The sequence below is a fragment of the Pongo abelii genome, chromosome 1 (assembly GCF_028885655.2).
Source record: "Pongo abelii isolate AG06213 chromosome 1, NHGRI_mPonAbe1-v2.0_pri, whole genome shotgun sequence".
Taxonomy (NCBI): domain Eukaryota; kingdom Metazoa; phylum Chordata; class Mammalia; order Primates; family Hominidae; genus Pongo; species Pongo abelii.
Genome location: NC_071985.2, coordinates 59,767,828 through 60,056,185, shown reverse-complemented (window position 1 = coordinate 60,056,185; position 288,358 = coordinate 59,767,828). Strand labels below are relative to the sequence as shown.

The window sequence follows — 288,358 nt, the reverse complement described above, 5'->3', positions numbered from 1 at the left end:
ACATTGCTTGCTTTTGTCAGCCTTGTTGAAGATCAGATGGTCATGGGTGTGCAGCCTTATTTCTGGGCTCTCTATTCTGTTCCATTTTTCTATGTGTCTGTTTTTGAACCAGTACCATGCTATTTTGCTACTTTAGCCTGCAGTATAGTTTGAAGTTGGGTAACATGATACCTCCAGTTTTGTTCTTTTGGCTTATGGTTGCCTTGGCTATTTGGACTCTTTTTGGTTCTATATAAATTTTAAAATAGATCTTTTTCTAGTTTTGTGAAGAATGTCGTTGGTAGTTTGACAGGAATAGTGTTGAATCTGTAAATTGCTTTTAGCAGTGTAGCCATTTTAATGATATTGATTCTTCCCATCCATAAGCATGGGATGTTTTTTCATTTGTTTATGTTATCTCTGATTTCTTTGAGCAGTGTTTTGTAATTATCATTGTAGAGACAGTTCACCTCCCTGCTTAGCTATATTCCTAGGTATTTGTATGTGTGCATTTGTGTTTGAGTGTGTGCAGTTATGAATGGGATTGAGTCCATGATTTGGCTCTGGGCTTGGCTGTTGTTGGTTTATAGTGATGCTAGTGATTTTTATGAATCAATATTGTATCCTGAAGCTTTTCTGAAGCTGTAAATCAGCTGAAGGAGCTTTTAGGCCAAAACTTGGATTTCTCTAGATATAGTATCATGTTGTCTGCAAAGAAAGGTTATTTGACTTCCTTTTCTCCTTTTTTAATTCCCTTTATTTCTTTATGTTGCCTGATTGCTCTGGCCAAGACTTCCAATACTGTGTTTAATAGGATTCATGAGAGAGGGCATCTTTTTCATAGATGGTTTATATTATTTTGATGTATGTTCCTTCAATATCTAGTTTATTGAGAGTTTTTAACATGATGGAATGTTGAATTTTGTCAAAAGCTTCTTTTGTGCCTATTGAGATAATTGTGTGGCGTTTGTCTTTAGCTCTGTTTGTATGATGAATCACATCTATCAATTTATGTATGTTCAACCAACCTTGCATCCTGAGGATGAAGCCTACTTGATCATGGTGAATTAGCTTTTCAATGTACTGCTGCATTCAGTTTACAAGCATTTTGCTGAAGACTTTTGCATCAAACTTTCTCGGGGAAATTGGGCTGAAGTCTTCTTTTTTTGTTGTGTATCTGCCAGGTTTTGGTATGAGAATAATGCTGGCCTCATAGAATGAGTTGGGGAGGAGTCCCTCCTCAATCTTTTGAAATTGTTTCAGTAGGAATGGTACCAGTTCATCTTTGTGTAACAGTTATCTTGGCTACTAATTCATTTGTTTCTGGGTGGGGTTTTTGTTGTTGATGGTGGTGGTAGTCTATTTATTACGGATTAGGAGACTTTCTTTTCTCCAATGTATGGTCTTGGCATCTTTGTAAAAAAAGAAAATGAATTCACTGTAAATGTGTGGATTTGTATTTTAATTTTCTATTCTGTTCCATTGGTTTACGTGTCTGTTTTTATGCCGATGCCATATTTTGGTTATTATAAATGTGTTGTATAACTTAAAGTCAAGTATTATAATGCCTGACTTAAAATCAGGTAGTTCTTTTTGCTCAGGATATTTTGTCTATTCTGGGTCTTGCAGACCAGCATAGTACTGAGGCTCACCTAAGGCCCATCGTCACTATGGCCTACCGCCACTAATGTTTGCTCAAGGCCCATTTCCATTTTAGTTAGCAGGCAGTGAATCCTGCTGGGACTGGGTTCATCCTGTCAGGACAGTGGATACCCTTCTGGCCCAGGGTGAACCTAAAATCACCATTCAGGAGCAAAGACCTGGAGTCAGAGGCATCAGGAATCTCCCTGATACTTTATTTTAGCTAATCCAAAGTTACTAAACAAAGGCCTCTGTGCTCTTTCCTCTCTTTCCCCCAAGCAGAGAAAGTCTCCCCCGAAATCCACCACCTGGGATTGGGGGAGGGGTAGTGAATGCACTCCCATGGCTACCACAGCTGGTGTTACACTGAGTCACACCCCAAATCTACTGCCTTTAAGACTAGTGCTGCAACAGGGCTTCTTCAAGGACTGCAGTTCTTATGGCCTGACTTCCCTTCAGATTTATTATTGGCCTCAGGCCACTTTAGTCAGCCAGTGGTGAAGTGTCTGTGGCTTAGGTTTCTCCCACTAGGGATAGAAGATTTTCTTCTGGCTCAGGGATGATCTAAATGCTCACTCCATGGGCACCTGCATAATTCTGCTGTGTGTTTGTGTTTTGCTGTGACTGAGTTCCAATGCAAAAATCTCACACTCAGTTCGCTCTTGCTCCCCAAAGCACACAGGTTCTTTTTTTGTGCTGTGCTGCCTAAGGCTGAAGGAGGAGTGGTGTAGGCATTGCCAGACTGTTATTCCCACCCTCTTCAATGAATGTTTTCTTGATAATATGTAAAAACTAGGCACTAAGATTGCTCACTTGATTTTCTTGGTTATTATGAATGTGGTTTCTTGTGTAAAAAGTTGTTCAATATGGTGTTACTGTACGGGGATGATTGCTGGGGGTTCAATTTGGATACCATGCTCTATCTCCTCCCTCAGGTTACCCACTTGAATATCAAAAGCAATGGAACAAATTAAAATTTGTACCATCTGATACAAAGGAATGAGAACACACCATTGTTTCTGTGATATTCCTGTGAAAAACAAATAAGCTAAATTTAACAATGACAACGTATCGGTTAAACGCAATTTGAGATATATTTTATAAAATATCCAATAATATTTAAAATATTAAGTCCATGAAAGTCAAAGCAACCACTACAGAATTAAAAAAAAATAAAGGTTCATGACAACTAAATGTAAGAGGTGATACTGTCTTTGTCTCTTTTACCGTAAATAACATCATTAAGAAAATTGGCAAAATGTAAACGGAATCTTTGGACTAGATGGTAGGACTATGTAAATATTACTGACCTGAGTTAATGGCTGCATTTTGTGACTATATAGGAGAATGTCTTGGTTTTTAATTGATATGTATTTAAGTATTCAGGAGTGAATGGTCATCATCGAGGAAACTTACTCTTAACGGGTTTAAGAACAAAAAGATTCTTTGCCATAGCCTTGCAGGATCAGTAGCTTGTGGTTGTATCAAAATAAAAACAAAAAACATTTTTGATAATTATAATTTTATATAACTGGCTAGAATATGTTAACTCTGAAACACTCAACCCACTATTTTCCATAAAAATTTATCTTGGAAGTCAAAGACAATAAAGATGCTTGAAAATGATCATATGATAATTGTGTCTGTAAGAGACTAGGCATAGATAGAGGCAGCTTCTAAGGAGTTTTTGTTTAAAAAATGTTTAAAATGTGCATTTTTAAATTACCCTAATATTATATCTACCAATTACTGGTACTTATTCCTCTATAACTCCTAAAATTAATTTAGTTTCCCATTACTCTTTTTCTTTTCTTGGCTGGAATCCATGTTTCCATATCTCTTTAGGCTGTTTAAAATGAGGTATAGTTTATGGAGTTTTCTTTCAAATTATTTCTCTGCTGTCTCATGGGGCAAGTTTTAAGATGGTAAATTTGCTTACATAAATTTCAGTGGAGTTAGTAGTTGAGATTGTAGAAAAAGATAAGACAAAAGAAAGTCACTTTCTAGATAAAACAATTGACATAAAATACTAAATACTGTAGACTGCTGGAATATAAGTTAAAATTGCAATAAAGTTTTAAATATTTAAAATAAATTATAACCCATATAAGTATTAGCACCTACATTACCTTAAATAATTCACAATTTGGCCCAAGAAAATGCATTAGAATTCCTGATAGGAATATAATAAATGTTGTTTCCATATAATAGTACATTTTTACAAGAGTTACTTTAGACTGTGTCTTTGAAGTTGAGTGCTGTATTTTAGCAAATTGAAAATTAAAATGTTTTATCCTACAATCAATCCTGACTGTCTCCTAGAAGAATATAACTAAAATCATATTGTAAAACTCTAATGGAGTGAACTTACAGCTAACAGTTTGCTCTGTTGTATCAAGTGACTTATTTTGTGTGCAGTATGACAAAAACATGATTAATTCACTCTCTGTATAAAAACTCTGCTTGTATGGCTGTGAAAGGAAAGGTGCCTTTGAGGATGAATGAGTAGAGTTCCATAGAGACAAATAGTCTTGAGGGCAACAGGTTAACCCACTCAATCTGTAGTGAAGCGGAGCTTCCCGGGAGATGGTCCAAAAAGTAAAGAATCAAAAATAAGAAAGCTTTTAGTTTTTGTATTCAAACACAGAAAAGGTCAACGTTTGCTTTTTGCCATATTTTGAGATATAAGCGACCAAGAAAAGTAATAGTCATCTTACCATAAGATGTTATATAAATATTTCCAAATTTAAGAGGAAATATTAGAAGCATTTGAGTACGTGGTTTTCTCACTTACACTCAAAATATTTTACTACATAATATTTCCCCTAAATACTTTTAAAGCATAATTCTAAAGGAAAAAAATCTTTAAATCTATAAGCTATACTAACAGAAATATTTTCTGGTGAGCATATTTATCATAAAATTTATTAGCATGACACAGAGGTGCTGTATAATTAGATATGTCACCATTATTTTGGATGCAATACGTCTCACATTAATTATTTAAAATCAAAATTAGGGATTTAGGCCATGGTACAGTGCCTCACACCTATAATTTCAAGACTTTGGGAGGCCCAGTCAGGCAGATCACTTGAGGTCAGGAGTTTGAGACCAGCCTAGCCAACATGATGAAATGCCACCTTTATTAAGAATACAAAAATTAGCCGAGTGTGGTGGTGGGCAACTGTAATCCCAACTACTTGGGAGGCTGAGGCAGGAGAATGCTTGAACTCAGGAGGCAGAGGCTGCAGTGAGCTGAGATTGCACCATTGCACTCCAGCCTGGGCAACAGAGCAAGACTCCATCTCAAAAAAAAAAATTAGAGATTTAGAAATTATAGATATCTTAATTGGTAAGTAATTTAATGTTTTAGAAAAAGTAAATATTTCAGAATTTGAAACCTGGTAATAGAACCCAGACTAGTGTAACATGCATAGTAAGAATGTAGTAGGTAGATTTGGTAATGGGTAGATTCTTGGGAGCTAATGTGGCCTCTTTGCCAATCAAGTTATCTAAGGAAGTGAACCTGCAGTTACTTGGTTCCCTCAACTCAGAGCATCCCCAGACTTCACAGTGATTACAGAACTTCAGGCACCCTGTGTGAGAAACTGCATCCCCTCTGGGATCCCTCTGAATGATTGTGTGTGTGTCTCTTACACAGATTGTTTGCAATTCAGTGTCAACTGAAGGAAGACAATCTTGGAAATGGTCCAGACTCTCCATCTTCTCAAGTCTCAGACTGAGACCAAGTTTCCTTTTCTGATTTAGCTCATTTGGAATAAGAAAGACCAGGCTTTTTGAAAGGTACCTACTTTCAGTTTTCTTATCTTTAAAGCAGGGTAATAAGATTTACTTTTCAGAGTTGTTACAGATTTTAAGTAAGATAAATCAAATAAAAGTCCTTTGTATTTTGAATTGCAACAATTTTTAAGGATTATGTTTTTATTCTTTAGCTTTTTGCTTCCTTTGAAAGTTGTGCTGTATATTTTAAGTAACGTTTTTATTTTTTATGTTTGTTTAAACTGGGAATTTTTATACTTCAATAAAAGAAGACTCTAATATGTAGATGTTTTTTAAACACTTCAAATGAAGGTTTAAAACAATCAGTTTTTCATAGAACTTGACTCTACACTCCCTACTTTCTATATCTGATTTATTTATACCTAATGAAAACAAATAGCCTATGTATATGAATTGTTATGACACATATTGCCATCTTTTGGTTGTTTCAAATTTTTTTCCCCCAGCCTCCTTCACACCCATTTCTTCTAAAATCTTTTCAATTTTGGAGGGACATGTCAATCCCATATAATGATCCTCCTGCTCTTGGTCTATCACAATGACATTCCTGATACACTGGACTATTAGTGGCAGTGTCAATAGATTGTTGACAAAGATGACTGCAATAATTTGTTTCATTGTCACAGGGAAAGAGACTTCACTGCTTCTTAATCAAGATACGAAGCCCTTTTTCCCTCCCTTTAAATCTGACCAGTTTGTGACGTGCTTTGGGTAACAGAATATGAAAAAATGGCACTGGCAAGTTCCAGACCCAGGCTATGTTGCAGGTTCTACCTTGGACTTCTTAGAACTTGAGTCCACTATTCTGTGAAAAAGCCAGTGTGGGCTACTGACAAGTGAAAGCCCACAGAGAAAATCTAAGGTGTTCAAGCTGACAGCCAGCACCAACTGGCTGAAAGTTGGTGAATGAGACCACTTGAACTCCCTAAATCCAGTTATAGCGTCCGTGACTGCAGCTGCATGGATTTTAAGTCACTAAATGTTAGGGTAGAATTTTAAGCAGTAATAGATAACTGAAACAAGGTGTTCATGAGGAAAACAAAGAAAAAGATGCGACTACTTTTCCCTGTTCTTCAATGTACAGGTCTCAGCATCTCCAGACTACTTTCTTTCCGGGAATCTCATCCTGCTTTTTTACTACAACCCCTATGTATAAATCATATTCCTTTTGCTTGGAATGCATTAGTCTTTTTCATTCTTTATCTAATTTCTACTTATTCCTTTATAACACCTTACAGTCATTTTCTCTAGGGAGCTTTACAAACCTCACCCCAATCTTTCTGAATATTCCTTGTCCTTTATTCAATTTACCATGTGCATGTCACTGTAACTTTTTATGGATTACTTTCTTATCTCTCCTGACTGTACTGTAAGGTTTGGGAAAATTTTCATGCTATATCTACATTTTGCTACCACCATTCAATAAGTATGTATTTAACACATGGCTAAAATATTCATTTGTGGAGAAAAAGTGTACATTTTTTCATGAAACATAGGTGAATACTACTTCTAGCCTTTATGTGCATAAATCCTTTTAACTACCATGTCTTATACTGTTGTAAAAGTAAAGTAGGTAACTTTACCTCCTTCAGGGTTTTGTTCTATAAGCAAGTCATGGTTTATTTTATTTTCTCATTCACTAGTCAACTTGCTCTTTAAAAAAATGGTGCTGCTTTACATAAATATTTTAAGTAAATGGAGAAATTACAGAAGTAATGTGAGAATTAGCTAGTATGATCTTTGCCCACAAATCCTGTTGGGTGATGTGCTAGTCTCTTCTAAGATGTGAGCCAAAATATGGCTCCAAGATTTCTTGCACACAATTTGAAGAGGGACACATTATCCTAAATGGACATGAGGTGATATAATGACAAATATTTTTAACTATAAATAAGGAAAAAGGAGTGACAAATTTCCAAGGACTGTTTTTTTATTGTTCTTCAATTTAATCTGATTCTGCCGTGAACAAAGCAAAAGGGAATTCAGATAATTTTAATCTTATAGGAATTTTCTAATTGTGTGATTTAATCCAAAAATAGATTTTAGAGTTACTTAATGTTGTATGGACTGCATACTCTTCAAGCTATGCTCTATAAATATATTTCTTATGTTGAATTTTTATTAGAATTGAGAGACTAGGTTTTTTTGGAATACATTCTCTGACTGACATACACTTGGATTATAGATTTTTTTCCCTGCTATTAAATATATATCTTTATAAGAATAGCATTTTAGGAGAGATACTAAAAAAAGATTAGGTTGTATTCATGGAGTCTGATCATGGTGACAGAAAAATCAGTAAAGTTTTCGGGAATTGGGGAGTGTAACTCAGAGAATAAAGTGCAGAAAATGATACAATATACATACAAATCCTCAAATATTTGATAAAATTTTACATACAAGATACATTGGACTTGTGGGGTCAAAAGTTTAGAACTCTGAATTATAATTTGAAGTTATTAGAAGTTATATTTCATATATATGAAAGAATTTTTGTTTTGTTTTTTTTTTTTGAGACAGAGTCTCACTCTGTCACCCAGGCTGGAGTGCAGTGGTGTGATCTTGGCTCACTGCAAGCTCCACCTCCCGGGTTCACGCCATTCTTCTGCCTCAGCCTCCCAAGTAGCTGGGACTACAGGTGCCCGCCACCACGCCTGGCTGATTTTTTGTATTTTTAGTAGAGATGGGGTTTCACTGTGTTAGCCAGGATGGTCTCAATCTCCTGATCTCATGATCCGCCCACCTTGGCCTCCCAAAGTGCTGGGATTACAGGTGTGAGCCACCGTTCCCGGCCGAAAGAAATTTTTAACACTGTAAATCATGCAAATATGATCAACACTATTTCAGAGTACCTCAATCATTAACAGATGCCAGGCTTCAAAGAGATATAATATTGAAATAAATTCATCTTCAATGAGGACAAAACAGAAAAAATGTGGGGGTGCGTGTGTGTGTTTGTGTGTGTCTGTCTGTATATAATTGTTTACCACAGCTCATCCATATTTGACAACTATTTTTTTAGAAGATGATGACTGATCATGTTAATCTTAAGTTTTTTATTTTAAAAGTGTCCCCATTTTATGAATTTATGGTGTTTTTTTTGACTTGGACTTATCTTTGATTGGTTTTAAAAAGTAGTCTTGAAGTTAAGGTCCATAAACTCTGCAATAGATGAAAATTGGGTGATAACATTCGTGAATAAGTTCAAGCAAATAAGAATTGAAATAAGTAGGTTATTATAGGGTCACTATAATACAGGTATTTTTATCTCTGACCCCAAACCAGTGGATTTAACTGATAGTGATCTTTTTTTTGTAACATGATCACATCTATATATATTTTCAAACTCTTCCAGATACAAGCTTTTGCTTCACCCTGTCACACCATCTCTCTCTTCTAGATTTAATAGGCTCCAAACTCCATATCATAAATTTCACACCCAGTGGCATGGAAATGAAGCAGAATAAATGGAATTTGAAATTTTACAACTGAAGATAACTCTCACACAGATAACATATAACTTCCATCTCCTGAGAGGAATTTTTATTTCATACTTTCTAATATAAGTACATGCTTGGGACACAAGATGTATGAATTATTTTTTTTTGTTTTGCATCTGATAGTAATTTAGTGTCTTAATGGCATGTAGTACTTCGTATATTGAACAGATGGCCATTAAAACATTGACATCCATGATAAATAATGTAAAGGTAGTAAAAATGTCCAGACATGATCTGATATTAATGTCATTTTCATTGTTATTTAATTATGTTTTCATATTTTCTCCTATGCTGTTAATATTTCATCAGTTAACATTTGTTTTTCCTGTAACCATTAGATAACTATTTAAAATTTAACTCAGAATAGAATTGAAATACACAGTTCATTAAGTTTTTAATGTATTTATGGCTGTTGAGTCTAAGAATTTGATCAAGCAAGAGATGCTCATATTAATGACTAATGTAAGACTAAAATATACTAGGCATCTTTATTCTAACAGAAAAGAGGAGGAATGGAAAGAACAAAGTAAATATCCATTTGCATGTAAAAAGGAAAGCACCAGTGTTATTTAAACAATAGTAATATACTTGCTTTTTGAAAAGTGCTTTTAGAATAATACGTCTATGTTCCATTCTAAAATATGGTGTGCATATTACTACCTAATCTCCTCTTTCTCAAACAACATCACTAATCCTCCAATGCACTCTTCCCCAGCTGAACCCAGATGTAACTTCGAAATATTTCTCACCTTAATGCTCTAAAGAGCCACTACCAATCCATAAGAATTGGCACTCAAGTTAAAATCAATTTGCTTTTCTATTTACTCTTCCAAATGGATCAGTAGAAGCTGGAAATTCATGCTGGAACACTAACATGAATTTGGGAGACAGCCAAACCTTGCATAGTGAAGTTGTATGTAAACTACAATAGGGGAATTTCTGAGGCCTAAAATTATCCGTCAACCTAAAGGACATCTAATCTATAAAGTTAAAGGATATGCTTTCATTCAGCCTTATGACACTCAAAATCCATTATTAGAAACATTTAAGGAAATCCAAGACATTTCTAACTAATCCAAAGTAAGCATTGTCTAGGTCTTCTTCAATAAATAACTTACCTATAATGGACACTATGGGTGAAAGAAAAATAGATGATAGCTTCCTTTAGCGAGTTTAGAATTTCCTTTAAATACTAAGTACATGCCAGTCAAAAAACAGCGCTTTAATAAGACAAACAATAATCCTCCTCATGGAACTTACATTTTAGTTGGCGGCAGTAAGCAACACACAATTAAACAAGATGGTTTTATATAAGCAAAAGTGCTTTGGTTGAAACTCAACAAAATCATTGAGCAACTGAGGATGAACTGCCAACATTCCATGAAAATTCTTTCTGAAGTTCAGAGAGCTGATGTCAAAAAGGACAGAGCTGGGATATGATATCACTGTCAATGTTATTATCATTCAATTGAGTTTCCTATTTCCAATTTTGTTAATATGATCATGGTGTCATGCTTTCATAGAAACAAGTGAAGGAATTGACATCCAGGAAGATAAAATAGTATGTGCAAAGCCATGAAGCACGAATGGCACAATGCATACTTTTGCACAGTTAGTGACTGACATAAATCAATACATTCAAAAATTTTCAACTGCTTACAATTTATTCAGAATGTTTACTCCAGAGAGAATAAATTCATGACCAAATGAAATATAATCCATTGCATATCAAGTACCCATATGCTGTTATTGGTTCTCTCAATGTAATTATTCAAACTACTATTAGTAGTGGTATATATTTATTCAGTTAATGAGCTCACATGTTACTTTTTTGTCTATCATAACTATCGGCCTCTTCATTGGGACAAAAATTTTCCTCTCTCTGTGGGATGTCAATAACTCAAACATGGTTATTAAACATCAATTATTTGTATAGTAATTTCTGCAAATAAGTTTAAAACATTGGAAAAATTCATAATTACCATAGTTATTGCCTGAAGCAGTGGTCAGCGAGCCACCATCCATAGTCAAATCTGACCTCCTATTTGCTTTGGTAGATAAAGTGTATTTGGAACACGGCTATTAATTTACATATTATCTATGGCTACATTTTCTGCTGCAGCAAGGAGAGCTGAACAGTTGCAATAGAGATCCTATGGCCTTCCGGCCTGAAATATTTACTACCTGGCCCTTTACAGAAAAAGTTTTCAAACATTTTGTGTGAAGGAACTCAGTAGTACTGGAGGAAAATTGAAACACCAACTTGTTTCATCAAAACCTTCATTGATAATTTTTTTCCTAAATTATCTTCATTCTTATTTTCATTTATTTCTATACTTTAGACTTCACCTAAGCCAATTCAATTAATTCTATTTTTAGTTATGAAGAAATAGGACTCTTTATAATTTATTCTACAAAAATATTCCTTTTGTTTTTCTAGGTCAAAATACTGCCTGATTCCTTTACCAAGTGGATCAATCTTTTTGGTTTGTTTTATTTTGATTGTTTTCCATTTATGAGGTAAAATATGATGTTTTTTACATATGTTTACATTGCGGAATGATTAACTTAGGCTAATTAACATATCTATCACCTCAAGTACTTATTATTTTTTGGTGAGAACATTTAAAATCTACTATTTTAGCAATTTTGAAATATACAATGCTTTATTATTAACTGTAGTCACTTTTCTGTGCAATAGACACTAAAACTTACTGCTCGTTCTAACTGAAACCTCGTACCTTTTGACCTTGAGGAATTCTTCTTCTCTATCTCTCCTCTGGAATATTTTTGAAAAATATTATTTCAGTTTATGCAATAGAGTGCCCATATAAGTGAATTTAGGCTGACAAGATGGAGGAGAATCTTTGGCTAACCAAAGGCACCCCACTTCTCCCAGCCAAAGGCTGGGAATCTTACCAAATTAAATGAGATCTGTTCATGATTAGGTACTATTGATGTACAGTTCTCAATGGCAATTTAAGAGTGATATGTTTTATCAGATAATTCCTGAGAAAAAAGACAAGCAAATGCATATGTTCTTTATTTTCTCTCTTATAGTACTACATTAAGGGGTTCTATATGGGAAAGATTGATATTTGGAAACAGGCTTAACACCTTGATTTATCAGTGCACTTTAACTCACTGTTGATGGGCGTGGCCACTTGACAGGCAGCAAATAGAAGCCAGAAATCTTCTGTCTAAGTAACACTCTATAGCATTTACAAATGAATGATTTGACCTAATAATTAACTCATTCTTTGTTTAAACTACTTCTGCCATACTTGAACTCATTTTGCTAGCAATTTTAAAAAACTAATGCCAATATAAAATCCCATGATAGACATGTGAATTCTTTCCAATAAAGAAATAACACACTGTTTTGCTATATATTTGACAAAAATATGTATAATATTATAAGTGTTTCAAAAAAAGAGTCACACAAAAATCTTAAATGTTCAGTGAAGGAGAAATCACTTCTACTCAGTTACAAATTTATGGAATTGGTGATAATCTTGTAAAATTAAGATGGCAATAATAACTGATAATGGAGTACTAAGTATTTCAGGCCTACAATCACATTTTTGATTCATTTATTCAGTTATCATTTATTGAGCAATTTTTATATGTAGCCTTTGTGCTTCATTGTGCATCAACAGTGGTAAACCAGAGTATATGCTAATATCCTTAATAGAGTTTACTAGGTTGAGGAATTGATCAATAAGCCAATAAAAATAAGAACAAGGTATAATGAGAGGGAATGTAGCTGAGAAGAAAATCATTAAAAAAAAGAATCAACAAAGGTGAAAATTTGTGCTGGTCATAAATTTATTTTATTTTGAGTGATTTAAGGATTTCAATTTTCAATATTAATGTTGCATAGCAATTAAAAATATTGCCACAGAAACAAAGATATAGTTCTCCATCTTACGAGAAATAGCTCCATTTTTTCTCTAAATTTTATTTATAATTCATTGACTTTTCACTGGAACTTTTATCTTGCCAATTATTACACAAGTATTTATTTTAAAATAAAAATCATGGCAGTTGTTTTAAATTTCATATCTCTGCCTGTTCACATGCTGGTGATACTGCCGCTGGACAGACATGCATGGCTCTTGCTTTCCTGGAGCAGACATTACAGTGGGTAAGAGAAAGAAAATAAATAACAAGCATTCAAGAAAATTTCAATATGTTTTCAGGCATTAGAGATAAAAGAGAGTGATATAATAGTCATTGAGATCTTGGATAGGCATTATAATGTAGACATTTGGTGCTAAAGGAAGTTCACTTTGACACAAGAATATGAAACTTAAGATTTAATGATAAATGAATCAATCTGTGGACGAATCAGATGAAAGACTCCTAAGAAGAAGAAACAGTGCGAAAGCTCCAATGTAAGAATGAGTTTAACATATTTCTCAGCTGGAAAACAAAATCAAAAACATAGTGGATAGAGGACAGTGTGCAACGGAGAAAGTGATGGTGCATGTTTTAAGAGATGCTGCTAAAAGCCCAATCATGCCAGCCCTTGCATTCCATGCAAAAGGGGTTGGGTTTTATTTCCAATGGGTAATAAGCTACTAAAAATTTTCAAGTGTGTAGCTGACATCCAATATATATTTTTAAAAGATTAGTTTGTTTGCTTCATGCAGAAAGTATTTGGGAAGAACAAAATCAGAGAAACCACTTAGGAGGTTATTTTACTGATCCAGGAAAAAAAGGAGAATCACTGGGACTAAAGAGTCACATAGGTGAAGAAATGTGGAATTTGGTTAAGTTGTAGATGTAGAGTTTGTGGGATCTGATAACAGAGTACATGAAAAAGGGAGGAGAATGGAAGAATTAAGCAGCTGCTAATTTTATTCTAACTGCAAAGGGGTCACAGTGCCAGTTACTGAGAAATGGAAGACTGAGAAGAGCAGATTTGCACAGAGACATCTGCGTACTTAGATAGATAGCATTTGAATATTTGTCTTAGTTTGTTGGCTGCTATAACAAAATACCTTGGACTGTGGTAATTTATAAACAATAGAAATGTATTGCTCACAGTTCTGGCTGCTGTGAAGACTAAGATCAAGACACCATAAGATTCATTGTCTAGTGAAGGCCCATTTCACACACATAGTACTTTGTTGCTGTGCCTTCACATGGCAGAAGGAACAAGCCAGCTCACTTCAACTACTTTTATAAGGGCACTGATACCATTCATAAGGGTAGTGCCCTTGTGATCTAATTAGATTCTAAAGTCTCCATCTCTTAAAACCACCACAATGAAAATTAAATTTCAACATATATTTCTGCCAGTCACAAAGAATCAGATGGTAGTAATATTGAAACCTAATATACACAGATGGGGTTAGAATTGGAGACATAAAAATATAAAATTAATCAGTATACAGATTAATATTTAGGATGTGAGTTCTAAAAAGATTGTGCAGGTTAAGAAGGGAAGCCATTCCAGGACAGAATCTTGGGGCATTCCCACATTTAGAAACTGAATGAAGAAGATGAGACACATTACAGTTGAACAAGGCTTAACACAATTTCTTGTTTGACCAGTGACGAGGAATAAAAATCAGATGAAGTGTAACAGAAGCCAAGAAAATAAAGTATTTTAAGAAAGATCAGTTATATCAATCACTCCTGAGTGGTATACTGAGGTGAGGTTATTGTAATGATCATTGAATTTGGCAACACAGATATTGGGTATTAAGAAAGGTGTCAGGGAAGTGATAGGAACAAAAATCTATTTACGGAAGGTAGATGAGACAATGAAAGGAGAGAAAGAGGTAATAGGAAATATAGGAAAATCTTTAAAAAAATTAGAAATATCTTAATAATTAGTTTCACAATTTTGTCCTTGACAATAGGTCTTTTGTAAGTTGTATGCACAGTGTACATACAATGGAAGTTATAATTCCATTTATCATTGTGTAGATTGTAGATCAAAGTTACTAAGTATATACTTTAAAATATTTATGGCACAAATAACTATATGTAAATGAAACTATCATACCATTTTGATCTGTTTTCTGCGAACATATCTTTACATTTGGTCATGAAAAGTGTTCTAGTTCTCAAGGATAATTTTGTAAAGCATACTTAAAATATATTAAATATGATTTCTTAATTTTAGAAAATGTAGTTTTGTGTTCATAAGAATATGGAAATATACTTAAAAGAGTTATAATGATTCAAAATTCATTGAGTACTAAATGAAGATATGCAAGTTGATATATTAGAACTAGATTTACACAGTTAGCTTGTAATATTGCCTGGATTATTGATTCCTTCAGATGTGATTATGACTTGCATTTATCATGACACTAGAATATGAAATATACAAGCTATAAAAACAGTTTTTAAATGTAAATATAGAACTGTGATTTTCGATTACTTTAGTACATTTCAAGTGTTAACTGCTATTTATAATTTTGAGATATTAATTTGTAGAGTATCTATTAGCTGCATGATCTGAATGAATCCTATCAACATTCAGGTTTTTAAATTAATCAGAATTATAGTACTGTACCTTATTTTATTAATATTCACAGCTAAAGAACCGAATATAACCTTTTTATATTGCAGAAGACAAAATTTATTGCAAGATTACAGCTGTTTTCAAATCAAGCATTTCATTTTTACATTTCTAATTTAAAAATATTCCTTCTTGGCTTTGATGGATTTCCTATCCTGCTTTACTTACAAAATAAATAATAGATGTTTTGATATTAGAGTCCTCTGATAAGTAATTCAGTACATATGAAAAATGTTAGGATAATATTACTAATTTATTTTGCTTCCTGTTAATAACAAAAGGGGTGCAATAATTGTGAGACAGACTCTCTAGGCTACAACTTGCAAATGGAGCTTGAGCCATCATAAATTATGCTGCCTGTTTTTATGCTATTGTAATTAAGAAATCTCCACTATATCCATGATCAATTTTTATCTTTTGGTGCTTTCTTGTGTCATAAAACTATGTTTGAGCACAACTTGAAAGGTTACTATTTGAGGAAAAAATAACTTTTAAGAATATGCAAAGAAAAGATTGCAACTACACTATTTTATATTAATGGCCTCCCTATTAACAAATGAGACTCTATTTAAAGATAAATGGAAAACAATACTTAAATATATGCCAGAAACTGTGAAAAGTCTGAAATATTACCCCACTTGCACAGTATATATCAAGCACATTAATGTGGATCACAGTAAAGAGCTTTATTATACTCACAGCCCAATCAACAATCCTTTGAAGTAATATGGCTTCCTGTCCGTACATATCCAGTAATCCTGAACAACAATATTATTGAAAACCAAATAGAAAAAATATTCTACAGACATTGTGAGCTCGCTCTATAGCCAAGGATTGGGAAAATATTAATTTCCTCCTTTTATAAAGGGGAAAGATATTATTTTCTCCCTTTACCTTCTGAGAGAATTTCTTTGGAAGAAAAATAATGCTCTAGCCTAGTTGCCTATCTGGAAATGTAAACTTTGGGCTCTTAAAGAGACAAGAGGAAGCTTTTTGAATGAAAGCAATTAGCTTGCTCATTAAGATACTGATCTAATCCTCATTACATGTAAAAAATAAAATGTTTCTAAGGGAAGTGAAAGCAAGTATTTTCTATCTTTATACTATATATATGTCCAGTACTCAAGAAACTGAAATTTGTATAGAAACACTGAGAAAGCCATGAAATTTTTATTTTTCCACAATATGTACACCATAAAACTTTAACTATTACTTTATAATTACAAAAGTCTTCTAAAATCTATAGTAAACCTCAATATTTTGTCAATAAAATTGGATTAATATTTATTAATACATAATGTTATTCTACGAGTGTGCTGTACCATGCCATATAATTGATCTTGGTTTAAAATTATATAGTTCATAAAGTGCTTTTAGAGGAGAGTTTTTACTTTGAACTATGATAGGTTTAAATTTTTTATCACTATTTATTTATATTAAATGTGATAAATTAAAGTTGGATAAAATGAAATTAAGTTGAAGGTTATTGAGCTTTTAATTTTGTATTTTTTTGGAAAGTTTAATTTTAGTTTACCTGGAAGAATTACTCCTCTCTCTCTCTCTTTCTGTCTCTCTATATAATATATATATACACACATATATATACACATATATATTATACATATATATAATTATTTCTTCCTATGTAGCTCATATTCACTTGAAGATTCTTTGGAGCGGAATAAAACAATGTTCACAATTGGTGGTAGTTTTTATTGCCTGTAAAGAGAATGAAATGATTTCATATTAATTTTTGAGATATGGAATATTTTAAGGAATGTAAGATAAACATTGAAATATCATGTGTAAAGATTATGAAAGTGTAATTGTTGTGTAATAATAACATGACTCCCTTGTACATGCTGTTCTGGATAAGGTGATAAAGTTCTCTACAATCTTGTACACTCTTCATTAGATGTTTCACACTAGGTGGGAATGCATATCCTGGACACTGAACAAATATTGGTCTTCAGTTTTAGGCAGTATTCAGATAGATATTGGAAGTCAAGATTTATTTTTATACTTTTAAAAGTTGGAATCTCAATGGATTATTTTTAAGTAAAATTGAACGAAGAACATTTTCCCTTTCTTCTGCAGGGAAACCAGAGGACTCAGGCAGTTCATGGAGGCAGCAGGAATGTTGTTATTTCAAGGATTTGATGTACTATTTTACTTTTCTGTCCAGAAGTGCTTCAGCAAACACCAAGGAATCATATCAAAATATTTGAAGATTATGGGAAAAGAGAAGGTAAAGATTTGAACTTTGTCTTTCTAGTTGTCTTTTTTCCCTTACACTTGGTAAATACAATTCAAAGAAAGAAGATTAACTCACTCTATTAAAATAAGCTGTTTAATTTTTGAGATTATGAAATGATTATTTATATGAAAATTAGAAAAATTTATAGCAAATTTAGAAAACAAATAAAAACATAAAAAGGAAACTTTATCAATCATACCTTAACTACTAAAAGAAGCCACAAGATAGCAACATATATAAAATTTGTTTTATATGTGTACATACATATTCCATAATTTAGATTATATAACATAGTATTGGATCAGATTTGATTTTAGTGTCATGCCACAATCATTATTTTATTTTATGGAACACTATTTCACATCATAATATCAAAGGCATTAGGGTGTCAATTAATGAAAATATTTTCTTTTTGTAAATTTCATATTTATGTTATTTTTCAACATTTTAAAATTTCTAACAATTTTTCTCATTCTTAGTAAATGTTTGCATTTTCAAAAATCACTTTAATTTTAATTTGTATAGATACATCAAGTTTGGGATTAAATACACACTGCTCCATTAACTAAATCTTTTTCTACGTATACTATTCTATAACACTACTGTGTTATTTTCCCTTTATTTCTTACATTTCGCTATCAAAATAGCACTGAATTGGGCATTCTCCTTTATAACTAATTACTTAGCTATTAATTATTTTCTTCATTTTAATACCTAGAGTTCATCTATTAAGGTATCTGTATTTAAGAAGATACCTTGATAAATATTGTAAAACTGCAATCCTGACAGGTTGTACTGCTTTGCTATTTTGGGGCTACAAAACTGGACATTTTATTATACCCTGATGAGTACTGGATGTTATTTTCTAAAACATTTTCTCTGTTTGGCAAGATAAAAGTGTCATTTAATCTGTGCTATCGTGTATATCACAACGAGTGTCATTCGATGTAGACGATAATGTGTTTTGATCAATGGTAATTTGGAAATTTTTGTCATATGCTATTGGCAATTGCAGTTCTTCTCTTGTGGATTTTTTGAACATGAACTTTCCAATAGGAAAATCAGAGTAAATTGGTTTTCAAAACTCCCTAGAGCATTAACATCGTTTGTGATATCTATGAAAATTTTGTATTGATTTGTTATGTACATTTTTATTTTACTTGTTTTAAATCATGTACATCATTGAAAGAAAAGTAAACTATATTGTAGATTTTTGTGGCTTATTTTAATTGTTTAATGGATATAAGATCCATCTTGATCCTGAGATCAGACAATTTTTTCCTTCATATTTCCTATGTGTCTTATGCTCATGCAATGGTGGGTGGGGATTATCATTGTATATGTGTTCAAATAGTTTGCCCTTTTTCTTAACAATTTTTAAATAATTCTTATTTTTTGACAATTTGTGATGCTATCAATTTTCTACAAATATTTTGTTAGCTTAAGGAGTTCCCTCAGTGATACTTCTGTTTTGACTGGCTGAATTGTTCACTGTTTTGTATAAAATTCAACCATTTACATGGATTTATAACACGTTTTAAAATATGTCAAAGCAAGTTTCCCTTTGTTTTTCTTGACTTGTGGCACAGATACACATAGTATTCTATGCAGCCATGAAAAATGACGAGTTCATGTCCTTTGTAGGGACATGGATGAAGCTGGAAACCATCATTCTCAGCAAACTATCGCAAGGACAAAAAACCAAACACCGCATGTTCTCACCCATAGGTGGGAATTGAACAATGAGAACACATGGACACAGGAAGGGGAACATCACACACCAGGGACTGTTGTGGGGCGGGGGGAGGGGGGAGGGATAGCATTAGGAGATATACCTAATGCTAAATGACCAGTTAATGGGTGCAGCACACCAACATGGCACATGTATACATATGTAACAAACCTGCACGTTGTGCACATGTACCCTACAACTTAAAGTATAATTTAAAAAAAAAGAAAATCAGCTTTTCTTTTTCTTTCTACCTTGATTTATACATTTAAGAATATTTTTGTCATAGTTTCAAAATAATGATTATAAGCTATTGAAAAAGAAGTGTCTATAAATTATGAAACAATAACTGGTATTCTTTAGAGTCATCTGTTAGAAAACATAATAAGTCCCTTAAATTTGTTTTTTTAAACCTGTGTATATTATAACACTTTGTCTTTCATTCCTTTTATTTTCATATCACTTTTATTATATCTGTTATTGAATAGGTAAAATAAGTTATGTTAATTATTATCTATTATATGTGAGAAGGTCGTTGATAGTAGAATATGGGTTTTAATTCCAATCACCTTTCTGCAGAACTCCTTATTAGTTCTCAGTTTTTCACTTCCTCTGAGAGGCAGCTATTGTTGGAGGTGGAGATACTAGCAGGCAATTATGTCATCACATCAGCTATTAATACTAATATTTAGGTCATTCCAACATTCCTAATATATTTCTTTCTCACACGCGCACACACACACACACACACACACATTTCCCTTTTATGTTTTACCTCATTGGCATAATTTACCGTTATGAGGGTAAGTAAGAGACATTTTCTTATGTTGTTAATGGTAGACGATACTGTTGAAAAATATTTCAACTAACCAGCTTTTAATCAGAAATTAGTTTTTGTTTTTTATTCTAAGTACAGAGTTACTGTCTGTCTTAAGGTCTTCCAGTTAATCTCTGAAATGTTTTCTCTAGAATGTTTTACTTATATTTTTTCCATTTCCATAAAACCATCTATCTATATAAAATTACATATAATAAGATATTTTTCTATCACTTCTTAACTACAAAATGATAAATCATAGTGCATCTACAGGCCTTTTTTATCCGATTTGTGTCCTAATATTTTTAACATCCTCTCCCAATTAAGACTTACTCATTATTCATATTTCAATTTGATCGTTTTTACTTGAGTGAAAATGTCTCTAGTATTCTTGATTAGGTTACATCTCTGTCTTAGAAACATTACGTATATCTTATATTTAGTATGTAAGGTACTTATATGCTGTTGAGATAAGTGCTCTTTTGCAATTTTACATTTATTTATATTAGTTTGTGTATATATATATATCTGTCTTCTGCAAGAGGCTGCAAGCTGCGTGACCCTGAGTTTGTGTCCCCAGAATTAGCACAATGTCTGACTCACAATAGGCCATGAATAAATATTAAACTGAATAAGTTAATAAATAGCAACCTGCTGTAATGAACATAACATTAGCGAACTTGAAAATGTCCCATGGTTCTCAGATTTAACTAATTTGATACTAATTTCATGGCAAATTTTCCCATTTTCTTATGTGTGCATCATTACCTTTTCTTCTAAATATCTCCTATTGTCTGACAGTAACCAATGACAATGACTGGGCTTAACCTGTATAGGTTTACCAATTTATTAATCTTTTGAAGAAGCAACTTTTGATTTGTTAATTTTTCTCTACTGCATACCTTTTCATTATTATTTAATTTTTATTTTAGATTGAGGGGTTACTCGTACAGGTTTGTTATATGGGTAAACTCATGAAACGAGGTGGTGCTGTACAAACTATTTCATCACCCAGGTACTAAGCCTGGTACCTGATAGTACTTTTTCCCGATCTTCTCCCTCCTCTCACCCTCCAAGTTCACATAGGCCCCAGTGTCCATTGTTCCCCTCTTTCTATCCATGAATTCTCATTATTTAGCTCCCAGTTATAAGTGAGAACGTGTGGCATTTGGTTTTCTGTTCCTGGGTTAGTTTGCTAAGGATAATGACCTCTAGCTCCATCTGTGTTTCTGCAAAGGACATATTCCCATTCTTTTTACACTGCATAGTATCCTATGGTGTATATTTACTACATTTTGTGTATCCAGCCTACTGTTGATAGGCATTTAGGTTGATTGCATTTTGCTATTGTGAATAGTGCTGCAATGAACATGTAATATATGTCTTTTTAGTAGAATGATTTATATTCATTAGGATATATACCCAGTAAAGGGATAACTGGGTTAAATGGTAGTTCTGTTTGTAGTTCTTTGAGGAATTGCCACACTGTTTTCCATGGTAGTTAAACTAATTTACGTTACCACCAGTAGTGTATAAGTGTTTCTTTTTTCTGCCACTTCGCCAGGATCTGCTATTTTTGGCTTGTTAATGATAGCCATTCTGACTTGTGTGAGATGGTGTCTCGTTGTGGTTTTGGTTTGTATACCTGGTTACAATTTTATTGTTTTTTGCTTTAGTTTGTATTGTTTCTTTTCTTCTGATTGCTTTAGGTTTAAATTGCTTTACCCTGTTTAGTTCTCAAAGACAGAAGCTTACATTATTGATTTTAGGTCTTGCTTGTTTTTTTTAACATACAAATTTAATATTATCAATTTCCCTTAAGTCCTGCTTTTGCAGTATTACAAATACTATATTTTTCTGTATTACAGTATTGAATTTTAAATTGCATTTTCATTTCACTTAGTGTAATTTTTTTAAAATATATATTTTGAGTCTTCTTTGACCCATGTTATTTATAACTGTGTTTTAGAATTCCCAAATGTTTGGAGATTTTCCAGCTAATTTTCTCTTATTTCTAGCTTAATATAATTGTGGTCTGATAATATACTTTGTATGATTTCTATTTTTTTTTAATAGGTGAAGGTGAGCTTTATGGCCCAGTATGTCAAATCTTGGTGAATATCCCATGCTAGCTTGAGAAGAATGTATATTCTGATTTTGTTGGAGGTAGTATTTCCTGAATGTTAACTAGATCAAGTTATTGATAGTGATCTTCAGGTTAACTATATCCTTACTTATTTTCTGCCTGGGTTATCACTAAGTTATTGAAAGATTGGTATTGAAGGCTTCAACTATAATAGTGATTTGTTTGTTTCTCCTTTTAGTTATATCAGCTTATTATTTCTCCTGCAAATATTTTGAAAGTCTGTGTTAAGTTCATACACATTTAGGATTCTTATGTATTCCTAGAGAAATAATTTATTTATTATAATGTATTGACCCTTTATATGTATGATAATTTTCTTTTCAAGTCTGATTTATATGAAGGTAACATAAATCATCCAGCTTTCTTTTAATTTTATTGTATTATTTAATTTTTACTTATTTTCCTTCTTATTTATTTTTGGGTGAAAGTAACATAAATTATCCAGCTTTCTCTTTATAAATATGCTATGTTTTTTATTCTTTTTATTTTTGACATATATAACTTTTTACCTTTAAAATGCGTTTCTTGCACAGAACATATATATGCATCTTGGTGTTATATTCACTCTGAAGTTTTCTGTCTTTAAATTTAAGTATTTAAACTAATCACATTTAAAGTGATTATTGATACAATTGGACCTAACCAATTTGTAGCTGTTTTCTATTCATTGCACTGGTTCTTTGTTGGTGTTGCTTCTGCTTCTTCTTTTTTTTTGCTTCATTTTTTTTTTAAATCTTCTATCTTCTCTTTATCTCTTGTCTAGTTTTAACTGGGCAGTGTATATGATTTAATTTTCTCTTCTCTCTTAGTATATAAACTATCTTTTCTTTTAAAATAAATTAGTGGTTATTTTAGAGTTTACAATATACATTTTTAACTACCTAGTTTTACCTTCGAATATCACTGTATTACTCTCTATGTAGGGCAAGGATCTTAAAACAGAATATTCTCAATTCCTTTCTTCATTCCTTTTGATGTTGCTGTCATTCATTTCACTTAATCATGAACCATCATGACTCAGTACAGTGTGACTACTATTGCTTTAAACTAACACTTATTTAAGTCAACTAGGAATATAAAAATTAAAAGTTTTATTTGAACTTTTAATTATTCTTTATTGTTTTTGTCAGTTGAAGAGAGGAGTCTCTTGATGCACATCCAATAGATGCCAAGTTTTTTGTCTATATAATTTTATTCTCCCTGAATTTTTTTCTTTTAAATTTTTTCTGGGCATGTCTGCTGGCAATAAATAGTCTTTCTTTCTTTCCTCTTTTGGTCTGAGATAGCATTTATTCAATTTAAAAGGATAATTTTATGGGATATAAAATTCTGTTTTTTAAAAATATTAAACGATTTACAGATTTTATTCCAATTTATCCTTACTTGCACCATTTTTCACAAGAAATCAATTGTAATTCTTATCATTTTTTTTTTTTTTTTTTTTTTTTTTACAGGTAAATGTTCCCAGACCTCTACTCCTGGCTTCTTAGAAGATTCCCGTTTTGGTTTCGTGAAGTTTGAATATAGCTTTAGGTGTAGGCTTTTGGAATTTATCCTGCTTGTTCTGTAACATTCTTAGATCTATAGTCTTGTATCTGTAATTAATCTTGGAAAATTCTTAGCCACGTTGCTTCAAATATTTCTTAGGCGCTATTGTCTATTTTTCTGATGTTCTAATTATAAATTTGTTACAACTTTTGAAAGTTTCCCACAGTTTTGGGGTGTTCTGTTCTGATTTTTAAACACTTTTTTTTTCTTTTCAGTTTTGGAAGTTTCTATTCACCTAGCTTCATGTTCACTGATTCATTCATCAACTATGTATAGTCTCCTGGTGATCTCCTCAAAGGTTTTCTTCATTTATAGTACAAAGTTTTAAAAAAATTCTAGCATTTTTCTTTGACTAATTCATAGCATTTCCATCTATCTGCTTACATTGTTCTGTTCTTTCTTGTCTATTTTTGCCTTAGAGCTCATAGCTAATTAATCACACTTATTTTAAAATCCCCAATCTAACAATTCCCAAATCTCCATCATATCTGAATCTGGTTCTTGTGCTTGCTTGGTCTCTTCAGGCTGTGTTTTTTCTTGTCTTTTAGCATCTTTAGAAAGTTTTATTGAAAGCCAAACATAATGGTGATAAGAACTGAAATGAATAGGTCTTTAGTGTGAGGTCATATGTTAGCTAGCCAGAAGTTGGGCGGTGTCTAATGTTTGCTGTAGCTGTGTCCAAGGCTTCAAATTCCTTTTTTGTTTTTCCTCTCTCTCTCCCTTTTTTTGTTTTTGTAATGTGCTTTATTACAAACTTCTACTTAGACTCATGCACTTTAGAAATTTAAACTTAATCCATTGTTACACTGTTGCCCTTTTTTTTGTGTGATGATAAGATATAGGGGAGGATAAATTCCATAATCTTATCCTTAAGTCTCAGTTTTCTAGTGACCTTGGGTCCCTGGGTTGTTGCCTTCAAAAGAATTTCTTAGCTTTCCTTCAAACCCACAAGCAAAACGGGTAAACTACAGGGAACTATGGTCAGAGAAATATCCTTCCTTCAGGTGGTATTAGGTTCTGGAAAGTCTTTGCCCCTGGGGATTAGGTCTTTAGTAGGATGAATGCTCTGGACATTCATGGTTCACAATTGTTACCTTTCCCCTCCTCCCACTAAAGGAGAGATTTCTTGGCTTTTACTGGGAGACACTGGCAGAGTTCCTGGAGGTCATATCTAGGATATTTGAGGGATCCTGTTAAAGATTGTGGCCCAGAGAAGTTTCTTACTTTCAAGCTAGCCCACACTCAGTCTTCAGGTATGATAGATTCTTCAAAATCACCATTTAAGAGTGCTTGTCAGTTTACTGCTCCAGCAGCTTCTGCTCCAGTTTAGCAAATCTCAACTGTGACTTTCTGGATTCACTTGTCTCCCCAGATTTCAGAGTGGCAGTTTGCTGTAGAAGTCCAGTTCTTTCATATGTCCAAGAAGAGTAATTGATTTTCAGCCTGTACAGTGTGTATCTTGCTATAAGAGCAACAGTGATGACATCTATGCTCTTTACATGTCGGAGATGAAACAAGACACCATCTCCCTCGTTTTTCATGAGAATATTTGCAGTCTCTAACCTTTAACCCTCCATTCTGTCAGTATTATACTGAACAATAAACAAAATTCAATGAGTACTTTTAAGTTCCTGTTTTTCATAAAAATACTTCTTTCCTTGTCATTTTATCTCCACTTGTGTAGCATATCTATGTACTATGTGGTAGGCAGCTACGTATACCTACAAGTGAAGAGATGGAGTGTGACACTTGAACATAAGTTCCCTTACCAAAATTCCTGTTTGTACTATGTGCTTATTTCAGTCTGCACAATGAGCTCATCATCTCATGCATTAAAGGTCTTCTCCTGTGAGCCATCCTGTAAGTTGACTAATTTGATACAGAGTACTTTGAAAGTAGTAATCACGCAGTTATTAAACTAATAACTTTTTGTTGATAGTGGCTGACAATATTTTGATATAGTGTCAAGGACATTTCTGTAACTACGGATACACATTTCAGGCTAGCATTGTTTCATTAACAGAAAACACAGCCATACCCATCTTAATAATCGTTTATTTTAACCTATTTTAGATAAAATAAAAACATAATGATTTATGAATCAAAATGAATGCATCCTCTTTTTAGATTTTCACATAAAAATTTCTACTATTACTGTCATTGGTACAGCTAATTTGCAAAATATTTGTATAAACAAACTGAATTTATAAAACATTTTCAAAGAAAATTTTTTCAAAGCATTCGGACTTAAAGAGATTACTTTCATTTTTGTTCTCATATTTCTTTGGTGATATTTAAGTGCCATGAGTATAACCAGCATACATAACTTTGTGAACAAATGGCATTAATTTGAAGAAAGCAAAATTAATTTTCAGAAGAGTGAAGATACTGTAGAGTATACCCTGAAAGCCACAAATACTTTAGCATTATGAATACGTTGAGTAGTATGTTTATAGAGGGAATGGAGAGTAACATTTTATGGAGTGTGTTTGTTAAATAAACAATGGTAAAAAGACTTCCTCCATTTTTCTCCAGTAGTTCATGTAACAACATCCTTTTATTCCTAGAGTAGAGATTTATGGATTTGAATATGATAGCAAGAGATTAATTGTGATAATTACTTTCCAATCAATTAACTTGTGTTTGAGTTCTAGAAAATAAAACATTTTCAAATTTAGAAAGATAGCCAGTGCTATTTGCAATAAGTTATAACTCTATTTCTTAAAATGAAGGTTAAGTAATAGCTATTCTTTCTTGGATTGAAAAAAACATATTGTTTAAGGATGGATACATCAATGTAACATTAGATATCAGAAAGAAGTAAGATTCTTACCAAGCAAGCAGATAATACCTTATGTTGAAAGTTCAATATAAAATACATTTTAAACACAAAACATGAATAAATTAACATATTGTTATTATCTAATTGTTAAGCTTTACATAATTTATTGAAGAAACTATTTATTTATAGTTGCTTACCGTGCCACATATAAATTAGAATAACATCCCAAAAAAAGACTCACTTTTCTAAAAGAAACATTTTTTCTCATATTTTGAAAATACAGTATAAGTATTAATTAAAACAGTTTTTACCACAGAAAGGAGCAGTTCCAGAATATTGAGAAACAAGATGTTAAAATAGTTTTAATTGGGAGCTCATTTAATATGAAGAAATTAAGGAAATACATGCGCTGTTGTGTTTGAAGACATTAAAATGTGTAAGAAGAAAGGTTATAGCAACTCTCATCTTGATACATTTGGCGAAACATCTAACAGATGTTAGAAAACTTGCAGTTTCCAATTAAAATTTTTAAGCATCCTTAAAGGGGATAACAAGTTTTGTTTTTAATTAGTTAGAAAGTCATTATTTTGGTTGAGTTGTTTTGTTTTGTATAACTTTAAAGGCAAGCCATTTTGTGTTGCAGAATAAAGTGTCTCCTGTACCATTAGCAGTTTTGTTCCAATTTTAATGATATAAAAGGTGTCTTTTGACCAGACTTATGTTTCTTCCTTGGTTTCTCATATTTCCCCATGCTGCCTCACTCACCCAACATGAGCTGTTATCTCAACCCCCAAGAACAACAGTTTGCTCTGGGCCATTGCCTATTTATTTCTCATATCATCTGATGTGTTCAAATACTGTGTTCATTTCCATAAGTAATTTTGTTCTGCCTAGTCCTACCTGATTCTTACCTCTTTTTGGCTTCAGGGAAGCAGTTTTCCTCTAAGTGAAAAACATTAGTTTTCAAATGGTTGCTTGTGAATGCATACTTTATAGGAGTTAAAGAGGTTTTTAAAGTACAAAGTTACTTTAAAAGGATTAAATTTTGGCATCCCATTTGATGATTTATTCTCACTAAGTAAGGGGATTCCATTTCTCCACCCTTAAGAAAAAATAACATTCTCCCTTTTTTGGTGTATTTGTGTTGGTTTTCTCTATTCCTCTGCTTAAATAGATTAGTTTCTATTAGTTTGAAAAACAAGTACATTTACATAGTACTGAAACGGGAAAAGTTGCCCTGCGGCTCAAACCTGTAGGGGAGCATACAGAAGGGCAGGCTGTGGAGCTCTGACCGCATGGCAGTGTCTCGGGATGAGTGTTTACACCTCCTGAAGTCCCAGTGGGCGTGTGGTACAGGGTGTTCTTTTAGCTTTGCCATTTATAGGTGGCTTGTGTTAACCAGCTCAATTAGACCCTCTACCTTGTTTCAAGGACAAAGGGCTTTCTCTATCCCTTTTTCTTGCCTTGGTGTACCAGAATAATTGGATCACATCTGGGCTTGGAGAATGACGGCAAGGTTTTATTGAGTGGAAGTAGCTCTCAGCAGGTGGGGGAGCCAGAAGGGAAATAAGTTTTCCCCTGGAGTCGGGGCGCTCAGTGTCCAGGCTCTCCTCCGACTGCCCTGAGAGACTCTGCCTCTTTCTGCTGGTCGATGGCCTGCTAGCAGGCCCATGCCTGTCAGTGTGCTCCTGGCATCCTCTTAATGTCCAGCTGCTTTTATCTTCTTCCACAAATCTGCTCCTCTCGATGTCCAGCCATTTGAGTCTGCCCGTTAGGGTCTCAGGATTTTACAGGCACAGGATGGAGGCATGGTGGGCCAGGATGATCTTGGGAAATGCAACATTTGGGCATGAAGGCAGGAGTGCCTGTCCTCACCTAGGTCCGTGGGCATAGGCCCTAGCCAGGAACCCGGCCCTCCTCTACCCAACACTTCCCTTCCCACCTTCCCTGTCATTTAAAGGGACAACGGTCTTCCCTTCCCATCACTCCCGTATCAGTATCTTCAGAATTATAATCCAGGAAAGTATTTTCTCAACTTAAATCACCAGTCACTGGGCTTCTGTATTCTTTTTTGATTAGAGAAAAATGTGTGGCTTGCTACAGACCTGTTTAATTTGCTATTTTATCAAGTTTAGTATTAAATGCATAAATAATAGATAAATAACAGCTTAACTTTTTCTGAATTCATATGTACGATTAAATTACTATACTCATTAATGAAATTTTATTCAGAAATTTTTACGTAATAGGCACAGTTTTATATTTTCATGTACAAGTTCAATTAATCGTCACAAAAACACGGTATGATTGATATCATTATCTCCACTGAAGAAAGGAAGAAACTGGGGTTAGAACACTCCTAGGGAGGGGTAAGGGAGCATTGTAAGGGTAGAGACAAATCAAAAAAGAAAAGAAAAACTAGCCTATTCACAAGAAGGGAAGAGACTCGTCACCACTCCCTTTCTTATAGCATTTATCTTAGAAAACATGTAAGTCCTTTCTCTGTCTCTTTAAAATGTATGTAAATTTTTTAAAAGCTAAATAAATATCTTGCCAGCTTTTAGACCCAGGGAACATTTCTTTTGAGATGTATACATCAAGGAAGATAGCTCCCCATCTTCTAATTTTCTGCATAATAGGATCCTAACTTTGACAAGCTTATGTTTCCTTTGGATTAAACCTAGTTAACACAGATGGTCAATCCCATTATCAATTGAATTTAGGATGAAATACATGTAACAAATTCTACCATCAATCCTCTAACATGAGGACTAGTTATTGTTTGTCTTGAGAACATGCATGTAATGATTTATATCTGCTTGGCTGGATAACGGAGATTCCTTTCTGTCTTTATAATCTCTTAGCAGATTGTCTGCAAAGTTGATCGCATTCTAGATTAATGCTTATTGAATAGTACAGTGTTTTTTCTTTGTCTTCTCCTTTTGTGTAGAGGTTAGTAGGTAAGCAAGAGATTTTGTTTTTACTTATATCTTCCCAACTGGAAAGAGTTGATCAAGAAGAACCACCATAGCCTTATATATTTGAAATAAAGATTGTCTCCATCTTTCCTCTTGACTCCCTAACATTCACAAATACCTTCCTTGCTCAGTTGCCTTTATAAAACCCAAGACTTTTTTGCTTTTTTTTTTTGATTCTTGATTAATAAAAGTTCTCCCAATTGCAGCAGCCTGAATAAAATCATTTCCTTAATGGTCCAGTGCATTTTGTGTTTAACAATGCTAATCTTTTACCAACTCAGTGAAAAGTTGTTTTTGTTTGCTTGTTTCACTTTGTTAATCATTTTTCCTTAGTGTACTGAATAATGTGAATTGGAGTGGTGCAGAAATTTGCAGTTTTTCTTCTTCAGAATGCTGTATTAAATATTGCATTGTCTATTAGGCAGACCTACATAGAAGTCTTAATACAACACCTAATCAAATCTAAAAGTTACCTCATCACCTTGATTTTTTTTTCTAAACTCAACTCCTTCTCTCTGTTGTGGAAATAGACAAGGACTACCCAAATGAGAACAAGCAACAGCTATTTATTCAGAGCTTGCAGAGAGTCAGGCCCTCACCACTTGTTATGGTAGAGGGTCAAATGCAGGAAGAGGAGTAGGAAAGCTTTATTGTAGAAAAAGGGGAAGGCTTCAGGTATGCCCTGACTGGAGGTTGTTTGCATGAGAAAACTGAAGGAGAGCTAACTAGAAGTTATGTGGTTTTTTTTAGAGCAGTATATTTAGCTTTTAGAGTTAGTCCCAAGCTGGGGCAAAAATAGGGAAGCTGTCTATTGTTAATCCAGTCTTGGCCATTGGGGCTAATTGCTACAAAGATTGTGGTTTGCCTTACATGACTGCTGCAGATTTGGGGTTCAGGTTCTGTCATTCTATATAATTTGGCCACTGCTTGTTTGTGTATTATCTCTCATTGTTAATGTTATTTCCATTTTTTTTCTGTCACTCAGTTCAAAACAATGGAGTCATATATTTTTAAAGTTTTCCTCATGAATTTTACTTTATTAATGATATATTCATCTTTCTAAGCTATGAACTCTTAATACTCTTAGCATTGCCACACCTCCAATGCAGGCCTTTGGCTTCCTCATCTAGAAAATGTGCCAGTGTCCTCATGGGTAACCTGCTTGCAGGAACTTCTCTCAGCACTCTATTTTCTACACTGTTACTAAGTAAATAAAGTTTAAGTTTAATCAACCTCTCTCCTCCTGCCCCAGTGAGTCTTTCCTCTTACGGTATAGCTATCAGTTCTGTGAAGATCCACTTCAGCTACCTTCCTTACATGAATCATGAAATCAGTAAATGACATTTATTGAATGAGTGCTATGGAAGAAAATTATTAACCATGAGTGATCTTCTTTTGCTCTCTCTCTCCAAATCACCACTTTTGTCATACTCAAAGCTTTTTTAAACTAAAGTTTAATTTAGTTTAAAACTGCTATTTTTCAAATGGTATAAACTTTTTTCTAATATATGTATATATTTTTGATGGAGTCTCGCTCTGTCACCAAGCTGGAGTGCAGTGGCATGGCATGATCTCGGCTCACTGCAACCTCCGCCTCCTGAGTTCAAGGGATTCTTCCGCCTCAGCCTGGGTCTACAGGCACGTGCCACCATGCCCAGCTAATTTTTTGCATTTTTAGTAGAGATGGGGTTTCACCATGATGTCTAGGAGGGTCTCTATCTCTTGACCTTATGATCCGCCTTGCCTCAGCCTCCCGAAGTGCTGGGATTACAGGCGTGAGCCACTGTGCCTGGCCAGATTTTTCTTTTACATAATTTACTGACAGTTACATTTTTAGAAATAACTAATTACAAGTAAATAAAATATTTTGCCCAAGTAGTCGAGTGATAATTATTGGATAATAATTACAATAATGCCAGCAGCAACTGGGTCCCATTGCCTCGATTCCTGGAGCTAGAGGTAGTCACTCTGAGGCATTAGTCCAGAACTGCTGTCAGTCATCCCAATGTTACCATTAAGAATAGAGTCCTGTTATTACTGTGGCAAGGAAGGGCAGCTGCCGTGCTGTCTCTATTTAGTAGCACCCCAGGAGCAGTGCCCTCACCTCAGCAAGGTTTCATTTAACAAATTACACTGCAGTGTACACTATCCTATCGAAAGATCCTCACTTTTAAAAAATAAATTCAATAGTGCACCTGCAAAATAGCTGTTACAACTGGACAGTAAGTTAAAAAGCATGCTCAACCATTTTACAAATTTTGTGACATTTTGGCTTTTATTTTGGCCTAGAAATAAACTTGTTTATTTAAAATATTTGCTATTAAGACTATTCCTATTAATTAAAGAAAATAAGCAAGTCAATAAGGAAAAACTGTATATTAAACTAATTATCCTATATTTTCTTATACATAAACAAGTTGAGGTAAGCCAGAAGAAATTCTCCATTGGATTTTATGCCTACTAAGAGGCAAAATCATTGCTACCTTATCTTGCGTCCTGTCAACACCCACCATAATGCTTTGAAAATAGCAGCTGCACATAATTTTTCATTAAATCTAGTCAAATGTAACTATCAATGATGCTAAATCTTTATGTAATACATATAACAGCTCAAAGTAGTCACTGACAGGGCTCAATCACTTAAGTGCTAGAAAACTTGAATTTAGAAATCTCTAAATCTTCATCAGGGTTATTTCAAGATTTAATCTTGGCACAACATTTTGCATGGGCAATGGAAGGAGATTTACATGACTATATGGATTCAAAGCTCATCCTATGTGATAACTTCTAGAAGCACTTCTTGCCTCCACACTCTACCACATCAGTCAGGTTAGGAATCCTTCCTGTCCCCGGACCCTTTGCTCATAACTCTATCATAGCATTTATCACATTAATTCATCCTTGTCTCTCTGCTGTCTTTAGTTCTTTGAAGAAAAGAACTATATATTTTTTCTGGTTTTGATTGATATTATTTGCATGCAGATTGCAGAAGAAACTAAATAATTAACATTAACAGTAGTGAGTATCTAATATATAAATGGAAAAAATTCTGGCAGATTCAACAAGTCACTTCACATATGAAAATTTGCAAAAACACGGGTTAATTTTTATAGAATATATATGAGGCATGACTTTTTTCCTATTTTTGTCTCTAAGACTCATCTATTTTAATTTTACAATGGCAGAAATAAAGAAAATAAAACAACATTCAAGAAGACTCTGGGTTTGAACTTTGCAGAAAAAAAGTGAACTTTGAAGAAGAGTATGGTTTACATGTCTTTGTTTTCCAAACTAGAAATGTTAACCCTAATACAGTACATAGACTACAATCTAACCCATAAAACTATGAAAGAAAAACAAGTGTAAATTCAATAACAATAAATAAATGAATGTCAAGTGTAGCCATGGCACACATTAATTCTATGATGGTTTTGTAATTTTGTTCAAATACACTTTCTCAATGACAAGAAATCCATCACACTGATGAGGTTTACTATCCTTTGTGCTCTATTCTTTCTAGTTGTGACAAAACAAGTATTATGCTCTAAGATGCAATAATTATTCATGTATTCAAAACATATCTTGAATTAACTAAATGCAATTTCTTCAACCACCATCGCTAGATATAGTATCTTTAATGTTATGTGCTATATTTGACAGTTTTAATCATACTGTTATCATAAGTTGGAACACAAAAACATTTAATTTAAAGGAGAGAAAAGGAAGCAGAAGAATATGAAAAAACTTTAACATTTTCCTCTTTGGTCTTGGCAAAATTAGGGTTGAGAAGAGTTAAAAATTACAGACGTATTTGTGGATTAAGTTAAAATAATATTTATTTAAATAATGCATTAAAAATTCAAAGCAATACTATTAGAACTAGCAAAGCTCAGAAAGGAAAAGAAAAGTAAAGGATATTTTGTCATCTTTAGAGAGTTTCAAAATTATTTCAGTGGGGAAGACTTATGCATGCATGCAAAGACTTGATGTGACTTAATGTGTCAAAAAGAGGCAGTGAAAGTCTAGTGCATACTAAAAAAAATGGGTGAGAGGCTGACAATGTGTATAACAAGCATAACACCTGCCTCTAACAAGCTTATAGTCTGATAAGGATGATAGACATATAATTATGACTGTAGCTGTTGTCAGACAGAAGAAATTTGGGGTGTTATGAAGACATATAAATAGAATATTTATGTTAATCTTTTTATATTGAGAAAAATCTTCTCTAAGGTAATATCAAGCAAAGATCTGAAAGAGGGGAAAGGGAGTAGAAAGGTGAAGCAGAGAGTAGGGCACTTTGTTTCTGGTTCAGAGCAGAGGATGTGTAAATACTTTCATGTTAGAAAGAACACTAGTCTTTTAGGCAAGTGAAAATAGTTTGCTAAAGAAATAAATATAAAAATAAAGGGTAGTGGAACTAATATGCAATTATAGCAAATTATAGCAGGGTTATAGGATACAAGATGGACACAAAAGTTAATTTACTTCTCATATATCAGCAAGGGACAACTGAAATTTGAAATTAAAAACACAATATCATTTAAATTAGCAGTAACAAAACTGAAATACTTAGATATCATTCTAAAAAGATATGTATATGAAATATTGGAGGGAAACTAGAAAACTGTGATGATACAAACCAAATATCTAAATAAATAGAGAGATATTCCATGTATATGTTTAGGAAGATTTAATCTTGCCAAGATGTCAGTTCTTCCCAAATTGATCATGTCAAAACCTCATATTATTTTGTGAATATAGACAAACTGACTTAAAAGCTTTTACGAAAAGGCAAAAGACCCAGAATGGTCAAGAAAATATTGAAGGAAAAGAACAGGTTTGAAGGACTGACATTATCCAACTTCAAGATTTGACATAAAGCTAGAGTAATTAAGACCGTGTGGTAATGGTAAAATAATAAGCAAATCAATCAATGCTACAGAAGAGAGAGCCAAGAAATACACCTACACAAATATATTCAACTGGTTTTTGACACATGAGCAAAGGCAGTTCAATGGGGAAAAAATAGCCTTCTCAAGAAATGGTTATACAACAGCTGGACATCCACGTGTCAAAAATGAATCTAGATACAGATCCTATGCCTTTCACAAAAATTTACTCTAAATGAATCATCAATCTAAAAGCAAAACACAAAACTATATACCTTCAAGATTATAACAGAAAGAACAATCTAGTTGAACTTGGGTTTAACTAAGGTAGTATCAAGCAACAATGACTTTTTAGAAACAGTAACAAAATCACAGTACCAATCCGTGGAAGAAAAAATTGTTAAATTGGATGTCACTAAAATTAGAAACTTCTGCTTTGCAAAGGGCACTGTCATAAGAATGAAAAGACAAACCATATATTGAGAGAGAATATTTGCATTTGCAAAGTGCAAATCTGTTAAAGGGCTAGTATCTAAAATACACAAGGAACACTTTAAACTCAACCACAAGAGGAGAGAAGACCGAATTTAAAAATGGGGAAAAAAGATCTATTAACAGACTCCTCACTAAAGAAGATAAACAAATGGAAACCTTTGAAAAGATACGACACATTATAGCCATTAGGAAATTGCAAATCAAAACAATGAGATACCACTAGATATCTATTAGAATGATTAAAATTTAAACCTCTTGCAACATCAAATGCTGGTGAGGACGGAGAGTAACACGAACTTTCATCCACTCCTGGTGGTTTTGTAGAATGGTACAATCAATTTGGAAGACAGTTTGGAGGTGTCTTACAAGAATTAAACATGTTGTTACCATATGGTTCAGCAATCATGCCCTTTGGTATTTATCTAAATGAGTTAAAACTTTTTGTCTACATAAAACCTGTAAGCAAATGTTTATAGCAGCTTTATTCATTATTGCCAAAACCTGGAAACAATAAAAAGGTCTTTCAAAATGTGAATGGAAAAGCAAACTGTGGTAGTTTCACATAATTGAATACTATTCATCAGTAAAAAGAAATGAGCTATCAAATGAAGAAAAGACATGGAAGAGTTCTAAATGCATATTGCAAAGAGAAACAAGCTAAGCTGAAAAGACTATAGTGTACTGTGTAACATTAACTATGCGGCCTTCTAACATTCTAGAAAAGATAATGGACAAAATAAATACAACAGTGGTTATCAGAGGCTCTGGGAAACAGAGAGAGGGATGAATTGGTGGAGCAAGCGCATTTTTAAAGAAATGAAACTATTTTGTATGATACTGTAATGGCGAATATATGCCATCAAACATTTGTCAAAACCCATAGGACTGTATAACCCAATGAATGAACCCATTGGAAACTATGACCTTTAGTTAATAAAAATGGTTCATCAATTGTAACAAATATATCACACTAATCCAAGGTGTTATTAAGAGGGAAAACTGGGGTGGGGAGATTGATAGGTATATGAGAACTTTCCACACTTTCCACTCAATTTTTTTTTTCTGTAAACCTTACAGTGCAAAAAAAAAGTATATTAATTAAAAATAAATTAAGTTTTTTTAATGGTATGGGAGTGGAATGAGATAAACTAAAAGATAGATGTAGAGGCTAGGACATGCAGGCCGAGGGGGTCATGCTAAGGTATGAATTTGTTCCCCCAAAATAATGTAAATCCATTGAAATGTCTAAAAAGAGGGAATACACATTAGATGCCAAATAAACATGTATTTATTAAGGTATGGCCAAATTTGACTTACATAAACTAGAGATCTTGCCAAGTTTAAGTTTTACCTAGTAATTCAAAATTCAAGTAAATATGAGCCACTGGCAAAGTAGGGCATAGGCAAAGCAGTTAGTCCAGGACGAACTTTGCAATTCAACAAATTTTTTCTTGCCACATCTCATTCAGGTTGACATATGATTTCCCCATCATTTATGCAGCTACATTGCTTAATCACAAAATATCTGTCTTTCTCATTAAGCACCTCCAATTTAAACTCATAAAGATTAAAAATAACATTATCTAGGGTAATTCCCCAATAAGACCCCAAAATTTATTTTCCCCAATATAAACATATCAAATAAATCTTAAAATATGAATGCTCAGAGAATTGTGGGGAACTTATTTCAGTTTGAGCTCCAAAGCAATAAAGAAAGGTTTATGTGAGAAAACCAAATAAAAGTGGAAATGAAGTTTGTTGGTCCTCATTCAAAAGAGATCTAGATTAGTCTGCAAAGAAAACTAAACCAAAAAGAAATTAGAGATGTCACATTGGCTTGACATTACATCAAAACTGTTAAATTAATATATTTTTATTTGTATCATCCTGAATTTTTAAAATATTTCTTGATTTTATAAAGATAATTTAGATGCTGAAAAAAACAACAATATCAATGTACCCTGGCATCATTTAAATTATAGCATTCTTTAAGTTTTACTTGAGTTGGGAACTTGGTCATATTCAACTTTCAGTGTAGTAAATTTAAGTTTCAGATTTCCATATATGTTAATCGAAGTTGTTTACTTGTTCATTATATTTTAGGAAAAATAATTCAATATGAATAGTTTTTATATTTACCATTTTTATAACATTCAAATACTTTTTCTCAATAAATGGGCTCAATTGTCCAAAATCCTGCGTATATGTTTCATAATACAAAAAACAAGATACATATGTTTTATCAGAAAAAGCCTATTATAATTTCAAGCTCAAAATCTATACTTGACTCTGTTTTTATACATATATTTAGTAATACTATATATTTTTATATTTGGTAAAACTAAAAATTTTCAGCTGAAAATGTGACTGTTCTCTGATTGTGCACAAATAAAAAACTTTATGTCCACATGTTTAACTCGGCAAACACAATTTACTACAGATTTTGGTGTTTTGATTCTGGTACAGCCTGGAGAAATGTGAGCCAATTAAACCTCTTTTCTTTATAAATTGCCCAATCTTAAGTATTTCTTTATAGCAACGCAAAAATAGCCTAACACAGTAAGTGACCTATAAAGTTGTTTATGAACTCCTGGGCTCATCTCCAAGCTTCATGCATGGATTCCATACTAAAAAAATCACAAAAATGCTTTAGAATTGAACTAAAAGCTAAATCACTGCCCAGGTCCCAGACTGGCCACTGTGTATGTTACATGCAGACCACATTCAAACAGCAAAGTAAAGATTTTGAAAACTATTATTGCAAACACAACACAAAGAAATCTTGTCAGAACTTATAGCCTGATTCCAACTGGGTTGATTGACTTCTAAACCAGAAATATCAGTCTCCACAGAATTTAAGGAAGAAGCAGAACCTCATAACATTATATACAAAATATCAAGATATAATCCAAAATTACTTGTAATGTGAAGAATCAGAAAAACTCCACCTGATGTGAAAAAACCATCAATATTTGCCAAGACTGAAGTAACATAGATGTTGTAACTATCATTACAAAGGTTTTGTAAGCAACTATTTAAAAATGCCCCAAAAGCCAAGGATGAATAAGAAATAACAACAATAACATAACCTTCATGGTATGAGCTCATTAGCAAAGTGGAAATGAAAAAGGAAAGTCAGTGAACTTGAAAGTAGATCAACAGAAATTATCCAATATGGTCAATAAATACAGATGATCAAAAAATAAACAGTGCTCTCAGAGACGTATGGGACAATTGTAGAATATCTAAATTTTGTGTCATCAGAGTCCTAGAAAGAGAGGAAAACTGCGCAGTAAAAATAAAGAAATAATTGCCAAAAACTTTCTCAAATTAGTGAAACTTATAAACATACAGGTTCAAGAAGCTCGGAGAACCCCTAAATAAGATAACCTCAAAGAAATCCACATCCAAACACACTTAATTAAACTATTGAAAACTAGAGAGAAAAAAGTCCCAAAGGCAGCCGAGAAAAGTGAGGCTCCTAGAGGCAAAAACAATTGGAACAACTATGGATTACTCATCAGAATTCACGGAAGACGGAAACAAGTGGGACATTCTTTGTAAAATGCTGATGGAAATAATTTCAATCTAATATTATATCCGTGAAAATATTCTTCATGAATGAACAGGAATCAAGGCATTCTCAGATGACAGAAAATTCACCGTGAAAAGCCTTGCTCTAGAAAATTACTAAACAATGTCTTTAGGCAGAAAGAAAATGTTACCACCAGGAAACTTGGAACATCAAGGATGAAAAATAGTAGTAAAAATGGTAAATGTATGGCTATATTCAATAAACTATTGTTCTCCTCTTTAGTTATTAAAATATGTTTTATGTTTGAAAGTAAATATTATAATTTTGTTGAATGGGTTTTAAATGTATGTGATGTCATATATAAGACAGCAGTAATCTAAACTAGGGACAATAAAGGTACCCGTATGGTGATAAGGTTTCCATATTGTCCTTGAAGGGGTAAAATATTGATTCAAGTTTGATTTTGGAAAGTGAAACATGCATATTGTAATCATGACATCAAAGACTAAAAATAAATTGTACAAAGAGCTATAATAAAAAGTATAGTTCACAAATTGAAATGAGATACAAAAAAAGGTTGAAATAATCCCAAGGAAAGCAGGAAAGAGAAAACAGAGGAATCAAAAGAAAAAAAAGAAAGAAGAAATAGAGAGAACAAGAATAAAACAAATATAAAATGATAGAACTAAATTCAAATTAATTATATTAGAAGTTTCATTGGACAAGCTAAAGCACTAACATTAAAAGACAGATTGTCAGAATAGATTAAGAAATGCCCAACTGTATGTTATCTGTGAGAAACTTAATTTGAATATAATGATATTTGTATGTTCAAAGTAAAAGGATAAAAATAAATACATATATCATGCAAACACTAATCAAAAGAATGATGGAGTGGCTATAGCAATATCAAACAAAGTAGATTTCAGAACAAAGAATAAACATAAATCACATCAAATTACTTTCTAGTTAAAAACCTTTGAATAGTTTCCAGTTCCTCAGAATCATATTCGAATCCTTTATCTTGACCTAACAAAAACCATCTAAAAACCATATTTATACTCCTACCCAGACACCCCTTATCCATTTATAAACTGTTTAACTTAATAGCTCTTAAAACTACCTGAAATTTTCTTATACATTGTGTTTGTTTATTCCCAGGAGAATGTAAGCTCCATAACAGAAATATCTTTGTCTGTCTTGTTCACTCTAATGTCCTTGGTGTCTATAAACAGTGCTTGATATAGAATAGATATCCAATAAATAAATTTTAGGTGCATACATTAATTTTCTATAAATTATTTTAAAAATGAGAATTTTTACCATTATATAATACTTATAAAGTCCCCGAACAACCACAAATATAATTTTACCACCACTTCTTGATTTTAAACTAATTGGCAGAAGCTTATCTTTTATTAGTGTTCTTCCACAAGTAAAAATTTATTGACTTCATATGAATGTCTATGGATGATGTAAGGAGAATTCTCAAATGTTGATGCTTTTTACTCTGGGCAGTTCTTCATATTATGAGACTATGGGTTTTCCAAATATGAGTGAAACAAGCAAAAATTATGTAAGCTTTCTTGAAAATCAGAAAACATCCTGAATTTTGTTCACTAATAAATTCCAAGAAAATTCAAGACAAACTGGTCTAATGTAATTAAAATAAATACGGAGGACAAAGAAGAGTAGGAGGAGAAAAAGAGGGAGAAAAGTTATTAATATCCTTGTAATTTTAAGTTTGGAGAATTACAGAATCTGAAATGGAGAGAAATTGAAAGGCTAATATTAACGTGATTCAGTTATATTTAATTTGGTAAACATACAAAAATGTGCTTTCAGATGGTAGGCAGTGAATGATTAAAGATATATACAGGTCTGTTTGGCCAAGGATGAGTATCCAGACGATCTTGGCATGCAGTGTCAGGTTGAAGTGCAAATAAATGTGAGATGCCAGAGCACTCATCACACTCTAGGCCTTCAGTAAATATTTGCTGAATGGATGAAAGGTAAACTAAATACATATTTTTAGAGATTTTTGGAGGCTGCTTTACTGTGGACTCAGAACTGTTACTTCACATGTTTTTCCTATAAAGATATTCTGCTTCTCTTCTCTCAGAGGTAAACATGAAACCCAGCTTCACCAATGATAATTATCTCACTCAGATGCACACAGTGACTCTTCAAGGGATAAGCACATAATCCAAGTTAAGCAAATCAACATTTTCTATAGAAATATTTAATTTGGAACTGAGAAAAGCACATTTTCTAATGTGTGTTTTTTTCTGGTTTGCTTTTGAGTTTTGAGATTTGTGAATAGTGTGTTGCGAGTTGTCACACCTCCTGATGATCATCAGAGAATAAGCATGACATATAGAAATAAACCAAAATATCACATGTTGGGGAATCACCTCTCCCCAATTCATGTTCTTTTCATTTGAAAAAGAAAATTCAATTAATGTAACTCAAGGGCTCTTCTGTCCTCCTACACACACACACAAAAAAAATAGAATGACTCATCCACTGACATGTTTGGAAAGATTAAATTGGACATACTCATTTCAGCTCTACAACTTTTTCTGGAATGGAGCAGCTTGTAAGAGGTATGAAAAGAATTCCACCATCATTGCCTGTAACTGGAAGATAAGTCTGTCTAAATCAGTGGTTCACTTAACAAGTCTACTTGGCTGTGCTATCTTAGCTATATCTTTCAACTTAGCATTATCAGTAATAATGTTGACTGCCATGACTTATTCTCAATTGATTCAGTAACTTGACTGAGAAGAGGAGTAACAAGTGCTTGGTCTTTTCAGAATACCATGGAAAGTAAAGCCTTAAAGAAATAGTTTTCTTGCTGTTTAAATTTTTGATCCTCTCTATCCTTTAGGCCAGCTATCACCCTACTTATAGGTAGAATAAATATGCTAATACGTCTCTTCTCTTCTTAATTGAATTCCATTTGTATTTCTGTCACATGCTACATTGATAAACCTGAAAAAACTGATCATGTTTATTCATTATGTTCTCTTGCACAGACTAGTTAAAATATCGCCATATTTATATAATGAGTGATAGGTTGGCTTACTTTTCTCATATGAACTCTAAATATATAATGTTATCAGTGCCAAAATGTAAATCTGTTTTCTTTCTTCATGGGACTCACAAATGTGGTATGCTTGAGCGCAATATTTACTTTATAGACTTTAATACCATTTTTAGTATAAATTGAAAAACAAATATTTTATAAGCTACCATTTTCTGAAATACAAGTCCTTTTGCCTGGTGCCTCAAATGATCAGAATAAATATGAATTGTTCTCATATTCACCAATTCTATTAATCATTGATAATACTTGTAATTGTCATCAAAGAATGTTTTATCAGGCTCATTTATTTCTAATTTTTTCCAGATGCTTTTTTCTTTATTTGAGTATAACTTGCCTGACACAATTTGCTTGTGTATTATCAATGTGAATAAATCATAACATTGATCGATGTAGCATTTCCACGATTTTTACGGTTTGATTAAAATTTTACTTTGGAAACATTATGAACAAACTTACAAAATTTATTAATCTTATTGTGATATTTTAGATGTCATATTTATAATTTTTACCAATAAAATTTCCTAAAATCTTCCTTAAATTCATGAAAAATTGTATATTGATATTTGACCAACATTAACTATATATTCATGGTTAGAGATAATACTTATATAGCTGTTCGTGGCCATTTTAGGAGTCACAGGCTAATTTTAATGTCTAGAGAAAGCTATTTCTCCCTTCTATACATGATTACACATTTATAGATTTTAAAAAATGTATTGACTTTCCTGATGCCCACCCATAAACCATTTTTAATTTATATATCCCGAGGTAAGGAAAGAACCTCAGGCAAGTATATGATGTGGGAACTTGCCTTATTCAAACTTTAGATTATATTTGTATCACCTTTTTTCTAATGTAGTTGTGAAAACTTTACCAAAGTAGCAAATATAGTGTTGAACTTTTCCTTTCATTCTCTTGGTTCAATTTTATGTATATTCTTTAGGTTTTCTCATCTTGGTAACAATCAACTTATATCAATTGCAAAAAACATCTGTCCTTTGATTGGTAATGTCTCAAAATTTACTGTTGGAACCTTCATCTGCAGCATTTCTGAAATGTAAAAATTCTGGTTACAAGTAGCTATTGTACTGATCCATATAAAGCTGAAACATTCAACTTACAATCTGCTAAGTTGTTACTTCTTATTTTGGCATAAGAATGACTTTTCTCTCTGTAAACTTCTCTTCAGGACATCATTAATTATTCTGCATGTTCTTTATTTTATTTTATTTTATTATTATTATACTTTAAGTTTTAGGGTACATGTGCACAATGTGCAGGTTAGTTACATATGTATACATGTGCCATGCTGGTGTGCTGCACCCATTAACTCGTTATTTAGCATTAGGTATATCTCCTAATGCTATCCCTCCCCACTCCTCCCACCCCACAACAGTCCCCTGTGTATGATGTTCCCCTTCCTGTGTCCATGTGTTCTCATTGTTCAATTCCCATCTATGAGTGAGAACATGCGGTGTTTAGTTTTTTGTCCTTGCGATAGTTTACTGAAAATGATGATTTCCAATTTCATCCATGTCCCTACAAAGGACATGAAGTCATAATTTTTTATGGCTGCATAGTATTCCATGGTGTATATGTGCCACATTTTCTTAATCTAGTCTATCATTGTTGGACATTTGGGTTAGTTCCAAGTCTTTGCTATTGTGAATAGTGCCGCAATAAACATATGTGTGCATGTGTCTTTATAGCAGCATGATTTATAGTCCTTTGGGTATATACCCAGTAATGGGATGGCTGGGTCAAATGGTATTTCTAGTTCTAGATCCCTGAGGAATCGCCACACTCACTTCCACAATGGTTGAACTAGTTTACAGTCCCACCAACAGTGTAAAAGTGTTCCTATTTCTCCACATCTTCTCCAGCAGCTGTTGTTTCCTGTCTTTTTAATGATTGCCATTCTAACTGGTGTGAGATGGTATCTCATTGTGGTTTTGATTTGCATTTCTCTGATGGCCAGTGATGATGAGCATTTTTTCATGTGTCTTTTGGCTGCATAAATGTCTTCTTTTGAGAAGTGTCTGTTCATATCCTTTGCCCACTTTTTGACGGGGTTGTTTGTTTTTTTCTTGTAAATTTGTTTGAGTTCGTTGTAGATTCTGGATATTAGCCCTTTGTCAGATGAGTAGGTTGCAAAAATTTTCTCCCATTTTGTAGGTTGCCTGTTCACTCTGATGGTAGTTTCTTTTGCTGTGCAGAAGCTCTTTAGTTTAATTAGATCCCATTTGTCAATTTTGGCTTTTGTTGCCATTGCTTTTGGTGTTTTAGACATGAAGTCCTTGCCCATGCCTATGTCCTGAATGGTAATGCGTAGGTTTTCTTCTAGGGTTTTTATGGTTTTAGGTCTAACATTTAAGTCTTTAATCCATCTTGAATTCATTTTTGTATAAGGTGTAAGGAAGGAATCCAGTTTCAGCTTTCTACATATGGCTAGCCAGTTTTCCCAGCACCATTTATTAAATAGGGAATCCTTTCCCCATTTCTTGTTTTTGTCAGTTTTGTCAAAGATCAGATAGTTGTAGATATGTGGCGTTATTTCTGAAGGCTCTGTTCTGTTCCATTGATCTATATCTCTGTTTTGGTAGCAGTACCATGCTGTTTTGGTTACTGTAGCCTTGTAGTATAGTTTGAAGTCAGGTAGTGTGATGCCTCCAGCTTTGTTCTTTTGGCTTAGGATTGACTTGGCGATGCGGGCTCTTTTTTGGTTCCATATGAACTTTAAAGTAGTTTTTTCCAATTCTGTGAAGAAAGTCATTGGTAGCTTGATGGGGATGGCATTGAATCTATAAATTACCTTGGGAAGGATGGCCATTTTCACGATATTGATTCTTCCTACCCATGAGCATGGAATGTTCTTCCATTCGTTTGTATCCTCTTTTAATTCCTTGAGCAGTGGTTTGTAGTTCTCCTTGAAGAGGTCCTTCACGTCCCTTGTAAGTTGGATTCCTAGGTATTTTATTCTCTTTGAAGCAATTGTGAATGGGAGTTCACTCATGATTTGGCTCTCTGTTTGTCTGTTATTGGTGTATAAGAATGCTTGTGATTTTTGTACATTGATTTTGTATCCTGAGACTTTGCTGAAGTTGCTTATCAGCTTAAGGAGATTTTGGGCTGAGACAACGGGGTTTTCTAGATATACAATCATGTCATCTGCAAACAGGGACAATTTGACTTCCTCTTTTCCTAATTGAATACCCTTGATTTCCTTCTCCTGCCTAATTGCCCTGGCCAGAACTTCCAACACTATGTTGAATAGGAGTGGTGAGAGAGGGCATCCCTGTCTTGTGCCAGTTTTCAAAGGGAATGCTTCCAGTTTTTGCCCATTCAGTATGATATTGGCTGTGGGTTTGTCATAGATAGCTCTTATTATTTTGAGATACGTCCCATCAATACCTAATTCATTGAGAGTTTTTAACATGAAGTGTTGTTGAATTTTGCCAAAGGCCTTTTCTGCATCTATTGAGATAATCATGTGGTTTTTGTCTTTGGTTCTGTTTATATGCTGGATTACATTTATTGATTTGCATATATTGAACCAGCCTTGCATCCCCGGGATGAAGCCCACTTGATCATGGTGGATAAGCTTTTTGATGTGCTGCTGGATTCGGTTTGCCAGTATTTTATTGAGGATTTTTGCATCAATGTTCATCAAGGATATTGGTCTAAAATTCTCTTTTTTGGTTGTGTCTCTGCCCGGCTTGGGTATCAGGATGATGCTGGCCTCATAAAATGAGTTAGGGAGGATTCCTTCTTTTTCTATTGATTGGAATAGTTTCAGAAGGAATGGTACCAGTTCCTCCTTGTACCTCTGGTAGAATTCGGCTGTGAATCCATCTGGTCCTGGACTCTTTTTGGTTGGTAAGCTATTGATTATTGCCACAATTTCAGAGCCTGTTATTGGTCTATTCAGAGATTCAACTTCTTCCTGGTTTAGTCTTGGGAGGGTGTATGTGTTGAGGAATTTATCCATTTCTTCTAGATTTTCTAGTTTATTTGCATAGAGGTGTTTGTAGTATTCTCTGATGGTAGTTTGTATTTCTGTGGGATCCGTGGTGATATCTCCTTTATCATTTTTTATTGTGTCTCTTTGATTCTTCTCTCTTTTCTTCTTTATTAGTCTTGCTAGCGGTCTATCAATTTTGTTGATCCTTTCAAAAAACCAGCTCCTGGATTCATTTATTTTTTGAAGGGTTTTTTGTGTCTCTATTTCCTTCAGTTCTGCTCTGATTTTAGTTATTTTTTGCCTTCTGCTGTCTTTTGAATGTGTTTGCTCTTGCTTTTCTAGTTCTTTCAATTGTGATGTTAGGGTGTCAATTTTGGATCTTTCCTGCTTTCTCTTGTGGGCATTTAGTGCTATAAATTTCCTTCTACACACTGCTCTGAATGTGTCCCAGAGATTCTGGTATGTTGTGTCTTTGTTCTCATTGGTTTCAAAGAACATCTTTATTTCTGCCTTCATTTCGTTATGTACCCAGTAGTCATTCAGGAGCAGGTTGTTCAGTTTCCATACAGTTGAGCGGTTTTGAGTGAGTTTCTTAATCCTGAGTTCTAATTTAATTGTACTGTGGTCTGAGAGACAGTTTGTTATAATTTCTGTTCTTTTACATTTGCTGAGGAGAGCTTTACTTCCAAGTATGTGGTCAATTTTGTAATAGGTGTGGTGTGGTGCTGAAAAAAATGTATATTCTGTTGATTTGGGGTGGAGAGTTCTGTAGATGTCTATTAGGTCAGCTTGGTGCAGAGCTGAGTTCAATTCCTGGGTATCCTTGTTGACTTTCTGTCTCGTTGGTCTGTCTAATGTTGACAGTGGGGTGTTAAAGTCTCCCATTATTATTGTGTGGGAGTCTAAGTCTCTTTGTAGGTCACTCAGGACTTGCTTTATGAATCTGGGTGCTCCTGTATTGGGTATATATATATTTAGGATAGTTAGCTGTTCTTATTGAATTGATCCCTTTACCATTATGTAATGGCCTTCTTTGTCTCTTTTTTCCTTTGTTGGTTTAAAGTCTGTTTTATCAGAGACTAGGATTGCAACCCCTGCCTTTTTTTGTTTTCCATTTGCTTGGTAGATCTTCCTCCATCCTTTTATTTTGAGCCTATATGTGTCTCTGCACGTGAGATGGGTTTCCTGAATACAGCACACTGATGGGTCTTGACACTTTATGCAATTTGCCAGTCTGTGTCTTTTAATTGGAGCATTTAGTCCATTTACATTTAAAGTTAATATTGTTATGTGTGAATTTGATCCTGTCATTATGTTCTAAGATATGTGCTATGGAATGGAAGTGGATTTATTTTGAAGCCTGAATTAAGGTAAAGTGAGAGGAGCCTTCAAACTGGTAGAATCTGAAAATGTTTCTCTCTTGCATGATGGTTTCACCTGTCTTACAGTCATCGCCTATTTACTGCATCAGCCTGAGAGTTTATTACCATAAAACTTCATGTCCAGTACCTTAAGGGTTACATTAGCACAATGTTAATTTTATTGTTTTGAAATTATCAGTGGGACAAGCAGAATGTTCTCCCTACTCTGAATAGTTTTCAACAGTGAATTAATTGCCAAAGAAATCTTAGTGCAACCATCTAGTTGTTGACAATAGTTAAGCTTAAGTATTTCTTGGATTTACTAGTGCCGATTGTATGCATCAAAAAGTCCTAATTCCTCAGCCAAAATTTCAGAATCTTCATATTCTATTGCCGGTAAACTTATCCAAACTCATTTTTTCTCTACTTAAAAAAGTTACCTTAAATGATCAGTAAATTTAACACCTCATATTTATTAAATGTGTTACTTTTGCCAAGCAATGGGTTAAGTGTTTTATTTTTATATGCTATATACTCTTTGAAGTAGGAACTATTATCGTTCCCATTGTACATATAAAGACTAATAGGTCAGACGAGATGAGACACATTCATGGTGGTATGGCTGTAGACAGAAGGGTAAATTAGTTTAACTGTTGTGGAAGACAGTGTGGCGATTCCTCAAAGACCTAGATGCAGAAATAGCATTTGACCCAGCAATCCCATTACTGGATATATACCCAAAGGAATATAAATGATTCTGATATAACAATACATGCATGTGTATGTCCATTGCAGCACTATTCACAATAGTAAAAACATGCAATCAACCTAAATACCTATTGATGATAGACTGGATAAAGAAAATGTGGTGCATATATACTACAGAATACCATGTAGACATAAAAAGGAACAAGATTATGCCTTTTGCAGAAACATGGATGGAGCTGGAAGCCATTATCTTCAGCACACTCATGCAAGAACAGAAAACCAAATACCGTGTGTTCTCACTTATAAGTGGTAGCTGAATTGTGAGAACACACGGACACATCAGGGGTGGGGCCTGTCGGAGGTTGGGGTGTTGGAGGAGGGAGAGCATCAGGAAGAATAGCTATTGGATGCTGGGCTTAATACCTCGTTGATGGGAGGATCCGTGCAGCAAACCACCAAGGCAGACATTTACCTATGTAACAAACCTGCACATCCTGCTCATGTGTCCCTGAACTTAAAATAAAAGTTGGAAATTTTTTTTAAAAAGATACATAGGGCTAAATGGGTAAAGTAAATTGTCTAAGATCACAAAAACACTCTTGCCCACTTCAATACAAAAAACATGAAGGATTTTTGTTGGATTGATTCAATGATGGATCCTAAAAATATGCCAGTTTTAGTGTGTTTGATATTCTTTATTTGTTCTTCCAATCTAGTATCCACCATTCTTACCTTCCTTGTTTCATGGGTATGGACGGGGTGACTGTATGAATGACATTAACTGATTTCTCTTGATTTCTAGCTTACTGTTGTAGTCAGCTAATAGTATCACTGAAAGAGATCTAGGCTACCATGAAGCTATTCTGCCACTTGGTCATTGTGGCACAGTAGATGTAATGGTATTGAAAGTACCTATTGTAGATAAGAATGCTGTAAGGAGCCATGAGCAGGACTCTATAAGGGAAATAAATGTAAATTTTTAGGGTTTAAAGCAAAGTTGTACCATTCTGCTTCTACAAAATAGCCGCTGGCTTGACTATGAACCAGCCAGGTTACCATGGGACCTGATATGCTCAGCATGAACTGAGTGTTGTCTAATCCAATATACTGTAAGATTGGCAAGCAGACTCAGTAGCATCCCATCATTAAATGGAAGTGCTATATATGCTATTGGGCTTGAAGAGATTCTGAAGGAATAAGTAAGTCACGTGACCAAATGGCCCAGATTCCCATGCCTCCTAGTCTAAGTTGCCTCCTCCCTATAAATCTGCAACTACGGACTCCTAGGTGACACCTATAATAGGTTGACTGGGAACAAAATAATAGGTCTGATTGACAGATTATTTTTTACAAATATGCTATTATCTCTTGTAAATAGGTGGCTGCAGTATTATTTGCCTCTTCATGATGTCTCCAAGAAAAAGGATCAGAGATTTAAGCCTTGCTGAAAGCTAAGCATTTTGCTCAGAGAGAGAGAGAACTAGCAAATGAATTTACACTGAGTATTGAGAGTGGCTAATATTTGGGCTGGATAATCAGAGAACTGAAAAAACAAAGTTGGAAAGTTTGGAGGTCTAGGAAAGAAGGTCTAGGGAAGAGGTACATATTAGACATCTCCGAATGGGCATAGAGTGTGCAGCTACTTGGGTTTCATGAGCAGCTCACTAAGAAGCAACCATAGAAGAGTAAAATGTTAATAATCAGGTTGAATGTTTAAATGTTCTGTAATAGGTGCTGATCTTTTCCTTGTCATATAGACTCACAAACAAAGCAGCATGGTGCTGGGAATGCAGGTTTTGCATGGGTTCAGCAACAGGAATATTCACTTGCTAAACCCTTCCCACACTGCCAGGGGCAGAGGCAAACACTGCATTCCCAACATGGCATCACTGCCCTGGAAATACAGGAAAAAGTCATCCAGCCACTTCTATCATGAAAAGAGAAATGCTTACTTTTCTTTGAAATAATCCTTTGCTCTGGATACAAATTTGCCTTTTTTGCTAGCAATGCTTATGCACAAGTCACCTTCTGTGGTCTTTGAAATATCTTTTTCAACATTATAGAATTACACATAGCATTACTTTTGACTGGGAAACTTCTGTTAGAGCAAATCATGTATGGCAATAGACTCAAAATCATGGAATTTAGTGGTCTTACCATGTTTCCCATCAGTAGCCTGAGATGGGAATAGAACGGCCTTAAGAAGGCATAGTTTTAATGCTAGCTGTATTGGCAACACCTTTTGGGGCTGAAGTAATGTCAAATGTTCTCCCAGAAGAGCTATATGCTCCAAATCAGCATCAAATATAATATAATTTCTTCCATAGACAGAAATCACAGGTAAAGGAATCAAAATGTCACTATTCTCACTATTGCTATTGGTGATTATTTTATTTTTGTGAAATGTTTGCTTCCCATTGTCACAATCTGGGGGTCTACTGATTTTGAAGTTTTAGTTCCCAAAGAGGAATGCTTTAATGAGGGTACCAAGCTTCAGGTATGTATTTGTTATATCGCTGGAATAGGAAAAACTGTCAGCAGAGGAAGCTGAGGGCAACCACAGATTTAACTGAAAAAGAGAGAGAGAGAGAAAGAGAGGTGATAAAAGAAGGAAGGAAGGAAGGAAGGGAGGGAGGAGTGGAGGGAGGGAAGAAGGAAGGAGGAGCTTAAAGAAATAAGTGGTGGTCAAGTATGGAAGATTTTGTTTTTCCTATTGAGCAATGATTCACTATTTTTAGGTACCTAAAGATTTTTCATTGAGGATGACCCTGAAGTTGGTACTGTACAACCAGTAGTCAGGCAGTTATTCAAGGTGCTCATCATGCCCTTACCCTACGAAATGTATGGCTTTATAACCCAAACTGGATTATAAAGGCTGGAAAGGTCAATTCAGCCTTGCCCCTATTACTTTAAACCTTTCCAGAAAAACATGTAGATGGGAAGTTGTCATTAATTTTTCTTTATTATTTTATTGGCAATGTACTGAACAGATAGTTACTGGTTTTTGCTACTTATATCTAACAAGCATCCATGGTTTTACTTCTTTTCTGGAACATAGGTAGTTAACATTTCTTTTAATTTTATGAAATATATTTATTTTTGCACTTTGCTGAAATCACCTGGGTAATTTTTTATGACTTACAAACACTGAATTAAAAGATTACTTAAAATGAGGATAATATATAGAATTTGGCAACTTGTAAACTATCATTGATCTTGAAAAAAGATGTTTGACTTGTTTCATGAGTACTGACATGAGGTTAGAAATTGAGGAAATGCAGGCCGAGTGCGGTGGCTCGCGCCTGTAATCCCAGCACTTTGGGAGGCCGAGGCGGGTGGATCACAAGGTCAGGAGATCGGGACCATCCTGGCTAACAAGGTGAAACTCCATCTCTACTAAAAATACAAAAAATCAGCCAGGCGTGGTGGCGGGCGCCTGTAGTCCCAGATACTCAGGAGGTTGAGGCAGGAGAACGGCATGAACCCGGGAGGCAGAGCTTGCAGCGAGCTGAGATCATGCCACTGCACTCCAGCCTGGGTGACAGAGAGAGACTCCACCTCAAAAAAAAAAAAAAAAAAAAAAAAAAAAAAAAAAGAAATTGAGGAAATGCAGACATTGAGTACAAACTTTTTTGAGAAATCTTTCTGTGAAGGAGAGTGTCTTAGTCCAAATTGTGCTGCTATAAGAGAATACTTTAGAGTGGGTAATTAATAAAGAACAGAAGTGTATTTAGCTCATGGTTCTGAAGTCTGGGAAGTTCAAGATTGGGTGGCAGCATTTGGCTGTTGGTGGTGAGGCCTTCTCCTGTGCCAAAATATGACAGAGAAATGGAAGGGGAACCAGCCACATGGGAAAAGTTCAAAACGGGAGCAGCACACTTGCTTATAACAACCTGCTCTCACAGGAACCAATGCATTCCGGTAAGAAGAAAAATTCTGTTCCACCTGTGAGATGGCATTAATTTATTCAGAAGGGCAGTGCCCTCATAATCCAAACACCCCCTACTATGCCCTACCTTCCATCACTGCCAGACTGGGGGTAAAATTTCAACATGAGTTTTAGAGGAGACACACTCAAACCATAGCAGGGAGCAAAGAGATTGCGTGGGAGTTGAAGAAAGAAGTTATAGCAAAGAGAGATTTATTTCCCTTTTTTTCTTTCAAATGAAAGAGAAGAATGTGTTTTTGTATTGATATAAACAAAATTTTAGTCTTTTTTTTCAAAATTAATAAACCTTACAAATTTAAAACATAAAGGTCTTTAATTAAACATACAAATCATATGCTTTTATTTATGAATTTTGCAAGTTTTAACATTCACTGTTAATGCTCACTGTTACTTGGAGTAAGCCTAAAGCCTAGCTCCCATGTTTTTAATAATGAGACTGATTCAACTAGTGTAATAGGCCTGTGTGCTCAGTTTTTCCATCAGCTCAGATTTGCATGCTTGCTTTGCTTTCTAGCCTGAGCAGCTTCAGCAACAGTTTGTGCTGTTCCCTTGACACTGAAACCTAATCACTGCATTGCCAGATTGAGGAGCCCACTACTGGAGCAGCTCAGACACCCCTCAGTTGCTCCTCTAAGAATACAGTCCCCCACCTCTTGCCATCTGCCTGCAGGCTCTCCTTGGACTGCAGCAGCAGATGCCAAGAATACCCTCTAGAACCTACAAGCAAAGCCTCAGTGGAGTTCATGGCTGGCGGAGTAGACTTTGGGCAATGAGAGACAGGAGTCTGTGGATAAATTATTTTCCCTTCCAATTGCCAGATAGACTGGTTGGAGCTATGGTAGTTCTATATAACTCCATGTAACATTTTCTCTTTCTCTATCTCACTCTTATTTTCCTTTATTTCTGTGTCCTAAATAATGCAGTCCATGCCTCAGGGTCATCCCCTAAGATTATGCCTCAAGTCTGTTTTCTGGGAAATGAATCCTATGACAGCAAGAATGTCATAAATATGACATGCACATAAAATTCCATATTTGCACAGATTCTTTTCTCTTTTTTTTCTTTTTTTATTATTATACATATTTGCACAGATTCTTAAAAAATGTTTTAACTTTCATTCTCTTAAGTATTTGTATATGTAAATCTAAATTTTCTTCTGGATAAAATATGTTTAACCACTACACAGATCATTCTTATGATCACCCACATTTTGAGGAACATTTACCATATATTTTGGGGAATTACTTTCTAAATTTGCATAACTTTCTTGAAGACCATTTTTGATAACCGTGATGAAGATTAAATTCTGGTTTTGTGGCACTGATAGGATTTATTAGCCAAATTTATAATCTATAACAGATAAACAATAATTCAAAGAAAGAAGTGGCCATATAGCCATGCCTCTGTGTGTCATATATGTATACTATGTTTTTTCTTCTCTTAAAACTGGCTGCTGTATTATTTGATTGGATTTATATTTCTTTAGATTTTTAGATATTTTAAGTCTTCTTTCATAGCTCAAAAACATGCTTGCTCTTGGTGAAATAACTTTTCTTTTTATTTTCTTACCTGTTAAAGCCATAAAGTCTATAAATCTTTGAGATTCTAACTTGGCTTTGCCTGTTTACATAATTGTAGAGCTCTAATAAAATCCTTCCCAGACTTAAGCATATATGAGAATCATCAGGGATTACTGTTAACATATAGATTGTTGAACCTAGTCCCCAGGGTTTTTGATTCAGTAGGTTTGGGGATAGGGCCAAGAATTTTAATTTCTTACAAATTCCAAGAGGATACTGGTGTTTCTGGACTGCCAATTTAACCTTGGAAACTACTGTTCTAAAGTAATGTCAATGACGTGTACCCTAAGAAATCTTACTATAGAACTTGAAGTTAAAAGTGGCCACATACTCCTGTCTCTCATTGACTAAAGTTTATGCTATCAGCCATGAACTCCAAGGCTTTGCTTATATAAGGATATTGATATGGGATAGTCAAGTAGACAAGCAAAACAGAAAAATCTATGGGGAAAAAATGTAACAGGATATTTGATGATAGAAAATTACATTTCTTTCTCAAATAAGACACAATAAATATAAAGACTGACCAATTTAACCTTTTTATTATAAGTACTCTGCTTGATAAAAGTTTCCATAATTAAATTGAATTGACATTTTCAAGTATTGAGTGAATATTTGCAACACATATAACTAACAGTAGAATAATATTCAAAGTGTAGAAACAACTTATATGTCACAAACAAAATTATCAATTACTCAATAGAAAAATAGAAAATGAATGTAAAAATTAAATATATAGGAGTAAATATCCCAAGTTTCTATGAAGCTAAAGAGATAATCACATTAATAAGAAGAATGCAAACTAAAGTGGCAAGACACTGCTCCACATTCATAGATCAGTTAAAATTTCACAAATTTTTTTACATCAAGTATTGATAAAAATGAGGAGAAACACTTTAATATTGCAAGTAGGATTATTACTTGAATTATGACTTGAATGGAATGTAGGGAGGGGTTTTTTTTTTATTTTTTAGCCATTCTGGTGGGTGGGTAGTGGTATCTCAATGTGGTTTAATTGCAGGGTTTTGATGCCTATCTAATGATTTTTAAATAACGTAAAATTTTCATTGATGTACTACATTTATAAAATAAGCATAGCTACATAAATTCAATGAACAAGTTTAGTCTTAAGATCAAGCTTTTTGGTAAAAGTTGAACTCTAAAATACTAAGTAAGACATGGCTGGTGCTCTATTCTTTATTACTCATACACATTTTGGAATAATTTTGTGGGTGTCTTGGAAATGCATGTGTCTGTACGGAGTTTGAGATCATAATTCTTGTTAGAGGTGTTGAATTTTCTTATATGAACTGACACTGCTAGAATATCTTTACAAGCTATAATGATTTAAGTAATGTAGATGTTTGTACTGGTAACAATATTTATTGAGGATTTACAAACTGCTACTAAGTTATGTGATTTTAATGATTAATTTGTTTATCTCTTATAACCACAGTATTAGGTTTCTTTTTCTTCAACAACCCATATAGAACTTACCATGTGCTAGGCACAGTTTTCAGAACTTTACGCTACTAAACCCCTTCAATATTCATAACCACACTGTTGGGTAGTACTGTCATATGTATTTTGCACCTTTGTAAAGGGAGCCATAGAGGTTTGAGCAGGTAACATGCTTAACCCACTACTAATAACGTGAGAGCCAGAGTTCAAAACCAGCAGTCTGGCTCCAAAGCCTGTTCACATAATTCCTATGCCAAACTTCCTATGAAAAAAGAATTCTAACACAAACAAGAAGAACAAGGCCAATATAAATCAGTAGCATTAAAAAGCAAACTCTATAGTAGGCAGTTTCATTCCCAAATCTGTTCTTTTAACCATTGCACAGTGGCTAATAATAGTTTTCATAATAATAGCTAATGTATAATCAGAAGTCATGATGCTCCAATCACTGCACTCAACACTTCACATGAATTATCTCATTTAATACTTAAAAAGTGAAGTATACTTAATACTTAAGACAGTACTATTCATATTTTATAGTTAAGAAAACTGGGCATTAAAGCAAATTAAGCAATTTACACAGGTTATAAAACTGGTGATTTTCCTAACCAAATACAGACACAATTATGCTATATAGTTCAAAATTTATTTTAAATTCTACAACCCTAGGTTCAGGTAAAACAACAACATTGGTAAAACAAACATTCAAAAATGCCTCTTTTAAAACTTCTGTTGACAACTCCTTTTTGTTGGATACATCAGAAACAATTTGTTATGATCTAAGCTTCATGAGCTCAAGAGACCTTATTCATCCCAGTGATTTCTTCATTTATTCAACAGTCACTGATTGACACTTGCTATTCATTCTTTCATTTATTCTTCAACATAATTTGCTGAGTGCCTAGAATATCCCAAGGACTCTTCAACACACGTGGATGTGAAGTGAATAAAAGAAAAAAGGACCCTAGTTCCATGGCACTTATATTGTAGTGAGTGGTTTAAGGGGAGAAGGCTGGTAAATAAACAACACCTGAAGAAGCAAGATCATTTCAGAAAGTGGTAGTTACTACAAATGCAATCCAATAGGGTAGTTTGTATAAAATGAAAGTTGTGATGGCAGTTGTAAGGAAAAGCCTTTTCAAGACAATATTTGAGATAAAACATGGATGCTGGGGAGGAACCAGTCACGTAAAGATTTCATTCCGGGGCGAGGAAACATGAGGAAACATGAAGAAACAGGCCCCTGCAAGCACTGTGGGGATAATTTCTTTTTATTCCTATTTCCATCTTTCTCATCCTGGACTTCATTGTTGGAACTAAATCTTCTTGTAGTTTCCTAACTGATGTCTCTACCTTCATTCTCTCTCATTTCCATTTTAGCATTTACTCATCTGACAGACTTAACTTTTTGAAGCATGACTATTATCATTTAATTCACTTGTTTGAATATTCTCATTATTTTCTGTCAGCCTGTAGTGTCACAACCAAATTCTGCAGGCTATCATTATAATCTTTACTTGTTCTTATGGCAATCTGCATTTCCAGCCATATTTTTTTAGCATTCCCTTTCATCTCCACTTACCTCAGTCAAAACAATGTATTCGGTGTTCTTTTACATCACTTCATATCTCAGATTTTGCTCTTTTTGTTCTCTTATCCTAAATTCCCTTCTACCCTGAATCTATGCATGTCCAAAATGTACCCGTATTTAAATGGCTAATAGAAGTTCTAACCCCGTTCTACGGTTTTCCCAAATGAGTAAATTATTTGAAACATTTTGCCATGATTTCCATTCCAGAAATGTATAAAGGACTAGAGAAATGATTTTTAATAGACATTTAAGAAGATACATGATATAATGCATATTTGTTAAGTTTTCTTTCTGCCCAGCTTCTCTTTTTAATGACTGGAGGATTTATCTCCTTATAAATAATGCATCTTCTACGCAGGAGCCTTCATCCTCACTGCTGTGGGTCCTTTGAAGCCAGAGTAAAGGCTTCTGACCTTTGGCTTCAACCGAGGAAGCATTTGATTCTAAATGAATGGGGTATAGTTTCTGGGTGGAAACACACACACACACACACACACACACACACACACACACACACACTTAAATTCTTATTGCCAATTTGACATCTTTCAAAAATTGTAACAGTCATTTCAAGCTTAAGGAAATGCGTATTATTTTATGTATTCTCCAACTGATGTCACACGCTAAAACTCAAAGTAAAAAAAAAAAGAAAAATTAACATCTATATTCTCACCTTTGTACAAATGTCTTAATGCACCTGCACTATCTTCAGGAAATATGGGGAATTATACAAAGTTTTAACATCTTACTACTTTTTAAAATTAGAAATGACTCTGAATGAAGCATGATTTCGTTCTCTGTGAAACTGCTTTGAACTCACTCCACTAACGTGGATTCCGCCGCTTCGTTGCTAGGCAACCAAGTTCAGATTGCTACTTTGCCTTTGCGCTAAGAGTAAACGGGGCCACATGATCACTTTGCATTTTTTTAAGCATAATGCACATTTTTTTCTTTTTTTTCCGTCAAGATCTGTTTGTGGAAGCATAAAGAATTTTTTTAAACTTTTCTTTTTAAAGCAGTTGTATCTATTATATCTGCGTCCTTGATGAATCTACTTTACAAACTATTTACATTCTACATCTTATACCTTACAATTTTTCTACTTTGTAAATTTTGGAGCTTGGCATTTATATCTACTTTTTATTCTCAGTTTAGCAGGATTGTAGTTGTTTCTTTCTTTCTTTCTTTTCTTTTCTTTTTTTTTTTTCTGAGGTTGAGCCTCGCTCTGTCACCTAGGCTGGAGTGCAGTGGTGCAATCTTGGCTCACTGTAACCTCTGCCTCCCGGTTTCAAGCGATTCTTCTGCCTCAGCCTCCCGAGTAGCTGGGAATACAGGTGTGTGACACCACACCCAGCTAATTTTTGTATTTTTAGTAGAGACGGGGTTTCACCACATTGGCCAAGCTGGTCTCAAACTCCTGACCTCGTGATCTGCCTCCCTCTGCCTCCCAAATTGCTGGAATTACAGGCATGAGCTACCACGCCTGGCCAGTTGCTTCTTCATTTAATAATAAAACATTTCAACATTAATAATGGAGATAAGTTTGAGAAACAAGAAATAATTCATCAAATGTTTGCCATATTCAAGTTATTCCTTGTGAGACAGAGAACACAGCGTGACTAAAGCAAACAAGAATCCCTTCCCTTATGATTTGGTTTGGCTGTTTCCCCACCCAAACTTCATCTTGAATTGTAGTTCCTATAATCCCCACTTGTTAGGGTAGGGACTTCCTGGGAGGTGATTAGATTGTAGGAATGGCTCCCCCATGCTCTTATGATAATGAGTGAGTTCTCACGAGATCTGATGGTTTTATGAGGGGCTCCCTGCCACCTTTCTTCTGCACTTCTCTCTCCTGCTGCCTTGTGAAGAAATACGTGTTTCCTTCCTCTTCCACCATGATTGTAAGTTTCCTGAGGCCTACTCCACCATGCATAACTCTGAGCCAATTAAACCTCTTTCCTTTAGAAATTACCCAGTCTCAGACAATTCTTTATAGCAGCGTGAGAATGGACTAATGCACCTTATGAAGTTTGCATTCTACTGAGGGAAGTTAGACAATACATATGTGAAAAAACAAAAAGATAACTATATAGTTGGTATTGATAAGTTTTAAGCAGAAGATCCAAATTTTGTGGATTATATAACTCTTCTATAGTTTGATGGTAATTTTTTAAAGAAATTATAAATATTGTGGATACAAAATTAGTTAGAAGTTCTTTGAAAGAGCCAGTGCAAATGAGGAACTAGGAATTGTAAGCATCATCAGTTTCACCATACATCCACCATTTCTGCTATTGTGGAATACAAACTCAGAAGAGAGCTATGGAGCTCAACGTAGGTGGACAGTTGCAATTTTGTACTCTGTGGCCAAAGAAAGCTTCAGTAAGAACATGCCACTTAAATAATAACAATGATTGAGGAAAATGATGTGGTTGATAAGTGGGTATAATTGCTTGGTACTAAAAGATAGGAAGCTGAGCTGGAAAGACGAGATAGAAGGTGGTTTTTGTAGAGTGGAATGCTTGAAATTGACATCACAAATGATGATGATGTTATTAATAACAAAGGATAGACTTTTCTGTGGGAATGGACAACTGAAGTAGAATGAAGAACATGATTATTGGATAAATGGAGGCCAAGAATCTGAATAGCGAAGTTATTAGATAATTTCCATGAATATTATAGTAACCTGGAATAAAGCAATATTAACTTTAGATGGCATAACAGTTAGCCAGGTGCTAAAGCTTTTTATTCGTGGTGAAAAATGAGCTGGTAGATTGTGATGGTGAGGTTGAAATATAGTGGGAAAGGGAGCAGGGACTGAAGTCTCTAGAGGAACACTCATAGTTACACGTGTATGTATTCCTAATGTGCATGACAGCAAAAAAGGATAGGAAGTGAGTGGTGTAATCTGGTGTCAAAATTTATGACTGGAGTAATTTAGTGACAAGAGAGGAATAATATTCTGCAAACCGTAACAGAGAGCATGAGTGTTACCAAGTCCACCTTCAAGATCTTTAATATGTAGTTTGTGTGGAAGAAAATGACTGTCACTTGGGAGTACTAAGAGGGAAGCTGTAGCCTCAGTGAGATCCAGGTTTCAGTTCCACTAAGAAGGTGAAGGCAATTTTTCAAAAAAGATACTTAGAATGTAATGTATTTATCTGATGACCAAGCATGATTCCCTGAAGATATAATGGAAAAATTTCAAAGTTGAAGAGCAGCTGACAGTAAATGACAGGCACATCTTGTCTTTAGGACAAATAGATTCTCCATGATGATGAATAATATGAGATTCCTGGTCTATTGATTAGGAATGGTGTACAATGGAATCATGGAAATTTGTCTTGATGGTCACAGTGAAGATTCAGGGTTACATACACATGTGTGTTTATTGTATTTGCATGTATGTCATACATAATCATTATAGATGTATAAGCATATTTGCACATAATCACAAAAAAATAGGCATTGACACCTGCAGACTAAAGGCTAAAAATGAAACAGTTATACCGCATATGTTACTTACCACTAGCTTATTTCCTCTGGAATCCCATAAACACTCCTCCCATGAGTTACCCCTAGATTACACCCACATTTCAGAAGTCTGAAGGAAGTGAAAAATTCTGTTATAGCCCATTAGATCCAATGAATACCATAATTTACTACACTGCTATATTTGTTGATCAAAACATTAAAATGTGTATATACTTCATATAATTTTTCATTAAGATTTATTCAAATGAAGTGATTTATTCATTAACAGAAATAATATTAAGTAGAAGAAAAACAGGAAACAACACAACACACTCTCACATTTACAGAGCTAGCTCATGAATTCTACCCATCTACTAATGGTAGATTTTACTGAGCAAACGTTGAATCTATGTTTTGTGAATTGTTGCATTTAAAAGGAAAAGGACTGTTTCATAAAAGCGTCTTGTACTCCTTAATTAAATTATGAATTTCAGAGGTAGTTCATTGTATGACTCATTGACCTTTATCTCTCTGGTTCTCTAATTTAAATTGAGTTCACATAAACATTCCTAAAAACTGATACTGGTAATTTGTTTGTAAAAATTCACTTTGGAAAAGGATTTTGTAAATGTCTTTATCTCATTTGAAACATAAAGTAATTTAAGTGTTTCCAAAAACTCAGAATAACTGACAGTTTCAATAAGTATTTTTTTATTTATGTATGTGAGTGAAAACTTATTTTCATTTTCAGAAATAAGCATTTTACAGAGTTGGCACTTTATAAAAACTTTTAAAACCAATCAAATTGCCTGCTCTAAGATTTTGAATAGAGGGATATAGGCTAGAAGGATCACTGTGCACGTGAGGCACGGGCAAGAAAACCATGGGGCATGATAGCATTGAAGCTCAACTGTGGTTTTAATTTTTAGGTTCTTTTGCCAGAAATTATTTAATAAGTCTATGGGAGATGTTTGTCTAGAAGGACATTTATAATTTTATAGAGAAATATTTCCACATCCTCAGATAATCTAAAAAAATTGTTTATGTGACTAAGTGTTGGGGCTGCAATTGGAAGGGTCGTGCTAAGTTCTTTCTGAAGAATAATTGAAGCCTTAACTTGAGAAGAGAAAATGAAATACAGGAATGTTTTGGGAGGATCTGGATCAAAAGGAGGAGTCTCAGGAGAAAAGGAGGGAAGAGAAGTATGCTATTGGGTTAGAGTTTAGAATCAAGAATCCTTTCTGTGACAGGAACCCTATTTATTTAATCAGTTTGAAGCTTAAGAAGCACCAAGTCCAGCAGACGGAAAAAAAGTTTTCTGCTGAGGAACACAATCTGAGTTTTCAGGGTCCATGGTGAATAAAAATTTTCATCTCAGCACTTCAGCCAAGAAGGAAACTACCATCAGAGTGAACAGGCAACCTACAAAATGGGAGAAAATTTTCGCAACCTACTCATCTGACAAAGGGCTAATATCCAGAATCTACAATGAACTCCAACAAATTTACAAGAAAAAAAAAAACAACCCCATCAAAAAGTGGGCGAAGGACATGAACAGACACTTCTCAAAAGAAGACATTTATGCAGCCAAAAAACACATGAAAAAATGCTCACCATCACTGGCCATCAGAGAAATGCAAATCAAAACCACAATGAGATACCATCTCACACCAGTTAGAATGGCAATCATTAAAAAGTCAGGAAACAACAAGTGCTGGAGAGGATGTGGAGAAATAGGTACACTTTTACACTGTTGGTGGGACTGTAAACTAGTTCAACCCTTGTGGAAGTCAGTGTGGCGATTCCTCAGGGATCTAGAACTAGAAATTCCATCTGACCCAGCCATCCCATTACTGGGTATATACCCAAAGGACTATAAATCATGCTGCTATAAAGACACATGCACACGTATGTTTATTGTGGCATTATTCACAATAGCAAAGACTTGGAACCAACCCAAATGTCCAACAATGATAGACTGGATTAAGAAAATGTGGCACATATACACCATGGAATACTATGCAGCCATAAAAAATGATGAGTTCACGTCCTTTGTAGGGACATGGATGAAATTGGAAATCATCATTCTCAGTAAACTATCACAAGGACAAAAAACCAAACACCGCATATTCTCACTCATAGATGGGAATTGAACAATGAGAACACATGGACACAGGAAGGGGAACATCAGACTTCGGGGACTGTTGTGGGGTGGGGGGAGGGGGGAGGGATAGCATTGGGAGATATACCTAATGCTAGATGACGAGTTGGTGGGTGCAGCGCACCAGCATGGCACATGTATACATATGTAACTTACCTGCACGTTGCGCACATGTACCATAGAGCCTAAAGTATAATAATAATAATAATAATAATGATAATAATAATAAATAAAATAAAATAAAATAAAATAAAATGAAATAAAAGAATGTTTTGCACCCATTTCCTGAGAGTAGTATTCTCTTATGTCTGTCCTGAGTAAACTCTACTGGGAATCTTCGCATTATTTCAAAATTCACATCTTCAAAGACACTTTGGAACTTTGAACTGTCATGTGTGAAATCCTTTTGTTCACAGGTGGGATGCCTTACTACCTGTATGCAGAAGCTTGGATCTCTCACCTTAGGAAAGGGAGAACAGCTTCCTTACCCGTGTCCTGTCACTAAAATAGAGCAATTGAGTACAGTAGTGCCCCCTTGTCCATGGTGGTTTCATTTTCCATGGTTACAGTTATGCACAGCCAACTGCATTCAGAAAATAAGTGAGTACATTCTATTAACATATTTTGAAATCAGAGATCACATTCATGTAGCTTTTATTGCTGTAATTGTATTTGTTATTGTCTGTTATGGTTCATCTCTTACTGAGCCTAATGTATAAATGAAACTTTTCATAGGTGTCTATGTATAGGAAAATACATAGCATATGTAGGGTTAGGTACTATCCAAGGCTTCAGACATTCACTGGGGGTCTTGGAACATAACCCTAGTGGGTAAAGAAAGACTACTAAATAACTGAGATAGAAATCTAGTGGAACAAATAATGCTTTTGCACCATTGTTAATTTAGATTATTTTTCTTTCTGTATCAACTAATAACAGCAAAAGACAGATGTTGCACATGAATAATGTTGATGGAAATCTCAAATCACCAATATATGAAAAGCAAAATGCTGAATTTATTTTTAATTTGTTAATTCTTTTCTTGACTAAGGGAGAACTGTTTGTAAATATAAAAATTCAGCTCCTCACTGAACAAAGAAAATGAGAAGATTTTGGTATTCAGGATTACGAAGAAAACTGGAGCTTGAATTAGATTTAAACAAAGCAGTATTTTGATTAGAGCTTATTATTGAAATAATACATTCTACAGTCCAGAGTGGTGCAGTCCTAGGGCACCAACTCATTGAGAAAAATTTAATGCAAAAAAAATCTTTGAACACACTTGCAGCTTCCTGCGAATATGAGACATATCCTTCAGGAAAGCAGAATTTATAGATTTCTATGTAGGTACGAAAGATGTCTTAAAGCAAGTGTGGAATTTCCTTGTTTTCATTCCCTCCCTTTGTCCTTTCTTGGCTAGGTCACAGGGGATACCACTACATATTGTCCAGATCTCTATACTGTCATGAGTCTCCTTAAGCAATAACACTCAGAATATAATACAGGTAGGACAAGTGATTCTGGAACTTTCACTTGTATTAGTGAATGAAGGTGACAATGTGGAATGACAGTACTTCACCAAAGAAGAAAAATGTTATCACAACTTTATTTCAATTTACAATTCTGGGAGGCTCAAGAGTCAAATCAAGCTCTGCCCTGTTCCCTGCTCTGATGATTCTCCTCTCTCCACAGCATCAAACAATTTGCTAAGAACTTTGCACTTATTAACTGATTTAAACTCTATAACAATTCTATTAGTTAAGGCAAGTTATTACCCTCTTTATAAATTAAGAAAACAAGCCAGAGAGATATTGAAGAATTTGTTCAAGCTAACACAGTTCTAAATATTCAAGTAATATGTGAAAGTCAAGAAGAAATTAAAGATCAGAAAAAAAATAAATATTTGCTATTATGGGGTTCCATCACTTGAATGTATAAATATTGCACAATGGTGAAAGCTATATATCTTGCATTAATGTCCAACACATTTAAATGGCTTGCCATTTTTGTATTCCACCTAATTGCCTTAATAATGAAATTTGAGTTTCTATGGCATTTTATTTTTTGCAAGTTATTTTACACTTTAAATGTGTGAACACACACACAATGTAGCAACATATTATTATCAACATTATTCACTTTAGAAAACAAACTTTGAAATGAGAATGAATAATATGGCATTTATTCTCTTCCTTTTAGGAATTTATATGTATAATTCATTTATTAATTATGTATCCAATTATACAATAACTTACTAAATAGTTTTAAAAGGTGGTTTCCATGAACTTTAAAATTATATAACCGGGGGGAGGAGCCAAGATGGCCGAATAGGAACAGCTCCGGTCTACAGCTCCCAGCGCGAGCGACGCAGAAGACGGGTGATTTCTGCATTTCCATCTGAGGTACCGTGTTCATCTCACTAGGGAGTGCCAGACAGTGGGCGCAGGTCAGTGGGTGAGCGCACCGTGCGCCAGCCGAAGCAGGGGCGAGGCATTGCCTCACTCGGGAAGCGCAAGGGGTCAGGGAGTTCCCCTTCCAGGGGTGACAGACGGCACCTGGAAAATCGGGCCACTCCCACCCGAATACTGTGCTTTTCCGACGGGCTTAGGAAACGGTGCCCCAGGAGAGTATAGCCCGCACCTGGCTCAGAGGGTCCTACGCCCACGGAGTCTCGCTGATTGCTAGCACAGCAGTCTGAGAGCAAACAGCAAGTCGGCAGCGAGGCTGGGGGAGGGGCGCCCGCCATTGCCCAGGCTCGCTTAGGTAAACAAAGCAGCCTGGAAACTTGAACTGGGTGGAGCCCACCACAGCTCAAGGAGGCCTGCCTGCCTCTGTAGGCTCCACCTCTGAGGGCAGGGCACAGACAAACAAAAAGACAGCAGTAACCTCTGCAGACTTAAATGTCCCTGTCTGACAGCTGTGAGGAGAGCAGTGGTTCTCCCAGCACGCAGCTGGAGATCTGAGAACGGGCTGACTGCCTCCTCAAGTGGGTCCCTGACCCCTGACCCCCGAGCAGCCTAACTGGGAGGCACCCCCCAGCAGGGGCAGACTGACACCTCACACGGCCGGCCAGGTACTCCAACACACCTGCAGCTGAGGGTTCTGTCTGTTAGAAGGAAAACTAACAGAAAGGACATCCACACCAAAAACCCATCTGTATATCACCATCATCAAAGACCAAAAGTAGATAAAACCACAAAGATGGGGAAAAAACAGAGCAGAAAAACTGGAAACTCTAAAAACCAGAGTACCTCTCCTCCTCCAAAGGAACGCAGTTCCTCACCAGCAACGGAACAAAGCTGGACGGAGAATGACTTTGACGAGCTGAGAGAAGAAGGCTTCAGACGATCAAATTACTCCGAGCTACGGGAGGATATTCAAACCAAAGGCAAAGAAGTTGAAAACTTTGAAAAAAATTTAGAAGAATGTATAACTAGAATAACCAATACAGAGAAGTGCTTAAAGGAGCTGATGGAGCTGAAAACCAAGGCTCGAGAACTACGTGAAGAATGCAGAAGCCTCAGGAGCCGATGCGATCAAATGGAAGAAAGGGTATCAGCCCTGGAAGATGAAATGAATGAAATGAAGCGAGAAGGGAAGTTTAGAGAAAAAAGAATAAAAAGAAACGAGCAAAGCCTCCAAGAAATGTGGGACTATGTGAAGAGACCAAATCTACGTCTGATTGGTGTACCTGAAAGTGACGGAGAGAATGGAAACAAGTTGGAAAACACTCTGCAGGATATTATCCAGGAGAACTTCCCCAATCTAGCAAGGCAGGCCAACATTCAGATTCAGGAAATACAGAGAATGCCACAAAGATACTCCTCGAGAAGAGCAACTCCAAGACACATAATTGTCAGATTCACCAAAGTTGAAATGAAGGAAAAAATGTTAAGGGCAGCCAGAGAGAAAGGTCGGGTTACCATCAAAGGGAAGCCCATCAGACTAACAGCGGATCTCTCGGCAGAAACCCTACAAGCCAGAAGAGAGTGGGGGCCAATATTCAACATTCTTAAAGAAAAGAATTTTCAACCCAGAATTTCATATCCTGCCAAACTAAGCTTCATAAGTGAAGGAGAAATAAAATACTTTACAGACGAGCAAATGCTGAGAGATTTTGTCACCACCAGGCCTGCCCTAAAAGAGCTCCTGAAGGAAGTGCTAAACATGGAAAGGCACAACCGGTACCAGCCACTGCAAAATCATACCGAAATGTAAAGACCATCGAGACTAGGAAGAGACTGCATCAACTAACGAGCAAAATATCCAGCTAACATCATAATGACAGGATCAGATTCACACATAACAATATTAACTTTAAATGTAAATGGACTAAATGCTCCAATTAAAAGACACAGACTGGCAAATTGGATAAAGACTCAAGACCCATCAGTGTGCTGTATTCAGGAAACCCATCTCACGTGCAGAGACACACATAGGCTCAAAATAAAAGGATGGAGGAAGATCTACCAAGCAAATGGAAAACAAAAAAAGGCAGGGGTTGCAATCCTAGTCTCTGATAAAACAGACTTTAAACCAACAAAGATCAAAAGAGACAAAGAAGGCCATTACATAATGGTAAAGGGATTAATTCAACAAGAAGAGCTAACTATCCTAAATATATATGCACCCAATACAGGAGCACCCAGATTCATAAAGCAAGTCCTGAGTGACCTACAAAGAGACTTAGACTCCCACACAATAATAATGGGAGACTTTAACACCCCACTGTCAACATTAGACAGATCAACGAGACAGAAAGTCAACAAGGATACCCAGGAATTGAACTCAGCTCTGCACCAAGCAGACCTAATAGACATCTACAGAACTCTCCACCCCAAATCAACAGAATATACATTTTTTTCAGCACCACACCACACCTATTCCAAAATTGACCATATACTTGGAAGTAAAGATCTCCTCAATAAATGTAAAAGAACAGAAATTGTAACAAACTGTCTCTCAGATCACAGTGCAATCAAGCTAGAACTCAGGATTAAGAATCTCACTCAAAACCGCTCAACTACGTGGAAACTGAACAACCTGCTCCTGAATGACTACTGGGTACATAACGAAATGAAGGCAGAAATAAAGATGTTCTTTGAAACCAACGAGAACAAAGACACAACATACCAGAATCTCTGGGATGCATTCAAAGCAGTGTGTAGAGGGAAATTTATAGCACTAAATGCCCACAAGAGAAAGCAGGAAAGATCCAAAATTGACACCCTAACATCACAATTAAAAGAACTAGAAAAGCAAGAGCAAACACATTCAAAAGCTAGCAGAAGGCAAGAAATAACTAAAATCAGAGCAGAACTGAAGGAAATAGAGACACAAAAAACCCTTCAAAAAATAAATGAATCCAGGAGCTGGTTTTTTGAAAGGATCAACAAAATTGATAGACCGCTAGCAAGATTAATAAAGAAAAAAAGAGAGAAGAATCAAATAGATGCAATAAAAAATGATAAAGGGGATATCACCACCGATCCCACAGAAATACAAACTACCATCAGAGAATATTACAAACACCTCTATGCAAATAAACTAGAAAATCTAGAAGAAATGGATAAATTCCTCAACACATACACCCTCCCAAGACTAAACCAGGAAGAAGTTGAATCTCTGAATAGACCAATAACAGGAGCTGAAATTGTGGCAATAATCAATAGCTTACCAACCAAAAAAAGTCCAGGACCAGATGGGTTCACAGCCGAATTCTACCAGAGGTACAAGGAGGAGCTGGTACCATTCCTTCTGAAACTATTCCAATCAATAGAAAAAGAGGGAATCCTCCCTAACTCATTTTATGAGGCCAGCATCATCCTGATACCAAAGCCTGGCAGAGACACAACAAAAAAAGAGAATTTTAGACCAATATCCTTGATGAACATTGATGCAAAAATCCTCAATAAGATACTGGCAAACAGAATCCAGCAGCACATCAAAAAGCTTATCCACCATGATCAAGTGGGCTTCATCCCTGGGATGCAAGGCTGGTTCAATATACGCAAATCAATAAATGTAATCCAGCATATAAACAGAACGAAAGACAAAAACCACATGATTATCTCAATAGATGCAGAAAAGGCCTTTGACAAAATTCAACAACCCTTCATGCTAAAAACTCTCAATAAATTAGGAATTGATGGGACGTATCTCAAAATAATAAGAGCTATTTATGACAAACCCACAGCCAATATCATACTGAATGGGCAAAAACTGGAAGCATTCCCTTTGAAAACTGGCACAAGACAGGGATGCCCTCTCTCGCCACTTCTATTCAACATAGTGTTGGAAGTTCTGGCCAGGGCAATTAGGCAGGAGAAGGAAATCAAGGGTATTCAATTAGGAAAAGAGGAAGTCAAATTGTCCTTGTTTGCAGATGACATGATAGTATATCTAGACAACCCCATTGTCTCAGCCCAAAATCTCCTTAAGCTGATAAGCAACTTTAGCAAAGTCTCAGGATACAAAATCAATGTGCAAAAATCACAAGCATTCTTATACATCAATAACAGACAAACAGAGAGCCAAATCATGAGTGAACTCCCATTCACAATTGCTTCAAAGAGAATAAAATACCTAGGAATCCAACTTACAAGGGATGTGAAAGACCTCTTCAAGGAGAACTACAAACCACTGCTCAAGGAAATAAAAGAGGACACAAACAAATGGAAGAACATTCCATGCTCATGGGTAGGAAGAATCAATATCATGAAAATGGCCATCCTTCCCAAGGTAATTTACAGATTCAATGCCATCCCCATCAAGCTACCAATGACTTTCTTCACAGAATCGGAAAAAACTACTTTAAAGTTCATATGGAACCAAAAAAGAGCCCGCATCGCCAAGTCAATCCTAAGCCAAAAGAACAAAGCTGGAGGCATCACACTACCTGACTTCAAACTATACTACAAGGCTACAGTAACCAAAACAGCATGGTACTGGTACCAAAACAGAGATATAGATCAATGGAACAGAACAGAGCCGTCAGAAAGAATGCCACATATCTACAAGTATCTGATCTTTGACAAACCTGACAAAAACAAGAAATGGGGAAAGGATTCCCTATTTAATAAATGGTGCTGGGAAAACTGGCTAGCCATATGTAGAAAGCTGAAACTGGATCCCTTCCTTACACCTTATACAAAAATCAATCCAAGATGGATTAAAGACTTAAATGTTAGACCTAAAACCATAAAAACCCTAGAAGAAAACCTAGGCATTACCATTCAGGACATAGGCATGGGCAAGGACTTCATGTCTAAAACACCAAAAGCAATGGCAACAAAAGCCAAAATTGACAAATGGGATCTAATTAAACTAAAGAGCTTCTGCACAGCAAAGGAAACTACCATCAGAGTGAACAGGCAACCTACAAAATGGGAGAAAATTTTCGCAACCTACTCATCTGACAAAGGGCTAATATCCAGAATCTACAATGAACTCCAACAAATTTACAAGAAAAAAACAAACAACCCCATCAAAAAGTGGGCGAAGGACATGAACAGACACTTCTCAAAAGAAGACATTTATGCAGCCAAAAAACACATGAAAAAATGCTCACCATCACTGGCCATCAGAGAAATGCAAATCAAAACCACAATGAGATACCATCTCACACCAGTTAGAATGGCAATCATTAAAAAGTCAGGAAACAACAGGTGCTGGAGAGGATGTGGAGAAATAGGAACACTTTTACACTGTTGGTGGGACTGTAAACTAGTTCAACCCTTGTGGAAGTCAGTGTGGCGATTCCTCAGGGATCTAGAACTAGAAATTCCATTCGACCCAGCCATCCCATTACTGGGTATATACCCAAAGGACTATAAATCATGCTGCTATAAAGACACATGCACACGTATGTTTATTGCCGCATTATTCACAATAGCAAAGACTTGGAACCAACCCAAATGTCCAGCAATGATAGACTGGATTAAGAAAATGTGGCACATATACACCATGGAATACTATGCAGCCATAAAAAATGATGAGTTCACGTCCTTTGTAGGGACATGGATGAAACTGGAAATCATCATTCTCAGTAAACTATCGCAAGAACAAAAAACCAAACACCGCATATTCTCACTCATAGGTGGGAATTGAACAATGAGAACACATGGACACAGGAAGGGGAACATCACACTTTGGGGACTGTTGTGGGGTGGGGGGAGGGGGGAGGGATAGCATTGGGAGATATACCTAATGCTAGATGACATGTTGGTGGGTGCAGCGCGCCAGCATGGCACATGTATACATATGTAACTTACCTGCACATTGCGCACATGTACCATAAAACCTAAAGTATAATAATGATAATAATAATAATAATAATAAAAGAAAAAAAAAAAAAGAAAAGAAAAAAAAAAAAATTATATAACCACTCATACCTTTTTTGTGTCTGTAACCAGAGAATGAATTGATTATGTTTTTAGATTAATGACTTGTATGGACGTTTAACAGGCAGAATTGAGGGAGTTGCTGGCATTTTTTTTTTCAACTTTTATTTTGGGTTCAGGGAGTGCATGTGAAGGTTTGTTATATGGGTAGATTGCATGTCACTGGGGTTTGGTGTACAAATGATTTTGTTACCCAGATAGTGAGTATAGTACCTGATAGGCAGTTTTTTGGTCCTCAGCCTATTCCCACCCTCCACCCCCAAGTAGGCCCGGGTGTCTGCTGTTCCCCTCTTTGTGTTCATGTGTCCTTAATGTTTACTTCTCACTTATGAGGGAGAAGACGTATTTGGTTTTCTATGCCTGTGTTAATCCACTTAGGACAATGGCCTCCAACTCCATCCATGTATTTGGAAAGAACATGATTTCCTTCTTTTTATGGCTGTGTTGTATTCCATAGTTTGTATATACCATATTTCTTTATCCAGTCCACTGTTGATGGGCATCTAGGTTGATACCATGTCTGTTATTGTAATTGGTGCTGGGATGAACACAGGAGTGCATGTGTCTTTTTGGTAGAATGATTTATATTCCCTTGAGTGTATACCCGGTAGTAGGATTGGTGGGTTGAGTCTGTTCTACATTCTTGGGGAAATGTCCAAACTGCTTTTCACAGTGGTTGAACTAATTTACCTTCACAACAGCAGTGTGTAAACGTTCCTCTTCTCTACAAACTCACCAATATCAGTTATTTTCTATTTAATAGCCATTCTTACTGGTGTGAGGTGATATCCATTGTGGTCTTGATACGCATTTCTGTAGTGATGAGTGATGTTGAGTATTTTGTCATATGCTTAGTGGTTGCATGTATGTCTTCTTTTGAAAAGTGTCTGTTCATGTCCTTTGCACTTTTTTTAAGTGGGTTGTTTGATTTTTGCTTTTTGATTTGTTTAAGGTAATTTTAGTAGCTGGACATTAGACCTTTGTCAGATGCATAGCTTGCAAATATATTTTTAAATTCTGTAGGTTTTCTGTTTACTCTGTTGACAATTTATTTTGCTGTCCAGAAGCACTTTAGTTTAATTAGGTCTCACTTGTCTTTTTTTGTATTTGTTGCAATTGTTTTTGGAGTCTTCATTATGGAATCTTTGCCAATGCTTATGTTCAGAATGTTATTTCTTAATTTCGGTTTTCTTCTACTTTTTTTTGTTTGTTTGTTTGTTTTTTGAGACAGAGTCTAACTCTTGTTATCCAGGCTGGAGTGCAATGGTGCGTGATCTCGGCTCACTGCAACTTCTGCCTTCCGGTTTCAAGCAATTCTCCTCCCTCAGCCTCCCAAATAGCTGGGATTGCAGGCATGTGCCAACATGCCAGCTAATTTTGTATTTTTTTAGTAGAGACGGGATTTCACCATGTTGGTCAGGCTGGTCTTGAACTGGCTTCAAGTGATCCTTCTGCCTCTGCCTCACAAAATGCTGGGATTACAGGCGTGAGCTACCGCGCCCAGATATTCTTCTAGGGTTCTAGGCACTAGGCCCAGCTATTCTTCTGGGGTTCTTGTAGTTTTATGTCTTTTATTTAAATATTTAATCTATCAAGTTGATTTCTGCATATGGTGAAAGGAATGGGTCCAGTTTCAATCTTCTGCATATGGCTAGCCTGTTATCCCAGCACTATTTATTGATTTGGGAGTGCTTTGTTCATTGCCTATTTTATTGACTTTGTCAAAGATCAGATGGTGGTAGGTTTGTGGCTTTATTTATTTATTTATTTATTTCTTACTTGTTCCATTGGTCTATGTGCCTGTTTTTGCACCACTACTATGCTGTGTTGGTTACTGTAGCCTTATAGTAGAGTTTCAAGTAGGGTAATATGATGTCTCTGGATTTGTTCTTTTTGCATAGGATTGCTTGGGTTATTCAGGTTCTTTTTTGCTTCCATTTGATTTTAGAATAGTTTTTTCTAATTCTTTGAAAAATGGTGTCGGTAGTTTGATAGGAATCGCATTAAATCTGTAAGTTGCTTTGGGCATGGCCATTTTTTAAATATTGATGATTTCTATCCATGAGCATGGAATGTTATTCCACTTGTTTTTGTTATCTCTGATTTATTTTGTTTTTAGTTCCATTTATGTGATAAATTATATTTATTGATTTCCATATGTTAAACTAACCTTGCATCCCAGGAATAAAGTTTACCTGAATGTGGTGTATTGACTTTTTATGTGTTACTAGTATTTGCTAGTATTTTGTTGAGAATTTTTGCATTTATGTTCATCAAGGATAGTAGCCTGACTTTTTTCCTTTTTCTTTTTATCTCTCTCAGTTTTTGGTATCTGAGTGATACTGGCATCCTAGAATGAGTTAGGGAGGAGTCTCTCCTTCTCACGTTTTTGAAATAATTTTAGTAAGACTGGTACCAGCTCTTCTTTATACATCTGGTAGAATTCGGACTGTGAATTTATCTGTTCCAGAGCTTTTCCTTCTTGGTAGGTGTTTTATAACTGATTGAATTTTAGAACTTATTCTTGGTCTGCTCAGTATTTTTATTTCTTCCTGGTCCAATCTTGAGCAGTTGTATGTTTCCAGGAATTTATCATTTTTTTCCAGGTTTTCTAGTTGTTGTCCAGAGTGTTCATAAAAGCCTCTCAGGGAATTTTGTATTTCTGTGGCATCAGTGGTAATGTCACTTGTGTCATTTCTCATTATGTTTATTTGGATCTTCTTTTTTTCTTTATTAATCTGGATGATGGTCTATAAATCTTATCTATTCTTTCATAAAAACAACTTTTATTTTTGTTGATTTTTCCCTATGGATTTTTGCACTGCAATTTCTTTCAGGTCAGCTGATTTTGGTGGTTTATTTTCTTCTACTTCTACTAGCTTTGGGCTTGGTTTGCTCTTGGTTTTTCTAGTTCCTCTAGGTATGATATTAAGTTATTAACTTGAGATTTTTCTAACTTCTTGATGTAATCATGTAGTGCTATAAACTTGTCTCTTAATGCACTTTAGCTGTGTCCCAGAGATTCTAGAATGTTTTACCTTTGCTTTTTTGTTTTAAATAATTATTTTGATTTCTGCCTCAATTTTTTTTATGCAGAAGTCATTTAAGAGCAGGTTGTTTAATTTCCATGGATCTGTTTAATTCTGCATGGATCTGTTTGGAGAATGCCAGTGTACTAGATGGTCTGTTCTCCCTTGGTGGGAAAAGCTCTTCCTGGCTACATCTAGTAGGCCATCTTGGCTCTTCCTCTCCCCATTTTTTGGGAGAGGATATTGTTTATTTGATGCTACATAAATTACCAGAAACAGCAACATATTAGAATCTCTGGAACACAGCTAAAGCAGCATTAAGAGGAAAATTTATAGCACTACATGATTACACCAAGAAGTTAGAAAAATCTCAAGTTAATATTTTTATGGGGTTGTAAAGTGTATTCGTGGAAAAAACGCTCTAAAAATACGTCCTTAAAAAGAAAATATACTTTTGGCTTTATTTCTCAGATGTATGTAGTATAGAGCATAGTCTTATTTTAATGGAAAAAAACTATATATATATATATGTGTATATATATATATAGCTATGTGTAAACTCACATACTTCTTATCTTGAATTAAATTATTCATTTTATAATTGCTTAAGAAATTCAAGACATAGGCCTATGTATAAACTCCCATTGCTCATAAAGATATACAACCAAAATTAATTTAAAAATAAATTATAAACACTATAAAATTAATATTATTCAAATTACCAACATTAATTTAATATCAGAAATAATATTTTAAGGACATAATTGAAATAACCAACAGTGATAGGTAAAGTTTATTTTTTAATTCAATATGCCTACAGGTTATGCCCTATGATAGCTAAATTTTCATACCTATATTTCTACTCAAACACTGGTGGATACTTCACTAATCTAAATCATTTGACAAGAATGCAGAATTTACATTTAATATGATCCTGTTGTTGTATCACTAATAGTAGGGTATGGTATCATTTCTCTCTCATTAAATGGATATTGAGTAGATTAATAGTATATTTAAAGCCAAAACTCAAACTACCGATTTTCAGCTTCTATTTTTAAAGATATTTAAAATTTATTTGTTTTAAATAAAAATGTTTGTGAAATATTTAAATTTTAAATAAAGGTATTTAAAATTATTTAATAATGGCTTACTATATACGAAGCACTGGTTACAGAGGATAATTTATACAATGTCCCACTGGTTACAGAGGATAATTTATGCAATGCCCATACTTTCATAGAGCTTACCTTCTAATGTAGGAAGATATGTATATGTTTTTAAATCTATATGTTTGTGTTGTGTTTGTGTCTATGTGTATCTATATCCACATCTGTATCTATGGATGTTGAATGAAAAAGTCAGGGTGAAGGGTGAAGAAGGGTGGAAATGCCAGGGTGCATTGTGAGATATACTAGTGTCAACAGTTATAATTGCTCATGTATTGTGCCCATGTATAAATAAATATAATGATATTTAGTGTAGCATTAACATTAATAGCAAAATATGACAAATATCCTAAATGCCCATCAGTATGAGACTAGTTAGCTAAATGTCAATGAAATAAAATATAACACAGCATAATAAAATGGTGAATTTGCTATTTATGTAACAAAATGGAAAGTACATAAGCTATATTAACAAATGAAAAGGCAAAGAGCAGATTATTGAATATTTTATGCCATAATCTGCCAAAAAAACTAATATCTACTGAACTATGTATCTAGACTTTTAGAGAGAAACATAAGAAATAAAATAATAGCACTGGTTATCAGCTTGCAAGATAAAGTATGGTATATAGGTATCAATATTTCACTGCATATGCCTTTTTCTACTTTTTGATTTGAGAATCATGAGAATATTCTGTAATACCTATTCAGAAAATTGTATTAAAATGTCATTATACGATGTGTTAGGCCATTCCCATATTGTTATAAAGAAACACCTGAGACTGCTCGGGGTGCGGTGGCTCACACCTGTAATCCCAGCGTTTTGGGAGGCCCAGGCAGGCGGATCACCTGAGGTTGGGAATTCAAGACCAGCCTGACCAACATGGTCTCTACTAAAAATACAAAAAGTTAGCCAAGTGTGGTGGGCCATGCCTGTAATCCCAGCTACTCGGGAGGCTGAGACAGGAGAATTGCTCCAACCTGAGAGGCAGAGGTTGCGGTGAGCCGAGATCGCACCACTGCACTCCAGCCTGGGCAACAAGATCAAATTCCGTTTCAAAAAAAAGAGAGAAGGAAGGAAGGAAGGAAAAGGAAAAGAAAGAAAGGAAAGGAAAGAAGGAAGGAAGGAAGGAAGGAAAGAAGGAAGGAAGGAAGGAAAGAAAGTAGGTCCTGAGACTGGGTTATTTATAAAGAAAAGAAAGAGGTTCAGTTGGCTCATGGTTCCACATGCTGTACAGAACGCATGGCTGGGAGGCCTCAGGAAATTTACAGTCATGGCAGAAGGCAAAGGGGCAGTGAGACATCTCACATGGAAGAGCAGCAGCAAGATGGGGTGACATGCTACATACTTTTACACAACCAGATGTCATGAGAATTCACTCACTATCACAAGAACAGCACCAAGAGAATGGTGCTAAAGCAGTCATAAGAAATTGCCCCCATGATCTAATCAACTCTCTCCAGGCCCCACCTCTAACATTGAGAATTACAATTTGACATGGGATTTGGGTGAGAAAACAGATCCAAGCCAATCTCATTTAAAAATGTTCTGATGGGCTTACATTGGTGTATTGGGTTCAGAGAGACCAGATGGGATAGCAGTATAGTGCTTGTTTTGAAATATGAGGGAGTTAACCATGTGTATGTTAAGAAGAGGTTTTCACATTCAGGATAAATTTAAGAAGCCATTAAAAGAGTTAGCAAACTATAGCTCTTGGTTGAAACCATAACTTTGTCTAAATTTTTGTAAATCAGATTTCACTGGAACACAGCTATACCCATTCTTTTACATATTGTCTAGTGCTGCTTTCACATTGTAATAGCAGAGTTGAGTGGTTATAACAATGGTTATACTGCATACAAAGACTATAACACTTAGAATCTTCCCCTTTAGGGAAAACATTTGCTGATTCCCAATGAACAGCTTGTGTGGTATTAAATAATGAAGAGAGTAAAGGATAACACTGCCATTTTTAGCCTGAGCAACTAGCAAATTTGAAATTTGAATTGCCATTTACTGCAATTTATTGAAACATGGATCACTTAGAATGCAACAAAGTCAGGGTGATGAAGACTAAAAGACTCAATAGAATATAGGAAAATTCCCTGAGTATGTCTGCAAGACCACGTGTCCCCAGATCCCAGTTTGAGAAACAGTTGTGTAGTAGGATAGGAGGAGGGTAATTCTAAAGTTCTAAAACTAACAAACCTTTGATCAAATTGTTTAAACTTTCTGATTCTTGACTTTCTTACAAATAAAATAGTACGTTCATCTTGGTAATCACTGGATTTTTTCTAAACAAAATTCCATGAAAGAGTTATGAAAACTTTACTACGTACATACTAATTCATTAGGTATTCCTTTTAAGGGGTTTAAAGTTAAAGAATGATGCAGGGTAATCTACTTAAAATAACAGGTAATCTGCCCACTGGAGGTCTTAAGGTAGATGTTAATAAATGATTGTGAAATGAATGAATCACTTTGCTACAATTTGCACATTGCATGCTATTATATTCATAAAAGAATGGGAAATTAATATTCATACGTGTTTGTCATTCACATCTTATTTCAAATCCATATAATGCAATTCTATTTCAGTATAAAATAGCTTAGTTAATATATCACTATGTGTATTTTGTATAAATATAAAAGCATAATACACATAGAAATGTCGCACATACATTTGCTTTTGATTCAAATAAAGATATCATCAAAAATTTAACATTTTTGTTTATTAAATTGTATGGCATTGAACTTTAGGAACACTTATATGTCAAAGCTTATTAAGAGGGAAAATAACCAGTCCAGGTGTCATATAGATGTCCATCAAACTATCATCACACCTCCACTTTGCATTTTAGGTTGATAGTTTAGCATCAACATAGAGGACTTTGATGACAAACAATTTCAGGGAGTGAAACTGGCAAAGAACATAAGGTATTCTTTTTCAAGTTTAACACCTTACCGTGATGTTTGACTTCAAATATAAATGTAGCTACAGTGTAATAAAAAAACAATTTTTTCAGTTGTTTACTATCTCTTCTCTTTATACATTAGAAACTTCCAATTTCTTCAATTTCACTTTTAAAGGAAGTTTTGATATGAAGAATTGAAGATACAGATATGAAGTACAATAGTCAGTTTCAGCATTTTTAATTGCCATTCTGTTTCTCTTATGTTACAATTTTCAGGTCATTTTTAGGCCTTTCCAAATTACTAAATGCATTTAAATATTACCTGATCTGCTTTTTTTAATTGCTACCTGTTTTTTTAAGTAATGCTGTCTTTATTATTTCTTTTTTGCCCATGTGCATATTCTGTTATTTCACTATAGGAATAGTGAAACTCTGGATCTAGAATTTAACTATATCCAATTTTCATTAGAGTAGAAATGAATATTATTCTATTAAAGCTCTATAAAGACTAAATTTGCATCCCTCCAAAAAGTATAAAGTAGCAATGTCATCACTCTTGCACATCCTCATTGAAACTTCGTTTTCATTATCTGTGAAATTTTTTTGTGTGTTTTCTCTGGTTTATCAAATTACATTCTCAGGTCAGTCAACAATTGAAATTGCATACAACTTGGCATGATCTAATAGTATGAGTTTTGAAATTGCATCTGTTTTTTAGCTAAAAATTTGTTGTGCATGTAAATAAATTATATAAAACAAGTTTATAAACATATATGCATGTATAATTATTTGTTCTTCTGATCCATATTCCTTACTTTATTTTCTTATGTATAAATTATGTAAAGATAGCATCAGAATATGTAATATAAATTTTTTAAAGCAATCCTGCCCACACTGTAGAAAAGTGAGTTTACAGGTGTGCTATTAAAAAACCAATTATTCTCTTCATCTTCTAGGTCCCACAAGCAACAGAAATATATATGTTATTGTTTCATAAGTAAAGCATAATTGTCTTATATTTAAAAACAATGAAATACTTTTCTCTATTAATAAGCAAAAATATCAACCAATAATTTTTCTTACATTTTATTTTTATTACAACATTAAATAGGAAAACAGCCTTTCTTAAAAAAAATGGCTGGGCACGATGGCTCACGCCTGTAATCCCAGCACTTCGGGAGGATGAGGTGGGTGGATCACGAGGTCAGGAGATCGAGACCATCCTGGCTAACAGAGTGAAACCCCTTCTCTACTAAGAATACAAAAAATTATCTGGGCGTTGTGGCGGGCGCCTGTAGTCCCAGCTACTCGGGAGGCTGATGGAGGAGAATGGCGTGAATCCGGGAGGCAGAGCTTGCAGTGAGCCGAGATTGTGCCACTGCACTCCAGCCTGGGCGACAGAGCAAGACTCTGTCTCAAAATAAATAAATAAATAAATAAATAAATCAGCCAAACCAAGTATTAGAGTAACATAACTCAGTTTTCCATTCCTCTATTCTTTTGACCCCCATACCCTAAACTCAGCATCCTACTACCCTCCTTCAGGTAACCTATGTATCCTTCCAGAAATTTTTGTTATTGTTGTTGTTGTTGTTGTTTTGAGACAGAGTTTTGCTCATGTTGCCCAGGCTGTAGTGCAATGGCATGATCTCAGCTCACCACAGCCTCCGCCTCCTGGGTTCAAGCAATTCTCCTGCCTCAGCCTCCCAAGTAGCTGGGATTACAGGCATACACCACCATGCTGGCCAATTTTGTATTTTTAGTAGAGACAGGGTTTCTCCACGTTGGTCAGGCTGGTCTCGAACTCCCGACCTCAGGTAATCCTCCCGTCTTGGCCCCCAAAGTGCTGGGATTACAGGCTTGAGCCACCGTGCCTGCCCTCCTTCCAGAAATTTTGCTATGAATTTACATATTTACTTTTCATACATATGTCTAGTTATTTCCATTAAATATTGTTCTGCAACTTGCTTTCAGTTTTACACTTAGCAGTATGTCAAAAGTGTTTGCATGTGGATACATTTAAGTCTACCACATTCAAATAGCTGCACAGTTTTTCATATTAAGGATTGCCTTGGTCAATTTCTACTGCTATTACAGGATATCATAGACTAGATGGCTTGAACAACAAGCATCTATTTCTCACAGTTCTGGAGGCTGAGAAGTACAAGATGAATGTGCTGGCAAACCAGGTGTCTGGTGAGGACCTGCTTACTAATTTGCAGATTGCCATCTTCATGTGGAGCCTCACACAGCAGAGAGCAGTGAGAGGAAGTAAACTGTCCAGTTTCTTCTTATAGTGTCACTAGTATCATTAATGAAGGCTCTATCCTCTGACTTAATTACCTGCCAAACTACCACCTCCAAAATTCAACATGTGAGTTCTGTGAGGACATAAACATGGGGTCCATAGTAACGATAAATCATAAGTAATTTAAGTTTTACTATTTTAGGACATTTCAAAAATTGCAAATAATATCTAATAAATGTTCTTATATAATGCAGTGTATTGAGTAAGAGTATGGACTCCAGATTCAGACTTCACTGATATGCAGTGAAGTCTGTAAAAATCAGTATGAGAGTATATCTCATACTTGTTTTGACAATTAGAAAATACAATGCAAATAAAGTACTTTAGCAGGACCTGGAATATACTACGTTTTCAATAATGTGAGCTACAACTACGGTTATATTCACAATATAAAAACTATTTCATGAACACAGAAACACATAGTTAAACTATTTGAGAATTTCTACAATATTTGGTAGTCATCATTGCTCTGAATGCTACAAAGCCTACCCAAGTTTTTCAGTGGCTTCCATATCAGAAGGCCCTAGATGAGTATCACCTGCAAAGATCCTTGCTTTCTGCTATACCCCCAAACTACCACGAGTCTCCAAGATTCCCATGTAAGCCCCACTTCACAGAGAGCCTTTCCATTGGAAACTGACAGGATAGATGGTATGTTTGTGGGGGCAAGTGTCTGGGCTGTAATGCACCATCAGTCACTTGTGGGAACTGTAGCCTAAATAGTGTACTATTTTAATATTAAATAACTGTCTAGTATCCCTTAAGATTATTCTTGCTATTATTAAATATACTAATTAATTAATGCAAAAGCAATTATTAATATATTGCTATTATTACACACATTTTGCATGGAAAATTTATGTGAGAAATTATACTTTTTAAGGATATTTTATAGATATATAATTATAAGTAGGCAGGTGTCTTATAGTAGTTTTAAGATACCATTTCATCTGGGGTGAGGACAGGCTTTCTTGTTTTTCTCTATTGCAAGGAACCTTAACATTGTCACACTGAAGTAAACTGTCTCGTTTATTTAGTTGCTTTTAATTGTTTTTTAACCCTTTTACTATTTTTTAATCAGTTTTACTATGATGTTCCTATTTGTTGCTTTTTAAAAATTTATTATTCTCATGATTCCTAGCTCTTTAAAAATCAGTGAAGGGAAGTCTTTCAGCAGTTTTGGATAATAAGTTGACATCATGTCATCAGTTGTTTCTGCTTCCATTTCTGTATCTTCCTATTCTGGGCTCTGTTTTAGGTAGAATTCTAAGATGGCCCCATGATATTTATTCTCTGTTGTTAGTACCATAATTATATAATGTGTATGGCAAAAAGGATTTTGTACTTTTATTTAAGCTCGCTTATCAGTTAACCTTAAGATAGGGAGATTATTCACGTAGGCCAGACATTTACATGAACACACTAAAAGGAGAGTTTTCTGGGGTCACAGAGAGAAAGTCAGAGGTAGGAAGCATGATGGAAATTTGACATGAGGCATCCTGCTACAGACTATGGCACGAGAAAGAATGTGAGAGAGCCTGTGAGAAGTCGCATGGCCCAGAACTGCAAGTAGCCAGGAGCTGAGAGTGTTCTCCAGTTCATAGTCAGCAAGAAAAAGGAGTCTGCGTTCTTACCACAGCAAGGAACTAAATTCTTACAACTAGCTGAATGAGCTTGTTAGCAAATATTTATCCAGAATCTCTAAGTAAGAATCCAGTTTGTCCATATCTTATTAATGTCAGCCTGTGGGACACTAAGAAGAGAATCTTGTGGAGAACACCTCGATTGCTAATCTGCAAAACTATAAGATAATAAATACTTTTAAGCTTCTAAGTATATGGTAATTTGTTTTGCAAATTTGCAGCAATAGAAGACTAATACAGAGTTTGTTACCAAGAGTTGGGTACTATGTTTAAGAATATCTAAAAATGTGGAAATGGCTTTGTAGTCAGGAAGTAGGTGGATGCTGGAAGAAAATTTGAAAAAAAAGTTTGGGGAGACTGCTAGAAAAATCACAGATTGCCTCAAACAGACTACTAGTAGAAAAGTAGACATCAAAGACCATGCTGGTGAGGACTCAGAAGAAAGTAAAGGAGCATTATGAAGAAATCATAAATTGCCTAACAGAAAGCTTAAATCACAGTGAACAGAATATTACCACAAATCTGGACATTAAGAACATTGCCAATGATGGCTCAGAAGGAAGTAAGAAACACATTATTAGAAACTGAAGGAAGGAATCATTTTGTTTTATAGTGGCAGAATCTTGGTAACATTGTGTTCTCCAATTACTTGGAAAGCTAAACTTGTGAAATTTCTAAAAAAAGCTGGTTTCTTCTTGCTGCTTATGGTATAAAGCAACAGAGGAGAGAAAAGTGAAAGGACTTTTGAGCAGAAATAAGCCAGGATATAATATTTTATAAATCTCAGGCTCTTCTGATGGCAAAGGGCCAAAAGTCAAAAGTTCCTGCGGAAAGTTTGTTATAGAGAAAAGGCTGAGTGTGTGACTATAATAATCTTTTGCTGAGATCTCAGAAAGACCAAAAGGTTAGAGTGCACACTCTTGTTTTAAGAGATTAAGGATATTTTTCGGAGTTCTTCTCAATGACATCAGGGAACCTCTAGGAGAAGGTAAAAGGTTTTGTCCCTCTGCCAACTGAACAGAAGCCAAAAATAGAAGATAAATTATATCAGACAAACGTGTAGATATGGCTTTTGTCTAATAAAATAAAATTCAATGTAATTAATGCAATACTCCAAAATTCTTGAGAAAATTATTGAAGTAGACATACTGTCAGTGTAGACTGAAAGGGACAGAGAGAGTACCAAATGAAGGAAGGCTACTAGATACCCTAAATTCTACAGCCAGGAAGAAAACTGATAAAACCACTCAGCTGTAATGCTACAAAAAGGAAAAGGAAAAGAAAAGGAAAGATGACTCAGCAGATGGAGTCAAAATCCCAGTGGCCAAAGACTAGAGCTAATGAAGATTATTTCCAGACTTTGAACTCTAATTGAAGAAATATTGCTGGAATTAGTCCAGCAATATTTTTTATGGTTGAAAAATTTTGATATACTTTGAATGTTTGTCACTAACAAAATAAAAGATTTGACACAGAGAAATGCAATGCAAAATAATTGTGTTATTCACAAGCTATAACATTAACAATGTTTAAGAGAAAGGGCTCCTGTCATCTTAGGCACCTTCATGAAAATAAAGTTCTTTTCATTCGCTTAAAAGAACTTAAGCAAAAGTTGTGTGACGTACACATTCTTTACTCATTTTAAATTAAATTATATGCAACATTATTTAAAGATAATAGCATAATTTAAATGTGAGGACCTGCTTGCATGCCCTTTGATAGGCTCAAGTAAGAGACTATTATAGGAAGGTGCCCTTGAAGGGCTCCGTAGTGCTCCAGTATAACCTCAACCTACCACACATGGCCATCACTCGGAAATCAGCTCTTGAATTGGAAGGAGCACTAGAAAAGTATTTGTTTAAAATACACTGGAAGGAATAATTTTTTTCCTAGAGTATTTTTAACTTTGTTTAATTGTGGTAAAATAGTCATAATGTAAAACTTACTATTGTAACCATTTTTAAATGTACAATTCAGGGCATTATGTATATTCACAACATTTTTGAATATGCTGTTAGTACCATCCATCTCTAGAACATTTTTATCATTTCAAACTGAAAATTTACACCCCAAAAATGGTAAATCTTCATTCCCTTCTCTTCCCAACATCTGGTAAACACTATTCTACTTTCTATCGCTATGTATTTGCCTTTTCTATGTACCTCAGATAAGTAAAATCATACAATATTTGCTCTTTCTTTGTGGCTAATTTCACTTAGCATAATGTTTTCAAGGTTCATCCATGTTAAAGCATGTATTAGAAGTTTATTCCTTTTAAAGTCTGGATTATATTCCTGTGTGTGTGTATGTGCGTATATATACAATATTTTATATTTGTGTGCAAAACTGAATTCTAAAGAATTTAATTTTGCAATTACTGATTTTCCTGAGATCCTAAAGGGTTAATGTGCTTTTGGAATTTTCTCTGGGTTTTTGGTTTTGTTTCGTTTGTTGGTTGATTGGTTTTAATTTCAACTTTTATTTTAAATTCTGGGGGTACATATACACTCACAACACAACATGCATTTTTCCATTCATCTTGTCATGACCACTTAGGTTGATTCCACCTTGTAGCTATTATGAATAATGCTGCTATAAACATTTTATGCAAATATCTATTCAAGTGGTTGCTTTCATTACTTTTAGGTATATGCACAGAAGTTGAATTGCTGGCTCATATGCTAATTCTATAATTATTTGAGCAAACAAATTATTTGAGGAAACATACACTTTCTACAGTGGCTGCCTCATTTTACTGTCCTACCAGCAATGCACAAGGCTACTAAATTCTTCACATTAGTGCCAACACTTGTTTTCCATTTGTTTTTGTTCTTATAATAGCAATCCACTTGTGAAGTGGTATCTCATTTTGCTTTTGATTTGCATTTCCTTAATGATTAATAACACTGAATATCTTTTCATGTGCTTATTGGACATTTATATATTTTTCTGTGTTTTCTCCTGGTAAGAACATTTGTTGAGAGAAAATGTTCAATATTTGCACTAAAAGATTAGCAGTCTTTGTGGATTTTATATTTGTGCGCAGAACTGAATTCTAAATAATTTAATTTTGCAATTACTGATTTTCCTGAGATCTTAAAGGGTTAATATGCTTTTGGAATTTTCTCTGGGTTATTTTGGTTTTGTTTTGCTGGTTGGTTGATTGGTTTTAATTTCAACTTTTATTTTAAATTCAGGGGATACATGTACAGGTTTTTTTTCATGGGTATATTGTGTGATGCTGAGATTTATGGCATGGAGGTAGTGGATTATTCTCAGGTAATGAGAATAGTACCCAATAGGTAGTTTTCCAACCCATGCCTCACTTCCTCCTGCTCTCATCTAGTAGTCTGCAGTGCCTACTGTTTCCATGTTTACGTCCACATATATATACTCTATGGCTTTGGAGAACTGATCACTAAAATTGTTTGCCCTTTTGAAAAATAGGTTGTTTGGGTTTTTGTGTTGCTGATGACCTATAGGAGTTTTTTTTTATATTCTAAATATTAACTCCTTATAAGATATATGATTTACAAATATGTTCTCTCATTCCATGTGTTGCCTTTTCACTCTGTTTTTAGTATCCTTTAAAAAATGTTGATCAAGTCCAATATATTTAATTTTTCTTATATTACCTGTGCTTTTGATATTATTTCAAGAGGTAATTATTGCCAAATCGAATGACATGAAGAATTTTCCCTATTTTTTAAAGAGTTTTATACTTTTAGCTCTTATGCTCAAATCTTTAAAATATTTTGAATTTTCTATATATATAAGGAAAAGACTCATCTTTCTTATTTTGCACGTGGTTATATCATTTTCCTTTTCTGAGAAGACTGCTATTTTCCCTGTTGAATGTTCTTGTCACTTTTGTTGAAAACCCTTTGACCATATATGTGAGGTTTTATTTCTGGGCTCTCTATTCAACTTCATTGGTCTATATGTTTGTCTTTATGCCAGTAATACACTGTTTTGATTATTATAACAACTTTGTAGTAAGTATTGAAATCATGAAGTGAGAGTACTCCAACTTTGTTATTTATTTTTAGTATTGTTAGGGTTACTTGGGTTCCTTAAGAATCCAAATAAACTTTAGGAAGAATGTTTCTATTTCTGCAAAAATTATCCTTGGGAATTGATAGAAAATACATTGAATCTGTAGAATGCATTTGGTCATGCTCACAATATTAAGTCTTTCCACCCATGAGCACGAATGTCTTTGAGCTTACTTGTGTCTTCTTTAGTTACTTTCACCAACATTTTGTAATTTTCAGTGTACAAGTATTTTATCTCAAGTTTTTTCTAGGTATTTTATTCTTTTTATTGTTATATAAAATGGACTTTTTTCTTATTTTTATTTTTGTTGTTACTATACAGAAATACAACTTTTTTGTTCATATTGTATCATGCAACATTGTTGAATTTTTAAATTAGTTCTAACAGTTTGGTTTTTTGTGGACTCTTGAGTTTTTTTCTTACAACATCATGCCATCTGTGAACAGAAATCATTTTACTTTTCCTTTCCAATTTAATTGCCTTTTACTTTTGTTTCTTTCTGAATTTCTGTGACTATAACTTTCAATACTGTGTTAGAAACTTTCCATATTGTGTTAGTGAACTGGTGAAAGCAGGCATCCTTATCTTCTTCCTTTTCCTAGCATAAAAGCTTTCAGGATTTTATCATTGCATATGATATTACCTGTAAGCTTCTCATATATGTTCATTATTATAATGAAAAAGTTTCTTTGTAATCCTGGTGTGTTGGGCATTAAAAAAACCACGAAAGTGACTAAATTTTGTCAAATGTCTTATCTAATAAACTACCTTTCTGTCTGATTACATGCTTTGATTGATTTTTAATCTTATTAAGTGTTTTTACATCGGTGTTACTGCTAATCAGTCTATCCTGGAGAATATTTCGTATGTTCTCAAAAAAAAAAAACCCATAATTTTCTGTTAGTTGGTGAAGTAATTACAAATACCATCTTATGTTAGTTAGTAGTTTATTATTATTATATAGTGCAGCCACTCTGGATTCTGATTTTTCTCTAAGGGGGTTGTGTTCATTACTGCTTTACTTGTTACTTTGTTTAGTAATTTGCCTGGATTCCATTTGTGAATTGTGCCTTTCTCACAGAGTAAAAATGCCGATGTCACTGATTATTTTTTATTATTCTTGTTTTAAGTTTGTTTTTGTACGAGTCACTTCAGTGTCAGTACAAATTAGTGGTCGGTTCATGATTTGTGGTTGACTTTAAATACCATGAACAAGTAAAGTTTCCATTCTCTGCTGATAAATCTTGTTTCGGATGGAACTACAATAAAAAATTAGGAAGTTTACATATCTAATTTGATTTCTACTTTCCTTCAGGCCCTCTCTATCCCCTCTGCGTATGTGCACGGCTTCAAGTTTAGCTGTGGAAGTTTAGATTGCAAGACCACTCCCAAATCTCTGCTATGTAGCCTTATTTGTTCATGCAGCATTCCAGACTGCCAGCGATATATAGCATCTTGTAGAGGCTCCTTTTTACTGTTTCATTTCCCAGATTTCCCTATTAAGCTTCAGCGCAGTCTGCCTGGTTGTTACTTTCCCTAACCAGGACTGCAATAGGAGAATTGCTGTGATGGCCCTTTCCCCTTTCGTTTGCCACTGATACTGTTACATTTTCAGGCAATTCCTCAGCCATGAGATTATTTTCACTCTTCACTACAGATCAAGCAAGCACACCTCAGCAGCAGAGATGCCAGTTTTCATAGCTTGTCCTTCCCTGACAGGAATTCTAAACACACAGAGTGAAGTGTAGGGGAGTAAGGAAAGGTCCTGCTAAGAATGCTTTGACTCCCATGGTTCTTACCCAAGGTATAATAGTTTTTCTTGAATAAATGCTTTTTAGTTTGTTGTGTTCTTTTAGTCAATTTCCAGAATTCTTTTCTTTCTTCCTTTTTTTTTTTTTTTTTTTTTTTTGAGATGGAGTTTCGTTCTGTCGCCCAGGCTGGAGTGCAGTGGCATGATCTCTGCTCACTGCAGCCTCCACCTCCTGGGTTCAAGCGATTCTCCTGCCTCAGCCCTCCTGAGCAGCTGGGATTACAGGCACCCACCACCATGCCAGCCTCATTTTTGTATTTTTAGTAGAGACAGGGTTTTACCACGTTGGCCAGGCAGGTCTCGAACTACTAACCTCAAGTGATCTGCCCCGCTCGGCCTCCCAAAGTACTGGGATTACAGGCCTGAGCCACTGCGCCCGGCCAATATCCGGCCAGTTTCTGGAGTTCTGAAATGGTTGTTTTTGACAACTTGGTCTGGTTTGATTATTCTGTTCTGAGATACAAAATGGTCCAACCCTTCGCCTCACTAATCCAGAAGTCCTGTCAAAACACCAGCTAAAACACACTTGAAATATTCCATTTCATCACCAAAGAAAGGGAAGCAATCTCAAATTTGTATTATCCTCAGCTTCACAAAACTAAAGAATCTTATACTGAGTTAACACAACTGACATCTTTTAATCATAGGTGAGGGATTCATGACAAAGTGAAGATTTAGTGATATTAAAGATAAAACTATAAATATTACATTACAGTATTAGAGACGATAATTATAATAACTATTTTTACTAGTGCTCAAATGTACTTTAATTGAGTAATGTCACATTGGCTTTGGATATTACTGAAATAACATGAAATAAGGAAGATAGGAATATAAACTACAGAGAATGCACATTAAAGCATCAAGTCAAAAGTATTTTTTTTAATTTAGAAAGCAACTCTTTGTGACTCAGAGACAATAAAAGAACCAATCAAGAGGCCAGTAGCTCATGCATGTAATCCCAGCACTTTGGGAGGCCGAAGGGGGCAGATCACAAGGTCAAGAGATGGAAATCATTTTGGCCAAATGGTGAAACCCCGTCTCTACTAAAAATACAAAAATTAGCTGAGCGTGGTGGCGCACACCTGTAGTCCCAGTTACTCAGGAGGCTGAGGCAAGAGAATCGCTTGAACCTAGGAGGCAGAGGGTACAGTGAGCCGAGATTGTGCCACTGCACTCCAGCCTGGCGACAGAGCAAGAATCAAAAAAAAAAAAAAAAACAAAAAACAAAAAACAACAAAAAAAAACAAGCAATCTTCTTGATTTTGCTTTAAAAAGGAAATAAATTTAAACTGCAACACTGGTTGTTTTAACATTATATAGTTTAGGAAACTCTAATTTTAAAGCGTACATGGTTCAACTATGTAAATAAAATGAATAATACTGAATACAGAGGGTATTTCCTATAAAGAGCAACTACAACTCAGCTCTGACTACTTTTCCTCAGGCAAGAGGCCTGTCACGCTGTTAGAGAGATCTGATTCTTTTATGAGAAGACAGTAAGTCAGATCTTTAAAATGTGAAATGTCCTGAAAAAAATGCATTACATGTATATTTCTAAGTGTGTATATATATATACACACACATACTTAACCAGATTTTACACCTCTAATATAGACATGTATATATTTTTTCAAGCAGCTTCAAAAACATGTATCCTCATGAACATCTCAATGTCATGTAGTCAATGAAATTGAACTGTAACATTTTAAACAGCTGTCAAAATCAGCTCAATCCAAATTATGAGTTAGCATAATATTAAGTTTTACATTCCTCAAGAAATAAGGCAGAATTACTTATTGATAAATAAAAATTAGTCAGTTTTTATAAGCAATTTGTAACAATATTGTTAAATGGAAGAATTTTTGATAAAATTATTAGAATAAATACCACTTAGCTATACCATCTCCAAAATTGAGGTTTAAGTTAAAGAAAACACCTAATAAAACAAACATTTGTTAAACTTTTACCATGTTCCAGGCACTCTGCTAAACAACAGACATGTAAATGTGAAAAGGCCATGGTTAATGAGATGTATAGTACTGCATATGTTTTTTAAAAAAATTATTCTTTTGTATATACATATACTGCAGACAGGGGAAGAAAGTCATTTAAATTTTCAATAGTGTGATTAGGCAAGGCATTTCAAGCACAATTCTATTTCTGATAATTTATTTTTCATTGATAATTAGAGTTACAGGCAAGAAAGTTGTTACAAGAAACTTAATCATAATATAGATATATAATTTAATATTCAACATGCAAAAATTTATAAACTACATAAATAAGATTGAACATGCTGACATTAAAATTATGCTTTCAGGTATATTAAATGATAAATATTCACAATAATATTGTGAGGTGAACACAGTATGTAAATATATAAACAGTGTGATTCCTACTCAATGTTTTTATAGAAAAGTAGATAAGGGAGTATGAAGAAATGTGGGTGGAATTATAGATAGATAAGTAAACATATAGATATGGATAGAGTAAGCAGCCATTACAAATATTTTGTTGTATATCTGATTTATATGATTACATAAGATTTCTTTCTTTATACGCTTCTGGAATGTTTAAATGTTTATATGGAGATTCCATATTAAATTCCTAATCAGAACATAAAATTAAAGACCTTTCTCTGGCTACCTACTCCCTAGCCCACTTCCTCATTCTGTGAGAGTTATATGCTTCCTTTGAATTCAGTACCCACATAAACATCTTTGCATTAAAAATAATCATAAGTGATCATGATTTTATCACCTTTAAGAAACTGTAACCTCTTGAAAAGCAGAAATATTTTAAGAAGTGTCTGTTCATATCCTTCACCCACTTTTTGATGGGGTTGTTTGATTTTTATTGTAAATTTGTTTAAGTTCCTTGTAGATTCTGGATATTAGACCTTTGTCAGATGGATAGATTGCAAAAATTTTCTTCTATTCTGTAGGTTACCTGTTCACTCTGATGGTAGTTTATTTTGCTGTGCAGAAGTTCTTTAGTTTAATTAGATCCCATTTGTCAATTATGGCTTTTGTTGCCATTGCTTTTGGTGTTTGAGTCATGAAGTCTTTTCCCATGCTTATGTCCTGAATGATATTGCCTAGGTTTTATTCTAGGGTTTTTATGGTTTTAGGTCTTACATTTAAGTCTTTAATCCATTTTGAGTTAATTTTTGTATAAGGTGTAAGGAAGGGATCCAGTTTCAGTTTTCAGCATATGACTAGCCAGTTTTTGCAGCACCATTTATTAAATAGGGAATCTTTTCTACATTGCTTGATTTTTGTCAGGTTTGTCAAAGATCAGATGGTTGTAGATGTGTGGTGTTATTTCTGAGGCCTCTGTTCTGTTCTATTGGGCTGTATACCTGTTTTGGTACCAGTACCATGCTGTTTTGGTTACTGTAGCCTTGTAGTATAGTTTGAAGTCAGGTAGTGTGATGCCTCCAGCTTTGTCCTTTTTGCTTAGGATTATCTTTGCTATATGGGCTCTTTTTTGTTTCCATATGAAATTTAAAGTAGTTTATTCTAATTCTGTGAGGAAAGTCAGTGGTAGTTTGATGGGAATAGCAGTGAATCTATAAATTACTTGGGCCAGTATGGGCCATTTTCATGATATTGATTCTTCTTATCCATGAGCATGGAATGTTTTTCTATTTGTTTGTGTCCTCTCTTATTTCCGTGAGCAGTGGTTTGTAGTTCTCCTTGAAGAAGTCCTTTATGTCCCTTGTAAGTTGTATTTCTAGATATTTTATTCTGAACAATGAGAACACATGGACACAGGGAGGGGAACATCACACACCAGGGCCTGTCAGGGGGTGGAGTGCAAGGGGAGGGAGAGCATTAGGACAAATACCTAATGCATGCGGGGCTTAAAGCCTACATGATGGGTTTATGGGTGTGTGTGGCAAATGACCATGGCACATTTATATCTATGTAACAAAGCTGCACATTCTGCACATGTATCCCAGAACTTAAAGTATTATAATAATAATAATGATTAAAAACAGAGCATGTGAGAGAAATAGAGAAGGAAAGAGAGAAAGCGAAGGGGAGATCTTAATACTCCAGATATTTTCCATAAACTTCAAACATGTTTCTGTCTTCTTTCAGTTTTCCACCATGGTAAAGTCTGAAAGGTAACCTGGACATATAATCTACAAGACAAAGCTCTTATTTAATCACCCATCCCACAGCTGCTGGCCTGTGTCTGATGAAGAACCTTAATTCTTATATTATCATCCTTACAATAAACTAAAACTTGTAAAATTTTTCCTCGTATCTTATTGAAATAATATGTAATTTATTATATTTTTCTTTAATGACAAAATTGTGATGGCTTTCTTGCTTTGTTTTTCTCTGCAGCCTCTTAATAGACTTATCATTGAGATGCCAAATTATCACCCGTATTCTCTGTACAACTGGATATTTTAAAAAAAAGCAGGAACCATGATCTTCAGTTTTTCTCTAGAAATAAATATCCACACTTGGATATAGAAGAAAAATGTTTAAATGAGGTTTTCTGTTTCCATTGCAACAAAATATACTGATATATTTTAACAGTGCCTAAGAGACAATATTTTAAAGTGGTAAACTTTGCTGCTAATGTAACCTGAAAATCCTCTATAATTAGAGGGTTAGCATATTCTAGGATGTATATATCAAAAATTGTGTTATGTTTCAACATTTTAAGCATGCACACATATATATGTAAGACACAAATGTTCCAAATAATTTTCATTGTCGTTGTATAGATTCTACAGTATTTCTTGTCGTTTTTATGCACTTGTCAAAACAACTGCAGAAACATTTATTGGTTAGTTTCTGCTTTAGCATTTTATTTTCAGTTGACATTTGCTAACTGGCTATTAGTCATTTTTTTTTAATCTCTAGAAAGACCTCCAAATCCAATGCAATTTTCTCCTATTATTTTCCCCAGTGCTGAATTATTTGAACTTCTAAGGCCTTTTTATGTGAGTGTAGAAAGATAAAATAGATCAAACTGAACCTTTTAATAAAACTTCAATGAAGTGATAAATCAGATAGCTATTGCAAACAATGTAGAAGTACACTTGTGCCTTTAAATGATGTAAGAAGCACATCTAGCATAAATGAGTTGTTTGGAAATCAAAGAAACATCCCTCTGTTTAATATTTCCTGCAAATTGATCCTTCAAACTCTATTTTTTAGCAAAATAACTTGTTGTCTTTGAATTGGGATATTTGCAGGTATTTATCAGCAATAATTATGTTTTCAATTACATTTAAGTCTCAAAGTTTGAAAGTACAAACCTGTTATTGTGTATTTATTGACTTTTATTTTAAAGTTTAATTTGTACCAGTGAAGAACTCCAATGCCTTCTATATTAGAAAGTAATATTAATACTTTTTTTGAGAACATACATATCAGATAAATGAAATCAATAAGGTGACAATATTCTTATAAAACAAAGATTGATAGAACTATGTCATACATGCTCACGTTTTCAAAGGGGGTAAGTTTGAGCTTCTGTGTTCCCTTGGTGTTTTCAAGATTGTTTTGATGAGTTTGTTGTTAGTAATATTTTTAATAGTATATATTCTCTAGTCTTCCAAAAGACCAAATTCAAAGAGATTAAGAAAGAAGTTTGTCACTAAAGAGAACTTTCTTTGTCTAACCTAAGTAGCAAGAAAACAATTCAAGCTACCCCATTCTCTTTTACCTCCTATAGGAATTGAGAAGAAATGGGACATGTAAGCTGCTCAGATTTTCTTGGTGCGCATCCTGGATCTCTGTGTAAATATTTCCAGTATATATAACACAATTCAAAATATCAAATATTTGTTTTTATACTTACCGTTAGAGTTCAGATTGAATGGTTACATATGGAAGTTTTGTAGTATTTAGCACCATTCTTGGATTTGATTAGTGTGGTTAAGATAGTTGTCTATGATAGAAATCCAGGCTTCTAATAGTACTCTGTAAACCTTAATTCTTAGACTATCAAGATTGAAAAAGGGATTTTAATAACTGGAAGAGGCAACACCTCCTTTTTTTAACAACACATCACCACAAACCCATGTTAGGCCAAAAGAAACTTTCTTGGGTAAATATACCCTCTAAAGCTGAAAAAATACTCACTTTTTTAAAAAAGATACTCTTGTTGTTGTTAATTATTCAACCAAAAAGAGGAGGGATCTGTAGTGGGTGGAGAAGATAGGAATTAGAGCACATCACAGCATTTGCTCAATAGCATTTCAAATAATTCCGACTGCTCCCAGAGAGATAGAAACACTCCCTGCTGATAGCCAGGTTGCTTTGAATTTCTTTGCTGCCTTCTCTATTGTCTCATCTCCAGATTCTCTACTAAGTGGGGAGACCACATTAGGGTAAATCACCAAAGCTACTGAACAGAAGAATCTGACCTAGAAATCAAATCCCTTCTACTTTATTCCCCATGAGAATTTTACCTAAAAAGTGGAAGAAAAATATATCTGTTCAGCTGTGGCAGCACAATTTCTCTATTTATGAAGTTAGAATATTTTTTGTATTTAAACACATACCTCCTTCAAGTAAATATAACTCACAATTTTAGGGAACCCTACTAAATTTTCTATTTTATTATCTTTGCCATCCATACATAATGGGTTGCTCTATGATCTCAAATTTCCATGGTCAGTCATTGAAAAATGAAACAAAACAATGTTCTAGTGAATAATTATTTTATTTAATCTCTAGAGATATTTTCAGGCATTGTTTCTCTGACAGTGAAATATAGATAAACTTTCAGAAACAAAGGTGAAAGACAGAAGGAAATAAAGAGAGAGGGGGTAAAGATTACTACCATAAATAAATTATATTTTGGCTTTTTAAACTGAAATATATATAACATAAATAAAATCTATATATTACTTAAATTTAATGCTTTTGGTTTCTTGATGATCTATTAAATAGCAACATGACTCTAAACTCTGTTATCTGATATTTCAGCAGAGTCTTATACAGGGAAACAGTGTATTAAAAAATATTACTTTAGTGTAAATATGTAGTGAGGTCATTAAAATGGCAAAAGAGCTGAGCCAAGAGGTAATTTTTCTTAAAACATTCTACCATCCCTAAGATTGATTTTTTTCATGTTTTAATTTTATAATCTATAATTTTAATTTCTTAAAGTAATATTAAACTGTAGAACATAATTTTATAAAAAGTATCAACCTTGTAACTATTGCAGATTTTGTATCATTGTCATTTCCACTACTCTGCCAGAAAAAACCTGGAAGATTTGTCCAAATTTTGTCTACTTAACTTCCAATTCTTATTGTTTCATAGATGTGTTCAATGAGATTACAGCCTAGATAATACACATGTATCTTAGATGAAAGAATGGCCCACGACTGGAGTATTTTTATTTCTCTATGGAGGAAAAGAAATACATAACATAGGAATGTCCTGAAACATGGAAAACTATTTCAAAATGGTGAATATCCATGAACATGACAACTCTTCCTTGCTCCTGTCACTTTATAAACATTGTTTTTTAAAAAAGGGTACATAAAATTAGCAACTGGATGCTAAAGCCTTTTGGTACTATCGACATTTTCACTAAATTTCTAAAGATACTTTAAATGTCTCTATATTTCCCCACCTCTTGGATAAATTCATCATTAACTCTTCATTACTAAAAATATAAATTTTCAATGAATCAAAGACACAGACTGAGTAAAGAAGAAATACTGCCATATATATGTATGTGTGTGTGTGTGTATATATGTGTGTGTATATATATACACATATATATACTTTATATATGTATACTTTATATATGTGTGTATATATACATATATACTTTATATATGTGTGTATATATACATATGTACTTTATATATGTGTGTATATATACATATATACTTTATATATGTGTGTATATATACATATATACTTTATATATGTGTGTATATATACATACATACTTTTATATATGTGGATATATTATATATACTTTATATATGTGGATATATCCACATATATACTTTATATATATACTTTATGTGTATACTTTATATATGTGTATATATACACATATACTTTATATATATGTGTATATATACTTTATATATGTAGTATATATATATACTTTATATATATATACTTTATATATATACTTTATATATATACACTTTATATATATACTTTATATATATATACTTTATATATATACTTTATATATATGTAGTATATATACACATATATACTTTATATATGTAGTATATATACAGCATATATATATGGCTTTATCATCCAGTTGCTAATTTTATGTACCCTTTTTAAATTATATATGTGTATATATACACATATATATATTTTATATATATATAAAGTGTGTATATATATACTTTAGAAACAGTAGAAATAGAATGTAAAGCAATGGACACTGTAATTTTTTAATTTTTTTTAATTGGAAACAATAAAATTCCATATTTGTGATGTATAATTGTACCAATTTTGACAAAAGCATAGAGTCATATATCTACCACCACAATCATGATACATAACAGTTTAATTATCCTAAAAAATTATCTTGTGCTGCTCCTTTTTAGTTAACTTGTTTCCTCATCCTTAATCCAAAAATTAACTGATCTAATCTCAAAAACTATAGTTTTTGTAATTCACAAAAGTCATATATACAAAAGTTATATTGAATATCTTAATGGTTTTTAACACTAGTTTTTTTTCTTATAAAATATAATCCCTGTTAGTGTACATATCAATAGTTTAGTGCCTTTTATTTCTGAATATTTCTTTTCTGGGCTTCATGAATCTGTGCTTTGTGCTATTATTAATTTGTAAAATTCTTAGACCATATTATTATAATATTCCTTTTGCTCTTCTCTCTTTCTGCTGTTCTTCTGGAACTCCAACTATGACTATACTTGATAATTCAGTATACAAACAATTACATTATATATAATGTTCAGATGTTTCAAATTCCTTAGGACTGTATTATTATAGCAGTCAAGAGAGTTCATATAACCATAGGGTAAGGCAGAAAGCATATATTTTTGCTCTTATCATATGCATACAAATTGTTTCCGGTCCTTCTTTTTGATTAGGATTGGAAAAGTGCATTTGGCAGTTCAAAGGTACGAGCATTATATTGGAGGCTGTGTTAATCAACTCTGAGTAAATCTTGTCATCTCTGACACCATAGCTAAAATTGGGCTGCTAATTATCTGAATTAACCTACTGTAATCCTCATACCTAGTTTTTGCAGGTACAAGAATATTAAATAAATTTGGATGAGATAGGTGCAACTACTCCTGATTCTTTCAGGTTTTTAAAGGAGGCATTCATCCATGCTCTTCTACCAGGGAGGTGGCATTGTATTGTATTTACTAATTTTCTTCAGGTTACATGTATGTGTGTGGAGATTGGGGTAGGAAGAGTGTTTAGAAGTTTCCACTTGGCTTTTAATGCTGTGATAACTCTTACCCTATGAACCAAGGAACTAAGAAATGTGTGGTTTCTATCAACTAACAAATATATCTATTCCAATTATCTATTTAGGAACTAGAAAAATGGTGTGAGTAGACCAATAGACTCTCCTGTAAGCCAGATATAAGGCAGGATTCCATTTATTACTTGATCTTATATGTCTTCACTATAAAAGAAGGTCTATGGTAATATGAGCCTGGATATCAATGACATCTCAGATTCTGTGCCAAACATTCTGAAAATGGTTAGGTGTTTACCTTTTCTTACATTATGGGTACCAGAGTAAATAGCCATAAGTCTCTGATGAATGAACATTAAAATATTTACTGTAAATAATTCCTGTGGTGTTAGAAGGTCCTACCCTCACTTTGATGTAGTTCTAATAACTGACTCAGGTTTGACAACTGGGCAAGAGGTCATTACTTGTTATTCAGGAGATTACCATCAGTCCTGATGATAAATCCTTGTATTATCACGTTTAAACCTTTTATTTGTAAGGATTGAGAAATATTACAGTTGGACATCACTCTATCTTGCTTCTGAAATGCTATTTTCTAATAACTCCAAAATTCCATATATATGTTGTTACCTGATGTTAATTATTGACCTAGTGGCAGGGAAGGATGGTGAAAATAAATCCTGTAGACATTGCATGGCAGAAGCTTTCTGCAACCTGTATAAGCAAGAGGGGGAAGTAGCTTTAAACAGGAAAAAAAAGGGGGGCTTCTTTTGCAGACCTATATATCTCAGGAGGATCGAGAATTTCAAGATTGTAAAGGGTACTGACTTCAGACAACCCCATCCAGAGATTTTGTTTGATATTCTTTCCCAGTCAAGCAATCAAGACTTTGACCTTGATGTAGCAGTCTGCTTAGTATAGAAAATGCAATAAATTTCTGTTACTTAGGCCACCCAGTGTGTGGTATGTTATTGCTGGAGCCCTAACAAACATAGAGAGAACCAATTGTGACTATTAATTTTCTACGTTAGGATTCTTGGTTGGAAGTTGAAAAATTCATTTTACCTACCTTAAAAACAGAATGCAACTTATAATCGAAGATTCAATAGTGTGTCAAGGAAGACAAGGGAAGTGAGGTGGGACATTGTGAGTGAATAGGTTCTGGGAACAAATACACAGATACAGGGCTCCTTGAATCTCATTGTCCACCTCTTCTGTTGTTTCATTATCTGTCTCTGCTAATAGACTTCCTTTGAACTAATAGGCCCACATGGTGAGAAGCATGGCATCTAAATACCTCTGGGAAACAGAATCGTATCTCTCTCTTTCTCTCCCTCATTTGCTTTATAAATTTCAATTCCAGGAAAAGGGTTTTTGATTAAGTAAGTGCCCCTACCTCAGCTATTGAACTGTGCCCTGAGGTGTTGCCAGTAAGTCTCATGTATTACAGATTAAGAGAAAGGACAGGTCTCCTTCAAAAAGGGAGAGAGGAAGACTTTGGGTAATCTACTAGATGTACAACTACTTACACTGTGTTTGGTTGAAAGATTTATTGAGTAGTCATTTTTTACTTATTCCCAGCACCAGTAACTTGAAAACTTTGAAGAATAAACCTTTAGAAGGCCATAGTAATAACTACAACAATAATGCTATATCTTTCTATCTATCACGTATCCATCCATCTAATTATGTTTATTCACTTCAGTGCACTTATATTTGTATCATCTAATTTAATTCTAGCTAAAACTGATGAAACCTTTAAAACAATTATTATGCTGGTGAAAAGACTGGGCTCATATACACACATATGTGTCTCCAAAAGATCTGTTTAGAATGAGGCATTGTTAAGAATAAAGGTTTCAAGTATCTTACTCAAGTAATTAGCCCAGAAATAGTGGAACTGCACTGTATTAGGATTCTAGAGACCTTGATTATGACACCAATCATGAGAGTATTTATAAAACTGTAACATCTGTCTTTATAAAATAATGTCTGTTTATGACTCTTTAAATCATGTCTTTTGGCATTCTCACTGACTCTTGTGTACCTTAACTTTTTTTATTTTGAAACATTAGTCGAGTTTATATTAAAAAATAATATCAATTATCACCAACGGATGCTTTCATACTATGATATCTTCACTGGAATTTTCTCATTTGTTTTATGTTTAAACAATTTTGTGCCTGCATCAACTGGAGATAAACACATCTCTGTTAACTAATATTTTAGAGGCATTTGAATGTCATTTGAGTTTTTACTCATAAAACAAGAAAAGACTAGAAAACTCAACCCAAGTTCATGGAATATTTATATTCTCCATCTGCATGCCGCTCATTGTGTAAACACAGAAATTGTCAAATGAAGCAGCAAAATGTAGGGCCTTTATAAAGTGCTATTCCCTGCTGAGCAGATTCTTGGAAACACTGCAAGTCTTGCAAGAAATATGAAGGGAGTCTTCTTTGAAACAAGCATGATATTCCATGCTGAGACAAATCACACTCACAGGGTATATGAACATTGAAATTAGAATTACAAACCAGAAGCAAGAAACTCTAGCTAGAGATTCTACATCCAAATAAATACGAAGAAAAGTGTTAGTGTTTAGAAAAATGTAAAACATAAAATAAAGCAAATAGAACAACAACAACAAAAATACTAAGGGTTACATATTGTTATCATTAAAAAAAAAAGATATCCTGTTCTGACTATGTTGATAAGTGCACCCCTATAAAATGTGAATGCTGAAGGTATAACAATTGCAAACCTAATTAGATGAACCAGATGTGAATATGGTAAAAGCCATTTCAGGAAAAACTAGTTTCGGCATCCTGGCTGTTTAAATCTTCCTATCTCCTCTTTCTGAAGTGAATGTCAAATATAAACATCCTTAATATAAAAATGTATAGCTCATATCGTTTTAGAGCATTTTTTGTTTATGGTCTCTGCACAGATTTGTATGTTTTTAAGTGACTGAAGTTTTGTAAAATATTGTCTTCCCAGAATTCTATGTAACTTGCAGTAATATTACACCTACACACTCCTGCAAATGAAAGATGAAAAATAAGTGAATCATAAAAGCTTAAAAACTAATTATAACAAAATGGATTCCAAACAAAATTATCAAATTAGAAGACAAATAGATATAATGATACATTTATTTTTACCATAAAGCTTCTTCAAATAAGGAGTATAATTTTTTTTTCTATATTCTCCACAAATACATCAAACTTCAGTGTAACATATGGACTAAGTGGAACAAATAAAATCTAAACATGTATCTAATATGTTATATGTGACAAAGCTGTGGGAAATTAATTCCAGTATTGTGATTTTTCTGAGAAATTATGCAAATATTGCTCATTATAATCAATTATTAGAAATGTCTAACTTATAACAAGGGCAAAAAATTGTGACAAAATAATAATATAATTATGGTTTACACTTATGACATAAGCTAGGCAACCAGGATACTTTATTTTCCTGTTTAATTGTATGCTATTACTTTAGGATTGTATGAATAAAGCAATAAAAAATAAGGTGCACTGGAAAATATTTCAACTACTAACTCAATATAAGAAATGTTTGTACACAATTTGAATGATTTAAAGGCATTACTATCAGAGTGTTTTAAATATAATAGAGTTTTGTATAATCCAGGTCAATCACAATGAATATTAAAATAATATGTAAGGTTACACAGTAAAAAAAATTTATGTATTGTTTCTTGAGAATTAATGTCTGTTCACTTATCCAATCTTTACAGACTCTTTAACACAGAATTTCTTCTAGTGGCTATGGGAAATAAGGTACAGCCTTGTCTTTGATGTACATATGGTAAAGTTAGAAAGATAATTTAAAATTTTAATTTGTGTTTTTTTAGAGACAGGGTCTCACTCTTTCACACAGATAAGAGTACAGTGGTGTGAACATGGCTCACTGGAGCCTCAACCTCCTAGACTCAACCCTTCTGCCTGCTGAGCCTCCCAAGTAGCTAGGACTATGGGTACACTCCACCATGCCTGGCCTTTTTTTTTTTTTTTCTGCAGAGATGAGGGGTCTTACTATGTTGCATAGGCTGGTCTCAAACTCCTATCCTCAGGCATTCCCACTGTCTTAGCCTCCCAAAGTGCTGGGATTATAGGCATGAGCCAGCAGGCCCAACCAGTTTATACAATATAATGATGTTCTATGGATTGTTATGAATAAATGTTGTCTTAAAATTATACAGTATTTAGGAAAGCACGTAAAGAGACAATAGAGTATAGGTTGTGAGGGTAATAATAGGTAACATTTACAAAGATAGTGCAGTTGGTGAAATAAAGCATGAAAAAGGCATTGGGCATAAGCAAAATGGACTGGAAGAGAAGCAATCGGGATAACACCAAAGATTATGTTAGACCAAAGTGTCATACACCTGAGAGGGGAGAAGAAAAGAAGCATGTGGTAATATAGAAGACATAATGGTTATTCACACGGGCTCTGAAAATGTATTTCCTGGTTTCAGATCAGGCTCTCCCTCTTACTGACATTGATTAGTCAGCTTAAACTCTATATGGTTCGGTTTTGTCCTGTATAAAATGGGGGTAATATTTTCTGTCTCATGGGATAGTTGTGAAGATTAAAGTTTTCATATATATATATGTTACACATATGTGTGCATATATACACACTCATATATATACATATATATAAATATAAAATGCTTATACCACTAAGTGACATACTGTAATTATCTGGTAGTCTATAATAAATTATTAACATTATTATTAAATAATTAATTTATTTATTTTGACACAGAGTTTCACTCTGTCTCCCAGGCTGAAGGGCAATGGTGCTATCTCGGCTCATTGCAACCTCTGCCTCCTGGGTTCAAACGATTCTCCTGCTTTAGCCTCCTGAGTAGCTGGGATTACAGACACCTGCCACCATGCGGAGCTAATTTTTTTGTATTTTCAGTAGAGATGGTGCTTCGCCATGTTGGCCAGGCTGGTCTAGAACTCCTGACCTCAGGTGATCCACCAGCCTTGGCCTCCCAAAGCGCTTAGATTACAGGCATGAGCCACCACGCCCAGCTTGTATGCTATAACGAATTATTAAATATAATGTAGTTTGACGGAGGTAGAACTTCCTTTAAAGGCAAAGTGAAGATATCTGTAAATTTTCTCCCCCATATTATTAACAAAAATTCTTAAAGAATTATCAAAGCCAATTTTTTTCAGATATCCAAAAATTAACCAAAGTTTAAAACAATTTAAAAATGATTTATTCAAGAAAAAAGCTAAACCACAGTACTAACAGGGGGATTTGTGATACTTTAACTTGGTCTACTACTGCTTTTCTCTTCCCAGCTCTGTGACAGCCTTGAAAATTAGCAGTTTTATGACAAAAATAGTTATGAAAAGCATTAGCCTCATAGCCATAGGCAAGGTTAGATGGGTTCAGAGTTCTCTAAAATTCCTATTCAATATCTGGCCTATCACACAGTTCCTGAAAAATCTCTACTGAGAGAGCACTGTGATTATTTGACCTAACCCAGAGCTTGCTGAATAAGAAAAGCCTTACCCTCAGGGTGATAGCTGAAAACAATCAGCTGCAACTTTTTTTTTTAATTTCCAATTTTAAATACAATGGTGTAAGATGATCAACTAGATATGGTCAGGAAACACTTCTACTACTAAGAGACAAGACCACCAAGAATACTGGCATAATCCAAACAGATCTTTGGAACAAAGGCATTGAGAGTCATCAAAGGGATGCAGAGCCCAGATTCAAAGGGGAAGAAGCTGGGAGCCCTGCATATGGTTGCCAACCATGAGGGCTTGTTCCGGACCCTGAGCAGTTTCTGGGGATGTGGTAAGTGAAAGAGGTGTGGAGTGGCTCACTCTTGCCATGGACCTTCAGAATCTTAGCTGCAGGAGAGTCCATGACCCATATGAACACTTGAGTGGGCAGGGAGAACTGCCCAGAGAATTGACAGAGACAGAGCTCCAGCTTGAACAGAGCCAACAGAGCCTGGCCAGGGAACGACTGCAGTGGAGCATGGCCATGGGCACCTATTCTTCAAGATTGCCATGCTCCTCTAGGTGGCTTTAGCATTTGTTGGATGCCAGACTTGGTCAGAGCAGGGCTATCTTGCCTGTGGGGTGGGGCCAATCTGATCTGAGAGTTCCCCATGTCTGCTGGCCTCTCCAAGGGTTCCTGCCTGGCTGCTTGTAGCACAGTTTCGGCTGCCCAGAGGAAGCACTTGCCAGAGTCCACTACCATACCTCTTTACCAGCAGACACCACCTAACAGTTGAAGACATTCTGCACAGGAGCCTCCACTGGCACACGTGTGCCTGCAGCCCTCTCCATGCTACTTTGGTAGTGTGAGCACATGAGCTGTCACCACCACTGCCCCCTGCTGATGTACAAGCATGTGAGGAAATCTCTCCATCATGCTGCTGCTCCACCAAGTGAATTTGTAGGCCCATCTGATCAGAGCTTGTCACCAGTGGACTGGGAACACCTTGAACCTTTAGGCACAGCAGATGTTTAACACGAAGGGGCAAGAGAAAAAGCCATAGGCATGGGTTCCAGCTCCTAGAGTTAGAGCACACAGCCCAGGAGTGCTCAGCTGAGCCCAGGCTCCATCCAGACATAAAGCCATCAAGGAAACCCAACTTATACCACAGTGAAACCCTCAGGGCATCAAAGAATGCAAAAGCAAAAAGACTTATTCAAAGGACAGTAACATCAAATATTAAAGAAATATCAGGGCACACAGATGAGAAAGGACCAATGCAAAACCTCTAGCATCTCTAAAAACCACAGTGCCTTCTTACCTCCAAACCATAGTCTCCCCAGCAATTGTTCTTAACCAGACTGAAATGGCCAAAAGGACAGACATAGAATTCAGAATCTGGATGGCAATGAAGATCATTGAGATTAAGAGGAAAATTAAAAGCCAATCCAAGGAATCTAAGGAATTCAATAAAACAATACAAGAGATGAAAGATGAAATAGCCATTTTAAGAAAGAACCACACAATGATAGTGAGAGTAGTGACAGACTTCAACACCCCACTGACAATGTTAGACTAACCATCAAAGCAGAAAATTAACAAAGATATTTGAGACCTAAACTTTGACACTTGGCCAAAGGGACCTAACAGAAATCTACAGAATATTCCAACCAACATCAATGGAATATATATTTATTTCATCTGTGCATGGCACATACTTTAAGATTCACCACACACTGGTCTATAAAGCAATTCTAAAACAAACAAACAAATAAAAAACCCAAAATCAGAACAACCCAGATCATAGTGCAATAAAAATAGAAGTCAGTGGCAATACGATCTCTCAAAACCATGCAATTAAACAGAAATTAAACAACCTGTTCCTGAATGGCTTTTGAGTAAACAATGAATTTAAGGCACAAATCAACAAATTCTTTGAAATTAATGAAAACAAACATACAACATACCATAATCTCTGGGATACAGGTAAAAAATTGTTAGGAGGAAAGCTTATAGCACTAAATGCCTATATCAAAAAGTTAGAAATCTCAAATTAACAACTTAACATCACACACAGAGAAACTAGAAAAATAAGAGTAAACCAAGCCCAAAGCTAGCAAAAGAAGTAACCAAAATCAGAGCTGAATTTAATGAAATTGATGGGAAAATCTACATGAAACATCAATAAAACCAAAAGTTTATTATTTGAAAGAATAGGCCGGGCACGGTAGCTCAGGCCTGTAATCCCAGCACTTTGGGAGGCCGAGGCGGGCAGATCATGAGGTTAGGAGTTCAAGACCAGCATGACCAACATGGAGAAAACTCATATCTACTAAAAAATACAAAAATTAGCAAGGCGTGGTTTGTCACACCTGTAATCCCAGCTGCTCAGGAGGCTGAGGCAGAAGAATCGCTTGAACCCAGGAGGCAGAGGTTGCAGTGAGCAGAGAACATGTCATTGCACTCCAGCCTGGGCAACAGAGCAAGACTCAGTCTCAAAAAAAAAAAAAAAGAAAGAAAGAAAGAATAAGTAAGACTGAAAGATCACTAGGAGACTAACGAAGAAAAAGAGAGAGGCAAATCAAATAAACACATCAGAAATAACAAAGGTAACTTTTATACTAATCACACAAAAATAAAAAAGTAAATCCTTAAAGACTTTTGTGAACATCATTTACGCACACAATCCAGAAAACCTACAAGTAAAGGATAGATTCCTGGAAAAAATACAGCCTCTCAAGACTGAACTATAACGAAATTGAATACCTGAACGAACAATAATGACTTCCAAAAATGAAGAGGTAATAAAAAACATATTAAGGAGAAAAAAACCTGAACCATACAGATTCACAGTTGAATTCTACCAGACATATAAACAATTGCTGATACAAATCCTACTGAAAATCTTCCCCAAAAATCAATGAAGGAGGACTCCTTCCTAACTCATTCTATGAAGCCAGTATCATTCAGGTGTAGAGAAACAACACAAACAAAACTTCAGGTCAATATCCTTGGTGAACATAGATGCAAAAATCCTCAACAAAATACTAACAAATTGACTTCAGCAGCACATCAAAAAGCTAATGCACCACATTCAAGTAGGTTTTATTCCTGGGATGCAAAGTTGGTTAAAGATATGGGAAAACAGTGGAAATCAATAAATGTGATTCAACACATAAGCAGAACAAACAACAACAACTACAACAAAAAACCCTCAGAAACCACATGATCATTTCAATAGACTCAGAAAAGGCTTTCGATAAAAGTCAATATACCTTCGTGTTAAAAATCCTCAACAAATTAGGCATCAAAGGAATCTACCTCAAATTAATAAGAGCCATTTATGACAAAACCACAGCCAACATCATAATGAAGCAGCAAAAACTGGATTCATTCTCCCTGAGAACCAGAACAACGTAAGCATGCCTACTGTCATCATTTCTATTCAACATAGTACTGGAAGTCCTACCCAGAGCAATTAAGCAAGGGAAAAAAATTAAAAAGCATCCAAATATGAGGACAGAAAGTCAAACTATCTCTCTTTGCATATGACATGATTCTATAGCTAGAAAATCCCATAGTCTCTGTTCAAAGTTTTCTAGAACTGATAAACAACTTCAATAAAGTTTCAGGATACAAAGTCAATGTACAAAAATCAATAGCATTTCTACATATCTAAAATGTCCAAGATGAGATCCAAATCAAGAACACAATCTCTTTCACAATAGCCACAAATAAATAATATATCTAGAAAGACAACTAACCAGGAAGTGAAAGATCTCTTCAATGAGAATTGCAAAACAAAGAAATCAAAGATGATACAAACAAATAGGAAAACATTCCATGCTCATGGATAGAAATCCACAATATTGTTGAAATAGCCATACTGCTCAAAGCAACTTACAGATTCAATGCTATTCCTATCAAACTACCAACATTATTTTTCAAAGAATTAGAGAAAATGATTCTAAAGCATATGGAACACCAAAAGAGCCTAATAGCCAAAGCAATCATAAGCAAAAAGAACAAACCCAGAGCCATTACACTACTCTAATTCAAACTATACCACAAGGCTACCATAACCAAAACACATGGTACTGCTATAAACACAGACATATTGACAAATGAAACAGGTTAGAGGACCAGAAATAATGTGTTACACCTACAGTCATCTGTTTTCTGACACAGTAAAAAATAACAAGCAATGGAGAAAGAACTCCCTATATTAATAAATCATGCTGGAATAACCGGCCAGCCATATTCAGAAGATTGAAACTGGAACCCTTACACTCACCATGTAAAATGTTAACTCCAAGTGTATTTAAGATTTGAATATAAGACATACAACTATGAAAACCTTAACAAAAACCCAAGGAAATAGCATCCTGGCTATAAGTGTTGGCAAAGATTTCATGACAAAGACTTCAAAAGCAATTGCAATAAAAACAAAAATCGGCACGTGAGACCTAATTAGACTAAAGAGCTTTTGCATAGCAAAAGAAATAAGACTAAAGAGCTGTTGCATAGCAAAAGAAACTATCAACAGAGTAAACAACATACATAAGAAGAGAAATTATTTGCAAACTATGATCTGACAACGGTCTAATATCCAGAATCTACAAGAAACAAATCAATGTGCAAAACATGAACAACCTTATTAAAAAATGGGCAAAGGATATAAATAGACTATTCTCAAAAGAAGACTTGCACATGGCCACGAAGCACAAAAAATGCTCAACATTACTAATTAGGAGATAAATCCAAATAAAAGCCACAATGAGGTATCATCTCATACCAGTAAGTATGGCTAATATTAAAGATTTTTTTAAATGCCAGGTACATGGGCTGAAGCCTATATACCTATATTTCCAGCACTTTGGGGGTCTGAGTCAGGAGGATCACTTGAGTCCAGGAGTTTGAGATTGCAGTAAGCTGTGATTGTGCCAGAATATCAGTATGGGAGATAAAGTGAGACTCATCTCTTAAAAAAAAAAAAGAAAGAAAGAAAGAAAAAAAAATACAGATGTTGGAGAGGTGGTGGAGAAAAGAGAAAATGGGAATGTTTACTGCTGGTGGGAATGTAAAATAATTCAGATAATGTGGGAAGAAATAAAGAAATTTGGAGATTTATCAAAAAACTTAAAACATAACTACCATTTGTCATAGTCATCCCATTACTGGGTCCCAGTGTGTCCCATCCCACCCAAATGAATGTAAATCACTCTGCCATAAAGACGTGCATGCATATTTCCATCTCAGCACTATTCACAATAATGAAGACATGAAATCAGCCTAGATGATCAACAATGATGAACTGGATAAAGAAAATGTGGTATATATACACCATGGAATAGTATGCATTTATAAAAAAGAACAAGATCCTGTCCTTTGCAGCATCATGGGTGCACGTGGAGGCCATTATCCCAAACAAATTAACACAGGAACAGAAAACCAAATACCTCATATTCTCAATTATAAATGAGAGCTAAACATTGAATATAACTGGACAGAAAGAGGGGAAAAAGAGTCACGAGGTCTACTTAAAGGTGAGAGGAGGGTGAGTATTGTAAAACTCCATATTCGGTAATCTGCTCATATTTGTTACCTGGGTAACAAAATTGTATGTACACCAAACCCCAAGGAAACACAATTTACTCATATAACAAATCTGCATATGTACCCACTGAACCTACAATAAAAAATGGAAGAAAAAAAACTTTGATACCAGCTGATAAATTAAAACTCCAGCCAAAGCTGCGTGTGGTGGCTCACACCTGTAATCCCAGCATTTTGGGAGGCCGAGGCTGGCAGATACCTGAGGTCAGGAGTTCGAGGCCAGCCTGGCCAACATGATGAAACCCCGTTTTCACAAAAAATACAAAAATTAGCTGGGCATGGTGGTTCACGCCTGTAATCCCTGCTACTCAGGAGGCTGAGGCAGGAGAATCAGTTGAACCCAGGAGGCAGAGGTTGTAGTGAGCTGAGATCACACCATTGCACTCCAGCCTGGGAGACAAGAGCAGAACTCCATCTCAAAAAATTTTTTTAAATAAAATAAAAATAAAACTCCAGCCAGAACTTTGAAAGAAACATCTAAGAATAACATTTTTATAGAGGGCTTTGAAAACCTCTGATATCTTCTTGAGGACCTAGAAGGCTGAATACACGTTCAGTGCTGTGTGCATGCTCATGAAGGACATGAGAAGACATTACTCTCTTCTGACTGGTCTTGAGGCCTAGCGCAAGCAGGAAACAAAGACATTAGGCGAAACCAAGGTGAAGGCTGAATTGTAGTTTCCTAGAGCTTTAAAGACATGCCACAACATACAGAGCTTCTCAGTGCAAAGTGGAAAACTAACTCGATCAATACATGTAGGGAAATCTCTGTTAAATGGTTATCCTACCTCTAGTATATCTGAGTAGTGACGTCAGTGGCTACATACCATAGTAATATAGATTTTACAGAATTAGCAACAGAAAGTAACAAAAAAACAAAGAGCAACAAGCTCTGGAGGCAGTACAGTCTGATTTATAAAGTTGCCACATTAAATTATCTAAAATGTGCAGTTTTAAAAAAATAGTTTAAAAAACAAGTAAATAGGAAAATACAGCTGGTACATAGGGAAAATGCAGTAAATGGGAAGAGTCTTGGAGGGGGCTAAAATGTTGGATTTACTAGGCATATTCTAAATTTTCAATTACAAATACATTCAAAGAACTAAAGAAAATTGTTTCTAAATAATTAATTGATAGTATTAGGAGGAAATCTCACCAAGTAAAGAATATCTAAAGAGAGAGAATAATAAAAAAGAACAAGATAGAAAGTCTGGAGCTGAAAAGTAGTGTAACCAAATTGAAAATTTACTGGGCACAGATAAATAATTTGAGAAAATCTAACATCCATTCATGATAAAAATTCTTACCAAATTTGGAATTGAAGGAAAATGTCCCAGCCTAATAAAGTTCATATATAAAACTCCTACAACAAACACAGTGGTTAATGGTAAAGGAATAAATGCTTTCCTCCTTTGTTGTAATAAGGCTGGAAGTTTTTTCCTTGCTTTTTCTATTCCGCATAGTACTGGAGGGTCTACCAATTGCAATAAGAAAAACAAATAAAAAGCTACTAAGAAGATAAATAAAATATTTGAATGAAAGAAGTGAAACTTCCTACAGTCATAGAAGACATGATTCTGTATGTTGAAAATTTAAAGAAATACTCCTACACACACACACACACACACACACACACACACACACAGACACACATAAAAGGACCAAAAAAATAAGAACAACAAATGATCAAGATACAAAAATCAATGCATAACATTAATTTGCTTTATATGTATGAGAAATAAACAACTGGAAAGTGAAATTAAGAATAAAGTTGCATGCAAAAGAGCATAAAAACTAATTAAAAACATAGAAATAAATTTAACAAAGTGAAGGACCTATAAAAAAATTTGCAAAATATTGCTAAGATAAATTAAAGATTTTAATGAAAGTAGAGATATTTCATGCTCATGGAGTAGAAGGGTCTGTATTGTTATGGTAGTGAATATCCTCAAATTTAGCTAGTGATTCAATGCAATCTCTATCAATATTCTAGCAGGCTATTTTGCAGAAACTGCAATGTAGATCCTAAAGTCTATATGAAAATTAAAACACCTAGATACACACATTGAAAGGAAAAAACGTGTTTGAAACATTTTCATTTTCTGATTTTAAAAATTATTATATAGCTATGGTTTAAGATAGTGTGGTATTAGTAGAAAAATAAATTCAATAATCAATGAAAACAATAAGTATCCAAAGATGAATTCATATATTTTTAGTCAATTAGTTTTTGACAAAAGCATAATGACAATTCATCGCGGAAGGATAGTCTGTTCAACAAATGATGCTGAGGAAGTTGAACACACACATTCAGATGAACTTAAACCTCACCTGACACCATGTGCAAAAATTAACTTAAACTGGGTCATAGACTTAATTGTAAACCAGAGAATATAAAGTTTCATTTTGACAAGAGACATATGTGTTCTGACTATCTGTTGTATGGCATGAAGACTCTTGTTAATAATAATGTACTACATACTTGAAAATTGCTGATAAAGTGGATTTTAAATATTCTCATTCTTATAATAAGTATTTGAGATAATAGGAATATCAATTACCCTGATTTAATTATTCCAGCTGCATTCATATATCAAAACATTGTGCAATACTCCATAAAGATTCACAATAATAAAAAAAAAACTTTAAAGAGACTATAGGAGAATATATTTGAGGCCTTGGATTAGGCAAGATACAAATAAATAATAAACCAAACGCATGACCCATTAAAAAATCTTTCACTTCAGAATAAACTGTCAAGAAAATGAAAATACAGTCAACAGTATGAAAAATATTTGCACAAGACATATATTATAAATAGCTTATATTCAGAATTTGAAAGAATTCTTACAGCTCAATAATAAGAGCAGATCATCCAATCAAAAAGTAGGCAAAATATATAAGCAGACATTACTTCAAAGAAGTTGTATGGATAGCTAATAAGCACATAAAATGATATGCAAGTGACTTAGTCATTAGGAAAATGAAAATTAAAACCACAATTTAACTATTTAATCCCCACTAAAACATCTATAGTAAGTAAAGTGGACAGTAACAAAGCTGGTGAGGAAGTGGAGACACTGGAACTCTAATAGTTTGCTGGAAGGAATGTAAAATGATGCAGTCACTTTAAGAGAAGTTTGGCAATTTCTGAAAAAGGTAAATATAAAAATACCTCATAACTGAGTATTTTAACTACTAGGTATATGCCATGGTTTTAATATTTATTCCTTCCAAAACATATGTTGATATTTAATCTCCAAAGTGGCAGTATTGAGAGGTGGGGCCTTCAGGGGTTGATTGGGTCATGAGGGCTCTACTCTGGTGAATCCACTAATTCATTAATGGATTAATGAGCTAAAAGGTTAATGGCTTATCCGGGAGTGAGACTGGCATATAAGAAGAGAGACTTCAACTAGCATGTTCAGTCCCCTTCCATTTGATGCCCTACACAGCCTGAGGACTCTTCAGAGAATCCCAAAACGCAAAAAGGCTCTTACCAGATGCAACTGCTAAAATTTGGACATCCCACTATCCAAAACGTTAAGAAATAAAGGCTAGGCATGGTGGCTTATGCCTGTAATCCCAGCATTTTGTGGGGTGAGGGTGAGAGGAACACATGAGGCCAAGAGTTGAGAAATACATTTTATTTCTTATAAATTATCCAGTTTCAGATATTCTGCTATAAGCAATAGAAAACAGACTAGGAAAGTATTTAATCAAGAGAAATGAAAGTATATTTACATAAGTACACACATGTGAATGGTAATAGAAGCATTATTTATAACAACTAAAACCCAGAAATAATCTAAATAGAATAATTGAAGAGATGGAATGTGATACATCTACATAGTAAAATATTATTCATCAATAAAAGAAAAAAATACTGTGACATACTATGAATTTAAAGCATACTACATTAAGTGAAAATAACCAAACACAAAAGACTACATAATATATGATTCTGCTTATTTAAAATGTTCATTAAAGACCAGGATAGATTGACAGAAAGTGGACAGAAGTTTCCTGTGACAGGTAGTGAGAAGAGGATTAGCTGTAAATAGACATGAGGGATTGAATTGGAGAGATGAAAATGCTCTTAAACCAATTTATGCTGATGGTTGAGCTACTCAGAAAAGTCAATAAGAATCACTGAATTGTGTAAAATAGACAAATTTTATGATATGTCAGATAGACTTCAATAGAACTACTTAAAATATAAGCAGCTTTAAATTTATAAACACTATTAATATTGTTTTAATAATGATTATGGAAGGACATGGAGTTATGTTTTAAAATTATATTTACCTTTACATTTTGATACCCCTTTAGAATTTGGACATTATAATTTAATTTGTCATATTTAATCTCATACAATGCAATGAGGTAGAAATAGAAGCTAAACAGTCTTTCTAAAATTGATAATTAATGTGAAAATATATTCAAATTCTTTTGAAACCTGCTACCTGTAGTTAAGTTTTAGTATTATCTAGATTATATTAGATAGAGCTGGAGCTAAATGTGTGGTATCAATTAAGAGAATATTATAGTAATTTATATTTTCTGTGTCATCCACACCAGTAAAAATGACAAAATTCCATGGGCATTGCTTTAATTGTTAATAAAAATGCCAACTTAAAGTCAGTATGTGTTCAGTTAGTCATATGAAGTTTTCTGATATTTATAGGTCCTTTCAGCCTCTTTTGTTTGACTCTTTACCAGACATGATTTTCTCACAAAAGAATATAAAAATTTAACAACATAGAAGAGAAAAATAGAATAATTGTATCTATAAGGTGTTTTCAGAATGAATTCCCCCCAGATATCAGCATGTATGCTTATATTTTAATGTTGTTCACTGGACACAAGGTGTGAAATTACTTTCATACCTCATCAAAACTGAATTTCATTGAATCTATAAATTGCTTTGGTACAGTCATTTTAATATTAACTATTCTTATCCATGAGAATGGGATGCTTTTTCATTTGTTTATGTCTTCTCTGATTTCTTTGAGCAGCATTTTGAAATTATCATTGTAGAGATCTTTTACCTCCTTGGTTGGCTGTATTTGTAGGCATTTTATTTTTTGGTGTGTGTGGCAATTGTGACTGGGATTACCTTTCTTGATTTGACTCTCAGTTCAGTTGTTGTTAGTATATAAAAATGCCAGTGATTTTTGTACATTGATTTTGTATGCAGTAACTTTGCTGAAGTTATTTATCAGCTGAAAGAACTTTTGGGCTGAGACTATGGAAAATGGGCTTGTCTTGGATTTGAACCCATGACCTCTCACACTCTAAGTGAGAATCATACCCCATACCAATGAGCAAAAACAAGATGAAATTTCAATATCTGCCCCTGGCCACTGGTTTCAATCACATTAAAATCAGATTTCCGGATTAGCAGCAAAAAAAGAGAAAGAAATTGAAAGGTTAAACTCAGAGACCTTAATGACCTTATAATTGGACTATAAAAAATATGCCTAAAATGCCCATATAAAATTCACAGTTAGATATCCTCAGTTCTTTAACTTTTCTTAAGATGTCAACATTTTCATTCAGTATAATACTATTAGAAAATCTGATCAGCCATTTTGGATTTCAATTTTAGACAAAATCATGTACATAATATCACACTTTTGTGAAATCGTGGCCTTAGTGGCCATTGTAAAGAGCCATTGGATGATTCTGTCATGAGGAAGTGACACGATCAGTTTTCACCATGAAGTCCAGGACTTGGGAGCTGAGTGTTGGTCCCCTAAAATCTTCTAGAAATGAAGCCAGTCAGCTGAATCCACCTTATACTACAATAAAGCCCTCAAGGTTATCGAATAGGATAAAATTTAAAAAAAAAAATCCAAAAGTCAGCAACTTTAAAGATTGAAGGAATGTAAGCCTACAAAGATAAGAAAGAAACAGCACAGGGACCCTGACAACTCTAAAAGCCAGAGTGTATTCTTTCCTCCAAATGACTGCACCACCTCTCCAGGAAGGGTTCTAAACTGGGCTAGGATGGCTGAAATGGTAGAATATATAATATAAATAGGAGTAAAGATTATTGAGATGCAGGAGTACATTGAAACCCAATCCAAGGAAGCTATGAATCACAATAAAACAGTGCAGGAGCTGACAACATAGCTAGTATAGAAAAGAATGTAACTTACCTGATAGAATGGAAAAACATATGACAAGAATTTTATAATGCGATCAAAAGTATAGACCAAGAATAGACCAAGTATAGGAGAGAATCTTAGAGCTTGAAGATTGATTTTCTCAAAAAAGACAATCAGGCAAGAACAGAGAAGAAAAATCGAAGTAAATGAATATAACCTCTGAGAAATATGGGATTATGTAAAGAGACAGAATGTCGCATTAGTGTCCCTGAAAAAGACTGGGAGATTGTAACCAACTTGGAAAATATATTTTAGGATTTCATCCATGAGAACTTCCCCAACCTAGCTAGAGGTGCCAACATTTGAATTCAGGAAATGCAAAGAACCCCAGTAAGACACTTCACAAGAAGGTCATCCCAAGACACATAATCATCAGATCCTCCAAGGATGAAATGAAAGAAATAATGTTAAAGGCAACTAGAGAGAAAGGCCAGATCACCTACAAAGGGAAGCCCACCAAACAAACAATGGACTTCTCAGCAGAAATCCTATAAACCAGAAGAGACTGGGGCCAATATTCAATATTCTTAAGGAAAAGGAATTCCAACCCAGAATTTCATGTCTGGCCAAAGTAATCTTCATAAGCGAAGGAGAAATAAGATCCTTTTCAGACAAGCACATGCTAAGGGAACTTGTTACCACCAGACAACCCTTACAAGAGTTCCCAAATAAAACATTAAATATGGAAAGGAAAGATCATTACTAGCCACTACAAAAACAAACTTAAGTGCATAGATCAGTGACACTATAAAGCAACCACACAAACAAGTCTGCTTAATTAACAGCTAACAACATGACAACAGGATCAAATACACACATATCAATACTAACCTTGAGTGTAAATGGGTTAATACTCCAATTAAAAGGCACAGAGTGGCAAGCTGAGTAAAAAAACAAAACACATTGGTATGCAGTCTTCAAGAGACCCATCTTACATGCAGTGAAACCTATAGGTCCAAAATAAAGAGATGGAGAAAAATCTACCACGCAATTGGAAAACAGAAAAAAAGCAGGGATTGCAATGCTAATTTCTCACAAAATAGACTTTAAAGCAACTAAGACCAAAAGACAAAAAATGGCATTACATAATGATAAAGGGTTCAATTCAACAAGAAGAACTAGCTATCTGAAATATATATGCACCCAACACAAGACCTCTCAGATTCATAAAGCAAGTTCTTAGAGACCTTCAAAGAGACTTAGACACCCACACAATAATAATGGGAGACTTTAACACCCAACTGACAATAATTGACAAATTATTGAGGCAGAAAATCAACAAAGATATTTAGGACCTGAACTCAGCATTGGATCAAATGGATCTGATAGACATCTACAGAACTCTCCACCCGAATATAACAGAATGTACATTCTTCTCATTGTCACATGGCACAAACTCTGAAACTGATCACATAATCAAATATAAAACACTCCTCTGCAAATGCAAAAGAACTGAAATCATAACAACCAATCTCTCACAGCATACCACAAATTAGAAATCAAGACAAAGAAATTCAGCCAATGCCATACAATTACGTGGAAAATTGAATAACCTGCTCCTGAATGATTTTTGGATAAATTATGAAATTAAGGCAGAAATCAAGAAGTTCTTTAATATTAATGGGAACAAATATACAACTTACTAGAATCATGGGATGTAGCTAAGGCAGTGTGAAGGGGGAAATTTACAGCACTAAATGCCCACATGAAAATATTTTAAAGATCTCTATATAAGAACATAATATCACAACTAAAAGAACTGGAAAACCAAGATAAAACCAACCCAAAGGTAGCAAAAGACAAGAAATAACCAAAATCAGAGCTGAACTGAAGGATATTAAGACAAACACACACACAAACAAAATTAAAAAGATCAATGAATACATAAATTGATTTTAAAAATAATAAAATAGGCAGCTAGCTAGATTAATAAAGAAGAAAAGAGAGAAGATTCACGTAAACACAATTAGAAATGAAAAAGGGGATATTCCCACTCGCCAAACGGATACAACTAACCACCAGAGAATATGATGATCACCTCCATGCACATAAACTAGAAAGTCTAGAATAAATGAAAAAATTCCTGGACACGTATTCCCTGCCAAGACTGAGCTAGGAAGAAATTGAATCCCTGAACAGACCAATAATGAGCTCTGAAACTGAACTGGTAATAAATACCCTACCAATCAAAAAAAGCCCAGGACCAGAGGAATTCACAACTGAATTCTACCAGATGTACAAAGAAGAATTGACACCATACCTGCTTAAACTATTCCAAAAAATTGAGGAGGTGATACTCCTCCCTAACTCATTCTATGAGTCCAGCATAATACTGATGGCAAAACTTGGCAGAGACACAACAAAAAAAAAATAAAAATTTAAATCATCATCCTTGATAAAAGTCAATGCAAAAATCCTCAATATTGGCAAACCAAATACAGCAGGTTATCAAAAATCTTATCACCTGTGATCAAGCAGGCTTTTTCTCTGGCATGCAAGGTTGGTTCAACATTCAAATAAAAATAAACATGATTTATCACATAAACAGAAGTGAAGATTAAAATCACATGATTATCCTCATAGATTTGGAAGGGCTTTTGATAAAATTTAACACACCTTCATATTAAAAACTCTCAATAAACAAGGCATTGAAGGAACATAACTCCAAATCATAAGGACCATCTATGACAAACCCTCGGTCAACATCATACTGAATGGGCAAAAGCTGGAAGCATTCCCCTTGAATACCAGCACAACACAAAGATTCCTTCTCTCACCACTCCTATTCAGCATACTATTGGAAGTTCTGGCTAGAGCAATCAGGCAGAGAAAGAAAGAAACAGCATCCAAATAGAGAAAAAGTAAGTCAAACCATCCCTGTTTGCAGACAATGTGATCCTGTATCTAAAAAACCCCATAGTCTCAGCTCAAAAGCTCCTTCAGGTTACTGAACAACTAAAGCAAAGTTTCAGGATACAAAATTAATTTACGAAAATTACTAGCATTCCTATACATCAATGATAGTCAAATCAGGAATGCAATTCCATTCACAATTGTCACAAAAAAAATCTAGAAATACTATTAACCAAATAGATGAAAGATCTCTACAAGGAGAACTATAAAACACTGCTAAAAAATCAAAAATGACACAAACAAATAGAAAATGATTCCATGCTCATGGATAGAAATCATGAATGCCATTAACATGGCCATACTGCCCAAAGCAATTTAGGTACCATCTCATGCCAGTCAGAACGGCTGTTCTTAGAAAGTCAAAAAACAACAGATGCTGGTGCGGTTGCAGAGAAAAAGGAACACATTTACACTGTTGGTGGGAGACTTTAACACCCCATTGTCAATATTAGACAGATCAACGAGACAGAAAATTAACAAGGATATCTAGGACCTGAACTCAGCTCTGGGCCAAGTGGACCTAATAGACATCTATAGAACTCTCTACCCCAGATCAACAGAATATACATTATTCTCAGCACCACATCACACTTATTCTAAAATTGACCACATTGGAAGTAAAACACTCCTCAGCAAACGTAAAAGCATGGAAATCATAACAAACAGTCTCTCAGGCCACAGTGCAATAAAATTAGAACTCAAGATTAAGAAACTCACTCAAAACCACACAATTACATGGAAACTGAACATCATGCTCTTGAATGACTACTGAGTAAATAAAGAAATGAAGGCAGAAATAAAGATGTTCTTTGAAACCAATAAAGATGTGTCTTTGAACAAAGACAGAAAGTACCAGAATCTCTGGGGCACATTTATTTCTGCCTCTAGGTTTTTGTTGTTGTTGTTGCTTTGTTTTGTTTTCTTTGGTTTTGAGACAGAGTCTCGCTCTGTCGCCCAGGCTGGAGTGCAGTGGCAGGATCTCAGCTCACTGCAAGCTCCGCCTCCCAGGTTCATGCCATTGTCCTGCCCCAGCCTCCCGAATAGCTGGGACTACAGGCACCTGCCACCACGCCTTGCTAATTTTGTTTTTGTATTTTTAGTAGAGATGGAGTTTCACAGTGTTAGCCAGGATGGTCTCGATCTCCTGACCTCGTGATCCGCCCACCTCGGCCTCCCAAAGTGCTGGGATTACAGGTGTGAGCCACCTCGCCTGGCCTGCCTCTAGGTGTTTTTCTTTTTTTGAGGGGGAGGGGGTGAGGGGGACAGAGTCACTCTTATTGCCCAGGCTGGAGTGCAATGGCGTGATCTTGGCTCACCGCAACCTCTGCCTACTGGGTTCAAGTGATTCTCCTGCCTCAGCCTCCCGAGTACCTGGGATTACAGGCATGTGCCACCAAGTCTGGCTAATTTTGTATTTTTAGTAGAGACGGGGTTTCTCCATGTTGGTCAGACTGGTCTTGAACTCTCGACCTCAGGTGATCCGCCCTCCTCAGCTTCCCAAAGTGCTGGGATTACAGGTGTGAGCCACCGCGTCTGGCCTGCCTCTAGGTTTTAAGGAATCACCACATTGTCTTTCACAATGGTTGAACTAATTTACACTCCCACCAACAGGCAGAGATACCATTTGACCCAGCAATCTCATTACTGGGTATAAACCCAAGAGAATATAAATCATTCTGTCATAAAGACACATGCACGTGTATGTTCATTGCAGCACTATTCAGATTAGCAAAGATATAGAATTAACCTAAATGGCCCTATATAGGTGGGATGAAGAAAATGTGGCATATATACTCCATAAAATACTATGTGGCTACAAAAAAAGAATAAGATTATGTCCTTTGCAGCAACGCGGATGTACCTGAAGGCCATTATCTTTAGCAAAATAATGCAGAAACAGAAAAGCAAATACCACATGTTCTCACTTATTAGAGTATCAATATTTGTTGCAATTTTGGCTTTGTTTGTATTTAATTTTATTGCTTTTAAAAATATATAAATACTTAATTTTTGTGCAGATAAACTTATCCAGTAGTTGCATTGATCAATTTTATATCTCTTTGGGGTTTCTTCATTCTTCAATCAGCAAAACATAGCCATCTATATTTTATTATTTTTATTAATGTATACTTACTTATAAATATCCCATATACATGGAACTTTATAATGATATAATGTAGACCTCTGTAAATATTGCACTGGTTTCCTATAACTGCCATAACAAATTATCAGGAATTATTTGGCTTAAAACACCACCAATTTATTCTCTTGTGGATCTAGATGCCAGAAGTTTATTATAAGGTTTACCTCATTGAAATCAGGTTTTCAGCACCATAGAGCTAGCTCTGGAGGGTCTAAAAGAGAATCTGTTTCCTTGACTTTTTCAGTTTCGGGAAGCTGTCTTCATTCCTTGGCTTGTGCTCCCAAACTGTGTTACATATATGGATTTTTCCTCTTCAGTCTTCAAATCTCCCTCTGCCTTCCTCTTATAAGGACAGTGATTCCATTTAGGACCCACCCTGATAATTCAGAATGATCTACCTATGCCAATATCCTTAACATAATCACATATGCAAGTCCTATCTACCATATATAGTGACTTTCACAGGTTCCAGGAATTACAACCTGGATATCTTTTGGGACCAGTATTCAATCTACTACAATCATCTTCTCAAAGAGGGAGAAATATGAACTAGAATATAAAACATTACCAATACACTTGAAAAACCATCTACCAACCACGTCTAGTGATTTAATCCAAATTTAACATAAATTAGTAATTATGAAAAATAGAAATATAAATTATTTTCCCATATAATTAATTACTTTTCCAGCAATTTTACAAGGTAATTGCTCATTTTCCCACAGTTTGAAATGCCATTACTAACATAAACAAGTATATGGTAAGTCCTTATTTAACATTATCAATAGGTTTTTGGAAACAGCAGCTTTAAGTGAAATTATGTATAAGAAAACCAGTTTTACCATAGGCTAATTGATATAAACAAGAATTTAATTCCTATGGCATATGTCTGGTCATAAAAACATTGCAAAACTACTAAATGAAGACCAAAGCACTTCTAATATTAAACATTGAAGAAATGCGAGGTATACTTACATTTAAGAAAGATTCATAAAAACAAGATAATTACTTACCTTCTTATTTCAGTTCAGGGTTGTGGTGGCAGGAGCCCATCAAGGAAGCTGTTGGAACCCACCCTGAAGAGGTTGCAATTCCATTGCAGGGTACACTTACAGACATACCCACATACACTCAGGTTACGCACTTACTCACTCACTCATTCAGCCAGGCCAACTAACCACACCAGCGAAAACCAGAGCACCCAGAGAAAATTCACACATATATGGGGAAAATATACAAGCTCTTCACAGACAGGGGCCTTGACTGCAAAGTGATTTTTATCAAATCAACTTTATGAGGAATCAATATTTGAGTATAATGTTTGAGGACTTGCTATACTTGCATAGCAGTCTTCCTATTTTTGTAACTCAGTTTGGGCATGGAATTTGAAGTTCAGAATTCGATGGCAAACAATTTTTCCAGGCCTGATCCCCTTCAAATACTTTGCCTGAAGCTTATGCTCCAGACAGTCTAGAAAACTTGTTATTACAAAAAGTAAGACCTTTCCTCTTTACTTGCCCTTGCTCAGAGTGTTATATTTTCTTGAAGTAACTTTTCTTTTTTCATAATCCAGCTTGAAGAAATTTTACCTCCTTAAACTGCAGCTGAAATGCCAGCTCTTTCTTCTGTCCCTCTCTCGATGTATAACTCTATTCTCTTTTGTGGTACTAGATGCTTATAAGCACTTAACATATTTTGTGTTTTATTAGTCTAAGGTTACTAAATGCATGCTGGAGACAGGTTTGCATTCTGACTCGATCACTTACTAGTTGTTAAGACTTTGTGAAAATTATTTTTCTTTTTTATGATTTATTTTCCCCAACCATAAAATGATGCAAACAATAGTTTATACTTCACAGAGGGAGTGAAAGGAATAAATAAAATAATTCATGTAAGGCATCGATTGTATTTAATACCAGACAATAGTAAGCTTTCAATAGACATTATCTATTACTGTACATTTTCTATATTCATTTTTATCATTAGGTAGATTATTTAGACTATAAGCTTCATAATGTCGGGGCTCACAGGAGTGATTTGCAAAATTGATAGACAATATTTATTTAACCCATTTTCCATTTAGAAAAAAAAGTACAGCTTGCTGCCAATGCTCATTTAATTTTACATAACTCCATTTTGAGGCTTAAGTAAATCTGACTGATTTTTCACTGTAAAAATAAAATATGAAACTGCTATTGGAGTTATTTCTAAGCAGAACTTGTCTCTAATTCTAATGTAACATTATATACATTCCTGTTACAGAATACTCTTATCCTTAATCCTAATGCAACATCACATACATCTCTGTTACAGAATGTAACGTCATATTCCATCACAGAACGTAGCATGACATACATTTCTCTAACAGATAATACTTTAGGATTAGAGACAAGAGTATTCTTTGGGCAAACTGGAAATGGGTTAATAAATTTACATTCAATTCTACTATGTATCCATATCCCCTTAGTATAACCATCTTTATGAAATAATCATATTCTTTAAAAAGCACAACCTTCCTCTATTCTTAGTTTATCTTTATGTGACTTGTTAAATGTATATAAATTCCCTATGTCTAACTTTCTCACAACAGTGAGGCTTACCCGATAAATTACGATCTACGATCAATTTTATTTCAGGGAAAATTCTTAATTGTGTAAGGTAAAATTAAAAGTTCAGCAGATAGATGTTTTATCGACCCAACCACAGGATCCAGTTGACTGTCTTGATTATATGTGTGAATAAGTGCATTTAGAAAACAAATTATAAAATTGTGTTCCAACTTAAGGCAAATATTTACAAACAAGTTTCCCTGCTGGATGAAAATAATATGTTGATTTGTAGAAATTTTAATCTCAGAAAAATTATGTAATTGCATTTGTTTATATATCTAAAGTTACAGGGAATTAATTGCATATTTTTGAGTTAAAACCATCATATATACTCTCAGGCTTTCTCCAGGTTCTCCCCTGACTTGTCCACTGTTTTTTTTTTTCCACAAATTAAACATTTTGCATAATTTTGATAACTTTTCCTGGCAAAATGTATTATTTTGTTATAGTCTCTTTCACGTATTCTTTTCTGTTGCTTCTCAACATGGCTTAAAAGAAGAAAACAACGGCTCCAGGTGACGTATGACTTCCGTGACAAAAAGTATAGATAATTTGCTTATTTTCTCAGAGAAGCAGGCAGGCAGCCAAACTTCACAACCAAAATTAGTTCTCAATTTAATGTTCGATGTCATTTCACAAGGACTAGAATGATAAATGAGACATTGGACATGTTAACTCTGAGGAAAATTATCACTTCACCTTGTATAGGGCATCTTTACGGGATGAAATCAGAAGAGATAAATCACCACACTCTGTGACAGATCTGCCTGTCATTTGGGGAAAGATGTCCCCCACTGAGAGGGCAGGCACTGTGTGTTTCCCTTAGGCTATAACCAGATATATTTTATGCCTCAAAATAATTATAGAAATTTTAGAATGAAGATGATGTATGCAGGACACACAACCCAGGTCGATTTTTCCAAGTGACATTTTAAGCGTGTGTGTATATAAATACAAATAGAGATGCACACACATTTGTGAACTGCATAATATCCTTGAAGTGGTTTCTGAATAAATAAAATGTTTACTGAGTGCCTACAATGTACAGTGTGGCCTGTGATTATCAATATAAGTAAATGCATATGCCCAAATTTGAGGCACTGGGAATTTTGTTCCTCAAAGTTTTCTGCAGAAAACAGGAAATAGCTTATATTTAAGTCCCTAGAAAGTCAGTCATATTACAGCAAAATCTATCACATATCCTATTATGAAATCTTCAATACTTATTAGAAAAGGCACATTAACTAGAAGTGATAACACTCCAAATCAGATTTTGAATTGACACAAAAGTGAACTTATAAAATGTATCAAGTTGGAAGCAAATATATTTGTATGCAGATTTTGTGCTTATTCCACAGTTGTACCATCACAACTGAGAATTTTGTTTAACGTTAAATTTAAAGAATTTTCAAAAGTAAGAGAAAAAGTGTTAAGTAATGGGAATTGTAAATATATGCCTTCAGAAATAATGGAAAAATAACCACCTAAATGTTCCATGAATGAGTCTATTAATGGGTCTATGAATTGAGCATCTGAAGTAAAATGCTCGATGGCAGAATCATAAACATTTTAAAAGGGCTGTTATCAGACATTTCCAAGGGAGGTCATAATCTCAAAACTATGGGATAATGCAAAAGTACCTCTAGTATTAGTACTATTAAAGTTAAAAAGCACTAGATCATTGAAAAAGTAGTTCTACATTAGCAAAGTTAAAGGTAAAAATCTGCTAGGTAACTCTAAATGCAGCTGTGGGTTTAACAGAGCTAAAGCTATGTAAACTGTTAACAAACTAAAAACATAGTATTATAAATTTAAAGCTATGTTCTGCAGAATGTAAATCTAATGTTTCAATTTCTTCTAAATCTCTACTCTAGTTTTACCAAAGAAAAAATCTTTTTTAAATCATCTTTTACAAAATCAATCACTTATTTCTGGTTGACTGATATTTATAAAAATAAAATTTTGGAAATCAATCAATGTTCATAATGTAAAACTCTATGTAATTCATTAAAATTATACGAAATTTAACATTGGATAATATATTTATAATTAAGAAATTAACAATTCAAAATAATCATTTAGGCCTGACCTTCCAAGGAAAATCAAACGTGATAAGCCTTTCAGTGATTTTTATTAATTCCTGTCTTTTGCATAGTAAAATAGATCAGCAAATGCTCGCTCATTTACTCATTTATTCATCATGCATTTATAGAGCACATCTCTTGCCTGGGTCTTGGGCTAGACACTAGAGGTACAGTGTTAAACAAAGCAGATGGTATCTCAGAGCTTGAATCCTGGTGATCACAGATTTAGTTTGTGTAGCTGATTGTTCAGGACTGTTTTAAAAACAGTATGTTAGTGCCACATGAGCCAGGCACGGAAAAAGCGTGAACTGGCAACAGATAGATCTGTAGGAATAATGCAAATGATAAGAGGTGCTCAAAAGTTAAAACTAACCAGGTCATCAACAAAGAAAAGATTGCCACCCTTTTTTTTTTAAATAGACAATCTGAACATAGACGTTGGTTCAGGGTGTGCATTAATATCCACACAACTGATAGAGGAGGATAGTTCAGGAACTGACTCAGAGATAAGCTAGAAGGAAATACCTTTACTGGCTCTGTTGTCTGAGTAGAGTAAAAATTATATCTAATTGTACTTATTCAATTATTTAGTCAGTCATCCATTTATTCATTAAAAATTTATTGAGTAGCCTCTATATATCAGGAATTCTTCATTTTATAGAGTGGTAAAACAAACTAAAAAGAGTCCATGCCCTTATGAAGCCTATATTCTACTAAAGATAATAAACGTCATAAAATAGAATGTGTATAGATGTAGATTATGTATAGTATGTATTCTATACCTACTTATGAATGGTATGTTGTCTACATCTATATTGATCCACATTCATATCTCTATATAGCTCTCATCTCTTTTTAGGTACAGAGAAATAATAAAAAAGAAAAATGGAAATTGAAATGGTAGATGAGATGAAGAGTTAGAAGGTTTAATAAGCTCTTTCTGATTCACTTTTTAGATACAGCTTCTTTCCTAGAAATCTTGAACATGATGCTTCATGTGTTCTCAGTTCCTTAATGCTCTCTCCGTCCTCCATGCCTTTAATTATACTGCTGTGTCTACTTGGATGTTATTCTTAAACTCGTTTAATTTGAGATTTAAAAAGACTTGTTTTTGTTTGAAAGCCTTCATTAACATAACACACCCTGTACCTTTTTTTTTTTTTTCCCAGGTGGGTTACCAGCTCCTTCCTTTATTGTGCCCACGAGCATTCAATGTGTTCTTATATGACATTATTTCCCTGTCATGAGAATTCCCCAACTCTCTCTTTCACATTGAAGCAAAACAGTTTTAACATTTTACTAAATATTTATTTACTGCCTAACATTATCAAATCCTCTGAATTTTTTTCTTCATTATGTGAATTCTCTTAGTTCAAAATTAATTTTTTGTGGAAGCTGGCTTCATATTTGAAGGATAGCGTTTTACTCCAGATATCATCCTAGGTTGACATCCTGGTCCAAAAATCTGAAGCAAGGGGAAAATGTTCCTAATACAGAAGAGTTTTCTAAAATAGAAGAGGGAAACTTATCTTCCTTATTTTATAAAAGTATTTTTATTACCGTATATTTATTTAAAAACTCAATTAGTGTTATGGATGTTGAAAGATGTTTTTTAAAATATTGACCCACAGCTATAAAAAATCCCTCTTAGCAGTAAGGCAATGAATATATAGCGTGATGAAGGCATTTATGACCATTGTTAGCAAAGGTAATAATTAATAGAAGTTAGCAGTATAGCCTCTAGTCTTAATTTGCATATATGCAGCAGAAAAATGGTTGCTGTTAGTTTTACTAGCAACTTTAGTATATGGGACAAGTGTTCACAGGGCTTTAAGAATTCTTTTTATATGTAATATTTCATGAAAAATATACTGTTTTCATCACTCTGCAAGTAATATTCCACTGGCAATTTATCTCGGCCTTCTGAAGCATACCATTTGAATCTGAAGTCCATCTATCTAAAAGACTGATCTAAAATGCAGATTTGATCGTTGTTCAATTTAAATAAAACTTTAGTTTCTCCAAATATCAGAAAAAAAATCAGAACTTTTTTTCTTTAATTCCTATCAACATAACACCTATTGTACTTACCTTGCCTCCTGCATTTCTTTTCAATGTAAGAGAAATAGTTCTATTTGCAGTCTTACTACAGTTATGCAACTGCATGTAATTAAGGTATTCATGTCTTTACATATGATATTCCATAGGCTTAAAGTTTATCCTCCATTTCTTATTAATCTATCTCCTACTCCCCATAATTTAATATTGGCTGACATTTTTCTTATCTTCAGGATAGAATTCCTCCTCCATTAGCAACCTGCCAGTCCCAGACTTGGGGAATGTCAAACTCTCCTAGTATCTTTTGTATAATTTTAGTTTGACTTTTGTCGCAAGTACGATTTCTATATTGGCCTTAATACATTCACATGTTCATCTCCAGCATTGTTGTGTGATGCCCTGTAGACTTAGTTTGTGATTCTTGGCTTAGATTTTTTTTAGGATTCATGCCTCTCTCCCATCCCCAAAGTTGGTAATTAACCAGGTTTTAAAATAATCCTAGGTCATGATTTTAAAAGAAAAGCGAAAGAAGAAAGACAGAAACAAAGAAGTATTGAAAGTAGTTGACTTTAATTTAGTGCATCAAATGTTTAGAGTTACTGTCCTGAAAGGAATTCTATAATTCCCATGCATTACTCTGTTCCTGGAACATTATAAGAAGAGAAAAAAATATCTGAAAAATAAATTATGTAAGACTTGCTTCAGAATAAGCATGAACTTGAAAAAGCTTGATAACATTTCAGTTGAATAAAGGATATTAAAATATTGGATTATCTTGTTTCCCACCCTTATTCATAACTCTGTGACCAGCAGTGCCTCCATTCCATGGTGTTTTCCAATGTATGTCAATAAGGCAGGATGATTAAAAAAAACACAATTTTTGATAAGGCCATCCAGGACATGACTGTCATATGGATAAAGGGATATAGATAACCCCAGGCTTCTCCCCTGCTTCCAAGACCACATAATTCTAGGTGCACAGTGTTCACAGGTCTCCAGTCCTATCATCACAGGCCATTAGCAATTTCTCATCTCTCTACTTCTCATCACAATTCACCTCACTTATGCTCATTCCTCCAGAGTTCTGGTCTCTGTTTTGACAAGCAGCTTATGTAATAAATGTAGAAGTAAAGTATACCAAAGGCATACGTAGGATACTTTCCTTGTCCTACTTTTATTGTCTCCCATTTATACTTTAACAAGAAATTTCTGAAATTATAATGGCTTAGTGGAAATCAGTGACATAAATGGTAACAATTTCAGGAGTGAGATAGGATGTTGAGTTTTTTGAGAGGAAAAAAGTTCAGGTTGACAGTCACCTAAAACGATGTATGTGGCCATAACGAAAATAATATTTGAATGTTCTTAATTATTTATGTTTTGAAAAAGAATGAGATCAACTTTAAATCATGAATTTTATAGGATTACTTTGTGTTTCACATAATTGAATATCAGCCTTTCTACATGGCACCATTGCTTGGTGTTTGGTTTGGCAGGAAAGTAACAGAGCACAGCGGGTGGTACAATAAAGTGCTAGTTAACTTTTAGCCATCTTGTAGAAGTTAAATTTAATTTAATTCCAAGCTAGGGAACATTAAAATGTCTCAATTAACTTAGCATTGAGTAATTAAGAATATGAATCTTTTTAATATAAAAAGCACCAGGATCCATTTTATAAAAGTTTTTTAAATATAATAACAATCAACATAAAAATAGATTATCTCATAGAAGGCATGCAGGGCATACTAAACGCTATAAAATATAATTATAACAATGATAATAATACTGTAAAGCTAAAATGTTTTAAAATTAGGAATATAAATTTATCCTGTAATATACAAATTTAACACATTTCACCATGTTGTCACTGGTTTATCTTTTACTTTAGATCAAAACAAAAGTTCAACATTATACATAATTACAGCTATTCAATAAACATTAATACTAAAACATATTGACTTAATTCTCTTTTAATAAGGTTATGATATCAGCCAAATATAACACATGTCTCATAGATGGAAATTGAAAAAGAAAAAAAATACAGTAAAGCATAAAATGAAACCCATAACTCTTGGATCAAAATGCATTTTGTGTCAGAGCTTGAGGAATAAATTCATTTGTTGAAAACATATGAAATATACAGGAAACTACATAACTCTATTGCTTGGTATTTTAACTATTAACATTTCATTACTCATCTTAAAAGAGATTTTTTTTTCTTTTTTTTTTTTTACAATTTGCTGGCTTGTTGGCTTGTTGCTAATGTTCTAGAAAGTATTATAGACAGGTTATTCCAATTTTATTTGGCATCTGGTAATCACATATTTAATCACTAAGGTCATTTTGCTTCTACCAGTTCTTATTAACTCTTAAAAAATGTTTATTCACACATCTTTCAGTTCATAATCTTAATCTTCAAATAAAGTGGTGCAATTTAAAGCTATGACCTAATATGTCTCTGATGCCAATCAGGAAACTAAATTTCCTAGCTAAATACTGTATTAAATAAAAACATTCTCCATCAGCCTTATCACTTACAGCATACTGTTCTTCATTCAAACACAGAAATTTCATTATAAAGAATTCTCGCCAAATATACAACTCAGCCTTAATTTTACTTAAATTGCATACGGCGGATAGATAGACGTAATCTGTAGATAATTTCCCATTTATATCTAGGTAGAGGACATTTTGGGCACTTAAGGAATATTTGATTCAACTGGTAGTTTCCTATGACATATTTCTTGTTTGTGCCTTACAGAAAAATTTTGGACTTTTCTTTCCTCTCATTATTAACAGATTTTATAGTAAAATGCAGACCTCAATTTTTTAAGTTTATTTTTAACTACTACTTATTTTTAATTTGCTTATTTATAATTAAGTACTTTTAGCTTGGGCATTTTAGGTTTCAAAGTAACAGAAATTAGCTTGTAGTAGCTTTAAAAAGTGGGGCATTTTTTAAAGTACAAGGAGATATTTTACATCAGGACATCTAAGTAGCTGGGCTTTAGGAAGGTCTATTAAAAAAAGAGCTATCAGAAACTCAGAACATGCAAATTTTGTTTCGTTTTGCCATTTAAATTCACAGATTAAAAATGTAAAACATAATATGTGGAAGTATATATATATACATTGTGGAATGGCTAAATCTGGCTAACATACACATTACCTTACATATCATTTTTGTGGTAAGAACATTTTAAATCTAGCATTTTTCAAGAATAGAATATTTTGTTATTAACTATAGTAGCCATACTATACAATACATCTCTTGAACTTATTCCTCCTATCTAACTAAAATTTTGTATTCTTTGGCCAAAATTTTCCCTAGCTGACCTCCACCAACCTCACCAGTACCTGGTAACCACCATTCTACTCTCTACTTCTATAAAAACAACTTTTTATGATTTCACATATGATCGAGATTATGTGGTATTTGTCTTTATGGTCCTTATTTTTTTCACTTAACATAATGTCCTCCAGTTTCATCTATGTTGTCAAAAATTACAGGATTTTCTTCCTTTTTATGTGTGAATAGTATTTCATTATGGATACGTAACACATTTTCTTTCTCCATTCATTGATATGCCCTTAGGTTAAACACTTGGGTTAAACAAGCAAATATTTACAACTATTGTAAATAATGCCACAGTAAACATGAGAGCACAGCTATCTCCTCAACATACTGATTTCATTTCCTTTGGATGTATGCCCAATACTGAGAGTACCAGATCATACGGTAATTTTATTTTTACCTTTTTAAGGAACCTCATACTGTTTTTCATAGTGGCTGTATTAATTTACATTCCCACCAACAGTGTGCAAGACTTGTCTTTTCTCTAAATCTTTGCCAACACTTGTTATCTTTGCCTTTTTGATAGTAGCCATTTTAAGAGGTGTGAGGTGATATATAATTGTGATTTTAATCTACATTCCTGATGATTAATGATGTTGAGCATATTTTTATATACCAGTTGGCCAGTCGCATTTCTTCTTTTGAGAAATGTCTTTTCAGGTCCTTTCCCCATTTTCTCATCATATTATTTGTTGTCTTACCATTGAATTGCTTAAGTTAACTCCTCATTAGATGTATAGCTTGCAAATATTTTATCACATTCTTCCATTTGTCTCTTCATTCTGTTGATTGTTTATTTTGCTGTGCAGAAGCTTTTTAGTTTCATGTAATTTCATTTGTCTATTTTCACTGTATTAACTGTGCTTTCGGGGTAATATTTTCTTAAAAAATCATTGCCCAGACCAGTGACATGGAGCTTTTCTCTTGTGTTTTATTATAGTAGTTTTAGAGTTTCAGGTCACACATTTAAGTCTTTAATCCATTTCGATTTGATTTTTATACATGGTTGGGATAAGGGTCATTTTTCTGCATGCTGTTCCTCAGTTTTGCAAATATCATTTATTGAAGATGGTGTCTCTTTTTCCTATTGTGCGTCCTTGTCTTTCTTATCAAAAATCAGTCGGCTGTAAATACACAAATTTATTTCTGGGCTCTCTATTCTATTCCATTGGTCTATGTGTCTGTTTTTATGGAAGTACTATGTTGTTTTGGTTACTGCAGCTTTGTAGTATATTTTGAATTCAGATAGTGTGATGCCTCCAACTTTGTTCTATTTGCTGAAGATTACTTTGACTATTTTAGAAATTTTCTGAATTTCTTTGTCAGATAGTTTTCTGTTCATTTATAAAAGACTACTAATTTTTGTTAATTTTGTACCCTTCAACTTTGTTGACATTTTTCATTAGCTCTCATAAATTTTTGGTTGAGTCTCTAGGGTTTTCTGTTTATAAGATTGTGGCTTCCGCAAACAGGGACACATTAATTTCGTTCTTAAATGTTAAATGTCTTTTATTTATTCTTCATGCCCAATTGATCTGGCTAAGACTTCCAGTACTGTGTTGAATAAAAGTGGTGAAAGGGTTATTATTGTGTTTTCCAGATCTTAGAGGAAAACTTTTAAACTTATCTCTAAGTGTGATATTAGCTGTGGGTTTGTTACATATAGCCTATTTTTGAGTTCAGGTATGTTCCTTCTACAACAAGTGTTTTGAGGATTTTATCATTAAATTATGTCAAATTTTGTCAATTTTTTTCTGCATCTATTGAAATGTTTTTTGTTTTTAATTATGTAACTGTCATGTATTACATTTATCAATTTGCTGTTGTTTAACTATCCCTACATTTCTAGGATGAATCCAACTTAATCACAGTAAATGATCTTTTCAAAGTACTGTTGAATTCAGTTTGCCGATATTTTGTTAAGGATTTCTGTTTTTAGATCTGTTTGGAATATTGACCTGTAATTTTTATTTCTTCCTTTTTTATTTTTATATTTTGTAGCTTCCTTGTCTAGCTTTGGAATCAAAATAATGCGGGCCTCATGACATGAGTTTCGAGTATTCCCTGTTCTATTTTTGCAAGAGTTTTAGAAGAATTTGTATTGGTCCTCTTTTAAATGTTTGGTAAAATAGAGCAGTGAAGCCGTCAGGTCCTTGGCTTTTCTTTAATGGGAGACTTTTAGTACTAACTCAATCTCCTTACTCATTATTAGTCTGTTCATACTTTTTACTTTTTCGTAATTCAGTCTTGGTTGACTGTATGTTTCCACAATTTATCGCTTTCTTTTCGAGTTATCCAATTTGTTGGCAAATGGTTGTTCATAATAGTCTCTTATGATCCCATCTATCCATTCATCCACACGATGTCTTTTAACTGGAAATCTTACTACATTTAATACTTTCAGCGGAAATGTTTTTCTTCTGGTGGAGGGGATGGAGTCTTGCTCTGTTATCCAAACTGGAGTGCAGTGGTATGATCATAGTTCACTTCAGCCTCAAACTCCTTTGCTAAAGCAATCCTCCTGCCCTGGCCTCTTTAGTAGCTGAGACTACAGGTGTGTGCCACCATGGCCAGCTATTTTTTTATTTTTTATTTTTTGTAGAGACAGGGTATTGCTATGTTAACTAGGCTGGTGTCGTACTCCTAGTCTCAAGTGAACTTCTTACCTCAGCCTCCCAAAGTGCAGAGATTACAAGCGTGAGCCATCACACCTGGCTACATTCACAGAAATTATTGATAGGTCAGGACTTCCCACTGCCATTTTGTTCATTGTTTTCTAACTTGTTTTCTAGATCCTTTTTTTCTTTCTTCCTCTCTTGCTACCTTCCTTTGTGGGTAAGTGATTTTATCTAGTGGTAAGTTTTGATTCCTCCCTTTTTATTTTTTGCATACCTATTATGAGTTTTTGCTTCATGGTTACAATGAAGCTTTAAAAATACATCATATAGTCATAACAGGTTAGTTTAAGCTGATATCAGTTTATCTTTATTCACAAATAAACTTTCACACTTTCATTCCACTCTCCCCACTCCTCACATTTTGGTGTTTTATGTCACCATTAATATTTGTATATTGCCTACAGATTTTATTATCAGTAAAACCTGCACCCAAATCCTGGTTATTCCATTTTATAGTTGCATGGTCTTGTGCATGGCATTTAATTTATCTGAGCATCATTTCCTCAAATGTACAAAAATATCTACATCATACCATTGTTCTGTGGATTCAATAGTATGTAAGTTACTTAATAGAGCACATCAATTTGGCTAATCCTGCCAATGGTTTTGGTCTCTTCTCTTATAAAATCTCTGAGATAATTATTCCCAGATTATCTAACCCCTTGTTCTACTTTATTTTATTACACAATTTATAATATTATTTAAATTAGTTATTTCTGTTTGTATTCATTTATTAGCTGTCTCTTCCATCAGATTGTAGACTTGATGATAGCTGGTTATTTGTTTAAATTGTTCACTAACATAATCCCACTTCCTGAAACAAAGTCTAGTAAGTACAAATTTGTTTAATGAAGGAAATATTTGCTAAACTCAAGGGAGCTACTATACTTCAGTGAAATGATTTAGCACAAAATTTTATTCTAGATCTTTGAATATATGGTGACATGACAAGCAATATTTGTAAATTAATTTCTAATAATGTTTATTTAATTTCTTACAGTAAATATGAAGAGACTGTTTCCTAATAAAAATAAAAAGAGAAATAAAACAATGAAAGCAGTAACAGATTGCAAAATTAAGTCAGTATAATACTCATTATTTCAAAGCTGCAAGAAGTGAATAAAACTCTCTAAAATTGCTCTCTTTGCCTGTCTTTCAGCCTAAAGAAGATAACTTTGGATTGTGGTGTTATGCAAAATTTTTGACTATTTGTATAGTGTTCTGAATTCTATACGTTTACAACATGAAAAATGTAGAACTGCTTTAAATTGGATTGAAGATCATTTTGTTTTAAAGTATAGTATATTTAAAATAATATTTTTATTTATAGTAAACTATTAAATTATCTAAAATCGAAAATTAAAAATCATCTGGTTAATACATTTTAAGGGATTAGTTGGACTTCTATGACTCTTTGCTCACAGGATGAAATAAAATATATATAAATACAAAGAAAGAATACTTGGCATTAAGAAATGAGTAAGCATTTAAAAATGGGATTAAAAAGCATAGACCTGGAGAAAAATAAAAATTAAGGTAGAGAAATGTAAGGTAGATATGGGCACTGAGAAGTAAGTATTATCTACAATTGTGTGAAAGACTATTTACCCTGATTTTAAATGGGAAAATCCACCCTAAAATGTCTTGAAAGTTTCTCAGTAACTGGGTTCCGTATCTCAAATGGCTTCAAAAAGTCGATGAGAGCATAATTGAAGACATGGCAAATAATGAAAGACTGTAATAAATTAGTGGAGCAAGGTTTTCTTCAAAATTACAAAGTCAATCATGTGAAAATATTATCCCAAAGTATTTGTTATTGGTTGCTATTATGGCATCCAATATTTCATTGCTTTCAGACTTCTTTATTTTTTTCTGAATCGGACCTTCAAACACTATCTTCTTCAAGTTCAATATGGCTACCTAAAAATGTTCCCATCTTGCTCTGAGAAGTAAGTCTCTAGGGAAAAATTCATTGGAATGTCAGCCACAGTATGCCAAAGCGGATGAAGAAATACAGAATGAAGAAAAGGACATGAAATTAGTCTCTAGAAATGTATGAATTAAATTGGATTAATCACAATACATACTATATAAAAAAGTATGCAGTACATAAATACACAGATACAAAATATAGGCATCATTTTTGAAGTTATGTAATAATATATTGAGGCTATTTTATTAAAAAATGAATTTTATGCTAACTGTATAAAGGAAAAAAATAATTGCAGAAGAAATAATTTATAATTTGCTTTTCCTTGGTTTTATTTAAAAATTAAATTAATTAAATTATAAATATATTGTTTCTGTATAATTTATAATAAATAAGGCATATAGGCCAGGTACGGTGGCTCATGCCTGTAATCCCAGCACTTTGGGAGGCAGAGGTGGGTGGATCACCTGAGGTCAGGAGTTCAAGACCAGCCTGGCCAACATGGTGAAACCTCGTCTCTACTAAAAATACAAAAATCAGCTGGGTGTGGTGGCAGATGCCTGTAATCCCAGCTATTCGGGAGGCTGAGGCAGGAGATTCGCTTGAACCCAGGAGGCAGAGGTTGCAGTGAGCCGAGATCGTGCCATTGCACTCTTGCCTGGGGGACAAGAGCGAGACTTCGTCTCAAAAACAAAACAAACAAAACAAAACAAAAACAAACAAACAAAAAAAACCACAAAGAAACAAAAAAAATATAAAGCAACAAATTACTCCTATTTCTTAGCTATATTCTGTTTAATTAAAAAATAGGGTATCCTCTATGTAAAGAAAAATATAATGCTATTGAGACATTTTCTTCAAAAGAACAAGCTACTCTACCTATGTAGAGTGATAACGTATCCTCAGGATTGAAAATCAAAACAGGTAATATATACAAACATTCTTTGAAAGGTGCTTTATAAAACAAAAAATTGTTTTATCATAAAAATTTAAGGTAGTGCAGAGAGCTAACATGAAAAATTTCAACATTGGCAATAAGAACAAAGACATACTATGCTTGAAAAATGGTTAATGTCCCTTTTGAATATCTATGTCAACATTCATTTTATGTAGACATAAACAGGTGTCAAAATTATTTCTGTTCTGCCAACATTATTTTTCTGGAAATAATTATTAGGAAGCACCAAACTGTATTTACACTAACCATCTGTTTATTCAGTTGCCTTACAAAGACAGTATTAGAATAAAAAAAGCCTCAGGCACTTCTATTATAATAATGAATGTCTCATGAGATGGGATGATGTGCAGGTTACAACATTCTGATAGTAATTTCTAATGCATTACAGTAGAGCATGGACCCTTGAGAATCAGATGAAATTTTCTTCCATCTAGATTACATTTTCTCACTGTCCCAATGTGCTTGATATGAACTGACACCACCATAAATACTTTTATCTGAACGGCAGCACTGTCATAGTTAGACAGAGAAATATATAGCGTTGAGTGAAAAATAATTTTAGATACTTTCCAAGTGCTTTTTGCTGTTGTAACAGTAATTCCTGCGAAGTACATACTAAACCATGTAAAATTACAATCCTGACTATTGATTTAGTGAATTATGTATTCTTTGAGGAAAGTGGAAAATGTGTGTTCAAATAGTATGTAAGATAGCTTCGCTTTCTGGAGGCTTATAGATCTCCATATTGCCTATGTAATCACTTGAGGAAGGAAACCAAGTGCTCTTGCCCTTCTAATGAATTTTGAATGCATCAGTAATCACTGTATTATGTATCTCCAATTAACTAGAGAAACAGGCTCACAATATTCTAAATTTGTACACTAAGGAAATACATAACACTGTGTTGTTAATTGAGAAAATACTCATTCCAACAAGGTTAACAACCCTAAAGGAGTTAAAATTTATCAAGTGCTTGAACAGTACATAGCACTTATTAAGTGCTAAACAGTTTGTTGACAATTAAATATTCACTGTTTGAATTTGTAAATTGCATTTTCTTCATAAAACACTGCATAAATTTGTCTCATATTTTAAATTATGACATTCCTTTTTTTCTTTAATGAGTCTAAATAACATTAGTGGTGTTAGATATGATTGAACTCTATTATTGATTGAATTCACTAAGCAAATTATCCAGATTTTTTAAATAGTCAGATGATATTTTGAGGACTTTGCCATGTTGTATGATTACTCTAATTGTTTAAATATTTTGGTAACATAAAAACAAGTTATAGCAGTAGTGATGAATTGTATATCCAACAAGATTTCAATGAAACTTTATGTAACTTTATGTCACATCCTTGACCACTGTGCTTGCTGTATTTCTAAACAATTTAACTTGCTATTATTTAAAGGCTGATTAAAATATAAACTCTCGATAAAGTGTTCCCAAACTCTGTGCTAAATTTCTTCTTAACCCAGTGCGAAATGTAAAGGCAGGAGAGACATTTTGAAAAACTTTTACCTTTCCTCATCAACTATCTCTTCAATTATTTCTATCAATTTCCTAGGTACCATTGCTCAAGAAATTCAAGAACAATTATAATGAAATTGAGAAAATAGATTCCAAATTTATATAAAAATTTAAAGTCCCAATAATGTCAAAAAATCTTGATGAAAGAATAATTTTGGACTTAAATTACTATCTTGAGATGTATTACATATATTCAGTAAAAGATTAACCTTGCCCAAAGAAAGGTTTGTTGTTTTGCACTGATGTTCTGAGGGGTAATTTGAACTTGTTGGAATGTATTGCCTGATAAGAGTGTCTTCATTTGCCGCAGGACCCTGTGCTATGCCACTTTACCTATGCTAACAATATAGTTTATGTTGGGGACTTTGGACCATATGGTGTCATCTCAATCTCTGGAGGGCCTGGAGACTAAATTCATCCATATGGGTGGTCAGCAGTGTCTGCATGATAAAAAGTCTGGATACCAGTGCTTGTATGAATTTTCCTGGTTGGCAATGCTCCATGTGTATTGCCACACATTGTTGCTAGGAGGAATATATTCACACAACTCCTTTAAGAGATGAGAACAGGAAGCTTCATGCCTGTTGTTTCCTGCACCGTGCTCGATAGGCCTTTCCTATTGCTTCTTTTGATCTGTATCCTTTCATTAAAATGAAATGAAACCATGAGTATAAAAACTTTGTTAAGATCTGTGAGCCTTTTTACTGATTTATTTAACCTAGAGGAGGTTTTAGAGACCTTCCTGACTGTATTTATACAACTATGATTTTAAATTTCTTTTGAAACACGCAGAAAAAAATCAGTGGAAGAGAATGCACTATATGATACAATGTTGTTGCCACCAGCCATGCAAGCCATATGTTGCTATTTAAATTACATATAAATAAATTAAAATGAAATAAAATTAACTCTTCATTTCCTCACATGCATTATATAAATATCCAGTGCTCAACAGCTATAAGGCTGTTCGCTATTATATAGAATTGCACAGATATAAAACATACCCATCACGAAAGAAACTTATATTGAACAAGAATTGAGTGAAAGTCCAACAAAAGAAAGGACAGGTTGATAAATGTTATGAAAGATAAATGTTTCAGATGAATTGTGCATTAACATTTGAGAGGTAAAATTACAACACATCTAGAAAATCATATGTGAAACAAATTAAAGGTTTATATACATATTTGGCAAAAATAATACATATAAATAGAACTACAATGGTGGTATATGTTGTGAAACAGAAGTGTGCTCTGAAAGTATATAATAAAAATGCCAAGTGATGCTCAGGTTAATGCTAATTGTGGAAAAAAAGAAAAACTTCCCTGAATTTCCCAGTGTTCTTGTAAAAAGCCCCAGCTTCCTAGAACCATCTTCGGATACCAGGAGATATGTAGACATTTGTCTAGTTGATTGCTGTGACCCCGAAGGGCAGTAAAATGTCTCTTATTACTTGGAGGTGCCCACACAGTTACAGCACTGGACTAGGTCCCTAGTTAAGTACCAAAGGTTCCTGGAAAGATTGAAGTTTTATCTTTCTAGGTATTAGCATATCAGGTGAGGAATGAGACTCAACCACTTGGAGATAAATTTAGGTCTTAAAAGCTAAGACATGCAGAGCTATCAAACTCCTGCAAAGATATTTTCACATCTTAAAGAGCTAGAAAATAAAGGTGGGACTATTGCATGGAGGAGACACTTTGAGGTAGTGAGAGGAATAGCTACCTCCTTCTACTCTATAAGTACAGGAAAATCATCCTCTAAACCTCTTATTTTTGGACTTACAACCACTCAGGCAGGAAAATTCCCACCACTGGCTCTCATGGTGTCACCCTAAGTGTAATGATTAGAGCAACGAGGGCATGGAGATAGATACACATGTTATTTACTGTAAAATTTAAAAAAATCTTTCTAATTCCACAGAGATTTTATTTGCACTCCTGATAAAATAAGTAGAGATGCATATTAAATACCCAGCACTAACACATGTACTATATTTAAAATTTTTTAATGCTTTTATATCTTTTACTTGATAGTAAAATTTACAAATGAGAAAATAAAGACAGAGGACATTAATAGAGAAAATAAAGACAGAGGACATTTAACAGGGAAGTTAAATATCCTGCCTAACTACAATGACCTATCTCATAAGTGGTAGAGCTATGCTTTAATAAAGGAATTTGATTCCAAAGTCCATGTGATTAAAATCTATGATATAAAATGAGGAGACTTTCTTAAGGAGCTTTCAGTTAAGATGCTACTTGAAAGCTTTAGGCAGGTGTAAGTCATGGAGATGATTGTCCAAACAGAGAGAAAATAACTTAAAAAAAGAGATTTGGCATATTAAAAGAAGACAGAAAATGTTGAACTAAAGAGGAAAACTCATAATTAGTATAGATTTACTGACAAGACAGCATTACAGTTTTTATTTTGTAGACTCCTGCTAAGGGTAATGTACACTCATTATTGCTTCAACATTGTATAGATATTCCTGAATAATCTCATACTTTGCTAAATTGCAAGCTAAAATATCAAGACTTACAAATAAAGAGAAAGCTAGAAGCAGATTACTTCAAGTATAGATTCATAAAAAGATAACCATCCAAAGAAAACCAGTAGCATAGCTAGCTCTCCCCTGACATTCACACACAGAATCGTATCCTTAGTAGCCCCAAAATGTAAACTCTGCTTTCTTCATTCACTGAGGATCCTTATAGGGATTCACTTTCAAAAAAGACCAGTGTTATCAAAATTCTAAACTTGAAATCAATAAACATTGATATGCAAATACCTAAAGAGATAAATAGAGTGTATAGTACTCTTTATCTTTGCTGTTTTTTTTTAATTTGGAGAAAGTGTTTTCACCTTTTTCTCATTTATACTCTCTGCTTTCTGAAATAATTTAACAGAGTAGAATCAAAGAAGTTCTTGAAGCAATAAATCAACTACTACTTTCATTAAACAAAGGCATTTTCGTAGAGGCTTCAGTTATTCTTCAGGTTTTTATGTTGCCTAGGCTTGTCCTTTTGTTACTAAGATAGCAATGCCCTTACTTCCAAACATGCTTAGAAGCCAATACTACGGCACAGGCTTTTGAGAAAAGAAAGGTTTACTGTCAATCAACTGGAAAGGAGACAGAAGACAGCATTCAAATTTGTCTTCTTCAGCTAGAGACTGGGGTAGGTTTTATAGACAGAGGGTAATGAGGCATGATGTGATTAGATATTGCAATGAAGTGATGTCTGGAATCATGATCTAACTGGTCTATGCCATGGTGTGATGCCAGGGCTCAGTCTAATTGGATGATGGATCATGAAGTGTGTGCTTCTTCATTCAGTCCCCTTTCCTTGGATTGAGCACTTAGGTTCTGCCTGTGGTTGCATGTGTGGTTAATCTGGGCACGTCTGGGTTACATAACTTGAAACCTGGGGTCCACGGCAACTGAAAAACAACTCACTATTTCATAATACAAAGTAGAACCAGATTGTGGTTCTGTGGTTACACTTTCCTGTGAGGAAACTTGTCAAATGAAGCTTTAAAATATTAATGTACCTGAACAAAATTACATATAAAACAAATCAGCTTCTAAGTTATACTAATATTGTTTCCTATTTACTGATATGGGAGCTAACACTCATTAAAGTAAAACATTTGAGGAAAAACAGACTTGACTCATAATAAATATTAAATGTGATACTTATTAGTCCTTTATGAAATAATTTATGTATTAAGAAATATCACCGTTTTAATATTTTGTAGCTGACAGTTTACTTTGCAGTTGAAATTTGTGTCATTACTTTGAAATAGATCTTTCCTCAGTCATATGGAAACTGTTACAAACAACTTCAAGTTTTTGTCCTTATTTACTACTTTTCAATATGCATGGGAGTAAATTAAATTAACATCTCAGATCATCTCTTAGTTCATTTGTAAGTTTAAGACATTAGAATTACTAGGTATCTTGTAAACTTGACCAGCTCTGCAGCAAGCTTTAGAGAAAACAAAATGTGATTTTAACTGTTTGAGTTCATATTCTTTAGGAGAAAATTTCTAAGAGTTTCTCACAATATATCTCTATATATTGTTATATATATCTCTATATATCATTATATATATATCTATACTTTCTTTATGTAGAGGTATAGATATATAGAGAAACTATATATATATATACACACATACCTATGTAGGTACAGATGTATATACACAGAGAGACATATGTACATGCATACACACATGTATATGTTTAGACAATTTTCATTTTTACTAAAGAACGTGTGTGTGTATGTGCATGAGTGTGTGTGTATATATGCATGTATATTTGTTTATATGTTTTATCAGAAAAACAAAAGTGGTAGATGCCTCTTATGAGCAATATCCTTAGAATCTTTTAATGGTCTCTGATTTCAGTTACTTTATAATCCACACTCTTTACCATACCCTTGTTATGACTATGTGGGCAGTTTTATATTAAGAAATTTTGACTTATTAGATGAACAACAAGGACCCCAAAAAGTGTAAAAACTTATAAAATATCTGGTATATTTTATTTTAAAAATAATTTTATAGACCTCACTGGGTATATGTGCAGGTTTGCTACATGAATATATTTTGTAGTGATGAGATTTGGAATTCTAGTGTACTTCTCACCCAAATAGTGAATATTGTACCCAAAAGATAATTTTCAACACTCATTCTCATCCCATTTCTCCCCCATTTTGGAGTCCCCAGTGTCTATTTTTTTAATCCATCACACTGTGTACCGTTGTTTAGCTCTTACTTATAAGTGAGAACGTGAAATATTTGATTTTCTGAATCTGAGTTATTTCACTTAGGATAATGGCCTCCAGCTCCATTTATGTTGCCTCTTAGGACATGACTTCATTATTTTTGTGGTTACTTAGTGTTCCATTGTGTACATGTATCACACTTTGTTTATTCAATCATCTACTGATGTATACTTAGATCCCATGACTTTGCAATTGTGAGTAGTGAATTGTTTTGTGATAAACATATGAGTGTAGATGTCTTTTTGATATAACACTTTCTTTTTCTTTGGGTAGATATCAGTAGTGGGATTGCTGGGTCGAATGGTAGCTATATTTTCAGTGATTTGAGAAATCTCCATATTGTTTTTCATCATGGTTGTGCTAATTTACATTCCCATGCATAGTATATAAGTGCTCCCTTTTTTCTTCTTCCTCACTGACATCTGTTGTTTTTTGACTTTTTAATCAGAACAATTCTGATGGCTGTGAGTAGGTATCTCATTGTGATTTTAATTTGTATTTCTCTGATGATTAGCAATGTAGAAAATTTTTTCATATGTTTGCTTTCCACTTTTATGTCTTCTTTTTAGAGGTGTCTATTCATGTCTTTGGCCGATTTTTTAACTGAGATTTTCTTTTTATCTTTTGAGTGGTTTGAGTTCCTTGTAAATTCTGGATATTACTTCTTTTCAGATGCATAATTGGCGCATATTTTCTCCCATTTTTATGTTGTCTGTTTACTCTGACACTTTCTACTTTAATTAAGTCTCATTGGTCTTTTTTATTTTTGTCACATTTACTTTTAATGTCTTAATTTGCCTTAGTCAATGTCCTGAAAAGCTTATTCTAGGTCTTCTTCTAGGTTGTTTATAGTTTCAAGTCTTACATTCAATTCTTTCTTTCTCTTTCTTTCTTTCTTTCTTTCTTTCTTTCTTTCTTTCTTTCTTTCTTTCTTTCTTTCTTTCTTTCTTTCTTTCTTTTCTTTCTTTCTTTCTTCTCTCTCTCTCTTCCTTTCTTTCTTTCTTTTTGTTCCAGGGTACATGTGCAGGATGTGCACATTTGTTTCATTGGAAAATGTGTGCCATGGTGGTTTGCTGCACCTATCAACCCATCATCTAAGTATTAAGCCCAGCATTCATTAGCTATTTTTCTTGATGTTCTCCCTCCCCCCTCACCTGCCCAACAAGCTCCAGTGTGTGTTGTTCTCCTCCCTGTGTCCATGTATTCTCATTAATCAGCTCCCACTTATAAGTGAGAACATGTAGTGTTTGGTTTTCTGTTCCTGCATGTTTGCTGAGGATAATGGCTTCCAGCTCCATCCATGACCCTGCAAAAGACATGATCTCTTTCTTTTTTATGGCTGCATAGTATTCCATGATGTAATCAACCCAAATGTCCATCAGTGATAGACTGGATACATTTAAATTTTTAATCTACATTAAGTTAATTTTTGTATATGCTGAGAGATAGGGGTCCAGTTTCATTCTTCTGCATATGGCTGTATAATTTTTCTGTCACCATTTATTAAATAGGGCTCCCTTTTACCATTGTTCATTTTTGTCAACTTTGTCGAAAAAAAGTTTGTTGTACATATGTGGCTTTATTTCTGAGATCTTTATTCTGTTCCAATGACCTGTTTTCTTTTTTTGCACTAGACTCTTGTTATGTTTGTTACTATAGCCTTATAGTATAGTTTGAAATCAGATAACATGATGCCTCCAGCTTTATTCTTTCTCTTACTATTGCTTTGACTACTTGGGCTCTTTGTGGTTGAATATGAATTTTGGGATTTTCTTCTAACTCTGTAAAAAATGACACTGGTAATTTGATTGGAATTGCTTTGAATCTGTAGATTGCTTTGGGCAGTATGATCATTTTAACAATATTAAGTCTTCCAATCCACGAGGATGGGATACTTGTCTATTTGTATGTGTCATCTATTTCTTTCATCACTATTTTCAGATCTCTTTGTATAGTTCTTTAACCTCCTAGGCATGTTATTTTTTGTATTGCAAATACGATTGAGTTCTTGATTTGATTCTAAGTTTTAATGTTATTGGTTTCTAGAAATAATACTGATTTTATATGTTGAGTTTGTATCCTGACACTTTACTGAATAATTTATCATGTCTTGGAGTCTTTAAGAGAAGTCTTTAGGGTTTTCTATGTATAAGATTATGTCGTCAGTCAATCGAGATAATTTGTCTTAGTCTTTCATAATTTAATTTCTTTAATAACTTTAATTTCTTTCTCTTGACTGATGATCTAGGACTTCCAGTACTAAGTTGAATAAGAGTAGGGAGAGTGGGTATCCTTGTCTTGTTCCAGTTCTTAGGGAGACTGCTTTCAACTTTTGCTCATTCAGTATGATGTTGACTGTGGGTTTATCATGCACAGCTTTTATTATTTTGAGGTATAGTTCATTTATTCCTAAATAGCAAAGGGTTTTATCATAAAGAGATGTTGGATCTTATCAAATGCTTTTTGTGCATTGATTGAAATGCTCATATGGTTTTTGTCTTTAATTGTGTTTATGTGGTGAGTTACATTTATTGACTTGCGTATTTTGAGCCATCCTTGCATCCATGGGATAAAACCCACTTCATCATGATGTATTATTGTTTTGAAATGCTGCCAGATTTGGTTTGCTAGTATTGTGCTGAGGATATTTGTATCAGTTTTCAACAGGTATACTGGTCTGTAGTTTTCTCTCTTTTTTCTTTTTCTTTGTATTGTTTTTTATATGTCCTTGCATACTTTTTGTATCAGGGTCACACTGGCTTCACGGAGTGAATTAGTGTAGAATCCCTCTTCCTAGATATTTTGAAATAGTTTCATGAAGATAGCTACCAACTCTTCTTTGTATGTCTGATAAAATTCGGCTATGAATCCATCTGGTCCTGGGCTTTTTGTTGGGAGATTTTTTTTAAATTATCAATTCAATTTTATTATTCTTCATTAGTCTGTTCAGAAGTTTTGCTTCTTACTGAATCAATCTTGAGAAGTTGTGTGTTTCCAGAAATCTATTTCCTCCAAAGTTTTCTAGTCTGTGCATATAGATATATTCATAATATCTCATAATCTTTTGTATTTCTATAGTATCAGTTGTGATATCATCTTTATTGTTTCTAATTGTGCTTATTTGAAACTTCTGTCTTTTTTCTTGGTTAATCTAGCTAGCAGTCTACCAATTTTGTCTATCCTTTCAAAGAATGAACTTTTCATTCCATTGAGCTTTTGAGTGATATTTTATTTCAATTTTATTTAGCTCTTTTCTGAACTTTGTTATTTCTTTTTCTCTGCTAGCTTCGGTTTTGGTTTATCCTTGCTTTTTTAGGTCTTTTGGTGTGTTGTTGAGTTCTTAATTTGAGATATTTATATCTTTTCGATATAGGTATTTAAAAATATAAAATTTCCTCTTAAGGCTGCTTTTGCTGTGTCCCAAAGGTTTAGGTATGTTGAGTCTCTGTTTCTATTTATTTCAAATATTTTTTGATTACAGTCTTCATTTCTTTGTTTATCCCTGTCATTCAGAAACAAATTGTGTAGTTTTAATGTATTTCTGTGGTTTTGAGTTTATTTTGGTATTCATTTACAATTATTTGATTTTCTTGAATTTATTCAGACTCACTTTATGGTAAAGTATATGGATTATTTTGAAGAATATATATAGATTATTTTGAAGAATGATTAAAGAATGACAAAACAATTCTAGTGTTTTGTTTTGTTTCATTTTGACACAGAGTCTCACTCTGTTGGACAGGCTGGAGTGCAGTGGTGTGATCTTGGCTCACTGCAAACTCCATCTCCCAGGTTCAGGTTCAAGCAATTCTCCTGCCTCAACCTCCCAAGTAGCTGGGATTACAGGCATGTGCCACCACACCTGGCTACAATTCTCGTCTTGTCTAAAATTTCTTTGTTGGTTTTCTGCTTCAGTGATCTATCTAATGCTGTCGGTGAGGTATTGAAGTTCCACACTACCAGTGCATGGCTATCTATCTCCTTTTTTTAGGTCCAGTAGTATTTGCTTTACGAATTTAGGTGCTCTGGTGTTGGATGTGTGTATAAAAAGGATAGTTATAGCTTCTTATTGGATTGAAACCATTATGAAGACCTTGTTTCTATTTTTTTACTGTTTTTGATTTAAAACCTGTTTGATCTGATATAAATATAGCAACTCCTGTTTGTCTTTGGTTTCCATTGTGTGGTATATTTTTTCCACCACACTTCTTTGACTCTGTGGGTGTTTTTACCCATTGCCTTTGTCTCCTGTAGGCAGCAAATGTTTGAATCTTGTTTTTTTCATCCAATTTGCCAGTCCATATCTTTAAGTGGGGGCATTTATGTCAGTTATGTTTAAGGATAACATTGCTATGTGAGTCTCTTCCTGTCACAGTGTTCTTACATGGTTGATTTGTAATTTTAATTTTGTGATTGCCTTATAGGATTTGTGAGCTTTGTACTTACATGTGCTTTTATGAAAATCAGTATTGTCTTTCATTTCCATTTCTAGATTTCCTTCACACATTTCTTGTAAGGCCACCCTAGTGATAACACATTCCCTTAGCATTTGCTTATCTGGGAAAGGCTTTTTTTCTCCTTCATTTATGAGGCTTAATTTATAAGCTTACAAAATTATTATCTGAGAAATTTTTTCTTTAAGAAGACTGAAAATAGGACTCCAGTCCCTTCTGGCTTGTAAGGTTTCTTCTGAGAGGTCTACTGTCAGTCTGATGGAACTCCTTCATGGGTGATTTGATACTTCTCTCTTGATACTTTCAAATTTTTTTCTTTCTGTTAATTTAAATAGTCTGATGATAATCTCTTGATGATGTTCATCATGTAAAATATCTTCCAGTTAATATTAGGTTGTTCTTGTATTGCTACAAAGAAATACTTGAGATTGGGTAATTTGTAAAGAAAAGAGGTTTAATTGGCTTATGATTCTGCAGGCTTTACAGGAAGCATGGTGCTGGCATCTGCTCAGCTTCTGATGAAGCCTCAGGAAGGTGAAGCGAGAATTAGCGTGTCACATGTCAAAAGCAGGGGTAAGTCAGAGAGAATTGGAGGGTGCTACACACTTTTAAATAACAAAATATTGTGTGAACTCAGAGTGAGAGCTCATTTATCACCAAGGGGATAACCCAAGCCATTCATGAGTGATTCACCTGCATAAACCAAACACCTCTCATCAAGCCCCATCTCCAGCATGGGGGATTACAATTTAACATAAAATTTGAGTGGGGATAAATATCCAGATTATATCAAAGTTGTACTCTGAGGTTCTTGAACCTGGATTTCCACATCTCTATCAAAACCAGGGAAATTTTCCTGAGTTATTCCCTCACATTGGTTTGCTAATCATTTTAATTTTTCTTCTTATCCCCCAGAAATATCCATAACTCATAGGTTAGGTCACTTTCCATAATCTCATATTTCTAGAATACTTTGTTCATCTTTAAAATTTTTTTAAAAAAATTTGTCTGACTGGGTTTGTTGGAAAAAACCTATCTTCACACTCTGAGATTATTTCTTCTCTTTGGTGTAGCCTGTTGTTAAAACTTTAAATTGTAATTTGTAACTCAATTTTTCATTTTCAGAAGTTATGCTGTACTTTTTAAAAAGATATCTATGTTTTCTTTCATATCTTGTACTGTCTCTCTGATTTTATTTGTGTGGTTTCTAACTTTCTCTTGGATATTATTGAGCTTCCTTATTATCTTTATTTTAAGATGTTTTTACCTGTCTTTTCAGAATTTTTATTTTAGTTATAATCCAGTGCTTGGAGATTAGTGTATTTCTTTGAAGATATTGCAACTCTCTGTTGTTTACTGGTACCAGAGTTCTCACACTGATTTCTTCTCATCTGGGGAAGTTGTCACTTCTGACTTTTACATTTACTTTCATTTGAATGGTATTTTTTTTCCCCTGAGGTTGCAAATGTAGCACATGTAGGAAGATTCTTTGGCTTTGCTTATTTAGCCCTGTGCACTTCTCTCAGTAGGTTTTTTATTGTGTCGTGCAGTTCAGCTTCATGGCCAGCAGGTAGCACCTTTGAGTAACAACAAGGTGCCGCGGAAACACTTGGATGTATGCTGGACCTCTGTTTACTAGGATGTACTCTGTATTGTTTTGGTGATGGGCTAGTCTCTGTGTTCATCCTGGTGGGGAGGTCAAAACTAGGTGGAGCTGGACTACCAAGATCACCTATGAATATCCCAATGACCAGCTCACACACCAGCCCTGATGCAAGTGTTTGAGGGAGCCCTTGGTGAAATGTGCTGAGGTCTCTGTAGGTTGGGGAGGGAGCTGCACCAGATCCATATCCTGGGCAGGTAGGAATCTGATCTCTTTTCCTATCACACCTCTGTCCCAGGGCTCATGACTCTCAGATCAGACAGTTTCCTATACCTCCAGTCCAGAATATAGCTAATAGCCATGGAAAATGTCTGTCCCAAAATACTCTGTGGTAGTGGGACAGGGTGGGACTTCCTTCCTCAGCCCAATAGATACAGCATTGTGGCTTGCCTGTTCTCCAGTGCAGATATGCTGCTACTTCATGTAGATAAAGGTAAGTGTTCTACCTTGTGGCACATATGTAGATCAAGGTAAGTCTTCTGCCTTCTGGCACATATGAGTGGTTGTCAGCTATGGTGGTATCAGCTGGCTGAATTGGCCCAATCTCAGACCCCAGGAGCAGCGATCAGGTTCCAGCAGTGGTGGACTGGACTAGGCAATCCCTTAATCTTTAGATTCTTAGATGGTCCCCCGGAACTTGTGCTTGAGTCCTAGAGTGTCTGGACTGGACTGGACCAGAGTACTTGTTCTCAGGTCCCCATGATACAGGTGCTGACTGTGACAAAGATGGGCAGGTTGGCTCCAAGAGTGCTGGCCAAATGCTGAGGCAGCTAAAGCCTGAAGGTGGTAACATCTAGGACAGATTGAAGGCTTCTGGGAACTGAGATCCCAGGAGGGTGCTGGGCTGTGGCTGAGATGATTAGGTAGGGGCAGGGCAGCTGCGCTAGAATCAGTCCAGAGGGAATACAGACACCCCATCCCACCAACTCCCCAGTCAGTGGGAGCAGTGGGGGCAGCAGCTGTGAGATTCATGGCCCACTCACATCTCCCCCTTGCAGGATCAGTGGTGGTAACTGTCATGGGTGTATGAGAAGGTGTCTAGTCTCCCCTCTCCTTCTCTACCCCAGTGGTGGGAGCCCCTTGGCAGAGTTCAGGTCTCTGTGGGCTGGGTCTTCCAAAGGGCACCCAGCCACAGCTAAAATGCTTAGGCAGGGGCAGGGTGGCTATGTGTCAATAGGGAGGGCAGGCACCCACAGCAGGAGCAATGGAAGCTGACGACTGTGGAGCATGCGGCCCGTTCACAGATAATTGTTTTTAATTTAAAAGATATCTCAAAGATCAAGTGTATATTTCCTCCAAAGTTAAAATTTAAAATATTTTGAAATATTCTCAACTTTTTTGGTTAAAATGCTGACACATTCCTTAATCTGGAGCCCTTCTCACTATGCTGGGCCACAGCAATGAATTGTAAATCCCAAGTTATAAAAAATTAAATTGTGCTGGAAGAATCTATCCTAGTAGATGAGGCAAAAGACATGCCCTGAAAATTCATGCTGACTTGTAAATCCTTTTTAATTGCACTGAAATCATTTAACATATTCACTAAATGCCATCCAATTGTAAATAATGGAAAGCAAAGAGTTATTGTCAATATGCCATTATATATATGTTTAAAAATGACAAACATTGAAATACTTTGATTTAACTAAAAACTGAGTGTATATAATAATGTAGAATTTCTAATAACATGACAAAATAAAAATAACCATAATATGTTACTTTGTTTTTTATATTAATAACATAGTATATAATGTAACACTACAATATTATGACTGTGGTTACATATATTAGTTAAATCTAATGTTAACAATCCGTTAAGACTATGGCTTTTTACATCTTAAAAGGAATCTTCCCCCATTTCTTACTGTAGTTTTACAAAATGTTGTTATTAAGTACTTCCTAGATACTTTTTGGGGAGGTGAATGTATGTGAAGTAATGAGTAGAGTATGTTGCAAACATCATTGATACTGGAAAAATAATCATTGACATAGGATAGTGACATCATCTGCTACTTATGTAATAATTTATTACTCATCCCATCCAGCAATATTTAGTTCAAATGTCAAGTTTCTAGCAACCCTCCCATAGGACTGAGAAGTTTTTCTTGTAAATTAATATAGTACTCATCATAGCTCTCTCACAGTACTTATACTTTATTGTGATTATAAATTTATTTGCCTTTTTTGTCAAATCTCAGTTTTCTGATGCTAAATAAATGGCTATAGTATCTGATCATCATTAGCATTTTGATTCACTATCTCTCCCAAAAAGCCCTCTATTACCCTCTTACTGCCTCAGTTTCATTCTCTCTTCTCTCTCTCTCTCTCTGTCTCAGAGTAGTACATATGTGAATATGTATGAAGATGGCTTATTGCCATGGAAAGGAGTGTAGGCCTGAGGTACATACTTGCAGTTTTCAAATGTGGGCTCCATTACAATAGCTCAGTTGATTCTTGCCAAGTTTCTGAACTTCTTTCTGCCTGAATTTTTTCATTTGTAAATTATGCATAGTGATATAACTGGCCTCATATTGTTTTTGCAAAGATTAATTCCAATAGTAAATATGTAAATGCTTGTATTGCCTGACTCATAATAAGTAATTAGTAAACATTTCTACATTCAGTTATTCATATCAACATTATTTATGACCCTTGTCTTTGTTCTAAACTTTCTATTCTAGACTTATGCCTGTGCAAGTTCACAATTTCACGCATTATTTATATGTCAATGACTCACAAATTAAGACCTTACTTTGTCTCTACATCACATGTCCAAATGCGCATTTGACATTCTCATTTAATAGAAATTATTCAGGCTTCTTGATTATTTCTCTCTGCTCTCCAAAATAAACCCATTTCTAATCTTAGTTTCGTCAACCTAAAATACCTCAACCATCTACATATAAGTTCAAATAAATACTCAGCTTTGTCATATCCTCATCTGATATATCCAGTTCATTAATAAACTTACTCAAAATATATCTCATATTCATTTATTTATCTCCATAATCTGTATTGTTACCTCCCTGGTAAAAGCCACCCTTAGTTCTCATCTAGACTACTATATTTAGGTCATTATTATTCTCCTGGCTTTTTATTTCTCAATGCCTTATAATTATCCAATAATTATTAAACAATTAGAGTAAACTTTAAAATATATAAGTAAGATAAAACCCAAACATCATTAAGTCTTCAAGCCCTTTTCAGGTTGGGCTTCTGCCTACTAGCTGATTGCATATCTTGTACTCTCCCTCTCTCTAACTTATTAGGATCCAGTTATGCTAATGTGCCAGATCATGAACATACCAAGCCCTTATGCAAGCTCTTTTATCTGCCTAGAATGTTCTTCCCTCACACTTCCATCATATGTATATGTGTAACTGGAATATAGAACTATTAAATTAATATTTATTAAATAACTATTTACTAATAGCTTAACAAAGAAAAATCATGTAAGAAGTTTATTTTGAAAATATAATAGAAGTTAAAGCCTTAAATTTTGTATTAGTAAAATTACAACCCAGAAAAAAAATAAACATTCTAAAATAGCATATTCAAATAACCCCAAAACATATGTAAAGTTTAAACAATTTTTAAAAAATCATAAATGAAATTGATATAGTAGATTTTTACATGTTCCTACTACTTCTGGTCTTTCATAGATAAAATATAAATGAAAAGGATACTTTTAAAATGAGGTCTAATTTTAAAAAGATATAGAAATACAGAGAGTGAACACACTTTTTAAAACTATACAGAGACAACATCTCAGAAGCATCTATAAAATTATATTAAATTTTATCAACAATTGCATCAAATTTATTAACTTTAAATACAGAACTGATTCAGGTCATTCTTTGTTCTTAAGACAATATAACTAGATAAAATTATAAAAGTTGCAAAAACACACATTTAATATATTCAGTCTTTCCAACTAATATTTATTTCATGATAATTAAATTTTCCTGATAAAAATCAATTAATCTCACATCTAATCTGTAAGAAAAGTCACATGAAAATTCTAATAGAAATTTAGAAGTTACAGGGTGGGCCCAGTGGCTCACGCCTGTAATCCCATCACTTTGGGAGGCCGAGATAGGCAGATCATCTGAGGTCAGGAGTTCAAGACCAGCCTGGACAACATGGTAAAATCCCATGTCTACTAAAAGTACAAAAATAATAATAATAATAAAAATAGTCGGGTGTGATGGCCGGTACCTGTGATCTCAGCTACTTAGGAGGTTGACGCAAGAAAATCACTTGAGCCCAGGAGGCAGAAGTTGCAGTGAGGCAAAATCAGGCCACTGTACTCCAGCCTGGGTGACCAAGCGAGACTATGTCTTTAAAAAAAAAAAAAAAGAAATTTGGAAGTTATAATAAATAGTTTTGCTCTCAGTTCTGATTATAACCATCTTCTAAAAACAGAATAAAAATGTACCTGCTTAGGTTAATTGAAAGTATCTGTGGTGTACCAGAATGAAAAATACACTGTTTGACTCATAAGTGCATTGCTATTCACACAAAACAAATCCACTCTCCTTAAAAAAGTAAGAAAAACATGGGTTTTTTTCCACTGCTCACTCCTGGCTTAAAAACACATGCTGTGAACCATCTTGAAAACTGGTCCTTCTATATATGCTTGCTGTCCATTGAGTGTTAAAAACTTATCTTTCTTTTAATGATTAGAAACTTTTATTTGAGATCATAACGCAAAGCCACCTATAAAGTACATATTATGCAGAAAAGATAGGAAGTCAGCCTGGATAAATACCTCATCATATTTTACTTTAGTACAAACAGTTTTAAATTTCTTACTCTTTAATATCCTTTTATGATTTATGCCACTATGTTCTAGGTACTACTATTCCATATTAAACTGATCCCACATAGAACAGTAAGGATGATTTTCTGCCTCATCCGCCTTCCTCAATCTTGTAAAGGGTCACATAGGGAAACTAAATCTTGGCTCTGATTTGCTTATTGAAATACACTCTCCATCCTAGAAAAGACTTCAGAGGGGCTCTGAAAATTTGGGGAAACTAGTGAAGTTTCAAGCATCAATGTTTGTAAATCAAAGGTTATAATTCCTACTCCAGGAGTTATGGCAAAGGATATTTAACATAAATTCTGTATAGCATTGATTGCAGTACTTAAGAATATAGGTAGAACCCAAAGTGCAATATTCTCTTCTATTTCTCTATTATTAAAAATTAGTACTTCATTTAATTATTTATACATATTTTTATTGTTTAAAAGTAAGGAAATCATCCCTTCTAACCAGATGTATTATAAAAAGAGCTATTTTATTCCATATTTCCTGAGAAGAAAACAGAGATGCTTTGTTCAAATCACTTCCCCCTCCTGTTTTCATAGTTTGGGAAGACAAGGAATCATTACAGCCAAGACTCAGTTTATTCTCTGAAGTGAGCCAGACTTCATCTGTAGCTTTACCATATATGAAAGATAACTGTTTACACCGCCAGTTGCCTACTGACACTTTCTACATTTGTGGACTCTAGATGAGTGATTTTCTTTTGCTGTCACTGAGCTCAAACTATCCCAACAGAGTAAAACATTGGTATGTATTTCAAAAGATGTATCAAGAAGAATTTTTGAATGAAGAAATGCTAGAATGACAAACATGGCCTAACTCATTTCCCCATGCTAATAAGGAAGTTCCTATGATTTTATTGCTACAAGACCGCTTGGATCCTTGGTCTGACTGACAACAATATAATCATTATAACTTAGAGAACACAAAAGGAATTTCAATTTAACCAACTCTGTATTACTGAGATACAACTTATGATGTTTTAAATTATAGTAATTCAGAAGAAAATGTCAAGACTGATTACAGGTTCTGAAGGTATCTTTTAGTAGAGTACATGTCTATCTGGGGATAATTTTTAATGGGTTTTCTATTAAACATACAGTTGTTATCAATGCTGAAAAAAATTATCTGTCACAATAAAATATATTTAGAACAACTTATTATTAAAATTAACATTCTAAATTATCATCTTCATTATTTAATGGTATAGTATAACATATGGGATTGTTGATAAGATAGTAAATGAAGCTAAAGATTATCATAACTCTGTAAAAAACAGCACTAGATTGTTTATGTTCATTAAGAAAGAAAAGCAACTGATAAACTACTAAAAGTGGGAGTTTCTTTTTCAATATTAGCAATCTGAGTTCAAGGAATTACTTGCTCTCATATTTCAGTTGTTATTGAATTAGCCAAAGACACTCACAAGTAAGAGTGAATCTGTACCTGCACTAAAAAGGAGGACTACAAACATATGAAGAAAAGATGTGATTTCAATAACAGCATCAAAAACAGAAAGACCAGTGGTTCTAAATTAAAATGATAAGCAGAGTTTTTTGGGGAGTTTCATAAAAATATATTAGAATTTGGAGGTATATTATTTTATTCATTTTTGTATTTTTGCACTTTTCATTTATTTCACTGATCTGGCAACTTTGAGAATGGCTAGTACAATACAAAAATTGATTAATAAATTGAAAGTAAACCCAGAAAAAATCTTTAGCCCTTATTAACATGAAGTTATTAAAATGTTTTAAAATCCTAAGACACTTGTTGGTGGGAAGGCAAAATTTATTCCATGGACAGTTTTATAAAGAGAGCCTTGTGCTGTTGTCAACACAGCTGTTACCTCTTGAGGTACATGTTTTTAAGCCCTCCTTAAATTTCATGTGATTGGCAAATATTACTTGCTTTGGCTGACTAATAAGAAGGTAATCACATCTGTGAAGAGTAGCACATCACCAAGATTACTGGGTCTTCACGACAAATACAGAAATTAAATGTTGACACAAGGGCAGGGTTGCTGCTCCTCTTTTTCATTCTTCCTTTACACCAGCATTGAGTCTTTAATCTTAAATTATTAAACTGCAATAACTTTATTTATGTTCTTTATCTGCCCTAAAATATTTTAAACAAGAATTCAAAAATTGCTAGCATAGCCTACGGATTCAATATTGGACAAAAACAAATTCTCAACTCCCTCCAACGTGCTCTTCCAAAAATTCTCAGAAATATAAAGTCATTAAGTAGTTTAAAAGAGAATCAATTTCAAAAATCAAACCAAGGTCCTTTAGTTAAACAGTTACTGAAAAAGAAAAGTTGGTATCTAGAATTCCTTTTTCTATTAAGTTGAGAAAGAATATTAAATCTACTAAGCAGACATCAGTAGGTTAGACTGAAATTAAACTCCTAGTTTTCAAATGTTAAATGTGTAAGAGATCCTAATTTTTAAATGTTAAATGTGTAAGAGATAAGTGGAATATTGAATAATATAGGAAAAAAATCAGACATTGTGACAAGATGTTTGAAGAGTTCCATATAAAATGTTACACAAGAAAAGATAAGAAATAACAGAGTGAAGGAAGAACCATCCATTTGTCAATTTCACAAGCATAAAAAGGTTCACAAGAGAAAAAGTTCACAAGAGTAAAATGTGTAAAAGACGGCCAGAATAAAACTTTACTAGCACTTCTGCTTTACAGTAAAGTGTGCTGAAAGTGATGAAAGGACAAAGGAAAATAATTAGCACAAGGACATAAAATTTCAAAATACTCAAAGGATAGATCTGGAAGTTTTAATGTATGCTAGGAATAGCTTCAGGCTTAGGTAGGGAGAGCAGATAGAGAAATAAAAAGAAAAACAGTCTTTAAAATGTCTAGGCAAATTTTCAGAGCAAACAAAACATTGTCTTTTTTAAATAAAATATTATGTTATCACTAATTTTTAACAACTATTTAATGCTTACACACAACTGATAATGTTTTGGTCTCTTAGATCATAGAAGTAAACAAGATATGTCCTTTGCTTTGGGTGGTGGAGTAAGGAACTTACAATAGTGAAAAAAATTACTGTGCTGTTTAATAGCTGTGAAATGTTGAACAACTTCACTGTGTTATTGCTTCATTCACAAAATTTGATTTCTTCTTCTGATGTTTGGCTATTGTCAACTTGACATCATTACTGCAGCTTTCCAAGGTCTCATCTGCATTTCCCAAAACCTTCTCCCCGTATGTTTCTATGTTAGGCTTTGCCAGCAATAAACACTGGTGTGAGCTTTGGAAGACAGAAAATCTGGAGAAGGCATTATTCTCTGAAAGTAATCACAGCCAGACAAATCAACAGATGAGAGGTTTCATTGGATTGTTTCAAAGAGCACAGGAGAACTACCTGCTTGGCTTTTGCCCACAAAGACAATTAGTGAGAGTTTCACATAGAACCGTTAGCACTGCAGCAGTTTCCAAGACAGTTACTGGGAGCTTCTGGCTGAGATCTCTGGTTGCTTTCCTGAAATTTTTGCTGAATTACTTAGTGTTTAGAGTTAGCTTCCCTGACCTTTCCTCTCATAGTTCCTCTAATATTCTATAAGCCTTTAATTCTTATATTAACTTCCAAACCTGGAAAACTTAAAGTGACTTTTATTTACTGTTGGATGTTAGATTGACTATAGCTTTGGTAACAGGAGTGAGGTTGATTTGCCAATCCCTGGCACACATGTGCTATCAAAGCATCTGGGATATTTAAAACTTTATGCTTACAAGTCAATTGGCAACCGTAGACAAGTATATCTATAGCTACCCACCAGATGTAAGGGGCCATCCAGACTTAAAGCCAGTAAAGAGGCCGGATTTGTAATAGTGACTCTAGTTTGAAACAACGTGGAATAGTTCATGATAACTCACTAATATCCTCCAAGCTCTCTCAAATCTCTCCACTTCTTTCCTCTCCAAACAGGCTAAGTTCAACAGAGACACGGTAAGACTCTTTATTCTCTCATCATTAACAAATTTGAAGGTGGTACTGAGTTTGCTGATTTCTCTAGATATATATTGTATTGCTTTTGGTTTAATATTTTGAAGAAAGAAGCAAGTCTAGGGGTTTCACTTGGACCTTTTTACCATAATATTCCTCACTCCATATGTCAGGGGACCAACCTAAGTGTTCTGCCAATCCTTGTTCCAACTACATCTTCAAAACTAAGATGAAAAAAACACAGGTCAGGTTGACAGACTCAGTGGGCCCACTTTGAGACAGACTTGAACCAACAATAGATTATGACACTTTAAACAGGTAAGTTTATTTAGTAAGGAATTATACAATACTTTAATAAATTAATCATGGATCCCCCTAATGTTAGCATCAGCTCACAGCCGGTGTTCAGTAATCTCTCAAAGTGCTGGTAGATGCCTACAGATATCTTTGGAAAATATTTTTGGCATAAGATTTTTTGTCTGTTCATTTTTTTTAGCAGTTTAAAGTGTTTTGATTAAAACATCAGAAAATGGCCAGGCGTGGTGGCTCACGTCTGTAATCCCAGCACTTTGGGAGGCCAAGGAGGGGGGATCGTGAGGTCAGGAGATCAAGACCATCCTGGCTAACACGGTGAAACCCCATCTCTACTAAAATTACAAAAAATTAGCCAGGGGTGGTGGCAAGTGCCTGTAGTCCCAGCTACCAGCTACTCGGGAGGCTGAGGCAGGAGGATGGTGTGAACCTGGGAGGTAGAGCTTGCAGTGAGCCAAGATCGCACCACGGCACTCCAGCCTGGGCGACAGAGCGAGACTCCGGCTCCAGAAAAAAAATAAAAATCAGAAAATATATGTAAGTGCTTTCCTGTGTTACTGCAAGTAAGTGCTCAGTATATTCTTATAATTATCCTTATTAATTTAAATTTTGCAATGAAAAAGTAAAACATTTATATATATGTGCATGTTTATGTATATATATAAGAAATCAGTGAATTGATTTTTATAAATTAAGGAAATGCAATGTATTCTACACATTCAATAACTTAATATATATTATAATAATTGGTTTAAAAAATAAAACAAAACTTAAAGATATTAAATGTAAACATTTTCCAATTGTACATATAAATGCTATTTAACTTAGCTCAAGATAGAGAAGACTTTTAAAAACTTACATATTCCATGTAATATAACATTAAGCAAAATTATCAGTTAAAACAATACTTATTAGCTTTAATAATCAAAAAATTAAATAATACATGATGACCTTGAAATAAGTATTTGCAAAAAGTATGGAAAAAAGTTAATATATTTCACAAAGAATGGCTTTTAAAAACTAATAGCAAAACAGTAACATCCTAAAGAAACTTAACATTTTCTAAGAATACATTATAAAAATAAGTGTAACTGGAAAATACACATATGAATAAATAAGATTCAATTTCCAAGCCATCAAATTGGTGAAGAGCAGAAAAATGACAACACTAGTTTTTGGTGCTCAGTGAAGTGGGAATTCTCATATAACAAATCATAAGAATGTAAATTAGTACAGACTTTGTTGAAAGGCCGTACCAATTGCCTTAAATTTTTAAATATTTATTTCTTTTATATAGGATCTGTATTTTCCAAAATTATTATACTATACAATTAATAAAAGATTTTTTTTAAAAAAAGTGAACAACAAAAAAAAAAGCACAAAGACTTCCCTCTTAGGAAAAAAAAAAAAAAGCAATAGAATTTATAAATGAAACTTCCCAAGCCAAAAAAGATTGGGAGACAAAGAGCCAAAAAAGAGTGTCAATAGCTCAGCCAGGCTGGTCAAAGGAGAGTTAAGCTGCCAGGTGTTAGAGTAGCCAACTAAAGCAACAAGTCATAAAGAAATAATTAAAACCTTAGACAATTATTGGGATGATGTAAGCAAGTGTCTAAAATCAGGAGAAACACCAACCCATCCTATTCCATTCCCCACCAAGGAAGGGCATACCCAGAGGGATCAGGAGGATCAACACATGTGGAGGTTGTCTCACTGTGGAAGGAGCCCCAAACAAAGGGCTTCAACGTTTCTATGGATTTTGGAGTGGAAGGATTGGGGAAGTAGAGGTGCAGAGAGCTTGGAACTGGCTGAGTTAGAGTACAGAAAAGTGTTTCCAAGACTTACCCTTCTACTCTAGAAAGAAGGCCTGAGCAGAGAGGCTCCTTAAAAATAGTTCTATTCAAGGCCTCAGATAGAGACCTCAGAATGAGGCTACCTGTCTAGGAATTCAAATATTTGATGAGCATGATCTGCTTGAGACATTGAATTGAATGTAACTTCCTTCAAAGACTGCAGTGTACTGGGTGTGCACTAGCCCTGGGGTGGGAGGGTAGCTTCCCTCTGAAGGGTCTGCCAGGAAAAGCCTTTGTAATTAATTGCTTATAGGCAAGCCTATAAAATCACATGTAGGTTTTAACCAGGAGCTCAACTCTTTAATTTCAGCCCTTAGTAGTTCAGATAATCTCAATAGATGCCAATTAAACATTTGACAAAAGGTACCATATGTTCATGGTAACAGTTCTCAATAAATTAAAAATAGAACAGGCAGCTCAGAAAATAAATTAGGTAAAATTTATAATTCTTATATTTTTGTCTAGATTAACATTCCAGACTTTGGTCTCAGTAGGCAGAATCCCATCATACAACACTAGATTTTTAGAATTGAGGAGAAAGTGATTGCAGTTCATAGAGACGAATACAGCTGGAATTCGCTGGGCATACCAGTAAGAAGGAGGCTTTTTAAAGAGAAATTCACCAACAGCTTTCTTTGAGGGTTTTTTTTTTTGGTAAATACACTAATCTGTTTGTACAAAGGTTAAAACTCTACAAAATAAGGCAGAGAACAATGTTCTGAAAACTATTAGCTAAGCAACACCCACAGCTTACTCAAGGCTTGAAAATATTATAGTTCTTGTCAGTCAGATCGTACAGTCCTCATGGACACCCATGACAGTCAGTAAAGACATTTTTCATAAGGAATGAGACACTGTAGGGGCAAATTATTTTTAGAGTTAACTCTAGATCTTCTCTAGCAAAACAGAAAAGAATAAAGCAACAAACAAAAGCAAAGTGAGAAAGGTCAAGGGGATCCACAAAATATCTAGAATAGCTAAAACAATTTTGTTTTTTTAAAAAAGGACTTATACTACCTAATGTCAAGATTCATTGTCAATGAACAGTAATCAAGACAACATGGTATTGACACAAAATCTGAAAAAATATGTTAATGAAACACAAGAGAATATTCAGAAATAGGTCTATATTTTTATAGTCAATTAATTTTTGAAAAAGTCACTAAACCCATTCAAGGGAGAAAAGGATGATTTTGAATCAAATTGCAATGCAGAAAATTTAAAAACACATAAAACACATGTAAAGAAATGAACCTTGACACTAACTCATATTAAACTGAAGAGTTGTTTAGGCATAAGTTAATTTAAAGCCTCTATGCAGCTATGGAGAGACAAAGTTTTATCAATATCTATAAATCAGTAACTATAAAACAAGACAATGTGAATTAGATTTGATTAAAATTAAACTTCTAATGAATAGATAGTTCACAGACGGCAGGAAATAGTTTTAATACATATATCTGAAAACTACTAGTGTTCCAAATATAGAAATAATTTTTATAACTGAACAATATAATAAAAACAACCCCATTGACATAAGATTTGAAAAGATACTCTCTAAAGAAAATATACAAATGCTCAAGACAAACATGAAAATGTGATCAATATCATTAGTTTTATGGGAGATACAAAGTTCAACCACAGAGAAATAGCACTTTGATTCCACACAAATGGGTAAAATTAAGAAGACTGTTAATATCAAATTTTGGTGAAAATGTGAAAATAATTTGTTGATAGTGTTCAGTTCTCTGTAGGCCAAGAATGACGTAGTCAAATATGCTATCACAATGGGCTCCCTTTATTCAATGATAATAATGGGATTCTGGACAAACAAAGGTCAGGAGGCCACACTTAGCCGTGGTTATAAAGGAAAGCTAGTTACTCTAATGAAGATGATAGAGCTGGAGCAATAATCAGAATTATTTTCCTCCACATAGACCTTTGGAAGTTCCTATGACTGAGATAGAAGGGTGTCCTACTTGAGGCTCACCTGATCTGTATAATTAAAACTGTTTTGCAATGGTAAACGCAGATCAGGCTTTAATTGCTCCCAGAGAGTTGTGACTGCTCACGAAATTATCAGACATGATCTAGTTCACAGAAAAAGAACCCCTTGAATGAAGGGAAGTTAGGCTGTGTCCTCTTGAGGTAAGATCCTCCTATGCTACCAAAAATTTAAAGTATAAATCTTATTTCATACACTTCCTCCAAAGGGTATGTGGCTATTTGCCAGGGTTATCTTTTGGTTTTGGGGCTAAAAGTGTTCTGCATACACAAACTCATACACACACACACACAAAACCACACAAGCATGTACACACACACTATATATATATAAAATTACATGTATGTTATATAAACTACAAACTTTGCAGTCATGTTATATATAACCGTAAACTTTATATTTTAAAATATTATATAAATTGCCATTACATACATATATATGTGTAAACTGGCAGGATATGTGCATGTGTGTATATATACAGAAGCCAACAGTTTTTTAAGCAGGGTACATTACATCACAGGAGAAAGCTGTGTGGCAGATCCAGGCCATATGATAGTACCTCTGACACTCTTTTGTATCCAGTAGATTCAAGGTACTTGCATATCTGTTACGAATACAGATGCTGTATGCAAACTTTGGCAGTCCCATACAGATTAATCGCATATCAGAACTTCAAGATTTTAAAGTGCATGTTGCTTTCTGAAGCGTATTATCTTTACTTTTATAAGCAACTTTCATCCTGCTGGGCCCTGGTAGAGATTGGTTGCTTGATTTTAGCCTTTAACCTCCAATGTGACCTGAGCTGACATGATTAATACACAACATTTGACTCTCCAAGCATGCATCAAGTGAAAATCTTATATAGGAGATCAAACTTGAGCAAGTGGAGGCACAAAAATGTGACATCAGCAAGTGGCTCAAACTTCCAACGCATGTACTTGGATGACTCCCTCTTTCTCCTCAAAATTATAGTCATATAGGGAAATCTATATGACTACTTAATTGAGGAAGAATAATAATTTGGGACTGTGTTTCCAAATTTTGTGTATTAAGAAAATTAATAGATAATTTGGGGTGTACTAAGGCCTACATATCAGGAAATGGGAGCCCTTAAAATATACTTTATTGTAATCAGACTCCAAAAGAAAGGAAGACTCTATGCCATGGGGCACATAGGGAATCACCAACGTTGATAACTCTAGTAATATAGGAGAAGAGAAGTTTGTGGGCAAGAGCTGTTATTGTGGTTTCCATGGAAAGGAACAGGTGAGGCAGGGATGCCGGTTTAGGATGGGCTAGTTTGAATAATTTCAGCAGGCTCTATGGAATAGAGGCTGTGTCTAGTTTTCTGTTACCTGCCCTTGGGGTAATTAGGACAAGTGTATCAAGGCCTAGGGTAAAATAGTAAGGTGGTTTGGGTTGAGGACTATATTAGTTGAAAGGAATGCCCATAGGAGGAAGACTGCTCCTGAGGAGGAGTAAGTGAGAGACAAGGAGTCAGGAGTTCAAGGCAATGTGACTCAAGCATATTACTAGGTTGTCCAGATTAAGACATGTCAGACATATAGGGCAGATATTAAAGCATCAAGTTTTCAGAAGCTAGAACAGTGGTTAATACACACTATTCTACAGAGTGTTTTGTGCAATTAACTGGGCCACTGGCCCATAGAAAGAAACAATATTCACTCATTCAAGGGTAGCTCTGAAAAACTGTGTAAAGGGAGTCGTAGTTTGCATATTTTTGTGCTGTACACCTGGTTTTCTACTTTGCCTGGAAGAGGAGATTGCTTGATATACATAGATCTATGCTGATTCATTAGTTAATAAGTTTTTCTAAATGGGCAGGGATTTGTCATGAACAATAATAGTATAGCTAGATGGCAAAGGCTTGAAAGGACAAATTACAAGATGGATAACAAAAGAGCCTAGAAAAGATACATGTGGATGGAACTTTAGGAGTGGTCAGAAAATATGAAAATAATCATGTCTCATGTAAATGCTCATCAAAGAAGAGCAGAGAAAGCTCTCAATAATCAGGTGGACTAGATTACTTGTACTGGGAATGTTGGTCAGTTTCTTTTTCCAATGAGCTCATGAGGAAAGCTGCCATGGCAATAGTGATGGAAGTTTTTTGTGGATTCATCAGCATGGTTTTCCATTCAACAACAATGATCTGTCTCTAGTCACTCTTGAGTGCCTTTATCAGTTATCCATTACTATGAAAAGTTAACATCCCCAAATTTGGTGCTTATAACCATCACCATTTACTTAACTTATGATTCTGTGGGTTAGATGGCATTTCTTTTTATCTGAGAGGATTTGGCTGGTTCTGCTTGTCTCTCTGATAAACTCCTGTTTCTCTGACAGGTCAGCTGGAGTCAGAAGATCTAAGATGGCCTCACTCACATTTCTAGCAGTTGCCAGGCTGTTGGTTGAATTAACATGGGCAAATGGGCTACACACCACTCATCACCTGCAGGCTATCCTGGGCTTCTTTACAAGGGCTTCTTTACATGTTCCAAAAGTGGAAAGTGAGCAATCCTGAATTTGTTAACATCCCACTGGCCTAAGCAAATCACAAACCTGCCCAGAGTGAAGAGAAAGAAAAGTAGACTTTGTTTGAAAGGTAGAATTCAAAGTCACATTTCAAAGGAACATTCATATAGAGTTCAGTAAAACTCCTGATTTTTTCCCCAATTAATCACAGTTCTCAAATTTTAATTTACCATAGTGCCTAACTTGCCAACCTAAGCTCCCAATATGGTAATACTGAAGGAAAAAGCAAGCTACTTTGTGGCATATTGATTACATTGGATTCATTCTATTAAGAAATAGGCTGTGAATTTTTCCTTTCTGTTATAGATAACTAATCTACACATGGATTTGCCTTTTTGCTGATAATGTTTCTGCTAAAATCATATCTTTGAACTTATACAGGGACCTGTAATTCTGACCATGAACATAGTTCGTAGAAATTAGTGGCACCAATGGGCTCATGACCATGACATTCACTGGCTTTACTGTGTATCCCATTACCTTAATACAGCAAGAACCTGAATTGCATTGAAGATTCAACGACTTCTTTTCAGCAGTCACTTGCCGTTGCATTCCAAAAGAGTTGGTAGATATTTCACAAGCCTCTTGAAAAATGCAGATGGTTTCCTGTGATTTTTTTTGAGATTTATCCATTACAATTCTTTTACATTTCATTCAAATTGGATCCAAAATGATATAGTGTCCCAGTTAAATGAACATCATATGTTATAAAGTGGATAATGCTCATGGCAGATGGAGTGAGTATGAATGTTTAGTAAGGGTTTCCATAAGCAGATGGTAACTGTTACAACTCACTCTTTTCCCCAGTCATGTCAGTGTTTGCTCACTGGATACATACACAATGGGCATAATGACAGAGAGGAAAGCTGTGCATAGGCTTAAATATTTGATATTCTTGCACCAGACTGATGGGGCTAATGTCACTGCTGTGTGCCTAACCTGTAAATGGCAGATGTCAATGGCAAGTGTATATATGTACTTGTATATATAAGTGGTGCACATACATGTATGTCTGTATATATATGGCTACTGTCACTGCTGAGTGCTTAATCTGTGAATGACAAAGGTGAATGACAAGTGTATATATACACTAGGATATGTATGTAGTGCATATATATATGTGTATATATATGTGGTACGTGTGTGTGTGTGTGTAAAAGCATCAGCCAGGCATCTGCTGACAGGCTGATTGCATATTGCTTACATAATAAAGAGGGCAATGATTTGTCCTCACAGAGATGGAAATATATTCTAGCTACAGAATTTCCTTATTGCCCACAGTGTTTCTGCCAGCATCACAATTTATAAACTTAAAGAAAACTGTATCCGTGGCCACAATATCTCACACAGCATCTCTTATCTATCAAAGGACACTTTTCTTGGTGACAGAATTGAAGCAATTGGCTCACATACACAGTTCACTGATGCAACCATATGTTTAATCAACCAAATTCAGTTTAAGAAAATTGTGGAATGGTGTGATACATTCTTATTTATGAAGCCATCTTGAATAAAAATTCTTTAGGGTTATGATGCAGTCCTTAGGGTGCTATACATGCCTTCATTAGTGCTCTTCATATGATGGTCTTTCTCTCATAAATGGAGTGCATGGGTTCATCAATTAAGAGTCTCACTTTATAGTGAGAAAATCTCATTTGACTTTATAGTGACACCTGCTGAAGTATTTTTCCCCCTATTTACGTGATATTGAGCTCAATAAGTTAGTTCTATTCTCAAGGGAGAAGTGATTCTGCCGGGAAACAGAGTCATGTTTCCATTAAATTGGATGTCAAGACTTTCCCAGGCCATTTTGATATCTTCATGCTGCTAAATCTGCAGAAAGTAATGGAGGGTTACTATGTAAGATAGAAGATTGATCATTTTCAGAGAGTTCATTGATTCAGTCTAGTAGCTGCCCAAATTGCCCTTCAGCTGTGTTGATTCTACTATCCAGCTCATCTACTGGATTTTCTCTTTCCACAGCCAGACAGCCATCTTGAGCCAATGCTAATCATATTTTTTTACTACTTTGAACCAATATTAATAAGTTCATTCTTGCTTTCTAGGTAGCAGTTCAGACAAAATGAGTTAAACTAGAACATTAGCAATATTAATTCTAAGATGCTATCTGTTCCCAGCTAGGAGACCTTCTTCCTACCTATTTGTAGTTATGAGGTGTAAACTTCTCATGATACCAGATTGAATGCTATCATTGTGGTTGAATCTATCAAAGCAGTATATATGGCCACTGATTGTTCAACAATTATTTTACTACCTACTGTATGCCAGTCACCCTTCTAAGTGTGTAGGACTCATCAGTAAACAAAATACTAGCCTACATGGAGCTTGCAATCCAGTAGGGAGAAAGCAGAAAATAAATATAAAAGACCATGATTTACAAGCGGATTGTAGAGCATATTATAAGATGTTAGATGCTATGGACAAAATGAAATAATATAATAGTTTAAGAAGACCCAGAACTTTTCTGCCCTTCCAATAAGGGCAAAGGAACTGCACAGACATGAGACTACTGAGAAACACCATATAAAGAAAGACAACAGTTGGGAAGCATTTTCTATTTATTTAAGGAAAAAGTGCCACTCAATCATATTTCATCCATAATACCATCCTTCAAGTAACAAGGTTATAGAAAATTATTTGCTGCTCCAGAACTCAAAAAATACCATACAATTGTGCTCTTTCCGTGGAATCAAAAACAAGATGGCATTTATCCCAAAAAGATAGTAGGGAAAACTTATTTTGAACATATATATATTTAGTGGCGGAGCTAAGACTAAACAAGGTGGGGTCATGGATTGAAAATATATGTAACCATTGTGTAGTCTGACAGACTAGAATGATATGAATAAAAGTGGTAGAAAGGAGGAGAGTAACAGGGGAAAGGCTAATAAGCTTGTTGACTGCTCTTTAGATAACATTTGGGAGTCAAAGGCTTCCTTTTGAAACTGACAGATAGTAAAAGCTTAAGTGGGAAAAGTAGGAAATTAAGGTAAAATTAAAAATTATTACAAAAAAATAGAAAACTCATAGAATAAAAATACATACCTTCCCATATAAGTAACAATTTTAGAAAACAAACAGAACACACCAAATGGTGAAAGAAACACAGCACATCATATACGGAACTGAGACCAACATAATAATCATCAATAAATATGAATGAGCATACGTGGTTTTCAAAGAGAAAAATATTTTCAAGTATGCTCAGAAATGAATTAAAAATACAGTGATTAAAAAACTAAAATTGTAGGCATGGAGAAATACTTGTCATAAAAATATAAATAATAAGAAAAGCAAAATTTACCAATCCTGATACTCGATGATAGAGATTTCACTATGAAAAGCATTAAGTTAGACAAAAACAATCCTTTGCAATGATAAAATTGACATTTACAGTGAAGCTACAACATGTCATTTCTGACCAGACAAGACAAGTGAACAAAAACCAAGAAAGGATATAAATGTTTATTGCAGCACTATTCACAATACCAAAGACTTGGAACCAACCCAAATGCCCATCAATGACAGACTGGATAAAGAAAATGTGGTACATATACACCATGGAATACTATGCAGTGATAAAAAAGGGTGAGTTCATGTCCTTTGCAGGGACATGGATGAAGCTGGAAACCATCATTCTCAGCAAACTAACACAGGAACAGAAAACCAAACACTGCATGTTCTCACTTATAACTGGGAGCTGAAAAATGAGAACACATGGACACAGGTAGGGGAACAACACACACTGGGGCCTGTTGCGGGGTAGAGGGCTAGGGGAGGGATAGCATTAAGAGAAATACTTAATGTAGATGATGGGTTGATGGGTGCAGCAAACTACTGTGGCGCGTGTATACCTATGTAACAAACCTGCACATTCTGCACATGTATCCCAGAACTTAAAGTAGAGTAATTTAAAAAAAGATATAAATAAAACAATGAAGTAAATACTTGGAAATATATCAAATACTATACTATATCATAAGGAACATATCTTCTTCTAGAAAACATGTAGAATGATCCCCTAAATTGATCATATCATAGAGCAAAAAGTAATAAAAGTAGTTTCCATAAAATACACATTTACAAACAAAACAATGCAATGAAATGAGAAATGAAAAAGTAAAACCTGTCTTTTATTTTATAATTTAAAAATATTTCATTGACCAATTATTTTTTTGGTAAAATAGGAAACAAAAACAGTAGTTACAGAGTTTCTAAAAATTACTGATAATAAAAACAAAATATCAAATTTATGGGTATATTTAAACTAATGCTGAGAGGGAAATTTCTGCTGCTAAAAGTATGTATCGATAAAAATGACATAAGCAATTGTTTTTTAAATTTTTCAGCTAATGTATTCCTAGTTTTAAATTTTCATTTTTAAACATCTTATTTTTCTGTTGAGATTCCTCATCCCCCTCTTTGGTGCAGTTTTGCTTTTCATGGTTCCAGTCACCTGTGTTCTAGGCACATTCAGAAAATATTAAATGGGAATTTTCAGAAATAATTCATAACTTCTGAGTAGTGTGATGAAATCTCATGCCTTCTGACTCTGTCCTGCCTGACATGTGAATCATTCCTTTGTCCAGTGTACACATGCTGTCTATTCTCCTTGCCCATTAGTCAGTCTGTAACCATCTCAGTTATCAGATCACCTGTCACAATATAACAGTGCTTTTGCTCAACTAATCCTTATTTTACTTAATAATGACCCCGATGCACAAGAGTAGTAATGCTGGCAATTTGACTAAAGATAAGCCATAAAGTACATCCTTTAAGTGAAAAAAAAAGTGAATCAATAAAGAAAATAAATTGTATGCTGAGGTTGCTAAGATCTGTGGTAAAAATGAATCTTCTATTTACAGAATTGTAAAGAAGATAAAATAAATCTGTGCTAGTTTTGTCATCACAGCTCCAACTGCAAAAGTTACCCCACAGACATTCACCTCAATTCATTATATTATTTAGGCATTTTATCAGCTCACATCATCACAAGAAGAAGGATGAGTAGAGTACAATAAGATTTTGAGAGAAAGAGAAAGTGACCACATTCACATAACTTTTATTAGAATATAATGTTATAATTGATCTATTTTATTATTAGTTATTGTTGTTAATCTCTTACTGTGTTTAATTTAAAAATTAAACTATACGTAGGTATGTATGTATAGGAAAAAAATGTAGTATTTAGGATTCAGTGCTATTTCTGGTTTCAGGCATCCACTGTGGTCCTGGAATGTATAAGGAGGTCTACTGTAGCTAACTCCAAAATAGAGGAAAGTGTAAGCCCATAAGAGACCCAGAGAGACCAAAACTAGAAATATACATGAGCAGCACAGATAACTACCATATAAATGAGGAGGCACAATGGGGATAAAATTCTGGAGACTAGGCCGGGCGCGGTGGCTCATGCCTGTAATCCCAGCACTTTGGGAGGCCGAGCCGGGTGGATCACAAGGTCAGGAGATCGAGACCATCCTGGCTAACATGGTGAAACCCCGTCTCTACTAAAAAAAAAAAATACAAAAAGTTAGCCGGGCGTGGTGGCCGGCGCCTGTAGTCCCAGCTACTTGGGAGGCTGAGGCAGGAGAATGGCGTGAACCCGGGAGGTGGAGCTTGCAGTGAGCCGAGATTGCGCCGCTGCACTCCAGCCTGGGCAAGAGAGAGAGACTCCGTCTCAAAAAAAAAAAAATTCTGGAGACTATTTTTAGTCTTATGCTCAGGATTTCTTACACATAATGTTTAAACGTTTGATTTCATAATTTATAATCAATATTGTATATTTAATCTCTAAATGATAGCAAATTAACACCAAACCATTTCTTTTTGCTTAATTTGGTTTCATTACTTCAAGGAAACTCAAATATGTATATTATATCCATATTTATATTATAATTAAATAATATTAAAGTTTTTTTATTTTGCTTTTCCAAACACAGATAAGTGGACAGGTAATCAAAGCCCCAATATAGATGCATACTTAATATGTCATATAAAGAATAAATGCCAATGAATCTGGACTAGGATGAGCAAAGAAAAGCAAGGTAGAAATTGATTCCAGGGATCTAATAAGGGACAAGGGTATGAAATATGTTATAGGCCATTATAAAGATCTCAGGATTTTCTGTGGGTGAAATGGAGGCCACTACAAGATTTTAAATAGAGGTGTAACATTCTTCGACTTTTAAAAAGATTCATTCTAGCTACATTGTAGATAAAGACTTTAGGAGTGATATGGTTTGGCTGTGCCCCCACACAAACCCCACGTGTCATGGGAGGGACTCAGTGGGAGGCAATTAAATTATGGGGACAGGTCTTTTCCATGCTGTTCTCATGATAGTGAATAAGTCTCAGGAGATCTGATGGTTTTATAAAGAAGACTTTGCCTGCACACATCCTCTTGCCTGCTGCCATGTAAAATGTCCCTTTCTCTTCCTTCATCTTCCACCATGATTGTGAGGGCTCCCTAGCCATGTGGAACTGTGAGTCCATTAAACCTCTTTCCTTTATAAATTACCCAGTCTCAGGTATGTCTGTACTAGTGGCATGAGAGCAGACTCATACAAGGAGTAATACTATAACTAGTGTGAACAATTAGGATCTTATTGTAATAGTCTAGGTCAGATAATATGGTGTTTTGGTCCATAAGAATTATGGGGATGCTGTTGAACCGCAGCTTCCGTTTTAGAAGGTCTGGAGAAGGGTCTGAAATTCCATATTTCTAACGAGCTTTCAGGGAAAGTAAATGCTACTGGTCCATGGAACACTTTGAGTAGCAAAGATATAAGCAACGAGTGATTGGATAGTATATTACTTGCAGCTGAACATATTCTACTATAGGACTATTATAGAAATTTTTTCATTAATGTTTGTATTACACTGCATTCAATAAACATAATCTAAGTATCAGTTCCTTGGATTTTCTTAAAATTTATTTGATGTCCCAGTACATGATATGATCAGGTATAATAAATATTCCATGTATATTAAAGAAAAAAATGTGTATTCTCTTGTATGTGTGGTAATTTTGTTTCATCCTTTTGTTTATAACTTTCCAGTGCTTTGGTTTTAAGTATTGCTTTTATATAAGGTATTACTGGCTGGACTTTTTAAAAAAAATTATTCTTAATTGTAATTTTGTTTGGATTTGTAATTTATCTCACCCATAGTCATTAAAATTATTAATGTATCAGAAGGTATCCTGCCATATTATTTCATATATACATATAATATACAACTTTTCCTTTTTTTTTTTTTGAATCAGGGTCTCACTTTGTTGCCCAGGCTGGAGTGCAGTGGCATGATCTTGGCTCACTGCAACATCTGCCTCCCAGATTCAAGTGATTGTCAACCCTCAGCCATCCAAGTAGGTGGGTGGGACTATAGGAACATGTCACCACGCCCGGCTAATTTTTGTAGGTTTTGTAGAGACAAGGTTTCTCTGTGTTGCCCAAACTGGTCTCCAACTCCTGAGCTCAAGCTTCCCAAAGGGTTGGGATCACAGGCGTGAGCCACCGCACCTGCCCACAACTTTTTGTTTTTTTCTTCTCTTACAAGGTTGCTTTCTTTAGATATATTCATTTCTCTTCTGCTTGTTTGAAAGTGTTCCATTTAATTTTTATTCTTAGCAGTTACACTACCTTTTTAAAACCTAAATGTAAAATATTTTTCTAATGACGTCTAATGTTACCAACCAAGAAAACGACTATGTATGTTATCATGTTAAACTATCATTCAATTATACCGTCTCATAACTTTTCACTTCCCAGGAAACTCTCACATCATATGAGCTCATTCTATAGTACTAGATTTTATGTTGATATTTTATTTTTAATGTTTGCTAATTTAGGCAAATATAAAGTTTAATAATCTATTTTTATGAAATATTTCAAGCTTTCAATATATTATAAACAGTAATATAATAAAAATGATAAACCAACTATAAACACTTCCAAATATTAAATTGTGTCATTTTATAAGTATTTTTAGAGTTGTAAAGCATTTTATATATATAGTTAAAAAGTGTTATATACCCTTCTCCAATTGTATTACTTTCCCCCATGCAAGAAGGAAGAAATTGAAGAATTGGATGCTTAACATTTTCACAGATGTCTTCCAAATCGTGTTCTGTGTTTACTTATCTAAAATACCACATGATCGAATTTAGCATTTTAGGATTTTGTGCTTCTCCAACCACAGCCTTGTTTTGTTTTTTGTTTTTTTGTTTTTTTCACTCAGCACTATAATTTTGAGATTTAAGTATATTGGCACAGTATAATAGTGCTGCTAAGTGTTACCTTATAAAATTTAAATTTAGTAAATTAATTTTATTTTTATGTTATTTTTCTCACATTTTCAGTTCTAGTTTTTATGTCTTTAAACATTATTAAAGCCTTTTTTCTGCTATTTCAATTATCACAATTTCTTAAAATTTAATCCTGCTTTTCGTGTGATTCTCACAGTGGGACATTTAATGTATTTTGTTATTGTGGAAATGTAAGCACATTGTCAGTAGGATTTTTATAAAAAAACACGTTTGAATCAGTATTCTAGAACAGGCAAACTAATTGTATGATGAAAGAAATAAGGACATTGAATCCTAGGTGATGAGTGATAGTTGTTGAAATTGAGAATATTCACAAGAAACCTCCTGTCAAGAGGGAGAGGATCTATATCTTGAATGGATGTGAATTACATACTGCAAAACTTTCCCAAGTTCAGATACTAGAAAGAATGAGCAGACTCCACAGAATATACTTTCCTAAGTGTTTTATTTAAAAGCAAGGGATACAGTGAAGCAAGAGAAAGAGAATGAAGGAAATACAAGTCTCTTAGAGACATATCATACACAAGCTCCCCAGTGTTCTTACTCCCGCAGTGGCTATTTTATGTCTCTGAATTAAACCACCAAGATTTCTGTAGAAATATTGTATCCAAAAGAGTTCAAAGCAGTACATCCCAATGCGGTTAGCCATATACAGAACAATAAAACTAGACCCCTACCTTTCACCATCAACAAAAATTAACTTAAGGTGGGCTAATGATTTAAGTGTAAGATCTCAAAATTGTTAAATTCTAGAAGAAAATCTAAAAATACCATTCTGAAAATTGGCTAAGAATTCATGAAAAAGTCTTCAGAAGGAGTTGCAACAAAACCCAAAATTGACAAGTGGGATCTAATTAAAGAGCTTCTGCAAAGCAAAAGAAACTATCAACAGAGAACACAGAAAACCTACAGAATGAGAGAAAATATTTGCAAATGATGCATCTGACAAAGGTTTCATATTAGAATCTGTAAAGAACTTTAAAAATCCAACAAGCAAATAACAACCCCATCAAAAAATGGGCAAAGGACACGAATAGACAGTTTTTGAGACATAAAATTGGCCCACAAACATGAAAAATGTCCAACTTCACTAATAATCAGAGAAATGCATATCAAAACTGCAATGATACTACCTCACATCAGTAAGAATGACTATTATTAAAAAGTCAAAAAATAACAGATACTGGTGAGGCTGCAGAGAAAAAGGAACACTTACACTGTTGGTGGGACTGTAAATTGGTTCAGCCACTGTGTAAAGCAGTCTGGGGATTTCTTAAAGAACTTAAAACAGAATTACCATTCAACCCAGGAATCCCATTACTGAGTATACACCCAAAAGAAAATAAATCTTTCTATTAAAAAGACACAAGCATTTCTATGTTCATCACAACACTATTCATAAGAGCAAAGACATGGAATCAACCCTGGTGCCATCAATGGTGGACTGGATGAAGAAAATGGGGTACATATATGCCATACAAAACTATCAGTCCATAAGAAGGAACAAAATCATGTCCGTTGCAGCAAAATGGATGCAGCTGGAGGCCATTATTCTAAGCACGGTAATGCAGGCAAAGAAAACCTAATACCACGTATTTTCACTTATAAGTAGGATCTAAACATTGCGTACTCATGGACATAAAGATGGCAACAGTAGACGCTGGTGACTACTACAGGAGGAAAGTAAAAGGAGAAATGACTGAAAAACTATCTATTGGGTTCTATACTCATTACTTGGGCAATGGAATCATTTGTAACCCAAAACTCAGCATCGCACAATATATCCATGTGACAAACCTACATAGGTACCCCCTGAATCTAAAATAAAAGTGAAAATTATTTGTAATAAAAGAATATCCTAATGAAATACTTGTATTCCTTTAACTATATAATCATATCAGACAAGCTTAGCTATTTGTTCTAGTTGTATATCATTCATAAAGAAAATGGCCTTGGAAGGTCAATAGAAGTATTTTGGACTTTAGACAGCACTATAAATTCTACTGCTCTTATCTTGACAAATAATTAAAAACCAAACATCTGGCCATCTCTGGAGCTAATGATAGAACTTTTCCAATATAACTTTAATTTAACTCCATCTTGCACACATGGATTGTGCACATTTTTCAAAAAATAGTGAATAATGCAAATAAGTTCTAAACATTTTACTGTATGTAAATTTTACTCAATTAAAATATACCAAAAAAGCCTTTAAATATTAACAGCTATGTGAGACAGGAGGAGAAATCCATCTAAAATCTAAAAATGTTGGAAGGTTCAAATTCAGATACTCCACGAAAAGAAATTAGTAAAGGGATGTGCTTATTAACATAATAGTGGAGAAAATGCCTAACCCGTTTCATAGAGATAAAAATGAGATTTATGAGCTTTGAAATTGAATGAAAAAAATATTCTTCTTTAAGAATTCATCAAGAACCTGCCTTCAAATTAGCTTGGCATTTGGATACATTCTTCCTGAATATTTCAATTCTACCAAATATTTAAAGGGGAATTAATGCAAATCTTTTCAAGCTCTTCCAAAAAATTGAAAAGTTGGAAATATTTCCCAGATCATGTTTTGAGTCTTGCATTTCCCTGATAACAAAGTCAAAGACACAAGAAAATAAAATTACATGCCAATATCCCTGATGAACATAGATTAAAAAATTCTCAACAAAATACTAATAAGCCAAATTCAACAGCATATTAAGGTGATTGTACACTGTGACCAAGTTGAATTTATCTCTGGTATGGAAGAGTGGTTCAATGCATGCAAATAAATTGATATGAAACATTACATGAAGGATAAAAATCCTTCATGATCATCTGAATAGATGCAGAAAAAGCATTCAACATAATTCAACATTCTTTCTTAATAATAACTCCCAAGAAAATAGGTATATAGAATGAATTTACCTCAATATAACAAAATCTGCATATGACAAGCCCACAGTTAATATCATACTCAATGGTGAAAAACTGAAATGTTTTTCTCTAAGATCAAGAACAAGACAAGGCTGTGCATTCTTGCTACTTCTATTCATTGTAGTACTAGAAATCTTAGCCAGAGGAATTAGGCAAGAAAAATAAATAAAAAGCATCCAAATGAAAAAGAAAGAACAAAATTATACTTTTGCAGATGATGCTCTTATATGTAGAAATTTCTAAAGACTCCACTAAACTTCTGTTAGAATTTTAAAAAATTGGTAAAGTTGGGAGGCATAAAATCAAAACACAAAAATAAATTTTATTTGTATATACTAAGAGTGAACTATTTGGAAAATAAGAAAATTTCCATTTACAATAGTATTAAAAAAATAAAATACTTAAGAATAAACTTAAAGAAGTGAAAGACTAGCACACTGAGGATTACAATTATTGTTGGAGAGAATTAAGGGAGACACAAAGAAATGGAATGACATACCCCCCTTTTCTAAGACTGTCTGAATCTCTCAGAATATCAGTCTGTAATTTTCTTCTATAATTAACAAGGCTGTATTTTGATTTCAGGAATATTTTGTCCCCATAAAATGAGTTGGAAAGCATTCCAATGTTCCACTCTTCCATAATTTCTGATAATTAGTGAAATATTGGTAATAGTTCTTCCGTAAGTATTTTTTAAATAATTAATCAGTGAAGGCATCTGGGAATGGGTCTTTCTTTGTGAGAAGTATATTTGTGTTGTTTTTAAAAAACATGAATTATTTTTAATGGATATAGAACTAACCAGATTTCTTCTTTGTAGGTTGAGTAAATTGTTTTCTTTTTTCCCAAAGCGTTCATCTGTCATTGCATTTGTCAATTTAATTAGCATAAATTTGTTTATTTTATTCTTGCATTATCCATTTAGTGTCTATAGGATTGCAATTGAGGTTTCCTTTTACATCCCTATTATTCATAATTTGTGTCTTCTCTTCTCGTTGTTGTTTTTCTGTTTTGTTTTTCCTCTCTATCAGACTATTTAGGGGTCTATTAAATGTATTAATCCTTTCAAAGAATCAATGTTTGTATTTGATGAAGAAGAAATAGAAGAAAATGTTGAAGATTCAACATTTAATTTCTCTATTGTCTATTTCATCTGTATTATCTTATTGTTCTACATATAACTCAAACTTTTTTTGCCTTGTTTTTCTGCATATAGTTTCTGCTTCTAGTTGTTTAAGTTCACTAATATTTCCTTTCTAGTATCTAAGCTACTATTAATTTCATACAATTAACCATTCATTTTAGAGATTAATTTCGACCTTGTATTTTTATGAAAATACCAAATTTTTATGTTGAATCTTGATAATTGTTAACACGTTTTCTCACATTGTTTTTCTTCTTATAGATTTCTTAGCTAGTTTAGACCTGAAATTACATATCAATTATAAAACCAAATTGCTAATATTTCTAAAAAGCATTAAAAATTTATTTGAATGGAATCTATAATGCAATTTAGAAAGACTTGACAGAAATTACAATATTCTCTTCCAATTAGTGTACATGGCATTTACCTCTATTTATCCAGGTTTTTTTTATAATTACCTTTTTCCTCTCTTTTAGAATAGTAGTCACACATATAATTTTATAAATTTCTAACATTAATTGATAAGTTTACCCTTATTCAAGGATATGAGCAGACTAACTCCTTTTATCATTTTCCAGGCCTATAAGCTGCTATTTTCTTTTCACATTACAGAAAATATTAATATTGCTATTTTGCACAATAAATGCTTATTTAGATTTATGAAAGTACTTGCTGTTTTATTTATTCTTTATTTCTTTTTGTATCTCCAATTTTCTTTTGGGATACATACACATACACACACATACACATATGCAAACACACACACACACACACACATATATATATTTTTTTTACTTAGCTAACACTCTTCAGTATTTCCTTTAATGACTGATGGTAATTTATTGTTTTCATATGTAATTTTTGTCTTTAAAATTATGCATAGTTTTAATTTTAGAATATCATATGTTATTTCGTGTAAATTTATAGGATGGACTTATTTTGCCAACCTGACTTTTAAATAATATTTTAAGTTATTCCATATTCTACCAACATTATCTACATTAACATTGGTAATGTAGATTATTCAGTTTTATTTATTGAACTTCCTTTGAAATATTCATTTTATTCTTACTTAAAGATTTTTTCTGTCTTTCAGCAATTTTACTATATATGAATTTCTTTTATTTTTCCTGCTTGGATTTCATATGACACTTTTACTCTGGTTTGATATCTTTTTTAAAAAGTACACACTTTTATTTATATATTCTAATATGGCTTTTCACTTTTCTCATTCTACATCTTCAAGTAAATATATATCTAAGACAAATATATCTTTAAATATCTCTTAAGAATTTTTCCTTCTCTATTTCTTTGGTTCATTCTAGGCACTTATTTTTCAAGACCATCTTTCTGTAAAGTTGTTATTTCTTCAGCTTTGGTGGGCACTGTTATTGCAATATTCTTTCCACAAATAATTTAAGACCTAAAACAATTTTATTTTTCTTCAGATAAAGTTTATGTTTACTTTCACCAGAGGATACGAGCACTCAACTCAATCCAACTTCAGGAAATGGGACTTATCAAAAAAGACCTACTTCCTAATTCTCTCTTTTACCTACAAAAGAGCACTTTTAGATCTCAACACATAGCAATGTGGTTACCTAAGTATCATCACTCCTTAATGATTCTTGGGCTCTTTTTCCTTTCCTCCTAGTCCCAAGAGCCTCAAGAGTGCCTCTAAGTCTTTCTCTCAGTGATCTTTCCAGGATTGGAAAATGTTCTTAGAAAAATGTAATCCATTTACTTGTGCCTCTGACTTCTGTTGGATTCTATACCAATAATTTTCACTGTATTATATAATCTCTCTAGCACTTCCAAATTGTTATCCACAGCTGTTGATTTTTAGATGTGTGGTCCAGTTTTATCTAGCTTTTCTCTGGGAGAGATTAGTTTTGGAATATCTATTCTGCTATTTCCAAAAGTGAGTGTCCTTATTAAAAATCTGTAATAAATAACGTTATTTATATTAAATTTTAAAATGTATATTTTACTACAATGTTCATCAATTATAAAAGTGAGAATTAAGAAAAATAGATTGAATGTGCCACAAACGATGGCTATTTTGCAAATGCAGTTGGGTGAGAATGGACATCAAAGAATGTATGAGGCTCCTTGGGAAGAGGCTCAAAATGGGGAATGTCATAGACATAAAGATGATTAGGGTGTTGATATCCATTTTATACAGCTGCAACAAAAATATGACATCAAAACGGATTGTTAAAATTGGTCCCATTAAAATACTCTTTTAACAGCCTTTATTCTCTCTGTTGTTAAAATTTAAAAAGTTAATGATCACCCTTTTTTCTCTGCCCAAGAGATAATTAGTAATAAATATAGGGATAAAGTAGAAGATATTATCATCTATGATTCCAAGTATATTCGTTAATAATTATCTCTGCATTAGTTAATGACCTAGCTGAACAATTGCAGTTTTCTTCCTATAGGGATTAGCCCTAATAAACTTAAAAATGAAGTTGTGGGGAATATAAGCTCTCTCCTTTTAAATCTCAAATATTATGAAAAGTAGAAAAAAATACCTTGGTTGAATGAGCCAATCCCCATCTCCCACGATCTCCATCATATACATCACTCCTGGGTAAGAGAAAATGTCAGAGTGGAAATAACCTGTAGTATTACTCTAGTGAGGTTCTCCAAGGGGGAATGTGAAAAGTAGGATAAATGTTCTTCCCTAACATCTTTTATAATTTTTTTTCAGAAAATATTGGATTTAGTCTGTTTCTACTACCAGACAATAAATTATTTGAATATTGTAGTAATTATTGAAAATTCTTTACCCCTTACTTCTTAAATTGTTTAATTCTTAATAGGATAAAGACATGTTTGTTGAAGTGTGGAAGGAAGGAAGAGTTTAGGGCAGATCAAAGCATAAAAGAAGAATGGAAGGAAGACATTGTTAAATTACAATATGTAAATTTTTGTAGATACTTATGATAGACTGTAGAACAACATAGAAAAAAATCTTGCCTTTGTAACTCACTTTCACTCACTATAATATAGATACAAAAAAAACTAATGAAAAATTTACTGTACACCCTAATTTCTTTTTTGTTTTCTTCCTATCCCCCATGTTATATTCTCCTTCTTTGATCCTATTAATAGTGTTAATAATGCAGTCATTTGTTGTTGGACTATGGGTTGCTTAATTATGGCCATTTATCCAAGTTTTATATTAGGTATTTTGTTGGCAAGGAACAATTATACATTCATATTACCTCAAAAAAATAAAACCTGAGGTCACAATCATGGTTCTGATATTAAGGCTTGGATGTTTCAATCTCTCTCTCTCACTATCTCTCTCGTATCTACCAGCAACATTTCCAACAACGCTCTGCTAATCCCCTCACCCTCTTTATCCTCGTGATCTTATTTGGACTGTTTGTTATTTTGTGCCAAGCCACATCACAGATGACTGGATAGTTCTTCTTAGGTTAATTGCCCACTAGTAGACCAATCAAACCAGAATTATGTGGGTTTTCTGTTACTATGACATCATTAATGTCCAAATATTTAATATATCTTTTATACAATAAACTAATGGGACTAAGATCTCAACATTCATTAGACAGCAGACAATTTCTCTTAAGTCCAAAAAGCACAGACAAAAGAATCAATTAATAATACAATGCAATAAAAATATAAGCAGTTCCTCAGGATTATAGTGCAAATGTAACAAGAACCCTAAGAATATTTTACATATTTGAACCTGAATAATAGAAGAGCCTATAAAATATTGGCATAGAGAAAGTAAATTGTTTTAGATAACTTTGTATAGCTGAAAAGTGTTTGAGGAATCTTTCCAAATGCACTGATTAGTGAAATTAAAACTGAAATATTCTGTATGAAATAGATAATAAGCTTAAGGGCAAAGTTGTTCCTAATTGAAAAACTTGCCCTTAAGAGAAATGTAATACTTAATTAAGGAGAACAAAAGTAGCACACAATTCTTAATATTTCTAGAAAACTATAAAGAAAGGTTATTGTGCTTTAAAGGTACACTAAAGGGAAAAATTTAACTCATAGGAACTACTATGCTTATATTCCTCTATTTTAAAATGTGATTAAAACAACATAGAAGTTTAGAGTGATTGACTTACAAACTAATGTTTCTCAAAATATTGTTTCTGTTTGTATGCTTTTGCTTTCATTTATTGCTGCTCACAAATGATTACTAACAATGCCGGCCATTTGATTTTGCTATATTAGTTATTTCTGATGATTATATTGTATGTTAGACTGGCACAAAAGTAATTGAGGTTTTTGCATTACTTTTAATGGCAAAACCACAATTACTTTTGCACCAACCTAATAATTGATACACATTAAGGTAATCATATAATTCCACATATTTTGTATGTTATTGTACAGGTTGTCTTAGATCATCTTCAAAAGTGCTCAATTAAAGTAAATTATGGTAGAAGAGTGGTCATAGATCTTTGTTTGTTTGAGACCATCTCTCTCTGTTGCCCAGGCTGGAGTGCAGTGGCGTGATCATGGCTCACTACAACTTCTGCCTACTGGGTTCAACTAATTCTTATGCCTCAGCCTCCTGAGTAGCTGGGATTACAAGCGTGTGCCAACACACCCAGATAATTTCTGTGATTTTATTAGAGATGGGGTTATGCCATGTTGGTCTGGCCAGTCTAGAACTCCTGGCCTCAAGCAATCTGCCTGACTCGGCCTCTCAAAATGTTGGGTTACAGGCATAAACCACCTTGTCTGGCCAATCATAGACCTTTATTAGGTAAGATCTTTATTACCTGAGGAAAAAAAATTGACACAACATAGAGATTATCCAATAATTGCAACCTAGATATTGAATCCTATATCTGCATTTGTATTATTTATCATAAATGTCTTTAAATGTGAAACCAATGCACATTAGTAGCTGAAAATTATTTTGTTCTTAATATTGCATATGTTTGCAATTAATTAGGAAGAAAAAATCAAGCACGGGAAAAAGTTTCACTACGCATGATAATAATGCCCATAAGCACACTACAGAAAACCGTGTAATGTTAGTCAACATTTTATTTTTCTTTAATTTGGAAGTTTCTTAGAGCCAAATACATAAATGTGCTCAAATGTTGGTACAAACTAATGCAAATACTACTTTTGATGAAAATTCTTCATAATTTATTAAAGCTGGTCTTTCAGAATGGTAAATATTGTAGCCTCTGAAAATTATTCCCAGGCACTAGCATGCAGAAAACTATCATCAGTGTGATGAACAGGGTTGTTTAACAAATTAAAAGTTTGAGAGAACACAGTCAAATGTTCTACCTTTACAATTTTTTTACATTTTTCATATAGGGGTTGTGTTCTTTTGAGATTCATAATAAGCAAAAATTACTTCTTGATTCTCTTAAGAATCTTGGAAGAGCTTACGTGAGATGCCAGAGTCTTGAAAAAAAAAACAAAAGAAAAAAAATTTAAACTAATCTTTAAAATAAAAATTTAAATATTGTATTCTTCAGGGCTAGGGAGCCCAAGTGGCATAACCAAAGCAGCTTATATTTTACTTGCAAAATTTTCTTATTTGCTTAAAAATTAGTGTATGATATTTTACCCGATATTTCAAACATAGGTCAGACTGACTCTCTCAAAGGAGAACATGACACTTTTGAACTGTTAACAAAACTGTGATCATAAAATTCAGAGTGCTAAGTGTTTCTTTGCTTATGATTGTATAAATATTTATGAGCTATTGTGCATGTAACTATTCAAAAATAATTTCACATTTGAATACACTAAGCAAATGCTTCTTTCCTTGTTCTCAAAATATAAATAATGTTATACAATAATGTATTTTTATGTAAATAATATGTTATAAATTTCAATATCTTCAAGGTGAATTATGTTCTTTAACTAAATTTTAAATTTTAATAAAAGAAAATCATCAAAGAAAAGGCTAAGATAAATATTTCACACTTTTGTGTATTTTACCAAATTATTTTTCTTGGTTTATACTATAGAGTTAAATATTTCTTTTGTAAAGGAAGAAATAAGCAGTAAGAAGAAAGTTGCGTTATTGTATTGTAAGCAATCACCTCCATACAAATATAATTGTTCACTCCTCCTGTTCATCAAAATCACTGTTTATGGCATAATATGTAGTATTAAAATATGAGCAACTCAAAAATAGTATAAAATTGTTGAAATCATTTTAATTTACAGTGTAGAATCTGTCTCTCAGAATGAACGAGTGTTAAGTAAATCGATATTGCCTAGACCAGATTCCAGCAAGTTTATAGAGAATATACGAGAATGAAAGTTTTAGCACACTTGGCCAAGAGGGTGAGTAGGGTGGAATCTAGCCTCCTCTTTGCCAAGTCCAGCACTCTGGGAGGGCTGTGACCACACAAATGGAATTTCCTTTTAAAATTTACAAAAAAAAAAAGCTGTGTGAGCTGGGGGCATCTTTTTGTGAAATAGAGTTTAAGTAAAAAGAAAATTGCTTTCAATTAAACTGGGCTATGCAAGGGAATGGATATGAAATATATCATGCTGTCTACTAAAATATACTAAGTAAATATTTAATGTAAAAAGATAGTGGTAGGGGAACTAATGATAAGACTGTGTCTAAAAGAAAGATGATGTGCCTCTAGTCTAGGTATGAAAGGTGGAAGCATACCTAGATTACCTAAATACCTTGGCAGGGCGTGAGGCAGTAAGTTGACTAAAGACAGAATTCCATCTGTCAATCAAATGCCTATTTTGAAGGGAGGATAAAGGAAATAAAGATATTTTACAGGAATTAGTGTTCATTAGAAAAAAAAGAAATTTTATATTATTCTGGATTTTATGATTAATGGATCTTTAAACACATTTTAATTTAATAAAATATTTTTTCATAGGAATTAGTGTATATTGTGCAATGCATCACATATAAATGGAAAAAATGATTGTCTTTTCTATGAAATAAAATGCCAATCATTAAATCATATCTAGATTTCCTATGACTTAAAAAAATAGCCTTTTATTTATGTTAATCTTTGAGATTCTTGTCATACATTGTTAATAATGTCATTTAGTTTATCAAAATAAATAAAATACTTTATTACAAAGTAAACAATTTTATTAAAGAACAGATAGAGGAATCTTTGATCATTCTTTTTAAAATGAATTCTATATTTCAATGACATTTTCTGTAAAGATATTTGCATAACATTGTTTAATTTTCAATTTTATTTTATTTTGTTATTATTATTTTTTGAGACAGGGTTTTGCTCTGTTGCCCAAGTTGGAGTGCGGTGGTGCTATCTTGGTTCATTGCAACCTCTGCCTCCCTGGCCCAAGCGGTTCTTGTGCCTCAGCCTTCCGAGTAGCTGAGCTTACAGGTGGCTGTCACCACTCCTGAATAATTTTTTTATTTTTAATAGAGACGGGGTTTCACCATGTTGGCCAGGCTGGTCTTGAACTCCTGACCTCAAGAGATCCACCTGTCTCGGCCTCCCAAAGTACTGGGAATACAGGCATGAGCCACTGCACCTGGCCTAATTTTCAATGTTAGATGTGTTCTAGTAATATTTTAGTACCTTGAATAAATTAACTAATAGATATTTCCTTATTCACAATATATATCTTTGATTAAGTTAACCACTTACTATCGTAATTTTTCTTTATAATTAAATCCCTAGTGTCTTAATTATTATTTTCTGTTGTTCTTCTAATTAAAACATCAAAAAATAATATATGAGACAGATAACTTGATTCTCTAAGATTACTTAAATACAATTTTCTCAATTTTTATTGATAATTACTCAGAAATATGCCTTCCTTTAATTTTGGAGTATACAATTATTGATTTGGCCAAAAATTAGTCAGAATTGTCCACTAATCCTACAACATTCTGTGCATGTGAAAAAAAATCTTGTCAGAAAACACACGGTTTTTGATAAAAGACCATATTATTTCTGATATATATTATTATATTTTAAAAGAAGGTCCATCACATTTTTATATTCAGAAGGGTTTTAATACATTACATAGAGCAATACACTGTCAGAAATGACGAGAAGAAAACAATAAAATACTGAACACTCTCAAGTGGATTTTGCAGATAACCTTTTTTACTCTCCAACTTATGTGTGTGTGTGTGTTTTATTTTCCCATGGACACTGTAAAAAAATTAAAAATGTAGTAAGGCAAAAAAATAATTCCTCAGTCGAAGAGAAACCAAAACACTTTAATGAAAATACTAAAATGAAACAAGTATGGGGAGTAGAATAAGGTAAAAATACTAACAATAACCAAACAAATAAGAAAAATTCATCTATGTGAAAATTTTGATATGTACTTTTCTAAAGAATTCAGGCCAAAGATCAATCATCCAAGGGATGTTTGCACTCCCATGTTTATTGCAGCATGCTTCACAATAACCAAGATTTGGAAACAATCTAAGTGTCCACCAACAGACAAATGGTTAAAGAAAACATGATACATATACACTATGGAGTACCATTCAGCCATAAAACACATAATGAAATCCTGTCATTTGCAGAAACATGGATGGAATTGGAGGTAATAATGTTAAGTGAAATAAGCCACGCACAAAAAGATAAACTTTTTCTAAATTATTTGTGAAAGACAAAAATTAAAATAATTGAACTCATGGAAATTTTGGGTATTATAGAATGATGATTATCAGATATTGAGAAGGGTGGTGCGGGTGGGAGAGGAAAGTCGGGATGGTTAATAGATACAAAAATATAGTTAGGTACAATGATAAGAGCTGGTACTTGATAGCACAACAAGGTAACTACAGCCAACAATATATTGTACATTTTTAAATGATGAAAATATTATAATTGGATTGTTTTAAAGCCAAGAAAGGATACATGCTTGAGGTGATACATTTGCCCTGATGTGATTACTACACCTTGTATGCCTGTATCAAAATATTTCATGTATCCCATAAATATATACACCTGCTGTGCACCCATAAATATAAAATAAATAATAAAATAATAAATGCATAATGAAAACATATGGAATTATCTATACCACGCAAACTATGATGATGACTAATATCATATGTATGTTCTCCTCCATCCACTGCTGGTAATAATGGAAAATGGTGTAACCTGTTAGGAAAACTATGTTTTCTAAACATGTAAACAGATGTATAGCAAACCACTCAGCCATTCTACTTTTAAAATTTACTCTACAGGAGAGAAAGCTGGTGGCAGTTCTTACCTTCAAGTCATTTCCAGCCCAGGAGCTAGATACATAAGTAAAAAAACACCTTTTCCAGGCCAAATTCTTGAGTCACCACCAGCCTTTAAGCTTTCTGAGCTGAGTATCCAAGCATTATGGAGTATAAATAATTATTCTTGCTGAATTGTGTCTGAATTCTTGATCCACAGAATCTGTGAGCATGATACAATATTGTTTTAAGCCACTGAGTTTTAGGGTAGTTTGTATTTAGCAACATTTTAACAACTCTGTAATGTAGTGGCTATTTTAATTCCAGTATTTATAATAGATTTTTTTTAGGATCTACAGTATTTAAAAATAATAATACTCAAGATTTGGATTTAAATATAGGCAGAAACTTTTGGATCCCCAGATGTTTGCAACTCTTTAAGCATGTGGATAAGCATGATTAGCAATAGTAGGAATTATTTTCATAAAGTCTGGGACTGTGAAAATAATGGAAAAGTCTGTTCCACTATGTGAGAACAGCTGCTGGCTTTAAAGAGTTAGGGTTGCACATATTTAATAGCAAAACTAATAATGACTTATTCAAAATACATTATTGCTTTGTTTTTTCTTTCCAATAACAGGTGCAAAACAAATATGTCTTCATTTAGAATTCAGAGATTAAATAGGGTATTGAATATGCCATCTAGAACTGTTTTAGATAAAAGTGCTGCTTTTTAATGCACCACATATAACAAAATAAAAATACAGAGTTTGAGGATGTTCATAGGGAAAAATTCCATTTCCAAATATATTTTCTTTTTTTTTAGACGGAGTCTCGCTCTGTTGCCCAGACTGGAGTGCAGTGGTGCGATCTCGGCTCACTGCAACCTCTGCCTCCCGGATTCAAGCGATTCTTCTGCCTTAGCCTCCCAAGTAGCTGGGACTACAGGCACATGCCACCATGCCTGGCTAATTTTTGTATTTTTAGTAGAGATGGGGGTTCACCGTGTTGGTCAGGCTGGTCTCAAACTCCTGACCTCGTGAACCTCTCACCTTGGTCTCCCAAAGTGCTGGGATTACAGGAGTGAGCCACTGGGCCTGGCCGATTTTACAGACTTTCATAAATTATGGTGGCATAACGGTGGCTTAGTTAATGATTGATTATATTACAAAATTAAATAGGTTTGACACTGTATTAACCCATTAAGTAGCATCTGCCATATACTTTTATCAACAACCTAACAGTACATTAGTAAACCAGACCATTCATAAAAAAAAATAGCTTGTAACTTACTTCTTAATTGATGCTAAAGACCAAAATATAGAATTTATACAGCCACAAAAATGCATATTTCCTTTTCTTTGGCCAACATGTTTGATTTTCATTAAAGCTTGAATATATACTTTATTCTCAAGAATTGGTTCCAAATATTTTTTACTCTATCAGAATTCAAATTCAGGGTCAACATATAATCCTTTGAAAATATTGAGAATTATTAAAAATAATTTAAAAAACATATTCTTTTAAACATCAAACTTATCTTAAACATTAATGAGAATACTTACATAAGGGCTTCTAAAGGAAGCAATTTTGAAGAAGACTTACAGTACGTTTTAACAAAAGCAGTGATGTTAACTTAAGCTAAACATTATTTTTGGTATTTGAATTTCAGTTTACATTTCTATGTTGTAAAACCTTGAAAACATTACTATAATAATTAAAGAACTATAATCTTTGCTATTTACCCTGCTTCACATTGATTTCAACAAAGATATCTAACAGATCAATGAGCTAAATCACATCAAATATGGCACATGACCCAGCCTCACAGGAAGAGAATTAGAATTAATGTAGTACTATCAATGCTGGCAATGGAGATGTCCTCAGCATCCGTGCTGGTAGTAACCGTCTCATCAGTATCATTGGGTAAACATGCCAGTTATATTACCAGTCCTTTTTACTGTACTAAGTGATAGATAACTTACAATACAATTATATGCCTAAGAAACCTCATAAAATTACTTTTAAGATTTAGGAGAGAATGATATAATGTTAGTTTTTTGGAGGGGTTATCTTTTGAATCAAACAAAAATACAGAAAAAGAAGAGTTTAGTATTATTATGACTATGTTGATAATAGGAGTTTTTATTTTTCTTTTCAAACAAAATCACAAAAGAATTTCTAAGAAGATTTTCTTTCTTGCTACCACTTTTCAGAAAACAATACAGAAAGAGAAGCCAAATAATACCCTTCAAACTGAGGTTTATTTGATGTTGTAAACCCTAAAACTCCTTTTGAATTAAATCTATAATAATGTCTTGGTATTTAATGTTATTTTACTTTTCCTTTCTTTCTCATCTGTTTTTAAGTAGATTTTCAGACTAGCATTCAAAGCCAATTGAACAAGAAGATGAAAGTTTACAGCGATATAGAGGAAAGACAAGCTTTGTTGATTGCAGTTATAGAAAAGAATAGATTGAAACAACTAGTCAAACAGAACTAAAGAGAAACAATCAGCCTGGAGTTGAAAGGAGAGACAGTCATCTTGAGAATATATGACTACCAATATAATGGCTCAAAGTTTGACTATCAAGTGTTTAAAAATGAATTTAATATGGTCATGTTTAGAAGTTTTAGGACAGGAAGAAGAGGGTTTTTAAAAATTATTTCTGATATCATAGTATATTCTCAAATATTCAGAGGGACAAAGCTCTCTCCTCTTCCCTCCTGCTGTTTGCCTTCAGGCTATTCCACTGCTCATTAGCACCTTCACCAGAGAGTGGCCCAGGAAATAAAAGAGCTGAAACAGGAGTCAGTCAATTGCAGTTCTCATTAGGGGCTCTGGCAAAAAATCTATGGATGGGCGGAGTCTGAATCTAATAGCTAAAGAGGGATGTGGGGATTATCCATGGTATTCTCTTGTCCAAATCATTCTGCTCCCTGAATATCAGAGATAATTGCATGTTGACTGTATTATAATACATTTCCATAGCAATTACTGACATGTTTGCAGAAGGGAAACAAAGCAAGAGGGTAAGGTAATTATCTAGGTCAGTGGTTCTCAAACTTGAGCTTCCATCAGAATTACCTGCAGAGATTTTTTTTCAAGGCAGATTATTGGGCTCCACCCATAGAGTTTCTGATTGAATAGGTGTGGGTTAGTGCCCAAGAATATGAATTTCTAACAAGTTTCTTGGTGATTCTGCTGCTGCTGATCCAAGGACTATATTTCAAAGACCAGTGATCTACATAATTCAGAAAACGTTACACAGTTGCTAACAAGCAATATAATAGACTGATTTTAATTTTGCCTTCTCATAGGATTTTGAATCATTATGTGACTTCTTGCAAGAATTCTGGCAGCTATACCATCATTTTTGGACTAATCCTGAATTATACATACAAAAAGAACACTGAGTTGCCATTCAACTTCTACAATCACATCCTAAAATATAATGGCAAAACAAGCAATATTCAGATATTTGCTTTCATTTTCATTCTATTTGGACATATTGTTTTCAATCTCAAACTGCTAACTTACCAGTTAAGTCCCTTGAAGGAATATTTTCTCTTTTTTTGTTTTAAATTATCAAAGTAGCATATGATATTTAAATAAGAAATGCACAGAAGTGTGAAGAAAAATGTAAAAGTCTCCTCTTCCACAAACTGCATCTTCTTACTCTGGAGACATGTCAATGCATACTACTACTCATATGGAAATATACATTCAAAAATATAATAGCATATATTGATTTTTAGTCAATTATACATGATTATTATGTATTATGAATATTATGTAATCTTATAGAAATTATATTTTATAAATGTTAACATTCTGTTGTGGATGTAGCAAACTGTCTATTGTCCCTTTTATTCATTCTCTATTTTTTAATATACCTGTAAGAGTTTAGCTTTTCTTGTGGCTACCCAGAGTAGATTTTATTTTTTTAATTCTGATTTGCAGTTTGTCATGGACATATGACAAACTCTGAACAATTGGAAGGCATTCTAAGTGTTTATAAAATTTCCCAGAACTGTCTTCAGAACACTGAAAAATTACCTGTATCAGAATAATCTGGAAGGCTTGTTGAAACAAAGTAATAGGCCCCAACCCCAGAGTTTCTGATTCAAAAAGCCTGGGTTGAGGACTGAATATTTACATTTTAGACAAGTAACCAGATGATGCTGACTTAATGGTTCAAAGGCTTTGAGAGCCAGTGACTTAGAGGAAGAAGATGTATACTTCTCTTTCCCTTTGCTTTTCCTAATGTCTATAATGCAGCTGCTACTGTGTAAGCACAAGCAGCCATTGTGCTACATGTGATGAAACCCACATTTTGAGGATGGCAGAACAATAAGATCTCTTGGTTATGGGACTTCAATACTACCTGTGCATTCTCTGCCTTTTGGTAGGAGAAGTATTTGTTGTGTTCTCACTCATTTGCAGTCAAAGTTACATAGATTGCATGGATTTTGGTTAGTGTAAATACACATAAATCTAATATATAATTTTCATTGCTGCTTAATATTATTTTATAGATACATAATTTTTATGATCATTTTATTTCCTTTTTAATTAACAAATAATTGTATATATTAATGGGGTACAATGAAATTTATTTTTTAATGTATTATTGCTTTATAGAGAGAGTCTTTCTGTTTTTTTCTAATTACAGACAATTTGCCAATAAAGATTTTAAAATATTACTTTGAGTAACTTCAGTATAAATTGTAAAGGTGAGTTGAGAAGTGAAGGAGTGTGCAGTTTTACTTTATTTTTATTTATTTATTTCTAGAGACAGAGTATCACACTGTCATCCAGGCTGGTACAGTGGTGCTATCATGGCTTACTGCAGCCTTAACCTTCCAGGCTCAAGCGATCTGCCTGCCTCAGCCTTGCAAGTAGCTGTGCCCAGAGGTGCACACCACAATGCATAGCTAATTGAAAAAAAAAACAAAAAACTGTAGATACAGGGTCTCTGTATGTTTTCTAGGTTGTTCTTCAATCCCCGGGCTCAAGCGATCCTCCCACTTGTGCCTCCGAAAGTGCTGGGATTACAGGCATGAGCCACCATGCCCAGCCTGGCGGTTATATTTAAGAACCAAATTGCCAAATACTTCCCATATATTTTTACTAAATCATACTGCATAAGAAAACTAGGTATTACTAACTGTCTCATAATTTTGCCCAAATTATAAACCTCTACAAAGGCAATATTTCATGATGTTTAATTAGGCAGTAATTGATGTCAAAAGACTCAAGTTTAAATCCCAAATTTAAATCCCAGTTGCATCAGTTTCTAGTTATGTGACCCTGGGAAGTTAACCTCTCCATTCTTTAATTTCTGCACCTCATTCATTTACTCAACAATCCAAAATATACTGAGCAACCTTTTTAGGCCAAACTCTCCTTTGAGAATTCACAAGACACTTGAGAACAATTAAGGCATTAATTTTGCTTTGTGAAGACTGAACCAGATAATCTACTGAAAGCGCTTTATAAAGTACCTAGGACACACTTGGACAAAATCAATGCTAGCTAATATTATAGAAGGACTGTTTTGCAGCTCTTGTGTTTATTAATATTTATTTACATTTATTTAATCAAAAGTGAGATTATACTTTTTTTAAACTTTTACTTTAGGTTCAGGAGTACATGTCCTAGTTTGTTATATAGGTCAATTTATGTCACAGAGGATAGTTGTGTAGATTATTTCATCACCAGGAACTAAGCCTAGTAGCCAATAGTTATTTTTTCTGATACTCTCCCTCCTCCCACCCTTCCCCCTCAAATAGTCTCTGTTGTTCTACCCTTTGTGTCCATGTGTTCTCATAATTCAGCTCCAACTAATAAGTGAGAACATGTGGTATTTGCTTTTCTTGTCTGTTCAAGGAATCAGTTTCTTTCTGGTTCAGTTTTAGGTGGTTGTATGTATCCAGTAATTTACCCTTACCTTCTAGGTTTTCTTGTTTATGTGCATAGAGGTGTTCATACTAGTCTTTGATGGTTGTTTGTATTTCTTTGTGATCAGTGGTAACATCCCCTTTGTCATTTCTAATTGTGTTTATTTGGATATTCTCTTTTCTTGTTTATTAGTCTTGCTAGTGGCCTATCTCTCTTATTAGTCTTCACAAAACCAAATCCTGGACTCGTTGATCTTTTGAATGGTTTTTTTCCTTTCTCCGTCTCCTTCAGTTCAACTCAGATTTTTGATATACCTTGTTTTCTGCTAGCTTTGGGATTGGTTTGTTCTTGGTTCTCTAGTTCTTTTAGTTGTGTGATAGGTTGTTAACTTGAGATCTTTCTAACTTTATGATGCGGACATTTAGTGCTATAAATTTCCCTCTTCATAGTATCTTAGCTGTTGTGTCCCAGAGATTCTGGTGTGTTGTATCTTTTTCTCATTAATTATTTTCTTATTTATTTATTTATTTATTTATTTATTGAGATGGATTCTCAGTCCGTCGCCCAGGCTAGAGTGCAATGGCGTCATCTCAGCTCACTGAAACCTCCACCTCCCGGGTTCAAATGATTCTCCTGCCTCAACCTCCTGAGTAGCTGGGGTTACAGGTACAGGCCACTACACCTGGCTAATTTTTGTATTTTTAGTAGAGATCGGGTTTCACCATGTTGGCCAGGCTTGTCCCGAACTCCTGACCTCGTGGTCCACCCACCTCAGTTTCCCAAACTGCTGGAATTACAGACGTGAGCCACCATGCCCGGCCTTGTTCTCATTATTTTCAAAGAACGTTTTGGTTTCTGCCTTAACTTCATTTTTTACCCAGAGGTCATTAACAAGCATGTTGTTGTTTAGTTTTCGTGTAATTGTGTGGTTTTGAGAAACTTTCTTAGTCTTGACTTCTCTTTTTATCGTGCTGTGGTCTGAGAGTGTGTTTGGTGTGATTTCACTTATTTTGCATTTGCAGAGGATTGTTTATGTCCAAATATGTTGTCAATTTTAGAGTCTGTGCCATTGGCGATGAGAAGAATGTATATTCTGTCATTTTTGAATGGAGAGTTCTATAAGGTCTATCATATCCACTTGGTCCTGAATATCTTTGTTAATTTTCTGCCTTGATGATTTGTCTAATACCGCCAGCGGAGTGCTGAAGTCTCCCACTATTATTGTGTGGGTGTCTATGTTACTTTGTAGATCTGTAAGAACTTGCTTTATGAATCTGGCTGCTCCTGTATTGAGTGCATATATATTTAGGATCATTACATCTTCTTGTTTAATTGAACCCTTTACCATTATGTAATGCCTGTCTTTGTCCTTTTTATCTTTGTAGACTTGAAGCTTGTTTTGTCAGAACCTAGAATTGCAACCCCAGCGTTTTTCTCTTTTATGTTTGTGTGGTGATTTTCCTCCATCCCTTTATTTTCAGCCTATGTGTGTCATTGTTGTGAGATGAGTATCTTGAAGCCAGCATGCCATTGGATCTTGCTTTTTTATCTAGCTTGCCATACTGTGTCTTTTAAATGGGACATTTAGCCTGTTTACATTCAAGGTTAGTATTGTTGTGTGTGGATTTGATTCTGTCATTGTGTTGTGAGCTGGTTATTATACCAGCTTGTTTGTGTCATTGCTTTATACTGTCTGTGGTCTGTGCACTTAAGTATGTTTTTGTATTGGCTGATAATGGTCTTTCCTTTACACATTTACTTCTTTTTTCGAGATCTCTTGTAAGGCAAGTCTGGTGGTAAAAAAAAAAAAAAGTCTCCCTCAGCATTTGTTTATCTGAAGAGTATCTTATTTCTCCTTCACCAAGGAAGTTTAGTTTGGATAGGTATGAAATTCTTGGTTGAGGATTTTTTTGTTTAAGAATATTGAATATAGGACCTGTATAGTCCATTCTCATGCTGCTATAAAGAAATACCTGAGAGTGGGTAACTTATAAAATAAAGAGTTTTAATCAACTCATAGTTTATCATTTCTGGGGAGGCCTCAGGAAACATACAATCATGGTGAAAGACAAAGAAGCAGGCACCTTCTTCACAGGGTAGCAGGATGCAGTGAGTGCAAGCACTTATAAAGCATTTATAAAGAGGCACTTATAAAACCATCAGATCTTGTGAGACTCACTATCACGAGAACAGCGTGGGGGAGACCGCCCCCATGATCCAGTTACCTCCACCTGGTCCTACCCTTGACATGTGGGGATTACAATTCAAGAATAATTGTGAAGTGCCCCTGTCCACTCCAATATCTCATGTCCTTACATTTCTAAACACAATCATGCCCTTCCAGCAGTCCCTCAAAGTCTTAACTCACTCCACATTAAACCAAAAGTCCAAGTCCAAAGTCATATCTGAGACAAGACAAATCTCTTCTGTCTGTGAGCCTGTAAAATTAAAAACAAGTTTGTTACTTTCTAGATACAAAGGGATACAAAGCTTCCTCTTGAATGCTTTGCTACTTAGAAATTTCTTCTGCCAGATACCTTAAATCATCTCTTACAAGCTCAAATTTCCACAGATCTCTAGAGCAGGGGCAAAATGCTGCCAGTGTCTTTGCATAGCAAGAGTGACCTTTACTCCAGTTCTCAACAAGTTCCTCATCTCCATCTGAGACCAACTTAGCCCAGACTTCATTGTCCATATCACCATCAGCATTTTGGTCAAAGCCATTCAACAAGTCTCTAGGAAGTTCCAAACATTCCCACATCTCACCTGTCTTCTGAGCCCTCCAAGTCTCTGGGAAGTTCCAAACTTTCCCACATTTTTCTCCCTTCTTCTGAGTCCTCCAAACTGTCCCAGCCTCTGCTTGTTACCCAGTTCTAAAGTTGCTTCCATATTTTCAGGTATCTTTATCACAGCACCCTACTCCCAGTACCAATTAACTTTATTAGTCTGTTCTCATGCTGCTATGAAGAAATACCTAAGACTGGATAATTCATAAAGGAAAGAGGTTTATTTGACTCACAGTTCTGCATTGCTGAGGAGGCCTCAGGAAACTTACAATTGTGGTGGAAGGCAAGGGAAAAGCAGGCACCTTCTTCACAGGGTAGCAGGAAGGAGTGAGTGCAAGCAGGGGAAATGCCAGATGCTTATGAAACCATCATATCTCATGAGACTCACTCACTATCACAAGAACAGCATGGAGGAAACCACCCCCATGATCAGATTACCTCTACCTGGTCCTGCCCTTGACATGTGGGAATTATAATTCCAGATGAGATTTTGGGTGGGGACACAGCTAAAACATATCAGTCCTTGGATATCTTCTGGTTTATAGGATTTAATCTGAGAGGTCTGCTGTTAGCCTGATGGGGTTCCCTTTGTAGATGATCTGCCCTTTCTCTTTAGCTTCCTTTAACATTTTTTCTTTCCTTATGACCTTGGAAAAATCTGATGATTATATGTCTTGAGGATCATTTTCTTGTGTAGGATATTATTGCAGGGCTTCTCTGTATTTCCTAAATTTGATGGTTGGTCTTTCTAGCAAGGCTGGAGAAGTTTTCATGAATGGCCTCCTAAAATATATTTTTAAAATTGTTTGCTTTTTTTACATCCCTTTCAGGGATGCCAGTGATTCTTATATTTGGCTCTTTACCTAATTTCATATTTCTCAGAGGTTTTGTTCATTGCTTTTCCTTCTTTTTTTTTTTAATTTTTTTCTGACTGTTTTATTTCAGAGAGCCAGTCTTTAAGTTCCAACATTATTTCCTCAGCTTGGTCTATTCTGCTGTTAATACTTTTGGTTGTATTCTGAAATTCTTACAGTGTTTTTTACCTCCCTCAGTTAGGGTTGTTTTTATACTGGGTGTTTCATCTGTCATCTCCTATGTCATTATATTGTCAGTGTTAGTTTTCTAATCTTCATTTCTATCCATATTATGATTTCTCTTTCTGTCATTTCGGCCAACTCAGTCTGGTTAAGAACCTTTGTGGGATAACTAGCGCTGTTTTTTGGAGGACATAAGACACTCTGGTCATTTGAGTTGCCAGAATTTTTGTGTTTGTTCTTTTTCATCTCTGGGTATGGGTGTTCCTTTAACTTTTGGGTTGCCTCTGATTGAAGTGCTCAGGCAGGAGCAGTGTGGTTTTGCTGGAGTCCTAGGTCGAGTGGCCCTGCCCAGTGAGGATAAGTGAAACTGGGACCTACCTGGAAAAGAGTTTGGCCACTTTTTTTTTGAGATGGGTGCTCTGTGCTGGGGATCTGGAATAGCCTCTGGTCCCTGTCGACTCTCCAGAGCCTGGAGACAAAAGCAACGGCTGTAGGCAGGAAAAATGGCAATCCACCCCTCCCGCTAGGATCTCTGTCCCGGGAAGTTGCAGACCTGCTACTGGCTCCACACCTCTGTGGGGAGGATGGCTGCAGACTCAGGCCAGGAGGACATATGCAGTGAGGAGACATGGGATCAGGGACCCACATCACAAATAGTCTGGCCGCTTTTCCAAATGCCTCTGCCATATGCTGCAGCTCTACTCTGGTTCTTAGTCACCATCTCAGATTTTCTAGCACCTGAAGGTATCAACAGTGAAGGCTGCAAAACAACAAAGATGGTGGTCTGTACTTCCCTCTCTCTTATAAGAGTTCATTTTGCATATGAAACATATGGCTTCAGAAAATAATTATTGATGATTATTGAAAAGGTATATGGATGTAGGCACACACTGAGGTCAGAAGTTAAACTGATATTACTGGATTAATATCAGTCATTGTGATTCAGTGAATGATAGTCATTCTGGTTACAGAGTCAGGGTGGGTAATTGTCAATTAACAAGCTACCTTGAAATCAGAACTGATCAATTAAACTGATCAATCAATTAATGATTAGTTGATCAGTTCTGGTTTCAAGGTAGCTTGTTAATTAAGTTTGGCCTATTACAGAGATTGAAGTTTTGTGATCTCTTCTTTTGATAAAACAGACCATAAGCTGCATTAAACATGTATTTTGTCTTACAGCTATTTTGTAGTGATCAGCAGTTTTTAATGTATGATAAATGTTCAATAAATATGTATGAAGTGCTTAGGTATGTAATTTCAATAGACCAATGCTTGCCTGGGAAGCACTGATATATTTTCTGTAAGTACCATCCTCTTCTGGATATTCTAAAAATATCCTTTACAATTCTATATATGGGTAATACTATTTAATATATCTGTATTTTCTAGTAGAAACTATCATTTTACAATCTGAAATTCCATGATTTGATCATCATTTGAAGAATTTTTGTACCTATTTTGTACATTTTATATCTTTTTATTTACTTTAGTTTGCCTTTTTCAAACAGACTCTAGTTTTGTTTTTGTGTTGTTGAGAAGCTTTCTTTTCAAGAGTAATTTGTATAGTTGTATAGATAATTTTAAACGTAACTTTAAATGATTGATAGTAAATGACCACTGATCAATCACAATAATGTCCCTCATACAAAACAGTATAATTTCAAAACAGACTGTGACTATTTCCTAAAATATTAGGTTGAACTGTATATAATGACTGATAGTCAACTGTTTCTGATGGGCATAAATAGAAATTTTATATATCTAATATATTTCATTTATTTTTGTAGATATTTACGTCAAAATTTTGTTACTAGTTTATTTTCTGTAATGAATGTCTCATATATTTCTTGTTATACATATATCATAAAACTGTTTTCAATCTGTTGGGAGAGTTATATATACAAGTGAGTATCCTTTATTTAAAATGTTTGGGACCAGAGGTGTTTCAGGTTTTGGAATGTTTACATGCACACAATGAGATACCTTGGGGATATCTTGTGTTTAGACTCCAAGTATAAACACAAAACTAATGTATATTTCATAGGCACCTCATACACTTTGCCTGGAGGTAATTTTATACAATATTTCTGTACAGTACATATTCTGTGCAACTGCAGATATGCAGAGTATTGTTCAAAGTTTGTTTGCCTTTTTCTTACCTAAATGGTATTATGTTCTACTTAATGTTCAGTAATTAGCTGTTTTCATTTAATAAGATCTATGTCCAGCAATACAAAGCTATCCTTTCTTTTTTAACTGAAGCATAAACTGAACAATAGTTTATACCACATCTCCTCAATTTAGGGGCATTTAGATTGTTTCCAGGTTTGTCATGATTAGGAAATATACTGCAATGAACAACTTTGTACAAATATTGTGTGAGTATTCATTTTCTCTAGTGTAGATCCCACTAATAGAATTTCTAAGCCATAATATATGCATTTTTCTCAGTTTTGTGCAAATAATATAAACCCTCAAAAATAGCTATAACAATGTATAAGTCCATAAGCTGCATGTAAAATTTCCTCTTGTTTCCATATATATACTGTATGATAAATGTATCTAATAGCAATGCCTTCAGCATACCCTGAGAATGACCTTGTATAGCAGATGCACCTGAATGTGTGTTCGAAGCTTGGGAATTGGGAGTGGCCAATCTGGAGATGTGTTTCTTGTCTATGAGGAAGTTCTGAGCCCTGGTCTGTCCCATGGAACATGAGTGGTTTGGGGCCCCAAGTGTTGAGTTGAGTAAAGCTTGCTGATACAGTTTAGATATAAACTATATCAAGTTTATATATACAAGTTGAATTGTAATCCCCAAAGCTGGAGGTGTGGCTTGTGGGAGGTATTTTTGTCATAGGGGTGGATCTCTGATGGGTTGGTGTTGTCTTCACCACAGTGAAGGAGTTCTCAGGAGATCTGGTTGTTTAAAAGTGCATGACACCTTCCTGTCCCCCCAACTCTTTTTTGCTCCTGCTTTTGCCATATGATCTACTGCTCCCCCTTTTTCTTCTGTCCTGATTGGAAGCTACCTCAACAGAAGCAGATTCCACTGTGCTTTCTGTACAGCCTGTGGAACCACGAACAAATTATACTTCTTTTCTTATAAATTACCCAGTCTCAAGTATTCATTCATAGCAATGCAAGAGTGGCCAAATACATTTGTCAAAGGAGATTGTTAGGGAAATGGTCCTAATTGAAAATGTTATATAAATGGCATGCCTTCTGCAAGTGGTTGCAGTTCTTTTGCTTTGCCACCACCACTGGGCCATGCAGTAATACTGCTCAACCCACAAACACTGGATTGTGTGCCCTGTATGTAAGCTCCCTGTAAAACCTCATGTCTCATTGGCTTCCTCTAGGCCTTTTTTTTTTTTTTTTTTTTTTTGCCTCTTGAACCAGGTACCATCTTCACTGGAGTTGACAGGAGTTTGACACAATATGTACCAATAATCATTATTTTTACCTTCTAATTTTTGACCATCTGATGGTCAAATAAAGTTTCACTACTGTTTTAATTTGATTTGACCAATAACTAATAGAATCAAACATATTCTCATATATTTAATACTCATTTGTGTTTCTGTTTCTGTAAATGTCTGTTTAAATCTGGGCTTATATTTTCCTTGATAATGATATCACTGTCTTTAGATTTTTATTATTATTCAGCTATTATATTAAAAATATTTTCTAATTGATAGCCAAAAGTCTTTAAAATCTGTTAATAGTAATTTTTCTAATGAGGAGTTTTATAGTTTTAACTTGTTGAAATTTATTTCATTTCCCATTATAGCTTTTATTTTTCATGTCTTTTTGAAAAAACCCTCTCCTAGTCCAAGAGCACACTTTTGCTGTCTTATTTTTTTCTCTAATTAAAAAAAATTTTAAAATATTTATGGTTTTAATACCCTATTAATTCTCTGTAAAATAGTGTGAGGTAGGGATTTAATGTATATACTTTTCTAAACACTTCCCAACAACATTTATTGAGGATTCTTTCCTCTCTGATTTGAAAGGTAACTTTTATTTCATGGTAAGTTTTCATATGTATTTCATTTTAACTTTAGGGTCCTTGCTTCTTTAGAGAACAGCATATAAATATTAAGGTTCACAGAATTCCCCATCATTTTACAGCTTGTGAGTTTAAATGTGCATTTCTTTCAGAGAGTAACCATAACTTTAATTAGACCCTTAAACAGCTACATGCACACGTATACACATGTGCACACACACAGAGACACACACAGAGTGATACATTGACAGGCACTTGACTTGTATGTACAGGCAATATCTGTGGATCATTCCACCAGAATTGTAATAGAATCATGTTGAGCCTACTATATAGGCAAAAATCAGAAAGTGTTAGAGATTATGTTGAAAGTTACTCTTTGCTCTGGAGGTTGTAAAATGTTCTATCATATGTAAGGAAAAGCTTTTTTAATGAGTACACTAAACTTTCTTTAAAACTTTTGTAGTTTGCCCTATAGCCATCTGGACTCAGAATTTTATTTCTTTTAAATTACTTGATCACTGCTTCTACCTTTAACACTGCAGGGGCAAGTAGGTGTTCTGCTTGAGCTCTTGAGCACTGAGAAAAAAACTGAATTAATCAAAAATTAGCATGTTCTAACTGGTAAACTTTCAAAAGAGTTTCTTCTATGTAAAGTGTTTGATAATATTGAAAACAGCATCTGTTACAGCTTTTGCTTTGTTTGCTGCTTTGTTGAGATGGGGGTATTGGTTGTTTGTTATTTTATTGAGGCTGATTGTTTTCTTAATTGAAAGGCCAACATCTGGCTCTTTTTGTTACACGCTTTTCTTTACATTCTATTAAAATAATTCTTAATTTGAAATGCAAAGGTGCAATTATAAATACCTAAAAACTGTATCTCACTTATATGTGAATAGCAGAATGTTCTTATGCAAAATACAAGAGATATATATATATTACATTTTGAATGCCACCTAAATATTGATAACATATTTTTTTAATTTTACAGTAAATGAATACCCTTTCTAATTAACATATTATAAAATGACTTTTTGAATTATTAATTAACCTTACACCTTCTGTCATATATACCATTCTACCCCTAAAGGAAGTGGAATATGTCATGGCAAGTTTTCAGAAATTGTGTGATTATAACGATATAAAATATCAGCATGATTCTGGCTTTATAAAATGAGTTAGGGAGAAGTCCCTTCTCCTCAATTTTTTGGAATACTTTTATTAGGAAGAGTACCAGCTCATCTTTGTACATCTGATAGAATTGAGCTGTGAATTTGTCTGGTCCTAAACTTTTTGTGGTTGGTAGGCTATTTATTAGTGACTAAATTTCAGATCTCATTATTGGTCAGTTTAGGGACTCATTTTCTTTGTGGTTCGCTCTTGGGAGGGTGTATGTGTCCAGAAATTCATCCATTTCTTCTAGATTTTCTAATTTATATACATAGAGGTGTTCATAACATTCTCTGATGGTTATTTGTATTGTTTATGATTATGTTTCTTTGAATCTTTTCTCTTTTCTTTATTAGTCTAACTAGCTGTCTATTCATTTTATTAAAGTTTTATTGAAAAAACTGCTCCTGGATTCATTGATCTTTGAATGTTTACTTTATATCTCAATCTCCTTCATTTCAGCTCTGATTTTAGTTAACACTTGTCTTTGCTAACTTTAGCGTTGGTTTGTTCTTGGCTCTCTAGTTCTTTTAGTTCTGATGTTAGGTTGTTAACTTGAGATCTTTCTAACTTTTTGATGTGAACATATGCTATAAGTTTTCCTCTTAACACTGCATTAGCTGTGTTCCAGATATTCTGGTATGTTGTATCTTTGGTATTATTAGTTTCAAATAACTTCTTGATTTCTTTCTTAATTTCATCATTTACCCAAACATCATTCAGGAGCAGGTTATTCAGTTTCCATGTAACTGTATGGTTTTGGGTTAATTCCTTTGTCTTGATTTCTAATTTGATTGCCTTGTTGTCTGAGACAACATAAGAAAAGTACATATGAGAAGCAGAAATACAAAGTACATTTTGAAATGAATTGTTGGTTTTGCATAATACTTAAATTGCAGTTTATCTAATTAAACATTTATAGAAGATATTTTGACCACGTCTACTCATAGCAGTCTAGCTAGAGTTTTAACTGATTGGAACGAACTCTTTCCATCTATTTGTATAACATCTGTAAAAGGACTTGAATCTATACTTACATTTTATTTCTGAAGCCTCCAGATTCACCTTGTGATGGTATATAATTTGCTGAAAATAGTGAATTAAGTGTTAAAGAGGAAAAAAAACCTAAAATAAATGAACTCATAAAATATGAAAAGAAGAAGCTCAATGCAAAGAACACTTACTAGAATTTGATTTTATTTTATAAAACAACAAAAACAAAATCTATATTTAAGAACCAAAAATAATCTTTATTTTGCATGGAATTTTTGAATTAAAAAAACATGTTTTGAAAAGTGTTCAACTTAATCTACATTATGTACAGTTAAGCATCTTGATAAATAGACCTATTTACACATTCATCCCACTTATTTTCTCTAATGATTATTGATAGACTTATTAGAAGAAATGTTATTGTCTTTCTCTCCTCCTTTTTTCTTCCTTTCTTGCCTTCTCTCCTCCCTCCCCTCATTTTCCCTTCTCTTCTTCCTCCTTTGCCTTCTTTCCCTCTTTTTCCCTTCCTTCCTTCTTTTCTTCCTTCCTTCTTTCCTTCCTTCCTTCTGTCTTCCTTCCCTTTTTTTCTTGCTTCCTTTCTTATGTATTAGTCTCTTTTTTTTTTTGCTAGTGGATACTGAGTTGAAAAATCAAACAAAAACAAAAAGTAAAGTGGACCACTTTTTATGATTTATCAGAGAAAAATCTAGCTGAATACAAGTTGTATTATGACCAAAAAGTAAATTTTGCAGTCTACCCTTCATTGAGAACTTAATGATAACTATTCTGTTATTATTACAATTTTAAAAATATTAATTTCCCTAAGTGCAAATTCTAGTAAATAAATAAAGGAACAATAACCATATGAAATAATAACAAAATATGTTGTAAAATTTTTAATTTTAGGTAGGAATTTATAGGTCATGCTAGTGTTACTTGCAGAAGAAAAAGGATTTGAATAAAGCATAAACACTAGTTTTAAAGGCATCAGAGAAAAGTAGATGCCAAAAAATATTTTAAACTGAAATTTCAGAAAGGAAAGATTATCAAGTGAGGAGAAATTTTCATTCAGGTTTTTTTCGCAAAGAGCATTTGTCTATTTCAGGCCTGTGCTAAGGTTCAGCCCATACAAAAGTTTCAATGGGAAGGAGGGAACAGCAGATATTTTAGCAGATGTACGGATCTAGAGAACAACACTGAAAACTTGAGAGGCCTCAAACATATAGCCATTTTCTTCTATACACTATTTGGTAAGTTTGAGGGCTCTACAGGAGCATGGAGAGCTAAGCCAATAGCTTCTAAAACACAGAGTAAAAGTTCCCTGTTTTTTTGTCATGGTTAGAAAACTCATGCCTGCCAGGAGGAGTAGGTCTGTCCCCAATCATTCTGCTCCTTTCTCCTTCAAGACCTTTGCCAGATTATTTTGGGGCTGAATAAAAAAGGTGGCTGATGAGCTGAGCTGGAGATCACTAAAGGACAGAGATGGACCTCCTTCAGTCTTTTAGTGCTATGGAATTAAGGATGTGCCAGTCTTTCAAACAGAAATTGAGAAGCCACACTCAGGAGTACATCAGATATAGATGATATATAGAAAGTCTTACCCAAAATGCAAGGGCACCAGAGACCAGATCAATGTAAGACTGAACTAACATGACTGGATCGCCTCCTCCTGTCTGCTTGCAGAAGAAAAAGGGTTTGAATAAAGCATAAACAGAGGAGAAGACACCATGCCAACACAACCTTTTCTGAAAACTCTATGTTTCTTTGATTTGTGATGTCTAGCATATCTTTTAAAAAATGCAAAGCATGTGAAGTCAAAAAACTAAGGCTAACCATCAAGAGAAAAAGAAAACAGAAGTAGACACATTTCACAAAATTCAATTTACATAATTAAACTGCATAACATCTTCATACTTTTTCTCTCTTGATTTTCCAGTCTTTGGATTTATCACAAATAAATGCATCACATATGAATCATAATCTGATCTGTGGAGCACTTGACACCTAAATCCTGAATAGACTCATATTTATTAACTTAAAATTCATAATGACAAATTCATTATTAAACATGTAATTTGAATGTAAATCAGAAAAAACAGACAAATTAATAGATTCCAGGGATAAATTTTTAATTGGCTTTATGCAGATGCCTTTCTTTTTCAGATACAAAATTTGTGCAAGCCATTTCAATAGATACAAAAACATCTGTTTTGATAAGTGAAATCTTCTCTTAGGGAGAGGGAATTTAAAGTATAATTAATTTAGAGTGGTTCAATTTAGTTGATGGGATGCTATTTTTGATTTTCCCCAAAATTAATCATGAGTGTAATAAAAAAGATAACATTACATTTAGAGAGGTCCCTTAAATATTATATAGTACAGATTAATCAGAGCATTACCCAAAAGCTTCAAGTGTATTTTTTCAAGGATAAAGTAGTAGTTCAAGGATAAATTATATTCAGGGCACCTGTCATCAAAAGTCTCTAGTCTCTGTAATTCTTTGCTCTACTTGCTGTCAGTAAGGTGTTAAATTTGAAATGCAACATTATCTTAATTTCTCTAGTTAAAGTGTAATCTAATTTTAGGTTTTTACTTGCTTACATTGTTTCATTTTAATATAAATACTAACAAAGAAATATTGAGCATCTAACATATCCAGCATATAGATCTCAGCACTGGGAAAAAAAGCATTTTAGCATATAAGTCTAATGTATTTTAGGAGATTCTACATCCTCATTACCAGACAAGCTGGGTAGGTAACCTGTCTAATAAGAATAATATTTTTTTTTTCTAACAATGGTCAACAGCTTTTTACATTCTAGCTTATTCCTTCAAATATCTTGAACTCAATAAACCTTTAGATTAAGCATAACAACTGGCCACTTATTTAACTCACGATGTTAAGTAAATGCAACTATCTGCTTATACTATAATGATACACTGTTGTTAAATGTAGCTGAAGAAAAACATAAAGCCATATTGACTGTTTTCACTTTAAATGTATCACTGTGAAACTCAAATGTACCTTAATGCTTTGGGGAAATTATATTATAGTTCTCTTTTTTTTATTTACCCTCTTATTATTCTGGACAGCTATTTTACATGCTCTTTCCTTTTCTCAAGTAGCCTGCAACTTCTCTTTCATTCTCACTTTCAAATTATTTCTTTTTGATACACTGTCTTCACTTAACTCTTCAAATATATCTGCTATTTTCAAAATTAACAGTAATTATATTTTTTCATTTTTTTAAATTTTAGATGGAGGGGGTCCCGGGGCATGTTCGTTATACAGGTATATTATGGGATGGTAAGGTTTGGAATTCTAGTGCATTCTAGTTTGTCTGTATACTCTCTGGTTTCTTTCATTGTATGGAAGCTGTTTAGTTACTTAAGTCCCATCAACCAAAATGGTGAACACTGAACACAATAGGTAATATTTCAACCCTCATCACCCTCCCACCTTCTCCCTTTTTTGGAGTCACCAATGTCTATTATTTTCCTCTGCCCCTTTGTGTACCCATTGTTTAGATCCCACTTATAAGTGAGAAAATGCAGTATTTGATTTTCTGATTCTGAGTTATTTCATTTGGGATAATAGCCTCCTGTTCCATCCATGTTGCTTTTTAGGGCAGGCTTTTATACCTTTTTATAGCTGTATAGTATTCCATAGTGTACATAAATCACATTTTGTTTATCCAATCATCCTTTGATGTACACTTACATTGATTCCATGATTTTGCCCTTGTGAGTAATGAATAGAGCTGTGATAAGAATATGAATGTAGACATCTTTTTCATATAACAATTTCTTTTCCTTTTGGTAAGTATCCAGTAGTGAGTGTGCTAAGTCATATGGTAGCACTATTTTTAGTTCTTTGAGAAATCTCCATAATGTTTGCCATAGTGGTTGTACTAATTTACTTTCCCATACACAGTGTATAAGTGTTCCCTTTTTTCCCACATCCTCATTGATATCTGTTGATTCTTGACTCTTTCATCATAGCCAATCTGACTAATGTGAGGTGGTATCTCAATGTGGTTTTTATTTTCATTTCACTGGTGATTAGTGATGTTAACTCATTTTTCATGTTTGTTGACTGCTTCTATGCCTTTATTTGAGAAGTGTGTGTTCACATCCTTTGCTCACTTTTTAAAAGGATTATTTTTTTTTTTTTACTTCTTTGTTTAAGTGTTTCATAGAGCCTGGATATTAGTCCTTTGTCAGATATATAGTTTGGAAATATTTTCTCCCATTCCATTAGTTTTGTCTGTATACTCTGGTTTCTTTTGTTGTGTGGAAGCTCTTTAGTTACTTAAGTCCCATTTGTCTATCTCTGTCTTTATGGCATTTGCTTTTGATGTCTTAGTTATTAATGCTATGCCTAGACCATTATGTCCAGAAGAAATTTTTTTAGATTTCCTTCTATGATTTTTATAGTTTCAGGTCTTACATTAAAGTTTGTAATCCCTCTTGAGTTAATTTGTATATGCTGAGAGATAAGGGTCCAGTTTTATTCTTCTGCATGTGACTAACCAATTTTCCAAGAACCATTTTTTGAATAGAGAGTGTCCATTTCCTGTTGTTTATTTGTATTGACTTCATCAACAATCAGTTGGTGGTAGGTTTGTGCCCTTATTTCTGGGTTCTTTATTCTGTTCCATTGATCTACATGTTTATTTTTGTACTGCACCATGCTCTTTTGTTTGCTGTAGCTTTGTAGTATAGTTTGAAATCAGGTAATGTGATGCTTCTGGAGTTCTTCTTGCTTACATTTTGTTTGGCTATCCTGGCTCTTTTTTTGGTTCTATAAGAATTTTAAAATTTTGTTTTTCTAATCCTGTGAAAAATGATGTTGGTAATTTGATAGATATTTCACTGAATCTGTAAAATGCTTTGAGAAGTATGGTCATTTTAACAATATTGACTCATCCAATCCATGGGCATAGGATGATTTTCCATTAGTTTGTGTCACCTATGATTTGTTTCAATAATGTTTTATAATTATCTTTGTAGATACAATACAAAAATAGTATACCTCCTTGTTTAAATGTATTCTTAGATTTTTTTGTGTGTGGTTATTATAAATAAAATTAAATTCTTGATTTGCTTCTCAGCTTGAGTGTTGTTGGAGTATAGAAATTCAATTGATTTTTCTGTTAATTTTGTATCCTGAAACTTTATGAAAGTTGTTTATCAAGTCTAAGATATTTTGTATTACTCTTTAGGGTTTTCTAGCTATCAGATCATCTCATCAGCAAACAGAGATAAATCGACTTTCTCATCTCTAATTTGGATGCATTTTATTTCTTTCTCTTGCTTGATTACTCTGGCTTGGACTTCTGGTACTATCTTGAATAGGAGTGATGAGGTTGAGCATCTTTGTCTTGTTTGAGTTCTTAGGTAGAATGGCTAAAGTTTTCCCTATTCATTATGCTGTTGGCTGTGGGTTTGTCATAGATGTCTCTTATTTTGAGACGTGTTCCTTTGGTGACTAGTTTGTTGAGGGTTTTATTATGATGTTGGATTTTATTGAACACTTTTTTCTACATCTGTTGATATGATCATATGGATTTCCTTTTAGTTATGCTTATGTAGTGAGCCTCATTTATTGATTTACATATATTAATGCATCCTTGAATCTTTGAAACAATACACACTAGATTTTGATGAATTATCTTCTTGATGTGCTGCTGGTTTCAGTTTGCTAGGCTTTTGGTGAGAAGTTTTACTTGTAAGTTCATCAGGAATATTGACCTTTAGTTTTCCTTTTGTTGTGTCCTTGCTAGCTTTTGGTATCAAGATGATACTGGTTTCATTAAGTGAGTTAGAGAAGATTCCCTACTCCTTGATATTTTGAAATACTTTTGGTAAGATTGCTAAACGGACTAATATATGTGATATATCTTTTTCTGCCCATTTACCTTCAGCCTGTGGGTGTCTTTACATATAAAATTGGTCTCTAGAAGGCAGCAGGTTCTTGGGTATTTTTTTCATCCAATTTTTAATATATATCTTCTAAGTGAAGCATTTAGGCAGTTTATGTTCAAGATCAATATTGATATGTGAGGTTTTGTTCCCGTCATAGTGTTGTTAGCTAGTTTATTTGTGGTCTCAATGGTGTAACTGATTTGGAGGATCTGTGAACTTTGTACTCATATATACTTTTATGGTAGTGAATATTGTTCTTTCATTTCCAGATTGAAAACTTCTTTGGGCATTTTTTGTAGGTCTGGTCTAGCGGTGACACATTTTCCGTGCATTTGCCTATCTGGGAAAGACTTAATTTCTCCTGTTTATGAAGTTTAGTTTGACAGGATATGAAATTCCTGGCTGACACTTTGTTTTCTTTAAAAATGTTAAAAATAGGCCCTCAATCTCTTCTGTCTTGTAAGGTTTCTCCTGAGAAGTCTTCTGTTAGTCAGATGGTTTTCTTTTATAGCTGATTTGACACTTTTCTTCAGACGCCTTTAAGTTTTTGGTTTTTTTTTTTTTGCATTGATCTTGGATAGTCTGATTACTATATGTCTTGGTGATGCTCATGTTGTATATTATCTTGCATTTATTCAATTGGTTATTTTGTATCTGGATACCTACCATTTTTGTAAGATCTAAGATATTTTTTCTGAATTAATCCCTCAAAAACTTTTCCAAGTAGATTTTTTTTCATTTTCCTTGTGAAGAATGCCTATAATTTTTAGGTCTTATCAGTTTATGTAATCCCATATTTCTGAGGCTTTGTGTGTTTTTTAAGTTCTTTTTTCTTTATTTTTATCTGACTGGGTTAATTGAAAAGAATGATCTTCAAGGTCTGAATTCTTTCTTATGTTTGGGCTCATCTGTGTTAAAGTTGTCAACTGTATTTTGAAATTTCTTATTGAATTTTTCATTTCTGGAAGTTCTGTTTGGAATTTTTTTAATTATAGCTATCTTATCATTCATACTCTGATTTTTTTTCTTGTTTATGTTGATATAAAATTTTTCTTAAGGTCTCATTGAACATCCTGACAATCCACATTTTGGAATATTTTTCTGTGACTTCAGAAATTTAATTTTGGTTAGCATCCATTGCTAGAAAGCTAGTGCAATCCTTTTGAGGTGTCAAAACACTCTCTCTCCTTGTACTGCCAGACTTCATGCTTTGATTCCTTCTCATGTGAAGGAGCTGTTGCTTCTTATTTTTGAATTTGCTACCATGTGGATGACTTTTTTTTATTTTGTATTATTTTATTCCTTGATAGTATGACTGTAGTGTGTGTTGTGTATGATTATTTGGCTTCATCTCTGAGTGCCTTCACAGGGTTAAGGCTCTGTATTGGTTCCTTGGTTATACACAGCTTTTATGTGGTGGCTTTCTCTAATGCTGCTTGTTGTAGAGGTATATTGGGCATATAAGCTGACACACTATCTTCTGTGGGGCATAAAGAAGAGAAGTCTCAGGAAGTTTATCATATATACTAGCCTTATGCTGTTCTGATAACAGTTTTTAAAAATTTAGTGGAGTAGTTCAGTCTTCAGTTCAGTAGGCAGTGGTTAAAAGTATGAGTTACCTTGCCTTCCAATTTCCTGATGATGTGTTGAGGAGCTTTCCCTGAAGGGGAGCTTCAAGAGGAGCTTGTGTTGGGATGTGCTGAGGCTTCAGTCGTAGAGGTGGAGGGGGCTACAGGGCTCATGACCTTCAGTTCATAAAGACATTATCCTTTGGCTCCTGGTTACAGTGTGACTTAGGTCTGTGAAAATGTCTCTCTAGTGGCTACCCCCAAAATGGCCCTAGGGCAGAATCTCTTCCCCCAGTTCATTGCAGATAGCTCTGAAGCTTGTTTGCCCTCTCTTCTAGGATGCTGACACTCCCTGTAGGGAAGGAGAGATGTTCCCTGCCCTTCTTGCAAGAATGAAGAGCACGGGCTCAATTTCAACAGGGGTGCAGTTCTTGTGAAAACTACTGGAAAGGCTGTCCTGAAATGCACTTATACCAGTCCTAAGCAGGGAAAGCCTCTGTTGTGTCCATAACAGTGTACTTGGAAAGCAGGAGATGACCTTTCCACATTCCATTCCCAGGTACAGGTGTGGCCCCCTTCAGTGGTCAGCACCATGCCCATATTTTCTTTGTCCTAAAGGAACTTTAGCAGACTGCACTGCCCCATTCTCTAGCAGTGACCCACACCAAGGGCTAGATTTCCAGATATCCTTCAGCTCTCCAGGAACCCACCAGTCTCTTGTGGTTGCCAAAATCAGAGTTTATTCTAGGGTGTGTTCACAGGGAATGTGGTACATGCAGCAGCACAAAGGCAGAAATTCCCCCAGACAAGGCAGTGTTGTACCATGTGCGCACAACCAGTGTGGTGCCCATTGTTTCAGTTCATACCTAAGGAGAGTGTAGGTATACCAACATGAGCTAGCCACATAGTGCTGTGTCCCCAAAAACTTCCTAAATAGCTCTCAACAGTGTTGCGTAGAGTCACAGTGGCAGAGGGACTCCTCCAAAATTTGGCGGTCAATGGTTTTTTTGCAGGAGTAAGTGGAGCAGAGAAGCAGACCCTCCTACCCCTTCAGTGGAACCTTGGGGTCAATCACTGCCAGACTCTTGCTGCTTTCCTTTTCTTTGCCCCAGATACTTCCTATAGGCTCTCCAACAGGTCTTGGTTGTCTTTCCTCAGTTTTCCATTTACACAACAACCATTAGTCTGTAACTTTGATCTTCTTTCTGAAGAGAATTGTTAAACAATGTACCTATTCAGCCATCTTGAAAATAATTTTTAAAAACTTTAATATAAATAAAACAAATGATCAATACTGTTTTCATCTTATTTGACCTATTAGAAGAAATTTAAAATTCAGTAATGCTTTTTCCTCATATACTTTCTTCATTTAGTTTCTTGAACATCACTTGCTCTTGGTTTTCTTTCTATTAAAAATGTTTTTAAAGAAATCAGACTAATTCTCTGGTTCCTCCTCTTCTTCCCAACCTGTTAATATTGAAACATTTTAAGAAGTCTTTGATCCTTCTTTCTTTTTCCATTCCCTTGTCAATCTCATCCAGTATAATGACTTTGCTACTTACCCAGATTCAAACTTCATATGGTGAAGCCCTAGCCCACAATGTAATTGTATTTGGGAAGTATTTAGGTTTAGATAAGATCATGGGATAGAATTAGTATTCTTATAAGAAGAGAAAATTAAACCAGCACACTCTCTCTCTCCACTGCATGAAAACATGGCAAGGAGATTGCCTTCTGAAAGCCAAGAAGAGGACCCTCATCAGGAACTGAATCTGTTGACCTTGATGTTGGATTTTCCAGTCTCTGGACTGTGTGAAATAAATATTTGTTGTTTAAGTCACCCAGTCTGTTTTTTTAATAGCAGTACAAACTAATTAAGACAGTCTATATGGATAATTTTCTCCCTTCTTTGAGTCTTTCCTAAAATGTCACCATCGCAATTCAAACTCTTCTCAACACATAACTAAAATTATAATTGTTTCTTCCAGCACTGCCAATTCTCTTTATTTGATGTACAGTTCACATGCCATAGCATATGCCACATTTAAATGACTATATAATTTATTTTTTATCTTTATTGCTTATTGTCAATCTCCTGTAACTATAATATTGGATTTAGAATATAAACGGTAGGAGTCTTTTCATTTTTAATAACGCATTCCAAACACTTAGAACTTTGCTTAGAGCATGGTTATAAATAAATATTTGTTAAATACATAATGGTTAAATAAACGGGTTTTTTTGCATTATCCCAGATTTTTAAAACATCTGTGCATTTTAGAACATTTTACCAGGTTTTCAGATACCAAAACCTACTGCTTCATATTTGAGATCTATAGAATAATCCTTCTTATTCTTAGTTCTAATTTAATATAAACCATTTCTGATATATGGATGATGTGCCAACTGCATTTGAAGGCTACTGTATATAATATAGTTTTGATTACATGTTCAAATTTTAATAAAGACTGTGTAAAAATAACATACTAAAATATATGCTTGACTATTTCATAATTTAATAATAGCAGTACATTTTCTGAGGAACTACTGATCCATGCTCAGTTATTTTTAAAAATGCCTATGGGCCAAAATTTATAAATGAGGAAACATTTCATAGCAATTCATAATTGGCTTCAAAGATTTTAAAAGAAAATATAAAATACTTTTTAAAAAAGAAAACAACATAAGGTCCATGATGTGAAAATAAATGAGTTATCATTAGCATGACATATATTTTGTGAAGTATTGCTAAACAAGTTGCAACTGAGCTCTAAAAAGGATTGTATCAATGTAAATAAGTCAGGAGTTTTTAAATATTTTATCTTTCAACAGTTTGTTAGCTCTGATTTCTTTAAACCATATTTTGTAATTCTCATTGTAGAGACTTTTCACCTCTGTGGTTAGCTGTATTCTTAGGTATTTTATTCTTTCTGTGGCCATTGTGAACATGATTGGATTTTTGATTTGGCTCTCAGCTTGGATGTTGTTGTTTTATAGAAATGCTACTAATTTTTGTACGTTGATCTTGTATCCTAAAATTTTTCTGAAGTTGTTTATATATTTAGGAGCTTTTGGGCAGAGACTATGGGGTTTTCTATGTGTAGAATCATATCATCTGCAAATAAAGGTAGTTTGACTTCCTCTTTTCCTATTTGAATGCCTTGTATTTCTTTCTCTTATTTGATTGCTCTATGACTTCCAGTACTATGTTGAATCGGAGTGATGAGAGTAGGTAAACTTGTCTTCTTCTAGTTCTCAAGGGGAATGCTTCAAGCTGTTGCCTATTCAGTGTGATGTTGGCTGTGGGTTTGTCATTGATGGCTCTTATTTTGAGTTATGTTCCTTAGATGCCTAGTTTGTTGAGGATTTTTAACATGAAGTGATGTTGAATTTCGTCAAAAGCCTTTTTTGCATCTATTGAGATGATCATGTCATTTTTGTTTCTAGTTCTGTTTATGTGGTGAATCACATTTATTGATTTGGGTATGTTGAACCAATCTTGCATCCCAGGAATAAAGCCTGCACGATCGTGGTGGAATAGCTTTGTGATGTGCTGCTGAATTCAGTTTACTAGTATTTTGTTGAGGATTTTTGCTTCTATGTTCATCAAGGCTATTGGCCTGAAGTTTTCTTTTTGTTGTTGTTGTGTCTCTGCCGGATTTTGGTATCAGGATGATGCTGGCCTCATAGAATGAGTTAGATATGACAAAAACAAATGGAAAAACATTCCATGCACATGGAGAGGAAGACTCAACATTGCTAAAATGATCATACTGCACAAAGCAGTATACAGATTCAATGCTATTTCTATCAAATTACCAATAACATTCTTTACAGAATTAGAAAACAACTACTTTAAATTTCACATGGAAACAAACAAAAAAAGCCTAAATAGCCAAGGCAATCTTAAGCAAAAAAACAAAGATGGAGGAATCACATTACCAGACTTCAAACTATACTACAAGGCTACAGTAATCAAAACAGCATGGTACAGGTACAAAAGGAGACACATAGACAAATGGAAGAAAATAGAGAGTCCAGAAATAAAACCACACATGTACAAACAACTGATCTTTGACAATGTCAACAAAAACAAGCAATGGGGAAATAACTCTTTATTCAATAAATTATGCTGGGATAACTGGCCAGCCATATGGAGAAGATTGAAACTGGAACCTTTCCTTACACCATATACAAAAGTCAATGGAAGATAGATTAAAGACTTAAATGTAAAACCTAAAACTATACAAAAGTCAATGGAAGATAGATTAAAGACTTAAATGTAAAACCTAAAACTATACAAACCCTGGAAGATAATCTAGGAAATACCATTCTGGACATCAACCCTGGCAAAGATTTCATGATGAAGACACCAAAACAAATGCAACAAAACAAATATTGTCAAATTGGGCCTAACTAAACTAAAGAGCTTATGCACAGCAAAAGAAAAATAAAGGAAAGGAAAGAAAAAAGGGGGAAAAAAAAACCCTGTCAACAGAGTAAACAGACAACCTACAGAATGGGAGAAAGCATTTGTAACCTATGCCTTTGACAAAGGTCTATTATCCAGCATCTCCAATGAACATAAACAAAGGTTCGAGCAAAAAAGAAACAACCCTATTAAAAAGTGGGCAAAGGACTTGAACAAACACTTTTCAAAGAAGACATACATAAGGCCAACAAAGATATGAAAAAAAGCTCAATACCACTAATCATTAGAGAAATGTAAATCAAAACTACAATGAGATAACCATCTCATCTCCCACTACACAGAATGGCTATTATTTAAAAAGTTTAAAAAAAAAAAAACAGATGAGATTTCTCAAAGAACTTAAAACAGAATTACCATTTGACTCAGCAATCCCATTATTGGGTATATATCCAAAGGAATATAAATTGGCCGGGCAGGGTGGCTCACACATGGAATCCTAGCACTTTGGGAGGCTGGGGTTGGAGGATCCCTTGAGCTCAGGAGTTTGAGACAAACCTGGGCAACATGGAAAAACCCCATCTCTACAAAAAATACAAAAATTAGCCAGGCATGGTGACATATGCCTGTCCTGTAGTCCTAGCTACTTGGGGGACTGAGGCAGAAGGATCACTCAAGCCCAGGAGGTTGAGACTGCAGTGAGTCAAGATTGCACCACTGCACTCTACATTGAGTGACAAAGTGACGCACTAAAAAAAATATATATATCTATATGTATATGTGTATATATATATATGTATATATATATGTATATGTGTATATATATATGTATATATATGTGTGTATATATATATATATATAAATTGTTCTGTCCTAAAGACACATACACTTGCATGTTCATTGCAGCACTATTTAAAATAGCAAAGACCTAGAACCAACCTAATGCCTATCAACAGTAGACTGGATAAAGTCTGTACATATACAACATGGAATATTACACAGCCATAAAAAAAGACAAGATCATGTCCTTTGTAGCAACATGTATGGAAATTGAGGCCATTGTCCTAAGCAGATTAATGCAGGAAAGGAAGACCAAATACCACATGTTTTCATTAAAAAATGTGAGCTAAATATTGAGTACATGAATTCAAAAAAGGAAATAACTGACACTGAGGCCTACTTGAGGGGGGAACATGGGAGGAGGGAGATGCTAAAAAACTACCTATTGGCTACTGTGCTTATTACCCGATGACAAAAAAAAAAAAAAAATCTGTAAACTGCCTGAAATCCCAGCACTTTGGGAGGCTGAGGCAGGTGGATCACGAGGTCAGGAGATCGAGATCATTCTGGTTAACACGGAGAAACCCCGTCTGTACTAAAAATACAAAATTTAGCCGGGTATGGTGGCGGGCGTCTGCAGTCCCAGCTACTCTGGAGGCTGAGGTAGGAGAATGGCGTGAACCCGGCAGGCTGAGCAAAGCTGTAAACTGCCTGTAATCCCAGCACGTTGGGAGGCTGAGGCAGGTGGATCACGAGGTCAGGCGATCAAGACCATTCTGGCTAACACGCTGAAACTCCGTCTGTACTAAAAATACAAAAAAATTAGCCGGGTGTGGTGGCGGGTGTCTGTAGTCCCAGCTACTCTGGAGGCTGAGGTAGGAGAATGGCGTGAACCCGGGAGGCGGAGCTTGCAGTGAGCCGAGATCGCGCCACTGCACTCTAGCCTGGGGGACAGAGAGAGACTCCATCTCAAAAAAAAAAAAAAAAAAAAAAATACGTGTCAACTAAACCCCCCTGACACAACAATTTACCTATGTAGCAAACTTGCTCACAGACCCCTGAACCTGAAGTACAGTGGGAAAACAAAACAAAACAGTTTGTAATAAAATTTTCATTCTTTTATAAAGAACATTAAAGAAACACAATTTAATTTTGTTTCTTTCTTAAGTAAAAGTACTCCTGCTGTTTTATAATTTACACAATAGTAAACTTTAAATTCAATAGGATGTTTTCTCTAACTTCAGTAGTAATCCGGATTTAGATTGATTCTATTCTGGATTATATTGACAATTTAATACTAGTTCTAGTGATACTTTCCCTGTATCCCATCCTCCATAAATGACAGTAGCTAATAAAAAATAGCATTTATTAGAACATCTAAAATCAATATTTACACTTTATTGTACTTATCATATGTATGTTTGTTTGTGTCTGCCTTTTAAATAATCTTTTTAAAATTAATAAAATTTGTTTTTAGAGCAGTTTTAGAATTACAGCCAAAAATTAAGCAAAAGGTGCGGTGAGTTTCTGACCATCCCTATTCCCCCACACACAACTTCCCTAACTATCAACATCCTATAACAAAAGGGTACATTTATTACAATCATTGAACCTACATTGAGACAATATTATGATCCAGAGTTTATAGTTTACCTTAGGGTTACCTCTTGGTGTTGTACAATACAGCTCTATGAGGTTTCCACACAGAGCTTTTGTACGTATTTTGTTAGATTTATATCAATGTATTTCATTTTGGGGATGTTAATATAAATAGTAGTGCATTTTTAGCTTAAAATGCCACTTTTTTATTGTTGGTATATAGGAACGTGATTGGCATTTGGAGAAATGTACAATGAATGACACGTATCCACCATTTCAGTATCATACTGAATAGTTTCACTGCCTAAAAATTGTGCTTTGCCTATTCATCTCATTATTTTCTCTAATCCCTGGCAATCACTGATCTGTTTACTGTTTCCATAGTTTTGCCTTTTGCAGAATGTCAGATAGTTGAAACCGTACAAATGCAGCCTTTCCAGATTGTCTTCTATCATACAGTAATATAAAGTCCCTCTATGTGTTTTCATGGCTTGATAATACGTTTTTAAGCACTAAAAAATATTCCAATGTCTGCATGCACCACAGTTTGTTTATCCATTCACCCACTGAAGAGCATTTCAGTTGCTTCCAAGTTTTAGCAATTATAATTAAATTTGCTATGTGCATATGTGTGCAGGTTTTTGTGTAGACATAATTATCAACTTCTTTGGGTAAATACCAATAAGTGCATTTGCTACATCATATGGTAGAAGTATGTTTAGTTTTGTAAGAAATTGCCAAATTGTCTTTCAAAGTGTCCACTTTGCATTCCCATCAGCAATGAATGAGAGTTTCTGTTGCTCCACATCCTAGCCAGCATTTAGTGTCGTCTTCTTTTTAGGTTTTGGCCATTCTAATGGGTATAGAGTAGTATCTCATTATTATTTAAATTTGTAATTACCTAATTACATATGGTGTTGACCAACTTTAAAAAAAGAAAACTTATTTTAGGTTCAGGAGTACACATGCAGATTTGTTATATAGATAAATTTTGTGTTGCAGAGTTTTGGTATACAGATTATTTAGTCACCCAGATAATAAGCATAGTACCAAATAGTTTCTTGTTCACTGTGTGTGTATCTTCTTCAGTACAGTGTCTCTTAAAAGTTTTGGACTTGTTTGAATGGGGTTGTTAATTTTCTTATTGTTAAGTTTTAAGAAAATTTTGTATTTTGGAAAGCATATTTTTATCAGATATGTATTTTGCAAATCCTCTCCCCAAGTCTGTGGCTTGTCGTTTCATTATCTTGTTATTGTCTTTCATAGAGCAGAAGTTTCTAATTTTCATTAAGTATAAGTTATCAATAAAACATCTTTCGTAGATAATTTGTTTGGTGTTATATCTAAAGTCATTGCCGTACCCAGAGTCATGTAGGTTTTCTCCTGTACTATCTTCTAGGTGTTTTATATTTTTTGAGTTTACATATAGGCCTATGATGCATTTCAAGTTAATATTTGTGAAGGGCTTAAGATCTGTGTCTAGCTTCACTTTTTTGCATGTAGATGTCCAGTTCTAGCAAAATGTGTTGATAAGATTATCTTGTCTTCAGTGATTTCCCATTCTTTGTTAAGGACATCAAATTTATGTGCATATATTTCTAGACTTTCTACTCTGTATCATTTATGTATTTCTTTATTCTTTTGCCAATAGCTCACTGTCTTAATTATTGTGTTTTATAGTAAGTTTTGAATTAGGGTAGCGTTAGTCCCATGGCTTTGTTATTCTCCTTCAATATTGAATGGACTTTTCTGGGTCATTTACTTCTCTACATAAACATTAGAATCAATCAGTCTTTCAACATCTACAAAATAAATTGGCGGAATTTTGATTAGGATTGCGTTGAATTGATACATCAGCTAGAAAGAATTGATCAAATATTGACTCTTTTTATCAATAAACAATCTATTAATTCAGTTCGATTTTTTTCATCAGAGATGTGTAGTTTTTTTCATACAGATCTTGTGCACATATTATTAGACATGTCAATGTATTTTATTTTTGAGGTGTTCATATAAATTATGATGTATTTTTAACTTAAAATTCCACTTCATTATTGTTGGTATATAGGAAAGTTATTGACATTTGCATATTATCATTGCAGCCTGCAAACTTAGTATAATTGCTTATTAATCTGAGAGTTTTTATGCTGATCCTTTCAGATTTTTTATACTGATGATCATGTCATTACAGAAAAAAAGACAGATCTATTTTTTCTTCCCAATCTGCATTCCTTTTATTTCCTTTCCTTGTCTTATTGTAATAGTGTCATTGTCTGGGATGATACCTGAGGTTCATTTTCTCCTGGCCATGAAGATCAAGGACATGGACACACAAGAGTGAGATGAGGAGTAGTAGTTTAATAGGCAAAAGAAAGAGACTAGCTCTCTGCTACAGAGAGGAGTCCCAGAAAAATAGGTTGCTGGATCCGCAGTGAAATGCAGGGCATTTTATACATGAGCTGGTGAGGAGGTGGTGCCTGATTATACAAGGTGCAAAAAACTGGTTGGACCAGGTGTACCATTTACATAGAGCATGAATCTCTAGTAGCCTCCGACCTAATCTTTTATTATGCAGGTGGATTCTCTGTGCTAGCTGTACCATGCTGTTGTCCATTTCTTTCTTATTGTACATGTGGTAACAAAAAAGGAGGCTTCGTGTTGGGCATGGCTGGCCCCCACTGATTTCTGCTAATTTGATTTAGCCTTTTCTATTGGCACAACTGCTGGCATTCCCACGTGCAAGCTCCAGCTTCCTTATCTATGTTTGCAGCTCAGTTTTTCAGGCTGCTCCTTGTTAGAAAAGAAATGATTTTGGGGGATGCCTTTTGGTAGTAAAGAAATTCTGCTGAGGACTTTTTTGCCCTATCTGGCTAAATAATTTATTTCCACCTCCTGTATTATTATTACATTAAGTAGGACTTTCAGTATAATATTAAAAAGCAGTGCTGAATGGGCACATCCTTGCTTGGTCCCATCTTAACAAGAAAGCTTCTGGCTTTTCACCTTTGAGTATGATGTTAGAAGTGTTTTTTAGATGATATTTATCAAGTTGAGTACGTATCCTTCTCTTTCTAGTTTGCTAAAAGTTTTTGTTTAAAATGAGTGTTAGATTTTGTCAATTGCTTTTTCGCATTTATTAATATGATCCTGTAATTTTTATTCTTTAGCCTGCTGATATGATGAATTGCATTAGTTGATATTCAAGTGTTAAATAAGCCTTGCATAGCTGAGATAAATCTCATTTGATTGTTATTGTAACTCTTTTTGTACATTGTTAAATTTGATTTGCTAATATTTTGTTGTAGAGTTTTGCATCTATGTTCCTTAGAAACATTAAAACATAGTTTTAATTTCTTATAATGGTTTTGTCTGCTTTTGCTTTTTCATAATGCTGGCCTCATAGAAAGAGTTAGAAAATATTCCTCTGCTTCTATTTCCTGAAAGAGTTTGTATAAAAGTGTTATAATTTTTTTTTTAATTTGTGGTACGATTAACCAGTGAAACTATTTGGACAAAGTACATTCTCTTTTGCAAGGTTATTAATTACTCATGCAATTTCTGTAATAATAAAGATCTGTTCAAATTGTCTATTTCTTTTTCTGTGAATTTTGGCAGATTGTGTATTTCAAGTAATTAGTCTATTTTTTGTAGGTTATCAAATTTTTGGGCATAGAATTGTACATAAATTCCTGTATTATCCATTGAATGTCTGTAAAATCTGTAGTGATGTCTCATCGTTCATTTCTGATATTAGCAATTTCTGTCTTTTTTTCTCACACTAGTTTCTTTATTTTCCTTGTTTATTTCTTTTCCTTTCCTCACTTCAGATTTAATTTAGCTTACTTTTTCTAGTTTCTTAAAGCAGAAGTTTAAAAGGTTGCTTTTAGATATTTCTTATTTTCTAATGCATGCATCCAATGTTATAAATTTCACTGTAAGCACGGCTTTTATTACATTCCACAAATTTCGTAAGTTGTACTTTTATTTCTATTTAGTTAAATATTTTAGAAATTTGTCTTGAGATGTCTTAAGTATTTTAGAAATTTGGCTTTTTTAGGCTGGGTGCAGTGGCTCAGGCCTGTAATTCCAGCACTTTTGGAGGGTAAGGCAGGCAGATCACTAGGTCAGGAGTTTGAGACCAGCCTAACCAATATGGTGACACCCCGTCTCTACTAAAAATACAAAAAATTAGCTGGGCATGGTGGCACATGCCTGTAATCTCAGCTACTAAGGAGACTGAGGCAGGAGAATTGCTTGAACCCAGGAGGCAGAGGTTGCAGTGAGCTGAGATCACACCACTGCACTCCAGCCTGGGCAACAGAGTGAAACTCCATCTCAAAAAAAAAGAAATAAAGTAATTGCCTTTTTGATCCATGTTTTATTGAGATGTGTCGTTTAATCTTTAAGTGTCTTGTAATTTCCTAGCTACCTTTTCTGTTACTGATCTCTATTCCAATTCCATTGTAATATGAGAGCAGACACTGTTTGATTTTCATTGTTTGATATTGGTTAAGGTGTGTTTTATGGCCCAGACTATGGTCTATCTGGGTGAATGTTCCATGTGAGCTTGAGAAAAATGTGTAACCTGCTGTTGTTGGATGGTGTAGTCTGTAGATTTCAATCATATCCAGCTGATTGATGGTATTGCTGAATTCAATTATGCCCTTACTGTTTTTCTGATTGTTATCATTTTATATTTCTCCTGAACAGGTACTAAAGTCTCCTACTAAATAGTGGATTCACCTGTTTCTTTAGGCAGTTGTATCAGTTTTGTCATCATGTAATTTGGTGATCTGCCTTTAGGCCGAAACACATTAAAGACTGTTATGTCTCCCTGTAGTACTGACAACTATGTAATGCCTCTCTTTATTGCTAAGAACCCACCTTGCTCTGAATTCTGCTCTATCTGAAATTAATAAAACTACTCATGCTTTCTTTTGATTTATGTTAGCATAATATATCTTTCTATATTCCTTAACTTTTAATCTCTATGTCTCTTTGTATTTAAAATGGGTTTCTTGTAGACGAAATATAGTTTGGTTTTTAAAAATGCAATAACAACCTCCATATTTTAATTTTTGTATTTGGGCCATTGAAATTTAAAGTAATTACTCATATTGTTGGATTAATACCTACCATATTTGTTACGATATTTTATTTGCTGCCATTGTTCTTTCTTCCTATTTTACTACACATTTTAATGCCTTTTTGTGGTTCTGATTGAGAACTCCATATAACATTATGACCCTTTTTTAATATACAAGTCTATTCCTAGATTGCACTTGGCAATAATATTGTTACTGCACTGCATTCTACTACCTGGTTGTGGTAATCCTAAAATATCATCTCTCAAGTTGAGCATTTTTATTCAGGCACATAATAGGATCATACTACTCAAACATTTTTACTCAGACATGGACATGGATTTCCTCTGATAAGTGAAATATGAACAGAAGATAGAGTGTCATATCGTGGAGCAATTTTATCAGTAAAAGCCAACTTACGTCTCACTTCAGTAGCTCTCTGCCATCTCTTCACTCTTATCCTGAATGCATATTATACCAAGATGGACCTTCATTTGACTGTGTCTCTAAGTAAATACAATGAGGAGACTCCTCAGGATAACCCCTATGCGTCATGTAGCATAAGAGACTTATAAACTTCAATGTTTTAAGCTGCTACAATGTTTGAGATTGGCTATTTCCATTATGTAACTGACATCTTCCAAATGACAGGTAAAATGGAACCAAAAGAAGTTCATGAATAGCATCAAATATGTGGCATAGCCTTTGAAGCAAGTCAGGACACTGTGAGATGTTATTTGAGGTTGGAAGTTATTAGGGTTACATGCTATTGGATCTATTTTTGTTATGCAGTAGCAAAAATTTGGTAAAGCACTTGCATATAATAAGCTTTTGGCTCTAGATCAAGGGTTGGCAAATATTTTTTATAAAGGGGCAGATGGTAAATATTCTAGGTTTTGGGGGCCATATGTTCTCTATTGCAACTATTCAATGCCGTTGTCATAGCAGGAAAATAGCTAGAGACAATATATAAACAAATGGGTATAGATGCATACTATTAAGATTTTATTTACCAAAACAAATGACCTGCTGAGTGCAAAGGTTGGAAAAGGGAATTTAAGAGCAAAGGTAGTAAACTGTTGGCTGCATTAGACAAGAAATATCTTGTCTTAATTCCTTAAAAATAAGGAAACAAGTTCAGAAAATTATTAGCCATCATGAAAACAGACATCAGAGACTTAGAGGTTGGAAAGAGGCAACTTCAATAAAGCGTGTATTTTCTATGGAAAACTGATATGCTCATCTTACACAAAACTTAGTTACTCAGTATCTTAGTTTAGACTTTGGCAACCAAGTGTCATACATTGGGTGGCTTTTAAGCAACAAAAATTTATTTCTCACAGCTCTAGAGGCTGGAAGTCAGAGATCAAGATGCTGACAAGGCTGGGTTCAGGTGAGGGTCCTCTTCTTTGTTTCAGACTCTTGTTTCTCATTATATCCTTACATGGCTAAAAGAGGGCAAAAGCCACCCTTGGTGTCTCTTATAAGGATGCTAATCCCATTCATGAGTGCTCCAACCTCATAACCTAATTACCTTCCAAAGGACCCACTTCCAAATACCATCATATTGAAGTTTAGGATCTCAACATACACATTTTGGGGGAGGGACACATTCAGTCCATCATACTTAGTCATGTCTCCAAAGAATTGTGGCTGTGGTTTTTAGCACATGCAATGAAGGGAAGTCAAATAAAAAAGCAGCCCATCAAGTCCCTTAAACAGTTGTACTGCTAAATGAGAAATTATAATCATAAGTTAAAATAAACAATTGTTCAGTACTTAAAGCCCCCCTGTGACTTCCCTGTCTTCTATGTGCAGGAAAAGGCTTGAGAAGACTGCTCAGCCTGCAAGAAGATAACAGAAGATAATTAAAAAGAAAACAAAGAAACTGGATGATGACAGGCTGAAACTACTCTCTGGGAGCAAAATCTTAGCCTAATCTAAGAACATTCTCCATTCCCAGGATGTGAGATTTAGAAACTCCTCCCAATATTTTTCTTGTGGTATTTCAATAGTGCTATGAAAAGGGGCTGCTGTATGGTTCCAATCCTTCCCTCTGTCCCAAAACTACCTCCTTTTGTGAATTTGTGGAGAATATATTACTTGTCTTCTTGGTACATATATCTCGAGGCTGAGACCAGGTCTAAGATTATCATAAAGGCCTAAGCATAGGACATGATGGCTATTGTGCTGGACTTTTGGGTTGCCTACTTTGGGAGGCATAAGCATATTATACCTGAGTAAGAAACAAGTTTTTACAATAAAACTATTCACAAATATGTAGTATTATCATTAACACGGGAGAAACATTCCTCCTACTTTAACTAAACTCTCCCTATGTGATTTTTTTTATGGCCAATAAAATGTGAGCTGAAATGTTATATAGTACTTCTAGACAAAATGTTAATATCATTGTGTGGCCAACCATCTTTTCTTTTCCTCCCTACCTCCAAAGTTGCATATGCATTTATCACAGTGGAGCTTCTGTCAGTTAAGATCCATGAAGTAACTACTAAGGCCTGAGTCCCCTTGACCCCTTGATTGCCCTCACTGGCCTTACAGCATTAGTGGGGGACAAAAAATCTTCTTTCGAGCTTTAAATATAAGATACATAACAACTTGCTACATTTGTGTATTTTCAGACTATACTGGCAGTTCTTCTCATAAATACTACCCATTCAATTCTCTTTAATTAAGAAAACTCATTGGCCTTTATAAATCTATTTAAAGTATAAAATTAAAGAATGTCTCCAATTATACAAAAGTGATCTGGGTTGGAAGCATCACAGACCCTAGGATAGTACAAATAGAGACAAGGCAGTCAGGAAAGAAAAAATACTTTGGGGACTCAGGCCTGAGTAATGAACGTGCAGAGAACTATCAGAAGCCTTTAGGACCCACAAGCAGCCAGGAAGAGTGTGGTTGCTCCAAGCAGAATACCTGATAATTTGAGTGGGGCTACTAACCTTAGGAAAAACAACATGGTAAAAAACCTGGACCTGCGATAACTGCTTAAGAGTCAGTGGCCCGGCGCGGTGGCTCACGCCTGTAATCCCAGCACTTTGGGAGGCCGAGGCGGGCAGATCACGAGATCAGGAGATCCAGGCCATCTTGGCTAACACGGTGAAACCCCGTCTCTACTAAAAATACAAAAAATTAGCCAGTCGCGGTGGTAGGCGCCTGTAATCCCAGCTACTCAGGAGGCTGAGGCAGGAGAATGGCGCGAACCCGGGAGGCGGAGCTTGCAGTGAGTCGAGATAGCACCACTGCAGTCCGGCCTGGGCAAAAGAGCGAGACTCCGTCTCAAAAAAAAAAAAGAGTCAGTATTTGAAGCAAACATCTCTGGAGAAAAGCTTCAATACAGAACCTAGAACCGATATAGAATTAGATGAAGCAATAAATTCATGGTCGGAGATTATTAAACTCTCCAGAATCCCACCAATATTTAGTGAAGTTCTGAAGAAACAATATGCAACTGATTTTAATCCTATGGATTATTTATATTTTGAGCGTCAATCACAGAATACAGAATATCTACATAAAAATGTTTAAAAAAACAATTTATGCAGTTTCTAAATAAAGCATTCTACAAGGTAAGTGTGAGAAAAACACTTGGAAATAAAACTGAAATGGAAGCCTCTAGAAATAAAAAATAACTTTGTTACAATAAAAAAATCAATGGATGGTTGAGTCAATTGCTAAATTATGGGAAAAAAGAATTGTCTCACTCTGTTAAAAAATGATATAATTTGATGCCTATTACTTTTAAAAAATGCTTAGACAGAAGTCCTTAGGATATTTGGAATATGCCAAAAATTATTTAACCTAATAAACATAAAGTAAAAATGTTTTCAATAAACATAACTCTGAATGAGTATTGAGAGAGTTATCTCCTTCATAATCAGGGGCAGGCCCATTATCACTATGTATATTCAACATTGTAGGAGGCAATAGCTAGAACAAAGAAAAATATAAAAGCCTGAGGATTATAAAGACAGCAAGTAGTCATCACTTGCCATTGACATGATTGTTTAAAAGTAGGTTTGGGAGAAAGATGCTACAGGCATATCAGTATTAGCAATAAGATAAAAAATAATGTGGATTAAAGCAAGAATAATAAGCAGATAGATCAATAAGCAAATTAAAATGCTTACAAGCAATATTTAGAAATTTAAATAGCAAGAAAAATTTAAAGCATCTATAAATCACTGTAATAGCCTGGCGTGGTGGTGCATGCCTGTAATCCCAGCTACTTGGGAGGCTGAGGCAGGAAGATTGCTTGAACTCAGGAGGCGGAGGTTGCAGTGAGCTGAGATTGCACTATTGTACTCCAGCCCGGGCAACAAGATCAAAACTCCATCACAAAAAAAAAAAAAGAAAAAAGAAAGAAAGAAATTACCATAATAAATGTGCAAGACCTGTGCACAGAAAATTATATAATTTAACTAAAAAAATTAAAACTCTAAAATAATGAGATATACCCAATATCAATAGGTAGAATGAATAAATGTCTTAAATATATCATTCCTTTTCTACAGATCCAAACTTATTCACAGATTCAATGATTCTAAAATTTACATAAAGTAGCAAACGACTATAAATAGTTTAACCCTCTCTCAAGAAGAAAAATATAGAAGAAATGGCTTTGCTACAACCCAAGGCTTATTTTAAGTTATAGTAATTCAGACAGTGTAAAAAGTGTACAAAGTTAGGCAAATTGACATATAGAACAAAATAGTGTATCCAAAAATGGATCCACACAAATATGCCACTTTGATTTAGGGCTGAAGTGGCGAAATGAGCAGCAAAAATTTGTTATCCATATGGGAAGAAAGATGAAATTGAATTCCTCCATCAAAACACATCCATAATTGAAACCCAGATGGCTTAAAACTTGAAATACCACAGACAAAGCTTTAAAATGTTTGAAAGAAAATACAGATGAATATATTTTTGATATTCAGAAGTGGGAGATTTCTGAAAATTAGCAAAAGTGTTCACTATTAAAGCGTGAGCATTTTCAATGTGGATATATTAAGTTCAAAAACTTCTATTTACCCAAAGGTAGGTTAAAAAGTTAAAAATCAAGCTATAAACTGGGAAAAATATTTGTAGTTCATATAACTCAAACACTGGCATGAAAAACATAAAGAATGTATAATAAGAAAACAATGTTTTAATAATCTGTTGCTATATAACAAATCAACCCACCATTTATTGGATTAAAGCAGGAATCTTTTTTTTTTTTTTTTTTTTAAGACAGAGTCTCGCTCTGTCTCCCAAGCTGGAGTGCAGTGGCGGGGTCTCGGCTCACTGCAAGCTCTACCTCCCAGGTTCACGCCATTCTCCTGCCTCAGCCTCCCGAGTAGCTGGAACTACAGGCACCCGCCACCATGCCCGGCTAATTTTTTGCATTTTTAGTAGAGACGGGTTTTCACCGTGTTAGCCAGGGTGGTCTCGATCTCCTGACCTCGTGATCCACCCACCTCAGCCTCCCAAAGTGCTGGGATTACAGGTGTGAGCCACAGCGCCTCGCCGGGAACCTTTTTTTTTTTTAAATTGCTCTGCAATTTAGGCAATGCTTAATGGAAATAACTTGTCTCAGGGCTCCATTGTATCCACATGACAGACAGACAAGAACGGAAAAGTCCAAGATGACATGACTGAGACATTTCCAGCAACTGCTCTGGAGTAGCCAAATGCTTGAGAATGGGCCGGGACTCCTTTTTTTTTTTTTTTTTTTTTTAACTTTTATTTTATGTTTGAGGGTACATGTGAAGGTTTTTTACATAGGTAAACACATGTCACAGGGGTTGTTGTAAACATTATTTCATCATCCAGGTATTAAGCCCAGTAGCCAATAGTTACCTTTTCTTCTCCTCCCCCCGCCACCCTCCCCCTCAAGTAGACCCCAATGTCTGTTCCCTTCTTTTTGTTATTAGTATTTAGCTCCCACTTATAAGTGAGAAAATGTGGTCACATCTTTCAGGTCTTATCTCCATGTGACTTCTTCATCTAGCTTGTTAGTCAGGCTTCTTTAACTGATGGCTCAGGCTTTGGAAAAGTGAAAAAGGAAGTACTAAGAGCTTTCTAAGTCTGGGCCCCAAAGTCACACAGCACTGCTTCTGTCTCATTCTATTTGTCAAATCAAGTCAAGGACCAGTTCAAAGTCAATGGGAGGAAATACAGACCCTAACTCTTGAGGGTAAAATTGATATCAGACCTTTGGGATGAGACAAACGACTGGGGACATTTCTAAAACAATCTACCATGTAACCCTATAGAAAAGTTAGCAAATATATGCAGTCATTCCCCTGCAGGAAAGAAAAGATCACCATAAAAAGAAATCCTCAGTGTCATCACTTTCATGATTAATGAGAGCAATGTTTGACAACAATGAAATTTCATTTTACACTCCTTGGAGTAGCAAAAAAAAAAAAAACATCAGACAACATCAAATACTTGAGAAGTATTGCACCACTGACCTCTCCTATTTTTGGCAATGAAAGTGCCAACTGACACAACTTTCTGGTACAAAATTCAGCATTGTCTTCTAAAGTTGAGCACCCCATACGCTATGACCTAAAAATTACTCTGTATTCATATGCATGACAAAATGTTTCAGAAGTCGACCAAAAGGCACGTATAAGAATGTTCATAGCAGCGTTGATTTTAACAACAAAACTTAGAATCAAACCTGATGTCCACTGATAACAAAAATGGATAAATAAAATATTGGTATCTTCACACAATATGTCTTAGTAATTATGGGCTGCTAGAGTAAGAGTAACATAGACTGGAAGACTTAAAAGACAAGTATTTATTTCTCAAAATTTAAGAAGCTGGGAATTCCAACTTCAAAACACTGGCAGATCCTGTGTCTGGAGACAATTGTCTTCTCATTTTATCCTTACATGGCCTGAAGAGAGGGAAAGAGACAAAGACACACACAAAGAGATAACTGTAGTCTCTTTTCTTCTAAGGGTACTGATTCCATTCCTGAGGGCTCTATGCTCACAACTTAACTCTCTCTCTCTCTCTCTCTCTGAAAGTCCCACTTCTAAGCACCATCACCTTGGGAATTAGGCTTTAGCATATGAACTTTGGGGGGACATAAACATTTAATCTATAGCATTATGGAATATAAGAGGGTAAATAAATATTAAGATACATATAATAACATGGAAGAATCATAAAAACATAATGTTGAATGAAAAGATCAAACCCAGGAAAACTACAACGAGTATGATACTTGTTTTATACAATTCCAGAACCAGTAGAATAATATATCAATATGAGTTTCTATATACACACATATATTAATCACTATATAAAGTGATAAAATTATATGTAAGCATAAAAAGAAACATGAAATTGTAAAGACGATATTTGTACAGGAGGCACAAAGAGATCAGAGTCAGATATGTGTCATTCACAAATGTTTTAGTGCTTGGGTAATGATTTATGACTATTTTTTAAGAAGTTGTACTATTCTTTCCTCCAATCCATGCTGACTTGTTCAGGAAAATTGGAATATATTTGTGCATTCACCTACAATATGAATTATAAGATTATATATTTTATATTTTCCTTTTTTTGTTTTATCCCTTTTCTTCCTCACATGACTACCATTATTTTTTTTTTGTATTATTTATTTGGGGATACAAACTTATCCTCAAACTGAGCAGCACAAAACAACAAATATGTTTTTTATCACAGTGTTTCCAAAAATCAGGAACCTGGCTATATCTTAGCTGGTTAATTTTGACTCAGGAGCTCATGAAATTGCAGTCAGGACATAGGCAGAGGCTGTAGTCATCTGAAGACCTGACTTGGCTCCTTAATGTCCCAGATTCACTCACAAGGCTGTTGGCAGGAGGCCTCAGTTCCTTGCTGGCTGTTGCTCAGAAACCTCAGCTCTTAATCCCGTGGGCCTTTCAATAGAGATACTCATGATTTCGCTTCCTGTAGACCTAGTGATCCAAGAGAGAGCAATTAAGACAATACACAACCTCAGGAGTAATATACCATCACTTTGCCATATTCTACAGGTCACACAAGACAACTCTGATACAACATGGGAGAAAATTATGGGGTATGAATATGTGAAGGTAGGGATCATTGAGGGCCATCTTGGAGGCTGGCTATTATGCTAATAAAACTTTTAATAACGAATGCTAAAAACACATTAACAATATAACTGTGTGAAAAAAACGTGAATGAATAATACATTTCTCAATTTAATTTAGCACAGTGAAACACTTACACTACCACATTTATAAACTTTATAGTCCTTATAAATTTCTCCAAAATGTCTAAGATAATTCCTGTATAGTTTGTAATATCCTCCTAATTAAATCCTCCTTCCGCTTACCAGTTTGTAAGAAAAGCAAAAATTACTATTTCAATTTATATTTACTGATTTTTCAATTAAAATGACAACTTAGTTTGCAATTGATTACTACTGCTTTCAGCACACAGATGTAATCTTTTATATTTGTTTTGAGTTAATAGTTTGTGTAAACTACTGTAAGGAAAATCTCTCCCCATTCATTTTTTTAATGTTCTTTCTGTACTTAAATCAACTGATACCTCAAACTGTAAGTATTTAAATAACCATGTTGGAGATTTTATTTACCAATAAAAAATGTAAAAGTAATTCTCCAATTGTCTCTCGTCTGTTAAAATATGCCTTATGTTCTTTCCATAAACTTCCACAATTTGATTTTCCAGTGCATGATCATAGGAGGTTTCTGAAACAATGAGGAGGTGTTCTTTTGGTGCAGACTATGTACTCCTTGCTGTCAATCATCAGAAATGCATATTACCTTGAGTAGACAATAGAAATAATGGCAATTCAGAGATGCTGCAAAAAATAGCTGCTGCTTTTAGTATTGCTACAATGTGACACCACAGAGGGAAGAAGCCAGAGAGAGGAGTTAAAGACAACATTTTTGAAGTGATCTATAGAATTATCTGAAGTTTGTGACCCATATGTAGTAGAGATGCCACCAATCCCCCATAACTCCAAACATCATTTTAGAGAAATTTTTGCATGTGTTCAAAATTTTGCATGCTGAAGGCAGATTCAACAAATTTCTGATTTTAGACAATTATTTCCAACCCCTTTTTATAGTCCTTGACTGCCAACTCCCACAGACACATGCAGTCTGGCCTGGAAGAATAGCAGATACGCTAATAGCAGTTTCTTTTTCTGTTTGGCTCAGTACTAAAGAGGTATAGAAACAGAAGGTAGAGAAGCTAAAGAAAAATTAGTGAAAATAAGAGAAGAGGTATAGCTTGATAGTAACACATGGTTACTATCAAACATTACTTTGGATACTCTCCTGATTTTGTTTATTTCACATACTGAAAGGATAACATAATAAGAGACACTCAAAAAGAGGTCTGAGTTTTATATGCAGGTCACAACAAGAAGCTGTTAAAGATATTTCACAAACAATACTAAATTTTGGCCTTGCTGTCTGAGGATCACAAAAAGTCATTTAGAAATATTGGCATGTTATTTTCTTGTGGGTATATGTTAAATAAAAGTTTAAGCTTCTAGAAACTTATACATTCCAACTCTTTACACAACTTTAGACATAACACATTTTATAATTAACAGATTTATCTTTAAGTAGATAGATATGTAAATGTTATAGATAGTATGTATCACACATATGTTGCACCACTTCAAGAGAAGCTTTGTTCATCACAAATGTTCATACCACATTTAGCATTTAACATTGGATCGATGCTGGTAGATGAAATAATTACTCTCAAACACAGTCACGGAAGGTTCATTCTTTTAGTCACAAAATAAATATTTGTTGTGCAACTACTGTGTGCCAAGGCAGAATCTAGGGAAAACGCAGTGGCATTGGGAATATCTTTAGTGTCTCTGAATATACATTAGTGCACAAATCCAAGGGAGACTGTGACTGGTTGTCATAGGAGCTAAATTATGTTTTTACATAGGAAGAAAAGAATAGATGAAAAATATTTGATTGTATAAGTGAAAGAAACTTGCAGTTAAAAGCAACTTACACCCAACTCTTCTCATCATGCATTTAACAGTTGGACACAGTATTTTGATTTTAAGTTAGAGGACTTTGTTTCTTCTCCAGGCTTAATCATTTTCTAAGGTAGGGCCCTCAAATAAATCACTTAACCTTTCCATTTCTAAAAATTAATCCTACTTTAGAGTATTTCTTGGAACAATCAAATGAGATGATATAAATGGTACTCAATGTAGAGCTCTTTGCTGTTATTACTAGAGATCTCTTCTAGTGAACATATCTTTAGAAGTTTTGTATAATTTTGAGATTTAAAAATACAAAATGATGCTCTTTTTCACATTTTTTTTTTCTGTTTGTTTAAGACTTGTGGTTAACCTATCGGCAGTTATATGGTTACTAATTGAGGCTTTGATATTCTTTTTATCCTTTCTGGCAACTGTTGTTCTAGAACAAGATATGATTACTTTATCAAGGTGAACCTTTTCTATATGCTTCAACCTAACATAATGAATTAATATGATATTAACTTTCACCATATAGTGAAATACAATACCAGTTATTTTATAGATTCAATGCCCTTTATTGACAAATGAAAATGAAGAGACTAAAGTAATGTTTGACACCTGCTGTCAGTGGCAAGCCATATAGGGAAACTGGACACCAGGAAGAAAAGGTAATGCTTTACTTTATTAGAGAGTAAAACTAGACAACAGACACCATTCAGGTGAACAAAAGAGGATAGCCCTTTGAAAATACTTATTCAAAGTATTTTGGTTACTTTGAATACAAATTCCGAGGAGAAATGGCTCCAATTATTTGCTTCAATAGTACTTTATTAAACCTTATCATTTTGGAAAATCATAATACACAAAAGCAAAATGAAACTCCCACAGTTAGCAGTACAGAGCCCAATATCTTGTCATGGAAGCATATACATAGTAGATATTCACATAATCAAATTTAAATTTGTGGGTCTCATACAGTTAAGGAGAAGAGGTTATGCAAAATATTAATCATAGTCTGGTTATAGGTCTCTAAATAAAATAATGGGAGTAGATAAAATATAGTTGTGGTAAAAATTAGAGATCAAATACAGATAGACGGAGAGATACTAGACCATTATTTCATGAAACAAATTAGTAATTTGAAATACTATATTTTTCAAAAAACTAAGGTGAAAAACATCAACCAAAAGAAAAAAATAGTGTGTGAAAGTATTTATCAAGGTACTTAATCATGTATTCAGTTTATTTATAGGCAACAAATGACCACAATTTTGTTAATGAAGTTAAATAATGGCATACAATTTTGTATTTAAACATAGTAATTATAATGTGTGAATCACAATATAAATAATAATGCCACATCTAACATTCTATAATTCCTGTTTCCAAAAATATTCCAAGTATTATAGAAATAATTTTCTAATTCAACTTTTACATATTGATTTATTTATGTATGATGTATTGTTCTCCATTTAAAAATATTTTACTAGTATTTTTTGAATAATTAATGGTGCTGTTAATTCATTTCATATGTGTGTCCAATTATGATTACAATCTAAATTTATATTAAAGCTATATTTTTGATAATCATAAATCTCTCTCAAATCATATAGTTTTTCTTTATTACCTTCTGATCCTTTAAAGATACTCTGTATGTATCTCTATAAGCTATTAATACTATTTTTTATAGTTTCTATTCTGAATACAAATATCTCTTACAATCAGCAATTTTACAAGCATAGTAACATTTACATGTATTCTCTGAAGGAATGTCTACATTGAAATATCATAGAAATAGCCCTGAAAGATATCCATGATATGCTATATTATTTGATCCTGAGGATATTGTGCCAATTGAAGCAGTTTTTTCAGGATTACATGTGCTTGGCAAACCTTTCTAACGATTAATATGTAGAAACCTTTTTGACAAATTACTACTTGATTTTAATGTGGTTTCATTGATTGCTTAAAGCTGAGACTAGATATTTTTTCAGTTCTTCATTTAATTCCATTATTCCAGCTTCTCTTTCAGCAAATTTACAGGGAAATAAAGCAATGCCTTGAGTAGAATGCTGAAAGCATTTGAAGAGTTAGGCATTTTAATTATGAAGTTTTTCATTTCATGTCTTTGTTTGTAATAAGGCAGATAGTAATTAGGCAGTTAAAGCTACCTGAACATAAAGAACCTAGACTATTTCTAATGTTCATGGTAAAGTCATACATATATCTAAAATTTAGATTTAAGTAATTTACCTGCAATTATGTTTGATTGGTTTATTTGTCATCTCCAGGCAGTCCTACATAAATCACTAAAAAACTAGTTCATCAACTTTTCAATATAAAATGATTCATGATTATAGAATATGATAGTTGAAAAACACGGTTACTCCCTAAATGATTACCTTGCAAAACAAAAGTGTCCCATCTCTTCCAAGGGCACAATAATTCAAGGCTAGAAATGTAGTTTGATTCCATAGCTGAATGGATTGAGCACACTTTTTGAATACTGTCTACACACATAAATAATAGGATACGAAAAATACACGATGAAAATTTGTGTAGTACAGTATGTTCTATTGTTAATCTACCTTTCCAATTGTAAAGAAAAGTGACTGTTTTGTAAGGGATATTCTTCTCTGTAACTTCTACCTTTTAATTGATCCTATAATTGGTACTAATTAAAGAGCATGTAGCAGTCACTAATCTTTTTAAGTAATGAAATGAAGCAAAGATGTAATCTAAAAGCATAAAAATAATGGACAAATTGATTCAGATTTTAATGGGAATTCCTTGTAAAGCCTTCAGTGAAATATCTTTTTGGAAGTAAAGAGATTAAAAGAAAAAAAAAACAAAAACAAGAGTCATCAATTAAGCAGAATAATAGTTGAAGAAACGAACATAGAACAATGGTTTTGGGATGGATAGAAAATTCTAAGAGTTGAATATGGAGTCAATAACGTTTTTTGATGCTAACTTACACAATATGCAGGTTTTATTACTTCCAGAAGCTCTTCACCAGAGTATTTGGTATAGAATAATGTACATTTTAAATCTAGTTTGAATAAGATAATAGATAATTATCTCACGGCTTCACTTATTACCTATTCAATTTAGACTAATTACTTAACTTTTCTGTTCCTCAGTTTCCTCATCTGTAAACTGGAGCTATTAAAACACCAAATGTACAGTTCTAGTGCAAAAATTAAGTGACATTACAAATGTAAAGTGCTTTAGGAAAGTATAGAACTAATAATGTGCATTTAGTCAATGTTAATTATTAGTATTATGATTCTAATACACTCTCTTATAAGTCTTTATATACTGATATAAGAAACTTTTTTGTTTAGATGGGAGAAATATGTTCATAAAAAGTTTTTTTTTAAGCAAGTTAAGAGTGACATTGTTTTTACATCAATCTTCTATTTTCACCGGCATGATACCATCATAGCATTCAAGGAGAAACACTTTATTAAATGTTTTGCTGGTGGAATTGTTCTTTACAGACTGACATCATCATCAATCCTCCACATCAGTAGCTAAAGCATAGTTTAAGTTTTGGTTTATGTATGCTTTTGAAAACAAAAGTCATTCTACTAAAATAGGTCTTCAAAAAATATCTAATATATTAAAAAGAACTTTCCATTAAAATTTATGGTAATTCTTCAGCCTTCCAATAAAACTGTATTACTCAACCAAGCACTGGCTTTAAATTCTAGCTTTACTGCTTACTTGCTGTGTGAATTTGGACAAGTAATATACTACCAAAGTTTTAGAGTTTTCATCTGTAAAATAGGAATAAAAATAGTATCTACCTCACAAAGTACTTTTGAGGACTAAAGAAGCTCATTTATTATGAAACCTGTGTAAGTTAAAGAGATGCAGTTAGTATAGGTGTTGCCTTCATTGTAATTCTTCTGTTTTGTAATTGTCAGGGGTACTATTATTAAATCTGGCAATTTTCTCTTGTCCCAATGAAAGTCTCACCTCTAAATTCTTTCTCTCTCTTTCGTTCTCTCTCACACACATATACATATATACATATATGTGCATATATATATGTATGTATACATTCTCTCTATTTTTTTTAAGTTCCTACTTAAATAGTGTTTTCTGTTTTGGTGTCTAACGAATATATAGGCATTTCTTTATTCAATAACATTGTTTAATTAGTCCTTGTAGTTTGTGAATAGAAAAGGCTTTAGACCTGGAAATGGTGCTATACAAAATATAAATTAAAATTTTGATTAACAGACAAAAAATAGATGCTAGTTTTTCTTCTGAAAAGTTAAAATTAATAAATAAATTATTAATTTATTTAATTTTATAAAAAATAATAAATTGAACTTCCAGAATTATTTGTGAAGGATCCGTGATAGAGGATGGGGAAAAACTTATTTGAAAACTCTGCAAAATGTAGGAATTTAAAGAAAAATAATAAAAGATTGAGCAGAAATATATGCATCTAAAAATAGGATTTTTTTGTTCCATCTCCATTTTCAATTCATTATTTTGCTTCATATTTCACTGAGAAAATTGAAGTAATTGGAAGAAAGTTTTCAGAAACTTCCACCTGTGTATTTACCAGCCTGCCTGCATATACACTGCTTTGCCTCCTGCTACTATTGAAGGGTACTCCCTGAATCCATATTAGGTCAATTCTGCTCTTTTTACAGAAGATCTGGTCTTGTACCTTCATTCTTCTAAAATACTCTTATCAAAATCTCCAGGTACTTCCAAATTGTTAAATCCAATGACAAATTATCAGTTTTCATTGTATTTGACCTGTCAGCAGCCTTTCAGCTGGCAAGGCACTTTCTTCTTTTTTATATACTTTGTTCATAATTTTCAAGGCACGATACTCCCTTCGTTTTTCTCCATCTTACTCTTACAACTCATTTAGTTCTGCTACTTGTATGCCTTCTCTTCATCCTTTTAATATTGGAATGTTTAGAGCTGAATCTGTGAAACTCTTATTTTATCTCTATATGAGATTATTTTACTAATTTCACACAATTATGTTACTTTACGGACCACTTATATAGTGAAAATACCCAATTTATAGCTCCATCTCTGAGTTAGCTTACAAAATCTAGACTCTTATCTACAACTAATGGACTCAGTGTTCCAATTTTGAAATGTAACACTCAGTTAAACATTAATATGGACTTCTCATATTGTGCACAAACTCATTCATCTGAATCTCTTCTCTTCTCATTAATGGCACTTCATTCTACCGTTTGCTTCATGTCTTCTTTAACTTCTTTTCTTTTAATGCCCATAGCTAACCTGTCCGGAGAATGTCTTGATTCTACTTTTTTAAGAAAAAAATGTAGAATCTGACCACTTCTCACTAACTTTACCTGATTTTTTTCTCCAAATAATTCAATTATTAGCACAGTTAGAAGACTAGCACTTTTCCAGTTGTAATTCTTATTCTTTGGAATCTGTTCTAAAGCAGCATCACACGTCAAAAAATAACTCAAATCAAATCACTTTTTCAATGAGTCATACGCTGGCAACCATAATTAAAATTTCCCCTCCCTTTATTTGTATTTATTCCCTTTACCTGCTTTATTTTTCCCATAACAATGATCACCTTTTAAATATTCTACAATTATGCTATTAACGTGACTCCACACAACTAATACATAGTTCTCATGGATTCAGGAATGTTTTGGTCTTATTCTTCAATATATCCTTAGCACACAGAAGAGTCCTTGGTAAATAAGTGGTACTCAATAAATATTTGGTAAGAAAAAGAACAAAATATACATTTTATGACTTAGGCAGATAGTACAAAAGAATGAAGATGATACGTAGTTTACAATTCAATAAGGTACTAACTAGATAAGGACCAAAATTTTATTTGTATTTCTTTTAATAAATGTATAACAAAAGAATTAAGTGAAAAAGAAAAAAATAAACATTTTTTAAAAAGTAAATGCAATATTCAGTATTTCCTATGATTATAAACAATTTTTTCTACCCATTTTAACTGATAAAATTAACATAGACTTAAAACACAAAGACAGAGACTTCTCTACTGGGTATTAAGTTAAAGCTATCCCTCAGTTCTCCCTTCAGATTAGCAATCCTCTCTAAAAGTTTTATTACCAATGGAAAGCAGCTCTTATTTTGTCTTAGTTTTTTGTTGCTTACAACAGAACACTTGAAAATAGGTAATTTATTTTTTAAGAGACGTGGGGGTGGGGTAAGGTTTAGTTCTTACAGTTCTGGAACTGGGAAATTCAAGTCCAAGGAGGTACATCTAGGGAGACCCTTCCTGCTGATGGGAACTCTCTGCAGGGTCTCGAAGTAGCACAGGACACCCTATGATGAGGAGGCATGCTCGCTCAGGCCTTTCTTCCTCTTCTTACAAAGCCATCAGTCTTATTCATATAAGAACCTATTAATCCATTAATTTATGAATGTGTCAACGCATTGTGAGGGTGGAGACCTTATGACTCAATCACTTCTCATGAGCTCTACCTGTCAATACTGCCTTAGTGGGGATTAAATTTCCACATGGGTTTTGGAAGGTAGAAATATAAACAATAGCAAATGTGATACCTCTTTGAATCAGCTTTCTTATGTTTGGAATTTTCTAGCTAATCGTTCATAAAATAACTGAGGTAGAAGAGCTGTTAAGGTCTTGACATATTGCTGGCCTACGTAAGTGGTTTCAATGGAGAATTAGTAAACTATGGCATTTCAAACTTAATTGGACCCAATGTCATAATAAAAGATTCACTTTAAATTTGGTACTGTACTGCTCTAATTTCTTTCTTTCCTTACTAGTTTTAAGCTGTTGATTTTTTAATGTATTATTTATATATAGTTTTATATAAGCACATTCATAAAATGCTGAATGCACAAAGTTGCCACCAAAACAAATCTATAAATATTTATTAAATAGCACATAATAGTATTTACCAATCATATGTAATATTTCAAATACAGTACAAAATAGTGAGCAGACATGGTTTCCCTATATCCTCTAATATTTTCTAAGATTTTCTGATATTTCCAGAAAATATCAGATTTCAAAGTCTAGTCTTAATGTCTGTCTGCTATCTTAAATTTTACTTGGGTTCTCATGTGATCTGACCTTGCATTCAAAAAATGAGATCATTTGGTTTTAAAAATGAAATTACTGCAGTTACACAGTTTCTACTTTTAAAAAGACAGTTAGCTATTTGAAGTATTATCTTAATTCTCCAAATAACATATTATCTTGTTTTCTCTTGACTGTTTCAAATTCATCTTGCCCCAAATTGGAAGTCAATATTTGACTTAGTCCATTTGAGCTGCTATAACAAAATAACATAAAACTGGATGGCATATAAATAAAAATTATTTATTTCTCCCAGTTCTGGGGTCTGGGAAGTCCCAGATCAAGGCATTGGCAAATTCAGTGTCTGGTTAGGGCTTGCTCCTCAGAGATGAAGGCTTCTCACCATGTTTGCTCACGGTGGAGGGGGAAAACTGGCTCCCTGTGAACCTCTTTTATAAAGGCACACATTGCACTCAGCCTTCATGGTTAATCATCTCCCAGAGGCTTCATCTTGAGGCTTAGAATTTCCACATATAAATTTGGGGGTGACAAACATTCAGACCATAGCAATGTTATCTCTGTTCCTTCTAATATGAAAGTATCAATTCATTCAAAACTATTTATGAATTACCTACTACGGGTGAAGCAGAAATGTAGGCACTGGGAACACGGTGGTGAACATGATAAACAGAAATGGAGCTAATGTCTAGTGAGCAAGAAAAGAAATCAATAAGGTAAATACGTAAAATACATTGTATGTTAGTGGTAAGAGCTAAGAAGAAAATCATGAAGGGAAGAAATACAGGAAATTTAAAACCCATATGAGAGGAGAGCCAGAACCACGCATATATCAAGGGAAAGCTGTGCCAGGCAGGAGAAACTTCCAAAATAAAGAATTTGAGATAGGCATGTCCCTGCCAGACTCCAAGAGGAAAACTAGGGGATAAGAGTTCAGAAAGGTGAGGGAGGTTAAGACAGATTATACACTATTTTATATTGCTTTATTTTCCCTTTATGTAAACGTATTGTCTACTCTTTTGCTATTCTTTAATTGGTTACCCTAAAGTTTATACTATGCATTATTAATTCATTCTAACACAAATTATGACTTTTACCACTTCCAAAATGAAACTAGAACATTAGAACATTTTAATTGCATGTATACTTTATATCTTATATCTTTTGTTTAATTTTGGTTACACATTTTAATTTCATATATGACAGAACCCCATAAAACGTAAGTCTAATTGTTTTGTACAGTTCATATTCAGTACATTTTTAGTTATGTTTATCCTCATTGCCCTTCTCTTAGTTCTTTGTTACTGTCTTCATTTCTGTGTTTTCCTCTCAGGCCATTTTGCTTCTGACTTTTCGAAGTTCTTCCTCTCTGGAATCATAGTCCCTCTAGTTCTGTGTCTTCAGCAGCTCTTAGCTGCCTTCAAATCAGTCCTTTCTATTGTGTGTGTGTGTGTGTGTGTGTGTGTGTGGTGCATGATTGTTCTAGGTATGCACGGCCAATGCATTTTCTGTGCTATTTCATTTCACATCTTATTTCAGAACTTTATACACATTATTTTGTATGTATTTCTCACAGCAACCCTTCAAGAAGGTGACGTCAGTATTTCTGTTTACTTATCAGGAATATGATGTTCCTGAGACTAATCAATGTTCCTGAGACCACTCTGTTCATAAACTCTATAGTCAGAATTCAAATGTGGGCCTGTAGAATTCAAATAAGTGTGTGTGCCCACACTCTTTCCACTTAGTAAAGACATAGCCAAAAGCTCCATGAAGCTCTTGGTTAGCCACGTGAATCTAAAGAGAACTTATTCTGTTCCAGGCATCATACTAGGGGTTGAATAGAGTGTGGTCTGTGGAGATAGGGTATAGAGAAGGTATACAAAGTTAGTACACCTCCCATAGTCTTAAGGAACAGGTAAAATACACATATAACAAATTACCAAGAAATATAAGTGCTATCTTTAGAAATAAAAGTTAGTAAGTATCAGGAGTGGATTTTGGGGGAAATGTCTTATTTCATAGAAAGAAATTATATTTGAACAACTTCAAAGATGAGAAGAGGTTGTCAAGGTAGCGAATGAATAGCAGATCAAAATATTATGGACATTATCCTGTACATGATGAGGAACTGTTGTGGATTTGGGACATAGAAGAAATATTAACAGCACCCTCATAATGATAGAAAGGAAATGGTTAAAAGGGAAAACTGTAACTGCTTTGGTGGGGTAGAGATTGACACTGATGAGAGATATTTAATGGTTTCAGCCTGTTCATATCTAGATTTCTTCCTAATGAGAGAGCTTCCACCCTCAAAAAAAAAAAAAAAAAAAAAAGAATAGAACTCTCCCCATTGTTACAGATTGACAATTTTATAGACAGAAGGTGGGAGGATCTCAAATTAGAGAAAAAATAAAATATAAATCTAGGTCAATCATTTTAAAGTTAAAAATGTCATGAAATACTATTCAGGCATATAAAATAATCAAAATATGTATTTTGCCGAAACATGTACGGCTGGGAGGTCATCATCGGAAGTGAAACAAGTCAGACACAGTCAAATACCATGTTTTCTCTCATAAGTGGGAGCTGAAAAATATGTACACATAGACATAGACAGTGGAATGGTGGATAATGGAGACTCGGAAGGGTGAGAGTGTGGGAGAGGGAGGATAATGAGAAATTACGTAATGGGTACAATGTACATTATTCAAGTGGTGGATATCCTAAAAGCTCTGACTTTACCACTATGCAATCTATGTCTGTAATAAAATTGCACTTGTATCCTATACATTTATTTAAAAATAATAATAAAGGGCTAGTGTAAGTATGCTTTCTTAAAAAAGTAAATAAAATACCAAAGTGATGTTTAAAAGAGTTATCGAAAGAAGCAGCTCTGTTTAATAACAGTAGCACTATACGGCTGGGCACAGTGGCTCACGCCTGTAATCCCAGCACTTTGGGAGGCCAAGGCAGGCAGATCAAGAGGTCAGGAGATCGAGACCATCCTGGCTGACACGGTGAAACCCCGTCTCTACTAAAAATACAAAAAAAAAATTAGCCTGGCATGGTGGCGAGCGCCTGTAGTCCCAACTACTGGGGAGGCTGAGGCAGGAGAATGGCGTGAACCTGGGAGGCGGAGCTTGCAGTGAGCCAAGATCGCTCCACTGCATTCCAGTCTGGGCGACAGAGCAAGACTCCGTCTCAAAAAAAAAAAAACAAAAAAAAACAGTAGCACTATACTTAAAGTTAACTTTAACAACTGTACACAGGTTATGAATACATTGCATAGGGTACTAAAATCTCTGACAAAATCACAGCTACACAGTAACAAAAATAGCCCATGTATCTATCTCTCCCATGAAATTGCAAATCCAAGATCAAAAATCTTATTATTATTTATTTTATTACTCCCTTAGAATAATAAATGACCTAGTAATTACATGTTGAATAATTTACTAAGTGAAATACAAAAAAAGGGAAAGAAAAACAGTCATATAAAAATTGTCATAACTTGAAAATAAAGGATTCTAGACTATATGAGAAAAGCAAATATTTTCCCAGTTAATATCAGCTAAGGCATTTCTTCAGTTCTTTGTAAAGAGAAACTAGAAATTTATATTTGAACCCAACTGAAATGCTTCAACAATATATATAGTTAAATAAGCAGTAATATATAACTAATTTTCCTTCCAAAGTTTGTTTATTCTGTTATTTTCATTCTTTCTTTGTCTCCAAGTCTTGAGATAAAGAACCCCCAGCAGTTTTTCTGGGTAGCTGTCTTCTCTATAGATTACACACGACTATTATAACCAGATATCGATGCAAAAAAAGTAGATTAAACAAGGAAAGAAAGAACGCCATCTACTGAATGAGAATCTAACAAGAATTATTTCTGTGTGTATGTGCTACACGTTGCTAGTGCAGCAGAGTATTTTTTAAAATAATCAGAAAGGAATTATTTAAAATGATTATTCTGTTGATTCAATTCAAGATTACTTCAAAAATTTGGTTAAAGAAGTTCTGATTCCTCATATACATTTTAGAGTCAATCTGATTTACACATTAGTTGTATTTATTTCTAGTGTTTCTTGTGATATGATGGTAAACTGATGCCTTTGATTCTATGATAAAGGAAAATTTTTATCTCTATCAACTTAGTTGTGCAACAAAGTTCTTATTTCTGCCTTCAAAAATTTTATTTATTTTGATATAATTCAAATTAGTTTAAAAGATGCAAAAATAGTTCAAAGGACTCCCATAGACTTTTTACATAGTTTGACAAACTATTCATACTTTTCCCCATTGACCTTTTTGTTATCTCTTTTTCTCTATGTGTGCATGAGTATACACACATATGTATGTACGTATGTATGTAGATGTATAAATTTTCCTGAACCCGTTGAGAGTAAGTGATAGAGTCATGTCCCTTTATACATGTGTGTCATTGTATACTTCCTAAGGAAAAGGGTATACTCTTACATAACTACAGTACAATTTTAAAAATATTGATACAATATTATTATCTAATCTACACTTCATATTCAGATGTCATCAATTGTTCCAATAATGTGCCTTATAAATATCTTTTCCTGGTTCAGAATCCAGTAAGGTATCATGAATTACATTCTGTTGTCTCAGCTTTCTTGATACAGAGGATTTCCTTGAAATTTCTTTGTGTTTCTTCCCTTTGGCATTTTTGGAGATTACTGGTGAATTGTTTATTAGACTTGTTCTTCACATTGAGTTTTGCATATGTTTTGGTAGGAATACTATAAAAGTGAAGATCGCCTTTCTCAATATGTTATATCTGGAAGCACCTGATGTTCAATTGTCCAGTATTGTGATATTAATTTGATAACATGGTTAAGGAACCTAAAAAGTATTCCTACTATAAAATTATCATTTTTTTGTAAGTAATAACTGGTTTTATTTATCAAAATTTGATCTGTTGGGTTTACCACCTTTTGATACTTTTCTGATTCTATACTTATTTTTATGTTTATTAGTTGATCCTCTGTAAGGAAGAGATTTCATTCCTCCCTTATTTATTAATTTCTTCATTTTTATGCCATTATGAATTCAGATTATTATTATTAACATCTGGACAGTGACTGGCTCTGCAAAATAACTTCTTGTTCTTTACATCTATTTTAATTATTCTTTGGCTATTTCTTCCCTTTGGTACAACGAAATAATCCAGGGTCAGTGTGTACCTTCCCTGCCCCAGACTCAGAATCAACTTCTTCACTAAGAATTCTAGATCCTTTTACTAAAGGCTATATATTACTTTCTTCTATTTTTAATTTTTTCCATATTTGCCACTACTTTCTATGTCTCAAAAATAATTCATAGTAAAAAAAGCTGAACACAAAGTTTGTATTTTTAAATTTACAATTATATAAACAGCAAAATTGTGAAAAATAAAATAAAGAGTAAATTTTCTTTCTATTGGAAGTATATAGAATATAATTTTTATCATTATAAAATACTCCTGAAAGTAATCTTTTGAAAAGATAAGTTAATTTCACTATTATAAAAGAGCTCAACTATAATAATTGCATCCTTTCTTATATTAAGCATGCACGATTTTAGACAAGACTATTAAGCTTTCCGGACACAACTCAGGTTTGGTTCTCCAGGTAAGCAAACATTGAGAAACGATCTTCAGTTTCCTTACATGTTTTTCAATTAACTCTTACCCTTTGGATCAGCTTACTTCTCCCCAAGGTAATGCCACGGGCAGCTAAGTGATGAACTTGCTTTCTCAGACACCCTCAAAAGCACGGGAACATTTTAATTGTGGATCTATGTGGAGGGATGATTGATGTGAAAAAGAAATCAGAGTTGCTCGCTATCACACTTTATAAAATTCCCTTCCATTTATCATTCACTATCTAAAATCCCTCAAGATTAGTTTTGTCTAAAGACTATTTGCATTTAAATTGTAGGGATATAGGAGAGTGCTTTCATTTTATGACTGAGGTTAAAAACTAAAGTCATCAGTGGTTTAATCTTTTTTAAAACAACATTCCCTAAAGCGACCCAAAGCATTGAATACGCTACAATATTTAGTGAAAAGTTCTTTAGTTATGGGGCTACTGTGGAGTCAACAACGTAAAAGAGAATTTAAAAAACGTATTTATTCTCTGCTAGGTTACAGCTAAAAATACATTCCTGTAGAATAATTGTCCTTGATGTGAGCTACTCTAAAAACAAAAATGAAGCTTTTTATTTTCTGAAATTACAGTTGTATAAGCCAATTTTTCTCAAGTATCATGCAGAGTTAATTGACTTCCAGTAACCTAAATTATGTTGTTACCTTACAGTGCAATTTAAAATTGGTAAGCAGAGAAATTTAGAAATGCTTAGAATGAAAACATTAGGCATAAAATAGACTGTAATATTATATTATAGCAATTCTAAGTAGATTGTACACAATGTAGATTATGGCTGTGAGTATAAAACACAATTATCTATATTCCTTCATTTCAAGAGTTCATGGGGTCATTGATATCAAGTAAACAATCACATTTTCGAGTATTTACCAGTAAAGATACCTTATTTGAATAATTCTCAAAAGGCTTTCATTTTAAAAGTTTCAAGATAACTATTTTATAGCATTTATGGAATTCTTTAAAACGACTGTTTCTATATTGATAGTAATTTTTTTACTTTGATGAATGCAGAAACACTGATTTATATTTTTTAAAATGTTTAACAAGATCATTTGGTTGAGATTAAACTGACCTGAAGGTCTGAAGTGGGCTTGCTGAGGGAGAAACATGGTATTTACCCTTCCTGGTTCACACTGCCTCATGCATCTTGATGGGAAACATGCATCTAATATCTAATGATTTGATTTTACAATAAGATATTTGGCTGGTCATGTTTGATACAGTCTCCTTAAGAGGTATGTGTTATACTATATTATGTATACTATTATTAGAGGTGAATCTGAAAAATCTATTTCTTTTTTATATCTTAAATCAGATTAATGGGAAAGCTCCATGTGATTTTTAAAAATATATTTCATCATTTGTATACTTGTTAAATTTAATAGCTAAAATACTAAGAACAACAACCAGTTCTTTAAAATAACACATTTTAAAGACCATTTCCAATGGTTATGTGCCTATTTTAGATATATTACATATTTGTTCTTTATAAAAACAGAAAACTATTACAAATAAAACGAAAATCTGTATAAATTCTTAAGACTATCTACGTCAATTTATTTTTATATTTCGTTACATAATTATTAAAACTCTTATCAAATATTCACAGCCTTATTTTATCTATCTATACACACGCACACATACACATCTTCATAATCTGTCTGAACAAAGATATCATACAAATTTTAAATAAAATCCTAAAATAGATATTTATAGTTTGTACACAAGATGTATTCTTATCTGCCCTGAGTGTGAGGTATAAAGCAAGCAGAATAATATAAATAAAAACATTTGTAAAATATGAAAGGAAGTCAAATGATAAATATAGGACAATATTACTTTTCACTGATCACCCCGTCTCCCAGTTTTCACGAGCATTAACTGCCTTCCTTATGTTCCTGGATATAGGATAAAAAGTTATCTTTCAGGAACATGCTACATTTTTACCTTTTAATAGCTCCTTTCCTTAATTCAAATATATTGATTATGCATTTAAGTCTCTGATATTAATCAGATATTTACAGATTTTAAGTAGCTTTTAGTGGACACAAAAATGGTGATAGTTTGCAGATGCTAGAGCTAGTAACCTATAAAAATTATTTTGGAGCACATAGGCTTCTAAACACTCTACAGTGTAACTCTTTATGTGATTATATCCTCTCAGTTTTCGGATTATTGACACACAATAGATTATTGAAATAAAATTATAATTATTACCAGAGCTTAATCTTAAATGCCAAATATTCTAACAGGAGTAAGATTTTGAATTTCAATGGACTATAGCAGATGACAATGTTCTATTAATGTTGTTCACTATTACTGCTTTGTTGCAGTCACAGACATTTCCTTTTTGTCTTTGTTTCTTTGTGTTATCCCAGCTTTGGGGTATTTTCCTAGTGGTGACATTTTCCTGGTTCTTCCTGGGCATTTTGGATATTATGTTGTGCGTCCCTGTGTTTTATTTGAATCCTCTGTTTTATCAGGCCTCCTGTGACACCATGTGTTTGAGGAAGGAAGCAATGCATCATTATTCCCAGGTGAGGGTGGAAGTTGAGGTTCCCCACTTGACTTGTTTGACAGTCCAGAAGGGAAAGTTGCCTCCTTATTTCTAGTCAGGGTGAAATTTAAGTTTCCCCATTGGACCTCTGCTGACACTATTTTAAGAGTCTTTGTAGGAGACAATAATCATCAGAATTTGAGGAGTGTCTTTGGAGAATGGAAATCAAGATTTAGTTGTAAGAAACACAGAAGAGTTAGAATAAACTCTCGGGTGCTATGTAGAAGGTAAGAAAAGAGGAGTCAACGATGGCATCCAGATTCATGTTATGTGAATTAGTAAATGGGGATATTATGACAAAAGCATGGTTTTTAAATGACTTTTTTGGTAGTTTATAAAGCTTTTATATGAGAATAATGTTTAATGTGAAAACTTCCTAATTTTAAAACATATAAACTTTTTTATGTATTGAACCTATTTCTATGTTTTTCTTTGGTACAAGAAATGCAGGTATACCTGCATTGATCTTTCTGATTGCATTATCATGACTTTTTATGAATTATGCCATTTTGATATTTAATATAGTATAGCATATGACTAAATTTACTTTTAGTCTAGCCTCTTAATGACTCTTATGTACATTTTATATTCTCAGTCATATTACATCATTATTGATTAGATATGTTGTCTTTAATTGGATTGTAATTGGATGGTATTCTCTGAAATTAGTTTATAATTACCTATTGTTTTTGAAATTGTACTTGTTAAAAACTAGTTTGAAACAGAAAAGTGAATAAATTCAAATCTTCCCATTCTTCATGCATTAAAAAACTTCACATTTAAGTTTTTTTAAAAAATGAAAAGGTGAGAGAAAATATTAATTGGTATAAAACATAAATATATACAGGTAAATTTAAATATATAAAATATAAAAAGTGAGTAACATCTAAAATAATAAGCACAATAAAAAGACCAATATCAAACTTGTGAAGTTTCACTTCAAATATGACAACATAGAGCTCATATTTGTAAAAGCATTTGCTAATAAATAAAACAGAAATAATTTAATTTGAAATGTAAAAGAAGACATGAGTAGAGAATAGCAAGAAATTTAGAGATAATACATTTAATCAAAGATCTTTACCATCTTTCATGTCTATGATTTCCTTATCTGGAATTATCTTTAGGTCTATCCAAACATTATATTAAATATTGTAATGCCAATATACATTTATCCTTTGATAGTGGACTTAATTTTTTGAAATGCCTCAAAAAGCATGGTTATGTAAATCTATGGGCAAAAAAAGCATTCAAGGAAGTAAATGTCATTGAGAACATATACAAGAATATAATCTATTTTCACATGAGATGTGCTATCACTGAGATATTCACATGTTAGCTTAGTAGAAAGTGAAAAAGCTATAAAAGATATTTAGTCCATCCTATGGAGAGGCAAGGGAGAAGTAATTATCAGGAGAAATTAAAATTTGAGCTAAATCTTGAAAAATTACTTTGCAGTATTTGGCTACACAAGAGTTGAAACAGAGTTCTTGGCAGAAGGAGTAGCATGGAAAAATGTCGGAAGGCTTCAAGAATGATACAATTTTAAAGGAATTATATGTAGTATATTCTGACTGCCAGAGATAAATGACAATATAAGAGGAAAGCAGGTCAAATTATAAAGGGCTTAGAGATGTAAACCTTGCCATATAAGTAATGATGAGCAACTATCAGGTCTGAAATAGAAGGCTGATCTACAATTTAGGGCAATTTGGAGGATGTGTTGAATAAGTGTAAGGCAGTAAGTGTCATTGCTATTAATAAAGCTTCTTATTCTTGCTCAGTATCCCCCAGTTTATTTATATACACTTTAATGTAAAATCCTCATCCTACACCTTATATCCTCTTGATAAGAACTACTTTATAAATTCTACACATATTGCATTATAGTTACTTCATTGAAAAAAAATCTCCCAGAATCCAGAATGTTTAATGTTAAGAAAACAACAGTTTTAGAAGAGACATTGTACTATTGATGGAGAAATGATATGCTTTCAAACTTTATGTTTATATTAAGAAAATTTTCTAATTAAATTAATATTAGGCTGGTCACTGGCTAATGTGTGGAATAACACATTTTAAAGACCATTTCCAATGGTTATATGCCTATTTTAGATATATTACCTATTCGTTTGTTATAAAAACAGAAAACTATTACAAATAAAATGAAAATCTGTATAAATTCCTGAGACTATTTATATTATTTTTAAGTGTTAGAAATAAAATAGTTTTCTATCTCTTTCAAAAGCCTCTGTTCAACAATTTAAAAAATTAAGTGTGGCTTGGCAAACTTTTCACTATTAGAATAGAGTGAGAAAAAAATAAGTAACTCATTTTACTTTTAAAATGTTTCAGATGCATTAGTTTATCCAAATAGTATATGCCACTTACTTTGCTTCAAATACCGGTAAATGTTACATCATGAAGAACCTTTTAGTAAAATCACAATTCTGTGATTTCTTACAGAGTTTAGAATAATCACTTCAACAATTATAGTAATTGTATGACTCTTGCTAAGTAAGTATCTTGGAACATATTTCAACTTTTAATGCACATTTTATTCACTATATATATAAAGAATATATATAATTCTTTCTTAAATATCACAAAATTTATTAAATATTAAGGATTGTTAAGAGAATATAATTGAAATATTAGAAAGCTATTTAACATTTTTTACTTTTTAAATTATTTATTCATATTAAATCCTTTCAAGTATTTCTACACATTACAAACACTGTGAGGTAATCATATTTCAAAGAAAAAACAAAAATCCTTCTCCACAAATCACCTTTACCAACTGTCTTCACCAATGTTTACCCTTTCAAAATATTTTTATCTCATATACAAGAGATAAAGTGATAATAATATAATTAGGGGTGAGTAGAGTGAGTAACCGGTTTCTCTGAGTATGTGCTCCAATTACTTTAGGTAATGTGATGAAACAATGATTGGTGAGACTATTGAAAACTATATGAGGAGAAGCAGAGAAAAATAAGTTAATCAGCCACTTAGGTAAAAATGATCAGTTCCATTTGAGACTGTCCTCTACCAGTCATCCCCAGAAGCAACGTCAGCTCATCACACTTATTGTATGTTCCCTCATCCACCACTCAACCTCTCAGACTTTATCTTCAGTTTCATATCACAGATGGTTAGAGCAATCCCTGGAAAAGGCAGTTATGGTGGATCAATTGCAATAGTCGCCCCAAGTTTTCACACCCTACCTGCATCTATGGCTTTTGGTTTGTGACTTTTTATTCAATTCAGCAGTGGCAAACATGAACCAGAGGTTTGAAAAGGTGCTTCTGCACTTTCAGGTTCTTTCTTAGACACTGTCACTGCCCAGGATAGCCTGCTAGAAGAACGAAAAGGTGTGCAGGGTGTGCTATGCCAACTGCCTGAGAGGTCTTTGGAAAGCAGGCAGCCTCCAGCCAAACTGCCACTGGGATGCATGAGCAAGCCTGCTCCAGATGAACAGAACTGCTCAGCCAACATACACAGCTGTGAGAAATAAATGGTGGTTGATTAAGTCACTACATTTTTGACTGGTTCATTGTCAGCAATAGCAGGTAATATACAGGAGTAATCCCTGAAGTTTTACATAAAGTGCATACAGGGGTGATCTCTAATGTGTTACATAAATTATTGATTTCCAGGGACTCAGCCACTGGATCTCCAGACTCAGAGGTAACACCCAAGAACTTCCAGTCATTCTGGGTGATGGATATTCACGGCAATGCCCTGCCAGTGCAGTAGCTGTTGGCTTCCCAAACTCTATGGAGCAGCAGCTTTTGACTCATGCAAAGAAAAAAATATGTACATAGAAGGAGAAGAGAGGGTAGAAAAGATGAAGGCTAGGATTGGGGGACAAAAAGTGCTGGACTTTTCTAAATACAGCTTTTTGTGAAGATTTAATTTAGAACCATGTAAATATTTACATAATTACAAATCAAAATTACATTTTAAAATAGCAATTCATAAAATTAGAGGCAACTTGAGAAAAGTGGAACTGTGTTCCTGTTTCAACTGATTTTAAACAAAGAGTGCAACTGCACATTTTCATAGATATAGATAAAAAAAGTAATGTGAAAAATTTTAAAACTATGTTCATCATTATGTAGTGATAGTGAAGTGTGTTTTGTTATTATTGCAAAAGTGTTGTGTGTGTAATTTGTGATAAAGAAATTAATTCTATATTTATGTCATTAAGAACTTAGATTTTGACATGAGGGAAAGGTCATATAGATGAAAGATTATGTAAGAAAAATTATATAATTTCAAAACAGAATCAGATGTATTACTATGCATTAATCATGCATTTTTTTCTCTTAAAAATATATCTATTATTTGCATCCTCTAAAAGTGTTTGAAAACAAAAAATAAACAGAATCTACAGACAACCTATAGCACCAAAATTGTGATCTTCAAACAATACAATTTCACATTAAAAGGAACTAGAGCTCTTTGGCAGGAAATGATTAGTACTATATCTGAGAATAAAATGTAAGAGATGAGAGAGACAAATCTTGCCGTAGCAAAAAATAACAGACAGCAAGAAATCTATCTAAGACTAATGATATGTCAATAGAATCAGGAGCCAAATTGAAGACATTCATGCTTTTTTAAAGGATACTTTCAGTATTAATAAGACTAATAAGCACAGTGAACAAGAAAATATATATAATTAAATCCATGGAATGATAAGGATACTTAAAACAACAAATTATTCGTCAACTTAGTGGTTTTTTAGGAAACAATGTTAATTTCCTATTGCTGCATAACAAGTACCATAAACTTAGTGGCTTAAAACAACACACACTTACCATCTTATAGATTCTGTGAGTCAGGAGTCTGAGCCAAGCTTAGATGAGACCTCTGCTCAGGGAAGAGTTGCACAATGCTATAATCAGAGTGTTATCCTGGGTATATTCCCATTAGTGATTCAGCTGGGAAAGAATCTGTTTCTAAACTAATTTAGAATTGGCAGAATTCATTATGGCTTTAGAACTTCATTTCCTTGTGGCTGTTGAACTGAGGGCCGTTGCTTTTTGCTGGCTATCAGCTGGATATTACCTTCACATCCAAGAGGCTGCTCACAGTTCCTTGCCATATGGATTTCTCCAATATGTCTAATTCATGGGACCTGCAAGGAGAATCTCTACCTCTAGTCTGCTCAGATGGAGTCTTATATAACATAAGCACATCAGTGACAGCCTTCTATTCACTTTGCCACATTATGTTGTTTGGAAGCATGTCACAGGTCCCACATAACTCAAGGCAAAAAGATTACACAAAGGATTGAAACAGAGTAGAGGAATCATTGGGAGTTGGGGTCACATAAGAATCTGCTATAGAAACCACCTTAATATTTTGAAAGCTGATAAATAACTGGAAAGAAGCAAACATTTGTCTTACCTTTTTTGTGAGAATACTACCTCAGAGTAGAAAAATAGTTGTTGAATGAAAAATTGTCATTATAAAGGACATGGTAAAGAAAGACAGCTGAATTTAATGTAGTACCATGCTGTAATCACTAAAATAATGATCACTTATGCTTGTTAACTATGGCATTATTTACCTATTAATAGAAGTATGCAACACTGTCTACAAAGTCTTTTTTTCCTAAAATGGCTTGTAAATGTCACAAAGTTTTTATGTTTAGCTACAAATTTATTGGCAACTAACCAAGTATAGTTCCAGATAGTGAAAGTGTCTAAAGGAAAACAAATTGTTTCCCTTTGTTTTTAACACAAGTGGAAGAAATAGATAGATCAAGAGACTTAGTATACATGTAAACATAGTTTGTATATTTGTATTTATTTCATTTAATTCTTCATTCAAACTCTATAAAACTGTGAGACAATCATAGATATTTGATCACTTATCAGATAGCTGATGATATTAAGAACTGACTATGAAAAACTTTTTAGTTATGAGAATGTTACTGCTGTTAATTTAAAAAATAATCCTATTTTTTAAAAACATATTAGATAATTATTAATTAAATGGCATGTGTTGAAACACATCCAAATAACTGGACAGGGAGTATTAGATGGAGAGATCGATGAATAAAGACGGAGAGATTGATGAATAATAATGTGTTATTGGCCAACTATTGGTAAAGAATTGTTGAGGGGCATATGATGGTTTATTTTCTTATTTTTGGTGCTTTTATACACAGCACTTTCCCTTTATCCACTGTTTTACTTTCTGCACTTTAGTTACCTGCAGTCAACTGCAGTCTGAAAATACTAAATGGAGAATTCTAATCCTAAAATAATTTATAATTTTAAAATTGTGAGCTAATATGAGTAGCATGATGAAATCACACACTGACCTGCCTGGAATGTGAATTATCCCTTTGTTGCGTGTACTCAGCTGTTTATGCTACCCTTCCATTAGCCACTTATTAGCCATTTTGGTTATCTGTCATGGTCACCCATTGCATATGTTCCAGTTACCCTTAATGTATTTAATAATTGCCTCAAAGCACAAGAGTAGTGATGCTGGCAATTTGGATATGCCACAGAGAAGCTGTAAAGTGCTTCTTTCAACTGAAAAGGTGAAAGTTCTCCACTTAATAAGGAAAAAAATGCAGGATTTGATATTATCTGTGGTTTCAGACATCCACTGGGGATCGTGGAAAGTATTCCCCATGGATATGTTTAAAGCTTTTTTATAATAAAATGTTTTTAAATAAATCAAAAATTAAATATTATAGTAATGTGATACCCACCATTATCCATTTGCAAAACAAACTACAAAATGATTAGCAAAAATATGCAATGCCCAGTCATTGGAGTCATTCATTTTCTTAACGTATAGAAAGTTTATTAAATATATTTTCTTAAAATTTATAAAATTACAATTATATATTTTATAATTTAGAGTCACCTTTTTAAAATGACACACTTAGAAAGGGTTGGGAAATTTAAACACTTTAAAATTTCATTTTATCCATTTTATTATGCTATATTGCTATTGAGGTATATTGTGCATACAGTGAGGTGCACAGATCATAACTGTACTGTTCTAACATTATTGACAAAAGCATAAAGCTAAGTCACTCACACCAATGTCAAGACTGATAACATTTTGATTACTCAAAGAAGCCTAATAGTGCCTACTTCTAGTCAATTCCCTACCTATTCCCTGAAAACAACTACTGTTGTAATGATTTCATCACTGCTTAACTTTCTCTGTTCTATGAAAACAGTGTATGCAAGTGGAGGAATGGCACTAGAAATCTGATCTGTGAGCTGGCAATATGTGGTGCATTGCTGGTAGAGAATTTAAAACAATAAAATCCAACTAAAACTTGGTCAGATTTTCAATATCACCATAAACTGGTGATTTTCAAAAAAGTCAGTATTAAAATACTCCACCCAGAGGAGATACCACTTTCACTATTACTCTCTTCTTCTTGGAATGCCATTGTCCAAAATTATATCTACCAGAATGTTGTTCTATACAATCCTATGATAAGATTTCTTCCAGATAGCATTTTTGAGAGATTTATCCATGTTACTGTGTATATTGATAGTTCATCCCTCTTTATTGATGAGTACATATCCATTATTTAATAGATCATAAATTATCCGTATTTCTGATGGTAGACATTAGGATATTTGCAGCTTAAGACTATTATAAAGTTGCTTTGAAAATTTTTATAAAAATGTATCTTACAAAAAGTGTATTTAAATGTATAAGAAAATGTCAAAGAATTTTCCAAATTGGTTGTATCATTTTACACTGTGATCACCAATCCTTCCCAACATTTGGTTTTATCAGTCCTTTTAATTACAGCCACTTTGGTGCATATATATCTGTACCTCATTGGGTTTTTTTTTTTTTTTTGCATTATCCTGATAACTTAATGATGCCACTCTTTTAAATAATCTGTTATTGGTCATTCTTACAAGTTATTTGCATAAGATCTGTTTGAATAGTTTACCAATTTTCTTGGTATGACTTTTCTCTATCACTGAGCTTCAGGAGTTGTTTGTATGTTCTTATTTAACTATTTTGCCAAATATTTGTATTGCAAATATTTTCTCCACAAATTTGTATTATTATTCATTTTAATGTATTTTGAATTATATATATGTAGTTCATAAATACATATTTAATTTTTTAAGATCCTTTTAATCAGATATTTTTATGATTAGATTTTTTGGGTAATGTAAGGACAGCTTTTGCTAATCCCAGATTACAAATATGTTTTCTCATATTTTCTTTTAAAACTATATAGTGTTTGATTTTAAGTTTAGGTTAGTAATCCATCTCAAATAAATTTTGTATATAGTGAAAGGAAGGTTCAAGGCTCATCATTTTTCATACAGATACCTAATTTTCTTGTACCATTTTTTGAAAATGCTCTTCATTCTGAATTGAACAGATGAAGTTGCTTTGTCAAAAATTATTTGATCATATAAATATAGGTCAATTATAGAAAACTATTCTATTTCATTGATTCCTCTCTCCTTATGCTAATATCACAATGTCTTGATAACATTTATTTTAGACTGAAATTTGAATTCAGATAACGAAAGTCCTCCAATCTTGTTGCATTTCAAAATTGTTGGGATAATTTATGTCTCTTGCATTTCTGTTTAAAATTTAAAATATTTTTCTTGACTTACTGTTTTCCACTTTGAGGTACAGTTAAGAATCTTTTCTAACAATATTCTTACATATAAATCTTCTTTTATGTTATTTTCAAGTTTATTTCTATTTAAAAACTTACAGTACATGACTGTACATCATTGTCACCAGTTCTATATAACATGGTACTCAAATTCTTACCCAGAGAAGAAAAAGAAATAAATGGCATTCAAATTGGAAAGGAAAAAGTAAGATTATTTATGTTCACAGAACTCATAATATGGTGTATAGAAATCTTAAAGTTTCCACAAAGCATTGTTAGAATAAATAGATCTAGCAAAGTTGCATGACACAAAATAAACGCAAAAAATTAGTTGTGTTCTTGTACAATTATAAGGAACAATATGGAGAGTAAGAAAAAAATTCCATTCATAATAGCATCAAACAACAAAAAATTTGGACATAAGCTTAACTAGGGAGGTGAAATATATATGCACTGAAAACTGCAAAATACTTCTGAAAGAAATTAAAGACATCAATAAATGGAAAGACATTCCATGTTTTGTATTAAGAAACTTAATATTATTAAGAATTAATGCTACCAAAAGGTTTCTATAGATTCAGTGTAATCTCTATCAAAATCCCAATAAAATATTTTGGAAGAATAGAAAATTCCATCATAAAATGTATTTGGAAACTCAGGGAGCTCAGAATAGCCAAAACAATCATGATAAAAGAACATAGTTGTAGGTCTCACACTTCCTAGATTCCTTTTCCAGTGCTCTGACAGACTACCGTAGGCCAGTGTCAATTTCACCCTGTTCAACGGCTCCTCTCCTCATCACAATTTGTGTAAAGCTACAATGACAGCATGAAGTCAACAGAAAGCACCAAAGAGTTAATACCCCTACTCTATAAGAATAGTTTTAAACCAAAGACTCTTGAGAGCTGATGCAAAAATATCTCAGCTCCCTCCTCCCTCTCATCCTTGGGACCAGCTAAAACTGAAGCATATGTTGTGTGCCATTTTCCAGAGTTTCACCATCGAGTAAGCTGCAGGAGACAATAGAAGACACTGGTGCAATAGAGCTCTCTTTATAGCTGACTTTCCTTCCCTCTGATCACTTTTCTATCCTCATCCTCTTGTCTCTTATACTTCCCAAATAAACGACATCATCTCAAATTCTTGTATCAGGGGTATCTTTGAAGAATCTAAACTAAGACAACAGTGACATTACTAGCTAGAGATAACAGTAAGTCCCATCCATGCCAATAGCTACTCTAATGTGTCAAGCAAATTAAGTTATAAACCTAAGTGAGTTAAAAACCATCCACCAGAAAAAATTGAAAGTGTTAATTCACAGTAAGTTGATTAAAAAAAAACTTATCAAATTGTCATTGAAAGTATAGAAAATGTGTGATTATGTGGAATAAGTAATTAGGAAAATACATATTCCAGAAAGCATTGTTTTGATTGTATTTAATTGTTAGATTCAGTAAATTAACTTATAAGTAAACATACCTGGTTCTAAATAACTTCAAAAGAATATTGCTATTTTATATTCTAAAGAAATAGTGCTATTGGTATTTTATCCAATTTTTCCTTGTAATCTGCTAGCATAGAGTTCAAGCAATGTAAATCATTTCACTGCTTTAGAAATACATACTGTTGAATCAATGCCTCCATTTCAAAATTCATAGGATTTTTATGGCCAATTGTAAATAGAACATTGTTAATTAGAAGTGATGTTCTTTAAAAGACAATTGCTTTTTATAGAAAAAAGTGTGTAGAGAAGAATCTCATAAAATTTTCCAAAGCCAACCCCTAGCTCTGAGAACCTTTTTAGAAGTAAAGCAAATATATTGGTATAACTGACCCATTAAGAAGGTGATAAAGTAAATGGAAAAGAGAAGCAATAGTATTTCCACTTCAAAAATTTGTCACATGCATGTTATTTTGTCTTTTCTTTTAATTGTACTCTATCTTATGTTTAATGGGCACTTTCTGAAATAGTGAAGGGTAGCTAGGGAAAATACAGAATGCTCCAAGTTTGCTTCCCCCCCCCCACACCACTAAGAGTCCCAAGCAAGGTTATTTTAAAGACATCTGGATTTTCTGTTTGTTGGGTTTGCCACCATGTCTGATTCTACAGTCACAACTCAATTGTTCCTAATACACTGGGCCAGATACTAAAATATTTACAGTATCATATATATGACATGTCATATACATATATATACACACACATATATACACTTGCACGCAGTGTCTACATATAGTATATATGCAGTCATATATATATATGTGTGTGTGTAAATATATATTTTCATCATTGAACTTATATATATGATTCTGTAGATATTCGTATATATGAAGAAAACTAGGAGGTCTCATCATTAGGGTTTGCATGGATTCCATCCGGAATCAAAACCCTCTGACACAGCCAGCCAAGGTGGGCAGGGCAATATAGTCCTCTGCCTGTCTAAGGAACCACAGCCTGTGTCAGTGTGTTCCATATATGATTCGTGTACAATATTTTAAAAAACAATCTTACTGAACCTAAGCTTGAGGCTTGACAACTTCAATCCATGTATCTCTCTCTCTTTTTTCTTTTTTTGATGGTATAACCTTCATGTGCAGTATTTCTTCAGATAAATTTATCAAAAACTTTTATTTATGAGATAATTTCTTTGGATTGCAAGGTGTGTGCAGATATAAACAAAGACTGCAGTTACCTATTGCATTGTAATTTTCTTTTAAAATTTCTAAAACCTATTTTTTTCTACACTTGTAAATTTGAGGATCGTTCATTTTAGTGTAATTAGTAGAAGATAATAGGATTGAAATTTTTCCCCTGCTCTCGTTTTCTTCTAATAATAAAAAAACCCTCTGTATTTGGCTTTGTTGCTTTAAAAACATTTTAATCATGAAATTTTGATATAACAAAATGGTATGTAAGTTATAAAGTGAATTGTTTGAATGAACACACCATCCTTAAGACTGCCCAAATTATGAACTATTTTGTTAAGTCCTATGCAAAAGCAAGCACCCTGCTTCCACCAGTCCATTTTCATCTCCAGGAACTTTTTTTTTTTTTTTTTTTTGTGAGACGGAGTCTCGCTCTGTTGCCCAGGCTGGAGTGCAGTGGCGCCATCTCGGCTCACTGCAAGCTCCGCCTCCCCGGTTCACGCCATTCTCCTGCCTCAGCCTGCCGAGTAGCTGGGACTAGAGGCACCTGCCACCACGCCCGGCTAATTTTTTGTATTTTTAGTAGAGACAGGGTTTCACCATGTTGGCCAGGATGGTCTCGATCTCCTGACCTCGTGATCCGCCCACCTCGGCCTCCCAAAGTGCTGGGATTACAGGCGTGAGCCACCACGCCCGGCCATCCCCAGGAACTTTAAAATACTGCATTTACCATTCTTTGACTTTCTTTATAATTTTATCCTTAAATAACATATTATAAAATTTTGCTTGTTTTTGAACTTTTCCCTGAGATTCATATATCTGATTAAAAAATATTGATGCATGCAGCTGTAGATGATTTATTGTCCATGCTGTATTTTAATATATAAATATACTACTATTTCCCATTCATCTTTCACCAAATATTCATCACATAGATATTTGAGGTATTTTCTTTTTTTCCATTACAACCCTATTATTGTAAACATTCTTAAAATTTTCTACTGGAGTACATGTCTATATAATATAATACCATTTGTATAAATTTCAAAACAAACATTTGATAACTTCACTGTATTATAAAGGAAATTCCTTGTGGACAAAGGACAGATAGAACTCAAAGTCAACCCTCTGCTTACGTGAGACAAATATATATCTGATTGCTTCCTCTCCCTTTTTTTTCACTGAGCCATATTAAGGCATAAATGACTATTCCTGTAAATTGCATATTCAGTGAAAGGCTAATCAGAAACTCAAAAGAATGCAATCATTTGTCTCTTATCTACCTATGACCTGGAAGCCCCTTCCCCGTTTCAAGCTTTCCCGCCTTTTCAGAACGAATCAATGTACATTTTACATGTATTGAATGATTTCTCATGTCTCCCTAAAATGTATAGAACGAAGCCGCGCCCCTCCACCTTGGGCACATGTCGTCAGGACCTCCTGGGGCTGTGTCAAGGGTGCCTTCGTAACCTTGGCAAAATAAACTTTCAAAATTGACTGAGACCTGTCTCAGATTTTTTGGGTTCATAACTCAGACTTGGTAGTTTCCAGTTTATTTCTTAAAATCGAATATGTGCAAAATATATATCATATTGGTTTTAAAGTACATGTTCCTCTATTATCTGCTACTGTGAGTCACATATTATTTTAAATCACAGCTTAATATCCCTCACTAACCACATGGTTAAACCTTGCTTATCACATTCCTAATCATTGAACTTTTGCATCTGGTGCAAGCAAACTGCAACTAAACTTACCTGGGTGATTCATAGCATGATTGTTTTCCCTGCCTTATACTTGCTCCTGGTTTCAGTTAATAATGGCTTTTCATTCTGTTTGTGGGTCAGGGAGGCTTAAAGCATCATTTCCCTTTATCTTCCCCACTGAATAGTTTCCTGCTGTGCTTTACCCCTGTGTCTGTAATGTGAAAAACATCCGTCCTACCTAAATTACCATTCAAGTGTAATACCTTTTTTATTTAACCCTGAGTGCATGACTGCTCCCTTTAATCCTACTCAATCTACCCTGAACAGGGAAATATCTAAAGGAGAATTTATGGTCCCAAGCTTCAAATGCTATTTCTCAGTGTACTTGGAAATGATTTCAAAATTGATGTTCACGGAAGTTTTAGATCAAAAATTGAGCATAGATAAAGCCAAGGTCATGACTAGTCAGCTCACAATTATTTCTGTAAAAGCTTACCTAGAGAGAGTAACACTGCTGTGCTTTGTATCTCAGATGATAAATTAACATTAGAAGCCAAATTAAAGTATTACAGAATAAGGGCTCATGATCTGGCCAAAAAAGTATTCAGGCATGACCTCACCAATTAAGCCACTAAAGTGATATGACAGACAGGTCAGACAGCTTTAAAGAGTGTCTAGAACTCAAATAGTAACTGAGCTCAGGTGAACATACACAGAGGAAAGTGACAGCTTAGAGCAATAATTTATTTATCCTAGAATAAAATTCAAAACTGTTTGCATGGACTCTCTAGAAAATTCTTAGCAATCATTACACTAGAATATTTTATTCTTTTACAGATATTTGATAAGCATTTAGTACTCATTTGCTTCCCACATCCACAATTTCCAAAGCCAGCAAAGGAGCTGTGGTAATATGCTAATTATATTACCTGTGACTAGAGAGAAGATATTATTCTTTAACCCCTTGTCCAATATGTAAAGAACCAACAAACAACATTTTTGTATATAGTGTATTTATTATGATTTAACTAACTTACATTAATGTCTGTGTAAACATATAAAAGTCAAAAATGATCCCCCAATTTTAATGAGATGACAAAGAATCATATGCCCTCAAATATAAAACAATCTATAATTTGTGAAAATAAGAAAAGTAAATTAGAGTACCGGTATACAATTTATTTATAATTATTGACTTATTTCATATTTTAACAGTATTACTATTAAGAACAATTTAAAAAAAAAAAACCTCACATTGTATCAATGTTCATCATTCTTCATCATATTTTGTCCTCAGAGCATACCAGACAGCTTCTGAAGGTACGTGTGTGCCTTGACTCATTGTGAAAACTTATCTGGCACGTATTTGTCTGAACCATGAACTGTGAAAAATCATTTTTGACTTTTTAAGCCTAGGTTTGAGATATGGATCAAGCAGGGACAAGATACCAGCAAGCCCATAAATATAACAGCGCAAAGCATGAGGAGCAGAACCGAACTGAGAAAATGATCAAATCGGAGCAGTCTAACACTCATTTTATTCTCCTACATCAAAAGTACTCGCATTAAAGCAAGGAAAATATGAATCTAAAATACTAACAAGGCCAGTGTAAAGGCAGTGTTACTAAAGTCAGTTAATTAGCAATGTTTTCAACTTCTTCTGAATGTTGAAATAATAATATATTTTTGTAATTTTCTTTACCACTCCACTCTTTTCTCTGCTGAGTAGAAGTAAATGAGGCATTGGAAAGGTTGGATTCTAGGCCTCATACAAAATGAATCTATAAATGAAGTGATATATGTAAAGCCTCTTTCAGAAGTGTAAAATGACTGCAACATACTTACAAGTTGTAAGCTATTTCTTTTAACTATACATTAAATATGTTAGCCAGTATAATCATACTTTGTAACCATGTTTTTTCGTAAAATGTGAATCCAAGTCGACCCTGTTCCATCCCAGAATGATTATAGTCAGAGGACCCCATCGCAGAAAAAACACTTTCCAGACTCTCTAGCACATTAATATCCCTTATAAGGTGTTCCTGGTGCATCTCTCCAGCCTGATAGCTCTCTGTCCTACAACTGTGTTAGAGTTTACCTCCTAACCTTTTGAGCTGTTTACTATTGCCAGGAGATGCTAGAATACCTCAGTGCCTTTGCCAAATAATTCTAGTCCATAAGTATACATGTCCTTCTCCCGCTCAGCTCACACACTAGCTTCCTGATGAAACTCCTGATCATGCAAAGAGGACTTACTTTTCCCTGATATGCATCTTTACTTTCCCTTTATGTGCATCTTTACTTTTCTCTGCACATTCTACAGCATGGAGATAAAATATTTTAGCATTGATTGTTACTGTGTCTGCTTCTTTTCACCTGGTTAAGGCCTTAAGGAGAGAATGTTTCAAAAGACTTTTCTATCTCCAATCCCCATAACAACCCCTGACACAAAAATGTGTATAAAATGGACTATGTCATCATTAGTAGTACTCTCTTTATTTTTATGAAATAGCATTACGGCTACTTTTCAATATGGTAAACTGAAGAGAAAGTAGTCATGTAAAAAAACTTACTGTTGAATTAAAATTCTCTGTTGGAATAAAATGAAAACTGAGAGTACTTGATACCTACAAGAAACTTTTGCTGAGGGAAATAGGTGATGTTCACATGTATATTGACTTCAAGGGGCTTAAAATCTAGCAACTTCGACAGCTATGCAATTCTGTGTAAAATAAAACAGAATAGTCAATCATGCACGAAGACCTTTGAAGTTAAAGATAATGAGGATATTATCAGTTTAAGGGCTTCGGATTAAAACTATTCTCCTGAGTGGCATTTGAGATGAGACTTAAGAACCAAATTGATTTTTGGTGCATACAATGCACTTCATGAACACTGGGATATATTGTGAATATGGCTTGGGACTATCTTCTATAACATTTAAAATGCTGAAATAATATTTTGAATTTAATTTATTAGTATCAAGCTAGTGAAAGTTTAGGACTAGAATAATCAGATGATTAGGAATACACATTTTAGAACAATTCAAACAGGCCACCACATATAGAGGATTGTAATAACATGTGAAAAATGTTCAAGAGGCAGGTAAAGTCAAATAAACAATGACAACAATACTGAACTATGACTGAATACAAGGTAGTGGCAGCACCTTGGAAAATGGAATGAGAAAGATTGGAGTTTACATGAATGTAAGGTTCAATGATTTATCAGTCAGCTCATTCATAAAGAGCAAGAAAGGCATTAAATATTAACCTGAGAATTTGAGCCCAGATAACTGGAAGGATTATGTGCAAATAAAAGAATAATAAATTAATGAGAAAAAGATGTTCTGGAAAGAAAATATATGCACAAGAAATATTGCATTGTTATAGCATAAAGGGTACTGCAGCAAAAATAACAACAGTAGTTATTTCTATTTACATTACTTTTTCTTTACCATAATCCAGAAAAAAATTTTATCTCAATCTGAATCTCAAACAATCTACGCCAATCATTGACATTTCCACTGCCTTTATATGGCAGAGTAAAAAATCAATCCCACAGTACTATAACATTCCTACAGCTTTATTTCTACACTTGTCCTATCACTTAGTTTACTGCTTAACCAGTGGCATAATAATAAAAGTGTTAGGCAGCTGTCATTTGTTACAGACCAATAATTAAAATGTTAATTGTACTAAAACTGCAAATGTACTTTTTGTACTAGATAATAAAGAAGTCCCTTACAACCACATTTTCTGACAGAGAAACATTTGACATAATTTTTTTAAATTTTTTCTTCTGTTCTCTTTTAGAGACATAAATAAGGTTTTTGTTTGATGTGATGGGTGGTGTAGAGCCACTTTCATGGTAAACAACATAAAACCATTAAAACTAAAGAAATTTAGTTATCCTATGCACTACTTTATTTTATTATAGAACATCAACCAATCTAATAGACTTTTTGTACCAAATGGACTGAGTTTATTTTATTAGAATTGTGTAACTGAAAAGATTGCTTGAATGATTACTTTTGTTAAGGTTGTATCCTTGTTTTTATGTTGATTGATGTCAGGCAGGTAAGTAATAGATAATAATGAATTACTACTACTGTCCATTTAAGAACAAAAATTGGTGATGAAATGCTGGATGTTAGAGAACAAATTATTTTTTAATTTTTAAATTATAGTTACATAATAGTTGTATATATTTGCAGGGTACATGTGATGTTTTGATATAGGCATACAATGTGTAATAATCAAATCAGGGTATTAGAGTATCCATCACCTTAAGCATTTATGATTTCCTTGTATTAGGAACACTCCAATTCTACTCTTTTAGTTATTTTAAAATATACAATAAATTATTAACTATAGTCACCATATTGTGCTACTGAATACTAGATCTTATTCACTCTAACTGTATTTTCTACCCATTAACCATCCCCGATTTACCCCCCTCCCTGGCTTGCTATTCTTTCCTGCTTCTGATAACCATCATTCTGCTCTATATCCATGAGTTGAATTGTTTTTATCTCTCATATGTGAGTGAGATGGCGTGATATTTTCCTTTCTGTGCCTGGCTTATTTCACTTAGCATAATGTCCTTCAGATCCATCCATATTGTTGAAAATGGCAAGATTTTATTCTTGTGGCTGAATAATATTCCATTGTGTATTTGTACCACTTTTTTTAATTCATTCATCAATTGATGAGCACTTAGGTTGATTCCCTATCTTGGCTCCTGTAAATCGTGTTGCAATAAACAGAGGAGTGCAGATATCTCTTTGATATACTAATTTTCTTTCTTTTGTATATATACACAACAGTGAGATTGCTGGATGATATGACAGTTCTATTTTTAGTTTTTTGAGGAACCTCCACACTATTCTTCATAATGGCTATATACTAGTTTACGTTCCCACCAACTATATCATGTTTCTCCACATCCTTGCCAGCATTCATTACTGCTTGTCTTTTGGATGTGAGCCATTTTAACTGAGGTAAAATACTATCTTATTATAGTTTTGATTTGCATTTCTCTGATTACTAATGTTGAGCATTTTTTTATACATCTTGGACATTTGTGTGTCTTGAGAAATATTTATTCAGATTTTGCCAATCATTAAAGCAGATTGTTTTTTCTTTTCTACTATAAAGTGTGAGCTCCTTATATATTCTGATATTTATCCCTTCTCAGATGGATAGTTTACAAAATATTTTCTCACATTTTGTGTTGTGTCTTCACTTTGTATTATGTTTTCTTTGCTGTGCAGAAGTATCTTTGCTTGATGTGACTCATATGCCCATTTTTGCTGTGGTTGCCTATGCTTTTGAGTTGTTACTCAAGATATCCTTGAATAAACCAATGTCCTGGAGAGTCTCCCCAATGTTTTATTCTGGGAGTTTCACAGTATCAGGTATTAAATGTAAGTCTTTAATCAAATTTGACTGTATTTTTATATGGTGAGAGATAGGGGTCTAGTTTCATTTTTCTGCATGTGGATATCTGGTTGTCCCAGCACCATTTACTGAAAAGACTGTCTTCCCTGAATGTGTGTTCTTGGTGCTTTTGTTGAAAAAAGATTGACTAATAATATATTTATTTATTTATGGATTTTCTATTTTTCTCCATTGGTCTATGTGTTTGTTTGTATGCTGGTACCATGCTGTTTTGGTTACTATAGCTTCGTAATATAATTTTAAGTCAGGTAATGTAATTCCTCCATTTTTGTTCATTTTGCTAAGGATGGCTTTAGCTATTTGGGGTATTTTTTAGTTCTATATAAACTTTAGGATTAGATTATTTTTTCTATTTCTGTGAAGAATGTTATTGTTATTTTGATAGAGATTGGGTTCAATCTTGAATTTGCTTTGGGTAGTATAAACAATATAAAAATACTGATTTTTCCCATGCATGAAAATGGAATATCTAATTTTTAGTATTCTTTTTGATTTCCTTCATCAATGTTCTATAATCTTTCACTTGTTTGGTTAACTTTATTCTTAGGTATCATATTAGTCCATTTTCCTGCTGCTGATAAAGACATACCCAAGACTAGGCATTTACAAAAGAAAGAGGTTTAATTCGACTTACAGTTCCACATGGCTGGGGAAGCCTCACAAACATGGCAAGATGCAAAGAGGAGCAAGTCACATTTTACGTGGATGGCAGCAGGCAAAGAGAGAGATTTGGCAGTGAAACACCTGTTATAAAATACCATAAAATCTCATAAGACTTATTCACTATCACAAGAACAGCACAGGATAGACCTGCCTCCATGATTCAATTACCTCCCACTGGATCTCTCCCACAACACATAGGAATTCAAGATGTGGTATGGCTGGGGACACAGCCAAACCATATTATTCCACACTTGGACCCTCCCAAATCTCATGTCCTCACATTTCAAAACCAGTAATGCCTTCCCAACAGTCCCCCAAAGTCTTAACTCATTTCAGCATTAACTCAAAAGCCCACAGTCTAATATCTGATCTGAGACAAGGCAAGTCCCTTCCGTCTATGAGCCTGTAAAATAAAAAGCAAGTTAGTTACTTCCTAGATACAGTGGGGTTACAGGAATTGAGTAAATACAGAAATTCCATTTGGGAGAAATTGGCCAAAACAAAGGGGCTACAGGCCTCATGCAAGTCCAAAATCCAGCAGGGCAATCAAATCTGAAGGCTACAAAATAATCTCCTTTGACTGCATGTCTCACATCCAGTTCACACTTATGCAAGAAATGTGTTCTCATGATCTTGGGCAGCTCTGCCCTTGTGGCTTTGCAGGATCCAGGCTCCCTGCCTGCTGCTTTCACAGGCTGGCATTGAGTGTCTGCAGCTTTTCCAGGCACAGAGTGCAAGCTGTTGGTAGATCTACCATTCTGGGGTCTGGAGGATTGTTGACATTTTCTCACAGCTCCACTGGGCGGTGCTGCAGTAGGGAGTCTGTGTGGGGGCTCAGACCCCACATTTCTCTTTCGCACTTCCCTAGCAGAGTTTCTGCATGACAGCCCCACCCCTGCAGCGAACTTCTTCCTGGATATGCAGAAGTTTCCATACATCCTCTGAAATCTAGGCAGAGGTTCCCAAACCTCATTTCTTGACTTCTATGCACTCACAGGCTCAACACTACATGGAAGCTGCCAAGGCTTGAGGCTTGCAGCCTCTGAAGCCCAGCCCAAGCTCTATGCTGGCCCCTTTCAGCCACAGCTGGAAGCATCTGGAACGCAAAGCACCAAGTGCCTAGGCTGCACACAGCACGGGGACCCTGGGCCCAGCCCACGAAACCATTTTCTCCTAGGTCTCTGGGTCTTTGATGGGAGGGGATGTCATGAAGACCTCTGACATGTCCTGAAGACATTTTCCCCATTGTCCTGAGGATTAACATTTGGCTCCTGGTTACTTATGCAAATTCCTGCTGTTGGCTTGAATTTCTCCTCAGAAAACGGGTTTTTCTTTTCTATCACATTGTCAGGACGCAAATTTTCCAAACTTTTATGTCCTGCTTCTCTTATAAAACTGAATGTCTTTAACAGCATCCGAGAGTCACTCTTGAATGCTTTGCTGCTTAGAAATTTCTTCCACCAGATACCCTAAATCATCTCCCTCAAGTTCAAAGTTCCACAAATCTCTAGGGCAGGGGCCAAATGCCACCAGTCTCTTTGCTAAAACGTAACAAGAGTCACTTTCACTCCATTTCCCAGCAAGTCCCTCAACTCTATCTGAGAACACCTCATCCTGGACCTTATTGTCCACATTGCTATCAGGCTTTTGCTCAAAGGCATTCAATGTCTCTAGAAAGTTCTAAACTTTCCCACATTTTCCTGTCTTCGTCTGAGCCCTCCTAACTGTTCCAACCTCTGCCTGTTACCTAGTTCAAAGTCACTTTCACATTTTTGGGGTGCTTTTCAGCAACGCCCTGCTCTACTGGTACCAATTTACTGTATTCGTCCACTTTCACACTGCTGATAAAGACACACCTGAGACTGGGCAATTTACAAAAGAAAGAGGTTTAATTTGACTTACAGTTCCATGTGGCTGGTGAAGCCCCACAATCATGGTGGGAGGAAAGGAGCAGCAAGTCACGTTTTACATGGATGTCACCAGGAAATGAGAGTGATTGGGCAGGGAAACTCCCCCTTTATAACACCCTAAGATCTCATGAGACTCATTCACTATCATGAGAATAGCACAGGAAAGACCTGCCCCCATGATTCAATTACCTCCCACTGGGTCCCTCTCCCAACACATGAGAATTCAAGATGAGATTTGGTTGGATACTCAGCCAAACCATATCAGGTATTTTATTTTATTTATAGCTATTGTAAATGGGATTACATTCTTGTTTTTTTTTCTTTCGTATTGTTCACTGTTGGCATACAGAAATGCTAGTGATTTTTGTATGTTGATTTTGCACCCTGCAACTTTACTGAATGTGTTTATCAATTCTAATCATATGCTGGTGGATTTTTTTTTTCTAAATTTAAGATCATAATATTTTCAAAAAAAAAAGAATTTGACTATGCCCTCTCTAATTTGGATGCTCTTTATTTCTTTCTCTTGTCTGATTGCTCTGGCTAGGACTTCTAGTATCATGTTGAATAAATGGTGATAGAGGGCATCCTTGTCTTTTTCCATATCTTAGAGGAAAGAACTTCAGTTTTTTCCCATTCATTACAATACTAGTTGTGGGTTTGTCATATATGGCTTTAATTATGTTGAGGTATATTCCTTCGATACCTAGCTTTTTGAGAGTTTTTATAAAGGTATGTTGAATTTGATTGAATATTTTTTAAACATCAAATGAAATGATCATATGGTCTTTATCCTTCATTCGGACTATATGATGTATCACATTAATTTGCATGTGTTTAATTATCCTTGTATCCCTAGGAGGAAACCCACTTGATCATGATGGATGACCTTTTAATTGTGTTGTTGAATTGGTTTGCTAGTGTTTTTGTTGATGTTTTTGCTCTATGATATCAGAAATATTGACCTGTAGTTGTATTTTATTTCTTGTGGCTTTGTCTGACTTTTGCCTCAGAGTAATGCTAGGCTCATGGAATGAGTTTGGAAGTATTCTTTCCTTCTAGATTTTTTTATAAGTTTGAGTAGAATTGGTATTAATTTTTATTTAAGTGGTAGAATTTAGCAATGAAGCCAGCAGGTTCTGGGTTTTCATTTGATGAGATATTTTTTGTTATTCCTTCTATATCATTACTTGTTATTGGTCTATTCATGTTTAGGATTTTTTTTTGTGGTCTAATCTTTGTAGATTGTATCTGTCTAGAAATTTTTACATTTATTCTAGATTTTAAATGTATTCTAGATTTTGACATTTAGTTGATAATGATAGTCTGTAAGACTCCTTTGAATTTCTATAGTATTAGTAGTAATGTCTCATTTTTCATCTCTGATTTTATTTTTGGGAATCTTCTTTCTTTTATTCTAAGTCAAGCTAAAGAATTGGCAATTTTCTTGATATTTTTAATAAACCAAGTTTTCATTTCAGTGGTATTTTGTATTTTTTGTCTCAATTTTATTTATTTCTGCTATAATCTTTATCATTTCTTTTCTTCTATGAACTCTGGGTTTGGATTGCTCTTACTTTTTAATTTTTTAACATGCAAATATAAATTGTTTATTTGAAGCTTTGTTGCTTTTTAGATTTATGTGTTTATTGCTAAAAATTTCCCTCTTACTACTACATTTGCTATATTCCATAGCTTTTGGTGTGTTATGTACCTACTTTCATTTGTTTCAATAAAGATTTATTTGCCTTCCTATTTTCTTCACTAACCCAGTGGTCATTCAGAAGCATATTGTTTAACTTACATATGTTTATATAGTTTCCAAGGTTCCTCTTACTAATTTCTAGCTTTATTCCATTTGGTCAGAAAAGGTATTTGATATTATTTCAATTAAAAAAATGTTTTTGTGTGGCCTAACATATGGTTTATATTGTATTGTCTGTGTACTTACTATTCCCAAGTGAGTGGTGATTTCTTGTTGTTCATCAGTGTCCTTTTCTGCCAGACTGAAAAACTCCCTTTAGCATTTCTTATAACACAAGTCTGGTGTTTACAGTATTTCCCAGCTTTGATTGTCTGAGAAAGTGTTAATTTTTTCCTCATGTTTGAAAGACAACTTTGCTGGACATAATATTCTAGATTGAAAAAAAAATTTTTTTTTCATTCACCACTTTGAAATGTCATCCCACTCTCTCCTGGCCTGTAAGGTTTCCACTGAGATGTCTGCTGCCAGACATATAGGAGCTCCTTTATATGTTGTTTGCTTCTTTTGCTTGCTGATTTTAGAATCTTTTCTTTCATCCTTGAGCTTTGAGATTTTGATTAACATAAGCCTTTTACTCTTACTTGGATTTAGTCTTCTTGGTGTTCTATGACCTTCTTATACCTCAATATTCATATCTTTCACCACAATTGGAAAGTTCTCTATTGTTATTTCTTTCAATAAAATTTCCACTATGGTTTCTCTGTCTCTACATCCTTTTTATGGCCAATAACTCTTATATTTGCCCTTTTGAAGTGGCTTTCTAGATCTTGTTGGCATTCTTTATTTTTTCAATTCATATTTTCTTTTTTCTCCTCTGACTGTATTTTCATATAGACTGTCTTCAAGCTCATTAATTCTTTCCTCTGCTTGATCAATTCTGCTGTTGATAGGTACTGATGTATTTTCAGAATGTCAATTAAATATTTCATTTTTAGTTTTTCTGTTTGACTTTTTTATTATTTTAATCTTTAAAAAATTTCTCTGAAAGAAATTTGAATTCCTTCTCTCTGTTATCTTGAAGTTCATAGAGCTTCTTCAAGACAGCTATTTTAAATTCTTACTCTGTAAGTTCACATACATCTGCCACTGCAAGATTGGTAACTGGGGCCTTATTTAACTTGTTTGGCGAGGTTGTGTTTTTGATGCTTATGGATTTTTGTTAACGTCTGAGCAGTAAAGAGTTAGGTATTTATTTCAATGTTCACAGTATGGGTTTGTTTGAACCCATCCTTCTTGAGAAGGCTTTCTTCATATTCAAAGGAATTGGGTGTTATGATGTAAGCCTGTGGTCAATGCAGCCATATAAACACTGGGAAGTGCCCTAAGGATAGAAACACTGTCTTGCTGATTCCTAGAGGCATCACCTTGGTAGGCTTGGGTAAGATAAAGGAAAATTCTTTGGGTTATCAGATGACATCTCGTGCTCTATTTCTTCTCTTTCCCCCAATCTTAAGGAGTCTCTCCAAGGATACCTGGAGTTGGGGGATAAGTGATATGACCACTTTCATGGCAGCCATAGCTGGGACTGTGCTGGGTGACACCTGAAGCTAGCACAGTTCTGGGTCTCACCCAAGGCCCATGGTGAATACTACCTCGTTACTATTAAAGTTTATTCAAGGGCCAAAAGCTCTTTTGTCAGCACGTGGTGAGTCCTGACAGCACTGGGTTCTCCCTCAAAGGCAATGAATTCCTTTCTGCCCCAGGGTAAGTCTAGAAACACCATTCATAAGCTAAGGCCCAGAACTGGGGGCTTCAGGAGTTTGCTTGGTGCTTTATTTTACTGTGGCTGAGTTGTTATTGAAGTTGCAAGACAAAGTCCTCTGTACTTTTCTCTCTCATTCCCCAAGGAGTATCTCCCTAAGCTACACTGCCTACAGCTGAGGGAGAAGTGATACATGCATTTCCTGTGCACCACAGCTGGTATTGCACTGAGCTGCATGCACTTGAATTCCACAGCCTCTGAGACCACTGAAGCTCCAGAGCTTGCCCAAAGACTGTAGTCCTTGTGGCCTGACAGCCTCTCAAATTTATTCTAGGTCCCAGGCCACTTTAGTCAGCTGGTAGTGGAACCAACAGGGGCTCAAATTCCTAATCTTGGTGCTGAGAATTCTCCTGTCACCCAGGGTTTGTCTAAATTCTCCCTCTGCAGACACTGGCAGAAATCTGTCCTGTATTGTATTCCACTGTGACAAGGCAGCACTGAGTTCCAATGCACAGTACTACATTCACTTCATTCTCTCTCCTCTAAGCAGAGATACTCTCTCCAAGCACAGTACTCTCTCCAAGCAGCGATACTCTCTTCAAGCAAAGATACTCTCTTCAAGCAGCAATGATGGGAGTTGGAGGATAATGGTGTAGGCAATGCAAGACTTTCTTTTCCACACTCTTGAATGCCTTTTTCCTTGACATTATGTTAAACCAAATACTATGATTGCTAATTTGATTTTTTGGTTCTTATGAAGTGCTTTCTTGCATGGATAATTGTGCAATTTGTTGGCCCTGTGGGGGAACAATCACTGAAGCGTTCTATTCGGACATCTTGCTCTGTCTCCTAATTCTCAAAAATGACTTTTTAAAAATCACTATATCTAAGTGAGAGACTTTCAAAAAGTAATTTTCTTTCAGGAGAAAAACATCTTGCTAAGTAATTCATTAAATACTCTAAATAGAGATTCTTTCAGTTTCTACAGATCGAATTCTTTCACCTATGAGTTTAGGTGATATGACAAAAAGATTAACAGTGTAATTGAAATTTAATTGAATGCTAATAAACATGTGACCTGTGGTTATTATGATTTCTAATTGTTTTCTCTTGATGATACTTACATAAAACAACAAGCAAAAAGGTAATACACATGGCATTTATTCATACTATAGAGTTATGTAACTTGTAAATATTTTAAACTATGTATTGGTAGTTTAGAATACTTGAATAGTTTTGCACTCTATGTTGTAAATACAAAAACAGTAATTATTCAGTTATGTCAAACATGGATTTATTGTCTTTCAGCCTGTATTTTTATGTGTTCTTATGCACAATGGGACTATTCTGACTGACAGCATTTATCATTAGCAATTTTACAACTGGGCTTGTGTCAGGACCTGCCTGATTCTTTAGACTATGAACTCTTCCTCCCACTCCTGTGTTTATCTGTTCTACATTAAGAACGTATCTATTGAATTATTATTCTAAACCAAACACTAATGTAGGGGGAGGGAGAAACAGAAGTGAATAAAGCAATAAATATCTCTACCTATACCATGTATAATATCACTTGCTAGCCAACACTACACTCAAGGCCCTAAAATTATAAATAGTATTAACCAGAGAAACTTAAAAATTCTTAGTTAGACCCACTTTCTGACCCTTTCTTCTTGTCTAAGTCTACACTTATGCAACAATTCCACTAGCTGAGCCCTTGCCTTTTATCCCTGAGATCAAACTCCTGACAGATGATACCCAATTTGTCGTAACTAGAGCACATTAGTGGCCTCTGCTTTTTATCCTGCTTAGGGCAAGCTGCTTACTACCCTAGCTGCTCCAGTACTGAAGTTGTTGTTTGTGGGAATGGGAATACTTTCTATATAATCAAACAGTAGGATCAAACTACCAGCACATGCATACTGCCAACATGTTTGGCAACAATGGTTTGCCTATTCCTTGATAGATCTGTAGATTTTATCTGCCACCGTATTAACTATAGTAATCTCCAAAGTGAAGCAGAGTCACAGTGTCCTGGCTACCAATGTCTGAGTCTGGTGAGACGGAACATATGCACATGCAACAAGTTATATGAAATGAATTTATTATGTACAAATAGGCAACAACGGACCAGAAAAGCCTAAGGTTTGTGAGCTGGTCCCTAAGTCTCAAGAAAACTGCCTGGGGAGGATAGAGTCTTAACTGCTTGTGTCCCACTTGCATAGGACCCCAAAATGCAGCCCACCATGGGTTATATAGTTCAGGGAAGCTTGACTCACTGAACTAAAGCTTGGGAGCTCCACTTGATCTCACAGGAGAGAAGAACAAAGCCCAGGCTTTTTCAAGCAGTTTCTACCTGTCTCAGGATCTTGCATTCCCAATATATTCTGCAGTTATTCTTGAAAACTACAAGCAAGAAAGCGGGGGTGAACTGAGTAAGTACAAGCCCACCCAGAGAATTGTGCTGCACCCTATAAGAGCAACTATTACTTTATTATTTTGCCAAGTCCAGTAAACGCCTATGAGTCTTCATATCTTACCACCTACGGCAGTGCTCCAACTTAACAATCAATACCAGTTCCCGAGTATTATCCTTCTCATTTAGCTCCTTTTGCAGCAAATTAAGTCATTCATGCCTACATCCCAATCTATAACATCTTAGCATGGACTGTGGTAGCCTTTGACCAAGACATTGTGTTAGGCAAAGTAAATGCTGCAATAGCAAACTTGGACAGTTAAGCACAACTTTCTAATTTGTAGGCAAAGTTGCAAAGCTATGAGTTCAGAAATTAGAACTAAAATCGTAGATCAGTTGAATAAAGGTAGAATAGAGGAGATGTAATAAACATTGGTCAAGTTTTATAAAGAGTCTCAAATTTTAAGACATTTTCTTCTAGGCAGAGTGAAGGGTTATTGTGGGGCCTGTCAGGTAAGCATAACCACCACAGAGGTCCAGCAGCAGCTATTACCAAGGTAGCATCTGCAGAGGAAGTTCATTTGGGCCTGAAATACAACTAATGTGGGTATGAGAATTTAGCCTTGAATTACTGAAATAGAAGGTAGAAGAAACCTAGGCACATGACATAATCAGCACCGAACTGATAACTTATTAGCACCTGTCTGGCAGGCAGGTGCCTTTTTTTTTTTCCTTTTTTTGAGATGGAGTCTCACTCTGTCACCGAGGCTGGAGTTCTGTGGCACAATTTCGGCTCACTGCAACCTCTGCCTCCCGGGTTCAAGTGATTCTCCTTCCTCAGCCTCCAGAGTAGCAGTAGCTGGGACTACAGGCACCTGCTACCACGTTTGGCTAACTTTCATATTTTTAGTAGAGACGGGGTTTCGCCGTATTGGCCAGGCTGGTCTCAAACTCCTGAGCTCAGGCAATCCACCCACCTCGGCCTCCCAACGTGCTGGCATTACAGGCGTGAGCCACTGTGCCCGGCCTGGCAGGCTTCTTAGGTATAGAGTATGCCTGCGCCAATAAACACAGGGCAAATGATACCAAGCTTGGGAGGATGTAGATACTCAGATATATAATTACAAGCAAAATGTCATTTTTATGGGTTGAAATTTTTAGAAAATCAGAGATTATCAAATCCCACAATAACAAAAAATATTTCAAATGGAAATGCTGGTAAAAATAAAATTTGAACCACATTAAATAAATAATATCTATGTAAAGTCTTATATTTTTTAAATCAATTTTTACACTTTCTAAGGAGTTTCATATTTCTTTGTGAACCCGATTGTTTCTGTTAATATTTACACCTACCTGTTGAGACAGTACTAATGCTCTTAAAATCACCCCTTTGTCTCAGCTACGTCCTAGTAAATGAAAATGTGATGTGTCACTCATTAGCTTTACATCATCCATATCTTCCAGGAGCATGCCTTACCTTTGAGATAACCATGCCATAGAAACACACAGAAACTAAGCAAGATGACAGTGAGGTATCCAAAAATAAATTAACTACATCAGAACTTACATAATTTGGTGTTATCATTCTAAAAGGCAGAGCCAGCAAGCTCAATTTCATAATATGTGACACATTTCAAAACAATTCTTCTGTAATTTCTCAGACCAGCAGGGATTTCTTAGTTTTCAGACAAATTCATTCCACATTTGCAAAATGCATTTTATCTCATATGGCAAATGCGTCAAATTTTCTTTATATATATTTTTTATTTCTTTGGGTACATAGTAGGTATACATATATGGGATACATGAGATTTTTTGATACATGCATGGAATGCATAATAATCACATCAGGATAAATACAGTGTCCATTACCTCAAGCATTTATCATTTATTTGTATTACAAACATTCCAAGTATATTCTTTTATTTAAAAATAAACAAATCGTTGTTGACTGTATCCTGTTGTGCTCTCAAAATACTAGATTTTATTCATTCTGTCTAACTATATTATTGTGTCCATTAAACCAATCCCACTTCCACCTCCCCCCACTCCACTACCCTTCCCATCGTCTGGTAACCATCATTTTACTTTCTATCTCCAGGTGTTGAATGATTTTAAGTTTTATCTCCAACAAATTAGTGAGAAAATGTGAAGTGTGTCTTTCTGTGCTGGGCTTATTTCACATAATAAAATGTCCTCCAGTTCAACCCATGTTGTTTCAAATGACAGAATTTCATCATGTTTTATGACTGAATAGTACCCCATTGTGTATATGTACCCCATTTTCCTTATCCATTCATATGTTGATGGACATTGAGATTGCTTCTGAATCTTGGCTATTGTGAATAGTGCTGCAATAAAAATAGGAGTGCAGATAACTGCTCAATATACTGATTTCCTTTCTTTTGCATATGTACCTAACAAGCAGTAGGACTGCTGGAACATATGGTAGCTTCATTTTTAGGTTGTTGAGGAACCTCTATACTGTTCTCCATAGTAGTTGTACTAATTTACATTCCCACCAACAGTGTATGAGGATTACCTTTTCTTCACATCCTCACCAGCATTTGTTATCACCTGTTATTTGCATAAGAGCCATTTTAACAGGAGTTTATGATATCTCATTGTAGTTTTGATTTGCATTTCTCTGATGATCAGTAATGTTGGGCATCTTTTCATATTCCTGTTTTCCATTTGTATGTGTTCTTTTGAGAAATGTTTATTCAACTCTTTTGCCCATTTTTAATTCAGATTATTAGATTTTTTCCTTATTGAGGTGTGTGAGCTCCTTATATATTCTGGTTATTAATACCTTGTAAGGTGGATAGTTAAAAAAACATTTTCTCTCATTCTATGTGCTGCCCATCACCATGTTGTTTCTTTTGCATACAGAAGCTTTGTGTGACCATTTTTGCTTTAGTTGCCTGCATTTTTGATATAGCCCTTGAGAAATCTGCAGACAAATGTCCTGGAGAACTTCCCCATTTTTTTAGTAGTTTCAAAGTATAGGTTTTAGATTTAAGTCTTTAATCGGTTTGATTTGATTTTTTAATATGGTGAGAGATAAGGGTCTAGTTTCATTTTCTGAATATGGATATCCTATTTCTCCAGCATCATTTATCGAAAAGACTGTCCTTTCCCCAGTGTATGTTCTTGGCACCTCATCTGAAAATTAGTTTACTGCAAATATATGGATTTACATCTGGATCCTGTATTCTGTTCCACTGGCCTGTGTGTATGTTTTTATGCCAGTACTATGCTGTTTTGGTAACTATAGCTGTAGTATAATTTGAAAATAGGTAATATGATTCTTCTAGTTAGGTTCACTTTGCTGAGAATAGCTTTGGCTATTCTGGATCCTTTGTGGTTTCATATATATTGTATGATTGTTTTTTATATTTCTATTGCTGTGAAGAATGTCACTGGTATTTTGATAGGGATTGGATTCCATTTGCAGTTTGCTTTGGATAGTATGGACATCTTAACATTATTGATTATCATGAACATGGAATATTTCTTCATTTTTTGTGTCTTCTTCAATTTCTTGCTCAATGTTTTATAGTTTTCATTGTACAGATCTACTTTTTTGGTTAAGTTATTCTTAGATATTTTATTTTATTTATTTTATTTGTTGCTTTTGCAAATGACATTATTTTTGTGATTTCTTTTTCAGATTGTTTGCTCTTGGCATATAAAAATGGTACTGATTTTTGTATGTTGATTTTCTATCCTGCAGCTTATTGAATTTGTTTATCTGTTTTAATAGCTTTTTGGTGGAGTCTTTAGGTTAAAAACATAAAATTTGTAGTGGATACTCAAACTAGAGACAAGGAGTTTCGAAGTTTAGACATAAATTGTGGAAAAGTCTTTTAAAGAAGGGAGATTTACAGGTTTGCTTCTTTACTTTCGTCTCTTCCCTCCTTCTCTTGGCTCCTCCTTCCCTTTTTTTTCCTCCTTAAAATCATTTTTTTCTTCCTTTCTGTTTTGAATTTAGGTACATGTAAGAGAGTTTATTATACCCCACAGTACATGGCATATCAACAGTTTTGCAAGGTCTTTCCTTTATTTAAATTAATTTTTTTACTATCATTTCTATTTCTCATTTACAATCTCTACCACCTTCCCTTATGGTTAAATTGTGTGTGTGTGCGTGTGTGTACACAGGCACGCACATGCTCATGTGTGTGCACCTACATCGAGGTAAGCCAAAGAATGTTTTTGTTTCTGTGGTCATACCTGCTTATTTCTGTTAAATAGCATTGTGTTGTGAGTCTTATACTCTTTGTTAATATAACATTTAAACAAAAATGATTTCAGCTGCATATTAGCACATATTTTCCTGTTTCAAAATGTTCCATATTTTTATGCAGGCCTCCTCCACGTTTTACTGTCCATTTCCCGTAAGTAGACATATAAGTTGCCTTTATCTAAATGCTAGCAAAAATGTTGCTTCCATGAATGTTTCTGTACATGAGTCTAATGAAACTGGGCAAGCATTTCTGGGGTATAAGGATTTTAACTGCAGATCACAATATATACTTATATTCAATTTTATTTTATATTTCCATATTTATTTCCATAATGACTTTTCTGATTAAACTATTTCCAGCATTATACACATGTTTCAAAGTATCTACGTATTCACCAAATCATTTATACAATCAAACTTCATGTTTTGCTAACCATACAAGTATAAAATGGTTATTATTTGCATTTATGTTTGTATGATTACCAATGAAATTGTCAGACATTCATGTGCTCCATGTATGAGCTGCCTCTTCATATACTTTGTCCATTTTTTCCCCATTGGATTTTGTATTTCATCTCATTGATTTGAGGATAGATATTTCTATCAATTATTTAATCTCATATTATTTTAAACTGTTTTAAATATAAATAACAAGTGATAGATGTTATCACAATCTATTACTTGTCAACTTTTTTGTTGGTATCCTGTGTTAAGCTGAACTCCTTGATCTTAATGTAGTAAAATAATAAGTATTTTTAATCCAAATTTTCCTTTTTTGAGATCTTGTTTTAAGAAAATCTTTTTTTTGTTCTAATTCAACAAATGTTTATTAAACACTTACTGTGTGTCAAGTATAATCCTAGGTATTCTTTTTTTCCAAAATAAATAAACCTGTTATAGTTATCCATGACTCTGAGAGAGTGAGCTATACTAAGAATTACCTCTAGGGTGAACAGTAACATTCTATTATTTGAAAATTCCTCTGGCAACATATGATTTCAGAATGGTAACCTCCTTCCTGTAGTGCTTTCTTCCATCCTAGATATGCATTGTAGATGATCAGGTGGTCTGAATCCACCGTGGCCAAAGCTGATTTTGCAAGATCTGCATCATCTTTTCGACCAATTGGTGTGGTAAAGAGAGACTTCTCTGTTATAACTGCAGCTAGTGTTGCCACTGGGTCAAGGCAGCCAAATACTGTACCAAAAATAAGCATCTTGCCAGTCTTCACATACACAGGTAAAGCTGCAAGGTGTTGGCCCAACGGAGTCAGCTGAGGCTCATTTAGCTTACAAGCTCCAGTTTTTTGGAGGAAATTCATTGAACGGCTGATCACTGGGAGCTGAGGCAGATCTAAGGCTTTGAAAGGGAAATCTTCAGGAGAATCATAATTACAATTCATAATATGAAGGCATAATTTCTCTAAAGGTACTTGGAAGATTTCAAGAACAGAATAATCCATAAAGCCTTCAAATTTTTCTCTTGTGTACCCCCAGAAGCAGAAGCCATCTCTGACCTGCCCAGCTCTCCCCTGGCACTGCAAAGCACTGGCTTTACTGACAAATGTCTCAACCAAAGAACTCATCTATCTGGTTTCATGGCTCTTATTTTCCTCTGTTTTTCCAGTATCAATTACAAACTCAATATCTGGAATAGCACTACCCGTCTCTGCAAAATTAGTTGCTAAAACAAACTTTCTGACTTCTGCAGGAGGAAGTGTGAGTGCTACAGCTTGACCTTGGGTTGAAAGAATAGAATGCAGAGCTATCCATTTGTATCGTTCAGAACAAAACCTTCTATCATTTGATAGGAGATCATACAACTGCTGAATATGAGCAAGGCCTGGTAAAAAGATTAATACTGCTCCTTCAATATTTCTGAATTGGGAACTTTTATCTAAATATGCAAGAAGTTCTAAAATGAAATCCAGGTTGATTTTATGAGGATTCAAGTGTAGAGAATAGCATGCTGAGTGAAGTTGCTGTACTTTTAGTAGAATAGATTTAAATCAGCATTTGCTCTAGTCTGAACTGAAATATATTCTTGACTTTTTTTTGATCCCCCTGCTTTGCTTGTAACATTAATGGTTATTTCTTCTTCCTTCTCCAGAAATTTCTGACAATATCCTGACTCTTTTTCCTATACAAAGTCTGTTTCTTCTATTATATCTTCATGTTGAAAAGCCTCAGCGGGATAACTTCTTCCTGAAATCCTGAGAGTGGGGCGGTGTGTGAAATACGTGGAAAATTTTTCACTGTCCACAGCGGCACTCATAGAATCAAGTAGAGATCAGAATGTTTTTTGTAAAACTTCCTTTAAGATAGTTAGTAGGAAGTCTGACTGGACACTTCTTTTATGAACCTCATCTACAATAACGTGAGACACATTAGTAAAAAGACCATCTTCTTGAAATTTCCTTGGCAAAACCCCTGTTGCACAGTAGAGTAAACTGGTAGATTCACAAGCTTGAGATAATATCCGGATCTGATATCCACACAAAGAATTCCTTCCTCCAGTTCCATTTTCACAGCCCAATTCATCACACACTCTGGTGGCTAAACTCACTGCTGAGATCCTTTGAGGTTGGGTACAGGCAATGTTACATTTACTTGCTCCCCACTCATTTAGAAGCAAATCTTCCAACAGAAAATGTGGTACCTGAGTACTTTCATCACTCCTTGTTTTACCTGCCACAACCACTCCCCAGTGCCTTTAAGAGTTTCTACACTTGCATCCCGATGTTTAAATACAGGAAACTGTTGTCTTTCCTTTAGAAGTCTCTAATACTTAGGTGTGCTTTGCAACTGTCTAAGGAGGTTTCTAACATGTTCCAGATCTTCCGCGTTTGCTGATACCAAGGACAGTGCAGAAAAATCCTCATCAGAAACTAAATTTTCCCAAAATTCCTCAGGATCATTAGAGATTTCTCTCTTATTTTCAGAATGTTGTTGTTGCTGCTGTTTCAATGTATTCAAAAGTTGGGCAATAAAAAGATCACATGGTTTATTGGTTTTCATTTTATTTAATTCTTCTCTTTTCTTTTCCTCGTCACTGTACTCCAGCCAAACATCTTGGGAAGTAGGATGAAGTCACTGATGAACTGACTGCCCTTTAACTAAATGATAAAGAACTAAAGTGCCTCCCAGGTGCTGAGCTTGCATGCCATCCTTTGTTAAGATTGTAGGCATCCTACCAGGACAGCATCTTCAGACTTGATTACCCTAACCCTACATTTCCAGTATCTACCTACTGGAACTTTTTCAAAGGAAGGATTTGGACTTTTGGGAAGAGTCTTCCTGAACCAGTCAATCAGAAATTGTTTGGGAGATTTTCCAGTTCAACCTTGAGCAGTAAAGTCAAAATTTCTTACATCATGAGGTTCTTTTTATCTTTCTCTTCTTCAGTAGCAGCTGCAGATTTTTCAAATAACTTAAAAGTTCAACACACTTTTTCCTTCTATGGCCACAGGAGGCTTTTTTCTTTCATTTTGTTGATGTGAAATCTTTATGGCTGGATTAAATACTGGATCATCTTCTAAAGTTTCCATTTCTCTTTGAAATTTCCTTATTTTTTCCTGAGCCTCCTTCTGGTCTTGCTTGTTGTTGTTTTTTTTTTTTTTTTTTCTTTTTTTCCAGTTTAAAGGTAGCTTCTGGCTCCTTTGCATCCAGCAGTTTTGCTGCAAGATGTAAATAACTTTCACTGGGGTCAATTTTTTTTTCCTATTCTTCTAAACTTTTAGAATTCTCATTCTTTTCTTCTTCATTTGTTGTTCAGTGTACTGTGAAATCCACTCTTTCATATTTGCTTCCATATTTCCTTCTTCCTTTTTTGGCTTCATCTTAGGGTCTTATTCTTTTGTTTGTTTGGTTGGTTTTAGGTTGCAATGGAGGTGAAATAGTGCCTTGTATAGGAGACTGCAATTTCAGCCTACTTTTAGGTTGTTGTCCTTCAAATTCTTAACTGAATCTTTCAGTGCATCATTTGCAAGGTTTAAACAGAGCCAATCCAAGGCAGAATAAAGGTCACCTCCCTGTAAGAGAGCATTGGTCGTGACATCTTCAATGTCTTAGTCTTGAATAAAAATGCTTGTAAAGTCGTGTAAAAATCCTGCAATTTTTTGGCATTAAGTCTTCCAGAAATCATTCCCTTCTCATTGTTTTGCTTTTCATTGCTTACTCCCATAATTCCTTGCTCTAATTTGTTATTAATTACCACTTTCCAAATAGATTTACCCAGACTTGCAGGACAACCAGAATCATTTGTAGAATGAAAACTATACATTTTGGGGCCTTGCTTGACTCGGGGCTCCCTGGTGCTTGCAGTGGTGCCGAGAGGGAGGCCTGGACACTGGCTTTTTGTTTTGGGCCTCCTGGGCAGTTCCAGCCCCAGTGGTTGATTTGGCTCTGAAAGCAGACACGGCGGCCCGGAACACCGGACCACCGTGGTCACCAGAGCCTTGTGTTTGTTTCTTGTCCTTGCCGCCAGTGTTGCAGCTGTGGCAGAAGATCATTCGCGGTCCAGGCCCTGGTGCTGCCACCAAGAGCCCTTCACATTCCCTGGCTCCTGTGGCACCACCCTGCACCCTCGATTCCAAGAAAAGCTTTCCTGCAAGAAGGTAACAAACATATTTTCTTGTCTTTTCTTCTTTATGTTTTTTACTTGCCATATATGAGTCTGCTTTGTGTATCTTGCAAATTAGCTATTCTGCTTCACTTTTCTCCATGTCATGGATCTGTTTTTACAGCAGTACGCACTAAGCAATGTTTCCCCACTGGTGTCTCATTTCATCTATATGATATCCACATGGATCTATTTCTGAACCCTCTGTTCTGTTCCATTTCTTTGTTTGGGGCTAGAGCATCATAGTTTGATAACTGTTGTTTAGTTGCATTTTTTAAAATCTGGCAGGATGAGTCTGCTCCTCTTTTAAACAAAATTGATTTAGATATTTTGACGTTTAATCTTTCATAAAGTTTTTACTCCTTGAACCATCTTGCTGAAATTTATCTTGACATTGCAGTGGTTTTATAAATAATCTGGGTGCAATTATGTTTTTAAAGAAGACAAATTTTGTCTTTAAACATTCTTCTTTTATCTACTTTGGTTTAGATTTTTATTCTTTTGCATTTTGGTAGGATTTTTTTCTGCATACGTTATAGTTTTTTGTTTGTTTTTTTGCTTTGACTTAAGGTTTTTCTATTTTTTTTTTTTTGGAGTGGGGCTCACATTATCTTGTAATTTTTTTATTCTGACACATACCCTAAATAGAAAAGGTATGCATCATGTATCTGTACAACTTAGAATAACATAAACATCCAATAACTCACCTCAAGCGTAAGAAACAGAACAATACTCTCCATGACTGGATCTCCCCACTACCCACATACCCTATGGAGGAAACCTACTCTCTCTATTATTGGGTTATTCATGTTCTTCCTTTTCTTTATGGTTTAATCATAAAGCTATTATCATATAATACTTAATTTGTTTCACATTGAATTTTATACATTAAAACATGTTTTGTATATTTTTCTGAGATATTTTTCTTTTGCTCAAAGTGAGAATGAGCTACGTTAATGTATATAAGTGTAGTTCATTCTTTGATACCATTATAGAATGTTCAATTGTCTGAATATACTCTGAGTTATTCATAGTTTCTGTTGTTGATTGACATAATGAATTGTTGTCAATACTTTATAATGATGACTGATGCTGCTGTAAGCTTCCCTATATATGTCTCTTGGTACACATGTGCAGACTTCTGTTGCGCAGCGGCTCTCACAGTGTGAACCCTGGACCAGTAACATCAATACCACTTGGAAACTTGCTAATAATGCAAGTTATCCAGCCCCACCCCAATCCTACTGAGTCAGAAATTCGAGGGGTAAGACCCAGCTATCTGTGGCTGCTATATTTTTAAATTGGTAAATGCATTTATGAAGAAACATTATTGATTTTGTAAGTTGATATTGTACTTGACCATCTTCCTGAACTCTCTTATTATTTGAATATTGCATATGAGTTTTTCATCTTAGTTTTCTGACAGAAGCACTACAGCAATTCTAAATTCCTGCACTAACTTGACCTTCTGGAGTACTGAATCTAATTTTTAATGAAGGCAATGAAACATAATTGGGAGTTTATATGAACAACACAAACTGAGCAAATGCTAGCATTCTCCTATGTCTTCCAATCCTTTCCTAATTTTCCGTTATATTTAATGTATGCTTAATTCTCTGTGCTACAAAATGGGACCCCTGAGACATGGAAAACATAAATAAAAAATCATAATGTCACTTTGCCAGGCTTGGAGTTTTCCACAGCTCTGTGTCTCCTACCTATTATTTAACCTCTACCCTGTTTAGCATTTATTCAATGGACAGTTCCTCAGCCCAGTCTCTGTTTAGTTAACTTGTTAGCTCCAAGAAAATGACAATCTTTAATCATGATTTACAACCTACATTTTCTTTGATTATGATTAAAAATATGAACATTTTTAATATTACTATGAGCCCCACATTTTGCTCAATATATTAAACTCATTACTTCAATTTATAAAATGCTTAAAACTTGTTGCTGATTCTTAATGAAAAAGCAAATAATCAAACTACACTTTTAGCCCTGAATAGACGTTAAGTGGTAACCATATCCTTACCTTTAGGGAATTTAAATTCATCATCAGATTGAATTCATTATTTTTTTCTAGCTTTCTTTACTGTAATTCAGATATTTTTCTCAGAAAGTCCTCTTTTAGTAGGAATGGTCAGAAGTTTACTTGTATTATAATAAATGCATAATTATTTTCAAATTATTCAGTTTTTAGAAATGCACCAGGATGTTCAGCTATGCATTGGGTACATCAAACGACTGAACTCATTAAGAGTAAAAGGAAAGAAAATTGAATCATAGAATAGTCTTTACAGAAAAATATGATCATTTTATTACTTTTCAAGATCTGAGTGTGCTTATTATTTCATTTTATCTGCACTATTAAATCTAGTTGAAACATGAAAAACAAATAAATTTATGAAGTTGAAAAAAGTGCACAATATTCCTGAGAAAGCTTAGGCTTGCACTAGCATTTGTAAGCTTTTTGATAGGAAAGGGCTTAAGGCTATAGCCGTAAGAAGAAAGTAAAAGGCAAAATGGCAAGAAAATACTAAAAACACCAACTAAATTAAAGATCAATATAAATTATTATAGGTTTATTGTGATTTTTATTTATTGTAAAGCATAGTCTTAAAATAATTCAGTCACCTGGTGGTAAAAATGATAGTTTGAGAAAGAGCCTAACAATCAACTTGAGCACTATTATCAAAGAAAGTTTTTCATTTTTCATTTGGGTTTCTATTGCTCCTTTTCTGGTGCTTCAACCACAATATTCATTTTAAATGAAGAGATTATTTATTTAATTATTGTATGTATTCTGTCTCCATCAAAAGTGTTCATTGGGTTCTTGATGTATGAGTCTTAGGTTTGTGGAAGGTAGTATTTACTATTAAGTACATATTCTATATTTCTTTGTATTATTATCAACCTGTTAATAAATAAATACTTATGTAGTTATGGATAAAATATGGTAAAATTAAAAATTTTTTTTGAAATAAACTATTTATTGAAAAAAAAGATTGTTGACTAAAAATAAAAGCCATCCAGAACTTCAGTTGTTATTTATAGACTTAACATGGTTGTTTTTAGAACATTGCAAACACCTTCAATCATAGGCAAAGCATAAACAAAATATAACGATACTCATTATAATACTTACATTTATATAAAATGATAATATCACTGATTTAATTAATTTCTTAATTATTTCCATGTGTTCTCATACCTTCTAAAAATTGCAGTGCACTAACCCATAATAATTTCTATATCTCTGGAATTATATTAACTTTATCAAACATGAGTGGAAAAGACTACTTCGTCATCCAAATCAAGGCTTTAAGTTCTGGGTTACTAAATAATTGATTCCTGGAAAAGAAGTAGATTTGCTAGCATAGCTGAACCTCCAAGAATCAGCAGACCAGCTTGCTATAGTCAAGCTCCATGTTTACTTCAATGAGTCTTTTCAAGCTCATCAATTTTATGAACATATAATTGTCATGAAAGCCAGTTCTTTCTCCTTGTGTTATTTTAGCTATGCTTTTCAGACATTACCTGGTCAATTGGCCTTTCATTTGTTTCATATTGACTTCATCAGTTAATACTGTCAAAAAATTTTGCCTATCTTTGTAAATAATCTTTGTAAATAATTCATTCTGATTAACAGTATAATCCTGAAATTTTCATTCTCAGGTCACAATGTATTATGTCAGTTGAGTCACCTTTTCCATTTACAACATTTGGTTAAGCCATAATCTTTCAAAAATACAGTTTGACACCATTTTTGCCTTGCCACATAGGTAATAACTCACAGGTTTTAAAAACATATCCATATTATTTGCTACTTCTATCTTCCAGAGTTGAACCCAAATTCTTCTTCTGTTAAGTGTGGCTGGGACTTAGTAATTACTTTGTAACAATTAAAATGAAGTAGAAGGCTGGGTGCGGTGGCTCATGCCCATAATCCCAGCACTTTGGGAGGCCGAGGTGGGTGGATCACCTGAGGTCAGGGGTTAGAGACCAGCCTGACCAATATGATGGACCTTCATCTCTACTAAAAATACAAAAATTAGCCGGGTGTGGTGGCAGGCGCCTGTAGTCCCAGCTACTCGGGGGGCTGAGACAGGAGAATTGCTTGAACCCAGGAGGTGGAGGTTGCAGTGAGCCAAGATCGTGCCACTGCACTCCAGCCTGGATGACAGCATGAGATTTTGTCCCCCCCAAAAAAAAATAAAGAAGTAGAAGTGATGATGAGCAACTTTCGAGGGTAGGTTATAGTAAAAGGCACTGTTTTTGCTGTGGTCGTTTGTTTGTTTGTTTGTTTGTTGAGACAGGGTGCTGCTCTGTCTCCCAGGCTGGAATGCAATGATGCAATCATAGCTCACTGTATCACTGTAGCTCAAACTCTTGGTCTCAAGCAATCCTCCACCCTAGGCCTCCCAAAGCACTGGGATTACAGTGCCACCACACTCTGACAATTAGGACAATCTCTACAGAAAATGGCATGAAAGTTTCTCAAAGAACTAAAATTAGAATTACCATTCCATCCAGCAATCTCACTACTGGGTGTCTACCCAAAGAAAAAGGAATCATTATATAAAAAAAGACACCTGCGATCATATGTTTATCAAAGCGCAACTCACAATAGCAAAGTCATAGAATCAACGTAAGTGCCCATTAATGGATGAATGAATAAAGACAAGGTGGTATATTTATATATCATGGAATTCTACTCAGTCATAAAGGTGGAAATCATATCTTTTGCAGCAGTATGGATGGAACTGGAGGCCATTATCTTAAGTGAAATAACTTAGAAACAGAAAGTCAAATACCACGTTTTCACTTATAGGTGGGAGCTAAAGAATGAGTGCACAGGAACATACACAGTGGAATAATAGACATCGGAGACTCCAAAAGGCGGGGAGGGGGGTGGTAGGAGAAGGATGAGAGAGGAGAAATTACCCATGTGGTATGATTTACACTATTTAGGTGATGGTTACACTAAAAGCCCAGACTTCACCACTACACAATATAATCATATAACAAAAAATGTTCTTGTACTCTCTAAATCTATTTTTAAAATAAATAAATAAAATGGAAACACTGTGGCTTCCATCTTAATTTCTCTGTCTCTTTCTTTCTATTGGGAAAAGCTAAGATCCAGTAGCACCTGAAAGGCCTTCAGTAATGACCCATGAGGACCTGAGGCCTGCCAGCATCCGGGTGTGTTAGCTCAGTAGCCGATTCTTTGGCTGCAGTGGAGCCTTGAGATGATCACAAACTGACCTGGAGCCACACTACCACATAAAGCCACTCCCGGATTCCTACTACTTTGAAAGTGAAATAACAAATGTTTCAGTGTGTGTTACATGTTAGATTTTCTATATTATAGATGATATCGATGTTTTTATATATTCACACTATGAGATTCACATGACTTTCTATGGAATCAATATATTCTATAACCCAAGCTTTATCATTCTCTTTTTATGCCCAAATGATCACAACTTGGCCAAGGGGAGGTGCTTTTGGTCTTTGAGCAATAACAGATATCTTTGGGTTTTATTCCTCCGACTTGAAATACTAAAACTTTCTGGCAACAGAATGTTTCAAACACATCCTATTTTTTGAGGGGGTTAGGATCATGTATAGAATGATACATATGCCTCCAAGCTGTATTACTTGTTTTCTCTCCACTCATAATATAGTTTCCTACCCATCTCCTTCCTCTTGTCGGTTAAGTCTGCATAATGCTGCCTCCTAGAAAAACTTTCCTGGCTTTCCGATTTAAAAGGGCCCTGGCAGAGCACTTTCTATGCTCTTTTCTTATGGCACTTAAACCTATGACAGAAATTAAAAAAACTACTTGTAGCTTTTTGTATTTTAGACTATGAGAAGGTTTTCTTTTTATTAATTGATCTGTAGGAATGTATTACCATGTTTCTGAAATAAGGAAGTACATTTAAATTTTGATGCAAGTGTTTTAACTCTTTCCCTAACTCTCTAAGTGTTTTAACTCTTTCTTTCTTTAGGGAAAGAAAACTTTCCCTAAAGTTTTCTAACAATAAAATGGGTGATTGTTCCATATGTAAGTATAGGTGTAGTTTGAACTTTTATACTTTAAAAATCAAGAAAATTCCTTGAGTCATTTTCTAACTCCTGGCCTAAGCTAAAAATAAAAATAGGTCAGATTTATTGAAGATCAGCAGTGTGTTCTATACAGCACTATGTGCTATATTTGTGTCATCTCATTTATTCCTGGAGATTACCCTGTGAGGTTGCTACCAGCATTACTCTTATTTTAGACCAAAGAAATTAAGTCAGAGGGAGACTTAGCAGTAGGCTCAAGGTCACAGAGTCAGAGCAGTGTCAGAATTTGAAATTTAACATTTGAATTCTAAAATCCATATCTCGACCACTAATATCAGATTACTGACAGATTTCTAGAAACATCTATCTCATGAATGTGACAAAATTTGAAGATGCATTTTGACAGACATATTTTTATTGACAATTTTTATAGAAATGTAATTCATGGAAAAATAAAGAGCTTACAGAAATATCAAGTAAAAAGAAAGTTTTCATGATGCAGCTATGCAGGAAAAAATGTTCACACTTGGAATATATTTAGAAATATATAAATTATTATAAGGAAAAAATTAATATTTGTCCCAGTAGTAGAATAATATTGACAGGAGAATTTCCTACTGACTACTTTTTATTGTTTTTTCTTATATACGAAAAAAAAGGTTAAGGAATTTTTTATTTTTATTTCTATCCACAACTTCTTAAAAGTAAACTGATGTGTTTGCCCTGCTGATTTTCCACATATGCAAAAATCAGCAGCTGCAGGGAATAAAATATATAAGTGTGATATTATAATGTATCACAAATTGTAAGTATCAACATCACAACCCACAGAATACAAATAAGCTTAAAGGAAAGATCAGAGGTGACTTGGGAATAGGCTTTAAAAAGGCACAATCTTGATTCATATTTTGTAATTGGCTCTTAGCTGATACTTTTTAGCCTACATGAAAGACTATATTAACCTTGAAAGCATAAAATATTTTGTTTTTCTTCACAAAATATGGATCTAGATTTTATACAGTTTATAAATTATATTTTTCTTTCACATTATTATTTTAAAGACACATTACACTGTCAATTCTACACAGTTGGAAAGTTAGATTCCTAAGGTTAAGGTATCTCTTTTCTTTTAATTAACATTTTTGTTTATTTTGTTTGTCTTATCTTTGTGTATTTTTCTCTTCCTGAGCTAAAAAAAGAATTCATCAGAAGTTTTATAGGAAGAATATGGATTCAATACTTTTAAATTTTATCTTTGAAATGCAAAACATAGAAATAGAAATGAATAATTCAGTGAGTCATTCACATACCTTGAAGACATCTACTTGCTTATATTTACTTGGCCTTAGTTGAGTCATCTGCTAGCAACTTTCAGAGAAGGGGCATGTAAGGAAAAAGAAACAATTTCTCTCTCTCTCTCTGTCTGTTTCCCTCTGTCTCTTCCCTCCTTCCCTTCGCTTTGTATCTTTACTCTCTCCTTTCACTTTCTCTGTTTCTTCACTCTCTTCACTCTCTCTCTTCTCTCACTGTCATTTCCCTTTCCTCC

General features: G+C 34.2%; 1 pseudogene; it reads right to left on the bottom strand.

Annotated features, from left to right (window-relative positions):
* Window positions 1-102,882: 102,882 nt before the first annotated feature.
* LOC100462522 (ATP-dependent RNA helicase DHX29-like) lies at window positions 102,883-280,783 on the bottom strand (annotated as a pseudogene).
* Window positions 280,784-288,358: the final 7,575 nt, after the last annotated feature.